The sequence below is a fragment of the Bactrocera neohumeralis genome, chromosome 2 (assembly GCF_024586455.1).
Source record: "Bactrocera neohumeralis isolate Rockhampton chromosome 2, APGP_CSIRO_Bneo_wtdbg2-racon-allhic-juicebox.fasta_v2, whole genome shotgun sequence".
Lineage (NCBI taxonomy): Eukaryota > Metazoa > Arthropoda > Insecta > Diptera > Tephritidae > Bactrocera > Bactrocera neohumeralis.
This window is the reverse complement of record NC_065919.1, coordinates 21,408,376-21,696,733: the sequence shown is the minus strand read 5'-3', so window position 1 is coordinate 21,696,733 and position 288,358 is coordinate 21,408,376. Positions and strand designations below refer to the sequence as shown.

General features: G+C 37.7%; 18 protein-coding genes and 1 long non-coding RNA gene across 32 annotated transcripts; 9 read left to right on the top strand and 10 right to left on the bottom strand.

The window, feature by feature from the left end:
• Positions 1-99,184: 99,184 nt before the first annotated feature.
• LOC126751453 (protein dj-1beta) lies at positions 99,185-100,142 on the top strand. The gene is made up of 3 exons (XM_050461726.1): positions 99,185-99,444; positions 99,517-99,836; positions 99,911-100,142. The coding sequence occupies exons 1-3, from the start codon at positions 99,202-99,204 to the stop codon at positions 100,059-100,061; spliced, it is 714 nt and encodes a 237-aa protein (XP_050317683.1). The 5' UTR covers positions 99,185-99,201; the 3' UTR covers positions 100,062-100,142.
• Positions 100,143-105,023: 4,881 nt separating this feature from the next.
• LOC126751452 (RAC serine/threonine-protein kinase) lies at positions 105,024-129,909 on the bottom strand. Of its 4 annotated transcripts, none has more exons than XM_050461724.1 (9): positions 129,613-129,909; positions 129,228-129,512; positions 111,195-112,642; positions 110,951-111,116; positions 109,536-109,733; positions 109,054-109,443; positions 108,686-108,919; positions 108,465-108,611; positions 105,024-107,352 (listed from the first exon to the last, which is right to left on the bottom strand). In XM_050461724.1, the coding sequence occupies exons 3-9, from the start codon at positions 111,587-111,589 to the stop codon at positions 107,272-107,274; spliced, it is 1,611 nt and encodes a 536-aa protein (XP_050317681.1). In that variant the 5' UTR covers positions 111,590-112,642; positions 129,228-129,512; positions 129,613-129,909; the 3' UTR covers positions 105,024-107,271. The 4 variants fall into 4 exon arrangements, with proteins under 4 accessions (XP_050317681.1, XP_050317680.1, XP_050317679.1 ...); XM_050461723.1 differs by having other exon boundaries at positions 129,622-129,909; XM_050461722.1 differs by having other exon boundaries at positions 129,836-129,909.
• Positions 111,612-122,812, bottom strand: LOC126751222 (probable serine/threonine-protein kinase roco8). Its single transcript, XM_050461281.1, has 3 exons — positions 122,740-122,812; positions 111,691-112,068; positions 111,612-111,628 (listed from the first exon to the last, which is right to left on the bottom strand). Exons 1-3 carry the CDS (start codon positions 122,810-122,812, stop codon positions 111,612-111,614), a joined length of 468 nt encoding a protein of 155 aa, XP_050317238.1.
• Positions 129,910-130,657: 748 nt separating the features above from the next.
• Positions 130,658-132,958, top strand: LOC126751549 (tRNA modification GTPase GTPBP3, mitochondrial). Its single transcript, XM_050461917.1, has 4 exons — positions 130,658-130,854; positions 130,913-131,313; positions 131,378-132,132; positions 132,205-132,958. Exons 1-4 carry the CDS (start codon positions 130,749-130,751, stop codon positions 132,446-132,448), a joined length of 1,506 nt encoding a protein of 501 aa, XP_050317874.1. The 5' UTR covers positions 130,658-130,748; the 3' UTR covers positions 132,449-132,958.
• A 195-nt stretch (positions 132,959-133,153) lies between these two features.
• Positions 133,154-154,280, bottom strand: LOC126751548 (C2 domain-containing protein 5). 3 transcript variants are annotated; one of them, XM_050461914.1, is made up of 15 exons: positions 154,229-154,280; positions 153,783-154,157; positions 152,967-153,268; positions 152,750-152,910; positions 152,472-152,662; positions 149,183-150,392; positions 147,291-148,737; positions 145,555-145,569; positions 138,734-139,070; positions 137,475-138,641; positions 137,327-137,414; positions 136,910-137,233; positions 136,685-136,852; positions 134,008-134,112; positions 133,154-133,942 (listed from the first exon to the last, which is right to left on the bottom strand). In XM_050461914.1, exons 2-15 carry the CDS (start codon positions 153,944-153,946, stop codon positions 133,880-133,882), a joined length of 5,742 nt encoding a protein of 1,913 aa, XP_050317871.1. In that variant the 5' UTR covers positions 153,947-154,157; positions 154,229-154,280; the 3' UTR covers positions 133,154-133,879. The 3 variants fall into 3 exon arrangements, with proteins under 3 accessions (XP_050317871.1, XP_050317872.1, XP_050317873.1); XM_050461915.1 differs by lacking the exon at positions 145,555-145,569; XM_050461916.1 differs by lacking the exon at positions 149,183-150,392 and having other exon boundaries at positions 147,291-147,751.
• LOC126751550 (uncharacterized) lies at positions 134,108-136,307 on the top strand. The gene is made up of 2 exons (XR_007665895.1): positions 134,108-134,261; positions 135,934-136,307. It is a non-coding gene; the product is annotated as an uncharacterized LOC126751550 (long non-coding RNA).
• Positions 154,281-154,588: 308 nt separating the features above from the next.
• On the top strand, positions 154,589-157,914 carry LOC126752135 (hornerin). 2 transcript variants are annotated; one of them, XM_050462726.1, is made up of 5 exons: positions 154,589-155,230; positions 155,354-155,903; positions 155,968-156,168; positions 156,231-156,394; positions 156,537-157,914. In XM_050462726.1, exons 1-5 carry the CDS (start codon positions 154,918-154,920, stop codon positions 156,581-156,583), a joined length of 1,275 nt encoding a protein of 424 aa, XP_050318683.1. In that variant the 5' UTR covers positions 154,589-154,917; the 3' UTR covers positions 156,584-157,914. The 2 variants fall into 2 exon arrangements, with proteins under 2 accessions (XP_050318683.1, XP_050318673.1); XM_050462716.1 differs by having other exon boundaries at positions 155,300-155,903.
• A 7,405-nt stretch (positions 157,915-165,319) lies between these two features.
• LOC126762068 (golgin-84) lies at positions 165,320-167,481 on the top strand. Its single transcript, XM_050478557.1, has 2 exons — positions 165,320-166,914; positions 166,993-167,481. The coding sequence occupies exons 1-2, from the start codon at positions 165,417-165,419 to the stop codon at positions 167,205-167,207; spliced, it is 1,713 nt and encodes a 570-aa protein (XP_050334514.1). The 5' UTR covers positions 165,320-165,416; the 3' UTR covers positions 167,208-167,481.
• A 2,456-nt stretch (positions 167,482-169,937) lies between these two features.
• Positions 169,938-181,967, bottom strand: LOC126762617 (dromyosuppressin). Its single transcript, XM_050479497.1, has 3 exons — positions 181,815-181,967; positions 170,606-170,814; positions 169,938-170,529 (listed from the first exon to the last, which is right to left on the bottom strand). Exons 2-3 carry the CDS (start codon positions 170,811-170,813, stop codon positions 170,453-170,455), a joined length of 285 nt encoding a protein of 94 aa, XP_050335454.1. The 5' UTR covers position 170,814; positions 181,815-181,967; the 3' UTR covers positions 169,938-170,452.
• A 15,264-nt stretch (positions 181,968-197,231) lies between these two features.
• LOC126762271 (acyl-CoA synthetase short-chain family member 3, mitochondrial) lies at positions 197,232-207,306 on the bottom strand. The gene is made up of 6 exons (XM_050478912.1): positions 207,052-207,306; positions 199,402-199,706; positions 198,655-199,340; positions 198,279-198,589; positions 198,077-198,222; positions 197,232-197,876 (listed from the first exon to the last, which is right to left on the bottom strand). Exons 1-6 carry the CDS (start codon positions 207,095-207,097, stop codon positions 197,355-197,357), a joined length of 2,016 nt encoding a protein of 671 aa, XP_050334869.1. The 5' UTR covers positions 207,098-207,306; the 3' UTR covers positions 197,232-197,354.
• Positions 207,307-209,827: 2,521 nt separating this feature from the next.
• On the bottom strand, positions 209,828-213,416 carry LOC126759817 (exosome complex exonuclease RRP44). The gene is made up of 9 exons (XM_050474953.1): positions 213,274-213,416; positions 212,889-213,217; positions 212,380-212,824; positions 211,746-212,318; positions 211,185-211,681; positions 210,661-211,125; positions 210,402-210,605; positions 210,207-210,345; positions 209,828-210,148 (listed from the first exon to the last, which is right to left on the bottom strand). Exons 1-9 carry the CDS (start codon positions 213,325-213,327, stop codon positions 209,891-209,893), a joined length of 2,964 nt encoding a protein of 987 aa, XP_050330910.1. The 5' UTR covers positions 213,328-213,416; the 3' UTR covers positions 209,828-209,890.
• Positions 213,417-213,751: 335 nt separating this feature from the next.
• On the top strand, positions 213,752-218,580 carry LOC126757225 (protein RRP5 homolog). Its single transcript, XM_050470947.1, has 6 exons — positions 213,752-213,916; positions 213,976-215,293; positions 215,352-216,324; positions 216,386-217,983; positions 218,089-218,254; positions 218,320-218,580. The coding sequence occupies exons 1-6, from the start codon at positions 213,836-213,838 to the stop codon at positions 218,480-218,482; spliced, it is 4,299 nt and encodes a 1,432-aa protein (XP_050326904.1). The 5' UTR covers positions 213,752-213,835; the 3' UTR covers positions 218,483-218,580.
• A 7,559-nt stretch (positions 218,581-226,139) lies between these two features.
• Positions 226,140-239,278, bottom strand: LOC126751564 (bromodomain and WD repeat-containing protein 3). Its single transcript, XM_050461931.1, has 16 exons — positions 238,988-239,278; positions 238,734-238,792; positions 238,619-238,648; positions 237,860-237,919; positions 236,527-236,773; positions 236,304-236,464; positions 235,602-236,248; positions 235,446-235,542; positions 235,067-235,381; positions 233,015-234,988; positions 232,686-232,945; positions 232,441-232,602; positions 232,102-232,375; positions 228,736-230,220; positions 228,391-228,667; positions 226,140-228,310 (listed from the first exon to the last, which is right to left on the bottom strand). Exons 1-16 carry the CDS (start codon positions 239,031-239,033, stop codon positions 227,199-227,201), a joined length of 7,206 nt encoding a protein of 2,401 aa, XP_050317888.1. The 5' UTR covers positions 239,034-239,278; the 3' UTR covers positions 226,140-227,198.
• A 662-nt stretch (positions 239,279-239,940) lies between these two features.
• Positions 239,941-241,140, top strand: LOC126751565 (dehydrodolichyl diphosphate synthase complex subunit Dhdds). Its single transcript, XM_050461932.1, has 2 exons — positions 239,941-240,742; positions 240,825-241,140. Exons 1-2 carry the CDS (start codon positions 240,092-240,094, stop codon positions 241,071-241,073), a joined length of 900 nt encoding a protein of 299 aa, XP_050317889.1. The 5' UTR covers positions 239,941-240,091; the 3' UTR covers positions 241,074-241,140.
• A 1,266-nt stretch (positions 241,141-242,406) lies between these two features.
• Positions 242,407-263,061, top strand: LOC126750887 (protein groucho). Of its 8 annotated transcripts, XM_050460660.1 has the most exons (16): positions 242,407-242,868; positions 244,302-244,674; positions 244,740-244,946; positions 245,105-245,199; positions 249,422-249,485; positions 249,566-249,610; positions 250,099-250,236; positions 252,174-252,203; positions 254,478-254,684; positions 254,755-254,853; positions 256,314-256,370; positions 256,663-256,845; positions 258,060-258,334; positions 258,421-259,094; positions 259,489-259,688; positions 259,767-263,061. In XM_050460660.1, exons 3-16 carry the CDS (start codon positions 244,911-244,913, stop codon positions 259,872-259,874), a joined length of 2,211 nt encoding a protein of 736 aa, XP_050316617.1. In that variant the 5' UTR covers positions 242,407-242,868; positions 244,302-244,674; positions 244,740-244,910; the 3' UTR covers positions 259,875-263,061. The 8 variants fall into 8 exon arrangements, with proteins under 8 accessions (XP_050316617.1, XP_050316619.1, XP_050316621.1 ...); XM_050460662.1 differs by having other exon boundaries at positions 242,407-242,746; positions 244,302-244,946; XM_050460661.1 differs by lacking the exon at positions 242,407-242,868 and adding an exon at positions 243,115-243,331 and having other exon boundaries at positions 244,302-244,946.
• Positions 263,062-264,201: 1,140 nt separating this feature from the next.
• Positions 264,202-267,073, bottom strand: LOC126750888 (exocyst complex component 8). Its single transcript, XM_050460668.1, has 8 exons — positions 266,889-267,073; positions 266,666-266,821; positions 266,273-266,600; positions 266,073-266,214; positions 265,369-266,017; positions 265,179-265,309; positions 264,719-265,117; positions 264,202-264,648 (listed from the first exon to the last, which is right to left on the bottom strand). The coding sequence occupies exons 1-8, from the start codon at positions 266,938-266,940 to the stop codon at positions 264,460-264,462; spliced, it is 2,046 nt and encodes a 681-aa protein (XP_050316625.1). The 5' UTR covers positions 266,941-267,073; the 3' UTR covers positions 264,202-264,459.
• A 255-nt stretch (positions 267,074-267,328) lies between these two features.
• LOC126750891 (charged multivesicular body protein 2a) lies at positions 267,329-268,628 on the top strand. The gene is made up of 2 exons (XM_050460671.1): positions 267,329-267,804; positions 267,891-268,628. The coding sequence occupies exons 1-2, from the start codon at positions 267,492-267,494 to the stop codon at positions 268,334-268,336; spliced, it is 759 nt and encodes a 252-aa protein (XP_050316628.1). The 5' UTR covers positions 267,329-267,491; the 3' UTR covers positions 268,337-268,628.
• A 532-nt stretch (positions 268,629-269,160) lies between these two features.
• LOC126750890 (UMP-CMP kinase) lies at positions 269,161-270,515 on the bottom strand. The gene has a single exon (XM_050460670.1). The coding sequence runs from the start codon at positions 270,335-270,337 to the stop codon at positions 269,528-269,530; it is 810 nt and encodes a 269-aa protein (XP_050316627.1). The 5' UTR covers positions 270,338-270,515; the 3' UTR covers positions 269,161-269,527.
• A 755-nt stretch (positions 270,516-271,270) lies between these two features.
• On the bottom strand, positions 271,271-272,627 carry LOC126750889 (tRNA (adenine(58)-N(1))-methyltransferase catalytic subunit TRMT61A). Its single transcript, XM_050460669.1, has 4 exons — positions 272,416-272,627; positions 271,858-272,353; positions 271,619-271,788; positions 271,271-271,560 (listed from the first exon to the last, which is right to left on the bottom strand). Exons 1-4 carry the CDS (start codon positions 272,545-272,547, stop codon positions 271,384-271,386), a joined length of 975 nt encoding a protein of 324 aa, XP_050316626.1. The 5' UTR covers positions 272,548-272,627; the 3' UTR covers positions 271,271-271,383.
• Between the last annotated feature and the right edge of the window lie 15,731 nt (positions 272,628-288,358).

The following is a 288,358-nucleotide window of genomic DNA, read 5'->3' as shown; positions in this document are numbered from 1 at the left end:
GAAGGCAAAACATCCCGTCCCCAGAATTGTGTCCTGGGTTTGGGACCTGCCGCGTAAAAAACCATACCAGAAGATGTCAACCCGACTCCGCAATCAATGACGTTGGAGCAGATGTTCCTTTGCCCGACCTTGAAGAATTTCGAATAGCAATTACCCGTCTGAAGAACAACAAAGAGAACCAATGGATTGCCGACCGAGCGGCGAAGAACTGATAAGGAGCATGCACCAGCTTCTTTGTAGAATATGGTCGGACAAAAGAATGCCCGATCATTAGAATTTAAGTATGATCTACCCAATCAAAGAGAGACCTCACTATTTGCGCCAACTCTCGTGGGCTAAGTCTCCTCAACATCGCATATAAGGTTCTATCGAGCGTAATGTGTGAAAGATTAAATCCCGGCGTCAACAAACTGATTGGACCTTATCAGTGTGGCTTTAGGCCTGGAAAATCAACAACTGACCGGATATTCACCATGCGCCAAACCTTGGAAAAGGGCCGTTTAAAGAGAATCGACACACCTTTTCGTCGATTTTAAAGCTGCTTTTGACAGCACGAAAAGGAGCTGCTTCTATGCCACTATGCCTGAATTTGGTATCCCCGAAAAACTAATACGGCTGTCTAAACTGACGTTGAGCAATACCAAAAGTTCCGTCAGGATCGGGAGGTTCCAGACAAGGCGACTTCATATCCTGCGATTGTTTCAATCTTCTGCTGGCAGAAAATAATTCGAGCTGCAGAGCTGAATATAGAAGATACCATCTTCTATAAAAGTGTGATGTCATTAGCCATATCATCCGGATGGCTAGTTCTGCTTTCTCCAAGTTGGACAAAGAAGCGAAACAAACGAGTCTGAACGAGGGCAAGACGAAATATCGATTTTATCAATTTTAGGCACAAAGATACACTGTTATTAATAAAATATAACTCAAATATCCATATAGTATATGCGGCATAAAGTCCGACGAAGTTTAAAAATCATTATATTAGGTATATGGGGAAAGTATTGACAAGATTCAGGCTATTTTTGACTTTCAAACATACTTCTCTCCAAATTTCACTTGATTCACTTTCACACATTGACCGATATTTTCGGTAAAAAGTCAACTAAAGGCATTGGGGCCTACAAATTCGATACCTAGGGGCTAGAACAGTTTTTTTCGATTGAAACAATTTTTGGTCATAAGGTGGCACACCTCAAAGGCATTAAGGCCGATGCATTGCTTGATTTGTGTACTGGAAAGTGAAAATATCATATGATATCGAAAATTATGCTATACGAGAAGTAGGCGTGGTTGCGGTTTAATTGCGCCCATTTCCACAATGTAACGTAGGATCGTCAGGGAATGATATGTACCGAATTTGCCTAAAATCGGTCGCTTAGGGTTTTCACCTAAATGTGAGCGGTGCCACCAAAAAAGCAGATTTTAGCAGCGGCGCTAATTGAATCTTCTCTTTATTGATTTATGCCGCTTTTAGTAGATTTTAACAGAAACATCATATGGGGAATGAGCGGGGTCATCATCCAATTCCATCTATTTTTACACTATCGTAAGAAGGATAGAAAATGTTTGTTCTGTGGAACACATCAGCCACAACAACGATTGTGACAATTACTTGTATAACGGTAAGCATTGTTACCGATGATGTTGCTGAGTGAAATTTAGCGTGTGTTGTTGGGCCAGACACGTAATAAACGATAAGATTAATGTCGTAACTGACATGTCTTTACGTTGTAGGCGGAAGATATATCTCCATTGTCACTGTTAAGATCCACTAAAATTTGCTATGTACAGCTTGTACTGCTCTTTAATAGTTATCTTCGTTTACCGCTAATGTTGTTGCTCGTGTTAACTTTATAATGATTAGTGGTTACTATTATAAAAACTAATTATTTTAAATATTGAGAATACTTTTCGAAGATTAATTTAATTTTTCAGCTTTTCGGATAGTTTGAATAGATTTTCCATATTTTAAATAGTTATTCAGGTTTTCAAAGATAACCCAAAAAGTTATCAATTCAATTTGTTGAACTTTTTCACGGTCTGGCCGTATTGCTCTGAACGTAGTAGCTTAATTGTAACCTATTTTGATTATTTTTATAGACAAGTGGTCTATATCCTTTGAATTTTATGCTAATAAGAAGACATTAGCTACGATCTCATCACTAAGGGCCTAATGTTATATTTTTATGGCGTTTCGTTATCTACTTCGGACCCTGAAAACCAAAATTTTTTCTTCTCCAAAATGAAAATCTGCGCCAATCGTTGCTCGTTATGATAAATGAATTGCCTTTTAGTGAGTTTCGTAAATATTTTGAAACTTTTCGTTTAGTATTTGAAAGTTTGAAAAGTCAAAAGGTTGCCTCATGTTCAAAAATTTTAAAATATTTAAAATATTAGTAAGGAAAATCAATACCTACTTATATACAACATAGTCTAATGCCCGGTCTTCACAGTCCATACTTAGTACTTAAGACAAACGGGAAAATATTGTTTTACAGTTCATAAAATGTAATTTAATACTTGGGGAGACTTAAGCAGTGCTTAAATAACAGCTGATTTTTGTTTTGAATTTGCAATTTTCAGCGACATTATTTATTCGTTTTCAATAGCTTAACTTTTTCTTCATAGGAGTTAGTGATGAAATTTGTGGTTCTTTTGTTGTTTTCATCAATTTTTGATATAATTTTCCCCGCAAATTTATGTATTGTCTGTTATAATTTAAATATTTCAAAATATTTTTATGAATCTCATTTGTTATATGTTGCACCATAACGTTGCCATATATCGTAATAAAATTTTATAGAAATTGAGCATTGACAGTGAAACGCAAAAACTCAGTTTACAATACTTAGCTAATATTTTATTTAACAACTTAAGTATGGACTGTGAAACCGGGCATAAGTAAGAAATCTTATAGCTAAGAATAATTTATTTAAAGGGTTGCCATCAGTGTGCAAATTTGTTATTTATATTATTATAACATAAGTTTAAAAGTACAGTAAAGGCTTATATAAGAAATATTTTTGAGTAGTGTTGGCACCTGTTTAAAAATGTTGTAATATTTAAAATATTTATAAGGGAAAACAGTACCTACTTATGTATGTACATATTCGTAAGATAGTCTAAGTAAGAAAATTTATGGCTAATCTAAAATATATATCTCCCTATATACATATGTACATATGTATATAGGGTTACCACCTACTTGCAAGTTTGCTAATTATATTATTACAACGTGTGAATAAAACTAAGGTAGTTTAATCAGGAATAAAAAGGAAATATTTTTAAGCAGTGTTGCCACCTGTTTAATTTTTTTTATTTAAATATACAAAATCTGTGAATTATCATATCTAGCTAATCAAGGGTTTCAGAAACATTTTTGTTGGAGATGTTAAAAAAAACGGTGGCAACTTTTAACTAGATAAATTTCATTTGAATAAATTTTTAAAATAAACTGTATATTTTTGATAAATGGAATGTCTTTTGGTTAATTTCGCAAATATTTTGAACATTTTCGTAAAGTATTGGAAAGTTTAAAAATTCGAAGGGCTGCCACCTGTTTAAAAGTGTTATAATATTTTAAATATTAGTAAGAAAAAGCAATACCTACTTATATATAACATAGTATAAGTTAGAAAACTTATAGCTGGAAATAATTTATGTAGAGGGTTGCCACCTATTTGAAAATTTGTAATTATATTAGTGCAATATGTGAATAAAAATAAAGTAATTTAATAAGGCTTAAAATGGAAATATTTGTAGTAGTGTTGCCACCTGATTTAAATATTTTTATTAAAATACATAAAATTTGTGAATTATCTTATCTAGTTAAGCTAAGGTGCAACCGAATTTAATGCTTTTTCTTGTATTTAATTAATTTTCTTCTAAAACTAAAAAAGTTTGATTCAACCCTGAAACACTGTGCGGCTACTTTGCACCATAAATGGCATTGTAATTTGGGTGGCAATAAAGTTTGTTTTCTTTTTGAACACACATATGCATTTACTAACTAAGAACAAGGCAATAACCTTATCTACAAGTGTTGTAGTTATTATTACAACTAAGTGAAGAAAATGACGAAAGCGAACGAACAGTGTGAAAAAAGCGATTTGTGACGGAGCAATTTATGTATGAGCACTAAAAAGTGGAAAACGTGATGAAAATATGTATTAAATAATCTTATAAAGACAAAGTCTACTGCAGATTGCTTCTAAGAACGCACACATGCCACAAGCCATATATGTATGTGACAACAGCATGCCACACGTCAAGCGGACAAAAGTGTTCTAAAGCCATTAAATGTTATCTCAGGCGACTGTATATGAGAGACACAAAAGTGACGCAATTTGTATGAACAATTGGATGACAGACGATCTTCGCACATATTACATGTATGCATATATGTATGTGTGAAGGTATAAATGAGTGTGTGTGTGTGCGATGAAAGCGATTTGTGGCGTTGTTTGCAGATAAGAACTTCATCATTGCGCATCAAATTTAAAACAAACATTTTTATAGCTGTCATTCGCCGCGGAGTCTGCACACACACATACATATGTACATACATATATACAAATAAATGTGCATATGTATGTTATATAATGCACTGCTTTCGCTCACCACGCTAAGTACTATTCCATGCTGTTGCACTCTGCGGCAATCAAGTTGCATGCTTGTTAATCTGCGTGTGTGTGTGTGAGATGTGGCCACTTGATAGCGTTGACGGAAGACACAAACGTAAATAGCGTAATCGGCTGTTGTATCAAAAGCTTCCAACAATGCCACTAAGTTTTGACATGAGCTCGGTGAATTAAGTTTGTTGCAATGTGATTTGGTGGATTGCTAAAATAACAAACGCGCTCCGAAGAGGAAGTAAAAAGATTAGACGAACTGTTAACTCAACTAATCAAAAACTCATTACTGTATTAGAGCATTAATTGTTTTAATTTTTTTTCGGAAAATGGCGTAGATGTCAAGAGATTTGCACGCGAATTGTTGTGGTTTTGCAGATAATCTGCAGCGGTGAGCGCCTTGCAGCACCGCTTTCATAAATTTTCATGACTCTCAATCATTTTGGGAAATCTTCAACAAGCATGCATGAGATCGAGTGTTATTTTTTAGTGATCTCAGCAAAATTTTGACTAAACTCAACTAGTTGGAACCACTTTCGTCTTCTTCTTTAACCGCCTAAGTGATTTTATCCGAAAACAGCATGCAATTTGCCAAGTCAAGTAAAGTCTTTGTCTTGTTATCTCCACTGCTGAATTCTTACTTCTTATGCTACCACAGGAAGTTAACTCATCTCCTCTTTTATCGGCTTCATGCTCGATTGCTGGACTAACATTTTTGTGGTTTTGAAGTGAACGAAATAATGGAATTATTTTAGATTCTTGTTGTTGCAGTAGTTACTCCATTTGGCTGGATCACTTGCAAGAGTTCGGTCAAAATTTGGTATGTTCAGGCGATCACTTCTTCTTCTTTATAGGCGTAGACGCAGCTTACTCGGTTATAGCTGAATTTATAATTGCGCGCCAGTTGTTCTTTCTTTTCGCTGTTTGGCGGCTATTGGAGATTCCAAGTGTAGCCACCTGATATCTTCGTCGGGATGGAGGTCCTCCTCTTCCTCTGCTTCCCCCAAGGGGCACTGCGTCGAATATATTCAGAGTTGAAGCGTTTGCAACCATTCGGACCACATGACCTAGCCAGCGTAGACGCTGTCTCTAATTCACTGAACTATGTCAATGTCGTCTGTCCACAGAATGCATTATTCGCCGTTGCCAATGTGCAAATAACCATAAATCACCCGCAGAGCCTTTCTCTTGAAAACTCATAACGTCGACTGATCAGATATTGTCCATGCCTCTGCAACATAGAGCAGGACGGGGACGAGTTTGGTCTTTGTTTGTCGAGATAGGACTTTACTTCGCAATTGCCTACTCAGTCCAAAGTAGCACCTGTTCGAAAGAGTTGGATTTCGAGGCTAACGTTGTTGTTGTGTTTATGCTGGTGCCAAGATAGACGAAATTATCTACGACTTCGAAGTTATGACTGTTAACAGTGACGTGGGAGCCAAGTCATGACAGGAGATATTTCGTCAGCTTTGAAATCGATTAAGCAGTGGTGTGTGTCGATCCTCTTTTCATGGGTCTTTTCCAAAATTTGGCGCATGGTGAATATCTGGTCAGTTGAAGATTTTCCAGGCCTAAAGCACTAATAAGGTCGGTAGAACCTTATATCCGATATTGAGGAGGCTTATCCAACAGTAGTTGGCACAGGTTGTTGGGTCTCCCTTTTTGTGGATTGAGCAGAACACACTTAAATTCCAATCATTGGGCATGCTTTCGTCCGACCATGTTCTGCAAAGAAGATGATGCATGCACCGTATTTGAGTAGCTCGACTAGCAATTGATCGATCCCTGCCGCTTTATTGTTCTACAGTCGTGTAATTGTTATACGAGCCTCTTCAGGCTGGAGAAGTGTATAAAATCAATAAGCTCTGGACATCAGACACTAGATCACTTCTTTGGGTCCTTCAAAAGTATGCTCTGGTCATATAACCTTCCTTGAGTCACTGCAACTGTTCTCAGTATTTTCGAGCATTAACCCAGTCGGCCAACTTCTCATTCTCTTCATAATCACACATTTCAGCTTCTTTCTCTTTGTTCTACATATGTGCTTCTACTCTCTCGTGTTGTGGTCGACCGCGACATTGCGAAGTGGGCAGTCCGCTTACTCTCCACTGCGGCACGACAGTCCTCATCGTACCAGCTGTTGTTTCAACCTTTCCGAAAATAAATAGTTCGCTTAGAAAGAAATGTTATATCCATATTTTATCATTACAAGCTATCAATGTCGAGTAGTAAAAATAAGGCGATTATTCCACAAATTAAAATACGTCTAAGACTCTACTATCTTTTAAGAAAATAACGTAGAAATGCTTGGGTTTAAGAGCTCGTCTGATGGTCTTTCCAATTGAGAATTTTCAAAAGGGTTGCACTAAAAAATAAAAGCTACATTGCTTGTTTGGGTTCCCGCTACAAAAAACTGGAGCAAATGGTCAGTTCTGTAGCTTATAACTGTATATCTGTGGTGTGGAGCCTTAACTTCCACATAGCGGCAGAGGTATTTACCTTTTCTATCTAAGTGCAAATCGAAGTACGAAGGAATCGAAAAACCGATAATCTACCGTGGAAAGATTCCTACTATAATTGAGGATTCCTCCAACGAGCAGGGGGTAAAATTTGCATGCGATAAGGTTTGCCTTTCGTAAGAGGAGACTAAAATTTAATGCGCACTATGTCTGTTATTTGGCTTGCTTTGAAATTTCAACATAGTCGTGTCTGGTATATGATATTATAGACTTCGACTGGGATTCCTTCTAATGAAGAGAGTTTTGAAGTTCAAGCGACAAATGTCACCAATCATTGAGTTTGATGGGTGCTCAACTGGTAGTAGCAAAAGCGTCAAGGTCTGACCGGCGACATAAATCTGATACGACGGAGCGCAGTTAGCCTTGTAGTTCGCTCCAATCTGCTCATTGGGCTGCCTAAAGGCAGGTAGAATTGAAAATTCTGTTGAGTGTGGAATCGCACTGTGGCCGGGTGTCAGACCCACAGCACGATAGAGGTTTTAGATCGACCTCGAACCCGACCACGGAGAAAAAGGTGCCCCTTCCAATTAACCAAAAGCATGTAATATTTGGGGAGCTTATCAAGGCCTGGTTTTGATTTATTTGCTTTTAAACACCGCCTGTCAAGGGCAGCATATATTGGAAGCTCCAGAAAATATATTAAAAACGCGCTGCCGAAATCTCCGCTTGCTTTACTAACTAGTAATAACGTCCACCAGCATATTCTAAAATTAAACTTAATTACATAAATACCCACACTTGTCTTATTTTTAGACTCTTACAGTGCGCTGCAACATTTCCGCTCAACCGTTTGAATTCAATTTGCGACAAAGAAGAAAATTGAATTATGCAAACATTCACCAAACAAATTTATTATACAATTTTCATTGCAACAACAACACTATATCCATATCGCTGTCTGAGTACAGGCGCATGGCATATTGCAAACATAGAAATAACTGGACAGCATATGCAATTTGCGACATGTGTTGCATGCAACACCTGAGCACCAGTGTAATGAAAATTCCTACACAAGCACTAAATAATAATTTAAATTTGAAGAGAAGCCAAAATAAGCGATTGAAATAGCTGAGAGAAAAAAAAACTCAAGAAATCCAAGCATAACTGTGGAACCAAGCGCGGAATAGTGGGCAGCGAGTGGGGTGTGGTGAAAGGCGCAGAGAAAATCAAAAACTTGTTGCGGCAATTGGCAAAACAACGACTTCGGTGAATTGGAAAAGCAATCGATAGACGAGTGAATGCCGGTAATTAAATATACACAATACAAGCGCGCGAATATGGACTATTGCCGACATTCATATACATAATGGTGTGGACCCTGTAGGTATGAGTTATTTTAATTAAGAAATTTTTTTAGTTTCAATTTCAGGAGAGCGAAAGGTATGATAAAATGTGGCAATTCCAGATTTTCTAGAAGATTCGGATTTTTTTATATATGACATCAAATTTTCCAAATCTATGGTTCATGCAGACAATTCATGTGATGAAAGCTAGGTTATGTTAAATGGCTGATCCCTCAGCATTGCGTGGGTAACATACTTAGACTGTTATGTACACTTATTTGTGATATCAAACGAAATACTCTTGTACTTGGCTATCAGCTACCGGCAAAAAACGCTTTGAACCTATCACTGATCTGCTTAGTTGTTTTATTTCAATTTCCACCATTTCACCTGGATGTCTAAACGTATGAGATCCGAGGGACATTCAAGGAGGCAGCGTTGAGCTGATATTTAATCTTACTGCATGAATCCTGATCACACCATATCCAATTGAACTTTGATAACCATTAAAAGGTGGAACTTGCTAAAAGCAAAAAGTTCCCAGATACTTTTACCTCTAAGATTTACTTTGGGCCAAAAGGAGCTTGCGACTGCACATATGGTAGTCGACACATTTCAGTAGTGAGACACAGGAAGTCAAAGGAATTCGTTCTCGTTTCCATTATGCAGTTATTGAGACTGAATTACCTGCCTCAGCAAGCTCATCAGTCTTTCAATTTCCTCAAAAACCGCTATGACCAGGCACCCAAACCACTATAATCATAAAATAAGTGAAAAGCTCACACAAGCAATTTTTTTGCCACTTATTAACAGTTGTACAGTACCATGGTTTAGACATAAGTTATGCTGGGACACTGGCCTCTGTCCCTTAGCAACACCACAACCTCACCAAATTCATAAACTTGACCAAAACTAAGCTAAGCTACGACAAAAACCGAAGAGTGACAGATACATTCCCCGAAGGTAATAGTCGAAAGTTTCGACACTTAGACGCAGAACCGGAAATTTGCACAAGAAGCTAGGCCTCTGTTGTATAAGTGCTTACAGTGGGCAGTGTAGAATGCGACAAGTAGCCTGATTTTTCCCTAGGAAGATTGATTACATATTTAAGCCTGCTGAGGTTGTAACCCTCCATTAGCAACTTGGCATGGCGTATGACTTAGAGTTGTTGCCAATACCCCTCTCTACCTCCCCCCTTCTGCCTTGCGGAGCCGCTCCTTTATGATATGTGTACCCACCATGATGAAGGGTTCAGGTCTTACCATGTTAGTGGATGCTGCGGAGCGGCCGAGCTCATTAGCCAATTTATTCCCGGCTATACCTTTGTGACCGGGCACCCGATAAGGTTAACTTGCTTACGATAGACTGTTTAGCCATTTTTTCAACACTCCTGCACTGGTAGCGATTTGATCTCGTAGACAGAGATTGCTTTAGGCTCCGCTTGACTGTCGCTAAGTATGATTACACGTTCGTTACGTTAGAGGTTTTTCTCTTCGCACCCACTTATGGCAAAGGCTTCTGCATGAAAAATGCTCGGAAAACTTTCCATAGTTATGGAGAGTTTGGTGCGTGCTCCTTCGACTCCTGCACAAATTCCCTCCGACCTTTTCCAGCCGTCGGTGTACCACTTTATTGTACTATCCCTAAGGAGTAGCTCGAGAGTGGAATCATTCCATTACTACTAAGGATAACCTTGAACTTCTTGGTGAAGTTTAACCTTTTGGTAATGCTGTCCTTTACGAGAAGAGCCGATGGTAATATTAAAACGAAAAATAAGCCTAACAACTTCTAACTTCCCTACCGGGTAACTTAGTTGCAATAGCGCAAGCTCTGTTGCAGTCCAAGTACCAACCATATCTTCACCACATGGCATGTGGCCGGCGAATAACATGAACAAGTTCAACCCAAATCCTGGCGTTGGCTCTGAATGCCACTTCCGTTGCCATTGCCACTGCGACTGCCACTGCCACTAGCAATGCCAATGCCGGCAAGCAATAGTCAATCGATTAAGTCACCGAGTCGCGCCGTTTATTGGTTTTCATTTCATTGCAATTTGAATTGATTTTCTTTGCTGTCGTTGCTGACGCTTCGCGGCCAAGCTGCTGCTGCTGCTGTGTCTGCGCCGACTAACCGCCTCGTTTTTATTTCTGTTATACGAATTCGGTTTGTGATTTTTCATTTTGCTGCAGTGTGGCTGTTTCTTTTTTTCCGCTTAACCTCAAACAAGCAACTCTGAAAATGAAGATAAATGGCCGAGAAGCGTGTTGCGGACAGCTGGCATTCCCGATTGCTAGCTGCGACTGCTGGCTGCTGTCTACCAGCTGTTGCCCGCTTAGCATACAAACTTACACGTACTATAAAGATTTGTATGTATGTATTGTCTTTGCATTTTCATTAGCAATAAAAATTACTGGAAATGTTGAGATTCCAAGCGGCAGTAACAGAAATAATAACAATAACATTAAAGACGAGAGTTAAGCGAGTAATTGAAAAGTTGTGGAATAGGGAAAATGGCTATCTTGGTAGGCAGGGACATCAATCACTATTAGCAGTACTAGTAGCATGTTACATATTTTCAAACCTCAAATTTTGTCAACCTCAGGTAAAATATCCATACTTGTAGCATGTGATTTGTGCATCGAGAATCAAGCAAAGAGTAGTAAATCAAGCTGGTTTATCTGTCATCAGATCCTTTAGTTGTTGTAAGCCGTTCAATCTTATATAAATAGTATAAGATACAGCGAAGGGAAAGGATTACCATCCTCTAACCGACATTCCATCTCGCCCTGATCCGTCTGTCAACCCTTTCGGAAATATCATTCTATACAGTTTTTAGTAACTTCCGTATTTCCGAATTTCTTTGTGACCTAAAACCTGATGCCTGGCTATAGATCTATATACTCGTGTTTATCCTTTGTATTTTATTTCCTATGTTGCAAGCTAACTCATCCGCTTCCCTAACCGCAAAGACTTCCGCCTGGAAGATGAAACTTGAAGGGCCGCCTGAGATTTAGCTCCGAGCATCTATTCCTCCATTCAATTTGGTTTTCTGCAGTTTACTTGATCTTCTACCAAAAATAGCCTCTATGCTTTTTTAGAAGTAGAACTTTGTTTCCTTGGAACTATAATCCATGTTTACAGAAATTCTTTGACTGTCCACATACATTTTTGTCCCAATTTTAAAGAGCTCTATATTAATATTTATGACTCCCTTTGGTCAAACTTAATTTAAGTTTTATTTCAGACGAACTGTCTAATGCTATCGAAATTAAATAACGGATGATCTAAGTAGAGGTACTTTTTTAAATAGCTCTGTTCAGATCACGGTGAGTTGTGTCAAGCTGTCATGTTATTTTTATTAAGTATTGTCTGGCATTTCATCATGGAAAGACTTAAGCTTTAACAACGTTTACAAATCTTTCAACTTTATTGCGAAAATTGACGTTCTGTAAAGAATGTGTTTCACGCGCTTCGCTCAACTTATGATCAACACAATCGGCCTACTTAGCGTACTATTTCCATTCCAACAGCATCACCCATCTTGAAACCCAACCAGCATTCATTATGGGATAATATTCGACCGAATAGACCACGTTAAGCACGCAGCCGTAACTGAAAGTGTACACGAAGACCGCGGAGAGTCCATTCGGCGCCGTTCGCAGCAACTCGGACGGACGTACGAAACGACTTGGCGCATTTTACGTCGAGATCTTAAATTGAAAGCGTACAAAATACAGCTTGAGCAAGAACTGAAGCCGCTCGATCTTCCCAAACGATATCGCTTCGCTCTTATGGGCTCTTAAAAAGTTCCACAATTCCGAGAAAAATTCTTTTTCAGCAATGAGGTCCATTTTCGGCTAAATGGGTATGTAAACATGTAAAACTGCCGCATTTGGAACGAAGAGAAACCTGAGGAGATTCAATAACTGCCATTTCATTCAGAAAAAACAACGGTTTGGTGTGACTTGTGGGCCGGTGGAATTATCGGTCCATATTTCTTCTTCAACTGATACCGATGAGAACGTAATCGACAATAGACATGATAACCGACTTTTTATGCCTGAAATTGAAGCTCGTGATCTCGGCGACATTTGCTTTCAGGAAGACGGCGCCACTTTCCACACATCGCATTAGTTAGTGGATTTATTGAGGAACACTTCGGTAAGCAGATAATTTCACGTTTTGGGATGGTCGATTGGCCACCAAGATCGTGTGATATCACACCGTTAAACTTTTTCCAGTGGGGATATGTAGAGTCTAAAGTCTATGCGGAAAATCCCGCATCGATTCAGGCCTTGGATCAAAACATTATGCGAGTCATTTGCTAGTTACCAGTTGAAACGGTCGAACGAGTTAACGGGAATTGGACTAAACGAGTGGACCATCTGAGACGTAACCGCGGCCAACATTTAAAAAAGATAATCTTCAAAAAATAAATGACAAGGAATGTTCTTTCGAATGAAAATATACAATCCCCATTAAACTTGAAGTTTTTGTGTTTTCTTAAAAAAAAAAAATTGTAGGGAACTTCGAAATGGATCACCCTTTATAATGATCAGATTCAGAACTTTGCCGTCGCTCTTAAGCATATTTGTTCTCAGATAAGAAGAGCAAAAATGTAAGACTTTAGGGATCTTCAATTAACATTTTTAACTACATGTTAATCAAAGTTTGCCATTATTTCGACATCCAACACTTTAAAAGAGACAGAAGAGGTTGTAGTGTTCAAGCTGATGGAATCCCATTTATAATATTTTATAGCAAGTAAAAGATCAGCGCTGCGACTCACTGAGGTTATGTAATTTGGAACACACCGGTTGATAAAGTTAAAAGATAGCACTCAAATCGCAAAGACTCCTTCTATCTACCAAACTCAGCCAGCATCTTCCAAGCGGAAGTGGTATAGGTATACAGAAGACCCGTGGAGTGCTCTTGAATGACTAAGGGAGGATACAGAAAGCAACCATATAAAAGGCATTCTGGCCTTATCGACGCCATAGTTTAATTCCAGTGTAGTAAACAATTGCGGGCAGGCTGTCAACTCACTGGCAGACCGACTCCACTTGACCGCAATATGGGTACCCGGACGCGTTAGCAAAGCTTGAAGCCTCTTTAGAGCAATCCGATGCAGAGTTAATGCGTTTCCGCTGAGAACGTACAAAAGAGAGCTTTATATGCATTTTAAACAAATAGTTCAGAGGGGAAGCAAATCAACATTTAATAACCAGGCATTGGTCTTTTGGAAAGCATGAGCTAAAAGTTGGACCGCCTTTTAAAAATACTATATGATAGTGCATCAGCTCGCCAATTGAGCTCATGTTGGCAGCTCTCCTAAGTACCTACCTACATATTCGAATAACCCTAATATACTAAATGTCAGCAGAAGTTAGTATTACTGAACGTTTAAAGACTAGCGTTGATTTTCGTGACTTCTTACTGCTTTTCGGGAAGATAAGCACTCCTTCGTAACACACTAGCTTTCTATTCTAGAAATTCTATCACTATTTTATAAGTTTTCTATAATTATTCCTAAATAATTTCAACACCTGAGTTGTTCGCGAAGGAAATGTGGAGTTTCTTAAATGGGAAAGAGATTTCTTGAGAAGGAATTACTTTGCACAAGCATACTTACAAAAATCTATGTTTAAGGTAAGTGTTGGTAGAATGAGAATAGTTTAATGGCAAAACTATGTAAATATTACACATTTTTCTATGCAACATTAAGTACACCTGTATATGCGATTTGTATGTAAGCCGATCTATGCTTAATTCCACTGAGAAGTCATCTCTACGGGTAATGACAAAAATGGTCAAAACAATTTTGCAAACATCAATTAAACCACTGGGCGGCGGCGAACACCAGCGAGCAAATAAAGAATCACTCCAACATTTAGTATGTGGCAACAAGTCGTGCTAAGTGCTTATGCCACACAAATGACGCTCAGATTGTGGCAGGAAAAAAAGTATATAATATGTTGCACAAATGCGTTTGCAACTGCTACCAGAAACGAATATCAACTTACACTACACAAACACAAACAATTGTGTCCTTAAACATTTGTATAAGTTTGCTTATGGGCTAGCAGCGTAGCGTTTAACAAGTGCGAACTTTGTAAAGAACTAGTGGCAAAGGTATGGGTTTTGGACGTGTCACGCTACTATACGGATTCAGTCTAAAAAAATACCGTTAACTCTCTGTTTGAGTAATAGAAGTTCCATTTCCGTTACCGTCCTAGAGAGGAAAGGTGTTGGTGATATATGTTTTCTTCTTATTTCTTCCCACAGTAAATTATTTTTCGAGAGCCCCATTTAAATTTTTACGTTCACTAGTCTCATTGTCGTTAATTCTCAGAAGGATTTGGGCACTTATTCTACAAAATTTTTCTTTCTATCAGCGACCGCAATAAGTTAGGTTAGCACATATATCGCAACAAAGGCAACTGAGTATTTCACTTTAAAAGCTATGGATATGGACTTAATAGTCCGACGAAGTGTTTTGGGCGTACCATTTTAAGCCCAGTCTATACACTAGGTTCGTAAAAGATATGTTGTCTGAGATGTTTTAATTTCAGTAGAGCAAAAGTCGGACAGTAGAGGAGAAAGTGCCTAGGCGATTTCATCTCGCCTTTCTCCATACAGCTTTAGCATACAACATAAGTTTTAGTCTCACTATATGTAAGCCTATTAGACATTACGACGAAATGAAAAGTCATCTATATAATTCTATGATGTGTTGGTATATCTCAGAACTATACGAAATCCAGTGAAAGTTGGTTTCTAACAAACAAATTGACTGCCCAAGATTTAAACATTTTGATCTAAAACTGAGTAGGGTTCAGACAGAGCAAGCCAAACCTCGACAAGTTCTTCTAGAGTCCCGTATACTGAATTAAATACCACTGAAGACTTTTAAAAGTCAAGTCGCCTAGATGCAACAGAACGCAGATGGAGAAGATACAGACCTGGCAGAACACCGCACTCCGGGCTATACGAAGAATTTTGATATCTTCAATCGAACGTTTCCATAGCGAGGCCACAGTTCAGGAGCATAACACACTTCTTTTCAACCAGTTTCCACTCTGGCCTTTTCGCAGAAATCGTCCCTGAAGTCACCTGCTTGAAGCGAAGATTTCTCGTGGAAATATCAAAAGAACATTGTTTCAACATTCGAGGAACCAAAAAATATACCGACCAAATTTCAAACGCGAACAATTTCTGACGCATATTGTACGTCATTCACAGTGAAGCCATTATCAGCTGCATTGACTTCCTCCCAGAGAATCGCGTAGTTGGCATGAAACACCACCCATAGCAGAACAAGAGCTCGAGTTTCAACGAGAATCTATAATAACCTTTAAGCAACTTCGTGCTGGACAATCACTGGAAACTAATAGTTCCAGTTCATTCTTTTGACAGTCAAGTTTATTTATGACTGTAAGCTCGACAGAGCCAACAACAACAACGCCAGCCTCGAAATCCAACGCAGAATATCTCTTGCCAACAGGTGCTACTTCGGACTAAGTAGACAATTGAGAAGTAAAGTCCTCTCTCGACGAACAAAAACCAAACTCTATAAGTCAATCATTATTCCCGGACTGTTATATGGTGCAGAGTCATGGACGATGACAACATCTGATGAGTCGAAGTTACGAGTTTTCGAGAGAAAGGTTCTGCGAAAGATTTATGGTCCATTGCGCGTTGGTCACGGCGAATATCGCATTTGATGGAATGATGAGCTGTATGAGAAATACGACGACATTGACATAGTTCAGCGAATTAATATACAGCGGCTGCGCTGGCTAGGTCATGTCGTACGTATGGATGAAAACACTCCAGCTCTGAGAGTATTCGACGCAGTACCCGCCGGGGGAATCAGAGGAAGAGGAAGACCTCCACTACGTTGGAAAGACCAGGTTCGCTTGGAATCTCCAATTGGGGCCACGTTGCGAAAAGAAGAAACGATTCGCGCACTGTTGTTAACTCGGCTATAACGCGTAAGCGGTTTCTACGCCAGCAAAGAAGAAGAAGGAACTCAACAGTATTTCCAGCAACTATTTCATAAATTTTTCTGTAGAGCGAGTTTTTTCGAACAAAATTCGAAATATATTGGAAAATAGGTTCCAACAGCAATCGTTCACGATGAAGCGGCTACTTAAAGAACCCCTTACTTTAAGAACCAGAAATGAAAATTGAATGCATTTTGTTGAAAGCTCTTGGTTATAGAAAGTATGCTCCATAGCGAGACCGATGGAAACCAACAAAAAGTCAGTTCAAGCCTGACTCCAAAACAGTTCAACTCACTGCAGGGTACCCAAACACCCTACATATATGTAGGTATGTATGAAGATATATCTCTGTAAATATCTATTACAGCTTGCGTTCTCACATTTATGCAATGCATTTATGCCTTATAAAACCACTTACGCGCTTACAACAAATGCTGCGGCAGCAATGCGATTGCCAACAAGTACAACACAGCAATTCCTGGACTGCTGGCACAGCGTTTCATATGCAGTGCTGCAACTTTTGCTGCTGCCAATTTTATTATTATTATTTATGTATGTATTTTTTGTATGCTTGTTGTTGTTGTTGTTTGTGTGCTTTTCAGCATTCTATCCAGACCGCATTCCATGCATGATCCATCGCATCAGGGAATGTTGCAATGAGAAACGTGACCGACCACAAACAGCTGCGGCTGCGCTTACCATCGTCGCCGGCAGCTTCGGTCTCGATCTCGGGCTCGGCCACGGCCATGGCTGCGCTGGGAAAACAAGTGAACATTTGCAACAGCAAGAAAATCCAACATATTTGTATGTATGTATATATGTTTGTATGTGTTCGTGGTGTGGCGCAGCAGCTTTGGTTGTGCGCAAACGGTGGCAACAAGTCCAGCCGCATAACTAACAGGCCGCAATAGCGCTAACAACAACAATCATATGTCAAGTGACTGACCCGATTGTTATGTGCGACGACGACACTGCGGCAAGCGGCGCAGACAAATCGACCCTCATGCATACACATACATACATACACAGCTACATGCATACAACGGATATATGGACCAAAATAGTCGAACAAATTAACTAGTAAAGTAAATAATATATATGCACATGTACTTACAAGTTATTGTAAGCACATTTACACATTACAAAACAACATATATACATACACATGTGTGTGCCTACACGCGCCGCATGAATGTGCGAGCTCAAGAACTCACTTGAGGTTAAATAAGTTGGTCAGCCACGCCGTGACACCGAGCAACAGAATTCCTACTCTCATATACATACATGTTTGTATGTATAAATATACATATATATAGCATACAATTGCATGTACTCAGCGACACAAATAACAACACTCTTCTTGCCTAATTTCATGGAACTTCTAAAGTCATGGAATAATTGGTTGCCATATGGTTTGCTTCTTCAAAAGATTCAATCAAATTCTGAAAACCTAAAGTGAAATATTAAGCGCTTACTTATGACCTTGCTTACATAATCAATCGAATACGCTTCCAAGAAAACATGAAAGGATAAAAATCAGAGCTGCTGGAACAAGTGCAACTTTCTCTTCAGAACTGTGATAAAGTCAGAACAGTGCTTATTTAATAAAGAAAGATTGAAAATACTCAGCTATATTAAAAAATACTTACTAACCTTCTAAGAGTTCGGCATAGTCAATTGAAAAGTTTCGGCCCATAATTCAAATGACTTTATGATGATATGATTTACAGTTAGCCCAAATCTTCAAAGGTGCGTGTATAAATTTGACAGATGTGAGATCATTAGAGAATTAGATCATTTTGAGTGAATCAATTTTTGTTATTGTGAAAAAATGGATAAAAAGGAATATCGCGTGTTCATGAAATATCGGAAAGAAAAACATACAGTTGAAGTTAAGACTTGGCTTGATGACGAGTCTCCGGACACTGCCACAGGAAAATCAACCAAGTTTAGACGTGATGAAATGAGCACCGAAGACGGTGAGCGCAGTGGACGCGCAAAAGAAATAAAAAAGTTCACAAACCGATGAATGATTCGTACTAAGTTCATCAATCGTCGCTGGCTTGTTGGCATACAACATAGACTTGACGTAGCCTCACAGCAAATAGTCTAACGGCGTCAAACTTGGTTTTCGATAAATCGATTGTGACATTCGCTGTGTGGCTTCTGGCGCCGCACTGTTGGAACCACACATTGTCCAAGTACATATCATCAAATTCGGGACAAAAGTGAGCGATAGTGATTCCCATTCACAGTAACATACCGGCCTTGATCATCACGGAAGAAGTGCGGCCCAATGACGTCGCCGGCCCATAAACCGCAGCAAACCATAATTTTTGCTGCCTGACCAATAACGCATATTTTGCTTATTAATGAAGGCATTCAGCCAGAAATCCGAGTCATCGCTGAAGATGATTTTTCGATGAAAATCCGGATCATTTTTTGGTGGTCAAGCGGCTTCAGTTCTTGCGTCAATTTGATCTTGTAAGGATGTAGGCCAATATCTTTTTGCAAAATTCGCCACAACGACATCACAGAGATGCCCTGACGCTTGAGAAGGACGTGTGATGAGACTTGGGTCTGCCTCAATTGATGCGCTAGCGGCGGCAAGATTGTCGGGCACTTCTTTGTCTGACTGGCATGGGAACATTTTGTACTGTGCCTGTGTGTAAATTTTTCCACGAGACGCTTAATTGTTGATTTGAAACATGATTATGACGACCATCAATTGGACGTAGCGCTCTTTTACTTGAGGCTACTTACTCCGAGTAAATTTTAATAATATCCATTCGTGGTTGGTTCGTATATCTTTCTTTGATGACATGGCAAACTTTACTGAAGAGAAGTGTTAATAGAGCGGGAAAAAATTAACGTCCTTCGCTGTCCCTAACGGTCTACTTTTGTGGCGTGCCTATGGGAAAACCCGTTACAATGACGAGTTAATGATTCGGAGCAATGTTTGGAGATGTTCCAACGAAATACTACTATGATCGAATTGAAAGGTGAATTTTGTACATTTCATCTCTTTCAAAGTAATCCCCTGCCGCTGCAATACATTTATCCTAACGACTTTTCCAGTCATCATAGCACTTGGAAAAATCCTCCGTCGTGATGGCCATCAGAGCCTTCTTCGATTCAGCTTTCATATCCTCAATTGAGTCAAAACAGTTCCCTCGGAGTGATCATGTGCATTTCTGAATAGCCAGGAGTTACACGAAGGTAAATCAGGCGAATGCGGTAGTTGCGGCACGATATTAGTTAAAAATGAGGCAAAATGATCACGAATAACCAATGCAGTATGAGGTGGTGCATTATCACACTTCTTTTTTCAATAAATTCAGACATAGTAAAAATCGAAGAATTTGCTTTTAGAGCCTCACAAAACGACGGGTAAAAAAAGTGGTGTTTCACCAATACAATATACCAAGTCACAAGTCTGTGAAAACGATGGCATAAATCCATGATTTGGGTCTCATATTCACCGCATTTTCCAGATCTGGCACCAGCGACTATTTCCTCTTCTCAGATCTCCAAACAATGCTCGCTAGGAAAAAATTGTCATCGAATGAATTGGTAATCGCCGAAACTGAGGCCTATTTTGAATTAAAGGGCAAACCCTACAACGAAAACCGTATCGAAAAGTTGGACGGACGCTATAATCAGTGTATCACCTTTGAAGGGAATTATGTGGATTAAAAAAAGGAATTTTTCCTAAAAATGTCCGGAAGTAAACGCTTAACTATATTCTCTAGATTTGATTAAAGAACGAAGTGCGCAGCGTTACTCATAGTTACGATTATGAAGGGATATCTAGACTCCTTATCTTAGAATGGTTTGGGTGGCTGGCCACAACAGTATTTCCGAAAACTGTAAGATTGATGAACTTGCTAGAACAAGTACTTTCACTCTATATAATCGGGGAATGCGAACGAGTAGAAGCTTCTTATTGTTTACTACTGAACTGTTAGGCCTCAGGCCAGCTCAGCAAGCGGTGGTCAAATACCAACAGCTGTGCAGTCGCAGGATTCTTCTGGCTCAGTGTAAACCGGAAGAGCTCTAGGAAGCTCTTCGCTCTCAGCAAGGTCCACTTTTCAGTGGTTTGGGGAATTCTAACTGCACATTGTCCGATCGGTATTCATGCAGTAAAATTGAACAACTTCAGCTATTTGAACGAGGATGAGATAGAGTCATCTCAACATTTCTTCTTCGACCAATGTCCCGCTTTTTATACTCTCGCAACAAAGTTGCCAAGGAGAGTATTATAGTTTTGTTCACATAACGGTGGTTTGTAAGTCCTACAACTAAAAGAGTCAGATATAGGGTTAGATATACCAAAGTGATCAGGGTGACGAGTAGAGTTGAAATCCGGATGTCTGTCTGTCCGTCCGTCCGTCTGTCCGTCCGTCCGTTTCAAGCCGTAACTTGAGTAAAAATTGAGGTATCATGATGAAACTTGGTACACCTATTTCTTGGCTCCATAAGAAGGTTAAGTTCGAAGATGGGCAAAATCGGCCCACTGCCACGCCCACAAAATGGCGGAAACCGAAAACCTATAAAGTGTCACAACTAAGCCATAAATAAAGATATTAAAGTGAAATTTGGCACAAAGGATCGCATTAGTACTATGTTTTTTGTACAACCAACTACTCTATACTCTATAGAGTCGTTTCGTTCAGGCATTTCCATATACAGTTCAAAAAGGGAAGAAATCGGATAATAACCACGCCCACCTCCAATACAAAGGTTATGTTGAAAATCACTAAAAGTGCGTTAACCGACTAACAAAAAACGTCAAAAACACTAAATTTTACGGAAGAAATTGCAGAAGGAAGCTGCACACAGGCTTTTTTAAAAAATTGAAAATGGGCGTGCCGTCGCCCACTTATAGACCAAAAACCATATCTCAGGAACTACTCCACCGATTTCAATGAAATTCGGTATATAATATTTTCTTAACACCCTGATGACATGTACGAAATATGGGTGAAATCGGTTTACAACCACGCCCTTCCAATATAACGCTACTGTTGAATTCCATCTGATGCCTTCTCTGTATAATATATATACATTAGGAACCAATGATGTTAGCGGAATAAAACTTTACACAAATACGGTATTTGAAAAATATTTAAATGACGGATAATGAAATCTCGATTATCACTTTATCATGCGAGAGTATAAAATGTTCGGCGACACCCGAACTTAGCCCTTCCTTACTTGTTCTAGTTCACTTTGCAGATGACTGATATCCAAATAGCGAAGTTTTTCATCTGACTTCACAAAGGACTAAACATAACCGTTTAAGTACCAACCCTCCGACATGCTAAGGCATCAGCCATGTAACCTAACATAACCTAACCTAACGAATTCGGAATATTCTACGCAGAAAGCTGTCACAGCACTATCTTTTTTACAAATCATTTGATGCTATTGTCAATTTGAAAAGTACGGAAAAGTTCATCAAGACTTTTTTGGCGACAACCCAGAAATCAGAATCGGTGTTTGTTAGATTTTTAAAAAAGCACTTATAATGGCTTTTATTATCTTCTTTTCTACTACAAACCTTCATAGAACGTCACACTGTTATTGGAGTTTGTGTACCAAACTTGGCTTCTTCAACGTGATAGACAAAGTTTTCGGACAGAATACTCAAAAAATCCCTAAAATTTGGTGACAGTAGAGGCCGTTAAAGCCGTTAAAACACATTGACTCAAATAAGCAGCAAGCGTTCAACCCAAAACCAAACCCAGCTGGAAAACCCAACACATGTGCATACATACTATATATAGATGTGTATGTGAGGGAGTCTATAAAAATTCATTTTCACTGAAAGTAACTTTCGAGCCCGCCAGTAGTACCTATACATATTTTTATGAACCCTATGATATTTTTATGAACTTACCAGCAAATGCGGACGCATAAATTTTATAGCATTTCCATTTCGCTTTCATGCACAGCTTTTTCACATCGATTTATTAATAAATATTAAGATTTGCTTATTTCATTTTGTTTTCAATTTTCACTTCACGGTCAATGCGCCTTCGAAACGTTAAAAAACTACAAATACTTGTATATGAAAGTTTAACGAAAAGAAAAGTTACCACGAATTTTTAGTTGCACTTGGCCGGATTTAATAAATATTAAATTATATGAAGTTTATTGATATTTTCATTTCATGCACACAAATAACTAAATGTGCATATGTATGCGTGTGTGTTTGCTCGTTTGGTGTGATCGTTTCGACTGATAAAGTGGCTTACCGTTAGCTGTAAGTTCGCGCATGCGTACGCCTCCGTTAAGTAAAGCAGCTTTTCCTCTATTTCTTTTTATTGCAATTTTTACTATTATTTCACAAAGCACTTATGTATCTGCTGCGCATGCGCGTATATTTTATATTTGTTAATCGCACAAACTAATGAACGCGGCGAAGGCTTCGCATTAATTTCGCATTTCAAGCTGACGATAAATAAGACGCTCAAAGCTTGGGCGATAAAACGTTGGAAGACCCACGCCTAAAATGCCCACTTTGCTATTTGGCGCTAATTGAGGCGTTAAGACTGTTGCACAATTGTACGCGGTGCTCGATGGCATCGAAAAGGATGTAGTCGTTGCTACCGTTTTTCAACTCAACACAATTTACGGCTTTCGAATGGCTTATCAGCAGCCCACTTGTAGGCAAAGACATGCAAACAAATTTTCAACAATTTAAGCATAGCAATGCGAGAAATTATTGGGTCGTTGAACTGTGGAGTGTAATTTTTCAACTTAAAACAACTCCTTGCTTTGGTTAGGGTGCCTTGGTATACTTAGAAGAAGCACAAATAGATTAACTTTTTTCTTCAGAGAGTAAAATAATTAACAGTTGAGAGTGAAAATAGCCGCTAAAATGTTAGTGTTCAAAGTTCAAAAACCACCAACGACAAAGTGTCTAGACTCGTAATTTTTGGTATAGCGTAAACCTACCGGAAACTACTCTCAGAAATATTATTTTTAAATTTTTTAACTCCTTAGTAACAATTTCTAGTCTTTACGGTTATGGAAAAATAATGCTTGTAAAAGAATACTTGAAATATGAAAATAAGCGCTACCAACGTCGTATGCCAGAGCTGATTCGGGTAGTTTTTCTAAAATAAACTAAGCTTACTGGATCCACAAAATTTAGTTATGCAGATAAAACGGCATGCCTTGGTAAGAAGGATTATAGTCGGATAGTGGAAAGACTCGACCAATTGCTTAATAGATCCCAAATTCAACGCTGAGGTCGTTATGTAGACTTAAGAATTCAAAAGGTTGCTTCCATAAACTACAGCTCCTTAATCACCTGAATATACTTTATAAACTACTTATTCCATCCACCGATGCCGATATGTACTGGCAACGAGAATCCGTGAAATTATTCATTTTCTGAAAGAATATATCTTCAACAGAAACGACCTCTGCATGACCATATGAGAAAACTGAGACCCGAGGAGAAAAATTATCTCTGATCTATGAATTATTAGAGCAAAAACCTGCAAAAACTTGTTGCCGCCCTGAGAACTCCGCATCTGGAGGGAATTAAGTCCTCTTCCGAATCTCCGTCACTGGACTTCTGTATATTTTCAAGCTGTTGACCAAAAGAAACGACTTCTGCAAGGCTGTAGAGATAAAACCAAGACCCAAAGAAGATATAGGGACGGGCCCCCTAATCCATAATTTATTGAAGAAAATTTTTTACAGATCACCAGGACGCCCTGAGAACTTCGGGCCTGGAAGAAATTATTCCCGATCTTCCTCTTCCGTCTCTCGGTCACTAGACTTCAGTATATTTTCAAGCTGCTTTCTTAAGGGCTGTGTTCAAGATTTTCAAAAAATGTCTTTGAACAACTATTTAATGGTTTTCCGAATCATCAATAAAATAAGTGGTATACCACATAATCAATACATTGCGAAAATACTTATATTGTTAATGAGCCCCGGTTAGAAATGAACCATAAAATGTTTAAAAGTTCGCCAGGAGCAAAATATATCCACATTTCCTCCTTCATCATCAACCATTAGTAAGCGCTAACCCTCTGTTGCGCTGATTGCTTAGTATCAGCGTTAAATTGTCTAGTTAAAACTCCTACAACCACTGAAAGGTGGACATTGCTGAGAGCGAGAAGCTCCCTAGACCTTCCGCTATTTACCTTGGGCCACAAGAATAGCTCGGCGGCGCGGAAGCTTGGTCAGCGCTGGTCCACCATTGTCGCAAAAGCCTTTTGGCCCAAGATCGATTGCAAGAGATCTAATGATCTCTTCTCAGTAAAGTTAGCCTCTCCCTAGTTTTGGGACTTTAAACGGGCCATTGCCCTATTGGCGTCCACGCAGTAAGGCTTGGAATCCTATCAGACGCCATCTGCAGAAGCTCTATGGAAGAAGATGAGGTGGAAAGAACTCAACACTTCCTTCTTGACTGTCCCGCGTTTTGGAGATCAAGACTTAAGCACTTGGAAGCGCGTACCTTCAAACGTCCCACTGAGCTGGGCGGGAATGGAAACTAAACGCCTGTGCAACTTTGTATTGGCTACCAAGTGTTTCGCTAATTTAGAGTTCGAACACAGGAGTTCTTCTTTTCTATGGCCTCACAAAGACTACTACATATAGTAGTCCATGTTCGATCTTTGATCAGCCATCTAATCATAAGAACCCTACGGAGCTCAGAAAGAGTAAAAGACAGGAAAAACTACTGTGAAACCAATTTTTCGAAGACTGAAAACTATTGTTTAGAAACTGTAACTAATACAGTTCCAACAACAGGATTTTCTTAAATTGGTTCAATTAGTTGAAAACGAAATGTGAATCAAAAGAACTTTAGTTTACCCTAAATATGATAACATATCAAAGCCACTTCATTCAATACATTTTATAATCCGTTCCCAAAACAATACATTCTTTGAAATCATAATAGAGAGAAACTAAAGCTATCATATGAGCAACATTCTCTTCAACTGTACGGATGGAGACGAAAGATCAACTGTGAAGGGAAAACGCAAGTATTGATTGCTTTTATTATAAAAGTTTTGGTATATTACTAGTAAAAGTTAAGGAAAAATTTTTGTATGACATTTTATCATAGCCAAAGTAGCACATCTTATCGTGCGACTTCATAAATTTACTCCTGGAGAAAATTATACGAGCTACAGAGCTAAATTAAGAAGGCACAATCTTTTATAAGAGTGTACAACTGCTGGCGTACGTCAATGACATTGATATCATTCGGATCTACAACCGCGCCGTTCTGCTTTCTACAGGTCGTACAAAAAAGCGAAGGAAACGAGTCTGGTAATGAACGAGCCAAGACGAAATATCTCCTGTCATCAAACATACAGTCGTCGCACTCGCCGCTAGGCTCTAACGTTACTATTGACAGTCATACAATCGAAGTCGTAGATAATTTCGTCTATCTTGGAACTAGCATTAACACCAACAACAACGTCAGCCTCGAAATCCAAAGCAGAATAACTCTTGCCAACAGGTGCTACTTCGGAAAGAAAGACCTAATTCTACAAATCACTCATCAACCCCTTTCTGCGATATGGCGCAGAGGCTTGGATGATGACAACAACTGATGAGTCGACGTTGCGAGTTTTCGAGAGAAAGTTTCCTCGGAGTATTTATGGTCTTTTGCGGATTGGTAACGGCAAATATCGCATTCGATGGAATGATGAGCTGGATTATACGACGCCATTGACATAATTTAGCGAATAAAGAGACAGCGACTAGGGCATGTCGGAATAGAAGCAAGCACTCCAGCTCTGTGAGTATTCAAGGCAGTACCCGTCAAGAGAAGCAGAGGAAGAAAAGACCTCTACTCCATTGAAAATACCAGTTGGAGAAAGACCTGGCCACACTTGGAATGCAATTAAATTGGCGTCAAATAGCGAAAAGGAAGAACGACTGGCGCGAAGTTGGTAACGCCCAGAAGGAAACATCGAACACCCTATAAAATGTATACATATACATATTTGTCCGAAAAGTAATAGGACTGATTTTCTTCCGCCGTATTTCGGAGCGCGCACGCACCGACTGGATTCGGTAGAGGGCGTTCCTAGCCAACGAACGAGCGACTGGTCAGATATCTCCGAGCAACTGGAGCGACAGGATAAACATTTTCGCGCGACATTTTTCTGTGAGTGGTGCAAGCGGAAAATGCAGCGTTCGTTAAAGCAGAGGTACGCGATTGAATTCTGTGTGAAACTCGGTAAATCTGCGACAGAGACGTTTGATATGATCAAGCAGGCTTACCCAGTTGTTAGCAAGAAGTGATGTGTTTCGGTGGCACCAGGCCGTTTTGGAGAACCGGGAAGAGGTCGCTAATGAAGACCTTGAAAAGCGATGTACATTGTCTTTTTCGACATTAAAGGCATCGTCCACCATGAATTTGTTCCTCCTGGACAAACCGTCAACGCCAAGTTTTACGTGGAAGTCCTCGAGAGACTCAAACAAAGGATCAATCGGGTCTGACAAGACATCGCTGCCGATTGGAAGTTGCACCACGACAACGTCCCTGCTCACACCGCCTTTCTTGTGAACAGCTACCTAAACAAGGCCGGCATCCCAACGCTTTCTTAACCGGCCTACAGCACAGATGAATTGTAACGATTGCTTTTTTTTAAAGTCGACTGAGTCCTATTGCTTTCCGGAAATCGTTCTGAAATTTGGCACACGTCTTTTTCTTTACAAGAACCTGCGCCTTTGTCGGAACCGGCGATATCGGACCACTATAGCATAAAACTGAAATACAAACTGAACGATCAAAAACAAATGTTTTCTATGGAAAATTTTTTCATTTGACGAAAGATCTTCACAAAATGTGTCATGGATTGTTATTCCAAGCAGCGCTATAATATTCGAAGTTAGTCTTTAGAATGGCCACTAAATGCTGCCATACAAACCGACCGATCAGAATCTAGATCTTGTATAGAAAATTTTTCATTTTACAAGATATCTTTACGAAATTTGAAAAGGATTATTACCATTGGATGCTAACCGTGGCCCGGTTATGTTTCCAGATTTAGTTGAACACATAGTTAGTGTAAGAAGCTTGCCGTTCCCACGACAGTCGGATCTAAGTTGCTATAGGAATGTTTTCCTCCGGTACAACGGTTTGCAGATCGACACTTGGAGTTAAGGTATTGGCTATCGGGTACAGACCGCCAACAACTGACCATCGTTCTTTAGTACTGACCTAGATTTTGCTACTTTTGTGAGTTTCCCAACGCTTTAACAGCCCAATTTTACTATAAATAGTTGCCACACAAGCAAAATATTTACAACAATAAATTTGTTCAATATACTTTCAACACTTTATAATAATTTACAATACAAAACAAGCACTAAATAGTTGCACCACGTCAAGCGAAAATTAATTAACTGCGCCACAAATTTAATTCAACACTTAAAGCGGCCTTCGAGCTTGGCCGGTTCGAGTTTAACTGGATGCTACTTAGTTTTTGCCAGCTCGCCGTCTATGCCCGTTGCTTTATTTAGAAGTTCTCAAACGTTAACTGCTTGTTGCAACAACTTAAGTTGGTGTTGCACTTGCCATAAACGCGATCTTAACTAAACTAACTCGATCGGCATCGATCAGTCGCATTTGAAGTGAGCGCGCGGGCGCGTGTTGCACACACGCGTTTCGGCGGCGACGACAGCGGCGCAGCTGCACTAGAATATTGGCAGAACCACCGCCAAGAACGCTGGCGACGTCCAAATGTTTGCTGATTCTATTAGTAGAATTTTATTATTGCTGTTGTTGTTATGGGGCCTCAGCACTTCTTGCATATGCCGCGCTTGGCCAGCACGACTAGCATGCGGCGTCCACAACTGAGTGATTCAATGTTGCAGAAATTAGCGGAAAAAAGGCAAGCGCTAAGAAAATGCAACACGCCGCAAATACCAGTTACAAATGTCTACATACATATGTAGATGGTTAGCAGCAACATAGCGAACAGCTGCTCCGGCCGGTGCTCTACAAGTTGCCACTCAGCGCAAATATTGCCTGCCGCAGCGTGGCGTACATGTGGTAACGCAACGCAGAAGCGAGCGTAAAGAATTCGAAATTGCAGCGCAACTCCGCCAGCAACAAGCAACGCACTTGCAACAGAGCCAGCAGCAACAGCAACAGCAGCAGCAGCAAACAAACAGCATTCGACCTGCTGCCAGCAGGTTCCTCACACAGCCAACTCATTTATCTTGCCATTTCAGCTCTTCGCTTTTTCATATTTTCCTGCAACCTAGCATATTTGCGCTGAGAATTAAATGTTGCAACAATGGCGCGTAAAATGGGAGTGAGTGTGAGAATTTGCTGCAACGCAATACGTGCAACGTCGTCGCTGGCGCGCAACAGCTGCAGCAGCTGTAAATGCTGCTGGTTGCGGTGTGTGTTGTTGCTGTAGCTTTTACTACTGTTTCTATGGTTGTTGTGCTTCTGCTGCTGCTGCAACAGTGGCAGTGTCCATATAATAGGCGCGCGTAAAGCAAACAACGGCAACACATTGCAGACACAAAAGAAAAGCAACAAAAAGTGCAACAATAAACACAGCAATCATAATGGCACGAAGCGTTTATGCAACAAGTGGCTGAGCATGTGTTTGTACATAGATACGTGTATGTAGCTATATAAATACACATGTGGAGGTGGTGCTGCCTGGTATGCTCGCGTAATGCAAATGGACTGTGGGTTTAGCAGTGGGTGGCAAGCTTCTGTCAGCCATGGCTTAGATATCATGGTTCTGAGCCCAAATCTCTACCCAACAGCAAGGAGAACAAGAAAAAACATTCACTTCGGTTGCACCGACGCTTCACAAATGGAAAAGATTGCTTACAAGAACTTAATTTTAATCGGTCAGTTTGTCTGGTAGCTATATGCTATAGTGTTTTGATCTGAACAATTCCCTCAGAGTTATTACTATTACCTTACACAATATTCCAAGTAGAATTTCACGTAGATATCTCGTCAAATGAAAAAGCTTTCACACAAGCACTTGATTTCGATCGGTTGATTTGTATTGCAGCTAACGGGTTTTTCAATATGAGCACTACAAATGGGCACGCTTGTAGAAGGCCAGACGATGAACCCAATACTGCTGCAATTTCACGTTCGATATTCGTACGAAGTACTTACATCAATATCGCTGGCTTCTTGGCATAGACCATGGACTGACTTGGCGTAGCCCCACAGGAAATAGTCCAACGACGGTACGGCCGAGGCGGCCAATTAACTGGGCCATTTCGTGAGATAACACGTTCACCAAACTTGGTTTTCAATAATTCGATTGTGATATTCGTTATGTGGCCTGTGAGGCTATTTTGTTGGAACCACATATTATCCAAGTCCATATCATTCAATTCGAGACAAAAATATTCGGTTATCATTGAGCGGTAACGATTCCCATTCACAGTAACGTGTCGGTCTTTAGCATCACAGAAGAAGTACAGCCCAATGATGCCGCCGATCCATAAACCGCACCAAACCGTAATTTTTTCGGGATTCAATGGTCACTCATGGAGTACGTGTGGATTACTGCCTGACCAGTAACGCATATTTTGCTTATTGACGAAGTCATTCAGGCAGAAATGAGCCTCATCGCTGAAGATGATTTTTCGAAGAAAATCTGATCAAAACATTTCTGAAGTAATTTCGAACAGTGATGCCCAGTTGACAGTTTTTGGTCGGATAAAAACCCGGGTCTAAGTAACCACAACTTAAACCCTATCGTGGTTCCATACCAAATAGTTGAACTTGTTCTGTTATTAGTTACAAATGTTTAAGAAATCTTCTAACTGCTCGTCTTAATTCAGTAAATGTGTATTCGCAAATTCGTATGGTGAAAAAACGTTTGCTCCGTAGCTAAATGCTCACGAATGCACTACGTCAGAGCAAATGGGTACAGAAGAACTTGCAACAAATAAATTTTACATGGAGTATCTGTATTAGTTGGTATACATATATATGTATATAGCGACGTAACTGACAGATATTACCTATGCGTTCTGAAATTCAAATAAGATCGAGCATCTCGTCAAATTTCCAGCGCTGCCAGCGTCCAAGCCAGCAACGAGGCCTATAAAGCCTTGTCGCAGTCGGGGTAAGAAGAATTTCATTGAAGAAATTTGCAAATCAAGTTCACATGCCGAATCTCCAAGCACACACATATATGTATATACAGAAATACTCGTATATGTATATAAGTTCTTCAAATATACATATATACACGCCATACAGCTTCAAATGTGGTTCAGCGCAGCTTCGTGTTGCAGATGGCACACTAAGCTCGTGCAGCTGTTTAGGTATTCAAGTTTCAGCTTTTGCATTTTTATACTCTCGCAACAATGTTGCTCGAGAGTATTATAGTTTTGTTCACATAACGGTTGTTTGTAAGTCCTAAAACTAAAAGAGTCAGATATAGGGTTATATATACCAAAGTGATCAGGGCGACGAGTAGAATCGAAATCCGGATGTCTGTCTGTCCGTCCGTCCGTCTGTCCGTCCGTCCGTGCAAGCTGTAACTTGAGTAAAAATCGAGATATCATGATGAAACTTGGTACACGTATTCCTTGGCTCCATAAGAAGGTTAAGTTCGAAGATGGGCAAAATCGGCCTACTGCCACGCCCACAAAATGGCGGAAACCGAAAACCTATAAAGTGTCATAACTAAGCCATAAATAAAGATATTAAAGTGAAATTTGGCACAAAGGATCGCATTAGGGAGGGACATATTTGGAAGTAATTTTTTTGGAAAAGTGGGCGTGGCCCCGCCCCCTACTAAGTTTTTTGTACATATCTCGGAAACTATTATAGCTATGTCAACCAAACTCTACAGAGTCGTTTTCTTCAGGTATTTCCATATACAGTTTAAAAATGGAAGAAATCGGATAATAACCACGCCCACCTCCCATACAAAAGTTATGTTCAAAATCACTAAAAGTGCGTTAACGGACTAACAAAAAACGTCAGAAACACTAAATTTTACGGAAGAAGTGGCAGAAGGAAGCTGCACCCAGGCTTTTTTTAAAAATTGAAAATGGGCGTGGCGCCGCCCACTTATGGACCAAGAACCATATCTCAGGAGCTACTAGATCGATTTGAATGAAATTCGGTATATAATGTTTTCTTAACACCCTGATGACATGTACGAAATATGGCTGAAATCGGTTCACAACCACGCCTTCTTTTAATATAAAGCTATTTTGAATTCCATCTGATGCCTTCTCTGTATAATACGAGTATAAACATTAGGAACCAATGATGATAGCGGAATAAAACTTTACAAAAATACGGTATTTGAAAAATATGTAAATGACGTATTAGAAATCTCGATTATCACTTTACCATGCGAGAGTATAAAATGTTCGGTGACACCCGAACTTAGCCCTTCCTTACTTTTATGTATGCATACATATATAAAAGTATGTGTGTAGCTGCATAATCATGTGACGTATTTATGTGGCAAAGTGACTTAACAACTGCGACAAGTCAACAACAAATCGGTCACTTTCTGAGGTTGTTCTTGAAATGCGCTTGCAGCGCATAGAAATATTAGGTTGACCAAGTGGTCTTTTTAGGAAGATTTTGATAGTCAAAAGGTATCTCGCTTTCTTACACAGCTGTTTGTGGCATCTTAATTAGTATAAGCGATTAAAAACTATTAAATATTTTGAAAACAATGAAGAACTTTTGAAGTCTAAGAGTATATTTCTTTCTCTTCCTTTAGAATGCACAGTCCAATTCTTGACTTTGCTATTGTAGAATAATTTTTCTGATTTCCATTTCTAAATGACACCACCAAGTTGAAATTATTTTTAAAACACAATTGAATATTGCTTTAAAGGCCTACTAATTTATGAATTTCTTCTAAATTAATCCTATATGGAGTGTTTTTTTGCTGTTATTATGCCAGTAGAGCTTACCACTTTCTAAGTTGACCTTCTTTACTGATAGAAGTTAGGAAACTCAGTTCCGTTAAAGATATGCAGTATCTATATCAAATAGGTATGTCGGTATATATGATAATCTACTCCTTGAATGGTACACAAAATAATAAATACGAAGAGAAAACTTCCAAAATACCCTTAAGCTGACAAACTAATATTAATGAGAGATGAAACATACTTTTAGTAGGAATGGTACTTTTCTACAGGTTGAAGAACTGTAAGAAAACAATAATCCATTACTTTAGAATGCAGAAGTCCATTCTACCGTTGAATTAAAAACTCAGTGACTTTGCTATTTGTTCAACCGATTTGGAAGATAATCATAATATTTGCATCAACTTCTGCGAATCAATCCTTTCATAAACAACCATCATAAAAAAATCCATTTTAAAGCTTTGCCTGAATCAGTAAAATGCATAATACCTCATCAGTATTGCTTTTCTTCCTATTTTTTCAATTCTACTTCTGTAACGACTCCATAAACATCTAAGAAAACTATTACTATTACCTCCTACAAGAACAATTCAATGCTGTGTTACTTGATTTAACCTCTTTCATGCCTCCGTGAATGTCGTAGCTCTCATGGTTGAGAAGAAATTTCTGAATACCGTGTACGAGGTAACTTAGGGGTACCTAGCATCATATGCAACTGGGCTGCTGAAACCCTAGCAAAAGCGAACTAGTTTTATTCACTGTAATACAAAATACCATCAATGGGAGGAAGGCGTCTTCGGCCTTCTGACAGAGTTAAGCACCTGAGGCTTAACTTATCATAAACTGGAAGCACTCGCGGAAACCCAACATCGAGGAAAAAACAAGGAAGGTATAGGTTGCTCTGTACTGCTGCAGAGGAGCCATTGACCAAAAGTGGGAACTCTCAACAAAGGTAGTTCTTTGGCTCTATAAAACAATAGTTAGGTTAGGTCAGGTTAAACAGGTAGACAATAAGCCACGCATTGACCAGTTTTGGTCCTTTGTGATACCAGATGGAGTTCAGTTCCTAGGTCCAAGAGAAGTAGTCATCCTTTAGGACGTGAGCTTTCACAGACTCTGTGGCCTCACTATCTTGGGGACGCCAGTTGCTTACAACGTAGTCTTGCCAATGCGGGACATATGCAAAAGAGATGTTTCACTGTTTCTCTGGTGGTCTGTTCTAAACATTTCCAGCAGTCTTGTCAATCTGTCAGCCCCGTTCTAACTAACTGAACTGGAGTCTAATTGAAACATCTGTTCAACAAAGGTGCGGCTGCGAGTGGGCGTCAGTTTTGAAACAAGCGACCCGCTATATAAATGTGTATAAAGCTTTATACTACTCACCTTGCGAAAGTGTGTGCTGAGTTTGGGACCCACCACTCCCAATGAAAAGGAGACATCAGCCTCGGATGAAAAACCCCACTTTTGATGACGACCACAATAAACGTAATAAGACCTATGATTTAAGGGCATGCACCTGGAATGTCCGGTCCGTAACTTTGGAAGGTACCGGTGGCCAGCTGGTTGATGTCCTCGTGTCCAAGAATTGCGATGGGCGGGACAAGGAGGGAAACGAGTAGGTTCTTGTGACATTTACTATAGCGTTCATATAAAGGAGCGCAAATTCGGTGTGGAATTCGTGGTGGAAGAAAGACTCAGTCGCCGAGCCCTGACACTCACTCCAGTTGATGAGCTAGCCATAATCCGCAGGAAGAGGAAGACCTTCACTCCGTCGGAGAGATTAGGTGTAAAAAGACCTGGCTGCACTTGGTATCTCGAATTGGCGCCAAATTGCGAAAAGAAGAAACGACTGCCGCGCTGTTGTTAACTCTGCTATAACCGCGTAAGCGGTGTCCACGCCAGTAAAGAAGAAGAAGGAGTTCTAACTGGTCTCTGTGCGATCGGGATTCATGCAGTAAGATTGAATATACATATTTATGGAAGAAGGTGAGATAGCATAATCTCAGTACTTCCTCCACAAATGTCCCACCTTTGCCAGCTGAAGACAAAAACACCTTGGATCTCACACTTTTAGACATACTGGTGAAATAGCGGACTTTATTGATACAGCAAGTACACATTTACCTCCCACAGAACATCTCTTCGAACCAAGCCGTAACTTTTGAGATATACCGCATTATATTGACGGTGATTAGAGTCAAAACATGTTCATCGATTCCGGCTTAGGCTGAAACCAAAGAGCGCAAACGCATCGGAATTAATTTATCATTAATCAGTCCTATTATCCACAAAATTTTGCGAAAGTTGTACTAAAACATTGAAGAAAAAAGTTTTTAAAATGAGTTTACTTTCTACAACGTCTGCCACATAACCCCTTAATGTAATGGGTAATTTACAGTAAGAATTTTATTTGCAGTATTTTTCTCGCATTCACCAACTATTAAACCGCTTTTAGAGTCTTTTAAAAAATATTATAATCAAATTATAATAACTATTAGGTTTATGACCTATTTTTTACTATTAATGAATTACTTGCAGCACACCAGCACACACACACACGCAAGCTACTAAATAAGTTTATTTATAGATATTTGTGCATAAAATAGACGCCGCTCTGAGTGAGTGCATGGAGAATCGCTGAATGAAATAACCAGCGTGGCGCTGAAGCGTAAAGATTTTTGTCTAGTCGCGACGCCGCTGCGGCCACTCAACTAGCGTACCGGACGGACGGACGGACGGGCGGACAGGCTGATAGATGAATGGCTAACCAATGCAATGCAGAGTATTTCTATTGCATGCAATTTCTTTTGCACACAGCTTATGCCTACAACAACATAAGTGCTTAAGAGTGCATTGACGGCTTTTAATTTCCAACGAACAAAAAAAAAACAAAAATGCGTGGAAAAAAAGAAATCTGAGGCACTTCACACTTCGTTAGGCCAAATAATGCGCATGGCTGGCGGGCAGTTATATTTGCAGAGTAGAAGTAGTGCTATGGCACAATAAAGCCAACAACAACATCCAACGCGAATTATGACAACGGCAATTTTTCTTACGTATTTAAGCACCAAAATTATTAAGAATCCACTGCAAAAATAAAAAATATATTTATGAACATATACATATCTATATAGGTTTGTAAACAAATACTTAAGAAATTAAAATAAGTAACATTTTAAGTTATTAATTAATTGCCAGATGGCATGAGACTACGCAAAATCAGACAGCCTACACTGGCTTATTGCCGCATGGCATGTGGAGTTGCAGTGGATCTGTTGATTACACTAGAATGTGTCTGTTACAGCATGGCTTGTAGGAAAGATTATGTAAAACAAGTAAGAAAGTGCTAAGTTCGGGTCTAACCGAACATTTTATACTCTCGCAATTTGCAAATTAAGAAACCTCGCAGATTGAGCAATAGATAAGGTACATATACATTGTAACAAAAAAGTACCCGAAAACTGTTTGTCGCATTCAAAGTAATCCCTACCAGAACTAATAAAGTTATGTCAATGATTTTTCCAGTCCTCGAAACACCTTTTTATGGGATAACCTTCAGCGAATTTCGTTTTATCTCTTCGATCGAACGACTGAAAACGGGTTCCAAAGAGCGGCAAGTTCAGTTTGGGGCACAAGAAAAAATCAAAAGGAGCTAAATCTTGTGAATACGGTGGTTGATCGATGGTATTCATTGCATTTTTGGTGCATTATCATTGTGGAAAATCCATGAATTTTTCTTCCACAATTCTGTCCGTTTTCGAGGGATGTTCTCACGCCTCAATACGGCCAAATGGAACTATTTATTGACCGTCGTCCCATCGGAACAAATTCATGATGAACCGAACCACGAATATCGAAAAAACAATGAACATCACCTTGATTTTTCAGTGGCTTCGGCGTGATTGTTTGATTTCGACTCGTTTTCTTCCCTACATTCCGCTGATTGTTTACTTGTTTGCATGTCAAACTTATAAACCCATGTCTCATCGGCAGTTGTAATGCTCTCCATGAATATGGAAGCGCATTTCGCACGAAGCATGCCCAAAGGGACCTATTTACGGTGCTCTTTAAAAAAAAATCGGCTTTAACGGGACAAGTCGAGCAAGAACGCGTTTCTTACCCAAAATATCAACCAAAATCTTTCAAACGTACTCGCGAGAGATGTCGAGCTCTCTTGACATCTCTCTAACATTTGCCTGACGATTTTCAAGCACCATATCCTTTACTTTTTAAACATTTTTATGATTTGAAGAGATCGAGGACAAGTTGAAAAGAACGAGGCATGTCTTCCACGATATCTCGATCGTCTTTAAAGGCTTCGTACCACAGTAGGCTGGTGATAAAACCGAATCACCTTAAGCCTTTTCCAACATTCACAACGATTCCGCACGCGAAAGCGGATCAAAATGAAAATCCGAATATTAGGTATATGGGGACTAGGGGAAGTATTGACCTGATTTCCTTTATTTTCTGAATTTCTTAAGATTCCTTACATACTGAGTGTTAAGTAGATGTGGTATAAAGTCAATCGGAAGTGCGAAAATATTTATAGCAGGAATATGTGGGCACATGGCTAAGCTGTCATCGCAAATATTTTTCCTCAAATTTATAAACGAGACTTCACACATTGACCAATATGTTCGGTAAAAAATTAACCATATGCACGGATGTCAATATATTTAGTGCCTGAGTCCTTGAAAAGTGAAAGTGGACATAATTGTAATCCGGTGTCGTCTATTTTTACAGCGCATAATAACAACTTTAGTATAACCACACACACCAAACTTTGTTATAATTGGTCAAGTAACGGGTGATCCAAGTATAAGTACTTTTTTCAATGGCCTTTTTTAACAGATCATCCGTGAGTCGTGTCAAGCTGTCATGTTATTTCTTTTCATTATTGCTTAGATGGACCACGTCCAGCAAGCAGTAAAAAAAATATAGCAGCCTTAGCTGAGAGTAAACACAATAACCAACCAACGTCAAAAAACAACGGTTTGGTTTGTGGGACGGTCCATATTTCTTCAAAAATGATACCAGTGAGAACGTAACCGTAAGTTGCGACCGTTATCGCACCATGGTAACCGATTATTTCATGCCTAAAATTGAAGCTCGTGATCTAGGCGACATTTGGTTTTAACAAGACGGCGCCACTTCCCACACATCGCATCAATCAATGGATTTATTGAGAGAACATTTCGGTGAGCAGATAATATCACGTTTTGAGATGGTCGATTAGCCACCAAGATCGTGTGATATCACACTGTTAGACTTTTTCTTGTGGGAATTTGTAAAGTCTAAAGTCTACGCGGACAATCCCGCTTCGATTCCGGCCTTGGAGGAAAACCAGTTACCAGTCGAAATGCTCAAAAATTGTACTCAACGGAAGGACCATCTGTGACATAGCCGCGGCCAACATTTTAAAGACATAATCTATAAAAAATAAATGCTAAAAAATATTCTTTCGAATGATAGTAAACATCTCCCATTAAATTTGAAGTTTTTGTCTTTCAGCGGTTTGGAAGATATGTACATTAAATCATTTAGTCATACCTTCAATATTATCATGTCTCACTATTAGAAAAATACTTGATTCCCAAATATTCAGAATGCTTTTGCTGAACCTTTTTTGAGTTCTGTTTCTTCTATCAGGTCCATAATTATATATGTGCGGGCTTTTTTAAACATTTAAAGTTTTGTTTAAGAAAAGTTGGTAACAATTTTCCATCTTTTTGGCAAAGTGCAAATTCCATCCCACAAGAGCTGAGCCGCCTTGGCGACCAAGCATGAACTAAGCCAATTTTCGATACCACGTTCGGATGTGGACCGTATTCCTGAAAGATAGTACTGCAATGAACGGAACAAATGGTAGTCAGAAGGTACAAGGTGTTTCTAAATAGTTTTAACCGCTCTTGCAACATATGACCGAGTGTTTTCATGATGGAAAATCATTGCCTCCTGTCTATTCGCTAATTCCGGGCATTTTTCTTGTCGATGGCTTAAAATCTTAAGAAATACAATCCTCGAAAACTTCAACTTTTTTTAAAACTAGTGAAGTTCTTGTAAAATTAGAACATAGAATCGAGTTTTTGGATCACAGAGAGCTGACAACGGAATAGCTTAACTACAAGTCATAATGTAACAATGGACTCGGCAAAAATGGTCATGCAATTAACGCGACTAAGGGCGAGACCGCCTTGCTGGGAAGCAATGCACCAATTCAGAGAATTTCCTAGTGAGTACATTTGGCGTCAGCAAATATTTGCGTTCACGGCAACTGCATTCGTGATTAAATGTACACATATTGCAACGATGTGGCAATATTAGAATGTTGCATGTTTGCGACTGTGGCAAAACAAGGAATTCTTACGCTGCTGAGGCGACCAAAAGATTTCACAAAAATGTGACAAATCGCTCGATGGCTCGAGAAGACTTGAAATCACTTATATAAAGGTTCATATATACGTATGTAGTTATGTCTTTCGTCGGGTTCGTCATGCTACTGGCTTAGTGATTATGACACGTAATGTACCTGTAGTTGTAAGCTAAAGGTTGAATGACATATACGCTGTTAAATCATTAGCAGCAACATCTCTGAGTGCATAGAAGTTGTTGACTTAAATAATGGAAAGAGAGTGAAATAAATGTTGCTGGCATAAGTGAAGAAAGAGTTGTGAACGTAAATAACAAACATTTAACAAATCCAACTTGATTATATATGTATGTACATGTTACTGTAAACTATTTCCACTTTGTTGTGTGATGTTGGCTCACATAAATTAGTGGAAACCTGTGAAAAATTACTACTGAGAACTAGACACAACTTACGCGGTTATACCTGAGTTTACAACAGCGCACCAGTCGTTTTTTTCGCTATTTGGCAGCAATTTGAAATACCAAGTATAGGCAGGTCCTTCTCCACCTGGTCTTTCTAATGGAGTGCTGGTCTTCCTATTCCAATGCGCAAAGGACCATAAATCTTCCACAGGACCTTTCTCTCGAAAACTCCTAATGCCAACTCATCAAATGTTGTCTTCGTTCATGCCTCTGCACCATACAGTAAGACCGCAATAATGAGGAACTTGTAGAGTTTGGTCTTTATTGGTCGAGAGAAGACTTTACTTCTCAATTGTCTACTCAGTCCGAAGTAGCAGCTGAGGGCAAGAGTTATTCTGCTTGTATTTGGAGGTTGACTTTGTTGTTGGTGTTACTGGTTCCAAGATAGACGAAATTATCTACGACTTCGAAGTTATGACTGCCAACAGCGACGTGGGAGCGTGTGAGCCAAGTGGATGCGACGACTGGAAATATTCCCTCTTGCCCTCGTTCACTACCAGAACCATTTCCTTCACTTTTTGTTCAACCTGAATGCCAGTTAAGAAGGCTTATCCCGCAGTAGTTGGCGCAGATTGTGGGGTCTCCTTTTTTGTGGATTGGGCAAAGCACACTCAAATTCCCATCGTTGAGCATACTTTCGTCCGACTATATTCTACAAAGAAGCTGATGCATGCTCCTTATCAGTTCTTCGTCATCGTATTTGAAAAGCTCGGCCGGCAATCCATCGGCCCCGCCGCTTTGTTGTTCTTTAGACGAGTAATTGCTATTCGAACTTCTTCACTGTCGGGCAATGAAACGTCTGCTCCATCGTCATCGACTGGATTCGCCAATCTGCCTTTAATGCTAGAGAAATTTTCCCTCCATAATTTTGATATGCTCTACGCATCAGTCACAAGATCACCTCTGGGGGTTCTACAACCTTCTGTTAGTCACCGCATCTTTTCGTAGAATTTTCGAGCATAACCCTGTCGGCCAGCTTTTTAAGCTCTTCGTATTAACGCAATTCAGTCTCACTCTTTTTTGGTCTGCAAATGTGCCTCGCTTTCCTCTTAAGTTTTCGGAACCTATCTCATCCCGCACATTTCGTGGTCGATTGTAGCGTTGCGAGGTAGGCAGTATGTTTTTTCTCCACTGCGACACGGCACTCCTCATCGTACAAGCTGACATCGTGGCGGTGCCAACTCTCATAGGTGCGCTCCGAATTTTTGGTCACAACGTCCTTCTCTTCCGTTCGGGCGTGGCCCCAAAATATTGCAGAACTTCGCTATGATGCAGATTTTGGGTAGACTTACATTCACCGGATGAATGCCGGACCACGTAAGGGCGACGGAGTCTCTCCACCACCACGAATCCCACACCGAATTTGCGCTCCTTTATATGGCCACTGTAGTAAATGTAAGATAGACCTACTCCTTTCAGTACTTGTCCAATCCATCCCACCTCTTGGACGGCGGTGATGTCAGGCTTTCCTTTACGAGGACATCAACCAGAAGGGCAGCGGCACATTCCCCATCAAAGGACCGGACATTCCAGGTGCATGCCCTTAAATCAAAAAGAGCTTTCTCTTCCGAAGCTGTTTTGATCCTTTCATTGGGGGTGTTTATTTACTTGGCAGGGCCCAAACCTATCACGCAACCCATTGGAGGATCGGTTCGCCTTACCACAAAGCAAATGATTTCATTGATATTTTTATTTAATTATAGCACGCTGTAATAAGTCAAATATTAGCTTAGTCTAACCTAATTACCAACAAAACTACCACTTTACAATAAAAGCACTTTCAAGACACGCCTTATATATTATTCAAGAGTCAAGCTTTATTTTTTCGTATCCCTCGCAATTTAATGCAAGCGCCCACATTTAATTGTTGCACAACAACATTGTAAGAATAGTAATTTATTTTGTGTGCGAATTCGTTCTTGCAGCCACTGCAGCAGTCACTCTGGTTAAGCTAGCGCAGTAGTGCCCCCTTGACTATGTATGTGTGTGCACTTGTGGTTTTTATTGGGTGCTTTGCTGCTTAAGTACCTGTAATGCTCACTGACCAATTTGTGCTGCTGAGCACAAAATTCAGAAAAAGTGCACTGATCCATCGCACTTGGCACGCAATGTGTCCACACAGCTAGCGGCATGCTCCCTTTAATTGTGTGTGTGTGTGTGTGTCCGTATGCGTCCAGGCGTGCCGTGCCTAACTGCCTGCGCGTCCACCTCTCACCAACTACCGCTGCCACGCGGCTCACCTATTTATACAAACCACACTCGCCAAGCGACTTTCTGTTCCCTTTTTTGCGGCGTTTTTCATTGCAATTCGGTTGCATTAGTTTTCGGCAATTCGTACCGTTATTCCGCATTCGCAGTTAATCGCCCGACTTAATTTTTATTTTATTGCATTTCCATGGCATCCGCAGTAAATTTGTTGTTGCAGTTCTTGTAATGCTTCGTTGCTCTCGTCAGTCCATTTCTTTTGTAATTTATTTCTTTTATTTTTATTTTGGTGATTTTCTTCTCCCAGCACTTAGCTGGAACTCCCGCAATTTGGCCCATTACTGTCACGAATTAGATTATTGCACCTTGTTAGTTTACAGCCGCAGTATGTGGGTGTTTTAATTATTCGTTAATTACTCGGGCAAGAATATTTAGTTTGGTTCTGCCTCGATTCGCGCTTAAAAAGCATTTTACGTGTTGAAGTGCTGAAGCAGAATGGTCAATGAGTTCAAAATCCAATTTCTTATGACTGTTGCATTAACATTAACATTAATTAATCGATATACCGTTATCGTTCTAAAATAAGGTATTAGAATTATCAATAAAAAAATAATAATTCAAGCTGCAGAACTAAATAGAGTGTACAGCTGCTGGCGTACGCCGATGATATTGATATCATTGGCCCTAACACCCGCGCCGTTGGTTCTGCTTTCTCCAGAATGGATAAGGAATGGTCTGGTCATCAAACAAACATAACTTCGAAGTCATAGATAATTTCGTTTATCTTGGAGCCATTAATACCAAAACCAATATCAGCCTTGAAATCCAATGCAGAATAACTCTTGCCAACAGGCCCTACTTCGGACTGAGTAGACAATGGACTAGTAAAGTCCTCTGTCGACGTACAAAGACCAAATTTTGCAAGTCACTCATCATTGCCGAGCTGCTATATGGCGCAGAGGCATGGACGATGACAACATCTGATGAGACTGCGTCAGTTTTTTATTCATGATTGGGTTTCCTAAACTGCGTTCTGATGAAATTTCCGCCTATATCTTAGTGAAATGACCTGCAGATTTTGATCTTTACCCGGTGGTGCACATCTAGACGGAAGATGTGCCAAAAACACTATAAGATATATTCTTCAACCATCGTTGTCCTTAGAAGAAGATCAAACGAATCCAGAGTTCCATCAAAGTTCTGAAGCCAACACAGTTGCGTATCCCCATCCAAGTTTCAATCTCCAGACTCTTCACGAGTGGTAGTACAATTCCAAGTTGTGATGGAGTCATCAAGTAATTACTTCTTATATTTTTAGCGAGTATCAAATAATTTTTAATACGTCGGGGTTTCTTTTGTTTACCTATATGAGGTAAGTGAAATACATACATATATTCCCAAAATATAAAAATACCGATCTCTACAAGTTTTCTACGACTTGGAGCATTTTACGACGATATCTTAAATTAAAAGCGTACAAAATCGTATCGACCTTCCCAAGCGACATCACTATGTTCTATGGACTCTTGAAAAGTTCCAAGAGGATCCGACGTTTTCGAGCTAAATTTTGTTCAGCAGTGAGACCCATTTCTGGCTAAATGGGTATATAAACAAACAAAAATTCCTCAATTGGAATGAAGAGTAATCTGAAGAGATTCAAGAGCTTTCATTTCATTCTGAAAAAACAACGGTTTGATGTGGTTTGAGGGACGGTGGAATCACCGGTTTATATCAAAAATGAAGCTCGTGATGTCGGTGACATTCGGTTTCAACAAGACGGCGCCACTTCTCACACATCGTATTAATCAATGGATATATTCAGAGAACACTTCGGTGAGCAGATGATTTCACGTTTTGGGTCGGTCTATTGGCCATCAAGATTCGCCTTTTTTTGTGAGGATAAGTAAAGTCTAAAGTCTAGGCAGAAAATCCTGTTTCGAATCGGACCTTGGAGCAAAATATCCCGCTTGTCATTCGCCAGTCATCGAAAATTGGACTCAATGGATGAACCGTCTGAGACGTAGCCATGGCCAAAGTTTGAAAGAGATAATCTTCAAGAAATAAATGAGAAAGATTGTACTTTCGAATGAAAATAAACATGCTTCACTAAATTTGTATTTTTTTTTTAAGTGGGGAACCTCAAAATGGCTCACCCTTTCAAAACTCCTCATCTTCGTAGTATCAATTCTCAAAGGAAATCAAATCGCAAATACTCAGTAAAGCGCTTAAGAGTAAACACTCTAGACATCGCTGATACAATATATGCTGGCAATTTACTGTTCTTCCTCTTCGCACAACTGTGTCGCCACATTTTTAGGTTAGCAATTTTAAATTTCAAATAATGCAACTGGCGGCAGGAATTAACTGTAAACACTGGTGCATGCGTCAGTGGTGGTCAACCGAAAATGTAATGCAGTGGCTAAACAGGGCATACATACATACATACACATAAATATTTATGAGCTGCCGGTGACCATGCACCCAACCGAACACGAAACCATTAAACTAAATCGTTTTAAGACACACATATTTTGTTGTTGCTTTGTGGCGCACGCGTTTTGGAAGCGGTGCAATTTAATGCCCTTGCTTTAAACAGAAGAGAAATTTATGCAATTCACAACTTGCCAAATCGATCAGCGGTTAAATGAGAACTGATAGGGTCTCCGCAGCTGTCAAATCTTCAATCAGTCAGTTGAACTCGCCTTCTGCGGCTCATTAAGACCGATACTGCTTTATACGAAAAGTGAAGATTTTGCAAGCTTATGATGTTCTTGAGGTCATCAATTGTATTTTCAGCAACGAAAGTTATCAATGAAATGATTGAGGCATCGGCATAAATTGTTTGCGCTTGACGGCGAGGTTCATTAAAACGATTTTTTTACTTTACTTCTTTTTACTTACTTCTTGTGAGCTTAAGTCAAACTGCCTTAAACATAGCGAAAAACGCTGATGTCTGCTGCACATTAATTGGCAGCTGCAACATCTGCAACATATCTACAGTGAATTAGGTCACGCGCAATAAATGTGCGCGCGTCTGCGTACACGCTCCAAAGGGCAGCAAAGTCATTAATTCTGAGGAAGTGTGCTTGGTGATTTGGCTTTTAAATTCTATACCCTTAAACGGAGATGAGATATTGTGAACACGGCGAAATAAGTGTGAAAGTGTGATCCATTTCGAGGTTCCCTACTTTTTTAAAGAAGAAAAAGTAGAAAGTTCAAATTGAATGAGGAATCTTTATTATCATTTGAAAGAACGTATTGGCCACGGCTACGTCTCAAATGGTCCATCAATTGAATTCAATTTTCGATTATTTTCGACATTTCGACTGGTAACTGGCGAATTACACACATGATGCTATGCTCCAAGTCCTGAATCAAAGCGGGATTGTGCGCATAGACTTTAGACTTTACATATCCCCACAGGAAAAAGTCTAACGGTGTGATATCACACGATCTTGGTGGCCAATCGACCATCCCAAAACGTGAAATTTTCTGCTCTCCGAAATCTTCTCTCAATAAATCCATTAATTGCTGCGCTGTTTAGGAAAAGGCGCCATCTTGCTAAAACCAAATGTCACCGAGATCACAAGCTTCAATTTCAGGCATCATGGCGCGATAACAGTCGCCATTGACGGTGACGTTCTCATCGACATCATTTTGAAGGAATATGGATCAATGAACCACAACAAACTGTTGTTTTTTCTGGATCTGGAATTTCTTCAGGTTTTTTTCGTTCCAAATGTGGCAATTTTGTTTGTTTACATACCCACTGAGCCAGAAATTGGCCTCATCGCTGAACTAAATTTTTTCTCACAAACGTCGGATCTTCTTGGAACTTTTCAAAAGCACATAGAACGAGGCGATGTCGCTTGGGAAGGTCAAGCAGCTTTCGTTCTTGCACAAGCTGTATTTTGTACGCTTTCAATTTAAGATATCGGCGAAAAATGCGCCAAATCGTCCCGTACGTCAGTCCGAGTTGCTGCGAAACGGCGCCGAATCGGCTCTTTACGGTCTTCGTGTATACTCTTCGTGTATGCTCACTGTGTGCTATTGGGTCGAATATTATCCAATAATAAATGCTGATTCTAAAAATGGGTGATGGTGTTGCAAATTATGTTGACCATAAGTTGTGCGAAGCGACCTTCCAGCTTTTCAAAAAGACCTTACATTTGACGTTCCCCTCTTCATTGGACGAAAATTTTTTCCAGCGAACATTCTTTTGAGATCTCAGAACAGAAAATAATTACGTGGAGTCAGATCTAGAAGCAATTCGAACCCCAATTTATTGAGTTATGTCATCTTTTTCACTGACTTGGGACACGGTTCATTGTCTTGGTGAAGAAAACTTTACGGTTACTCAAAAATTTGTAGACGTTATTTTTGTTTTCTTCGGTAACAACTTCTTTTAGGCGTCGCCTGTGTACAACATCTTCGATGCTAATATTTTCACAATAACAAAAGTTGCTACACTCAAAATCATCTAATTCACAAACTAATGATCCGCTAGCTGTCAAATTTATACCCGCGTCTTTTTAGGGTTAGGGCATTCTTTCTTGAGTAGTTCTGTTCAATCGATAAGGTATCCAGGTAAGGCTAACAAGTGCTGGAAAGAACCTCATACACAGGATCACAACTACTATCTTAAGCAATTGCTTTACCTTTATATACATTTCAGATGGTGAGATCGGCGGTTAGGATAAATTTTAAAGGGATTTCGCTTCAAAAGATGATTTTAAGTCATTTGTAGTGTTAAATGCTCATGAAGCCCCTATACATCAACGAAACGTTTTAAATTAATTCGAAATTTAACGAGGAAATATCCTGAGCTTGGAGAAGGTTCTTCTGAATAGGAGACGGTGTGAACTTCAAAGTATCTCAAACTTAGTCTCGTAAAAGTTGAGTAGCGAGCCAGTCATCTTCCAGGCAACTTACCACAATTAGGGAAATTAGATATTATTCGTATCACATCGGCATCAAATGCACAATTTGCGATCAGAACCCCTGCAACTAGCTAGAGAAAAGTGGTGAGGATAAGTATCTTTCCAGTAGTCTTTCGGTTCATACCAAGTTTTATAAATTTTGCTACCACTAAAGTGTGTTGATGCCTCCCAACGAACATTTGCATAGTGAGGCCTGCATCCTTCCACTAATGGAACACAATGGACTTCTCTCCAAGCATTTTCTGCAAAGGGTGCTTTTTGCATGGAGCGGAACTGCCTCCTAGAATTATAAAAACAGTATAACATGATTACGGCGACGACATAGAAAATTTCATAGAACAGACTACGAACGCAGCTAACTTCAGACTCGGATTGAGCTCCATTCACGAGACTATTGAGCTTCATTCTCAGTGGAGCTATTATCACCTTCACCGACTCCCTCCCAGCGAATGGCCTAGTTGGAGTCAAACTATCAACCATTGTTAACGAGGAGCTCGAGTTTCTTCGCGTATGTAGACTGAACTTTGAATTGCCTTAAAGTCAAAGCACCACCCTGACGTTGATTTCGAATTTCTTCACAGATCCACAGCTAAATTTTCGTAAACTCGTTCTGGGTATTAAAGCAGGTTAAACTCTTACCTAATCAAAATCCAACCCGACAGATCAAATACATATCCTGCGTACAATAAGTTCGCGCATGACTTCAATCACCTCCTAAGAATCTCAATCATTTAACGCCCCGCTCCCTATGGTCCGACCCAGTCAAAACAGCACGTTTTTCGAGCCTCCCGTTAGATGACTTCGATGACAACTAACTTGGTATCTGAAGAGGGTCTAGATATTGGCAAAAACAACCAGAGAAAGTGCTGGTGTTATATTGAAACTCACCGATCTCACATGAAGTCCAATTCTGGATCGGAAGCGGAAAATATAACTCCAACTCATTGCCGATCTGATGTTGATGATACGTAATAGAATTTGTTATGGCATTGAGTAAATAAAGAAGGTTCTACAGTGCCTTACCAAGATGGAAGCTGTAGGTAAAACTTTGTAATACCTTTTCTACTTTCGAGCACCATGAAACAGGGTCCAAGTCATTTAATAAATGAACATAACCTGAAAATTTAAATACGGATATAGGTTATATGAACTTGTAGACATTCATATATGTGCTGAAATCAGTTATTTTAAAGGGTATATCAAACACCAAACGACCTTCTTACTCATTGCAACTGCGTTTGACCAACCCATTTTCACCACACAATAAATTTTAGGATTTCAACGAAAGTAGCATAAGCTCGTATATGCGCCTCGTCGCCCATAAAAAGAATGCCTGAAATTTTATCCTCTCGAATTTATGTGCGCCGACTGCAATTTTATGCGCTACTTAATATTTTCAGACACTTTTTCATAATAAACTCTTTTCTCCATTCAATTTCGTTGACTGTTTGGTCAATCGCACTTCGTGAGAACTACAGCAACAACAACAACAAAGTTCAGCAAAAGGCGTGTGCGCATGCTCCTTTACACCGATCACCTTTTAAAGTCATCAACGCGACCGACAATAATAAACGCCAATAATCGGCAGCAACATCACAATAAGCCAGCAACAACAAAAACATGGCGCATGCTCAACTGCAGTGTGGTTGGCCGTACAGCTGGTGACCTAAATATTTTGGTTCGCAATTTTTTGTTTTTTTTTTTTTTTTGTAACTTAGGTATGCTTGTGTGTGTTATGAGCAACTAGGAAAATGTTGCTATGCAACAAATTGTTGCAAGATAATTGTTTCATTGTGTATTCTCACGCACGCACTTGGCAACAACAGCAAAAAGGTACCAATAACAATGAGTAAAGCCGCACAAAAACTCTGAAATGAATTATGGACATAGCGAGGTTCATACTATAGATATTTTGTAGCGTGTATATGGAAATGTGGCATCTATCGACATTTTAAGTCCGATACAATTACTCGATAAGAAATTACATACTTTTTTGTCTGACTTGCCATAAATAGGAGTTATTTCGTGGGAATCCTCAAATTGATCCAATATCTCATGTGTCCTGAATAATATTAGACTAAGACTATTCATAAAAGTTTCTTCAAAGCAGCTGATGAATCATCCTGTCGACCCATGCTCTCTCTTTGCACCTGACTAACACTCAAACATGCAATCGACCCAAAATAAATCTTCGTTCTAAGCAGAGTTATAACGTTAGTGTCATTAACTCATAGGAGAATTCTCCTATATAGAGAGGACAGCAACAGCGATTCGGTCGAATATGTATGGTAAATAGATCTCTCTACACAGCGAGAAATACTGTTTGGATCATTATTAGAGGTGAAACATGTCATTTGAACACTACATATAGCCATTTGATCCCACGCACTAAGAAAAAACTTTGTATGGCACTCAACAAGGGACGAGCTCTCTTCTTTTCTTTTATGGCGTAGGCACAGCTTACTGAAATTAGAGATAAAAAGTGCAGCGAGGTCCTTATTCAGCTGGTCTCTCTAACAGAGGGGAGGTCTGCCTCCTCCTCCGGCGGGTACTGAATCTAATACTTTCAAAACTAAAGAAATCTCAATAATCCGGACTGTGTCACGGTTGCGCTATATCTCGTACAGCTCCTCGCTCCATCGACTGCGATATTTGCCGCTGCTAATACGCAAAGGACCACAAATCTTCCGAAAAACGTTTCTCTTGAACACTCCTAAGACCAACTCATCACATGACGTCATTGTCCATGCCTCCGCATCATACAGCAGGACTGGAATAATGAGGGACTTGTAGAGGAGGATGGAGCCACGTGTAGAAGCAAATGCAAGAAAAGAAAGTTCTCTCAGCGCCAATCACTTGGTAGTGACTTCCGGTCTTTGACCATGTATCCTCTGGGTAGCCAAAAAACATCCCTTTGAAGGAGAGCTAAGGTGGGTTTGGAACTCGCCCCGTAAAAAATACACAACAGCCTCGAATGAGATTATCCCCAGCTGGTTGATGACTTCGTAAGATTAAAGGCTGACATCATCGCTGTCCGAGATGTGCGATGGACGGGACAAGGACTAAGACGAGTAGTTCCTATTTACTATAGTAGCCATATAAAAGAGCGCAAATTCGGTGTGGGATTCGTGGTGGGAGAGAGACTCCGTCCCCGAGGACTGTCATTCAAACCGGTGGATGAACGCCTAGCCACAATCCGTATCAAAGTGAAGCTCTTCAGCATATCGCTGATTTGCGCCCACGCTCCGACGGAAGAGAAGGACAATGTGACCAAAGATGACTTCTATGAACGCTTGGAGCACACCTATGAGAGCTTCAACCACCACGATATCAAAATCGTGCTTGGCGACTTTAACTCCACAGTGAGCAAAGGTTATCTTTGGCTCAACGGTCGGGGGCTGAGGATGATCAACTTCGCCGAGGCCCGAAATATGGTTATAAGTAGTACTAGATTCCAGAATAAGAAAATTCATCAAGCTACCTGGCTGTATCCGGATCGAAAAGTCACCAACCAGATCGATCATCTTGTGATAGACTGAAGACACGTCTCCAGTGTTTTAGACGTGCGTACGCTCCGCCGGCCTAACATTGACTCGGACCAATATCTCGTTGCAATCAAGATACGCACCCGCCTCTGTGCAGCAAACAACACCCGCCAACAAACACACCCGCCAACAAACACAAGGTTCGACATCGAGATGCTACAATGTAGTTTTCTACTAGGAATTTAAAATCACTCCAGCATACCGATTATTAAACTATACTGTGGTCTTCATGGCTAACATACAGAAACGATATCAAACATATCTCTCTCTTCTCTTACAAAATAGAGATTAACATTTGCTTGAAACCTGGTTAGAACTAAGACTAGAAAGTTGCCTTGTCCAACCGATTACGCCAGTTTATAATTAAAAATCATCAAAATAACAAATTATTTTCAAAAAAGTTATTCCTACAACTATCAGATCAAGCTTATCGATGAGATTACAACACAATCAAGGTAAAACGTCGAAAAGCTCAAAGAAAACTACACATCAAAAACCTACCAGTTTTCGGATAGCCGATAAGTCTCACATTTACCCAATTTAGCAGTAATTTCCAAACATTTCACACTCTACATAAGCCCGTTATATAGAAATAAAAGACAAACAACAACGGAGTAGAATCAGAAACGGAATAAGATCCTTTATTCAGTGTACTCAAAGCACAACCTCATCGAATGGTTGAAGCTAAAAGTGGTATCCGCCTTGAAAGTGTAAAAAAAAGGTCTGAAAGAGGACAGGTGCCAAGCAAGGATGAAAACAAGACAGGCAAAACACAATAGAAGAAGGCATTTGTGTGACAATTTTTGCATCGGGGTATTTTATAAAAGAAGATAGAGCTTGAAACCTTTTTTTTTAAGTAGGAGGAAGCATCGAAAGCCGAAGTGCGGGACTTTAACCCGCTAAACCTAACCTACTCCCAACTCAAGACTCTCCCACGGAACCACCAGATAAGGTATTACTTCATGGGAGTGACAAGACATTTTACGTCTCTTCTATAGCACGGACGGACTGGCGCCTATTCCGCTGTACCTGTCTTAATATTGTCGTGATGGAAGCTGCCGCTTCGCGAACAGCTTTCCACTTCTCAGAGGACTGACACATAAGTGCAGTCAAACTTTCCACCATTAAACTACCACCTGGTGCTGTTTCTAACTTTTCCCTTATTTTTTGAAACCGAGGACAATAGAAAAATACGTGTTCAGAGTCTTCTATTGACTCCGTACACATCGAACAATACGGACTGACGTCATTTTGAAATTTATATAGGTAGCCTCTAAAGAACCCATGCCCACTTAATATTTGGGTGAGGTAGAAATCCAGGTCCCCATGTTGTCTACTTATCCACGTGTGGATGTCAGGTATGAGTCTGTGGGTCCACCGTCCTTTAGTTGAGGTTTGCCACCGTTGCTGCCATAGAGTTATGCTGTTATTTCTCTCTTCTCTCTTTTGGGTTTCTGTAATTGGCGCTGATAGTTCATATAGTCTCGCGAACTCGTCTCCCTGGATGTCAGCTTGATGGAGCTTGAGACCTTGTAATCCGCCAACTGCAAAGGATTGTAGCAAAATCTTACTGCGACTGTTTCAAGGATGTAGAAACTCATCTCGTATGGTTTGCCCATAACCCAAGTGTACAACTCTGATTCCATTTTTTCATCTGAGATCTTGGAGACCAAGCCCGAAGAGCTGTGTGCAAAATTCCAAGATTACAGATTGGTTACACAACTATTGCTTCGCCACACAGTGTTGCCAATTGGTTCAATAATCTATTGTGTATTGCTGTTGCAGCCGAAGTGGATTGCAAGGAAGCAGCAAGTTTGTTGCTGCTACTGCCTCTGCTCCAGCTACTGGTGTTGACGTTGCTGCCGAAAAGAAGGAAGAAGTCAAAAAGGAGGAGTCGAAGTCCGAGGAAGATGACGGTATTGGTTTCGGTCTCTTCGACTAAACAGCTCAACACTAAAATTATAAAGCATAATATTCTTTGTAGCGGTTTCTTTGCATATATGCTCACTACTACAGACTTTCTTCTTTATTCTTTCTCTTCGATGAAGACCATAAATTCTATATTGTCTCATAGACGCCGCGTTACTCACTCGCCAATTGGCAATTGTAGGTTAGCAAAAACACCAACAGTGAACAACAAAGTTACCAGCAATTGTTGGCGACCTTTAAAGGTAGTTGGACCATGTTTCTTGTAACACTGATCTATTTTTGCACCACGTTCGTTGCACATATGCCACATGCTGAAAAAAATCGTTTGTAGAAGCTTTTTTTACAAACCAGCATACCCACGGTAGTTGATGTTGTGTTGTTGTAACTAGCTGCGTCACCGTCACAATGACTTTTCGCCTTGTTTGGCGGACATGTGTGTGCCAAACTTCGTGTTCATGTTGACAGCATTCTTTGCCCGCCTTCTCTTACATGGTTATTGTTTTCCTTTATGGCGTATAATGTTGTTGTTGTTGTTGTATCCCACCAACAATTGCTCTGATAATTCCTATTCGACTGTGCAACATGTTGTCGCTATTGTTTTTACCACGCTTGTGGCAAGTTCACCCTCACAGCTTGGCCGCCGACCGATTGAACTATAATGCTGACTGGTTACACTTTTTTCTTCGCGGCTTCTTGTTTTTGTTGCACCTACCTCGTATTTATTGGGTTGCAATGGTAGGATTGTGGCAGCAACAACCCGGTGGCATGGTGACTTTCAGCCGCGTTAGTGGTCCCCGTTGGCTGGCTCTAAAATGCATTGATAATGAAAAACAACAACAAAAATAAAAAAAATATGTAGTATTTTCGAGCCATGTTGTTGCTGTAGAAATGTAGTGCAAATTGAGCAAAGTTTTGTCATATCGCAAATACCATGACTGCATCTATATTTTATCGGCGAAACAAAATGTTGTCAAATAAAATAATTCCAATTAGTGAGACATGGCTTTCGCTTCAAAGATTGCTTCGACGCTTTACAGTTTCTGATGAAGTTTGTGCAACGATGTGTTTCTCTTCGAGTTACTAAATGGAAAGCACTGATTCAAGCTAAGTTCTTATTTCAACTAAGTTTTATAAGTCCCTTCGGAGAATAGCATCAGCAGCACTGAGGAGGTTAGTGTAATAGAAATATAATTACAATCCTCGTAACCAGAAAACATTATAACTTCACCTCTATTTATCTGAAGATCCGGTGGTCTGTGCTATAATCTTCTATTCCTTTTCTTTGGCACAACTACCGTGGGTCGGTTTGGATCGAGAACACAAAACGTCGCCAGTTGTCTCTATCCTTCGCTAGATTACGACAGTTGCTTGGTCCTTCTATTGGATGCGTGGACGTTTTTGCTTCCGTTGTCCACCCATGGGCTTTGAATCGAAGGAACTTTTCGCTGAAGCATTATCTTCCATGTGAACGAATCACCCAACCAGCGCATTCGTTGCATTTTATGCGCTTAACTATATCCATGTCGCCGTAGAGCTCTTACAGTTCGTAGTTCCATCTTTATCGATATTAACGCGGACGACTCCAATGCCCTTGCGAAGAACAGTTCTCTTGAATGCTACAAGTGTTTTTTCATCTTTTTTTCGAAGTCGGTCGACAATACGTATGTATATAAAAGAGATGGAAGATCAGATAGAATTTAAAAGAGCAAAAATAGTAAGACTTTGTTCATATTTTTAAAATTCTGAATTTATTCTTCACAATTTATTTCGTCGCCCTCCAAACAAACCCCATTGGCCCAATACATTTGTGAATTAATACAGTATGCGACGGTGCAAAAACAAAGAGTTGTCGGTCCATAATTTGGGCCCCTTTTTACGAACAGCCTCGCGCAAATGACCCATAACGCTTCAATAGAGTTTGTTGTTGACAGTTTGGCCGGCCGGAAGGAATTCGGAGAACATGAGACCTTGATAATCGAAAATAACTGTCAACAGAACCTTGATTTTTGGCCTGCTTCGACGTGGTTTTTTCTACTTCGGCCTTCTTTTGCCACGATACTCGCCCGATTGATCGTCTGTTTCCGGATCGTAAACATAGGTCCAAGAATCATCGCCAGTGATAAAACGTTTCATGATATCCTGGACAATGGGAAAACTTTGTTTCACAGACGTCAACGCGACGCCGTTCTTCGAAATGAATTAGTGATTTTGGAATCAATTGTGCTTTCACTTTTCTTACACCCAAATGATCTTTCAAAATGGGTTTCTTATACTGCCAATATTCTAACGATACCAGTAAGAACTCCGACTATTGATATTGACGAACTAGGAAAATTACTAAACGCAGATAGCCTTTTATAACTCGGGTTTAGAGAACAAAAACAAATTTTAATCGTCGAAAATCGCTTTATTGTTTTTTGAAAATATTCTCAATTTAGAGTTATACACTTTCGCATGGGTTTGAAGCAATTGTCGAAACACTTTTGCCACTTTGATTGATATATCTCAAAAACATGCATTCCGAACCACCTCTTCTTCTACCTCATACTTTATTTTTTATGTACGAAGAGGTCTTCGGTACCAAGTCATCAAATTGATGTTTTGAGTGCTCAAAAATCCATTGAAAGGATGTGTGAAAGCTCACATTCGTTGTAATGTAAAGTGAGCTGTCTTCGGCAGTTGGTTTCCCTGATTTATTTGCGACATGTTCAGTTTTTTTCTAAAAAAAAGACAATCTTTTGATTTAAGCTCATTTTGAAACACACATACAGTCTACTGCAGTTTACTTTCAAGCTCATATGTAAAAATTCATGGTTCATTATTTGTCACGTTTTCATAGTCGTGTTTTGAAGCACCATTATCCTATTGTGTTTATATTTCTTTCGACCAATCGACAATAGCCATTTTTTTCATTTCATGGACCTAGTCACTCATTTTTCTTTGCGGTGAAATAATCTCTTCGTCGATTTTAAAACTGCTTTTGACAGCACGAAAAGGAACTGTCTTTATGCCGCGACTAGGCTCTCACGTCACTGTTGACAGTCTTAACCTCGAAGTCGTAGACAATTTCGTCTTTCATGGAACCAGTATCAACACCAACAATAATGTCAGCCACGAAATCCAGCGCAGAATAGCTCTTGCCAATAGGTGCTACTTCGGACTGAATGGGCAATTGAGAGGTAAAGTTCTCGTCGAACACAGACAAACTCTATATGTCACTCTTTATTCCCATCCTACTATATGGTGCAGAGTTATGACGATGACAACACTGATAGTCGACGTTACGAGTTTTCGACAGAAAGGTTCTGCGGGAGATTTATGGTCCTTTGCGCATTGGAAACACATTGGAAGCGAATACCGCAGTCGATGGAACGATGAGCTGTATGAGATATACGACGCCATTGACACAGTTCAGCGAGTTAAAAGACAGCGGCTACGCTGGCTAGGTCATGTTGTCCGAATGGATGAAAACACTCCAGCTCTGAAAATATTCGACGCAGTACCCGCCGGGGGAACCAGAGGAAGAGGAAGACCTCCACTCCGTTGGAAAGACCAGGTGGAGAAGGACCTGGCTTCGCTTGGAATATCCAATTGGCGCCACGTAGCGAAAAGAAGAAACGACTGGCGCACTGTTGTTAACTCGGCTATAATCGCGTAAGCGGTGTCTACGCCAGCAAAGAAGAAAGACGTGGTTGTGATCCGATTTCGCCATCTTTCAGCGGTAGCCAAAAAATTTCAATATAATATTAAGCACTAAAAGCATAGAAAATTCGCTCGAGAAGTTCTAGGAATGTAAGATTTCATTTAATTTAAATCTAATTAAATTATATTTTCTATAAAAAATTTAAGCAGTGTGGGGTACTATATATAGCCTAAAACACTACAGTGTCAAATAGGTCAGTTGTTTCAATCGAAAATGGCAGGAATGTAACGGTTTCTTTATAACGGTAGATCATGTCAAGCTGTCATCAAGCTGTCATGTTATTTTTGTCCAGTACTGTTTATCGAGAAATCGAGATCTTAGATTGAATGTGTGCAAAAAAAAGCTTGTGCAAGAACTGAAGCCGCTCAACGTGCCCAAGCGATATTGCCTGGCTCTATCGGCTCTTGAAAAGTTCCTAGAAGATCTATCGTTTTCGATCCAAATTTTGTTCAGCGTTGAGGCCCCTGGCTCAATGAGTTTGAAAACAAGCTGGAATGCCGCATTTGGGACGAAGAGCAACCTGAAGAGATTCAAGAGCTGCCATTTCATTCAGAAAAAACTGTCTGGTATGGTTTGTGGGACGGTGAATCATCGGTCCAAATATCTTAAAATTCCGCTGAGAACGTAAAAAACAATGGCGACCGTTATTGCGTCATAATAACCGACTATTTGATGCCTGAAATTGAAGCTCGCGATCTCAGCGACATTTTGTTTCAACAAGACGGCGCCACATTGAGAGAAAAATTCGGTGAGCAGATAATTTCATGTTTTGGGCCGGTCGATTAGCCATCAAGATCGAGCGATATCACACCGTTAGTTTTTCCTGTGGGGATATGTAAAGTCTAAATATGTAAAGTTTAATAAACATTCTCCATTAAATTTGAAGTTTCTGTGTTTTTTCTTTAAAAAAGTAGGGAACCTCGAAATAGATCACCCTTTAATAGAGCCGAATCTGTTTCACATTAAATATTCATTTATGGTATTAATATAATTTAAAACAAGTAAGGAAGGGCTAAGTTCGGGTGTCACCGAACATTTTATACTCTCGCACGATAAAGTGATAATCGAGATTTCATTATCCGTCATTTACATATTTTTCAAATACCGTATTTGTGTAATGTTTTATTCCGCTATCATCATTGGTTCCTAATGTATATATTATACAGAGAACGCATCAGATGGAATTCAAAATAGCGTTATATTGGAAGAAGGCGTGGTTGTGAACCGATTTCACCCATATTTTGTACATGCCATCAGGGTGTTAAGAAAATATTACGTACCGTGTTTCTGACGTTTTTTGTTAGTCGGGTAACGCACTTTTAGTGATTTTCAACATAACCTTTGTATGGGAGGTGGGCGAGGTTATTATCCGATTTCTTCCATTTTTGAACTGTATATGGAAATGCCTGAAGGAAACGACTCTATAGAATTTGGTTGACATAGCTATAGTAGTTTCCGAGATATGTACAAAAAACTTAGTAGGGGCGGGGCCACGCCCACTTTTCCAAAAAAATTACGCCCAAATATGCCCCTCCCTAATGCGATCCTTTGTGCCCAATTTCACTTTAATATCTTTATTCATGGCTTAGTTATGACACTTTATAGGTTTTCGGTTTCCGCCATTTTGTAGGCGTGGCAGTGGGCCGATTTTGCCCATCTTCGAACTTAACCTTCTTATGGGGCCAAGAAATACGTGTACCAAGTTTCATCATGATATCTCAATTTTTACTCAAGTTTCAGCTTGCACGGACGGATTTACAGACAGACGGACGGACGGACAGACAGACATCCGGATTTCAACTCAACTCGTCACCCTGATCACTTTGGTATATATAACCCTATATCTGACTCTTTTAGTTTTAGAACTTACAAACAACCGTTATGTAAACAAAACTATAATACTCTCCTTAGCAACTTTGTTGCGAGAGTATAATGAATACAAAATCAGCGCCAATGACAATTACAACTGTCAAGAACCAAAACACCGTGAAGCAAAAAAAAAAACAACTTAAATAATATTACAAGAAATGCAGCAGAAAAAAAATTCAAAGTAAAGGTATGAATTACAGCAGACACGGAGTACTCAATCAATATTTGTTTAGAAATTATAGCCGAAAGCGAATGCACACGAATGTCCGCCATATGTATATTACAACAATAAGAACAATAAATAACAAACGCAGCTCTTTAAAAGTTTACCTCACCGTTCAAGCATTTAATAATTTTCACTTTTTCCACATTTTCACTAATTTCTTTCGCAAATAATCAAGAAGAGAAAAGCTAATATGCATAGAAATTAAGAACAACTTGCGCTCGGCTGCATCGTGTTTGTGCATGTGTGTGTGCGGCAATCAGCAGCGAACAGTGACATCAATACTGTTGTTGGTTTTTGCCCTCACATGGCATCATCATCATCATCATCAGTTCCATTTACATTTGCATTTCCATTTCATTTTCATTTACAATATGAAATTGCAGCAACATTCATGCTCATAACCGTGTGTTGCACTCAACTTAAATGCTCGTTTTTATTCGTTTGTTTATTTTTCCTCAGCTTCATCTTCTGCTCTGCGTAATATTATACCCTGAACAGAGTGTATTAAGTTTGCCACGAAGTTTGTTACACCAAAGAGGAAACGGCGAAGTTTCTATAAAGTCGAGCTGAGTCAGTTTAGCCATGTCCGTCTGTCTGTATATACGCGAACTAGTTCTAAGTTATTGAGATCCGGAATTTTCCATACGGTCTTTTTTCGCTAAGAATTGTAATCGCCGATATCGGACTATATAGCTCATTATTTGACGAGATATCCGTTTTCATCGTCGAGTCATTGCTGCTCTCAATTAAACTACTTGTATATCGATTATGCGTTTTGTGGACAGCCATTCAACGTTTGGAGCCTGATAAGTTCCAAGTATTATGTTTCGGGTTTGTGATAAACCTTAGCAATCACAGATAAAGTGAAAAACAGTTTCCATATTCCCTTCTTGCTTTCAGCTGCAGAAATATTGTTATAAGGCAGACCTGTTTTTAGAGCATGCTTTCCAAATAACCAGTACCCAGTACCAGTTACAGTAGCCACGACTTTGTATATCTGGAGCTCTTTAATCAGCCCTTGGCTCTATTCCTGTCATACTTGGGTCATATCTGCTTTGTTATCTTGCAGCTTGTTTTTTAATTTCAGGGAACCCGAATTATAGTGGAGTTAACCTGCGAGTGCACTTGCGATTGGTAACTACACTGGAATTAATCTGTGGCACCAACAAAGTCAGCTAACACATGTCGCCATGCTATCTATGTATATGGTTATTTTCTGCATCCTTCAGTAGTTATTCAATACAACTACACGGAACTTATCTATGCCTAGAACTTTCGGTTAGAAGATCCTAGCAGAGTTTAATTTAGAAATCATTGGAGCATACCACCGCCCTACTCCGCAGTCTATTTTGGAGTAGTATCCTCCTCTGCTACACAGAGCTCTTCTCCATTCACATCTAGAGGTTTAACTCACCTGAAATTGACTATTGAAATCGAACTTTGAGAGGATAAAATTTATTTACTTCGGTTTAGCTGGTTCAGGATGGCGCTTTTCGGTTCCAATCTCCTAATTCCTTTATTCTGATATCGGAACGTGCTGCTCCTTTCCGCGTAAACCTGTCTGTGGGTCTATGTAATACGGGAGCATGTTAAGCTCCTCGTACGAACATGACGTAATTGCCAAGACAGCCGCTTCTAGTTACCATAATTGACCCGGATTTATTCCCACCAAGTGCTGTTATTTCGGCTATCTAACTCTTAGGTTTTAGAACATATTTTTATAATCCCAGCAACCCCTGTGCCTCTTTCTATTCCATTTAGTTTTTTAACGCTGACCACCAAACCAGTGCTCCAAAAGTTAGTATTGGCCTAATGACGTCTGTATATATTCGTACCTGTGAAGGGTATTATTACTTCGGTGCAGCCGAAGTTAATGTTTTTTCTCGTTTTCTATACTTTCCTGTTACTTACTATATTTTTTTTTATTTATTTACTTGCACACTTTTACTACCAGCAAGTGCATGTCAATAATAATGTTCAATATTTACACCCAATGGCAGCGGGTTGCTGCCGAGGCAAGGTAAACAAAACGAAAAATGACATGCAACTGCAACTGATGGGATCGCTGATGGATAGGCCGTGCCCAATATTTCGGCGCCTGCTTTGACAGCGTTAAGTAATTAAGTTGCACACAAGCGCAGGTTGACGCTGAGTAGTAGAGGCTGTAAAGAAGGCAGCCAAAGAAAGCAATGACAGCAGCAATAAAGAGCAATAACTAAAATAATGTAAGGTACATAAATGTCGGCAAGTCGCATAACTAAAACGCAGTGACAGGAAAAATCGAAAGTTTTTCACAATTTCTTGGCGGCACTTTCATGTGCCATTTCCATACAATTTATTTGCCTCTCAATACATATGCAAATACTGACTTAGCTGTCTACTAAGAGGCACATATGCTGGGCGGGCCTGCCTAGGAAATTCTCCGTTCATGACCCACTTTGATGGCTTCAGAGCGTTCTACGAACATTTTAGGTGAAGGCAGAGGTTTCTATACTATGAATTGAGCGGATTCTTCTTTTTCGTAAATACTACTGTCGGCAAGTAAGACTTTTTAATTTTAAAAACTCATTCGTCGAATTGATGTGACTGTCCTTGACATCTGTCTCAAATGTCAAATCAAAATAATCATTAGTGTTTAGTATTCGCTTGTTTTTCTGAAGTACACCCAACTCTTTTTTTACACGGTTTCTTTTTACACGGTCGAATTTTTTTTTTTTTTTTGTAAAAAATGTTTAATCTAGTACGGTTTCAAAATCACTGTCTTGTAATTATGTTTGTTTTTAAAACACTTAGCACCATTGCTAAAATGAATATACATAGTAATAACCTTATTCGATAAATCTTACCTACACATTTTGTTCGCATGATTGTTCCAGCGTTGATACCGACTTTAGTCCAGTTCGTCGCAAACTGTTGCGCTTGTTCTCAAGTAGCGACGAATAATTATGTAGCTATGTAAATATTGTTTCCTTATTTCAATTCTAATTTTTCTGTTCTTAATTCTAGACCAACTGACTCCAACATGCCAATACGAGACTTGGGTGGAAATTGGGCTCGAAGTGACGAGGAAAAGGCTAATTGTTTTGCAAATCACCTAGAAAAGGTATTTCAACCCAATTTGCCAAAGAATAACTTTATGCTGTCAATCTTACCCAACACAGCTAAAGAGTCGATCGAGTCTCTTAAGACCTCACCTTCTGAAATTATTTGTATCATCAAAGAACTTAATCCAAAAAAAGCGCCGGGATATGATAATATTTCCCCAAAAATGCTAATTGAGTTACCAATTATTGCTGTAGAGGTGCTCTCTTTGCTCTTCAATGCAATTCTTAGTTTCGGATACTATCCAATTTCATGGAAAAAGTCGCAGATTATCTTGATAGATAAACCTGGGAAAGACTTAACACAGCCGTCTTCATACAGACCAATCAGTCTTCTACCCTGTCTTTCAAAAGTATTTGAAAAAGTATTTCTATCAAAGATAACTCCTTTCCTCCATGAAAATAATACAATACCCATGCATCAATTCGGTTTTCGTGCGAAACATGGCACAATAGAGCAAGTAAATAGAATTACTAACGAGATAAGGAAAGCATTTGAGCACAGGGAGTACTGTTCAGCAATATTTTTAGATGTAGCTCAGGCGTTTGATAAGGTGTGGCACGAAGGTCTTTTATACAAGATTAAAAAAATTCTACCTTTAGAACTGTATAAAACATTGGAGTCTTATTTAAAAAATAGACGATTTGTGGTAAAAGTGGGAGATTTCATATCTGATGAACGACAGATAAGAGCTGGTGTACCCCAGGGCAGTGTTTTAGGCCCAACGCTATACATCATATATACAGCAGATCTTCCAACAGCTAATAATGTATTAACTTCAACTTTTGCGGATGACACAGCTATAGTGAGCCGTAACAAATGCCACATTTTAGCATCACGAATATTAGCGAATATTAGCGAAGAATTTAAGTTCTGTCGAAGAGTGGCTAGCGAACTGGCGTATAAACGTGAATGAACAGAAGTGTAAGCATATTACATTTTCGCTAAGACCAAAGATGTGCCCGGCAGTAAAAATAAACAATATATTAGTACCCCAAGCGAACGAAGTAACATATCTTGGTATTCACCTAGATAGAAGGCTCACGTGGAGAAAACACATCTCTAGTAAAATAACATGTATGAAGATTAGAGCTGCAAATTTAAATTGGCTTTTAAATAAAAACTCAAAACTTAGTCTAGACAACAAAGTGCTTTTGTATAATGCGGTCATAAAGCCGATTTGGATGTATGGCATTCAACTGTGGGGTACGACCTGTGCAACCAATATTGATATATTACAAAGGTTTCAATCAAAAATGCTTAGAACAATCACGTGTTCACCATGGTACATGCGTAACGAAAATATCCATAAAGACCTTGGTATCCCTATGGTTAAGAAAGAAGTAGAAGACAGCAGAATTAAATATATATCTAAACTCCGAGATCACCCAAACCCTCTGGCTAATGCTTTGGTACATTCCTGCGATCAAACACGACTTAAAAGAAGAGATATGCCAGCGTACTAAGGAGCAACGTATCACCAAAACAGCTCAATCACTTGCTTGAGCCTGTCTAGTTTTTAATTAGATTTAAGATTTTATAACTTATTGTTAGGCTTTAAGAAAAAGCAGATTCAATAAATAAAATAAAATTTTGGAAAAAAAAAAAAAAAAATTCTAGATTAACAGATTTCTTTTGTTTTTGGCTTAGTCTACCAATTTTTCACCTGTATAAATTATGTATTTTAAGTTTTAATGTTCAATAAAATGCCATATGAATATATGTAGAATTTGTATGCATATCTGAAATTTTATAGTTTTCAACATTTTTTGCACGGTTTTTCGAAGTAAATATAGTTCTTTATTTCATATTACACGGTTTTCAGATGACATGGAACGTATCCCCCATTTTACTATAGGAAACGCCTCCTTTTTTTCACAGTTTTCTTTACACTGATGTCTGAGGAACGTATCTACCGTGTAAAAAAAGAGTTGGGTGTATATGAAGTGCATTCGCCGAGTTTTACGATTTTGACTGGTACAAATTACGTCCAGGACGGCCATCAACATCAACTGATGATCAATACGGCAATAAAATAAAGGAATTAGTGCTTGATAATAGACGATTTATAGTCTTGGATCTATGCTATGACCCAGATGGCCGAATATCATGGCAAATGTGAGCTAAAGCCGAAAAAATCACGTCGTAAACTGAATTGATTCTTTTGAATTTTACGCAAAATTTTCAACCAATATCGTGGCGCAAACACCATAAACGTCTGATTTAGCATCGTGTGACTTCGGCAAAGCCACCGCTGTGGGGAAACCGTTTTGTGTCAATTGAACACATTAAACGTGAATAGTTACGCGCATTGAAGGTTATTCCGGAAATTGACTGTCGACTCGTTCAAGAAAAGTTGTGATTTAGATTCAAAGCAATAAATATCCTCTCTTAAAATATGTACCATATAATGCTCAGAAATTTTTAAAAGGCGATGCAAAGAATAATGATGATTCGGAGCAGGGTTTGGAGATGTTCACGTATAATACACTTGAGTTTTTGTGGCGATATGTGGCAATGTATAAAATATGGCTCCATCATTTCATTTCATGGAAAAACACAAAAGACGGCTGGCAAAACTATGGCCTCCGTATTTTAGAATGCGCATGTACTATTTTTCGAAAAGGAATGTCCACCAACAGCGACTGTGGCATAACGTTATTGGCCCGTTTGAAGGACCTAATCGTCGAAAAACGGCCGCATTAACGCATTAACGCCAACCACAATACAGAATAACTCTTGCCAACAGGTGCTACTTCGGACTGAGTAGGCAATTGAGAAGTAAAGTTCTCTCCGTTTTTATATATGGTGCAGAGGCATGGACGATGACAACATCTGATGAGTCGGTGTTACGAGTTTTCGAGAGGAAGGTTCTGTGGTTGGAATCACCAATTAGAGCCAAATAGCGAAAAGGGAGAACGACTGACGGGCTGTTTTAAACTCGGTTATAACCGCGTAAGCGTATCTACGCCAATAAAGAGGAAGCAGAAGATTGTAAGTGTATCGAAAATCGCAAACCAAAACGTGCTGATTGGGATCTACTATCAATGTTATAGGTTTGAGTATTATACTCTTGAAAAAATTCGTTCATATTCTTGCTGAGATAGCGGTTCGAAGCATAATTTGACTGTGGCGACGGCGACAATGTGGACCGAGGTATTGCCAAAAGGGAATAACGCTTCTTCTTCGCTAAATGTGACTGTTGCACTTCGGCGTTGAATTGATCCAATAATTCGGCACAGTTGAGGTGTGACTCTTTTGAAATAACTCTAGATCACAACATATGAATACCAATAAACGGTGACCACCTCCTATAGAGACAATAGGACATTCTTCGCCTCCAGCGCAATTTGACCATGTGAAGTCCGCTGTTTCGAAATTTTGTGGTCTCTGGTGTACACTACTTTCCTGGTGTGGGAGAATGTTCCTGAAATCCATGAAATTTTTTTCCATTTTCGACTGATATAAATGGCTTAATATTAAAAAAAAAAAGTTTTTGTTTCCAAACGCTAGAAAAATGTCTGATTGCATAACTCCCAAACTATGACACAATTTTTGCCAATCCGGAAAACTGCCGCTTCCTTATATGTGCGTGTACATCAACCCAATGACCTCGAAATGAGCCATAATTTACATTTACATAACTCTTATTCATATCCACTTGACAATAATAATGTGCAACTAATACAAATATGGCAAAAGCAAGCGATATTACAAAATTTACTGACCATTTTAAATGTGGCTTTAAAGGAGTGCAGTTCCATGTCCAAGAAATGAACAAACGAACACACGCGAGGCTAACAAACTAAGCCACTTTAATGTGGCCCACAAACAGCCTTGCCACAAATGTCACGCACATGGCGTAAACGGCAATATTTAAGTTGCAACAATTTCTTTACAAAAACAAAGCGCCAACCACAATACGAATATAAAATAGTAAAGTTGCCGAAATGAAAAGCATAACCAAACATGCGCATGCGCCGTTGACGAACAATATGCAGATGTGACACCATATATAGCAGCGGTACATACGCTCGTTTATACACAAAAAATCATACAAAATAAGCATAACGAAAATAAAGTAAAGCAAAAGCGAGAAAGCAATGCGAAGACCCACCGCTGGTCTAAATCGATGTGTACCACAACTCACGCCACACATTGTGGCAGCTAAAGTGCAACGCAGTATGCCTACTTTCTGTTAGGAAAACAGGGTAAGTCATAATAGTGCTACGGAAAAAAATATATACAAGCGGGGTTTAATAAACATTGGTCTTTTACTTTAAATGCAACGCTGGTGCTTTAATCTAAAAACGTTGTTAACTTAACTATAAAACTATCGGCAATAAAATTTATATACTAGCATACCCGTAAACTAACTCACCAAATTAAAATAGGGACTCGCACTTAGAGAATGTCCTTTGTGATGGCATAACAGGTCAGTTGAAAATTCCCTCGGCTACCATAGTAAAATGTTTCTTTTTTACGCAAAATTCTCTTTTTTCAGTCAATAAAGTTCCTTTCAAGGGTAATACATAGACTGATTAAAGGACCCTACAACTCTTCGATACCTTTGCTTACTCCTGCAAACTTTTGCTACAGTGTATAATAATGTTTACCTAACGGTTGTACGGATCACCTAAAACTAATCGATATATGTAGATATAGGGTAATATTTATATTACCAGGGTGACGAGAAAAGTTGAAATCCGGCTGAGTGTCTATTTATCCGTGTAATTTAAGTATAGGGGTTCCATAGTAAAAAGAAAACTACTGCCACGCCCACAAATCGGCATTAACCGAGAAGCTGTAAAGTGCCATAACTGAGCACTAAATTAAGATATAAAACTCTAATTTGGTACAGGGAATCGTAGAGCAAGGGGCACATGTGGACAATTTTTTTTAGGTGGGAGTGGCCCCGTCCTTTAATGAGTTTAATGTATTTACATATCTTCTAAACCACTAACGCTACAGCAGCTAGATTTAGTCAGCGCAAATATGAAAATGGATGAAATCGGAAGATAACTGTGCTCACTCCCCATATAACGGTACTGTTAAAAACCTGTTAAAAGCGCAATAAATCAATAACTAGTTACGCCAGAGACATTAAATTTTACTCCCGTGATCGTATGGGAGGGTCTTATGAGAGCCGGTATAAAAATTGGACGACGGGCGTGGCCTACCACCGCTTATTGGTGAAATCACATATATCGGGACACGAACGACCGATTTCGACTAGATTTAGTTCATAGCCTTTTTTTCACATTCTTATGTCACAGTGGCTGACTTTGATCTATATGATTTGTGATTGTATGTGAGGTACCTTAATGAAACCCATTGAACATTTTTTTAGTATGTATGTGGCATGATAATACAACTGCCATATACTCCATACAATGATTTTCGTTTTTCTAACAAATCTTATGTCGATTTTGTCGGTCAGTGTATGAGTTATATATAATAAACTTACCTATATGTATATATAAAATTGCTTAGATTCCGATCCTCTGGCTAATGTTTTACATCTTATGGTATTTCCATGGCTTTGATTCTTGGAGGTTAAATGAGTATAAATGTGAATAATAATATGATTTGATTCAAACTAGGCCTCATTTTTGGTGATCACCTCTTTTTTTCGACGAAAATTTATTCCAAGCGAGCACTATTTAGAGATCTGAGAACAGGAAATAGTCGCTGGGAACCAGATCTGGAAAATGCATCATGGATTTTTGGCATCGTTTTTACTGGCTGGTGAAACGGTACATTGAAGTACTTGAACACCTCTTTATTTTTCTTCAAATACGGCCGTTTTTCGGCGACACCATCAAAATTTAGCATTCCAATCTTTCCTGGTTGATTTTCCTGGGTTAGTGTCCGGAAATTCGTCATCAAACCAAGTTTGTGCTTCAACCGTATTTTTTTCCTTTCAAAAAGCAATATTTTATCAAAACGTGAAATTTGTTTTTATCCAATTTTTCACAATAACAAAAGTTGCTTAACTCAAAATAATATAATTCACATACTAATGATCCAACACCTTTCAAAGGTCTAACTAAAAATTATATGTATTTATGTTCGTTAGAGGACTGATACACCTTTGGCCCAATCAATTTGAAATGATTTTTTTCTAACGGCAGTAGTAATAATAACAGTACTACTGTGATCAAATTGAAAGTATTGAATTTTGTCCATTTCATCTCCTTCAAATTAATCCCCTCCCGCTGCAATACATCTATGCTAACGAATTTTCCAGTCTTCATAGCACTTGGGAAAATCCTCCGTCTTGATGGCCATCAGGGCCTTCTTCGATTCAACTTTTATACCCTCAATTGAGTCAAAACGGTGTCCTCGAAGTGGTAAGTGAATTTGCTGAATAACCAATGCAGTATGAGAGCATTATCGCCCTTCTTTTATAGTAAGGAAGCTTCTTCGATTCAGAACATTTTATTCCTCAATTGAGTCAAAATATTTACATATTTTTTTATTTTGCCTCGAAGTGGTCAGTGAATTTGCTGAATAACCAATGCAGTATGAGATGGTGCATTATCGCACTTCTTTGTTGAATAAATTAGGCAATAGTAAAAATCGAGGAATTCCCTTTTAGAGCCTCACAAAACGATGCGTATCTCAAATACTAAAGAATATTTGGAATTGAAAATTAGCCTAGATGTCACTAACAGTACTACCAAATTACAGAAAAAAAAATTTTCGTTTCGAAAAACACGCGAAGTATAAATTAAAAATTCACCTTTCAATTTGATCACAGTAGTATGTAATAAAAGAGGAGTCAGTAAGGTTTTCCAGAGCCAAGAATCAGTAAGGTTTTCTAGAAGAGCATACCAGTACAGTAAGGAAAAGTTGATTTATCAGACAACGAGGCTACAACAAATGTATCCTTTCATGCGCACAGTGAGTACATACTAGTTTTACGCCTGAAGACGAGTTCAGTGATACAAAGAGACAAACTTAACTATCTTTTTGGGCAGCTATACTGTAATAAAATCGAACAAAAAACCTAAAACTGAATACCCTATCCTTTTCATTGGGGGTGTTTTTTTACGTGGCGGGTCTCAAACCCAGCGCACAACCCTATGTAGGGGATGTTTCGCCTTCTCACTTTAGCTTGCCTTCAAACGGATGCTCTTAGGCTACCCAGAGGATACTTGGTCAAAGGCGGGAAAGTGTGAGTTGCTTGAGCCATATGTAAAAGAATCGTTTCTGGCCACTCCCAAGTGAATGGCGATCAGAGAACTTTCCTCACTTGCGTGAACTTCTACACATGACTCCATCCTCCATGGTGCTCCAGGTGAGGCATACACTCCGTAAGCGGTGTCTACGCCAATTAAGAAGAAGAAGAAAGCCCTATCAAACTTTCTTTCTTTAATAGCTAAGCCTTTCTGCTAATTTTCACAGCAGAGACGCTGGATGAGTCGCGTGTTGATGGCAAAGCTTGGGTTTTTAAATTTCAAGAAATCGTATTTTTAATACTATGAAATGTCTAAAATATTTTCGCAAATTTTCAAGGCAATCGCAATAAAAGTGTAAGAGATTGAACCTTTGGGAGAGCGGCCCGTCCAGCTACTTCAGTCTTCGATCGTGTTTTGCTCTGAACATCATTTTCAAAATTCGTAGGCACGATTTCTCAGAAACTAATAAAGCGATCTTAGTGAAATTTTTTACAGTTCTTCTAAAAAAAATTGACCTCGTGATTGATCGAAGGATTTTAACACACTCTGCGGCCTCACTATTGATATCTCCTCCAGTGTATCATATCTTGGGAACCCCAGATGTTTACAGCGTTGTCTTGTCAATGCGGAACAAGTGCACAAGAGATGCTCCATTGTTTCCCTGGTATCCTGCTCTAGAGTTTTCCTGCAGTCTTCTCAATCAGTCAGCCTCATCCTGCGGGCGAATGTCGCACCAGACAGTGACTTGTTAGTATTCCCATCATGTTCCTACAGTCTCTTTTATCGAGTGCCAATAGGAATTTTTTGTACTTCCGATCTAGCGTTTTGCATATAACTTTGCCATGCCTCTATCAAAATCGTCGTATAGACAGTGTATGAGTTTTCCAATGTTAATCACGTTTTCGAGTGTTAGCCGTACACCATTCTTGGCAATCTCGTTCACTATTTCATTGCCCTCGATGCCTTTGTTGCCTGGCACCCAGCAGAATTGAAGGTATTTGCTTCTGGCAACACTTTCCACTGTCGTCCTGTTTCGCAAGACATTTCTGGCCGATATGCGATACGAGGTTCCTACCTTGATTGCTGCTTGACTGTCTACGTATAGTATATGTTGACTCTGAAATTGCCAGCAATGCATTAGTGCATTAGAGGCCAGCTCCACGGCTTACGCAATAGCAAAGACCTTAGAGAGAAAAATATACTGCAGTGGTCCGGCAACTTAAAAGGTTACCTTATGCCTTACTCTGGAAAGTAATACCCCGCACCAACTCCATCTTCCATTTTCGAGCCATCTGTATATGTAGATGTTTAGTGTTGAGCGTAGCTAACATACCTTTACGCCAGCCTTCTTTCTCTATGTTTACTTTGAACCTTCTTTCCCAGTTAAAAAGTGGTATCATGTAGTCGGTGTTTTCCCAGCCCCCATTACCCACCAGCTATGCCCGAAGGTTCTATATGTAAATTCTCCTGCAGCCAGTAGTCATCGCGCCTATTTAGCTGCGCAGTGTTTAGCGAAGAGATCTATAGGTGGCAGGTTTAGTACCAGTTCAAGAGCAGCCATTGGAGTTGTTCTTAAAGCTCCTGTTATGCAAAGCGCAGAGAGCTTCTGAAACCTTATCATTGGCTTCCGGTAAGTGGATTTTCGTACGCTTGTCCACCATACTACTGCACCGTAGAGCAGAATTGGTCTTATAATAGCATATAAAGCATTGCTAGCTTTCCTCACTCTTTCCTTCACGTTGTGCTTCCACAGCTGTTTGCTGTCCAAGACTACCCCAAGGTACTACGTGCGGTCCTTGAGAGAACTACCGCACTAAACTCTTTGGGTGTTCAAACTGTTATTTATAAACCACGATTTTTTCTCATAGATACCACAATCTATAGAATATGCGCCGCGATATCCACAATTAAGATCCAAGGGAAAATTTCTTGCCAACAGTTGAATCCCCGCTGAGAGTCTACAATATCCGTATGTACGTGTGTGCTGCATTACCGCTGCACCTGCATTATGCAACATCACGTTTTCCGTGTGCGAATAATGGACACTCAAATAGTTTTTGTGCAAACGGTATGAACGCATGCGCAACGTTTACTTACACTCGTTGAGTAAATAATCAAAAACAAATAAAAATCAGCAATGGCAACACTGTGGCAACTACAAAGTCAAAAATGCTGCAGCTCATCACCGCAACACAGCAACAACAACAGCAATGATAATCACAACAATCTGCAACACTAACAGCATCCGTAATGGCCATGCAATAAATAGCAACTGCAGCAACACCCAGTACCGTTGCAAAGACGTGGCTGCAACGCCCGTAACACAACTTGAGATTGGCACTTTACTTGGCGTCCATCGTTCTACTAATTATTTGATTACTCCATTTGTGCTAACAAAATCACCAGTTGTGCGTATGTGTGGGTGTGTAGAAAAGGATTTTCAACTTTATCCAGATATTGTTGTGTCTACTGTCGCATCGAGGAACAGATTGACATACGAACATGGATCATGCTAAGAGTTCCATCTTTGTTAAGTTGTTGGTGCTGGAGTTGTTTGTCGTTGTTGTCACTTTAACATATACCTATTTCGAACTCTTCGTATCAGCGAACCATCTATGTATGTCGCTATCTTACTACAAAACGAATTTCCGAATCCGAGATCCATTAGATATAATTTTTTAGAAGAAATATTTGTAGATTTATAATTTTGCTTTCATAGTTCGTTATATAAAATTAAAACTGTTGAAGGTAGTAAGTGTCCTCTGAAAACTCAGAAAGGTAAATCAAAGATAACGGATATCCGATCTTCGAGGAGAAGAATCTTCAAAAAAAACCCGTAGAAGTGGCTTTATTAACGATTGAGCGTTTAAAAGGCAGAAATAGCTATGTACAAATCTGAGTTAAAGAATGCCAAGAGAGCCTTGTAAAGAGTCTTCTGCGAAAGTGTCATGAGGCCTCACGGTTAGGCGCATTCTAGCGAAAAATTCTTCTGTTTCAAAAATTATGATTGTGATTAGACTGCCAGCAGCCAGAGAAGTCGTTGTAGTTTCTCCGAGATGTTCACTTTCTGTTAAACCCTTTATCTAAAGAGGCACAAGCAGGGGACTTATTGAAGCTTTTGGACGAACGTAACCTTACCTAAGCGCCAATTTCAGTCAAACCTTTTAAGTCCCCAGCCCCTGTTGGCATCGTACCGTGCATCTGCAGCGGACGATCCAGGTATCATGCAGCTGGCTGGTTCCCATCTACATGAACTGTGTAAGATTAAGGCAGGGCAAGCCCGAGACTATTTATCACCCTAGGCAAATGCCAAATTTTCCGTCCCTTCAGCCTATTTTGTCTTAACAACCAGTTCAGGGTATAAATATTTGAAGAAAATTAGCCAAAATGCCGCCATAAAATACTCTTGCTATAGCCAATTGCCTAACTTAACTATATGGACGGGCCGGCCCTAGGTTAAGGTGACGAAGGCTGAAAAGAGGTCTCCCTCGGTGCCAACGATTTGATACCCATTAGCCTATCCTCGTTTATGTTGAAGTCGTTAGGAAGACTCATGGATCTATGCATTAGGAGCAGAATAACAAGGGGGTAAGCTGTTAAAGGATCAGCATACTTAAGGGAACGAAGGCCAAGAAAAGGTGTCACGTCGATGCCAAAGACTTCAGACCCGTTAGCCTCTCCTCGTTTCTGTTGAAGTCGTTAGGAAGACTCATGGATCTATGCATTAGGAGCAGAATACCGAGGGGTAAAGTGTTAAAGGCCCAGCATACCTACATCAAGGGCAGATCGGTCGCCACTGCTTGGCACGATGTAATCTCATGGCTAGAGGAAGCCCTTATGCACAAGTTATTAGCTGTAGGCACCTTTATCGACAACGAGGGGACCTACTTCATACTATATAAAGTCGTCTCTGCGACGGCCGTGGCGGAGCAGGGTAGTGCAAAGACATCCTGAAAGGTTAACAGACCTAGTCCGCAGAGTGCGATTCTTTCCCCGCTACGATCGACTTAAAGAATTTGAGGAACAAGGCCGACGGATGACAGCCTACACTGACGACATTGTTCTTATGGTTAAAGAAAATTTTCTAAATACAGTCTACGAGCTAACCAAAGAATACCTCACCATGTTATCCAACTGAGCGAATAGTAGCGACATAGCCGTCAACCCAAATAAATTTGAAATAGTTTCATTAACCAGAAGATTTAAGACTCCAGACGCATTCAAATTATGAATTTTATTTATGCATTCTCCCAGTCACTTCGACTTCCTTCAAGAAGTTACCAACTTGGTGTGAGCATCCATTCTAGTCAATTAAAAGGTATTAAAAAACAGCCAATCATAATAGACTTGCAACATTAATTTTATACATTTCCGTAAACACTTTGCAGCACATATGCCACACTTCTATGACTGAGCGAAAAGTATGAGAAAAAAGGGGAAAATTTAATCGCCAACATTTATTGCTTAAACGCCTATTCGGCCACCTACCAACCTGGCGCACTCTCGTGTATATGTATGCTCGTGGATGTGTATGTGTTTTTCTAACTGCCACTCGGTCAGTCGGTTTAATAGACCACCAGCGAAAATCACTTTAACGCCACCTGGCCATTCGACCATCAATGGGTTGAGCACTGGCTGACTGGACTATGGCAAACACGTATCTCGTAGAAATCTAAAAGCATATATATGTACATATAAGCAAAGGCAATAAGGTGGGTATTAAAGTACCCAAGTCTCATGGCACTCTTCTGCTCTGTAAATTTAGTATTTTTTCTTTCATTTTTGGCTCTCGCAAGTCACCTTCAGTTTTACGCCTATTCGACGCTCGGTATTATGCCACATACTCACACTTGTTTTGCTTCGAGTGTTTTTTTTACTTTCGTTGCTTGCAATTGTATTTTTCAGTATGCTTGTAGATATATTCATATAGCACAGCTTCATCCCAGGTGACTTAACGGCATTAAGCAGTAGAAAATGCTGATTAGCTGACTTATAATTTTTTCGTTGGAAAACTTTTCACAAAACATAGAAGAAGGTTTAGAATTTCATAAAGCGTTTCAATTGAAATAGTTTGTTTTTCACTACAAGCTATTTATATTCGACTAATAAGAATTTCTTCTTCTTCTTTAACGGCTTAGACACCACATACGCGGTTATTGCCGAGTTAACAACAGCGCGCCAGTCGTTTCTTGTTTTCGCAAGGTGGCGCCAATTGGAGATTCCAAGCGAAGCCAGATCTTCTCCACCTGGTCCTTCCAACGGAGTGGAGGACTTCCTTTTACTCTGCTTCCCCCGGCGGGTACTGCGAATACTTTCAGAGCTGGAGTTTTTTCATCCATACGGACGACATGAGCGTAGCCGCTGTCTTTTAATTCGCTTAACTATGTCAATGTCGTCGTATAACTCGTACCGCTCATCGTTCCATCGAATGCGATATTCGCCATTACTATCAATATCATCGTCGTACGCCAGCAGCTGTACACTCTTTTAGAAAATTGTACCAACTCGATTAAGCTTTACAGCTCGAATTATTTTCTCCAAAAATAGATTGAAAAAGTCGCACGAAAGGGAGTCGCCTGTCTGAAACCTCGTTTGTATCGAACGGCTCATAGAGGTCCTTCCCGATCCTGACAGAGCTTTTCTTATTGGTCAACGTCAGCTTACACAGCCTTATTAGTTTTGCGGCGATACCAAATTCAAACATAAAGGCAGCTCCTTTTTATACTGTCTAAAGCAGCTTCGAAATCGACGAAGAGGTGTAGTGTGTTGATCCTATTTTCAAAGGCATTTTCCAAGATTTAGCGCATGGTGAATATCTGGTCAGTTGTTGATTTTTCAGGTCTAAAGCCACACTGATAAGGTCCAATCAATTTGTTGACGGTGGGTTTTACTCTTTCACACTTATCACACTCTCGATAGAACCTTATATGCGATGATCAGAAGGCTTATACCACTGAAGTTGGCACAGCTTGTGGGGTCTCCCTTTTTATGGATTGGGCAGAACACGCTTAAATTCCAATCGTTGGGCATACTTTCGTCCGACCATATTCTACAAAGAAGCTGATGAATGTTTCTTATCAGTTCTTCGCCGCCGTATTTGAATAGCTCGACCGGCAATCCATCGGTCTCCGCTGCTTTGTTGTTCTTCAGACGGGTAATAATTTTAGTGTGATTTTTATTATCTACAAGAGTATGATCCGGTCTTGAAACCTTCTGTTAGTCGCCGCATATTTTCGTAAATTTTCGAGCATCTCTGTCGGCCAGCTTGTCAAGCTCTTCGTGCTCACGCATCTTTCTTTTTTTGTCCGCAAATGCATTTCGCTTCCCTCCTCGGCTCTCTATCTATTCCTTCCCGCACGTGTTGTGGTCGATGGTAACGTTGCGGGGTAAGCAGTCTGTTTTCTCTCCGCTGTGACACGGCACTCCTCATCGTACCAGCTGTCCTTTTGCCTTTTCAGAAAACCAATGGTTTCGATTGCAGCTGTACGTAAGGAGCTTGAAATGCCGTGCCACAATTCCTTTATACCGAGTTGCTGACGAGCGCTCTCAGAGAGCAGGAGTGCAAGTCGAGTAGAAAATCGTCCGGCTATCTGTTGTGATTGCAGCTTCTCGACATCGAACCTTCCTTGTGTTTGTTGACGTGACAGAGGTGGTTGCGTATCTTGGCTGCAGCAAAATGATGGTCCGAGTCGATGTTAGGACCTCGGAGCGTACGCACGTCTAAAACACTGGAAACGAGTCTTCCGTCGAAAAAACCGAAATAATTGGTATTCCATAAACACCAGAGGCTAGTTGCAGCGCAAAATAAAAATGTGAGTTTCTGGAAAGTTTATACAGGCTACAAATATGTCGTAAAGTAAATTTTGACAACCTGATCATCAATTTGTTCAAAAACTGAGTTGCTCGGATGTGACAACTCAATTCACTTTCCATCTAATACAGCTGACTGACCGACGAGAGCGTTCGTAGAAATTTAGGTTTTAGTGTTTCCTTAATACATACCGGATATATACAGTGCTCCCATCCGGAATAGATGAAATCAAAAACAAATACTTTCTACCAATTTATATTTTAATAAACAAGAAAACGCATGATATGTGAATCATTTAATAACAAACACTTAAAAAAATCTGAAAAATAAAAAACAGGGCAACCGACCAAAACATTTGACCTTCACGCACAAAGAAATTAAAATTTCTGACAACACGCCCACTACACTTCGGACAATCCCAACTCAGCACATATGAAATTGGGTTGCAAACAATGAGCTGCATTCATAGTGATTCACACATCAGAAACTCCCACTCTTTTGTGAATGCGCTTGTGGTACGTGCTGGCTGACTATTTCAGTGTGATAAATATATATAGGTATGTATGTGGCGTATGACAATTGTTTGCACTCACTTGTTGCTTGCAATTAACACTCTTTATGTTCGCTTACATAATTCCATTTATCACATTGTTATGCGAAGTTTTACATTTCCACACGCCTACATGCTGGATAAAAACAGTGAAATACCCGTGGATTTCAATTCTCAGCTCGTTGGCACACGGCACTTAAAGTCATTGCGCATGCGTGTCGCATTTGGCAAGCCAAGGAAGTAATATGCATGTTAATTGCAATAAAAAGTGAAAATCAAGGTCAAACTTTGTAAACGGTGTCATACAAAAATATTCAGCGGCAAGAGCACTTCGATAAGTCAAGAAGATCAAGCTTTTCGCTGAAAATCGCGAAAAATATTATCCTTTCGCGCGCTTAACTCAACTTATTGTCAATATAATTGGCCTACTGAGCATACTATTCGTAACATCACCACCCATTTTGAGACCCAGCATTCATTATGGATAATATTCGACTGAATTGACCACGTACAGCTCGCAATGAAGAAAATTTACCAGCCGTAGCTGAGAGTGCAGACGAAGACCGTGGAGAGTCGATTAGGCGCGGTTCGCAGCAATTCGGACTAACGTATGGAACGACTTGGCGCAGTTTTTTCGAAATCTTAAAATGAAAGGAAACAAAATATGGCGTGTACAATAACTGAAGCCGTTCGCCCTTCCCAAGCGCTTTCGCTTCGATCTATGGGCTCTTGTTCCAAGATCCAAGAAGATCCGATGTTTTCGAGCCAAATTTTGTTCAGCGATGAGACATATTTCTGGCTCAATGGGTATGTAAACAAGCAAAACTGCCGCATTTAGGACGAAGAGCAACCTGAGGAGATTCAAAAGTTGCCATTTCATCCAGAAAAAACAACGGTTTGGTGTTGTTTATGGGCCGGTACATATATCTTCAACAATGATGCCGGTGAGAACGTAACCGTCAATGGCGACCAATATCGCGCCATGATAACCGACTATTTGATGCCTGAAATTTAAACTTGGGATCTCGACGACATTTGGTTTCAACAAGACGGTGCCACTTTCCACACATCGCAACAATTAATGGATTTATTTCACTTACATTACACTTCATTGAGCAAGTAATTTCGTATTTTGAACCGGCCGATTGGCCACCAAGATCGTGTCATATCACACCGTTAAATTTTTTCCTGGAAGGAAGGAAGTCTATACGGACAATCCCGGTTCGATTCAGGCCTTAGAGCAAAACATCACGAGTATCATTCGCCAGTTACCAGTCGAAATGCTATATTGAGTCTTCGAAAATTGGATTCAACGAATGGACCATATGAGACGTAGCCGCAGCCAAAATTTGAAAGAGATAGTCCTCAAAAAATAAATGCCAAAAAATGTTCTTTGGAATGATGACAAAAATTCCACACTAAATTTGAAGTTTCTGTGTTTTTTCTTCAAAAAAGTAGGGAACCTCGAAATGGATCCCTCTTTATATACGAATTTTGTTTATGCACTGATTTATCAAACCAACCTTGTATCTACAAACTTTAGATAATTTAAAATTACATAAAAGATAAATGCTAACTAATTTATTTAATTAACTGCAAGATAATTCAAATCAAATTATAATAAATTATGAAATATTAGTTAATGATACAAATTATATTTTCGCGTTTCTATGTCTGTGTTTTACCGTGAATATAGAGTTCCCATGAAACGCATTGAGTGGAGCGCACTTAACATTGAGAGAGTAGATCGTAAAGATTCAGAATTGTTCATTATGGAGCTAGCTAAATTTTTCAACAAAAAACTGATTTGTGCTCACGCTCCGACAGAAGAGAAAGACGAAATGAAACAAGATGCCTTTAAAAGCGGCTGGAGCGTGCTTATGACAACTGCAACCGGCAGGATGTCAAAATTGTGCTTGGCGATTTTAAGGTATTTCTTGAGAAAAGAAGGTATCTTTGGTTGGAAAATTCAGCCTCCATGGAGGAACCTCTCCAAATATAATAGCTTGAGGCAGATCGACTTCGCCGAGCCAGGGGAAATATGATTGTCTGTAGTACTAGATTTCAGAACAAGAAAATTCAGCAAGCTACTTAGTTTTCTCCGTATCGAAAAGTTCAAAACCAGATGTTTGTGGTAGCTAGGCGACACTTGCCCAGTGTTGTTGTTGTTATTGTTGCAGCGGCAGGATTCTGCCTAGTTGACAACCCTTGACCGGAAAAAGGTTACGTAGACCGGACTGCCGTGGAATCGTCTAACATCGACTCGGACCACTATCTTTTTGCAGCCAAGATAGGCACCCGCCTCTGTGCAGCAAAAAACGCACGCCAACAAACACAAGGGAGGTTCGACGTCGAAAAGCTGCAATCACAACTGACGGTTTTCTACTCGACTTGCAATCCTGCTGTCTGATGCACTCTTCACCAACTCAGTATAAGAGGACTGTGGGACGCCATTTCAAGCTCTTTACAGCTGCAAGCGAAACCATTGCATAAGACTGTCTTATTGCAGTGAAGAGAAAATGGACAGCCTAACTCACAAGATTTCGATCGACCACAACACAATTTTGGTTGTATACTTGTAGATACCGTGAGTTGTAGAGGAAGCGAAAAACATATGCAGACAAAAAAGAAATAGGCCGAAATGCGTGAGTATGAAGATCATGAGAAGTTAGCTGACAGGGATAATACCCGAAAATTCTACGAAAGACTAACAGAATGCTTCAAGATTGAAGCATACTCTTATAGGTCTCTCCCAAAGTGGTGATCAGGTGGCTGATGTTCTGAGCATACTGAATGCATGGAGGGAATACTTCTCCAGGCTGCTGAATTGTAATAAAAGTGTAACATCTGGAGATGACGAAGCCGATTTCCCAATCGATGACGATGGAGCGGACGTTCAATTGCTCGATTATGATTTTGAATAGCAATTACGAGCCAACAAAGCGGCAGGAATCGATGGATTGCCAGCCGAACTATTAAAATACCGTGCAGGTATTAGCTTCTTTGCAGCATATGGTATGGAACAGTCGTTGCATTCCCGACTTGGCTAACGCGTCACTGGATCAGGTGTAGAAGGACAGTACAGCCAGGTATCTCGAATTGGCGCCAAATAGCGAAGAGAAGGAATAACTGGCGCGCTTTATTAACTCGGCTATAACCGCGTAAACGGTATCTATGCCAATAATGAAGAAGAAGAAAATAGTTTTTTTCATTGATTTAAATTAGAGCTTTAAATGTAAACCTTTCTTCTTATTTTCATGATTACTGACGTAACCACACGACCATTTCATGTGCAGTTAAGCCCATATCAGCGCCACTATCGTTTTCGAAGTTCTTTTCTATACGGTTTACCAAAAATTCAACTTTTATTCGCACGATGGAATGGAATTTAGTTCACCTACATTACAGCCCATTAACATTTCTCACGAGAATCGCAATCGCAATCCTCTGCGGAGACCGATATATAGAAACTTATTCGGGGCCAACTATAATGTTTTTTGGAAAAGCCAATTGTGATCAAATAGTTGGCTATTAGCAGTTAGCACTTCACTTCTTGTGAGAGAAAAATTTTAGTGAATATGTCAGCTATTTGTGTTATTAAACGTGCTTTGATTCGTAGTCTTTCCTCATAAATCGGGGCCATCGGGTGTTGGGGTATTTCCTGTGCATTCAAAATGAAAATATTCTTTCCTACATGCCATTAACACTCTGAACACAAGCCATAAAGGCATGGAGGGCAACGAAAAAGTGGACGAAATTGGCAAGAATGGTGTGTGGCTAGCATCCGAAAAAGTTGCCTATATGATCATCTTGGCAAAAGCATGGTAAAGAAAATCAAAACTAGAAAACTACAGGTACTGCCCAGAGCAAGACACCAGGAAAACTACAGAGCATCTCTTGTGCACTTGTCCCACATTGACAAGACTACGCTGTAAGCATCTGGGGTTTCCACGGTATGATACACTAGAGAAGGTATCGATAGTGAGTCCGCAAAGTCTGTTGAAATTCGCGTCAAGCGCAGGTATCCTAAAGGATGACTACTCCTCTTGAATCTAGCAACTGATCTCCATCTGGCATCGCAAAGGACCAAAATTGGTCTATGCATGGCTTACTGGCCTAACAGATTAACGTACATGGTTTGTCCGAAAAGTAATGAGACTGATTTTCTTCCGCCTCGACTGTATGATGAAGACCGTGCTGGGAGACCTGCGACTTCGCCAAACACCGCCAAGGTGACTCGTGTGCGCAAAGTTTTGAGCTCAGGCCGTCCACTAAGTGTTCGTTTAATTGCGCAGATGTTAAATTTATCAAAATCTGTGGTTCATGACATTGTGACGGAATATTTGAACATACGCAAGGTGTGCACGAAGATGGTCCCAAAAGTGCTCGCTGATGACCAGAAATTGCGACGAGTGAAAGTGTGCCAAGAAAACTTGAACATGTGAGAAAGTGACAATTTTTGAATAACGCAATCACAGATGACGAGTCATGCAACTTTGAGCATTGTAAGGGATCCAAGAGCAAGACGGTGTCCAAGCAGCATGCACCTCAGCTCTCAAGGCTATTCCGGAGAATGCCTTCCGTGACGCCTTCAATGCTTGAAAATCGCGCTGGCAGCGCTGCATCGACGCAGAAGGACCCTATTTTGAAAGTTTTTAAAAAATTGTAACGATTGGTTCAATAAATTTTTTAAATCGACTCAGTCCGATTACTTTCCGGACAAACCCTGTAACCTAACCTAGTCAAATCCATGCCATATCTTGGCATATAAAAAAAGTTTTCTATGCAAGGACTCTGTTTTGATCGATCAGTTTGTATAACCTATAGTGTACTGTTATCAGCGGTTCTGACAAATGAGAAATTTCTTGAGAAGAAGAGAGCGCGTTCTAAATTCAATATCGATGCCTCAAATACTAAAGTACTAGTTCCCAAGTACATATACAAACGGACGTGGCTAAATCTACTCGCCATTTCTTATAAATTTCTTAAAAATACTTTATAGGGTTAGGTTAGGTTAGATTAGGTTAGGGTCCCTGACATTGCCTTCTGCAAATTTGGCAAACTTAATATCCGGGCTTCAGAGTATACATATACATATGTATACATTTGTCTTGTTAAAGTAAATGCGCGCACGAGTTATGCAACAAAAGCTAAACGAATTCTTCGAACGCACCAAAAAGAAAGGGTAAATAAATACCGTTAATGCCACCAATCGAGTTTACCATTTACGATTTTTATTGTATACCTCTTCCATATAAAAGCAAAACACATAAAAACAATAACACTAAAAACTTGTTACAACAAAAGCAATGCGGCCAACAAACACGTGACAAGTTGACACTAAACGCATGCGCAGTAAAGGCATTAAGCGCAAGCAAGCACACGAAAGCAAAACGCGCCAACAACAATTGAAACTTTTAAATACTAAATAAATATATACATGTATATATACATATTATATATAATATACATATACATATATTATGCACATATACATACCTATACACCTAAATTAATTTACTACAGATTATGTATGGGTGTGCGTGTGTTTGTGTATTTGTTAGCCGGCATTGGGGCACAAATTAATTAAGCGCGCCTGCGTCTAAAAAAAATTGCTGTTGTAAAACAGCCACAAACAACAACATGCACAACATGTACCAACAGCTGCGTCAATAGAAGCGAAAATCAACGCGACCAAACCGATAAAACGTGCAATCTGCAACAACATGTCGCATGCGCGGCGTTGCTGCAATTGAAATGTGGCAATAAAAAGCACCGAAATTAAGCGAAAACCAAGCGAAAATGGGCAGCAACAACAGTTGGCGCGCCGTGTAGTTGCTGAAAGAAATTTCAGTTACATCAGCTTGTGAGCAAATTGACAGCGACAGCAACAACATGGAATGGCAATAAAATGCAACAACAACGATAATTACATACAGGCTGTAAAACCAAGCAGCGTTGGCTGTGTATGTGTGTGTGTTGAAAGCGAAAGTAGGCGCGTGCGCAGCGCGCTTTTTTCAGCTGTGCAAAATGGTTCACTTGCGAGAGCTTTAACGCAAATGCTGCACCCAAAATCGAGGCAGGTGTTGAGCAATTAACGCGAATTGCAGTTTGAAATAATAAAAATTAAATAAATTTGTTGTAAATGTGGTATGGTGGCAACTGCACGCATGTTTTATTTGGATCTCTTTTAGAGAGCTTAATTTTTAGACGGTTTATGTTTGCAGCAAGCTATATTTATATAGATACCTGTTTATACATTCCTTCAATTACATTTCCTGGACCACACGAGGATTTGACTCAATCGCGACAATTTTGTTTGTTGACATAGCCACTAAGCAAGAATTGGTCCTCATCTGAGAAGATGACTTTTCGGTGAAAAAAAACAGTAGCCACTGAAGAACATCAATTTTGGACAACTTACAGGCTTTGTATCAAAGTGATACTTGACATGATGAAATGACAAACCTTACTGAACACACTAACAAAATTTTACACATATCCACAAACAAACATGCTCTACACGAACTGTCAAATCCACAGCGTCCAGACGGAAGACGCTGTACTTAGTCACTGTTTTACTTAATCAGATAGAATCTATATATTGTATACACACATGAAATATCTCCCTTCCGCCTTTTTGCTCTTTATTCAATGCTTTATAAAAAGTGTAACTGTAATCGGATTTAGTTCAAGTATGCGTCATTTCGTTCGATAATCTGTTTTCATCTAGACGGCAACTTCATAATACCCCCCTCGTAGAAGCCCCCTCCTTATTTGCGAAGAACTCGGACAGCCACTTTTCACAAGCCTCTTTTGAGTTCAACTTACACCAACAAGGGCGTTCACCATGGACAGGGACAGGTGGTAATCGCTTGGCGCTATGTCCGGGCTATATGGTGGATGCGATAAAACCTCCCATCCGAGCTCCCGTAGCTTCTGACGAGTCATCAACGAAGTGTGTGGTCTGGCGTTGCCTTGGTGGAACACTACACTCTTCCTGTTGGCCAATTCTGGACGCTTCTGGTCGATCGCCTGTTTCAAGCGGTCCAGTTGTTCGCAGTAGATGGTAGAACTAAGCGTCTGGCCATATAGGAGCAGCTCACAGTGAATGATTCCCTTCCAATCTCACCAAACACACAGCAAAACCTTTCTGGCGGTCAATCCCGGCTTGGCCACTGCTTGGAACGATTCATCGGCCTTCTACCACGACCATTTTCACTTGATATTGTCGTATGTGATCCATTTTTCGTCACCAGTCACCATCCGCTTCAAAAATGGGTCGAGTTCGTTCCGTTTCAGCAGCATATCGCAGGCGTTGATTCGGTCCAGAAGGTTTTTTTGCGTCAAATCAAATAGCGCGAATTTCAGCGCTAATGAACTCTGTGTTTACACGTCTATAACTGTTGAACGCAATATCCAAGCTTTCAAAGATGTATAATATTGCCAGATAGGAGCTTTATATATAGCCGCGAAATTCAAAAGACAAAAAGGCGGAAGGGAGATATTTGACAATCTAATATATTATGTCACAGCATTTTATTTTAATTTCTTATAACGTTTTTTTATATATATTTATAAACTGCACATTTTTTCTGACGGGTGATCCAAGTGGAGGCACTGTTTTCAATAGCCTTTTTTCAACAGATCACGCGTGCATCATGTCAATCTGTCATGTTATTTTTGTTCAATATTGTTTAGATAGACCACGTCTAGCACGCAGTCAAGAAAATATAGCAGCCGTAGCTGAGTAGCTGAGAGTGTACATGAAGATCGTGGAGAGTCGATTCGGTGCCGTTCGCAGGATCTCCGACTGACGTATGAAACGACTTGGCGCATTTTACATCGAGATCTTGAATTGAAAACGAACAAACTACAGCTTGTGCAAGAACTGAAGCCATTCGACCTTCCCGAACGACATCGCTTCGCTCTATGGGCTCTTGAAAAGTTCCAACGAAGATCTGACGTTTTCGAGCCAAATTTTGTTCAGCTATGAGGCCCATTTTTGGCTCAATTGGTATATAAAAAAGAAAATTCGAGATAATTTTACGTTTTGGGCTGATCGTTTGGCCACCAAGATCGTGTGATATCACACCGTTACACTTTTTCCTGTTGGAATATGTAAAGTCTAAAGTCTATGCGGACAATCCCGCTTCGATTCAGGCCTTGAAACAAAACATCACATGTGTCATTCGCCAAATACTGGTAGAAATGCTCGAACGAATCATCGAAATTTGGACTCAACGGTTGGATCATCTGAGAGACGTAGTCGCGGGAACCTCGAAATGCACATTTATTATAAAGCCGTAAGTTTTTCCTTTTATCTATTCGATTTCAATTGCCAAGCGTTACTCACCAGCGAATCGAACAAACTTTACTAGATATTCAAACACTTGTGGTGCAACGCTGTGCTCAAACGAATTCTGACTCATGCGCAATAATGTTATGATTCTTTCTTAGTGGAGAATTTATTTTTTATTTTTTCGCGTTAGAAACCGTTGCTGTAATTTTTGACCTTTGTTTTCTATATTACTATAATGGATTTATAGTCTTAAGATTTTAAGCAAAGCCAAGTCCTTCTCCACTACGTCTTTCCTACGAAGTGGAGGCGTTCCTCTTCCTCTGCTTCCACCGACGCACTGTGTTGCGGCTAGTGGAAAAGTAACTTTTCTCCGATTATTTTTTTCAGTGTTTTTAATGATGCAATTTTGTCACAGACATTCCAAGTAAAACACATAAAGCTTATTTTTATGTTGGCCCGTTGATTTTTAATTGATTTTAGAAGTCAAATATACAAAATTTTCACGAAAAGAGGGGCTGTATTCAAAATGATCTCATTTGATTTTGGTGACAGATATTTTGATTCGGAAAAAAAATCTGCCTTCGGACAAGTATCTTCCGACTAAAGGTCTATTTTTCCTTTAAATTTGGGTTAGGTAAGCAATATCTAATAAGTCCCAGAGAGTCCCAGTTCCAAGCCACTACAGAAATGTTACATGATTTGTTTTCAACGAACTGTGAAAAAATCAGCTGCCCATACCTGCCCTCCTGGGAGTTATAGCGATTTTAGTATATCACTCTCAGTATTTATTCCATAGAAATAGAACGGAAATTCTCGGAATCACTTATTGAGTAATTTAATCATATTGGTTTTCGAAATAATTCGTTCATTTTTGGTCCCCATTGGGCAACGATCAGAAGAAGCATTGGAAGCAGGAAACAAGGACTTCAGAAACACAAGGCTTACCATGCGAGGAAAACATCAAGAAAAGACAATTGTGAAGACTATTACGTTATCTGCTCGCCAATTCTGATCCCGCAATCACAAGTAGGAGAATACTGAAGGAGAAGAAACACCTGAAATTATCAGAGGAAGCAATGAACTTATTGGTAGATGACTGATAATTTGTAATTTTTCTGTAGAATGCAATAAAATATGCCTGTGTTATAAAAAAGTATCTTCAAATTTTTTTTTTTTACTCTACATCTATTCTATCACTCCACAAAAATGAGCATAACTCTCTTAAAACTGAAGCTATTGACTTCAAACTGGTATCAAATTAAGGCTTTTATTGACACCTTTCAAATAAGAAATGAAATAGATTTTAGTTTTATATAAAAATTTCAGAGTTTTTCAACAAATATCGAAAAATCATGAAAATTTGACGTTTATAATTCTTGTTCTATACTTTATTTAAAAAACTAATCATAGGGTATTTATCAGAAATAAAAGAAGAATTAAAATAAATTTCTTTTGTAAATTTTTCGAACAATTTTTTTGTTTTTTTTTTTACTTTTGTTGAAAATTTTACCCAACAATTTTTTTCGGTGTAAATTTTTTTTTCACTCATCCTGTTTGGGATTTCATTCTGACCAATCTGTAGAGCTTTCTCATCGATACAATTAAAATTACAGTTTAGGCAATATGATTTCCAAAAAATTCCGGTTTCGCAACACTGTGCGACGGGTACTGAAACGAAAACTTTCAAAGCTGGAGTGTTCTCTTCCTGTCTCTTGATTCCATCGACTGCGGTACTCGTCGTTGCCAATACGCAAAAGACCATAAATCTTCCGCAAAACCTTACTCTCAAAAACTCGTAACGTCTACTCATCAGATGTCATCAACGTCCATGCCTCTGCATCATATAAGTAGGAAGATGGGAATAATGTGTGACTTCTAGAGTTTGGTCTTTGTTCGTTGAGACAGGACTTTACTTCTCAATTTCCTACTCAGTGCGAAGTAACACCTGTTGGCAAGAGTTATTCTGCGTTGGATTTCGAGGCTGACGTTGTTATTGGTGTTAATGCTGGCATATTAATGGCTTTAATTTCAAAACACTCAGCTAAGGAGGGGCCACTCCACTTCCAACTAATAAATCATGCAATCCGAGTTGTATTTCCTTGCATGACTACTATATGTTTGCAAGTTCCATATATGTTTGAACTTATTCGAGCTTTATATCTACAAAGTACATGGCCGACAGGACAGGACAGAACAATAGGACAGTTAAACTAAGATTTTTGAATTTAAAAAATGTATTTTGTACCGTTTTAAGTTAAAGTTTGGCCGAGTGATAATGAAATGTGCCTCGCTCTTCTTAAAGTCCCAGACTCCAGCTAGCCGTTCAAAACTGTTGTTACTGCAAAATTTCAAGAAAATATGTTTTCGAAGAAGTTAAAATGACGATGATTGATATTTCAATAAAAATAGTTTTCAGATCTGAGCAGAAATACATCTGGGTTTGAGCCTTCAATTGTTCCACGAATGAAGCAGTTGGGTGTCTCGAAACAGATAAGGTTCCAAGGTGGAAAATAAGATGACTTTTATCTGTAATATGATGTAAATCAAATAAATTTTAGATGAATTATTGCCCAAAGCAATGCTACAATATTCGAATAACACTTTCAGATCGGACCACTATACCACATAGCTGTCAAACAAACTTAACGATTTGTTTTCCTAATTAAATAGCCTTAAATAGGCTTGAAGGTTGTTTAGACCAAACAAGGTGGCTCAAAAGAACCATCAAACCTCTTGCGAGAAGATACAAAACTGTGGACAGATGCACTTTCAGATTTAGTTTAACATATAATGTAATTGGTATAAGAAATAGCCCTGTATATGGTTAGCTTCGCTGTAGCTGAAGTTAAAAATTTCTGTTTTCAGTAGATCAGCTGTTCAACATTAACTTTTGTAGCAAAAATAATGAAAATGTGCTTCAATGACAGCCTTGTATGCTTGACTTACAACAAAAATAAATCAAAAACACAAATCCACGAAAAGGTGAAAATACACAATGGGTGTAGCTAAGGTGAGTGTAAGCCGCCACAAAGAGAAACATGCAACTAATTGGAAAGCAATGGGCCACTCACGAATGCCGCAAATGCATTTTCCGGCTTTTACACGCCTTTAACTAATTTTATTTTTTTTATATATTTTTTTTATTTTGTTATTTTTATTTTTCTTTTAACAAATTCAATGTTTTGTTGTAACTTATTTTTTTTTACATAATTTTTTTGTAATCTTAATGTTAGTTCATCTTTTTTTTGTGTAGATACTAAATTTTTTTATATAACACTACAATACCTTTTTTTAATTTTTTTCGTTGGTGTTTTTTTTTTATTTTTTTCTTTGGTGTTTTTTTTATTTTAACATTTTTGTTTAAATTTTTTTTAATTTTACTTTTTTTTTACATTTTCATACGAACACATTTTGGGCGACTTTGCAGCAAAACAGCTGCTCGCCCTCTTAACCATTCATGCCGTGTTTGTGACAGTTAACTAGCTGAAAACGGCTTAGCAACGCCACAGCATTGCCCGCTAAGTAAGTACGCATGATTAATTGCCGCATCGCAACTGTGTGACGATGCTTTATATTCAGGCAAACGATTTCTTTGTATTTTTTGTGCATTTAGTTAAGCGCAGGCTTTCATCCTACATACTTAGTGTAGCTGTTGTTGCTGTTTTAACGGGGAATTTCTCATTGTTGTTCGAACACTTGTAATCCAAAACGAAAATATTTTCAATGCTGCAGCAAAACGGCAAGAAAAAGTAGTAGCTAGTAACTGCTCATTATGCGCAGCATCTCGTAGTGTTCAAACAAAAGACTTAAGCAACGAACTTGCGCTTGGCGCATGGCTTCGCGCCGGGCTATGTGGCATGTGCGTACGTTGAAATTGTCACTTTTAATCGCGAGATGATTTATACGAGCTACGCGCAACGGCTAGTGCAACAATGCACAACAAAAACAATGTAAACATTACTTATAACAAAATTTTGTTATTGTTGTTTGTTTTTATTTTTTTTATATTTTTTTTGTATGTGCAACCATTGTTTTCTGGTGTCTGATCGCAGCGCCTGCGCACAATATGGGCCAGCAGGCCAACGTAGTTCACATAGCGGTAGGTACACACACACACACACTCATGCCTATTTGTGCATTTGTTTTTTTCGTTTGTGTGTGTGTGCACTTGGGTGTGTAGGGTGAAAAACACGTATGCAGTATTGCAGTTGCAGTGTAAACACTTTCACAAAATCATTGTCGCTTTCTGTGACAAGTCAGCGCATATGCATTTTTACACTCGGCTATACTCATATATATATATATATATACACATGTATGTGTGTGTGTGCAATATGTATATGCGTCATATTTTATTCGCAATTCATACTTGCACTTTCTGTTAAGTTTGCAAATGTCATATTTTGTGTGCTCTGTGAATTATGTGGAATTCATGGTGAAAAGCGAAGGGTAGGGCTAAATTCGTATGAAACCGTTGGCTACTTAAATTCTCACATTTACGTAAATTTCGAGAGCATACAAAATTCAATGGTCTTAGCTTCTTAATTGGAGGACTTAAAACGAGTTGAACCCCTCGCCTTTTATAAGAAAAATCATCAGAAAAAATTGTGTTCCCATAAATACTTTGTGTCAAAAAAGTACCAGGAAATTTAAAAAAACTCAAAATATTAATAATATTTATATTATTATATTTATTTTGTGACCTTCAAAGTAATCCCCACCAGATGTAATAAACTTATTCCATTGATATTTCCCGTCTTCGAAACATTTCTCATAAGCGATTTTTGGGATAGCCTTCAGCGAATTTTGTTTTATCTCTTCGATCGACTGAAAACGGGTTCCACGAAGCGGCAATAGAAGTTGGGGAACCAGAAAAAATCACCTGGAACCAAATCTGGCGAATATGGTGATTGATCGATAGTATTCATTGCGGGTTTGGCTTTAAATTTGGTCCCATCGTGTAATATCCATGAATTTTACTTTGACAATTCAGGACGTTTTCGATGGATGTTCTCACGCAAATGCCTTACGGCCAATTAGAACACCTTATTGACCGTCTGGCCCTCAAAAAAAAATTCATGGTGCACCAAACCAGGAATATCGAAAAAAATAATGACCATCACCTTGATTTTTGAATGGCCTTAGCGTGGTTTTTTTGGTTTCGGCGCGTTTTTTCCCCTCCATTTCGTTGATTTTTAACTTGTTTGCATGTCAAACTCATAAGTCCATGTCTCATCGGCAGTTGTAGTGCTCTCCATGAATGTGAGATCGCAATTCGCATGATCAAGCATGTCCAAAGAGACCTGTTTACGGTACTCCTTTTGGGAAAAAATCAGCTTTATCGCGACGAGTCGAGCAGGAATGCATTTCATACCCAAAATATCCAACAAAACCATTCAAACGGACTCGCGAGAGATATCGATCTCTCTTGCCATCTCTCGAACACTTGCCCAATGATTTTCAAGCACTATTTCCTTCACTTTGTTAATACTCACATCAGTTGAAAAGGTCGAAGGTCGTCAAGACCATGACTTCAACGATCACTCCACCCTATTTGAAGGCTTTGTACCACTCGTAGGTGTAATGATCCGTCATCGGCGGTTGGTGTTTCTGATTTCTTGAAAGACAGCTGGCAAACAGATGGTAATGTAACACTCAGAGTTTACTGTTCTGCGTTGCTCTAGTGGTATCGCTGAGACAAGTCCAATTTTCCTAAAAAACGAGCAACCATTTGCCTGGAAGTTCTTGGCCGACAAATTTTTCGGCTTATCTGTAAACACCATTACAGTCGATTGACAAATTGTGTGGGATCCAACATGAAGATAAGCCCTAAGCAGTGAAGATACACTTCGAATGCTCATTGATGCTCACTTCCCGTTCTCTAGAGGGAGATATCTCAGAGTGCTGCAAGGGGATTGCGACCTTTTGGATGAACGGCACTTGAGCTGAGCGATCAATTCGTTCAAACCTTTCATGTCCCCGAGACCGGATGGCATCATACCAGTGCAGCTGCAGCAGGCTGTTAAAGTGTTCATACAACTGGTTGGTAACTATCTATGCGAACTACATATGACTGAGTTACATCCCGGGGGCCTAGAGACGAGTCAAAGTTACGAAGCGCAAATATGTCAGGGCTTGAGGAAGAAAATATGGTTCAAGAATTCGCTATCAGGACCTTCCTTGATATTGAGGGAGCTTTCAATAACGTTCTATTGGAAGCAGTCGTAACTGATCTAGACGTTCCTGGTGTTGAATCAAACCCCAGACACCTCATTTTCAGACTTCTGTGCGACCGAGAGGTTGAAATGGAATGGGGTAGCGCACGTGCTCCATGAAATGTGAATAGGTGAACCCCACAAGGTGGAGTTCTTTCTCCTCTTCTATGAATCCTGGTCACGACCTGCTTAAAAAACTTGGAGATCGTGGCTGCAGGGTGATTGCCTATGCAGACGATGTAGTACTTAAAGTCAAAGGAAGTGGTCTCGCCGTCAACCGAAATAAAACCGAGATAGCTTTACTTACTAAATGATATAAGATGCCGGTGGAAGCGCTGCTGCAAATGGGAGATATCCGTCTGCAGCTGGTGGATACAGCGAAATATCTAGAGCTCATTCTGGATAGGAAGCTTTCATGGAAGGAGAATATCGAAGAGAGAGCATAAAAGGCATCGATGGCCTTATATTCTTTTAGCTTTACGACTCCATAGTCAAGCTCACTATTTTCTATGGAGTCTTTATGTGATGGAGGGCTCTAGAAAAGACCACACTTGCAAAGAAACTCAACAGCGTTCAAAGGACGGCGTAAAATTTCTTAGATCATGGAATAATCAAACCGAACTCTCTATGGAAAAAGAAGAGGGGGAAACAACTCAACACTTCCTTCTTGACTGTCCTTATCGCTAAATACTGGTCCTTGATGGAGATTTATCGCCAAAATTCGAATTAAGTTCATCAATGCATTGTTACTGACTTAATCCACGTCTAAAGTTGTGAAAAATAATAATTATAATAATTTTCGCGTGTTAATTTCATTTTTTGTTCAAGATGAATATTTTAAGTTACTATAAAGAACACATATAGCGCTCCTATGTGAAAACGTTCTGAGTTTACGTTAAAGTCCAGAATTTCCAGGTTGAAATCCCCAAAATATAAAAGGCAGCCTACGTATTTCACACAGTTTGGCAGCATAGAAGCATAGTTCCATATATAGAGAACAGAATGTCCTTACGAGATTCATAAAATGCCATTACCTGACGAAAAAGAGACATATTTTTGAAATCAGTGTTAGTTGAAAAGCAAAAACGCCAGAATACTTAAAGTGTTGATGAGCTCGAAACAAAAGTGTTTGACTCAGTCCATGTCCTTTTTTCCTTAAGAAGCAGTTCATTTATCGGAACTGTCGATATGGGATAACTATGAATACAGCTGCCATAGAAACTGATCGATGGACCTGTGAAGGGTATTATAGCTTAGGTGCAGGCAAAGTTAACGTTTTACCTTATTTCATACTGTAGTTTGCTATTTTAGCACGAATATTTCTAAATCGTTAAAAGCCATTCACCCAAGCTACCAGTGCCTTGCATTCTCGTAGTCCCTTTTTCAACTAAAATGAAGTATCAAATATTAACTTAGAGCCGTTTAGTTTATGTAGACACCAGTGTCTTGAGAACAGTTCATCTGTAATCATATTGGTGCCGTAACATCCTTTGTCCAAATACCCAAACTCTTTTCCATTCTCCTCAACAACACAATATTTTACATATTAAGCCACACCCTTCCACATTTCCCTTCTAATAAAAGCATACGCTTGTAAATTTCCATCAAATATTGGCAATTATGAACTCAACATTTTCCCTTTCAGTTTTAATAGCCTCATTTCCACAGTTGCCTAACAACAAAAACAAGCAAAAAAGCATATTCATGCATTGAAGTTTTTCCTCCATTGTCTTTCAACGACAAACTCTCACTCTCACTATGCATAACTGCTGCAACAAAATAGCAGCGGTTGATTTGTGGGCAAGTAAAAAGTTGTAAGTATGTACCGCCATCAAACTAAGTAGCAATCTATCACTTTTTCCGTCAATACCCTTCATTCATCATTTGTTTTTGCAAGAATCTGTATGGCCACAATTTGTCGGCTTCTTCTTCGCCTTTGTTTATTTTGAAATTTTTGCACCAAAGCTATAAAAGTCAAACTTGCCACATAAGTCATTGCTCTGTTGCAAAGGCGGGAAAAAAGCGAAAATATAATAATAAAAAGAAATAGAAAGAGGAGAAAATTGAAAAGTAAACTACAATGACGTTGCTTAAAAAATGCACAAAGGTAAAGTGCATGCAAAAAGAAAATTTTCATTTTCATTGAAAAACTTTTCATGTAAATTTCAGGCATCAAAATATCTCCGTTTAACATCTGTGATCATACCCAATGAAGAATTTTCCGAATCGTATCCCTGCTGATATACAGAAGTTATCACACATCCCTCTAGCGGTTGTCGCAAGAGCCCTCAATCTCAGATCACAGGATCATATGATTGGCACTGAAGAGCACTGAAGGTCATGGACCGCCCGCCGATTCGTATCCCTAGAAATACGAACTTGGAAGTCTTCAAGGAAACTCTAGGGCAAGGTGGCAGCGACAAACCAGTGTGATAGCACTCGGCGAAATCACCGACAAGAGTGAAGGAACTCGATGAAAAAATATTTGTGTTGAGACCTATCCGAACGTGTCCTTTGGCGTAGGTGAATGAATGTGAGTGATAGCACTCGGCGAAATCAACGTCAAGAAGTGTGGCCGCAAGCCGATTTTCACCTTGCGCTGTGGCGCGCCGCATTTTCGCTCGTATCTCGGGAACGGTTCGTCCTTCGGCCATGATCACATATACCATTTCGGTAGCAAATGACGTGACAAATAACTTTTATTTTATACATTTTGCCATGAGATGCGTATTTCAGGCGCTAGGTAGACAATTTCACGATTTTAGGCGAATTTTCGAAATTTCAAAGCCGGAGTTGAGGTTAAAGATGCAATCCGATCTCAAAAGAAAAGTTGCATTGGAATCAGGAAGTACTAAGGCAACTTTTCCGCACTATTAGAAATCCCGAATCGAAAAAAGTCCGGAATCGACCCACCCTACTGTATAGCATGATCGCAAGGCCTATTTTCACTTAAGGAGCGATTGATTTGGCATCGAAGGCAACACAGATTTCGATAGGTCTTCAAATATTGAAGCTGCAAAGACTCGCCTGTCTCTGGGCCCAACCGCAGCACTTGAAGTCATACTGGAGCTCACACCGCTGCACCTAATGATAAAACCGACAGCGAAGCATATCATGCTGCTCTTTGCAGAAGAGGGGTTTGGCAAAGGGTAAATAATTCACATATTTTCAATGAAGGCTTTAGGGAAGACATATCACTGGCCCTTCTACCAAGAGACGGCGTTACGAAGAGGGTTAACTTCACAAAGAAGTTTAAAGTTACTCTCAGTAATGAGGCAGAGTGGACTAATTACATGCTGTTCCTACTACTGAGAAGCAGCACTTTCCAGTGGTACACTGACGGCTCGAAAACATCGAAAGGAATTAGCAGGCACTGCATACCAAGCTATTCATAGCTTAGGCAAAGTTGTTCAGAATGATCCGTAGAACATTTTCCGAATACGGCATTTCCAGGCAAACGTACATCAGATAATTTCTAGATGATTGTGAAAAGTGACCAGTCCGAAACTTTTAATGTTGTTAATATTATTGAACCAAGCCATATCTGAAAGGTTGCCAAGCTCGAGAAAACCATTATAGTTTGACTTAAGTTACGTCAAAGTAAAATAAAATTTAGATAAAAAGAGTTTTCTTCTCACCGAAAGAACCTTTCGTAATATATCTCAGATACGAGTAAAATATGCGCCACCACCACCACAGCTCTCATTGTAATTTAATCTTTGTAAATCAGGCATATAACGAGTACGAAAGCTGCGTGCACAGCTTTCAACTCATTAAACATTGTTTTCAGTTTTTCAGTGTTCGATAACAATTCTGTTAATTCGCCAAAAATTCCCCAAGGGCCCGAAAGTAACCCAAGGCACTGGAAGCCAAGCAAAGCCAGACTTTTCAGTCTCAACCCACATGCGTACGCGAAAGTTGCACGCTTATCGTGCAACGCATATGCTTGTGAAGACACGGTGCATTTGTTAGTTGCATAATCACAGTCATCATTTTTGAAATGAACAACTTGCCGCAGCAGCAACAAGAACTCGCCACAGCAAGCGGCAATCAATGCACACACACACATTATCCAGCACCTTTAATGGACGTCTTTGATTGTTTTCGCATGCGTGTTTAGCTGTTTTTTTTTATACACACGCAACATTTTGCACAATGTGTAACTGCATTGTTCACATAACGGTTGTTTGAAGCGGTACAGAGTTAAGCTAATCAAAATTATCAGAATAATCAGACGCAACGATTTGGATGATCAGCTGTCAGTCTTGTTTGTGCGGATGCACCACATAACTGTGTTTCTTAAAACGACTGACAAATGTTCTGCGATTAATGTCGAAACGTCAAGAATTGAAGACATTTTTCACAGACAGATCATTAAAAAAGTTGTCTAAGCATGACAACGCCAATGGTAGCCTTGGTTGGCTGGTTGGTTGAAAAGGGAGGCGCAAGAGCGCCCGACCTCATGCGGCCGTACTTACGCCTGTTGTGGTCCCGGGTGGTAACTAAATTAAGCCTTATCCAGAAACTCAGTGGATTTTGTAAAATACCTTTTTTCATCCCTGCTGCCCAATGGTTCTTAAGTTGGCATATTGGAAGCTGTGGAATATGTCCATTTTCATGGTTTGTCCGCCATCAAAACTATCCCAAAGTAACTTTGAAGTATGCTATGTGTTGCTAGTGTTCCAAGAATTGAGATGTTCCTTAGGGTCCATTGCTTCAAACAACCCTTGATGGTGTTGAATGGCCTGGAGCTGCTTGTTGGCATTGTCTCCCGTCTGCATTTTCATTTCCTTCTATTCCTATATGCCTGGGTACCCAGTTGTTACCGAGTTATCTACTAAAAGTCTAGTTATTGCCTGCTGCATAACCTAACGTGCTAAGACTTGCTGGTTAGAACAGAAGCTCACTTGTCGCCTACTCTTAAGCCAATAACAGGCCTGAAAGACTGAATTGTAGTCATTTAATTTGAAGCTACTGTATTACTACAGAAAAAGCGTGCTCCTGTTCCTGTTTCACCCGTCAGCAAATATGTAGACTTCGGAGTTGGAACTATCGATCACAGAACTATTGGTCCAATCTTCTCGCCATAGTAGGCGTAGTTTTCATTGCGCCTGTAATCCCCATCAAGCGGGACCGTTGCACGTGTTCCAGGGGTTTAATACGTCAAGCTAATGCCATCTACAATACCACTGCACCATACGTTAGTATTAAGCTAAGATATTTTACAGAGCTCGAGAATACAAAAGTTCTACTTCAATAAGAATATTGAATTGCGAAGTTTTCGTCCTTCTTGTGAAGAGACAGTTTTCTCCGGATTAACAGTTAGTCCATAAACCAGTGCTCTGGCCATTTGGCGGAAATCTCAAGGGCCCTTTCTATGCGCCGGGATAGGCGTTTAAGATTCAATCTTCAATGGAGGACAGCGATGGTCTGCGTGGAGTCCACATAGTAGACGATCTTGAAGTTTTCCCAGTCGAGGAAAGATATTAATTCATCGTCCAAGTGAACTAAAGAAAGGGGGATAGAATGTCGTCTTGCAGAGAGCCACAAGTGATCTGCTGAGCGATTCTTATAACCTGCCCATCGTATAGTATATGGTTGTCTATTACTTAGCATATGGCTTAACCAAACTGGTTCTGATTAATGGCAAAGGAGCGATGGCCGGTAATAGTTCAGCCGTGCTAGCGTTGTTGAATGCACCTTCCACGTCAATGAATGCCGCTAAAGTGAATTCTCGTCTTGTTCTTGTCCCAACTTTATTATGTAGGGCGGTGATAATCGACTTCCCTTTGACGTACACGCGATGCCTGAACTCAAACCGATTTGATGGAATTTTTCGGTCAGAACTAACACAACACCAACTACAAAGAGATCACAAAATCTCCATCTAGGCATGTTGGGTATTTGTCTTCTGTTTTCAAATTTTTGTGTCAACATCAAAGAGACGTTCCAAATAACTTTTACATTCGACCTGTGTTACCCTTCCCCTACACGAAATTCTACCTTGTGACTCTCAGAAAGTGATGAACATCACTTTTTCTGACAGTTAAAATAGTCTTCATCTTTTTAGAGCAAGTTCACTGGGTGATGCTCTCTATTACAACTGATTATGGATCTTTGACATATACCATGTTGCGCCGACGATCCCGAGACGATACAGAAACTTCTCTGGATTAAACCGTGTCAAACACGAATCTACTGCTTGGGCTCTGGTATCAGTGAATTTTTGTCACATTATCCTACCTCGTAGTTAAATTAATTTAAGTCAAATTGGCTCCCAAATATCCTCCAATAACGAATTTTGATTTCCAAGCACATATTTTTGTTGACAATTTTTGCAGACATCTTGAAATGTAATTATTTCCGAACATAGAATTATCAAAAGTATTGAATGTTCGACTCCGCACGAACTTCATCGTTGCTTACTTTTTCACTGCATTTCTTTCTTTTGCTTGTTTTTCACTGCTTTTATGGCAGGTTTACATGCATTTTTGGCAATTGCCTTGGACACTTTTACACTGCTCTCGGTCGTGGCGCGCACTTTTCGGCCCATTTTGGTACGGTTTCGGCATTTCGGACTTTCGCCGCACTGACTACTGATGCGACTGTTGATTAAGTTCCAATGAAAAAATTCTTGCTGCGTGCTGTGTTGATTTCTTTGATTCTTCTGCTGATTATTTCTGCAGTTTTTGTTTGCGTTCTTCTTGTGGTTGTTTAATCATTGTTGCTGTTGTTGTTGTTGTTATGTTTTTCAGCACATTTTATTGCTTTTCGGGCCACGCCAATTTAGTCGCCCGATAGGGTTAACCACGCATTCCAGCCTACTGCCGCTTATGCTCCACCTATCGCTGTCATGTCAAGTTATCTCGACCCAAGCACTGACAACATAATATTATGGCCAATTAGTGGCCGAAATTTAGTATATGCAACCTGTGCAAGTCCTCACACAAGTTTCGGCTTCCCATATTTTTGATTTATCTTCATTTTTTTTTTTGTGCGGCATTGAGTTTACGTATGCAGCAGGACTGTAATGCTGCGCGTGTACTCGGCGCAGTGCGAGTGTTTTTCTCTTTTATTATTTTTATTGCTTTTATTATTGCTTTTACACGTTTTGACGCTTCTTCCCTCGAGCGATTGGTACCTTAATTAGCGCTTAATGCCGCAATTGTATACAATTTTCCGCAATTGCTGCTAAGGCGCATGTGTATTGCCCCGTTCCTACATATTAGGAAGAAGGCGAACTGTTTACTTTTTCTTGCCTAATTAATTGCTCTATTCCCGAAGCATCTGAGTTCACTTATACAGCGTTCTCCTCCCAGCGCGTTCACACAGCATTTTACTTGATTATTAGCCTCGCTTGAATATTCCTTTCCACTGCGGATTGCATTTCCATTTAATGTGCTTCTCAAAGCAACGTTTAACTCACATTTTAGCCACACCCATGCGCATCGGTAGGTTGACATTCGCTTAAGTCAGCCAATGACCAAGTAACCCAATCTAGCGCAACTATCACTTGCAACAGTTGTCACCGAACGCACTGCGGCGCACACGATGTGTCAGTGGCATAAGAGTATGCGATCAATCAATCAAAGCAATCACGTGGCTCATGCAGCGAGCAGCTAACGGACGCGTTGGTAGAACTCGCTGTAGAATACTGTATGTATAACCTCACTTTTTCTGTTATTACTTTTCAATCATATGTTTTAGATATAGTCGAAGAATGCGTGATCTCATTAGAAATGGCTTCAAGCCTCTTCCGTATTAGACTTGTATGGATGAGCTGATAAAGTTGTTGGGGAGGGCACGCCTACCGAAATTTCATCCAATTAGAAGCGATTCGGTTTTCCGATGTCTTCTTGCGTTCTGGCGTTGGTCCCTTGGACTTTCAATGCACTCAGCAAGATCCTTCTGACCCAGAATGTACCGTGAGAACTCTTCCGAGCAACTGGCTCTTAGAAAAGTCAATCTCTCCGCAATTATGAATGTTCTGCCTGCACATTGTTCAAAAGGTTTACATGAAGAACGTCTAAACATTCTTTCGTATGCCTTTTTTTCAAAACTGCATGGAAAAAGGTTTTAGTAGTTTTTGGGTAACACAAAGTACGAAAATCTGTGCAAGTGAGATTTATCGATGTTGGCTAAATCAGGACCTAACCTAAGCTAATCCAACTGTGGCAGACGTGACAAGGCAATCGCAAATTCGAATTTGCGTTCAATCTTTCTTTCAAAACAGAGTTTAAGGGTTGAACAAAGGTTATTTATGGACTTCAGGGTAAGATACACTTTTTTGTTATTTATCCTATCACACGCTTTTGCCAACATTTCATTGAAGAAACCACTTCAAGTAAAAACTTTGAAATTGTTAGAAAATAATAGTTTAACTTCCTACAGCATATCAAATGCTGCATCTAACGATCAATCAATCTTTGTATCAATCAAAGTGTCAAAGGCGTTTGGCGCATTAATCCAAGACGCTGTAGAGACATGCAGTTGGTGACCAATAACGTGAAAGTCTTAAAGACTGATAAGAAGAAAAATGTGCTGGAAAAAAAGTTAATGAGACTTAAATGCCATTATGTCAATATCTATACGCATAAAAATCTCACAGAAATCAATTTCATTAAACGATTGATTAAAAAACGTAAACTAATTTGAGGTTATGTTGAATATTTAGGCAGAATAAAAAAGGTACATACATGTATACAAGTATGTGGGTAAAAGGAGTTTTTCTTTCTTTTAATTTTTTGAATTCAATTCTACTCTTTCCGAGGAGCTCCGTTTTTACAAAATATTCTTCAAATCTCATACTATGACATACCATTTTTTCAATATATAAAAATTATCAAATGGGCCTTGTTTTACAGGAACTAAGCCTTTCATCCTTAACTAAAAATCGCATTGCTGATAAACATGTTTCAGAGACAATGTTGCTAAACAGTAGCCAATATTGCGGCAGCTACAATTTTAACAGAGAACTACAAAGAACGTTTATTATGACAGAGAACGTTTATCATAGAGAAAGTTCACGGCGCGGAACGTAAAAATATCTAAAAGAACGTTTATAATAGAGATGCACGACTGCGAACATTTGATAGATTCGTTTATACATAGGCAGCTTCACAATTTTAACATTGTTTACAATTCGTTTATCCGAGAATATGAAGAACAGAAATATAATTTACGGCATATGATGGCAAGGCATATATGCCGAAGCAGAGAATATGAAGAGACTCCCAACGAAGAATTTCGTTTTGTTTGTTTATATTTACGTTCTCTTTACTTTACGTTCTCTGGCCGAGTACCCCTGCGAAAAATTACGATATCTGAAACGTTCTCTGTATAAACATTTCTGCTTATTATTTGTACCTGGCAACGTCTAATAAAAATATCCCAAAATCAGTTGATTATGCCAATTTGACACTGGTCTAAATATTTTATACCTAATAAAAACAAATGTTTGTCGCCTTGAGAAGGTCATTATTTAATAATCGCGAACTAAACAAAATTTGTACACAGTTTGCAAACAAAAAAAGTACAGCAACAAAAACTAAATTCGGTGTACTTTCGAGTAAAACTCATTGGAATCTCAGCTACAGCACTACTTGCAACATGTCTAAAACAGCATTGGTTATATTAGCACCCGGCTCCGAAGAGATGGAATTCGTTATAGCCGCAGATGTTTTGCGACGCGCCGGGGTAAGTGAAACCACGATAAAGTAATATATTGGGTTATTTTTAAACACAAGCAACACACACAACTACATAAAGGTTAAGGTCACCGTTGCCGGCTTGGCTGGTGTTGATGCAGTGCAATGCTCACGCGATGTATGCATTGTACCAGACACATCGCTTGATATAGCTAAGGGCGGCCTTTACGATGCTATTGTTTTACCCGGTGGTCTTGGTGGCGCTAAGGCAATGTCTGAAAGTGCCGAACTTGGTGCACTGCTCAAGGAGCAAGAAGCGGCAGGACGCATTGTGGCGGCGATATGTGCGGCACCAACAGCACTCTTAGCACATGGCATTGGCACTGGCAAAAATTTGACTTCATATCCGTCGGTTAAGGACAAATTGGTAGAAACATACAAGTATGTACACATTGTTTCAACATGTAAATCAAGACATAAATAAGTAATTACATAAATTTTATTATATTGTATAGATACGTTGACGATCAAAAAGTTGTGCAAGATGGTAATTTAATTACGAGCCGTGGTCCTGGTACAGCTTTTGATTTCGGTTTAAAACTGGCTGAGGTATTGGCTGGCGCTGATAAAGCCAAAGAAGTAGCCAAAGGTATGCTCTTGGCGTAAGACTGCTAAGAAAATTCAAAATTGATGTAATGTTTGCGAATTCAATAAGATTGAAATAAAATCGAAAGCTTTAAACTGTAATACTGTGATGAAAAGTGATTTTGAAATAATGAAATTCAATCTGCTGAGAAAAGTGGGGTTAATTTGTGCAAGAAATTTGCAAGTTTTTGTGAAGTTTTGTGACAACACAGTGAAAATTTCTTATTAAAACCAATGCTTCATTCAAGTATGACATTCGAAGCATGTTATGCAAACCTTTTATGCAGAAATATTAAAAAATATGTGATGCAGCAACTGTTTGAACGTGTCTCGAAAAAAGAGCGTTGTATGGTGCTTAATATAAAAATCACCGATCCAAACGGGGCTAGATCGCCGAAAAAACAGCGCTTGGCCGGAAAAAATACGTGTCAACCCCGGTAACGTAGAACCGGTGGTCGTTTATCATCCGAAATGAAAAAATCAATGTTAGTTCGTTAGATGACATAAAAATTATTAAAAAAATATGAAAATTACTCCTAGTAAATTACATACATATGTATGTACAGAGAGAGCGTTCAAAATTTCAAATGCATCCTTACGGAAGTTTTGAAGTTATGAGGGCCAGACACCTCACTAAAAGTTGCCAAAACACAACAATATTGTTTGGTTTATTTATTTTTCTGCAATTTCCTTGGAGACCTCCATACAAGCTTCTAACCTGTGAAATTGATTTTAGAAATTGAACCCTCAACAGTAAAATCGACCAAGCAGTTTCCAATCCCACATTGAACATAAAAAAACCTTGTTTGTCTTTTTATTACAATTTTTATTTATGTTTTTACGCGATTTCTTTAATTTATTGGTTTTTTCTTGTTTGTTAAGATTCACTTCTATATATATACGTTTCATTTCTCTTTCCGTTGTTTTACGTTATTGTTGTATAATATATATTTAATTGTCATAATTATCTTATACATTATATATACATATACATATGTATGTTGCATGTATACATGTATAATTGTTATTATGTATAAATAAATATGCAGATAATTTATTACCCACACACTCTCGGCATATGCTTCTATTTACGCTACTTGCTCGCTCCTAAATTTCAGTTGAAATATCAAATATTACCATACATTTTCTAAATGCATTGCATTGTTGTTATTACAATCTCATTTATAGACTTTCACTTATAAAATTTTTCGAACTTCGCTTTTTATTTGATCTGTATTCCAAAATTTGCAATTATACACAATTTGTTTTTGGTTAATGCATTTGTTTTTTTACATTACTTAAAATAAATATTTTCAAAATTAAAAACAAGTAAAACTTACTGAACTAGGCGCTTCTTCAACTTGTCGCAAAATGTTCGAAATTTGTATATAGTGTATAGGGGTTAAATTGTATAAGAGGGGAAATAGTGTTAAACAATAAAAATACACACGGCTAAGTGGCATCCAGTAATCTGATTACGACTTTATATTCTTTATAACAGAGCTAAAAGTAAGCAGTCGCATGTGAAACTTGATGTCGAAGAAAATTCGAAATTAATCTAAAGCTTTCTTTGTTACTTTTTTAAAGAGTAAATGGGTGGCAACTACTGAAAATTGCAAATTTTTATAATTTTTAATCTTTTTATAATTTGCCGCTACGAAAAAATATTTTTTGCGGACCGATTACACACTTTTATATTATTACTCTTTTTTTTGTCAATTTGCCTCGACGAAAAAAATATTTTTGCGGACCGACTGCTCACATTTGTATTTCAAACTTGTATTTGACCCAAACAAAAATAAATAGCTAAAAACTTCTAAAAACAATTTTAGTTTATGGTATTACATTACATTTTGTTTTACAAAATTATTTTCAAAAAGTGTTCCATACAACTGTGCAAGCAACGAAAAAAAAATCAATGTAGTAAGAATTACTTAAAAAGAAAGCTTACACTTTTCATTTCTGTTATCAATGCCGACAAAAAATCAATTTTCGAAAATCGTAAATATATATTAAAATTGTTTTTTTTTTTTATGAAAATTAAATTTTTTTAGCTATACTATAGTATATTTTTCCATTAAATGAAAAAAAAGACAAAAAATTAATTTTCAAAAATCGTGAATTTATATTAAGTGTTTTTTTTTATCGAAACTTATATTTTTTGGCATATACTAAAGTATATTTTCACTTTAAACGAAAAAATGTAACATAAGTTGAAATTGTTTACCGCAATTGCAAAAAATCTGTTTACAGCTGTGTTTGACTTTTGAAGAAAATGTTATAATGCATACTTTACGCATTTACTTTGAAAAAAAATTAAAATTAACAAAATTTTAGTTGAAAGCATTACATTGATTACAGTTACTACTAGTTCCGAAAATTGTTCTTACGTTTATATTAATTTACCACACTTAATCCAAAAAAATATATAGATATTTATATTTTTCTTGCACAAAGCAATTTATCATAATTTTTAGTTTACTTATTTTCGAAAAATTTTGTATACTACTGTGTTCGACTTTTGAAAATTATACTTTTCTCGTATATTTAACGCATCTCAAGTCCTTTTTAAAGCATTTCATTTTTTGTATTTAAATTTTTGTTTGCCTTTACTAGTTCGTATAAATATTTTGCGCGTTTTATTTGCAGTGTCTTCGCATTTTTTTCTGCCAAACCTTTCTTCATTTACGCTATGCGCAATGCCAAAATTGTTTAATTTTTATGTTAATCTTAAACTTTAAGCCAAAATGTAGTTTTCTTTAATTTTTTCATACTGCAATTTCTACACTATTACTCAGCATTAAACATTTTCAATTATTAAATAATTTATGATGTAAGTATAATTACTTTTTTAAGTTTTTTGCTTCCACAGCAAGCATTTTAATATTAATTTATGCCCGATTTCTTGAAAAACCTTCTGCTAGCCACTCTTCCGCTCTCTTGAACGCTGCTTCAAATCCTTTTTTGTTCATCAAAATTTTTATTTTCTCTTAATTAATAAATTTTTTGTTTTGTTCTTTTTGGTTCATCTATAATTCACTTTTTTTAATTCATTGCGTGTATAAAAATATCAAAAAAGTTGCTTCTTATTTATGTTTTGAATTTCATATAAATTTTTTTTATTACATTTCGTTTCTCTGCGCATGATTTCAAGCTAATTTTTATTTATTTATTTTTCTTTTTAATAATTTGTTAGAACTGCCTCTTATTCGACGAAGACTATATGTTTTGTGGAACAGTGCTCTCAACTGCCATCACTTGTTCAGTCGCTTTGATTTGCAAAGTTTTTTTTTTATAGTTTTCAACAAAGTAACGGTACTCTACTCTATTTATTATTTATAGTATTGAGAAAACCAGCACTCGTGAATAATTTTTGTAATAATTTATTGCATGCCTATTTCGAAATGTCAGTGATTCGGACATATGTATTTTGAGGTTAGTTTTGACGCCATAACCTTTACAGTTTCTTTAATTAGTAATAATTTTTAGTTATATTCAATTCACTAATTGCTTCTTGTTTTTAGCGCCTCTCGAGCTGTAACTTAACGTTTTTTTTTAATTTATTTTTTTTTAACTTAAAACCTGGCCTGACCTGAAAAAAGGTGTCTGAAACATTATTAGCAACAAACATGGTAAAAAAAAAATTAACAAAATTATTTTTGAATTCGATAATATGCGAATTTTAATAAATTGTAAAATTAGCGGTTCAACATTTTTCGAAAACAATTTTGAAAATAAAAAAATAATTGTCAATCTTGCTTTCGAAAAATATTTCATTAAATATTTTGAAAATAAAAAAAATAATTGTCAATCTGTTTTAACAAACATTTAAAATAATAAATATTTCAGTGTAAAAATATTTACAAAATTTCGAGAAATGTTTTGTTTTTCTATTTCGAAATTTATTATATTTATAAAATTTACAAAGTTTCAAACTAGAAAAATTACAATGAAATGATATTGAAACAGTTTTCCAAAGCGCTTTTTTAAAGTACAAGCCAATTTACTGTTTGGTTCAATAATACATTTATTCTGACTTTTCAAATTATTTAGATATTTAAAAAATACCTGCAACTTTGATATTCTTCGAAAATCACTTTTATTATAAACAATCTAGTTCGAAAATATTTATAAATTTCAATACAATATTTCAGCACCGAATTTGTGTTTAAAAAACATCAAATACGAGTTTGGTCCGGAATTTTCGGAATTTCCTTATTTAAGTTGAAATTTTTTGTGATTTTTAAAATAAAAATGTTGAAATAGTATACCTAGAAAATAGCGGTTTTGTGATTTTCAAAATATTAACGAATCTTCGGAAAAGTTTTCAACCATGATTTCAGAAAAAGTTTAAAACAAAATGTGCAAATTGTGCAAAAATTTGAAAAAGTTTTTAACATCCAGGATTTTCGAAAATGTTTAAAAAGAAAAAAAAAAAAAAAATTTGCGGTTTGGGCATTTTTCGGCATTGATTTCGAAAGTAAAAAAGCAAATCTTAACGTATAGTTTTTCAAAAGTAATTAGTTGCAGAAAGCTTAGTTCGAAATGTACTTAAAATTGTGCAAAGCACAACACTGACTACGTCGAAAGTAAAGTTGGTTGCAGCATTTGGGGTTAACATAACCTCAATCAACTTTTTGGCTGTTGAAAATCAGAAATAAACAAAAGAAGTTTTATATCGATGCCACTAAAAACCGCTTTAAAATTTCGAATTGTGTGGGATGATTTTGAGATTAGAATTTTTAGACATAAAAAATTTAGTTTGTGAACATTTTATTTTAAATGTTTGTTGTAGAGCGCACAACAACGCAGTAATAAAACAAATATTTCCGAAATCCAAAAAATATAATAATTGAAACTAATAACGACAACTGGCGGTATATTATATGTATGTATGTATGTATGTATATATGGTTGTACTGTGTATGTGGTTAAATGGTGAAATGAGCATGAGGAAAACAAACAAATAACATTTACAACTGGTGAATGTTTCAACATTTGTGTTGTTCGGGAGTTTTTTTCACATTTTATTATTGTATTTTCTTTTCTTGAATCAAACAAATTACACAATTGATAACCTATTTACGCTAGTTGATATTTAACTATGCTTGTGGCATGGTCGCAGTAAATTATATATTTTCGCTGTTTGTACATTACGTTTGCTAAAAAAAATGTTTTTTTTTTCTTTTCTTTGTTTTTGTATCATTGTATCGTACTAACGGTATATGCTTGCAATGGCCCACGACCACAGCAGCGCTGTAATATCCACTCATTGCCGCGCTAAACTGAATTCGGCGTCAAATGCAAAGAAAGTTGCTCATCCCAAACAGGCATTGGAACGCATTCAGCTTTTAAAATATCACGTTGCAACGCTGCAAAAAATTGATGCTCCAGCATTGTTTTTGGTGTCGGCCATTTCGAGTGCTTTGTTTTTGTGTTGCTTTAAATATTACAAAAATGTTTAGCAAATTTTGAAATAATTTACATATTTTTGTAGTAGCATCCTTTATTATTAACTTTTCGTTTCTTTTTTCTACTGCCTTGGCAACTTTATAGATAACTGCTTTTGCTTTTTGTTTACGTTTGGTTTTTTGCTTATTTTTTGTCTGTGTGTGTGTGTGTATACTCACATACATAAATGTTACAAAGTAACTGAATATGGAAAAATGTTGTGTAAAAAACATAAAAATCGTCTATAAATCATTAATTTCAAACGCACAGCACAACGGTTTAACGGTTTTTAATGTAAAAGTATAAAGAAAAAAGTTTTTGCGACAATCAAAACAAACAAAAAATTGCAGAGTTTACAAAAGTATGCGCGCATGTAGATACATATATATTTTTATGTGTGTATTTATGTGTGTTTAGTTAAATTTTGTGGTTGTTGCTGTTTTGGGTTTTGTACATTAGTTGCATAATTATTTTGAGAAAACAGAAATAATAGCAGTGCAGCACAGAAAGAGTCTTTAAATTAACTAGTTATTTTATTTAAATTGTTTCATTTATATTTTTATAATAGTAGTATGTATGTATGTATATATAATTTGTTTATAACTAACTTTAACCATTTTCGCAGTTATCAATTTTATTTTATTTTTATTTTTTAATTTATTACCTTTTTTAGTTTCATTTTTATTATTTATTTCTTGTATATATGTATATAATAATAAATTGTAGTATGTATGCACTTATTATATTATCGCTTGTTGTTTCTTGTGTATTTTTCTTGTAATTTTATTTTCAGTTATTATTATTGTAGTTGCAATCGTAACTGTAGTGTAAAAAATAAATTATGTTTATTTATTGGTTTGTATGTTTGCTTTTAATTGTATTACTTTTATTTATTTTGTATTTAATAGTAGTAGTTGTAGTTGCAATATGTACTAATATTGGTAGTTGTAGCAGTAATTGTTGCCGTTCATTATATTATAATTATATTTATATATGTATATAATATATGATGTATGTATATGTATATTAGCGATTTAAACTTTTTATTTATTACTTTTACTTTTAAATTGTATTATAATTATATAAACTGTTCTTTATCATGTTGTTTCTGCTGTTCATTTCGCTGATGCGGCTGTGCGCGCCATTACGTCCACTACTGCCATTGCTATATATTTTTTGTTTGTTTACTTTGTCTGTTTGTTGTTGTTGTTGTTGCTGTCACAGTGAGTATCTCAAGAACTGCTGCAGTCACCGCCGCAACTACGCAGCGCCAGTGAGAAACGTAAAAAATACACACGCTTTCAGTACAATGAAAATGCGACCCATGAATCATCGGTCGGTGGACGCTCAGACGCATTTGACAAGTGCATATACACATCGCGTTGTTGTAGTCCGTTATCATGCAATTATTTCATGTTGCCTTAGTAGTAGAAAAGTTGCTGCAGCGCGCAAACTAAGCGAGCGCTACAATTTTGATAAGACCAAAACAATATTGTTTTTGTCCTTCGTGTGGTGTTGGTGTGCGCGCTGTGGCGGTGACTTGGCTTGCGGCAGCATCGACGTTAGGGAATTTGCTTTCAACAGCAATTGTGGCTGCTTCACTTGCTTTGCTTGTTGGTTTGTTATTTTGCATTTGGTGTTGTTGTTGTTGTAGTTGTTGCTTCTCAAAATATGGATGACGATGATGCTGATGACAATGATGGCAGTAATGATCATAAGGACGATCAACAAATTGGTAACGACGCTGGCGATTATAACGTCATACGCATTTTATTCGATTCTATTGCATCGATGCAAGACCAGCCGAGCTGCTGATGTGCGATGAATTACCTAATGTGGATGCCATGTCCTGGTAGCTGAACTGTTGGTGTGGAAAATATGACAGATATTTATTTAATTATTTATATAATATATATCAATGAATAAAATTTGGCTTAGCACGAGTTGATTTTTTTAAACATTCGCCGTTTTAAAACACGAACACTAAAATGTTAAACGGGGTAACGGGATTGCGCTTTACAATTATAAGAAGTTTCTGCACGAGAACTAGATTTTGATCGATAGGTTTGTAGGGCAGCTTTAAGCTACAGCGATCGTATCTGAAAAAATTATTCGGAGATTATACAGTTATTGTTGTAGCGACAAAAAACTTTCCTAAAGTAAATTCGAGGCATAGTGCCGAGTTGTCAGTTATTGGCTGAATAAAAAACCGGATCCGTTCCGGTTACTTGGACCCGACTGTAGTGGGATTCGTGGGATCATCGAAATCTCACAGGTTGGCTTTTGATTTAGGCTCTGAACTATCTGGGCGTTTATGTAGTAGCTGCGCGCTGTCGTGGTACTGTGCACTTTGCGGAAGTCTTGTTGTCGATTTGCTAGACTCAGGTGTTGAGTGAACATCGGGAGTAGCAAGGCCTTAAGTGTCTGAAACTAAAGGAGAGTTATCAGACGATAAGTTGACAAGCTTCTCAGATTTCAGTTGTGAAACCACTATTCCGACTTTCCACACATCGGGTATTTGAAGAGTGGCCAGCGACAGGATGAGCCTCAAGTGTACGAAAGAGAGTTATCGCACGATATGTCACCCCTAAGTTGGCAGGTTTTTTTTTCTTTTAGATCACCGAAAAAACAGCTCATGGCCGGATAAAATCCTGGTTGAACCGGCTGTCGTTCTCAGGTATTAGTAGTGGAACCACTCTTTCAAGTATAGCTTGCACCCGTCAAGCCAGGTGCTTTAACAAGCAAGCTTATTCCATCTGGGACGATTACGTCCGCAAGAATGGGTAGTCAGTGAAGATCGTGATGTTTAGGTTATAAGTGGTTTATTTACGAATTATTTAATTGACCTACTTGGCCATCTTAAAAATTTGAGAAACTAACCGAAACTACTTTAATTTACAGTAACGGTTTCAATGCAAATTTTTAAGTTGCATTCACGAAAATTTCTAATATTTCACTTTGCCTACAACTCACCTGCGCGAAAAGTGGCTCTTCTGCTATGGAACCCAATGTACCAGCAGGATCTGGCGGCGTCAATTCCACACTTTCACCCGTGAACTCTGTATCGAAGTAACGTGTATCTGTATCGGACACTACTTGTGGTTTAAAAGGCGGTGTTATCTGCAAGAAGTTGAACAAAATATAATTAATATACATTGCTGTGTAAAAAAATGTGCAACGCCACAACAACATACCCTCTTATTCACTAAATCCGTCCAATTAATACTCGCAAAGAAGGGATGTGCTTGTATCTCTTTGACATCATCTTGTCCACCGCCTAAACGTTGACGTGGATCCTTAGCCAAAAGTCCGGCAAGTAAACTGCGCGCCTCATCAGAAATTGTGCGGGGGAATCTCACCTCCTCCATTAAGATAAGTGTGAAGAGTACATCATGATCTTGATTAAAGAAAGGAAGACGTCCACATATCTGTGCAAAGACAAAAAATATAAAAGTTCGGATTAAAAAGAAAAATAGATTTTTAAATGTTACAAAATTTGAAAATTTAAAACAAAAAAAAAATAAAATTGAAATATTTTACGCCGACAAATATGCGTACGCACCATCTCATACATGACGACACCGGTGCCCCACCAATCGACTGCATGCCCGTAATCGTTGTCCTCTAATACTTCAGGCGCCAGATATTCGGGTGTACCGCAAAACGTCTTCGTTGTACGACCATATGTGATATCCTCTTTACACAGCCCAAAGTCAGCGATTTTAATGTGTCCATCTTTGTCTAGCAATAAATTTTCCAACTTTAAATCACGATATATAATGCCTTGCGAGTGCAGGTAACCCAAGGCGGAAATTATTTCAGCACCATAGAATCGCGTACGATCCTCGCTGAAAATACGTTCACGGCTCAAGTGAAAGAATAATTCACCGCCATTTACGTATTGCATCACAAAACACAGACGATCGTTTGTTTGAAATGAATATTTAAGTGACTGCAAATAAATGGAAGAAGAAGAAGAAAATATAATTCATTATATTAGAATTTTCTTATTTGTAATAACTCGGGCCTGTCGTGCCAACTTACAATTAGGAAGGGATGATTCGTAGTTTGCAGCACACGACTCTCGGTGATGGTGTGCGCGATCTCATCTTTTTGTATGATAACTTCTTTTTTGAGAATTTTAATTGCATACAGCTTTGCAGTGGCCTTCTCACGACACAGAATTACTTTGCCAAATGTGCCTTTGCCTAACACTTTTATAAACTCGAAATTTTCAAGCGTCTGCAAGAAAGCAAAGAAAATGGATTGGGTTTTTAGAAATTGTATGTAAAAATAAAAATAAAATTAGAAAATATGTATGTATATAAAGACAAACCATTACTCTTCTCTCTTTGATTTTTATCAAGTTCAAAGAGAATATAGTCAGTTGTATTTAGACATAAAAATTAAATCATTTTAATCTGAACCTTTCCAACGGTTTGTCTTAACTTACATACATATATACTACACACAAATTGGTTCGCAAAATTTATCAAATTATTTGTTTTTATAACCGCAAAATTCAACCAACTCGAGACTGTTCAGCCGGAAAGTGTAGAAAAGCATAAATCATAACATAAACATTGTAATATGTCACATTCGTAATCGCAATTTTATAGTGTTGCGCTTCATATTAAAATATACTAAGGTAACAACATTGAAGTTATATTTGAAGCTTCACATAATTGTAAAAGATTTAATTTTGTAACTTTTTAAACTGCATTATAAGCAGATACCCATACGATAACAATATTGAGGTTATGTTTGACGCTAAATATGAAGCTAAATTGTAAAAGATTTAATTTTGCAACTTTTTAAACTCCGTTATAAGCAAATACCTATTTTCATTATTTTATTTTACATCAAAGAATGTATTTTATTAAAATAATCAGCAAATGTCGATAACAAAAAAGGCAACAACGTTGTAACGAGTTGACAATAAAACGTTCATGACGCAAAACATTTCACCTGACTCGACTTAATATCGTGAAAACAATGACGCAAAACATTTCTACTGACTCGACATAATACCGTGAAAATAATAAAAAAAAAGTAATTACGGCAATGTTTTTACTGACTAGTCCCGAATAACATCGTGAAATCAGTAAAAAAAAATGCTTGCAATTGCAATTTTTACCAAAAATAATTTTGTAACTAGAACAAGAACCGTTAACTTGGGTTGCACCGAAATATTAATACCCTTCCCAAATAAAAAATGTTTTCCATACAAAAGCTTGATTTTAATTATAACCTAACCTTTGATTATAACCGACCTTAACACTTAGTTTGGAGATTCTAACATTGACTTGGAAAATAAATCGAGCAAAATTTTGGGAAAAAAACGTCTTGATAAATAAAAACGCTTTCCATACAAAAGCTAGATTTTGACTGATGCCATGTCATGTCACTTAAACCATTTTAACCAAATATGTGTGTGTGTATAGTTTTGTAATACTTACGACTTTTTTAACGCCGCCACTACTGCGTTTCGTTGTGCCCTGCACTGAAAAACTGTTACGCAGTTCCACTTCGGCAATAGATGCCATATCCACATCAGACATGTCTGTTGAGGTCGAGGGTGACATGGCCGTTTCGCCCAGCTCACTCAAGCGACTCGCTACATTTCTGTAGATAGGAATAAGTAAATAATAAATATTAGACACTATAAGTATAGAAGCATAGCAATCGAGTTGCTGTACACACCTGATGGCATCGGTCCACTGTTGCCGTTCGATCTCTCTTTCCACACAAAATGTACGCTCGATAACATTGGTCCATTGTAGACCGCGTATAATAAAAGTGAACGGTTTGGGTCGATCGACTGTCATAATTTGACAACCGCGTACTGTGAAATTATTTAATGGATCAGCGGGTGCATTATTCACCGGCGGACTTTTATAGCCCATCAAGGTGCCGTCATCGCGCAGTATAAAATAACGTGAACGCCAGGTTTTTATGTGTTCGCCACGCTTCTGTAACCAACCCTCCTTAACGATGGTAGCGTGTGGACCACCGCCAAGCGGTTCATATGTGGGCGATAGGCCAAGCGCAGCTGTACTGCTGCTGCTATTCGGTGCAGCTGTGCCACTAGCAGCCATTGTTGCACGTTGTATGCTGCCACTACTGTTTGGCGTGTGCTGAAAATAAGTACTCGTTGTTGTAGCAGTTGACGAACGATTTTGTGTTTGCTGCTGATAACTTTGTTGTTGTTGTTGTTGTTGCTGCTGTTGTTGCGGTTTTGTGTAGTACGATGTTGGCGGCAAAGCAGAGTTTGCTGCTCCTCTTATTAATGCCGGGTCTTCTATGTTCGCGTAGGCGGCAGTGTTGTTACTATTACTATTGTTATTACTGTTATTACTACTACTACTGCTACTGAAGGGATTTGAGAATGTGGCGACGAAACTCGAACTCAGCAATCCAAGCGCTGACGAGGACGACGAAACACTCGATGAAGCAGAAACAGATCCTGCTGATGTGGCGAGCGCTGTAGTGCTGGCGGCTGGTGTTTTACCACCACTTGTTGCGACTACAGTTGACCGCCGCGACGAAGAGAACGTCAGGTAATTCGTGGTGAGGCCTTTTCCAATAAACACAAATCACAAAAAAAAAAACAAAATTGATAACAACGCGTTGACTTATCACACAAATGATTATGTTGGCATCCAAAGCGACAATGGAACAAAACGGAATGCAATACAAAAAAAAGAAGAAAAAAAAACAAACGCAGAATAACAACAAACAGCGTTGATACGACGATGCGGTGAATGTAAAAGTGGCGAAAACTTTAGCGAAGAGAACGACACCGACACCGCAATGTAAACAAGCACAGCTTGTAAACGCGCTCTGACCTCACTCACTGACTTATTTGTGCTTTATTATCACAACAACAATAGATGCGTAGAAATTTTCCACAGACACTGTTCAATTGCTGGGACTTGTCTTTTTCTCAACTTGATCGCAAAAATCCCGATCCTCGTCTCAATGTTGTTTTATTTTCTTGATTTAATTTTTAATTATGTTACACTTCTTCAGAGTTAGTATTCTTCCAAAACAATTATAGATATGCAAATATGCATGTAGTTATATACGGCAACTACTAGGCGAGTCATATGAAGCGCCCGTACGTTTGTTCGTTCAGTGCACTTCGGTCTCTGAAATGGAAGTGAAGAAACATTATTAGTTGAAGAGTCTGTCACGCTACCAAAAAGGTAAACAAAATTAAATTACATACTACAGAAAAGTCAGCAAATACCAACAACAACAACAACAAACAAACAAACACTACTACCGTTGCCGCTTAAAACGTGAGCGTGTACGAGTATGTGCGAACACACTTACGTGTATATGTACCTGCCCACCTCGCGCACATCACAATGGCAAACAGTGAACTACAACAGCAGCAAGAACAATTTTAAAACGGCTCATAAGTCAAGCACACACACATTACCATGCGCAACGCGTTAAGTCTAAAATGTCGCAAATGATTCATGGCGCAAAATAACTCGTCGTAGCAAGAATGCCCCCGCACGCCACCACTAATACCTGATGCATACATATGTACATATACTCTTATGTATATGCATCAGCAGTCAAACAAACAAAATACCAAATGGCCGTCACCACCAGTCGCCAAAAGTCAGCCGCCATAAAGCCACTATGCGTCAAGAAGAGTCATAAAACGCCGCTGATCGGATGCGATCGCTGGCGACTGTAGTGCCACATCTGCAGCTAACACCCCATTCGCGCAATAACAATTTCATCATCGCTATATTGCCCGCCCTTTGCTTTGGTGAGCATTGAATGCAACCGCAAAACGATATCGGTTTTATCGTTTATGTGTTTTCATTGTAAAAACCACAGAATATTTTGATTAATTTTCTCCACATTTTTTATTTTAGTTTGGCTTAGTTGTATTTATTCCATGCAAAATTAAAATAAAATAAGAAGAACATTTACTTAGGCTGCACTGAAGCTAAAATACCCTCCACAGGTCAATTTCTTATAGCATAAAAGAGTACTCGTACAATGGCTGTCAATTCGGCACCATTTCTCGAAATTACTTCAGAAATGTTTTCTGCCCTACAACAACATCAACAGCCCTCTCTCTAATTTTTCTTAGTTGAAGTTTTGATTTCGAAACAGTACGGATGATTGCCGATCATTCAGGTAGTTCATGATTCACCTCTCCTGCAGTCGAGAGTGCGTGGATGGTTCTATGTTCTCAAGTAGCGTTATGTAGTTGACCATGTCTAAAGCTTTTGACAAGTCCAATACTACGGGAATCGTCCTTTCACAGGGTGCCTTTCGGTTTAGACTATCTGGGTGTTAATGATGCAAAGTGCTGTGCGGGATACACTTAAAATACCGAAGTTCAAAATGCCGACACATCAAAATACTGACAAAATTTAAATATGCAGCTAAATCAAAATACCGACAAACCAAAATGCCGACGTGTGAAAAATATTTTATCTTGTCCGCCCTTATTTCTATCGAAGCACAGAAAGAGAATTCTACTGACTAAGGGTTATGATCCTGAGCGTGTTAGTGGCCGGAGGCCGAAGGCCGAGGGTGAAAGTAAATGGCGCGCAATCTCTTGGCATTTTCGCAGCCAGTTCGGGTCCGAGGAGGCATGGCCATCGAACTGAATTTCAACTCGGTCCTCATGTCTCATCGGATAAGACAAGGCCTTGAGAATAGTCCAAAGTTTACTTACACCACGAGAGGTTAAAAGAAAAAACGCTGAGAAATCTGGGCGGAGTGTCAACATGATACCGTGAATTTAACGTTCGTTTATTTATTGCGAAAAACTTAGTCGGTTTTTTCATGCTAATTTGTGAGAACAATTTTTGAAAAAATTTGCATATTAATTCTCAATGTGTATATTCACTATTTGTGAAAATTTGTATAATTGTCACTGAAGTCTACTTTCTGCAAATGTTATTGATTTCATAATCATTGAATATAATATTAAAAATATGTTATTACTCGTAAATTTGCCACTGTTGTTGTTGTAGCGGCAGAAAATATTCTGGAAGTATTTTCAAAGAATGGTGCCGAGTTGGCAGTTCTTGGCCGGATAATAATCGTATGTTTGCATAAAAATGGATTGAATTTAGGATTAAATAGAAATCTAAAATGGAAATCAACCCACTTATGTAGTACGAGCTCTTTTTATAAAAATAAAGTACAAAACAATTAAAGCAAACACGCCCACAAGCTAGAAAGTGTAACTTTAAATTCTAAACAAAGCATAATGCAGAGCAAACCATTCAACATGCGGCACCACCCGCGATGAGTTATTGTTCTACGAATTTGCAAAGACATCCTTTCATGCGAAGAAAGTCAACGAAAATAGTTAGTGTAGTTAAATGTTAACCAATTTATGGTATCCTTCGTTGCTGTCCAGTGGCTAGCGACCTTCAAAGAAAGGTCAAGAGCTAGTGCCAAATTTTCTACACACACAACCAGTAATTTTTGCACAATGCAAATAATTTGTGTTCTATGGGATTAGTTTTAGGTAAAACTGTATCAAATCTGATTCATGGAACAGTTTTAAGAAAGAGTTCATTTCTTTTGTACATACAGAGCGAGTTTTGTTTTAATTGTTAAGGAAACAAAGAAAATGAGGATGTTAAATGTAAACAGGGTGCTTCAAATTATTATTATTTAAGAAGTCGAAACATTTCGATATATTGTTTATTATGCTATAGTTGATGTTATCGTTTTCCCTGAATGAAAACTATGTAATATTTATAAAAATAAGTTTAAATGAAATATTATTTCATACATTTATAGTGAAAGTGACCACTTGACACCATTTACACCTTCATAACGTCTTCTCCGAACTACATTATGATAGACACAAATTGCATACATATTTAATTAAAGTTATTATTGTATGGCTTTACAGAAACGCTATCATAGAAAAATTCATAGTTTGAATTCCTATAAAACACCTGTCGCATATGGGCACAATTAAAAAGTGCATACTGATGCAAATGCACCAATATTGAGCGACGCATATTAATGTGTAGATATAGTATGTACTCTTATGCATTTCATGCGCGTGCAGCTCGTCATTAGCTCTCGTTACGTTGACAGCAAATAAAACGAAAATTTCCACACGTATGTATATAACTGTTTTTTATTTATTCGTTTAGTTTTTCAAATTGTTCATTCAAAACAACTGTGAGTGTGTTGTTGTCATCATACTCAAATTAAATGCGTATCAACCAATATGTATGGAAGTATATACTGCTTTCTGTTGTATACCTGTGTCGTAAACAGTGCGCAGAATTGATCATACGGGAATGCACTTTTAGGAAGTAGTTAGACAATGCAAGTTAAACTCTTTCGATTTAAATGTAAAAGTAATTTCAAAAAGTTTTTGGTTTTTTTCATATTAAGCTTTGAAATAAAAACTTGGTTCAGATGTGTGTATTTTTGTTGAGAAAGAAAAGCTCTTTAATTCGGTTATTGTAGTAATGGAACAAAACATTTCTCAGCTTATTTTATTGAATATTGTCGAGTTATCAGCCTATGACCAAATAAAAAAACCGAGTTCATTCCGTTATACCTGGCTGTTGTTCTTAACCTTAGAAAGAAGCATGCCGAAATGACGTACTGCAGTGTGCTCAGTCGGTGCTTATGTCCTTATGTGTACCTTATAAGACTGAAAATTAATGAAGTAAATGATCTCAGTAAAAAAAAAAAAACAAGAAAAAACGTTAACTTCGGCTGCACTGAAACTAATATACCCTTCACAGGTACATTTCTTTTAATAATTACATATGTCTTCAGTTTGTTCTGGAATCCATGTACACTTGTGCTCACATAATTAAGCCACTGCATAGCAAAACTATGTTTCTGAAAATAAATTCACCGTATTAGCTTTTCATTTGTATAACGGTATGCAAAAAAGTTCCGCTATATGTTGAGAAGTTGTTAAGATCATATTCACAGAAATAAGGGGGAATGTTTAGTTTAGTATCTCATTTTGAAGAGGTTTTGCGCAAAGGGGGAGGGGGCTGGGGGCTTGGTACCCCCCTCATTTGAAAGGTAATGAATGGAGCTTTTGAATAATAGCACCCTTCCCCCCCTAGGACCACGGGGGGCTCCAGGGCAGCCTCCTGAAAATGGTGTAAAATCGCAGTTTTTCCATACAATTTTCACTAATTATTATAAAATGTATGTATTTTTACGCATAGAGTGACTCTATGTTTATTATTTTTATTATTTCAATGAATTAAAGTGGAAATCCACTTTATTTAAATAATAAAAACACTGAAAATTAAAAATTGATACATATGTACGGTAATACCAAGATAACCCAACCAACCATTTATACAAGACCCTGAAAAGTGGGCAATATATTACGTCCATATAACGAAAATTTTGAATAAAAAATCGCGCGATTTTCAATATAATATATTACATTGAAACAAGCGCCGCAGGCGAAAATTTGGAATAAAAAATCGCGCGATTTTTTATTCAAAATTTTCAGTATAATATATTACATTGAAACAAGCGCCGCAGGCGAAAATTTGGAATAAAAAATCGCGCGATTTTTTATTCAAAATTTTCATAATATTTTCAGTATAATATATTACATTGAAACAAGCGCCGCAGGCGAAAATTTGGAATAAAAAATCGCGCGATTTTTTATTCCAAATTTTCGTTATATGGACGTCCTATGTAAAGTAACCCAAATGTATATAAGACCTACCATTTTGATTCGTTGGGTTATTACTGTCTTCCTTTTGTGCTTATTTTCTTCGTCGTTTGACAGTTCAAATTCAGTAATTTTGCTTACATTTAAAGGAACAGTATAACACGTAATTTAAAGCTGTTTTATTTATTAAATTGTACATAAAATTGCAAATTAAAATTCATAATTTATCATTAATTCAATTAAATATATTTCAAAGAATGTATGTGTGTTAAATTGGTTAAATTTTTTGCAAGCAGTGCAACAAAAACTTCAAAAGAAGAGAGCCATTGTTTGAGCAAATGTGAAAATGTGCGTTTTTTGCTTACTTATATCTAAAAAACAAATTAACATTTAACAATAAATTTACATTTAAACCAAAGTTTAATTCATTGGCTATCCGTGCTATATAAATTTAAAAAAATCCGTGCACGCATTTAAGAGGAATAAGCAATGAAAATGAGATACTAAAGTAAACCCAACCCGAAATAAGTACCGTGGTTGGCGAAAAAATTAAAATAAACTCGCAGTTGAGCTAGTCGCGTGTGCTCATATAATTAAGCCAGTGTTACAAAATCTTTGCAATCACGGTCTGTGTAAAAAAAATTATTGAAAAAGTGAAACGTTTATTGGTTCCATTTAATTTAAAAACGTTTTTTGAAAGTTTTCTAAACAATGGGTAAAAACAAGAGTACAGTTCCATGTGAAAGAAGAGTCATATGGGAATGTTACCAAAAGTTCAAAAATATTGCGAAAGTAGTGGAATATTTAACCTTTTCTAGGGGAAAGGTTAAGAATGCTTTACAATATTTTAAAAAACATAAGTCTTTTGAAAATCTGCCCCGTAAAAAACCCAGAAAGACAACTCCTAACGACGACAGGCAGATAGTACGAATGAGCAAGGTGGATCCTTTTTTGACCTCGAGCGAAATTAGAGCTCAAATTGAGCAAAATCATGGTGTACGGGTATCAGCACAGACAGTCCGCCGGAGATTACTGGAAAATTCCTTAAATGGCCGAATTGCACGAAGAAAACCGATCGTTACAAAAAGGAACATCAAACGAAGGCTAGCGTTTGCGAGAGAGCACCTGCAAAAGGACTCAAAATTCTGGGATCTAGTGGTATGGAGTGATGAATCTAAATTCAATGTCTTTGGGAATGACGGTAGACCCTATGTCAGGCGACCACCACTACAAGAACTTAACCCACGGTATACCAAAAAAACTGTCAAACATGGTGGATCATCAGTCATGGTGTGGGGGTGTTTTACTTCATGCGGAGTAGGACCACTTGTACAAGTTGAGGGCAAAATGACAGGCAGTATGTACAGAGACATTTTAGCCGAACACCTAAATGGAAATTACGCCGATAATTTACCACTAGCTTGGATATTTCAGCAGGATAACGACCCAAAGCACTGCTCCAGGGTCGTTAAGGACTGGTTTGCGATGAACCGTATCAAGTGTCTTGAGTGGCCTGCCCAAAGCCCGGATTTAAACCCTATAGAGAATCTATGGGGGATTATTAAAAGGGCAGTTGCGGCGAGAAAGCCGTCAAATAAGGCTACATTGTGGCAAATTTTAAAAGAAGAATGGAGCAAAATTACTCCGGACCAATGTAACACACTGGTCCGTACAATGAGCCAACGCTGCAGGGAAGTAATTTTGCAAAAGGGATTCCCAACAAAATATTAGTCTAAATAAGGCAAGTTTTTTTGAACAAAACATCGAATTCTTTTATCTGACAGCTTATTTTTGAAGGTGGCTTAATTATATGAGCACGAAAAATACATACCAATGAAGAAAAAAATAGATTTTTGCTTTTGCATTAAAATTTACCTTTAAAAAACTATAAGTACAATAAAGTTAAAGCAATTTCTTTTAATTTTGTGAACTTTTTTTTCGATTTATCAATAAAACTCAACTTTTATGAATTTGTACACCATAACGTTTATGTGGCTTAATTGTATGAGCACAAGTGTATATGCTATAGTAATCCGATCTGAACAATCGGATCGGAGATTATATTATTACCTTAAGCAGTAATCCATGTCAAATTTCGTGAAGATACAATGTCAAATGAGAAAGTTTTCCATACAAGCCCCTGAATTCCGAACGTTCGGTTTGTATGGCCGCTATATGCTATAGTGAGCCGATCTGAACAATTTCTTCCGATATTACATTATTTCTATCAACAATAACTCATACCAAATTTCGTGAAGATATATCGTCAAAGGAGGAAGTATCCCATGCAAGCATTTGATTCCGATCCTACAGTTTGTATGGCAGCTATATGTTATAGTGGTCCGATATCGACAGTTCCGTCAAATGAGCAGCTTCTTGAAGAGAAAATGACGTTTGCAAAATTTCAAAACGTTATCTTAAAAACTGAGGGACTAGTTCGTATATATACAGACAGACGGACATGGCTAAATCGACTCAGTTCAACATAGTGATCATTTCTATATGTACATATTCACTTTATAGGGTCTCCGACGCTTCATTCTGGGTGTTACAAACTTCGTGGCAAACTTAATATACCCTCTTCAGGATATAAATATTTTAACAAAATAAATAATACTGAATCTTTGGAAACATTTCAAAAATTTTATAATTAATATTTAATGTGATTCCTAGAAACTTAGGTTGTAGGTGAAATTATTACCATACCATACTCAAAATCAAAAATCCACTAAATAATGTTCTGAAAGCACTTTTCTTGCTCAACTTGAAAACAAGCATTCATCACAAAAGCAAAGTGTATGTACATATATCACAATAAAACAGCAATAAGAAACAATACACCCCTTAATGGCGCCCCGATTCTCTTACAGTAAATATGTACACACGCGTGTATTAAGGTTTGTGTGTATGTTTGTATGTACATAGCATGACAGTAAAATGATCGGTTGTTCTCGTCGCTTCGTCTTTATCGTCACTATCAGTAAAACACAAAATATTAAATTAACAAATATAATTGCAAATATGGCTAAAATCGTCACTGTCAACACTTAATAGTTTTATTTATATTATAAATTGTTATTTTTGTTGGCATAACAGTTGGTGTTGGCGTTGGCTACGTTAACGTATACAATTTCACAATAAATAGAGGATAGTTTATCAACCCGAACCCAACGAAAAATGCAAATAAATGTAAACGATATATGTATATGTACATAAGTACAGATGTACATATGTATGTAGTATATAATAAGAAAATTCATAAGCTCAGTAATTATTCATTTGGTTTCCAGTGGTGCACCTGACTCTCTATATATTTGATATGTGAATTTTCGGCAGTTGCCTCGACTTCAGCACCGTCGTGCCTCTGCTTATCAACGAAATGTATGTATGTATGTACTACAGTCGAATCACTTTGTTTACAACAGCCGCATTTTACGCTGGTGCCGGTGAGTCGTTGAGGCGGTGAACCGCTCGGTGAGCGCGGGTGAAGTTTTTTTTTATGTAAAAACTACGCGCGATTTTTGTTGTTTTAATTTATCGCTTCTCAATTCGCGCCGTTTGTTGTTTTGTTACTGCATTGCACAAAGCAATTGTCATTGTTTTTGTTTATTACAAAAACACGTTAAATATGTGGCACGAGGCAAAGCGTACGCGAAAATCGCTTTCGATTGCACCTGAATTGCATTGCATTGTTGTGCGAATTGTCATCAGCGAGTAATTCGAATGTAGGTGATGACAGTACAAAAGAACAACAACAAATGCAATGCAGTATGTATGTTGGTTTGGTGAAGTGGAGGGGGGCATTTTCAAAAGCAAAAGTAGAACGCCCTGACGACAACGGCCGTGTACGGATTTACATATCTACATATGTATGTATGTATATGTACATTTACATATGTGTAGCTAAGTGTACTGGCTTGTGTTTGATCGACGCGCCAGCCGATTTGTCCATCAAATGCTGATATTTTGCACTTGAACACAATTGAGTAATGCCAGCTCACAAAACCAAAGAGAAAAATATAGGTTAACGAGACTTTTCATTTTAAGATTACAAAATTTATAATTTGATAGTGTAATTATGGTATTTGAATTGTTATTAGCTATTTGAATCTTTTAATTTGGATAGATATTTCCGTAAGTCGGTAAAAAATTGTTAAATAGCAAAATTTTGGATCGAAAAACGGTTCTTGAAAAGTTTTGTGACTCGGTAAAGCAAGTGGGTTAGCTTCAGCCATGCATGCTCCGCCAACCCCACTCATCTGAGACCCTTTTCCCTTTGGTCCGACCCCGTCGAAACAGCACGTTTCTTGGACCTCCCGTTAGATGGCGTCGACGACAACTTAGATAATCCGCACCATCCTAACGCGGTCTAGATAACCGTTAAAACAGCTCGCCTGACATCACAATAGCTAGTAGTGGTCTGATAAACCATAACCTGTCGACCTTTGATAACTCACGCATAAGACCATCTGCCCATAATAATCTCGATCAGGAAACCCCAGACTTGATTCCTGTGGACAACCGCACCCACGTTAATTTTAACAAAACTAACTAAGAAGGCTTCACAGAATTTACTGGGAGCAACCTGCCACGCACTATCTATTCCTACGAACGAATTCGTTGGCGAACGTCAATTCCGTAACGTGATCGGTGCTGCTACTTCTCAGTTCTTTCCTACAATTCAAAAACTACGACATAACTTCCCGACAAAAGCAGCAGTCTTAGCAAAGCGCGACACCTTACGCCAGGTCGATCCCTGTGATCTCCGCAAAAGGGATATCGACTTCAATCAGCATAAGCGGGCAAAATGAATAGAAGACCTGAAGCTATGCAATCTCTCCCTCCTTTGGAAATTTGGAGCAATAGCTCGTTTCCTGGGCTTCCCGTTTACTTTCCCAAAAGGAGTGTATAGGTACTCGTTACAACAACAGCAACATGAAAACGTTAACGAAAAAATAATTATATAGAAAATTGGTTCCCACGCAGTCGATTCTGCATAATCGGATTTAGAAAAACTTCGTTAGTTATTATTGATTATTTAAGTAAATGTCGTATTCCTGAACGAAATTTACACTTACATATGTATGTATGTACATATATAAATGTGGGCACCAGACGAACCTTTCAATCCGCCAATTATTCCACTGATAATATTTTTGAAAATGTGGCTTGACACACACGGATGAAACCACATTGCTGTGAATAATCACTTCGCTGCAATTACTGCATGCTGTTGTTGCCGTCGTAGCGAGGCTATTACTACAGCTCAGTGGGGGTTTTTAAGTTAATCATTAGCCAATTTATAGATTCCTAACATTAATTATGGGTATAGCCAATACTAAAATAACACACGGTGAGTTAAATTGATAATTATTAGATTAAATTATAGCATCGATAAATGACTTTAGTGCCTCCTACGAAGTTTATGTTGTACATACAAACACATGCCTTACTCCATGTGTGAAAACAAAGAGTTCAGCAAAGAAATGTCAATTAATAAGGCGACTAGTCGAAACGCGGTCTCCACTCCATTACAACAACACGGGACCATTGCGACTAATTAAAAGCTAATCAAACTGTCTTTTGCAAACAACGCAGCCGATGGCACACCAGACACAACATCATCATCATTATCATGTTCCTCAGACATACTATATCTATGTATGTACAAATATGCATTTCTGCATGACAAATGAAACTTGAACAGCAGCAAATTTTAAGAAAGTGGGAATAACAATCAATTCGACACAATTTACTTGAAATCCAAAACAAATTAGAACCAGTTATTTAAAAAGTTACAATAAACCACTGATTTCAGGTCCAAAATTCAATGGTTGCACTTAGTGCCCTTAGCTGCAAAGAGTATTTTTCCTCTAATAACAATACTCTACGCTGTAATTTTCACTTTAGACCCCAGAGGGATAAGCCATATATGTTTACAATATTTGGTTTAAACAAGGAATAAGGAGCAAGAACTGAAAAAGGGAAAGTTCAACTCGTATGCGCCAATGCGGCCATTAACACTTTCAATGAATTCGACCTGTTTCAAAGTTTTTAATACCCTTACCCGTCTAAAGAAATCAGTACAAGAGTTCCACATAAGTTAAAATCATAAATATTGCTTGAGCGAAGTAAACAGAAACATAAACAAAGCCTCAACAGTGTAGGGCAATGGCAGTTTTGACAGCATAAGCCAAAACAACAATGCGTCAACAAAAGCGTCGATGTTGCGAGCAACACTTCAAACTTAGTGATGCCATATTTCAATTGGAAAATTAATTGCATATTTAATTTAAACAAAGAATTTATTTAAATTTAAATAAAATATTGTATTTAAATAATTTTATTTATTAAAAAAACATAGAATTGCCAACAACGTTTCCTTATTTGCCCAATTTCCAAAAGTGATATAATATACTTCACTAACATCTAAAAAGTTTCCAAGTAAAGGTAAAATTGAGTTTCACATGAGCTTTTATTTTGTAAGTTTAAAAATCAAATAATTGAAACATCTAAGTTGTTTAGCTCTTTCAGTTTCAATGTATGCATGCATCTCTCCTGCATGGACTAAGGACTGCTTCGGGTAAAATTGTCCTAACAAAAATGATATAAACTTATAAACCAGTAGTTCGATTTTTATAAACTAAAATATTTTATTTCATTTTTTTTAATGAAATCGAGAATTATATACCCTGTTTATTGCTGCTGCTTTTGCCACAACTACAAATTACCTGCCACACAAGAAATTTCTTAGAAATTTGGTCATCTTTCTTTGGCTTTGCAATTTTCAGCAACATTTCCGCGAGAATCGGCTGTATGAAATTCCTTTCCAGGTAGCTGAGAAAAGTCCACTAAAACGTAAGTTTCGTCCTCCGTTATGAAGGGATCTTTCTTGAGAATGGTTACAACGTACTTTGCCTTCTCGCTATCATGTGAAACTTTCATTTTTCTTGAACCTTTCTTTCTTTCAATTCGCACATTTTTCTTGTACAATTTTAATAGACTCATTATTGAAAAAATTATAATACTTTTTCGGTCTGGCAACTTTATTGAGATAAGTTAAGTCTCCGGATATGCCGGCAAAGCAATTACAAACATAAACCCGTTAATATTTATTGCAAATAAAAAAGGCTATTTTCTGAAATTTTAAAGAAGGACATACACAGCAGCTGCCGCCGCTGCTTGAGTAGTCAATATACAACGAATCACTTGTTATTGGTCGACTTAAAGCACTAAACGTAAATAAATCGAAAAGTTAGTTACAGGCGCAGTTGGTTTTCATTTATTGCTACGGCCGGCATATCAGCATCGCGTCAAAACATCGTAAAATTCTGAAATTTGCAATCAACAGTACTAAAATATAAAAAACAAAAACAAAACATTATTTCACATACAATAACAACGCCAACATAAAGCGTAAATGAGAAAAACTCTGCGGCCTTTTAGTTGTTTATTTGTGCACTTCTGCATATTTTTGTTTATTTTACTGCAATTTTACTGTGCTTAACATTATAAAGACATGGTGTTGCAGACACCGGCAAACTAAGATGCCTACAAGAATAGATCGGACCAGAGCAAATGAAAGCAGAGCTGGTCAAAGCGAAACATAAAAAGACTGACAAAGCGTAAATTTGCATCAATGGATGCACTCATTGGCAACTTGCTAACCATATACAGAAGTGGTCTTATAATTAGAAACGTCTTTGCTCCATATAGTTTTCTTAATTTATTTTAAAAATTTAGATGGCCACATTAAAACTGTAAATTGGAATCAACAAAGTAACATATTTTATTTGAGTTTTACATAAAAAAAAACAACAACATTAATTATATTTTTAAGAAAATGAGGTAAACACCAAGAACACCAAATTCAGTTTGGTCATATAATTAGAAACGAGAGTAACAACTTAAAAATATTTATATAAAATTGAAAAAAATTGATTAAATTATTTACTGTTTTGTTGGATACTCCTTATTTTTACCAACATTGTCTAGCCTTCGCGGTAAACTCGTTTCACAATTGCCCATACGTTTTCAACTGGATTGAGATCAGGACTTTGCGGAGGCCAATCCAAAATATCAATTTTTTTTATCCGAAAGCTAGCTTTTCACTAACCTTGAAGTGTGTTTTGGGTCATTATTGTGCTGGAAAATGTAATGAACTGGCATATTCTAACAGGAATACGGTTCCATTACATTCTCCAGAATGTTTTTTTATTGATTTTGGTCCATTATCCCTTGAACACGCATAATTGGGAAAACACCACGAGAGGAAAAGCGCCCCAAACCATAACAAGTCCGCCAGCGTGTTTACTGTTTTCACAGTGTACCTGGGGTTCGGCGCCATGTTGGGAGGACGTCTTACATACGATTTTCCGTCGGACTGGAATAAATTGAATTTAGATTCGTCACTCCATAGAACTCTATTCCAATATTGGGGATCTTTCTTCAGCATTTCCTTTGCAAATCGCAACCGCTTCTTAATATTTTTTTTTATACAAGAAGTCCCGACTCATGTAAACGCCTTTTTATCGTCCGAGCTGAGATTTCTACACTAATTTCTTGTCCAACTTCAGCCTTTATTTCACGCGAAGCCATGAAAGGGTTGTTTTTGCTCGTCCTACAAATTATCCGGTCTTCTGCTGGAGTAGTTTTTCGAAGTCTGGCCTTCCTGGGAGGGGTTTCAAATTTCTTTGTTTTTTTTTTATACAAATGAACAGCTCCAAATACTATTTTTTGGAGCAAGCAAACCCTTGTGCGCTTAGCTGACATTGACAATTCCTCCTTTTGATAGCACCATTCTAATAGTTAAAGCGTTTTAAATAAAATAAAATAAATACTCACTTATCGCTAAGTTCAAAAAAATCTGTGAATCTAAAGAAAGAACTGCGCGTTTCTAATTACGTGGCCAGCCAAAAAACACAAATCGGGAAATAATTTTAATTTTTTCAATAACCAATCAGGAAATAGTCACGTGTTTATTTAACAATAACTTTCATAGTCTACACTACGAATAACGGGGCATATAATTTACAGTGCGCGTCTTAAAAAAAGTATACAGTGATTTGATTTTTTCTAGCTTATCGTTTCTAATTATAAGGCCACCACTGTATCCATGTGTAAAGATATATACATATATATATATATACACATGTGGCGGTTGACTCTTTGCAGCAATTCAAATAGCCACAATAGCACGCGAACACCCAAAAACGCAGAGCGGCGACTCTTCATGATTCTTTGACGTGCTTTTAGCAATTCACCATGCGCTGGCACAGTCGAATGAGACACACCGTACGTAGCCAGTCATCCAATAAGCCAGCCCGACAGCCAGCTAGCCAGTCATAGGGGAGAAACCCACTTTTAAAATACCAATTTATATACTGAAATAATGAGAAGGAACCACCAAAGATAGACCTTAAATAGTTTGGGAGGTGGTGGAGGTAAGTAAGGAAAATGTCTCGTCTTATTTTTACGAGACGCTCCCCCATTAACATTAACAAAGAACGAATCATCCAAACATTCAGCAAGCAGCCAGGCCAAGTCAAGCAATTTCGACTTTCACAGACTGCAGAAAATAAAAATAATGAAAATAAAAAAGAGCGCCAGATGCACAGACATAGACATAGTCATTGAAGTGCACTAAAACGGACCGCGAGATGTATTATTGGCGCCGCAATAGAAAAAACACACACAAGAGCTGCTCGCCACGACATTGCAACATGGTTTGTATGCATGTACAATACATTCAGCATTGTTGTATACGTTTGGAATTCGTTGTGATATTTTTACTTTTTTATTTTTGACAACTTTTTTTTTGCTACTGGGGCGTCTGCAGGTCAAATGAATAACGCGCTACTAAATTTTAAAAATAAAAAATGGGGCAAATTAAAAGCAGAAAAGCAAGAAAACAACAATCAGCGCAAAATGTGAATAGCAAATCACAGAAATATTCAATTTAGTTGCAAAAATATAGTGTGTTTAAATAAATTTAATGAAACCCTGCGAAAATTATCTATTTTTAAATTTATAATCATTAATATATTCCAATAATTTTCTACCCTATTAAGGATTCAAACCAAATTCGTTTGTAAGAATAGTTAAGCCTTTACGAGGAAATTCCGATTCACATCTTTACTCCGTTTAATTGTTTTTGGCGGCAGATTTACACAACAAGTACTGCTATGTCCAACTGTCTGTCAATCTGCCTATACATGAACTACTCCATCAGTTTTTAGATATGCGTATGCGTTTTTTTATGTTTGCTTATTCAAAGTATACATTTGCCACAATTGAGGGATGTGACCAACTTTTTCAATTGGGAGGATTTGACCGCCTGAACTGATCCGAAATTTGCACATATTTTTTTCTCTCCAAGAAGATACTCAACGCGGATATAGTACATACTGACCGATCAAACTCAAGTCCTTTAAGGAAACCATTTTTATTTGAGAAGTAACTTTACAACATTTGGTACAGATTATTATCCAAGCTTTCGCTACAATCTAGGAACAAATTGTATAGGTCGGCCAACTACATATATATGTATGTACATATGTATGTATGTATGTACATATGTATGTATGTATGTACATATGTATGTTATGTAGCTATCATACAAGCTGACCTGGGAGGGGTATTTAAGTTTCTATTCAGCCGAGGTTAAAATTTCTTCTAGTTGTTTCTAATTTCAACTTTGATTTTTTATGTTTTTATTTATTAATATTAATAAGCAAAATATAAAAATGTTTTTGTATTAAATTGGCATGTCCTAATATAAATTTGCTGACATAGAAATTCAGTATACAAAATTTTATATTGCAGTCTAGACTGCCTGCATATTTTATTGTTTCTTCATTTTGCGGCATCATAAAAATATATATTTATTAGCTTCAAATTCTTAATGTACTTCATCAGAAATTTCTTTTCAGCGCGCGTTTCTGTCGCTTCTAAAGATTTGTACAACAATATTATGAGTTTAAAAAAAAATCTTTGCATATATTGAACATGTGTAAAAAATAAATAAAAATTCGCTTTAGAACAACAATCTACAGCACTTAGCAGACATCCATTCTAACAAATAAAATCAAACAATTAGTTAGATTTTCGAGCAAATAAATTGAATTAAGAAAATGCAATAGAAAAACCGGCGACTGTGGTGGCGACACAACACATTATTTTATTTTTAATACAAATTCAAGCGTCTCAATACATGGTTCCACGTACCCTTCTCTTTGATTTTGCAATGTTTTCCTTGCTTAATAAACCATCGTCTACCTGTGAAGCTGTCCTCTACTGACGACCGCACCCCACATACCACACCGCACCGCACCAAATACGAAATTTCTGTTGCGTTCGTAACAACAATTATATGCTATGTACAAAAATTGGCAAATAGGAAAAAATAAGCAAAATCAAAGGCACACATAGACAGTCGTGGGAATGGTCGCACGAACCAATATGATAAACACCAACAAACACCAGACAGAGAACAGACGACATTAACATGCACACATTCACACATTCCTTTAAAACAAGTGAAATTAGTGTAGGTTAAAAAATCTTATAAATTACGATGCATGATTAAATAATAATAATAATGGAAAAAATAAAAGAGTGCTGCCAGGTTACGTCTAAATGTAAAGTAAACAATTTTTGTTTTTCAGTTTTGTACAAACGGAAATCTCGCGAGATTTTCACACTACCATATCAAAAGGCCGTTTTTCTATGTTTTGTTAGCAGCAAAAGGAGTCTTGGTTAAGGTGACCACAACTGAACTGGCAGAGTAATGCTAACCAGACATTGGTCGTATCCAATTTCAACCATCTAATTTCACAATACATTTCCCTGTAAGGACTTTCGGTAGTTTTTAAAAATATTTTCGGTAGGAATATTTGATCTGGCAGCATGAACATCGAACAAAACTCCCAAGGTTGTCATTATGATTACGCTATTTGGGAAAATAAAATCTAACTGGCCTTTGATAACCACAACTAATTTACCATCCGGTCACTTATAAAACATAAATGTACATAAAAATATTTTTAATACGAAATTTCAATTACCAGTATGACACGATGACGTTAACAAGTCGCCTTTTCTACTTTTATATGTACGTTTTAGTTATTCACTTATTACTTAGCTTATTTTCGCTGTTCTTTTTTGTTCACTTTTACTACAAGCATCGTTTTTCAAAAACGTACGAGACACACATACATAAACTGTGGCGATTGCGACGAAGCCAACGATTGTGATTACGACGAGTCATTTGATTTTTACAATTCTCGTAACACCTTCCTTCCTCACTCTTCCTTTTTTACACCTTTTGCTTACAAATATTGCACCATATTCTGAAATACCATAAAAACTTTCTTTTTCTTTTTACTAAATCAAAATATAATACACAAAAACGTGGAAATTATGTATTAGAATTTTCTTCTTGCTTTATACAATGTGTACTTTTCCGTTCTTTTTAATGGGACGCCATTTAACTTTCCATGAAGTTCGACGCCATTTTAGACCAACACTATCGTAGGTCACCGATTCAATGCATTGTGGAAATTGATTTCCACTAAATGCATATTAATTTCACACAAATTGATATCATATAACACAGACACACGTTTCAAGTACAACTTTTTACATAATTTTCAAAATACACTGCGTTTTTCACCTCTTTAAGTGTTAAAATTTATTTTTCTCCACGCCGCGAATATTTCTGTGGGACTGCTTACGCATACACACCGTCTGACAGTAACTTTCGAAAGGCTAATTGGAGTAAAAGGGAATCAAACAAATTGTGCTGCCATATATTTAATGAATATTACACAAAATTTTTAGGAATTTTTGTAATTATAAAAAAAAATTTATTGATTTATATTCAATATTTGTCTTAAAATTATATTCTATACAATTATTTTGGCATAATGTATTTATAACAACAATACATATTTTAATCCTTGTTCTATAACGAACTCCGAACAAAAATTAAAATTCCTTCATATGAAAAATGAATAGAAAAGAACTGAAGAATAAGAATATAAAGGTAAATACAAATAAAAATAGCTGGAATTTGGAGATATTCTTATGTATATCGCAGACATATGGCAATTACTTTGTTGATTTTATCCGAAAACTTTTGACAAAGATTTCAATAATCGCAAAAATAATATGACCGTAATAAAACTCTTTAAATATTTGGAAATAACGGTTTATTTGATTGCATATTTTTATTGGAGTTGCCAGCACAACAAAAAGTAGAAGATTTTTTTATAACGTGTCAAATAAATAAATAAGGCAAAATATGACGAATATGCTTGATAAAGTGCATCATTATTATTATAATTTTGGAATAGCACGAATTTATAATAAATCATTTCAACAATATTCGTATACTTGGCTTTTACACAATTGTGAATACAAATCGAAAAAAATTATATATGTACATATATCGATAAAAGGCATTTCGCAACACTCTACACCAATCAGCTGTGCATATGTATGTATTTTTGTAAACTTGTGTTTGAATGTTTACATCCCGAAATAGAAATATTTATATTTATTTCAATTAAACCAAGTACCTTAAAATGAATCACGTCTATAAAATGGCAAAATCTTTTAAATACTCTAGTCGGTGTTCGCGTAATTTAACAAATGCTGCAGCGGATTACACTATATTTAGCTTGAGTTCAGGTTAGTTGGAGGAGTCATCGTACGAAAATTATTGGTTACCAAAAATCTTTTAATTTAGGCTATGGCAAGTGCGGTGTCTCTGTAATTCGCGTTTCTGGATCGCAAACCAGGCATGCCCTAAAAACACTAGTCGGCAATCGACATGAACTAAAAGCTCGTTATGCCTATCTTAGGTCGATCTATCATCCTGACACAAAAGAAATAATTGATAAGGGTTTAGTCCTATGGTTTCCAGCACCAGCTTCTTTTACCGGTGAAGATTCATGTGAATTTCAAGTACATGGCTCATTGGCAGTAATAGCAGCAATGTTAGATGCATTAGGCAAAGTACCAGGTCTGCGGCCAGCAACTGCTGGTGAGTTTACTAAACGTGCATTTTATGGTGGTAAGATTGATTTGACTGAGGTGGAAGGATTAGCGGACTTAATACATGCTGAAACGGAAGCGCAACGAAAGCAGGTTGTCGAGTAAATATTTCTCATTGTATATTCACAGATAATAACACATCAACACACTTTAACAGGCTATGCTCCAAAGTACAGGTGCACTTTCACGAGTTTACGACAATTGGCGCAAACGACTCATACGCTGCGCTGCACATTTAGAGGCTTATATTGATTTTGCCGAAGAAGAAAATATTGAGGATGATGTGGTGTTGCAGTTAACCAAAGAGTTACGTCTTATCATAACTGAAATACGAGATCATTTGAATGACCAACGTCAGGGTGAAATGCTGAGGAATGGTGTGCGTACTGCGATTGTGGGCGCACCAAACGTTGGTAAAAGTAGTTTCCTAAATATGATTTGCCAGCGAGAAATCGCCATTGTAACACCAATTGCTGGTACAACTCGAGACATCATAGAGAGTACACATAATTTTGGTGGCTACCCCGTCGTTTTTGCAGACACCGCTGGTTTGCGTAAGCACACAAAGGATGTGGTTGAATTGGAAGGTATAAGCAGAGCAAAAGAATGCTTACAGAATGCCGATTTAATACTACTACTAACAGACGCCCGGGAATTACTTCGAAATATTACCACCAACAAACAATCAGCTCAAGATTATCAGACTGACTACTTACAGCAATTAGACTTGGATGCGAATAAATTAATTGGAAAGCGTATACAACTCATAGCGAACAAAATTGATTTGCTTTCAACGACGGATCTGCAAAAGTTGGCTCAAATTGATAGTGTGCTCAAAATCACTTGTAAACAACCAGCTACAGATATTGTGCAACCATTTTTACGGCACTTCGAAAAACTCCTTTGTGAACTGTATGTTAATGTGATTTATTGTAAATATTTTGTAATTCTGTAAACAATTTATTTTTTTTCCATACCCTAAAGCTGCGGTGAACCTACGGCCGAACATCCACGCATTACGCATGCGCGTTATCGCCAACAGTTAGAACGCTGCATTGAACACATACATATTTTTTTAAATGAATATGCGCCAGATATTTATCCAGATACTGCAATATCGGCTCAGAAACTTCGAAATGCACTCAAATGCATTGAACGTATAACGGGATATGTGAGTTCGGATGACATTCTGGATGTGGTTTTTAAAGATTTTTGTATCGGTAAATAGAATGACTGAACGTTAAACACGTTGACTGGTAGCCTAGTTATATATCTTGATAGGGTTTTTTTTTAAAGACCGACCACCTTTTTAGAGTTTTCTAATTTAGCCTACTAGATGTTTGTATTCTTATTTTAAGGAAAATGTTGTGTTGGTTCTTAGCTGTTGAGTTATTTTAAAGAAACTATTTTGTATTCATATTTAAGCAAAAAATTTACAATATTTAAACCACAATTATATGGCTTTAAAAAGTCTGGTAGAAGTATAAGAAAACTAAAAAAAAATATATATATTTTTATAAACTTCTTTTTTTCTTTTAGACAATCATAAAAACATTGGGAAAACTTTAACTACACATGAATAGGTTTTTTTTTATTTAATTACTTCCTTTATTGCATAAAATAAATGGGGTATGAAAAAATGTCTTTCATAAAATGTAAACAAATCAATAAACAGTTACATAGTACATGTCAATGAAAACAAATTCATCATTTATAGTATATCGTTCCGAATAATTTATACGAGCATATCTAAGTATATTATAATATCGTTTTAGCGATTTATTATTATTTTTTTATTTATTATTGATTTTTATTCATTTTGTTTTACACACCATGTGGTGAGTATAAGTTGATTGCAAAATAAGTTTTTCCAATTTTAATTCCTAAAGGTTGCATTTAATTTTTCTATTTTTTATTTATTTTTTCTTTGAAACTTTTTAACTTTTTTTAGTAGCTCGTTTTTTAAAGCATTTCTTTTTTGTCAGTGAACATTGGAAATGTTTCATTTCTGTTTGGCTAACTAAAAAAAACTATGTAAATATCTTTTGCATTAACTACAGTTTTTTCTAAGCAATTTTCAAAATTAACAGTTATATGCTTGCATTTGACAATTTAAGTACAATAATAGCAACAAAGCAGGCAAACAAACAGCATGCAAATTCATAACAGTTTTTATTCTATCTCTATTACTTTACAATTTCACTTTATTTTTGGATTTTTGAAGAGAGCAGGCATTTCCATTGGATTGCATTCATATATATTTTAAGCTTACTTTTTTACATAAATGTTTGCACTTCATACTGTTTTTGATTTTGTTTTCTTTCAAAATCGGGCCAATAATATTTTTTAAAATTTTTGCCAACTGCGAACCAAAGCTTCATAATATGTTGTATACAATGAAAGAAATGTTGGGTAAACTAAAGTTTTAAAATTAATATACATATACACTCTTGATAGGCGTGTATAAAGCATTTGGACAAAAAGTATAGTTTTGGCATTTTTTACAGTTTGTTTTGATTAGCAATTTCATAACATTTGAAATGTATTTAAGTTGCTATTGAGCTTTCATCATTTTCTCCAAGACCAGCTTCGTCTAATAGTATAGACTTTTCGGGCGATTGGTGAAAAATAAGCGCTATATGCCTTTTAGGCGCGTGTATCAGTCATCGGCGTGATAGGAAACGTAGACAGCATCACCACCAATGCTAATCAAACATTGTCCCTGTAGAACGGTAAATATTGAAAATTATTGTTGTACGAAATTGATTTGGTATGCGTGGTACTTACTTGATTTTTATGTTGGTTATCGACTAATATCAATTCGCTCATATAGAATGACACCATAGCATTGCCGCCGAGTGCTGATATGTGTGCACGAACCACCGCCAGTAACTGAAAGGTAATGCAGTTGGTATAATTATTAAGCATTAAATTATTATATAATCTAGATTTAAAAATTTTTAGGTTATGTGATGCCAAAGTGTAATTAGAAAGGATTATATTATTAATACATAATCTAAATTTTAAAATTTTTAAGTTATGTGATGCCAAATTATGGAGGGAACACTTCTCCAGCCTGCTGAATGGCAGAGAATGCACAACGCCAGGAGAAGGCGAACCCGATTCCCCAATCGATGACGATGGAGCAGACGTCCCATTACCCGACCATGAAGAAGTTCGAATAGCAATTACCCGCCTGAAGAACAACAAAGCGGCGGGGGCCGATGGATTACCGGCCGAGCTATTCAAACACGGCGGCGAAGAACTGATAAGGAGCATGCATCAGCTTCTTTGTAAAATATGGTCGGACGAAAGCATGCCCAACGATTGGAATTTGCATTTGTGCTATGCCCAATCCATAAAAAAGGAGACCCCACAATCTGCGCCAACTACCGTGGGATTAGCCTCCTCAACATCGCATATAAGGTTCTATCGAGCGTATTGTGTGAAAGATTAAAGCCCACCGTCAACAAACTGATTGGACCTTATCAGTGTGGCTTTAGACCTGGAAAATCAACAACCGACCAGATATTCACCATGCGCCAAATCTTGGAAAAGACCCGTGAAAGGAGAATCGACACACACCACCTCTTCGTCGATTTCAAAGCTGCTTTCGACAGCACGAAAAGGAACTGCCTCTATGCCGCGATGTCTGAATTTGGTATCCCCGCAAAACTAATACGGCTGTGTAAATTGACGTTGAGCAACACGAAGAGCTCCGTCAGAATCGGGAAGGACCTCTCCGAGCCGTTCGATACCAAACGAGGTTTCAGACAAGGCGATTCCCTATCGTGTGACTTTTTCAACCTGCTTCTGGAGAAAATAGTTCGAGCTGCAGAACTTAGTAGAGAAGGTACCATCTTTTATAAGAGTGTACAGCTGCTGGCGTATGCTGATGATATTGATATCATCGGCCTTAACACCCGCGCCGTTAGTTCTGCTTTCTCCAGACTAGACAAGGAAGCAAAACAAATGGGTCTGGCAGTGAACGAGGGCAAGACGAAATATCTCCTGTCATCAAACAAACAGTCGTCGCACTCACGACTTGGCACTCACGTCACTGTTGACAGCCATAACTTTGAAGTTGTAGATAATTTCGTCTATTTAGGAACCAGTATTAACACCACCAACAATGTCAGCCTGGAAATCCAACGCAGGATTGCTCTTGCCAACAGGTGCTACTTCGGACTGAGTAGGCAATTGAAAAGTAAAGTCCTCTCTCGACGAACAAAAGCCCAACTCTATAAGTCGCTCATAATTCCCGTCCTGCTATATGGTGCAGAGGCTTGGACGATGTCAACAACTGATGAGTCGACGTTGCGAGTTTTCAAGAGAAAAGTTCTGCGAAAGATTTATGGTCCTTTGCGCGTTGGCCACGGCGAATATCGCATTCGATGGAACGATGAGCTGTACGAGATATACGACGACATTGACATAGTTCAGCGAATTAAAAGACAGCGGCTACGCTGGCTAGGTCATGTTGTCCGAATGGACGAAAACACTCCAGCTCTGAAAGTATTCGACGCTGTACCCGCCGGGGGAAGCAGAGGAAGAGGAAGACCTCCACTCCGTTGGAAGGACCAAGTGGAGAAGGACCTGGCTACGCTTGGAATATCCAATTGGCGCCACGTAGCGAAAAGGAGAAACGACTGGCGCGCTGTTGTTAACTCGGCTATAATCGCGTAAGCGGTGTCTACGCCAATTAAGAAGAAGAAGATGCCAAAGTTGCAGAGCATTACTGTATTTAAGAGTTTTTTATTTATACATACATGTTTAAGGGAAAACTTTAAGTTATTTCTGCTATGAGATGTGTAGTCTATATTATAGTATAATTTGATGCAGACCAGAAAAAACTATGTTTAGTATAAAATTTAACAAATAAATAAACAAAAACAGCATTTCCTCCACAAAAAAAGTTACATACAAGTACTTGACTTGTTCTGTTTGTAAGGCAGCTATGTACCATAGCGGTCGGAGCTACAAATTGTATTCGGGTATAGTAGCACTGCCACTTGGGCCAATATCTATACGAAATTTCGAGAAGTTATCTTATTGAATAAAAAAAAGTTTTCCATGCAAGAACTTGATTTTAATCGTTCTATTTTTTTTTGCTGCAGTGATCCGATATGGCGGTTTCGAAAAATAAGGAAATGATTCTTGGAAAAAAGTGTGCAAAATTTCAGAGCGATATCTTAGAAACTGAGGGACTACTCTGCATATATACACACAGACAGACGGACACGGCCAAATTGACTAAGTTCTTCACGTTTATCATTTATATATACAATTTATAGGGTCTCCGATGTTTCTTTCTAGGTGTAAGAAACTTTGTAGCCAAATAGTGAATCTGTTTCCTAAAAGTATAAATTATTTTTGTCCGCTTTCAGTACTATTTTTTTATAAAATTACGATTTCCTTGAGCTTTTATACAATTTATAAACTGTTTCAGCACTGTGTTACTTACCTCCGTTATAAACGAATGCACAAAACCGCTAATGCCGCCATTCTCTCGTATTGAAGTGGTTTCACGAATAAAAAAGAAGTTCAAATTACCGAGATATTTGTCAATGCGACCGCCTGGCACAAAACTGAGTGGTGTAATATCAACGCCATAGCGATCGCGTAATGGGAACTGATAAAAATAAACAGTTTAACCAAATATTTTTTTTTATAAAATGTAAATACTCACGTAATTGTTGCGGTTAGTAAGAGTGCCTTTCTTGCTCTGCTGTCGTGATGGAGATGTTTTCGCCATTTTGAAACTATTCATACCGTAAGGCGGAAGATTTGAAGTCGGTGTTGGTGTCTCCACCATTTGATCTTCGTCTAGGGGGAAAATGTAATCCTCCTCCTGTAGCGTACGCTTATTGCCTGCACTCATACCATTCGCATCGGGTGCATCGTTTGCTGTGCCATTCGTAAAATTGGTTGCCGCCGCTTTGCGACGATATTTAAATTTATTTGCATCATCCAAACCCAGTGCCATGCCAGTGACCAGCAGCTGTATCTGATCCTATGGGTTTGCAAGGTTGTTAAATAAATTTTTCTGCGTTTCAATAAAAAGCTAGTATGGAGAGAGAGGTAGTAACCTGAATCAAATACTTACACTCTCTGGCAGATCGAGTCGGAATCTCAGATCGCAAATGGCACAGGGTATCATTGTGCGCAGTTTAAAGTAAATGGTCTGCAAAATTCTGAAAATATAATTTCAATGCAATTTTTAATTGATTCATATAAAGAATTGGCATACTCACCGCTGAAAGTGTTTGGGGAATCCACTAATATTTTGGCTGACATCCAATTTGGCTCGCCATACTTGCGTGAACATCTGCAGATTTTTTACCGCCTCCATTTCCAACATACCGGGCACACTTTGCGTGTTGACAACGTGGAAACCTTCTGGCGGATATGTTTCCATAAGCAACGAAATAATTTCCAAATCTTCAATGTCGTCTACTTCTAGCACACACGTGTCCTTATTGCCACAATTCAAATCGATCTCGATCACTTCATCGTCCGACTCATCGGTATCGGACTGTTTGTCGAGCGTTGCCACACCGCTGCCTATTAAATCCGGATCTATACATTTGAGCTGATAAATTTCCTGATTGCGTTCGAATGTCTCCTGCAATTTCTTTTGCAATTCATTCAATTTCTGCTTGTCGGTCCACGAATTCCCAGCCACTATTTTCGGCACCTGCGGCACTGGTAGAGCGCTCAGAAAAAGTGCTGTGCCCGTCGCTATCAGCGCAATCATACGCTCACCAATGGCTACTTGTGCTCTCAAACCGAATATGGCATTCATACCCTTCGCCTTCAACTTATTGATTAGCACACGATGTAATTCGTACTCCAGAAATGGCAAACCATCCGATATCTCTTTAGCATTCAGTTCTGAACGTAAGTCTTTTTTAGCGCGTACCACTTGCGCTTGCATGAAGCAACCACGCCCGGTGACATGAAGACGTTCAGGCACTTCGAGTGTCGCCAACAACACATCTGGTACGCGTCCTTTCCGACAGATTGCACATTTCTTCATTTTCACATTGAACGGCACCGACGCCAAATTGTACGGCACATGACAGACGCTACACGCGGAACTTTTCACGATACCCATGCTGGCCGATATTGCATTCTTCTTACCCACTGAACCGTGTATTGTGGTGCCAAGTGATGAGGACATTGTTGTATCCTTCGTCAGCGATGAAATTGTTTCGTTTGCAATGCCGTTACGCATATCTTTGAGCGTTTCGCGTTCTTCGAGCGATGCAGACATTGTGCCACCTGTACTGCCCACGCCGAAACCAATGCCGACGGGCTTTACAGCTGCGTTGAGTATATCAGTTTGGGATACGGAGCGGTTGTAGGCCATATTAATAACGGCCGCTGTGCCCGTTGCAGATAGCACGCAAACATCGTCACTGGAAAAGTAGAAAAAATTGTACGATGAAGAAAAAAAAATTTCAAATTTGAGTTACTAACTAACTTTAGAAACTTTAGAATTGTCACTTACGAAATGGTCGTCGCTTCGGAGTAACCCAGCACCACATTGCAACCCAGCGCACGCGCATGCGAACGTATTTCCATACGCAATTCGGTCCACCAAGAGTCACGCACCTCGGGCTCATCGGGATTGGGAACACGTTCCAATAATTTCACCGAACGCGCGGCTACAGTAGCACCCAGATGCAATATGAAACCGGGAGGATATTTTGTCATGGTTAGGAAAGGATACTCCAACAGGCCATCCATGCCGTCGGTGTTGGCATTTTTAGCGCCTAACGGTTGATTGAGACGCATCAACGCTGTAGCGGCTACCAGACGTTCACTGGCCACACACAATGAATTTCCTAAACAAAAGGAATGCAAAATTATTCATGGTTTTTATTTGTTAAATAATGCACAAATTTTATAAAAAACATTCATCAACATGTACCAGAGATTGTAGGACTTTGTGGGGGCGTGACTGTGTGCGTTTGTATGCAGAAATAATTGTTTACATTGAGGAATGCAACAGATTGGTTGAGATGTAACACCGACTTACATACATACATACATACACATATACGGATAAATATTACTGAAGTCTTGAGTTTTTTGATGGAATGACATGAAACAAGGCTTGCTTGAAGAGAGCCTTAAAAAATTTTAAACATCAATTCACTACTGAGTAGCGTACAGTGTACGATTTGATTTCTACACAAGCACGATATGACTATTATTTATAGCTTGCATGACTTCTGGATACATAAACTCATCGTGCATTTTCGAAATTATGGGCTTAACGAACGGTAACCATAAAAAAATATACATATGTATATAAAAACGCACTGTACCAGTTGTTGTAGCGGCAAAAAACATTCCTGAAGTAACTACGAGAAATGGAGACGAGATAACAGTCCTTGACCGGAAGAAAGTGCGGTTACTTGGACCCGATGATTTCGTAAATTCGAAAAGTGAATGAAGATCGAAATATCTGTAGAAAATGGATTTTACAAAAGTGTAAAATAAAATCGGATGCAAACCACAGAATTCTGCAGAACCGTGCCAACGATTTTAGCTTGTGCTCAGACCGCAATAGAATAATCGCTGGAAAGAGAGACAATGAAGCAGTAATTGCAAATTCCGAGAACTTTTTTGAATCGCAATAGAAATACGAAAAGTTGGAAGATCGCTGTATGGAGCGATTATGTTTGGGAAGTTTTGCCTTCGCCGCTTTATAACCCAGACTTTGTCCTTTCTTCACGTTCTGTAAAAAATGTGTTTCACGCGCTTCGCTCAACTTATGGTCAACATAATCGGCCTACTGAGCAAACTATTCGCAACTATTCAATGGGTGACCCATCTTGAGATCCAGCATTCATTTTTGGAAAATATTGGACCGAATAAACCACGTGCAGCACGCAGTGAAAAAAACTAAGCAGCCGTAGCCGACGCTTGGAACGACTTGGCGCATTTTACACCGAGCTCTTAAATTGGATTAAAGATCCGAAGTTTTCGAGCTAAATTTTGTTCAGCGATGAGGCCCATTTCTGGCGCAATGCGTATATAAACAAGCAAAATTGCCCTATTTGGGACGAAGAGCAACCTAAAGAGATTCAAGAGCTGTCATTTCTTCTTCTTCTTCTTCTTAATTGGCGTAGACACCGCTTACGCGATTATAGCCGAGTTAACAACAGCGCGCCAGTCGTTTCTCCTTTTCGCTACGTGGCGCCAATTGGATATTCCAAGCGTAGCCAGGTCCTTCTCCACTTGGTCCTTCCAACGGAGTGGAGGTCTTCCTCTTCCTCTGCTTCCCCCGGCGGGTACAGCGTCTTTATACTTACTGGAGTGTTTTCGTCCATTCGGACAACATGACCTAGCCAGCGTAGCCGCTGTCTTTTAATTCGCTGAACTATGTCAATGTCGTCGTATATCTCGTACAGCTCATCGTTCCATCGGATGACGAAATTATCTACAACTTCAAAGTTATGACTGTCAACAGTGACGTGAGTGCCAAGTCGCGAGTGCGACGACTGTTTGTTTGATGACAGGAGATATTTCGTCTTGCCCTCGTTCACTGCCAGACCCATTTGTTTTGCTTCCTTGTCTAGTCTGGAGAAAGCAGAACTAACGGCGCGGGTGTTAAGGCCGATGATATCAATATCATCAGCATACGCCAGCAGCTGTACACTCTTATAAAAGATGGTACCTTCTCTACTAAGTTCTGCAGCTCGAACTATTTTCTCCAGAAGCAGGTTGAAAAAGTCACACGATAGGGAATCGCCTTGTCTGAAACCTCGTTTGGTATCGAACGGCTCGGAGAGGTCCTTCCCGATTCTGACGGAGCTCTTCGTGTTGCTCAACGTCAGTTTACACAGCCGTATTAGTTTTGCGGGGATACCAAATTCAGACATCGCGGCATAAAGGCTATCGAAAGCAGCTTTGAAATCGACGAAGAGGTGGTGTGTGTCGATTCTCCTTTCGCGGGTCTTTTCCAAGATTTGGCGCATGGTGAATATCTGGTCGGTTGTTGATTTTCCAGGTCTAAAGCCACACTGATAAGGTCCAATCAGTTTGTTGACGGTGGGCTTTAATCTTTCACACAATACGCTCGATAGAACCTTATATGCGATGTTGAGGAGGCTAATCCCACGGTAGTTGGCGCAGATTGTGGGGTCTCCTTTTTTATGGATTGGGCATAGCACACTTAAATTCCAATCGTTGGGCATGCTTTCGTCCGACCATATTTTTTATTACTGGAGGATGGGGTCATGTGTAGAAGTTCACGCAAGTGAGGAAAGTTCTCTGATCGCCATTCACTTGGGAGTGGCCAGAAACGATTCTTTTACATATGACTCAAGCAGCTCACGACTTCCGGTCTTTGACCAAGTATCCTCTGGGTAGCCTAAGAACATCCGTTCGAAGGTGAGCTAAAGTGAGAAGGCGAAACATCCCCTGCATAGGGTTGTGCGCTGGGTTTGGGACCCGCCACGTAAAAAGCCTATCCCAATGAAAAGCGAGCTGTCATTTCATGTAGAAAAAAAACAACGGTTTGGTGTGGTTTGTGGGCCGGTGGAATCATCGGTACATATTTCTTCAAAAATTTTGCCGGTGAGAACGTAACCGTCAATAGCGACCGTTATCGCGCCAACAAGACGGCGCCACTTCCCACACATCGCATCTATCAATGGATTTATTGAGGGAACACTTGGGTGAGCAGATAATCCCAAGTTTTGGGTCGGTCCATTGGCCATATCACATCGTTAGACTTTTTCCTGTGGGGATATTTAATGTATAAAGTCTATGTGGAAAATTCCGCTTCGATTCAGGCTTTGGAGCAAAACATCACGCCGTGTTATTCGCCAGTTACCAGTCGAAATGCTCGAACGAAACATCGAAAATTGGGCTCCGTGTAGCCTTCTAATAACAGAAGTTCAGCTGAATCCCGAAGAAGCAGATTTACACAGACAATCGTCGATTAATTACAGAGTTTGTCCGGAAAATAATAGGACTGATTTTCTTCCGCCGCGACTGGATTCGGTAGAAGGCGTTCCTAGCTAACGAATGAGCGGCTAGTCAATTGTGGAAAAAATGGTGTGTTTCGGTGGCACCAGACATTTTTGGAGGGCCAGGAAGAGGTCGCTTATAAATGAATAAATCCAAAGTGAAAACGATGCTCATTGTGTTTTTTGACATCAAAGGCATCGTCCACCATGAATTTGTTCCTCCTGGTCAAACCGTCAACGCCAAGTTTTACGTGGAAGTCCTCAAGAGGCTCAAACGAAGGGTCTAGACATCGCAGTCGATTGGAAGTTGCACCACGACAATGCCCCGGCTCACACCGCCTTTCTTGTGAACAGCTACCTAACCAAAGCCGACCTCCCAGCGCTTCCGCAGATGCCCTACAGCCCAAATGTGGCCCCGGACTTTTTTTTTTGTTTCCTTGCCTGAAAAGGCCGATGAAAGGCAAGCTTTTTAAGACAGAGGGGACCCAAGCAGCATGCACCTGAGAATGCCTGCTATTCCGGAAAATGCCTTCAGTGACACCTTGAATGCTTGGAAATCGCGTTGGCAGCGCTGCATCGACGCGGAACGAGCCTATTTTGAAAGTTTTTAAAAAACTATAACGATTGGTTCAATAAATTTTTTGAATCGACTGAGCCCTATTACTTTCCAGACAAACCCTGTATGTTATTGTTGAAAGAAGTAGAAACTGCTTTTTTTGATACTGAAAATGATTTCATTCTCATTCCCTAAAATTTACTCGCATCTAAATTCCGAATGAAATATGTAGATACATATGTAAATGTTTTTCGAATGTCATGAGCAAAAAAAAAAAAAAATAGTTAACAATATTTATTAATTTTTTAATATATGTAGGTGTACAAATATGTATGCATTTGTACGTTGTAAAAGACTTGATATGGACAGTTATTTGGATGTTAATTGAATGTACTTAAAAGAAAAATATGCGCATGCTCTGAGGAGTTATAATTATGTATGCATATAAAATAATCAACATGCCACATTCATACCAAATACAATATTAAACATATACCCCTTACTAGCAAAGACAAGTAGATACAATTTTCTCATTGTCCCAGTTCCCATTAGGTGAATGTAAGTTTAAAAATTGATATAGATAATCTTGCCACTCATAGGTATCGAAGTTAATATAATAATTTATTTTGATTTATAATTTTCTTTTTAGTTTTAAAGTTCAAAAGTAACATAAACATCCGCTATTTCGTTGTCCACAGTGACAAATGGCATCGATTAATCGTCTTTTGATTTTTTGAGTATCGATATGTTATGATGAACAATAATAAAGGTGAAACATTTAATATTTGAAGAATTTTTGGGTATGTGCTTTATGATTTTGATCAATTGGAAAAAAATATCAAAAAATATTAATATGAAAGGGAATATCATGACAAGAGGCACAACAAAATTTTCAGTTCATTAAAATGCTCCACGAATAGTGAAGATTTAGTATTATTTCCAGCTCTAAAACGGTTGTTTTGCTAAAACTATTTTACAAGTTTCCTATTATATCGTCTTTAATCGGAGAATTGGTTCTTATAATAAATTTTGATTTTTATAAGCACGAATTCTACATTTCAAGAATGGGCAAGGCGGATTCAGTTAGCATTAAAGAAAAACCTACCTACCCACACTAACAATCAGCTGGTCGACTTACATTTTAGGCAAGGATAAGACTACGAAAATCGAAATCGAAAATTAGAGAATCAAGCAGTTATTTAATGTGAGTTTAGCTTTAAATAATAAGATTGGTTCAAGACATTATACACATTTTTTGGGTAGAAACTGTAGGCAATCTTCGTTTATAGACTCAGTTTGAATGTATATAGAATATAATACATCGAACAACATTTAAAAAGAACAGCGAATATGAAAAATGTAAACATCTACTTTTTATCGATACAATGTTTCGAAAATCGATATTTATTAGAGTAAAGCACAAGCCATAGTAGAGCGAGAGGAAAAAATAATAGCTTAAACATATACAATTAAATATAATAAAATGATATTAAATATAATATTTAAGTTATATAATGACAATTTAAAAAAAAAAATATTCCCTAAAATATCTCAAGATCATATTTGACCCGGACTGGTACTTTAACTTTTTTTCTTATATTGGTAAAACCTTTTTTTTTATAATTGTGTGAAGTTTTTTTTTCTGATTGACATACTACTATGAGCAAAAAATAGTAAGACTCTCTTCATAACTTCAGAATTCTTAACTTATTCTTCAAAATCTATGTCGTCCCACTCGAAAGTAATCACTTTTGTGGCAACGTCTTTTCCGAACGTCAAAACAATTGTTAAAATCAGTTTCCGGAATAGCCATCAATGTGCGTAGCGATTCACATTTAATGTCTTCAATTGACTCAAAACGGTTTCCCCGGAGCGGTCGTTTGAGTTTGCTGAATATCCAGAAGTCACACGAAGCTAGTGATTTTGGAACCAATCGTGCTTTCACTTTTTTTTGGCCCAAATGATCTTTCAAAATGGTTTTCACTTATCCTTCCAATATACCAATGATGCCAGTAAGATCTCTGACTGTTAACCGTCGATCATCAAGCACAAATTCCTTTATATTACTGGCGTGTTGATCATCAGTTGATATTGATAGCCGTCCTGGACGTGGTTCGTCGATAACGCGATCTCTACCCTATTTGAATAATTTGTACCAATTAAAAACCCTTACTCGCGACAATTATCACCGAAGACCTTTTCCAACATTCTAAACGTTTCGGCACCAAAAACTTGATTCCGCAAAAAAAAAAAAAAAATTATTGGAACTTCTTTGTTGAATAATTTCACTCATCATAAAATTCGAATGCACTTTATGTACTTCAGAAAAACAAGAGTATACACACTACTGATTATTTGGATGTGACATTTGGCACCGATGTCACCGACAGTCATAAATTTAAATTAAAAAGTTTTACTATTTTTTGCTCACAGTAGTATGGAGATCAAACTTTACACGAACATAAAAAATATTTCACTAATCTATGAAAAAATGTTTACCAATTCGGTTTTGGTTCAATCAAATTTGATTTTGAGTGCAACAATTAAAATTTTTTTGACAGCAAACAATGGATGAGCTGTAGACGAGCTTCACTACGATTAAAGTGAATTGCTCATGCACCTCGTCGCTTTACTATGCGCTTAGGCTTAGACAAAAATTACGATTGTTTTGTATTGATATTTCAGTACAGCAACACACTACATCAACATTAATTACGGGTAAAATAGAGCGAGCGCAAAGACAGAGAGACAAAAATAAAACAGGCACAAGACCATATTTTTTTTACTTACTTTTGCGATGTAAAACTGTATTTATTTTGACAAATGTTTGGTTTTTTTTGCGGATAGCATGGGGAGAGAACAAATTGCGGGTGTTATTTCAGTAAGAGTACGAGGATTATATTCATTTAAACCGCTGATAATATGGTCAGTTATCAGTGGTTATTCAAGAAAATATAGAACGATTTATCTTAATAATATAATACATGTATTTCGGAAGTTGTTATGGCAAAGAAATGCGGTAGTCGGGAAGAAAAATTTAGTTCATGCTGGCAATATCCATAAAAATTGCCAAAGTGATTAAGAAAGAATTGACTAAGAAATTATATTTCAGAATCATAATATTTTATTATTGCTGATTTTTTGTTTAACTCCTCAATATTTATCTCTTTGTGTCAGTATCTTTTTATTAATACATCGGCATAATTCAACTTTTGGTTTGCTGGCAGACCTCTATAAAAGCTCTTCAGTCATACTAACTCATTTAAGAAAAAAGTTTTGTTTTTATATTTATTTTTTAAAATTAACGATAGGACTTAAAAAATAATGAGGCTGAGTAGGAAATACTAGGGTGATCTTTAGGCGCTTAATACGTCGACTCATCGCCTTTGATGGCGACCGTCAAAAATTGGTTTAACGAGTTTTAGCGTGTATGCACGTCTCTCAGATGCCCATCAATTGTTAGCACGCAGAATCACGTGACAAAAGTTCAATATCAGAACAGAGTGCCGATTGAAAATACGCGAAATAGTTGCGACAGTAGGCATCTCAAAAGACCGTGTGGGTCATATACGGCATGAAGTATTTGGCAAATGCAAACTGATCCGAAGAAGGCGAAGATGGAAAGGTAATAGTCACCCTTTTCTGGGGTTCACAAAGTGTGATCTACACCGAGTATTTGGAAATAGATGAAACGGTCACGGAGCTCTACTCCGCTGATGTATTTCGATTTGCTCAGAAACGCCGGAAAAACGTGCAATTTGACGAAGGAAAAAGCTCTTCTCCGCCTTCGCCGCGACCTAATTGATCAAATACGACTTCGAGCCGAAGCCACATCAAAGATGTTCTGCAAAATTTGTACCGAGCCAAATGTCGGGAAATACAACACCATTTGTAATAAACACTTACGGACCGCCCTCTTACAGGAATATTTGAAGGTGCGGAATTTCGCGTTTTTGCGATGGTAGTGATGCCTTTTGACTTACTAATTCCAACAAAGCCATAGAAATAATGCTTCAAAAGAAAAGTGAAAGCGAGGGCATTAGTAATAAATCATCATAAAGTAGGGACGATAAGACGACTCGAAGAAATGGAAGTTGATTAAAAAAATATATGGAACAGACGGAATACGACACATTAGTGCCAGGGGAGAGGAAAAAATGTGAGAACACTTTCCACCGAACTCAACAAAATTTTTTTGTAGGAAAAACCGGTAAAGAAAGATAATAGTTGAAATAATTTACTTCGATTAAAACTAGCATATTTTTGTATATGTTTTCTGGTTGCATATTTTTGCGTGATTTTTGAGTTAAAACTTTATATTTTCTGGTTATGAATACCTCTTATAGTAGAATATATTATTTATATTGAGATTTTTTTGCACCTTAAATATGTATATATATATATATATATTTATATATAAAGATAGCACACTTTCAGGCATACACACTCGTTTTCGCCACACACTAAAAAGCTCTAATTGTTGTAATCAGTTAAGGTATAAATGGTAACATGAAAATCAGTCTTACCTTTTGGCGTTATACTCAAGTCTGAGTCGGATGAGCGTCGACACATTTCCGTCGGCATTGAATCCTTCGACGGCGCTGGTATTGAGTTTGTTGCGCCACCATCTGTGGTCGAGGCCGTTGATGAAACACTCGTGTTAAGTGCTGTGCCCGCAGTTGATGTTATTGGATTGTTTGCGCTTGCCGCACCTACTGAATTCAATGCCAACTTCGACGGACTTGCGCTGAGTTTGGCACGTCCACCGTTGCTGCTGGACCCCGGTACAAGTGATGCTGACGACGGCGCGCTGGCTAATGTATTGGCGCTGGGCATGGCGGCAGCTGCTGCCACTACAGCGGCCTGTGCTGGTGATGCGAAACGTTTCAAACTGGGACTATCTGTAATGCCGGACGACGCGGCGGCCGCTGCTGCCACTAAGGCGTTGTTGGAAGCTACTGCTGCGGCGTTCACCTCATTCAATGACCTATGATGTGGCGATTGAGATTCGCGCGACCGGTGTTGACGATTTTTGGTGCAAAGTAGCGGTGTACATGGCGATGAGGTAGGCACGGGCGCGTTTACGAACAATTGCGTTGACGATAGCGAGCGCGATGATGATAGCGTGGGCGATGACGGCAATGGTAATGGCAATGGCAATGGCGGTGGTGCAAGCAAGTGTGAATTTACAATATTATTACTATTATGATTAGTAGACTTTTTAATTGCATTTGAATAATATGGTTTGGGAACACTGGGAGTACTAGGGGAGCGCTGTGGACTACTAATACTACTACTGGATGTATTGCCTACTACGTACTTTCTGCTAGTTACAGGGGAATTAGCAATAACATCAATGAAGTCTAGCGGTGGCGCAGCGCTAACGGTAGCTATGCTAAGTGTACTATTGCCTAAGATCGGTGTGGGTATCTCGGTGGTTTCTGAGGCGCTGTCATCCAACACAGTCGAGGCATCGTCTTCTATAAAGGATATCTTCAAATCAGTCTCCGAAGGTGAGGGGGTGGAGGGACAAATTTTAAATACAGGACATTTTGCATTACTAGCGAATGATTTAACAGTGACTGGCAGATAAGCCGAGCTGGAATCTGAATCCGAAACGTAACCAAAGCCATAGGCATTAGTAGCGTGCATATCATCTTTGGTGGTGGTTAAGTCAAACTCTGGCGCATTAGCAATGTTAAGTGTTGTTGTTGGCGAGTTGGCGTCGCTGCGTCTAAGATTGATGAGCGAACGTGAATGGGAAATGTGTGTGGTTGGTGGTGGAGCGCACATATCGCCATCCCAATTTAGACAAATCTCCGGTTGTGAGGAATAATATGCTTTACTCTCCTCTGACGGCGGTTGTAGGAGCAAAGTATTTGTTTCCTGAGATGGCGCTGCAGCGCGACGTTGTTGTTGTGGCGATGGCGTTGGTGATATTTCCACTTTCTTTGGCTTTGAGTGTATAAAATCCTGGAAAATAAGCAGCAAGGCAGGTAAGCAATTGGCTTTGAATGGACGTACTTATAAGAGATTTCGTGGAATCCGTTACACTATACGAAAACAGTGAATATTTCCAAAAATATTTCTCAAAAACTTTTAGTAACCAAATTATAACTTTTCTTAAAAATATTTTTTAACAAATAAATTTGGAATAAGAATCAATTAGCTTGGATTTTTTACAGTAACGCCTAATTTTAGGCAATGAAATTAACTATTTCATAACTTTTGGCGCGCTGATTGATAAAAGTAATACGAATATAAGCTTTGTCGACATTTCAATCATTTTTATAAAAAAAAACATATTTAAACAGTAAACTTTCTATCATTACAGAACGATTTGGCTACTTAAAGCTTTGGGGAAAAATTCATATTCATATTTACGAAATTTTCACTGTCTTCTCGTCCATAACTGCACCTGCACATGTTGCGACAATGTTTTCAGGTCGCGCAGCAATGAGCGCCGTGGTGTTAAATCGGTTAAACTGTCATCGAAACTCTCCAACTCGCTAGGCTGTATCCACTTGGCATCAACTTCTTCGGTATCCTTGCATATCTTCAAATATTTCTGCATTTTCACATGTTCCACCGCCTCGCCGCGCGCCAATTCACGCGCCAACTCTGCCTCCGAGCCAGAACTGTCTGAATTGCTTAGGGAAAACGTATTCGGCGAGCATGAATGGATCGTGGCTGTGTCGTGTACATTCAGCTGTAGCTGATGCGGCTCGTGTTGCGAGAATTCACCAAATGGATGATAGCCACCAATAGCGGCTACCACATCAACACAGCTGCTACTATCGCTACGATCACAGCTACCGCTCGCCAGCGATGGTGTTTTATAATCATAATTTTTATTACAATAGAACTGTGTTTGTTTACCAAGCATAGCCGCTAACTGCTCTTCATCGTAATCGATATCATCGTGACCGTCACCGCAAATGTTTGGCGAGGAGCGTGTACTATCCGAATACTCAGATATCGACGCGATTATCGGTGAGCCTGTCTTGTTCGCCGCATTATATTCGGCACTCACCGAGCGCAAAATGGCATGCGGATTGGTGGTAGCGCTACCACCTGTACCGCAGCTGCCACTACTACGCTTCACCGTCGATTGACGTTGCAAGAACGGCTTGGTCGTGACACCGCCAACACCAACGCCAAACATCTTATGTTTAGCTTTGAAGCTGGGACGCCGGCGCAGGTCGTAGGCGGTGCCAGTGGAACTGCGACCTGATGAGCCTGAGGTAGTTGCGTCATCTTTTATCAGACCGCCGCTGGCGCAGAGGCTGCTTAACGAACGTGAAGTGCTGCTCGGCGACTTGGACTCGACGCTCTCACCGAATTTACGCATGAATGCATTATACTTTTCGTTGAGTATATTTCGCGAAGAGTGTGTAAATCGTTTCATATGATGGCGTAACTTTTTCGCCGGCTTCTCACCGCGTTCATCCTCCTGTCGCATTAGATCGTGCATAATTTCATTATCTTCCATTGCGCCCGTATTGGCGTGCTGCAAATCGAAGAGTATCGATGAATGTGATTTGTGAATTTGCAGTTCACAAGGCGGCGGTTGTTCGGCCAGATTGATGTGCGAACCTGTCAGAAATTCTATGTACTTCTTTGTACGCCTGAAGCCAACAACAACAACGTTGGCATTTCAAATGAAAATTGATGGCAATATCAGTCCACACAGGGGTAAGGAGAGGGGCGTAATTTTTGTTATTGATCATAACGGTAACGAGAAAAGAAGACAGTACGAGCAGGTTAAATGATTCATATGTACATATGGTGTACGCAAGCACATAAACCCATAGGTTATGCGAACGCAGTGGCGATTATACGAGCCATTAAGGATTTACAATACAGAACAACAAATAAATTTTTGATTTGCATAAAACAAAATTCAATTTGATGTTATAAACAAGTTGTTTCAAGCAATTTTACGCGTTTTATTTGTACATTGATGAAAGTTATTCGAGTTTAATATATGGACAGTTCATAAAAAGAATTATATAATTTGAATTTATTTACATACATACATCGTTAAAGATTTTGTATTAGCAGCGCACAAAATGATTGGGGTGAGAAGATTTTGATTTGGTTTTTGGTGGTTTTAAAGGAGAGGGAAAAGATATTTATAAATTTAATATTATGCTTGTATTTGAAAATATATTAATAAATATATAGTATAATATTTGATGGACACACACACATATATAAAAACATACAACACTGCACAAAATCAGGCTGATAACTAGCATAAATAGACGATTTTTCATGCTGAAATAACTTGGTGGCAGTTGGACGAAAATTTAAATTGGATGAAGTTTTGTTTTGATATGCCGACATAAGAATTTATAAATAAATAATTAAGGACATAATTTCATATTTCGGTTAATTGTAGTTTTTTTTTACATATTTAATTAATTACATCCTGGGCATCGAATAGAAGAAGAAACGTCGGACAGCCTATATAGTATATTTGTATGTACATATATGGTATAAATGATGAGCGGGTCAAGATTAGTCCAATTAGCCATGTCCATCTGTCTTTATATACGCGAACTAGCCCCTGTTTTTTTAGATATCGATCCGAAAATTTACATAGGCCCTTTTCTCATCAAAAACATGCTCATTTGTCGGAATTGTCGATAAGGGATCACGACAGCAAATAGCTGTCATACAAACTGAACGGAAAAAATCAAGTTCTCGCATTGAACATTTTTTTTATTTGACGAGTTTTCTTTACAAAATTTGGCACGAATTATTGCTTACGGCAACGGTAGAATCTCTGAAGAAATTGTTTAGATCGGACTACTATAGCATAAAATTAATCGATAAAATCCAGACTCTTTTGTATTTGTAAAGGGTATTATAGCTTCAGTGGAGCCTATGTTAACGCTTTTTCTAGTTTCAAATTATTATTTTTTAATTAAAATCGGTTAACGTCAAACTTACATCCTTAATACGAAATAAACTCTTCCTAAACATTATTTGAATTTTATCACCGTTAAATCTCTAATGAAATTAAAAAGTTGAAATTATAACATCAATGACAGAAGCAATGTAATTAACATAATTAAGAAAAAGATAAACATTAAAACACTACAAATCGCAAAATATATAAACATTTTAGTTAATAATGTTACTTATACGACGCGGTGGAAACTATTTCGACACGATTCCAGCGCCATATTTATCTTGTTATACATACATACACATGAACGTGAATAAATGTGGTACATACATATCAAATCATCACACTTTCCTTTACTCCACTTATTTATTCTAATATTGTCATGATTTTTTACTATCAACTTTAATGAGATACATCTGCATATGCATGTCCTTGGCCTTATTTCAGCATGTTTGTAAATATGTGTTACCTATGTCCATGCAATTGTGGCAAAAATAACTGCATAAGCATCTGTCTGTGCTTGTATGCAGCTGTGTGCGTACACATTTGTTTGCTCAGAAACTTATATCATCAGCAGTGATGACAGCGGCAATTTTTAAAAAATGCTTTATGTTGCTACATACGCAACAAACGGGATATATACACACACGCACATAAATATCAATATACACACCTAGTGAACATAGGTATGTGGAAAAACATATAAGAAACACATATGTACGAATAAAGGCACATAAAATGTATTTCTATTAAAGTACAGAGACGCCAGCTATAAAAAGGAAATACTCACTCTTCAATTAGCGTATTATCAGCTGTGCCTGCAGCTGGTTGGCTGCTGCTTGTATCTTTGATCAAGGTCACTGCAGTGCCAATTCCACGCGCCACCACACCTACATCGCCCTCCAAGTCGAAACATTGCGTATAGCCAATAACAGCATTTGCTCCCATATTAATAGCTTTTAGACCCATTTTTCGTTGCACCTTTAGCAGAGTAAAATATGTAGTCACACATATAAGAAAAACTCATATAATATTTAAAAATTTAGCCCTATTTTGTTTTACACATACTTGTCCCGATAATTTCAGAAATACCACTTGTCTTGCCTCATTGGAAGCGCGCGGCGTACGTATTTTATCTATCCATTGATATTCAGGATCATCATTGACGACCAGCTCCTCAACAAAACCATGTATCATCTGTGCGCGATACCCATAAGGTATACATTGTGCTGTAAATGTAAAACATCTTCAATATAAGAAAAACAATCGATAAAATGTAACTTACAGTGAAAAAATGGTATACCGCATGAACTCTGTCGAAATTTATTTAAATCAGAAAATAAATCTACTTTGACTATCACATTAACTTCGCCGCGTATGCCATGCATGGTATCGAAAACAGGTATCCAGCCAGATAATACAGTACCCTTTCCGTGTGTCGTTGGGCCCGACATTTCCAAGCATAAGGGATTTAAACTTATATTCACTTTTCCAATGGCATCGTTCGCTGAGTATGTGTCATAATCCATCAATCGTATCTGCAACGGTTCGTCTTGTAATTCCGCATCGTCCACTTCGAAGCGAAACCTATATAAAGATTTAATTAGTACAAGAAACTTAACTTCGGTTGCTATAATAAAAAAAACTTTCTATACATAAACTTGTTTTCGATCGGTCAGTTTTTAGTCATCTATATGCTATAGTGGGCCATATAAAGCAATCCGTGTCAAGTTTAGGCAAGAACTGCTTCTGAGCATTCAGTTTGTATGTCGACATGACTATATCATCTATTCTATGTTCCCTTCCTTTATGTTACCTACTTTGTAGCAAACTTATAATATTAACATATGTCGTTCATGGTATAAACATTTTCCTAAACTTATAACGTATACCTAATAAGATATGAAGAAATGTGGAATTTATTTATTTAACCACTACAAAACAATAACAATATCGATATTATAACTATCTCTGCGCTTAGAGTACCTTATCTTGTCAAGTTATCAAATTTGAACAGATTGCAACATTCTTTAAATTTGGAGAGTTATAAAAGAAGTAAATTCATATAACCTGTAGGTTCTCTGTCGCAACTTCCACTTACCAATCAGTATTCCACTGTGGATTTAAACTTTTACGGCAGACATCCGTTTTATGTGTAACATTGCCCAATTTGATTTCCACATAAGCGTCGGTGGTATCACTACTTCTATCCATTACGGGCAAATTGCGCCCAGCTTTAATTTTCACACCGACTTTGCCTGGCATTTTAACAGCTGCTGACTATCACTGCAGGTGCTCCCCCGCCTCCTGACTTATTTAAATTTATTTTACACAAACATACAGACACAAATGGCTCTGAATTTTGGCGAACGATATAACACACGTTGCTAGCAGTCCTTAAAGCAATTCCTTTTCTTGCAGCAATGTGTGCCGACTACAACAATTGCTTTATAAAAGTAAGAAAACCCTCGGTTTCCTGGAACGAAATATGGTAAAATACTCAAAAGTAATTAGCACAAATTTTTGGAAATTAAAAGAAAACCGCACCTCCTTTCAACACGGAAATTTATTGTGAGGAAAATCTATGCATACTGTTCTCAAAATATTTAATAAAAGCTGTCAAAAGTGGGATCAGTGAAGAGAGCCATGTAGGAAATTAATTCATACATACGTAGTTTCCAAATATTATAAATAAATAAAATTTTACATATGTTTTAATTATATTAACAAAATATATAGAGATATACATATAAGCAAACATTAAATGCATTCTCTCCTTTATCAAAATATTTGTTTGATTTTTAAATAAAATGAAAAAATAGACATGAATTTTTAACCTTGATGTATGGCAATGGCAACCTTATTGGAGAGGCGGTCTTTATGCATTAAATACATCCCTGTTAAGCAAAAATCGATATCAAGTGCGACGCCATATTTTTTCACAAAGTTCTTAAGTGCTGCAATTTTTTCTGCCAATAAATCTCCTAATTTTGTGGAATAAAGTGCAGAAAATTACTTTAAATTATATTAAAAGTCCTAATAAGTGTATATCTTAGCATCATAAGTAAGCAGTGCGCAACAAATTAATTCAATAAGGATATAATTGCATAAGAAATTTTTCATTCTGAACAACTGCCGGGTTGATTGTATGCATAAAAGTACACATAAAAGAAAATAATTCTGTTATAAGGAGCAGTTTACAGGTTTTATTAGCTAAAATTTGAAGTGAAATAAAAATGGAAGCACCCCCAGCAGGTATGGTTGCGCCCTCTGGTCCACCAGCTCCACGTGGTGGTGGTTATCGCGGCAGAGGTGGACCAATGCGAGGAAGCTTTGAGCGCGGTCGCGGTAGAGGCATGGGTAGGGGCCATTATATGGGTCGTGGTGGTGGTATGATGGGAGGTGGTGGACCTCCACCTCAAGGTATGGGGCCGGGTGGACGTGGTATGCGTGCGCCAAGAGGTTCAGGTTATCAGGGTCGTGGAAGTTATATGCCACGCGGAGGTGGCCCACCAATGCGTGGTGGCCGACCTCCCATTTATGCTCAACGTAAGTATAACAGTATATATTAGATTTTTGTTTATATCAATGAAATCATTCACAATACACACACAATAGCAAAGCAACATACGGGTGCAGAAAACAATAAAACAGTTTCACCTGTACCAACAGCAAGCTCAGCCACTCCAGCCCCAGCAGCTGACGGCGCAGCTCCAGAATTGGCAGAAACAAATAATGGTAGCGCTACAGCACCTGAAGTCATTGCTGCAGCCCCGGTTGCAGTTAGTTCTAATGGTAGTGTAAGCGGTATGCCATCTCGAGGACCACCTCGTGGACGCGGATCCTTCTCTCGGGGACGTGGTGGATATAATTCACACATAAATGGTGGCATGCATGGCATGGGTCCTGGTGGAGAACATGGTCAAATGCCGATGAGACGCGGAGGTCCACCACGTGGGCGTGGTGGCTATGGTCAATCGATTTCACGTGCTCCTATGCACTCTCAACCGCATAGCGCTAATACACAAATTGCACCGGTACCATCATTGAAACGTGGTGCACCAGGTGGTCCGCCTGGACCAAAGCGTGGTCGTTATGAGGGTGGTCCATATTCACAACGACCAATGGTACCGAAGTATCATCAACCAATGCAACATGCAGCTCCAATGGCTCCACCATCTAGTTATGGTGCTCCACCTAGTCACCATCAACAACAACAAAGGTATACATTATTAAAATTAAACCTTTATAAAACTTATGAATTTTGTTCATATGTTTATATATAGCCATCATAGTTATGCCACACATGATCAGTCCCAAGCAGTCGATCCGTATGCTCAATCGTATGCTGCGCCAGCCGCACAATCATCTTATAATGGCTATGGACAAAGTGGGTATGTTACACATGCACAGGCGGCACCACAGGCTAGTAGTGCTTATTCCACACAAGGCACCGAATACGATCAAAGCCAATATCAGACTTATAGGTATGAATTATATAAATTCTGCTGTTAAAATATTGTGTATATATTTTTGGTTATTTATGCAGTTCTAGTAGTTATGGTACGCAACAAGATACGCGTTACCAGACGTACGGCCAAGATTATACCCAGCAGTATGGTGCGCCAGCTGTTGATTATAATACAGCACCACAAGCAGACTACTCGCAGCATGGACAGCAAGCTTATGATGAACGCGCTTATGCTGGTTATGGTAAGTTTCACTTACATAAGTTAAAATTAAATCAAGTTTCGTAAAAATAATATAATTGTGAAGAATCTTATTTAGTTTAAACATTGTTAATTTTTTTTTTTGTAATTCTATTGACAATTCTTTCCAACTCGTCTAAAAACAGATTCACAGTATCAGCAAGGTTATTCAAATGCAGCTGGCTATTATTAAAACAAAAATCTAAACCGTTTTGACGATGAAACACAATTCAACGCTGTGCGTAAAAAGACTTCCAAATTATACATACTTGCAGGAAGGAATCGGTAACTGTTGCAATTGTTGTGTGAATAGAATGTGAAAGTGAAAACACGTAAGAGTTTATGCCAAATATGATGAGCATATAAATTAACTTCATTATTTAACGTTTAGATTTAAGTAAAATTGAAACAATTAAAAAACTATATGTATATGGGTGATTATACTATAGTACGTCGAAAAAATTGTTGGTGAAGCATACAAGAATTAAAAGTACTTGTGTTAATGAAAACCCTAAATATATCCATATGTGTGTACGTGCATTAAGATATCATATGCAATTTCTAGCAACATAATGTATAATCCATTTGATCTACTAGATGTTTAATGTTAAGAAAGAAAAGTAATCAAGTTTTTTTTGTCATAACTTACAACATAATAAAAACGAATTTTGTCCCGTACTCTTCCCTCCATTCGCGTCCCAATCAATCAAACAATCCTCTAACAAAACCCGGTAAAAAAAGCAAAAACTAAACGGACAAAAGAAGTAACTTGCTATGCAAATAACCAGATAATTCTCATGAATTATTTTAGCTTATATTTAAGGCTAACTTTTGACAATTGATTTTCGATATATATTTTAAAATTTTGACTAGAATACAATTTATTGAATAACTATGCAATAAACAACACATGAATTGCACCTAAACTCATTATTTTTAATTTTCAGGAGTAAATAACATATTATTATTGTTTTCATAATTCAGTTCAGGCAATCTAAAGAAAAAGCTAAATTATTTAAGCAACTTTTGCCGAAAGCATGAACGAATGTATTAAACTAATAGACTAGTTAATAATTGTAGTGACCTCAAAATTGCTATAGGTATTTAGTTTTAAGCTAAAATTGATATTTTCTTGCGCGGAAATTGTCAGAAAATTGTATGTTTTAAGAGAATTTGACAAATTTACTATGTTTTATTTTTGTTTAATGGCTTAACAATATACATACATTTTTGTATAAAAACTTAAAATATTCAATTCATTTTCCACACATATAAAATAATTGATAACACACTGTTAAACAAAATATGCAGGTGTGTTACTCTAAAAACGTATATATTATATGGGAAAATATAAAGCAAGCACACTTCAAAACATAAACGCATTGTAGAACATTTTAGCAATTATTTTAATCCAAGTCGGACAACGTGTATGTTAGAAATGCTACAAGTTAGAACTTCAAATATTAACTACGAAAACACAGAAACTATAAGCTAAAACTCAATAAAAAGCTAGTAGTACCCAAATTGTTGTAACTCATTAATTTTACTCCAAATTACAGCCATCTTAAAAAAAAGAACAAAATAAAACTACAAAAACCAACAAACGATAATAACTGCGCAAATAACAGCGCCTACATTAAGCAATCAATATATGCAAATATGTTTGTGAATGCAGCGGCAACGATTCGCTTTGGCATAGCAAAAAATAAGTGTGAAAGCAAAGTTTCACAAACTTTTATGTTTTACATTTATGTCAGTTTTGTTTTATTAATTTTATAATGCTAACTTTTAGAATAAGTGCTTTGAGTGCAACAATTCTGTGATAAAATTACACAAAATAGTTTAATTTTGAAAAAAAAAGTCAGCATAACGCTTAAAAAGGTGGCTAAACGCATTTACATTAGAGATTCCGCTTAATTTAATAAACAATTTTACATAAAGTCGGATTTAGACCAGGGTTGCAAATAATACAAAAAACAATTGTGTTTACATTTGAATTAAATATGTTTTTGTAATCCACAAAATCTAAATTAAAAGTGATTTTTAAATTTCTTGTACCAAATACCGGAAATATGAGATTCAAAAAAATTTAATCGCAAAAATTAATATTTAATTCAAAAACCGAGTTGAAAACTAAGAAAAAAGTGCAAAATTCCAAGCTTGTAATTAAAAATTAAAAAAAAAAAAAATTATAATCTCATGCTTATAATTAAAAAAAAATATTTAATCCAAAACTTAATTCTGATTTTGATATTAAAAATAAGATTTACAATTTTCACTACTAAATTTAAAAAATCACATTTTTAATCCCAAACATCTTGGATTAAAAATCAAATATTCAATTTAAATTTTTTTTATAAAAATTTAAAATCTAATTTCAAATCACATTTTGGAAAATGTTCGATTTTGGGAGTAACAATTTTGAAGTAAAAGATTTGTAATCCTGATCTAGACTAATTAAAAAAGTTTTGAAATTACAATCCTTGGACACAAAAAACAAAAAAAAAACAAAACAAAAAAAAATTTATGCAAGTGCTGACAAAAATCAAGCCACCACTGTTATACAGCAGACCTCCTTAACCCTCAAATTTCTCAAAGAAGAACTATTTTACAGTAGAATTTAAGTGATCACCGAGTCTTATTATCTGGTCGTACAAACATATATATATTTTTTTTGAATATTTTTATTGAAATTTAATTTCTTATCTTGGGGTTGTAAAAAATCTAATGATATAATTATCTCAATAATTATACGTTGCCATAACAAGATATGACAAAGGAGCATGAAGAAACATTCAATATTTTAAAATTGGAAGTTTTCATAAGTAATACATAACAAAAACATTTCGAAAAAAGTGCTTTAAAGTCAATTAAGGTTAAAAACAGATTATGAAGAACATGAAATTACATAAATCAGTATTAAACACCTTAATCGAATTTGTGAAAATATATATTTTATAAATACTCGAAACACTTAGAAACAGTGTGTTTCAACGTTAATATGTATCATAAAAAACATGTTTCAGTGATAACGTTGATGTTTTGCAAATATTAATTGCTGCTTGAAATTTCATAGTAGCTAAATATGCGATTAGAGCCTGAACTCAACTGAAAACATGTGTTAAAAATATCAAAAAAAAATCAAGGTCAATCCATTTGAACACAGTGGAAAAGTATACCCCGAGAACGAAACCGATACCAATATTGATTAAATCAACAGTAGGTTAAAGTAGCGTAAGTCGGCTTTATTTAATGGCGGCAATTAAAGTTATTCCAATTTACTTAATTCGCGACTCGCAGTTGAAAGCAACGAATTATGTTAAAATATATGTATTGAAAATGCTCAATTTTTATTAGAGATCAAAAAAATTTACCTCTAACTACTTGTAACATATTGTCACAGAACTATTCGTGTTAAAATCGTAAAATTGCAAAATCTATTGAATTAGTAATTTTTTATTTTTTGAAATCCAATATGGGCATAAATTTTTTATTGTACTATTTAAAATATGCAGCAAAGGATTCATTTAATTTAAATCCCGAAATTTATTAACGAGGTAATTGAATTTTTGAAAATATCAGAACACTATCTAAGAAAATTACTTTGAATTGATCCATGCATACAGTGTACCAAACATATTTATTTTTTGTTGTTAATAATTCACGAAACTTTTACTCGTTCTGTAACGAGTTATATGTATATTTTTTTGAACGAAAATTATATATTAAAGAAATCTACTTAACTAATAGAAAGTGAAGAATGGTAAGTGCAAATAACAAACTGTGATATTAATGTGATTAATTGAAGAGCGCAATGCTCAAAGTCACTGCTCCCTACATACATACCTACATATAAGAAAAATAACTTCTTAGTTTAGTTCTCTGCTTTACAGGCTGAAAAGGCGTTATAAGTGATATAAAAAAGTTTTGCCATAAACGAAACAAAGAAAAAAAATTAAAAACAAAAAATAAAATATTTGCTCAACCCGGATGCAAGAAAGAATTCAAAAATGGATAAACCAAGGAATGGTAAATTTTAAATTCCTTTGAATTACATACATACATATCTATATGTTTTGTTGAACTTGTTTAATTTTTGTTAAAATTATGCCAATATATAAGTTTACAACTGTTTCTGTTTGTATCTCATTGATTTATTATTACAAATTTATGATTTTTTGATCAAAAAAATAACCAAGACATTAGATAAGTGCAATAGATAAACAGTATGAATTAAATAAAAAATTAAGAAACGAAAATATACATATGAGAAATAATAACAGCGTGCTATTGTTACTAAAATATTCATAACAACAAACAAAACAGCTCAAAAGTAATGGTTGTCTGAATATAAAATCTGAAAAGACATTTCTGCAACACGCTTGCTATTACAAGCAAAATTTTAACTAAAAAGATATAAGAAACGAATCAACTAATTTCGGCTGCAACTGAATGTCTGACAGACGTTCTCTGCGAAAAATGTTTTGGCGACTAAGCTCATAAAAAGAAAATATCAACTAAGTATATAGTGAAAGACTGATTTTAATATTGAAATATGAAAACAACAAATTTATCTAATGAAGAAGTACAAAAAAATTATAATAACAAAGCGCAAAGCTTCTATTACAACTGACAAAGAAAAAATACTTAAAAGAACAGAAAACACACATTTTGATAAACGTTTTAAAACGCAGCAAATGCTGTAATTGCCAACAATTGCTTTATTAGAAAGAGTTCTTAGGAAATAATACATATAGCACAAATATTCTTAAAGCGCCTGCATAAAAACCCGATGGCATAAAACAAAGATGTTCAAAAATAGAGAAAAAACTTGAGTTGAAAAGCAGATCATTTTGTAAAGCTTACTCGATTGAATAATATCGCTTTTTCATAAAAAAAAATTAGTTGACTAAACTTCTGAACAAAAATTTCTTACCTAAAATGTACTAATGTGAAAGTTTATTTCAAATGATCGAAAACAACAGCACTCCAGTACGTATAATACGTACAAGCTATTATGAAGACTGATTTATATACACATTTATATTAAACAATTATAAATTGAAATAAAATAATTAAAATACTAAAGATTCAAGACACAAACTTAAAATTACTGATTGAAACGAATTTATTGCTTTATTTTTTCTAACGAAAGTTATTTTATTTCGTTCGTTTAAATTTTTTTTTGTTCTTATGAGTCGATTTGTTTAATTTTATCCCTCTTTTACTATTTTTCGTTTATGTGTAAAAAAAATAAATAACACCTGTACTACAGATGACTCAATAAACATATTTTTAAACAATTTCGTGGTTTTAATAACGTTTATAAAACTTAAATTAATATATATGTACATTTTAAAATAAACATTTTGTCCGCAACTGCTAACGTAATAAGGTAAGCATTTGTACATGACCATATGTTCATAACAGAGTTGCAAATAATGCTTAAAAATTTGTAGAATGAGCATTTGAATTAAATTTATTTTTTTAATTTGTAATCCCGAAAATCTTAACTAAAAATAAATGTTGATCCCAAATACGGGTTGAAAAAAACGTATTCCCATAAACCAGATTAAAAATTTTTAATTACAGATACCGGTTTGAAAACTAAAATTTAATCCCAAGCATACATATAATAAAGAACTAAAAAATAAATTATTTTAAAATTAACATTTTTTTAGATCCTAGATCACTGGTTGACAAACTAAAGGCTCATTCACATACAACTTTCCTCGCATTACATGACAGTTCATACTAAAACAATGAAACGATGAAAGCAAATGGTGTGCCAGGGTTGTTTGTATCTCCTAAAACTAAACGAATCAGATATAAGGTTATACATATATACACACCTGCTCAAAATAATAGTTACACAATACGTTTTCAAGTAAAGCTCATCAGTAATAAGTTTTATTTAAATTTTTAGGAAAAACGAAAACGTACTAATATTTTTCAAATATTTACAAGCTAAATTAAATAAACTTCATTTAAAAAAATAGCAAAACAAAGAAATGTAGATCCAAAAACATTTCATAGCTAAAATAAACTTGCTCAAAATAATAGGTACACTTTTAATAAGACAATTATTTTGGAAAAACAAATTATGATAAAACAGTTTCTTTGTATATTTAACATTACTTAGTTAATAGCCAGTATATCCACCATTATTTTGGATTACTTTATTTATTCGTTTGGGCATACTACTGATTAAAGCCTGACAGGTTTCTTTAGGTATCTCATACCAAGTTTTTTGTATGCACTTCCATAATTGGTCTTTGTTAGAGAAAGATTGTCTCGCCAAATTTGTTTTTAGTTCTCCCTATAGGTTTTCTATTGGATTTAAGTCCAGGGATTGGCTTGGTCACTTCAAAACGTTAACATTATTGTCCTCAAAATATTTTTTAACCAGTTTGGAGGTATGTTTTGGGTCATTATCTTGCTGATATACCCAACGTAATGGTAAGTTTTCTTCAGCATAGGGTATCATGACATTTTCAAATATTTCCTTGTACTCCAACGCTGTCATTTTGTTAGTTGTCGGGTATATAAGACCTACTCCATACCAAGAAAAACATCCCCACACCATGACGTTTCCACCTCCGTGCTTCACAGTTTTTTTTATGAATCGAACATGAAACTCCTTTCCTTTTGGACGACGCACAATTCTCTCACAGTCGTTTCCAAAAAAATTTATTTTCGTTTCACCGCTCCATAAGATGTTTCTCCACTTTTTTACTCCCTCAGGTCCTGACCAATCTGAATGATTTCTTGCAAAGTTTCACCCCATATCTAAATTTTTTGATCGCATTAATGGAACATTCCTGGCTATTTGTCCTGGTAGCTTGGTCTTTTGCAAACGCCTGCGAACTGTTTGAGCACTTACTACATTTCTAATTTCTGCTGCTATCACCTTCGACGACTTGAATGGGTCCTTTTTACAAATAGTTACAATGTGGCGATCAACAACTGTACTCGTTTTTTGTGGCCTTCCACGAGTCTCTCTACAAGATTTTCGCTCTAAAGCATTTTTAACAAAATTAAGAGACCTTTCCATTAATTTCCCAGTTTCCCGAAGCGATTTTCCTTGCTTTCTGAGGTTTGAAACCAGCCGGGCTTCCTCAACAGTGCAATGTGCCTTCAGACCCATTTGATTAAAAAATAATTTAATTTATCTTCAGCATTTTGAGCTTTAATGAAAGAAAACTTACCAATCCAGATAAAAAAACTTGAAAACCTGAATAAAATTAACTTTGTTTTCACAAAAAGCTAAGTTCACTTATGTGTAACTATTATATTGAGCAAGTTTTTTTTCTGAGTATTCACGCAAAACTGAAATACGCATTATCTCGGGGATTCACATGCTTCATTCTCTTAGAAAGAGCAATGGCATATTATCTTAATTAAACTTACAGCATAACTTGTGTCAAAAAGCCCATAAAAAGTTTTTTAAACTATTGAGAGTACTAAGTTTTATAGTGTAACTATTATTTTGAGCAGGTGTGTATATATAAATGATCAGAATGGCAGGACAAACGGAAATCCGGTTGACTATCTGTCGGTTCTTCTGTCATCCGTTCAAGCTGTACCTTGAGTAAAATCTAAATATCTTGATTTATTACACATGTTCTGTGGCAAAAATATAAGAACGAGTTCGTAGATGGGCGTAATCGGACTGCAGTTACCCCCACAAAATGCCATTAATCGAAAAAAAATAAATTGCCACTCCCCATATAACGATTTTCTTAAAAACAGCTGGCAGTGATAAATCAATAAATAACTGCGCTAGAGACATTAATTTGTATACTCGAGTTGGTGTAAGAAGGCTTTATAAGAGCCAATATCAATTTTGGACAATGGACATGGCTGCAATTACTTTTAGGTGAAATCACATATGTCGAAACCTTTTCGACCGATTTCAACCAAATTTTTCTGTAATTAATATGTTACAGTCTAATAATAGAGGAAATCGAACTATACGCACGCTTACTTCCCATATAACACAATTTTAAATTACATATGATTCCTTCATTTTCCTTCTCTTCTTCTTGACTAGCGTAGACACCGCTTACTCGGTTACAGCGGAGTTAACAACTTCTTTTCAATATTTGGCGTTAATTCGAGATACCAAGTGCAGCGTGGTCCTTCTCCGTCTTATCTCTTCAGCGAAGTGGAGTTCTTCCTCTGACTCACTAGATGATGCTATTATCCATGCCTCCGTACCATATAGCAGGACGAGAATGATGAGGGACATGTAGAGTTTGGTCTTTGTATTAATATAACGGGATAAAACGTTGCACGATAAGTGCGTTTGGGGTGGGTAATCTTATGACAAAAACTTACTTATTGAAAGTATAGGTAAATCTGTGAGATATGTATATTATAGAAATTCGAAAGGAGTCTTTTTCTAAAAATAATATGTGAAAAATGGGCTGAATAGAATCAATAAAATCTTATCCCCCATTTTCAATAAAAAATGTTTAACCCTAAAATAATAATGCGACGCTGACACCTTAGTGTGTTGTTGAACAAGTTCCACTTTCAATTCATCATCCAAATAGTAAGATTCTAAAAACAAACAGCAAATACCAAGAAATATGAGCTTCTTTCGTTCAAGCTGTTTACCAATCATAAGTTACCTTTTCGGATTCATAATGCCAAATAAGGAAAATATAATGAACATTTTAAACAGAAAAACTAAGGTGTGTGGTACAACTGAACAATCACTAAATAGACCTGGTCATCATAAAAATAAAAGCTAAGCAAGCAATATGGCAACCACTGTATAATGAAGTGCTGGACTAACTTCTGCTCATTCTACTACGTCTGTTGCGTATACGGTGAAGTCTAACTGCACCATTAGTATACAAGTTTAAGTATTTCCCAAAATCAGCTGATTCTCCTAAATACCCCTTTTGGCACCCGCATTAAAAAATAAAAACAATTTGATAGTGTCAAACTGAAAACATATTTTGTTTACTTTCAACTAAAAACGAAAATTCACTATTTAACGCCACGACAACACAAAAATGGCTTGGATATCGGGCTTAGCAGATAAAGCCGAAAACATTTTAAACAAGTTAGATCAAAATGCCGCTACAGCATTGCAAGTAGCAGCTACTTCAGGTGGCGATGGTGATAGTGGCGAAGGTAGTGCTTTGGAAACGATGCGGCGCAACTTATCCAATAGTAAATTGTCATTAAAAGCAGCATTTTCCCCAATCAAAGCAAAAAGCAATATTAATGCCAATATGAGTACATCAGTAGAAGGTGATAGAGATGTATTAAATGCTTCATATCGCACTGCATTGCCTGAATCAGTGGAAGCAAGTGATAAGGTTGAATGGCACATAAACTCTGCTGTCTCTTCACGACGCAGTTCCATTAATTCACGCCCCGATGCTGTGGCGATTGAAGTGGAGGAAACAAGTCCGCAACATGGCTTACTGAAAAAGGTGGCTACTGAAGGAACTCTTCTAACTGGAACGCATGAAAGTCAAGAGTTGATGGCATTTAAAATTGCATTAAACGAAATTACAAACGAACGTGACGACTTAAAGGCACGTTTGACAAAAATAAACCGTGATAATGAAAAAACCGCATTTCTAACAAAAATACAAGGTTTGGAGACACTATTACAACGTTTAACCGAAGAGCGTGATCAAGCACAATACGAACTGGGCAAAGCACAGGGTGCTAACAATGCAAATGCCCACACCATTTCAGAGCTCGAAACTAATTTAGCTAAACTGCAACAAGAGTACTTGGAGACGGCGCATAAATTACAAATGCAAATGATGGAAACAGAGCAGCTCCGAAAGGAACTGCAAGAATACCGACATAAAGCGCAGCACTCACTGCAAATGAAGGACAATCTTATAGCCGAACTAAAGGCAAATGGCGTGTCGGCTGGCTCAGCAACAAAAAGCGAAGAGGAAAATGATTTGCGTTTGGTACAAATGGAGCTGGACGATTTAAAGCATGAACATCAGCAAACCGTAGATGAAAGTCGTACATTGCGTATGCAATTAGAAGAATTACGACGTGATTGGCAAATGGTTAATGAACAACACACCACATATATTGCAAGTACACGCGCCGCAGAAGACACCTTAAGAAAAGAATTGCGTACAGAACGTGAACGTTTACTCGCAACTGAATCCGAACAACGTATACAAGCGCAAGAGTTGGCAAAATTACGACAGCAGCTCAGTAATCAAATGGCTGCAGCTGCGACACGGCTTCAAGAAAAGGATGCACAATTAGAAAAGCTACGTGCTGAGGTACAACGGCGCCACGCAACAATGCACGTCGCAGATGGTGCAGCGGTAGATACTTTTGATGAACGCATTAAGGTGCTCACACAAACATTGGTGGATAAACAACAAACTGTGGAACGCATCACATCCGAGCGGAATGCTTTACGCATACAACTGGAGAAAATGCAAGATCAACTGCAACAGCAATATGCATATAACAATAAGCCAGTTTCGCGTAATTCATTGCTCTCCAATACAACCGATGACAGTAAGTACCTGCATGTACACCTATGTATATTTACATAGATTTTCACATTATTATCTTACACTTTATTTATATTTGTAGTTAAAGCACAGTTTCCACTTCTGATGCGTGAGAATCCCTTCGACAATCGTGTGGCTCGTCGTGTTAAACGTGTCTACTCTTCACTCGATTCTGCTGGTATACGTTTGGGCGCCTTCCTGCGACGTTATCCGCTCATGCGCATATTTGTGCTCATGTATGTTGGCCTCTTGCACTTTTGGGTTATGTTTGTGTTGATGTCATCGTCTCCAAACTAAAACTATTATTCTTAATATCTACTTACCACATCTTACCACATGAATAAGTAGTCAAATATTTCATATTTACTAGTGTTAATCCTAAAAACGTATGACAATATTTTAAATAACCGTAAATAAAGTTTTTTTTTAGATATATTATGTATGTATTGTAATAGTATTGTTATCCGTATATTATTCATGTCTAGCTGTATAATTAATGTCGATCTTGTTAATATTAAATTTTTCGTATTTAGCTGAATTAAAAAAAAAATCTTATATTCGAAGTGTTTAATTATACGTAATTTCATTAATTATAGGTAAAGATTTAGTGATCATAACCAAAAACTTTTTTATAAGTATGACGAGATATCTTCACGAAATTTGGCCTAGAACATTATCCCAGCCAGTGTTACAACTTTCGATTTTTTATTTTTAGATCAGATCACTATACCATATAGGTAGCATACGAACTGACTGATCAAAATCAAGTTCTTGTATGGAAACTTTCTTATTTCTGAAGCGTATTCTAGCTTCGATGAGCGAAAATAACATTTTTTCCTTATTTTAATACTACAACAACAAAGTAGACAGTACATTACGCCTAAATGGCATAACCTACATATAAACTGCATTGTTTTTCAAGCATTTTGGCAGAAACTCTCAGTCTTGCTTTTCGTTATAATCTATGCATTTGTCTCGATGTTATGAGTTAGATAGTACTGCGTGCGTACGAATGGGAAGTTTTTCGTTGTCAGATATGCTGTCGGCCTGTGAGTTTCCATTGAACATTTGTTTGAAGAACAACAGAGCAGCCTGAGCCGAGGAATTGGCCGCCGAGCTTTTCAAACATGGCGGCGAAAAACTGATAAGGAGTGGAATATGGTAGAATGAAAGCCTGCCCGACAATTGGAATTTAAGTGTGCTCAACCCAATCCACAAAAATGGAGACCCCACAATTTGCGCCTGCTACCGTGCGATAAACCTCCTCAACAATGCATATAAGGTTCTAGCAAGCATACTGTGTGAAAGATTAAAGCCCACCGTCAACAAACTGATTGGACCTTATCAGTGTGGCTTAAGGTCTGGAAAATCAAAAACTGACCAGATATTCACAATGTGCCAAATCTTGGAAAAGACCAGTGAAAGACCACTACCTCTTCGTCGATTTCAAAGCTGCTTTAAAGCACGAAAAGGAGCTGCCTTTATGCCGCGATGTCTGAATTTGGTATCCCCGAAAAACTAATACGGCAATGTAAACTGACATTAAGCAATAACAAAAGCTCCGTCAGATCGGGAAGGATCTTCCGGAGCCACACGATACCAAATAAGGTTTCAGACAAGATGAAACCCTATCGTGTGACTTCTTCCACTCTTGAAGAAAATAATTCGAGCTGCAGAACTAAATAGAGAAGGTACCATCTTCTATAAGAGTGTACAGCTGCTGTCGTACGCGGGTGATATTGATTTCATTGACCTCAACAACCGCGTCAGTCTCCAGACTGGATAAGGACACCCAGAAGATGGGTCTGGTGGTGAACGAGGGCAAGACGAAATATGTCCTTTTATCAAACAAATAGTTGTCGCACTCCCGACTTGGCTCCCACGTCAGTGTTGACAGACATAACATCGAAGTCGTAGATAATTTCGTCTATCTTTGAACCAGTATTAACAGGAACAACAATGTCAGCCTCGAAATCCAACTCAGAATAACTCTTGCCAACAGGTGCTACTTCGGACTGAATAGCCAATTGAAAAGTAAGTCCTCTCTCGACGAGCTAAGACCAAACTCTATAAGTCACTGATTATTCCCGTCCTGTTATAGGGTGCAGAGGACGATGGCAACATCTGATGAGTTGACGTTACGAGATTTCGAAAGAAAAGTTCTGCGGAAGATGTATGGTCCTTCGCGCATTGGCCACGGCGACTATCGCATTCGATGGAACGATGAGCTGTATGAGATATACGACGACATTGACATAGTTCAGCGAATTAAAAGACATCGGCTATGCGGGCTAGGTCATGTTGTCCGAATGGACGAAAACACTCCAGCTCTGAAAGTATTCGACGCCGTACCCGCCGGGGGAAGCAGAGAAAGAGGAAGACCTCCACTCAGTTGGAAGGACCAGGTGGAAAAGGACCAGACTTCGCTTGGAACGACTGGCGCGCTGTTGTAAACTCGGCTATAACCGCTTAAGCGGTGCCTATGCCAATAGAAAGGAAGAAGAACGATTTTTTTGGATTTGGTTTGTCAGATATACTGTCGGCCTGTGAGTTTCTATCGATTATCTAGTGACTCTACCAAAATAAAAAAAAACTTTTTTTGTTTGTAATATTTGAGAGGAAACAATTCACTTTATTGAAAATAATAACTTTATTACATTTATATACATATGTTTATATTTAGTTGTTGCAAAATACATCTTTATCTGCGGGTCTGCATTATTATTTCCGATAACTTATAACTACATACATATTTATTATATGCGCCAAAAATGTTAAATGTAAAATTTTTTGGGTTCAATGATGCCTTTTATTAGTGAGTACAAACGTTGATATATGTATATACATATGTGTATATATGTTTTTGCTTATTCATAAATATCTGCGGTCTCCGCTCCCTCGTGCTATATTATATATTTTTAGCAAATATATTTTTAATTTATTTTTCTTTTTAATTCTGTTTTCCAATATGCGTTGCTTTATTTGTGTTTTCATTTTGCCTAACACAATAAACAATAAAAACAACAATTAGTTTTAAAAATTGTTTTATAATTATTTTTTTTTTTTCGATTTTTACAAGCTCCCAACATTTCTGATGTGTATACGCGTATGTTATATATAAGCATATATTCCAGATGCACAAGTACAGAAAATTGTAATTCATTATAAAGAGATCAACTTAAGAATTTGTATTATGCATACATACAAAATATTTGTTTAGTCTAATAATTAATTTAATAAATTTCATAATTTTTTTTATTTAAAAATATTTTTGTTTGCAAATTTAGTGCTTGCATTTTTTATTTTGCCATAAAATTCTGCTATAAGTTTTAATTTATTTTATGGTTAAATAATTTTGATTAAATTAAAGCGAATTTTTTTAATTTTCATTTGCAATAATTGGTCGTTTGTTATTGTTGGTTATTCACATGGCGGTCGTGCTTGAGTGTGTGTGTTTGTGTTGCAAATCATGGCGTCCATCAACGGTCAACTGTTGGTTAATATGTATTGGTGGCGGTGGCAACATTATCGGCGCTGGAAATTTAACGCCTTTTGCCGAAACGCAAGAAAACGTGATCAACATCGGAACGCTTCAAGGGCGCCTGATCGGTAAGCAGAGCTAATGTGAGAGAGCATTCATTTAGCGCATGAGTTCATTATGAAATTTTCAAAAATCTCAAAATTAAATATTTTACCTGCCGCCTCGCTATTCAAGTACGATTTCAACGCTGTAGCCAATTGTTCCGAATTGTTGAGTGCCGAGCAGACTTTTTGGATGTGTGGTGGCATATCCTCCACCATGCCCGATTGGCAGAATGGTGGCACAGCCATAGCGTTGCTGGATTGCGCAGCGGCGATCAAAAGGGTGGCGAAGCAAACGATTACGAACATTTGGCTTGACATGCTGAAAGCATATAAAAAAAGATGTCTTTTTTTGAGTAATGGCTACCTAGCACTATCTTTTGTGTGATAGTTCTAAATATTTTTTTTTTTAATATACTGTTAATTTTTTGTTATATAAAAAGTTTTTTCGCAAGAGCGAATAATATTTTATGTAACGGGTTTTTCAACTATTAAAATTTACTACCGAAATTCGGAGTCAGTGGCCTCAATTTTAAATCGTCCTGTCAGATCAACAATTGAGCGTCTAGTGGAAGAGTTTGAATTCAAAGGCACAGCACAAAAAGATTCCATGCCAGTGAGACAAAGAAGTGCGGAAGACCGAAATGAGTCTCTCACACCTTCTCAATCGTTGGGCATCTCTGTGACATCGTTGTGGCGAATTTTGCGAAAAGGTCTTGGCCTACATCCTTACAAGTTCAAATTGAGGCAAGAACTGAAGCCGCGAATTATGACTGTCAACACAGACGTGGGAGCCTAGTCGCGAGTGCGACGACTGTTTGTTTGATGACAGGAGATATTTTGTCTTGCCTTCGTTCACTACCAGACCCATTTGTTTCGCTTCCTTATCCAATCTGGATAAAGTAGAACTAACGGCGCGGTTGTTGAGGTCCATGTTAGTTTTGCGGAGATACCAAATTCAGACATCGCGGCATAGAGGCAGCTCCTTTTCGTGCTATCAAAAGCAGCACGATCGAAGACGAATCGACGAAGAGGTGGTGTACCTCGATTCTCTTTTCACGGGTCTTTGCCAAGACTTGGCGCATGGTGAATGCGGTAGGTATTACCGTTAAGAAAAGAATCAATTGAGCCTTAAAAAATACTCTGAACTCATGATGTATGTTAGACCTAGTCTTTCTAATTTATGCTTATAGTTCATCGAAAAAAAAAAGACAAAACTGACATAAAAAATCTAAGCCTCCACAAAGGTAAATAACATGCCCGCTCCTTTTCTCTCTCTCTAACTCATAAGCAGCTGTTTTACTACAGTTAACGCTCCTGCCTTACACCTGAACTCCTTCTATTTATGACCTTTGTTTTGGTGCTCCTTAAAAACATTAAATTAAGTGTATAAAGCCACTTAATCCATTGTATTCGTAGAAACGATGTGACCGTTATTAATAGAAAATGTTAGGTCATGGTTTTTGCCTCCAGTTAGAAATGCTGAGAAAACTATCAGCAAATGTGTATGTATAAACAAATCATAAATCAACAAAAATAACAGTAATGTAATATGAACATCACCCCTTCGTTCCTTTCTATTTAAGTAAACTTTTCCTTTGTCTGTTTTGCGGTATTATTTGCATACTTTGTGCTAGTTCTGTCAATTCTACCACAATAAATATACTTAAAGTTTCCTTTTCTTGGTGCAACAAGGATATTATTTTTCTTGCTTCCTCAATGCAAAATGAGGGGGAAGTTACAGCTTTCTTTGCTGTTGTATCTAACCTTCGATTTATCTTTGTTTTCCTGTTGGGAATAAATTACACTAGAATTTGAACTTGCAGAAATATTTCCCTTCGTTTTAGTTTGCAATTAAAATGAAAAGATAATAATAATATTACATACATGAATGTATGTAAGCACACTTCTCAGAAAGTTATGCAAAAAAATTGCATTTTTTTTCTATATTTGAAAGTATGTGCAATTTAAATTCTTTAAATTTTTTCTTCATTTCAATCAAATAGCATTTACATTAATTTGTTGCTCATTTTCTACTAAATATGTGAATATATTAGCACTATTCATCGCTGGGTCGGTTGCAAATGCAGCTTTGATTATATGCCATAAATAAATCATCTAATCTCCATAAAGACTCGACTATTAATTGCATGAGGCTAATATGCAGAAATGTTAATAGTTGTCTCCGATACGCCATACCTTGGAAATAAGCGAATAGAACAAGCAATGTTTGAATTATGCCCATACGTAGGCTGACATAATCAAACAGCGATGGAAGAGCGAGCGAGCTTAATTCTACACGTTTCACTTCTATTAAATTTGACTCCACAACTATTGTTGTTATTAGTTAGTTGTTTGAGCATGCAGAGCTCACACGTAACGAGCAGAGAAGAAGTGAATCGAAGACGCCTAATATAAATGTGTTAATCAGTTTATATAGTATATCCACAAAAGGCTGAGTGGCAAAAGTCCCATGCAATAATGAACTATTTTAAGATTTAATATAATATACAGCACGTTGTAATATTTCTATAAAGACTTCTGCTAGGCAAAATATATTTATAATGATATACAATGAACCTGTTTTTTTTTTTTTTAATACAAAAACCAAGAGATTCTACGGTTCAAATGCTGCTCATCACATTACGTTCGATTTTCAGAAAACGAAGGAATCAGACAGTAGTTTATATATAACAATTTACTAATTTCAATTTTAATTAACTTTTGGCCCTCACACTTCATAGTTCCAGATTTTTTCACTCACTATGGTGACAAAAAAAATCTCTTACGTCACTATATTTCTTGAATAGGTAAGAATATTAACTTAAGATGCACAATCTATAGTAACGAAGGAGGTTATGTGTGCCAATTTGCTATGCTATGCAAACCCTTTAAGATAAATATAGTTGTGAAGCATATAACGGTATTTTATTCAAAGGTTACAAGTGACATGTTGTCATTTGCTATTTTGAAGGCAATCAACTGCCACTCGGGATTCTTAATAATTCTAACTTAAAATTAATATAAATATATAAAATTAATATAAAAGATTTTCAAAAATCGACCACACTATTGTGGTCAAAAAATAGTAAGGATTTTTAATTTAAAATTCGCGAGAAAACCCATTCGTCGAAATATTTTTTTCTAAGTTTGGTATGAATGTCAGTGACATCTTTGCCTAAAGGAATTGGTGCTCGAGAATCGACGGTTAACAGTCAGAGATCGTACTGGCGTCGTTGGAATATCGGAAGGATCAGTGAAATCTATTTTGAAAGATCATTCGGGCCTAAGAAAAGTAAAAGCACTTTTGGTTTCAAAATCACTCATTTTTTCGCGTTAACGTATGTGAAACAATGCTTTCCGACTGCCAGGATGTCGTACAACGTGTTATTACTGGCGATGAGTCTTGGATCAATGTTTACGACCCGGAAACAGACGATAAAACGGCAGAATATCGTCACAAAGGTGAGCCGAAACCGAAAACACCACGTCAAAGCAGGTCAAAAATCAAATTTCTGTTGACAATTATCTTCGATTATCGAAGTGTGCGCTCCAAATTTCTTTCGGTCGGCCAAACTGTCAACAAGAAATACTAGTTGAGTGTCATGCGTCGTTTGCGCGAAGCTTTTCGTAAAAAGAAGACGGAATTATGGACCAACAACTCTTGGTTTTTGCACCAGGATCATGCACCGTCGCATACTGCATTGAATAATCGTGAGTTTTTCGCCAAATTTGACCCAATATCGTACCGCAACATCGAATTCGCCAAATTGAGCTCCGTGTAACTTCTGTCTATTCAACAATCTCAATCAACTGCCTTCCGCATTGAAGGTTATTCCGGAAATTTACTTTAACTGTTTCGAGGATTGGAAAACGAATTATTTTGTGACCAAAGGGGATTACTTTGAGAGAGACAATATACATATATTTTGAAGAATAAATTAAAATTATGAACAAGATCTTACTATTTTTTGCTCATAGTAGTAACATAGCCTATGTTCAACGGAGATAACGTAGCTAACCCACGTTGAAAGAAATTTTCAAATCCAACAAGTGGTTTCGGAGCCTATTCAATACAAACAAAAAAAGAGTCAAATCGTTGCTTTTTATAATATTAGTATACCAAAGATAAATGATATGACAATGCGCATCAAATATTGTGCATAATTTAATTGGATTTATTTTAAATACTAAATTTCTATCATAAGATGACGTAACAACTCTCTTTTGAATACATTCATGAGTTATGATCGCTCCTATAAAATTTTATTTTAGTAAAGAGGACTTATTCCTTCACGTCATAAAAATCCTACAGGGTAATATGCCGGTCTGTTCATGCTTGCATTGGATTAACTGTCAATAGAGCAAATGCCAACACAGGCAAGTGCAAATGATCCATCAAATCAAGGCTGGCGCTGTTACAATGCTTACACACCTATGCGACCGTATATGCATCTACCACACCTATGCAGGTGAATGCCGAACGAAAATATAGATAATGCAACTAGCAACTAGCGAGAACGTGCGCAACGACATGCATATGTATATTTGCACATACTCTTATGTACATAGTGCAGCTTAGAAGGACTTACACTCAAAGCTACAAATTGTAGGCTGATAAATATGCTTAGACTTAGACTTTTTTCGAGACAGTTTGGAGCTTCAACAAACAGTGCCAGTCGCATACACGCTTTCAGTAGACACCCGGTAGGGAAGTGTAAGCTAGTTGGGCACCTAAAACATGTTTTTTTGGAGTATGGAACCAACTCCGCACCATTTTGTAGTAACCACTGATCTTATTCTTCATTGACAATAAAGAGTGTAGCGCTAATAGTAGTACTAAGTAAGGCTTTAGCTGATGTAATAACTCGCTAATGGCTGTCGTTAAAGTACACTTCATCGCCCGTTGAGTTTCATTACTACTTCCTACTACTTCTAAACTCAAGCGAAGTTTTATAGAGAGAAACAGTTTAAACTTTCCACGGCATCACAATATTTAATGCGCTTTTTTTCTGAGTTGGTAGAAAATTTTTCATAAACCAGTAACAAGGTTAGAGGTATTAGATACTTGCTGGTTCGAAACAAAAGCATTTCCTCGCATTGCATATGCATGTATATTGTAAAGCATAGTGTGTATTTGAAATTATAATGAATACATAAATTAACTTTCAGTACAAAAAATAGCTAGCTAATTAATTTACTATATTTTTCTTTTGAATGCTTAAACAATATGTTTCTTAGTGTCTCAAAAATCGACTAATACCAACAAAGGGCCTGTAATTAAATAAAAGAAGGGACACTCAAACTTTAGCATTTACTTAACAAAGTTTCGCTTCATTATACTCTCAATAAAAAATAAAATCTCTAAACCCCAGTCACTAACGAGTTTAAATTTGCCATAAATGCTTTATTTCTAAAATAAAAACTACCGCTCACTGGCCCGCAAGGACTAATATCAACATAGTCAAGGCACACATAAGTACAGCACGCGTTTCCTTGCCGGCAAACAACTGTATTGTGTGTTGTTGACAGCTGGCAAATGACATACGACGCACTACGAATACACATGAGTGCGAAGGTTCGTCTGCCACTAACTTCTAACGGCACTAAGACGGTAGGTTAAGAGGATAATGGATAAAAATTACCATCACGATTGCATTTTGCGAAACCTGCACGCTATCAATATGCTGTTTACACAGTACAGGTGGTGTTGCAAAACGGCCGCAAAGGCGTACAACAGGAAAGACGAGTGCTAATGACAATAAGTTAGAAACTGGAAGTTAAATTCTGCAATAATCTTAATAAAGTGCCGCTCTTAAGCGCAGCTTCCGGCTCGTGCACGTGATTTGCGCTTGGTATAGTGTGAAATGATGAAAGTGTTGCATACTTTATGGCGCATTAGCGCGTCATTATCGGTTGCTTAGCGATCACAACATTGTGTTGCATACTTTGAGCAGATTAGGCGTATTTAATGCCAGCAATTTGATTTACTTTGCGTATAATACAAACAGCTGTCGCTTAAAAGGCCGAAGGGCATGCAAATGATTGAAACACGAATGCGAAGGTTGACTGTAATCTCATTACTGCCTTTTCTATTCATATAAAAATATATACTTATATGTACATATATAATAATAGTATTTACTTGGCGGTCATGCATATGCAACATGTATAGTCGTATTTTTCATACCACGCTCAAAGTCGCTTACAACTGGTAGATCATCCTTACAAGCTTTAAATTGACTTGGTGAATGTTGGATTATTATTAGATATGCTACTGGGAGGGTTTTTTTATATTCGTCTCCGCCGGGATTTTAACTCATCTATCATTGAGTGGCAGTCATATGGTCAACTCAAGCGTTTTCATCGTTATTACGATGACTGTGGAATAATTATACCCTGAACACTCTACCATTGAGGGGCAGTAATATGGTCAACTAAAGCATTTCTCCCGTTATTTCGACGGCTGTGCAATAATTATACCCTAAACATTTATACGAAGGAAAATGTTGGAAACTCTACTAAGTAAAGATTGTTTGGAGAACAAGAAAAAATCACACTAAGCCAAATCTGGTGAATATGGTGGTTGACCTTTAGTATTCATTGCGTTTTTGGCTTTAATTTGGTCCCAATCGTGGATCGATGCGATGGCGCATTATCATCGTGTAAAATCCATGAATTGTTCTTTCACAATTCCGGCCGTTTTCGACGGATGTTCTCACGCAAAGGCCTCAATGCACCCTAATAGAATTCGTTATTCAGCGTCTGTCGCTCCGGAACAAATTCATGATGGACGTAACCAAGAATGTCGAAAAAACCGTTGAGCATCACCCTCATTTTTGAGCGACTTTGCCGTGGTTTTTTTATTTCGGCTCGATTTTTTTCCCTCCATCCGATGATTGTAGACTTGTTTGCATTTCAATCTCATAAACCCACGTCTCGTGGGCAGTTATAATGCTCACCGTGAATGTGAGATCGGAATTCGCACGATCAAGCATGTTCAAAGAGACCTGTTTAACGTACTCTTTTTGAAAAATATTCAGCTTTATCGGGACGAATCGAGCAAGAAAGCATTTCATACCAAAAATATCCACCAAAATCATTCGAACCGATTCGTGAGAGATGTCGAGCTCTCTTGCTATCTCTCTAAAACTTCCTGACGTTTTTAATATTTTCATCAATTGAAGAGGTCGAAGGTCGTCCAGAACGAGGCATGTCTTCAACGATCTCGTAGGCTTATGTTTTTGTTAAACCCGAATCCACGTAAGCCTTTTCCAACATTTGCCATGATTCCGCACATGAAATTTAGTTAGAAATACAAAATTCGAGACAAATTCTTTGTTCGATATTTTCATCCCTTGTAAAAATCGCAACGCACTACTGAGGTGTACCGACTTAACGTTTTCTCTTGTTTTTTTTCTAGTAATTTTGGAATTAATACTACCGCGTTCCACTGAAAATTCTCTGTAATGCAACTCTAATTGCAAATGTGTGGTAAATGTTGAAAAGTAAGGGCGGGGGCAGAAGTTGAGTGAATTTTGTGGCAGTGAAAAGCCAAAAAGTATACAATTGAACTAATTTCGTGCTTCAAAATGCAAATCACTTATTATAGCATATTTTTAGCGGTAAATACTGCTACAAATACATTTTCTATTATCATAATATGTTTTGTAATCTATGAAAATTATAACAAAATTTCTCTAGTAATATCCATGTGTTGTATTTAATTCCACCAGCTTCGTGGCTTTTAATCACTTTCGCATACCCACATAATTATGCGCTCACGTGATTCGGTGCGTGTTATAATTGCCCGAAAAAGGGTTAGAAGCATATTGACAGAAGTGCTGATTGACACCTCGTAGGCATTTGTCACGTTTAGAATGAAATTCCGTTTGTGCTGAACCAACGCATTTAAGCACACATACAAATATATGATATTTGTATATGCATATGTATGTATATATGCCCCAATGCATGCACCTGCATAAATTCCTGTAGTTTCGAGTGCCTTACACAATTAAACTGTGGCAGCTTAGGGCAAACGTACGTAGAAAGCACATACGCTGTGTTTAATATATCGTCACCTCAAATTCAAAATAATGTAACATCACTTTTTATAAGTTCACAGGTGAAGGAAAAGCGTTACGAAAGAAAGTACTCATATTGAAACAAAATTAGAATTTTGGTTACAAAATGGTTATATATTAGTTATATCTGACAGCGGAAGCTGAAAATTCTACGCTACATTTAATATTAGTTTGTCAAAAAAGTTTTGTGGTATTTTCGCTAGTTGGCGCTGAAAGCGCGTAGTTCTAGTTTTATTCGTCGCATCGGGTCATGCTGTAACTTTTTGGAAAGCTCATTTTACGCGCTAACACGTGTTTGATTGATTGTCGTTTCTTTTAAGTCCTTCGTGAGTTATAGCGTCGCAAACATGGAGCAAAATAAAGAGAAAATACGGCATATTTTACAGTACTAGTACGATAAAGGCAAAAATGCATCTCAAGCCGCCAATAAAATTTGTGCAGTTTATGGACCCGATACAGTTTCCATTTCCATCGCACAACGATGGTTTCAACGTTTTCGTTTTGGTGCAGAGGTGGTCGAAAATGCGCCACGCTCCGGAAGGCCTGTCGTCGAAAATTGTGATAGAATCGCTGAATTGGTCGAAAGAGACCGGCATAGTAGCAGCCGTAGCATCGGTCAAGAGCTGGGCATGAGTCATCAAAAATTCATTTCAATTTCAATAAAAAAAATTCAATAAAAATACCGCAAGATTTTTTTGACAACCCATTATATCGTCACCTAAAATGCAAAATATAAAACTCAATTTCGATTTTTTTGATGATACGTTGTTTTCCATTTTAGGCTACCTTCATGCTATGTATCTACATTTGTATTGGAGAAAAGTAATTGAAAGGAATTTTCAACGAAATCGTATACTAAGTTATTGGTTTGATTCTATACCACAACAACCAAATGACAAACACAAAATGCAGTGAGGTTTTGTATGCACATAACTGTCCTTCCTCAATAATAAAAAGCTTACTTCCAACGAAAATCTGAAAAATTCGCTAAATTAACAATGTCGTCCTACTCTCAAAAAATAAGTTAAACGAAAATAGCCATATTTTCCTCTGTTATGTTTTTCATTAACGATATCTCAAAACTAATAACGATTTTAGTTTCAAAAACACCTACTTTTTCAAAAACACGCTAAATGGTTATAAATTACCTATATTCAAATTTTTTTTTATAAATTTGAAAAAAAAAATCTAAATTCTTTTTTCGACAGATTATTATTTTTTTTTGCAAAATTTAATTTTTTTAAACCAGATATACAAAAACTATGATATTAAGAGAAGTCTGAAGTTTGAAGTCCTTATTCAATATTTAAGTGCTTTCAAAAACTGAAAATTTCGCTAAGTTAACATTGTCATCATACTTTAAATAATATTAAAACGAAAATATTCGTAATTTTCCTTTTGTTATGTTTTTCATTAACGATATCTCAAAACTAATAACGATTTTAGTTTCAAAAACACCTACTTTTTCAAAAAGCCGCTAAACGGTTATAAATTTTGAAAAAAAAAAGTTTAATTTTTTATAGAAACCAGATATACAAAAACTGTGATATAAAGTGTAGTGAAAAATTTTCAAACAATTAAAAAAAAAAATCCTAAAAACAATTAAAAATTTTTTTTATTTAATTTTTAATCCGCTAAAACCTGAAAATACTCATATTTAAATAATAAGTTCAATTCCAAAAACTGTTTATAAAAACGAAAATATTCGTAATTTTTCTTCTGCTATTCAAAAACATCTACTTTTTCATAAACTACTACATAAACTTAATTTTGAAAAAAAATATCCAAAAATTGTTTCAAAATTTTTAGAATTTTTTTTAATTTAATTTTTTATAGAAACCAGATATACAAAAACTGTGATATAAAGTGTAGTGAAGTGATTTCCAAAAATTTTCAAACAATTTTCAAAAAAAAAATTTCCTAAAAACAATTAAAAAATTTTTTTTTTTTGTATTATTTAACAAAAATACAAAAACTAAGATATACATATGTAAAGTAGATAATCCGCAAAAACCTGAAAATACTCATATTTAAATATTAAGTTCAATTTCTTCCTTTCAAATTTTAGTGAGAAACAAGAAAAAACGTTAATTTGGTTGCAACGAAGCTATAATACCCTTCAAAACACACAATTTCTATTTCTTACAAGAAAAAAGTTGTTATGATCGGCCAGTTTGTATGGAGACTTTATTTTATACTCGTAGTAACTTGATTTTAACAATTTCATAAGAGATTGCATCGTTACCTAAGCAAAATTTAATGAAGATATCTCAATATCAAATGAAAAAGTTCTCCATACCATCACTTCATTCCGATCGTTCAGTTTGTATGGCAGCTATATGGTCCCATATTGGCAGTTCCGATAAATGTGCAGCTGCTTACATACATACATAAAAATTCAATGCAATAAAATCTCACTAGGATAACTGCTACTCATTTCAATATGCAACTTTCGCAACTCAACTTCAACTGATAACTGCTTCATAATTTCAATAGTATACTCATATTTAACTGTTGCTTACTTGCTTCTCTGCAACTGAATTCAAATCAGAATTTACCAGTCAGCCCAGTTGTCCTCTAGGTCTACCCAGAAATAGGCATTTTTGGAAGAAAAATATGTCAGCGTTCTGCATTGAAGCATATAAATATGACACTCAGAAATCAAGGTATCAGAACATGAATAAAAATAAGGATTATAACCAATTTACTACTAATTTCATTCTTGAAAATAAACTTTTTAACTTAAATATATGCGTAAATTGTCGGAAAACATAGTTCGTTTATAAAAACTCCTTCCTTGTTAAAAATTTGTAATTTTCGCAAAATCTATTTGATCAGTTTACTATTATATTTATATAAATATGTACGTTTGGAATTTTTTCAAAACTCTTTGAAAAACGCTTACTACGCTATTCTAATCTATATTAACTTTCTTCACAAACTTCAAATCAAAATAACTTATATTTACGCTCTTTCTTTGGATACATATTTTTAGTGGCTCCAAACTAGCTAAATATCAGTTGTACGTAGATATTTACACTTTTATTCTATAAACAACACATTTTTACTGTGAAGTCCCAAAATTTTTCATGTAATTCGCAAAAATATGAGCAAAACATTCTGCTAAGGAGCATTTATTTATTCTCCATAATTTTTAAACTCTTCAAAAACACACACACACACGTTTGCCCGTTAACACCTTAGAAACCAAACAATATTCTTGTATTTTACGCACCTGTTGCTTTTTGTGTTTACAGTTGTGAGTTGCACTGAAGGAATTCAAAAGTAACTGTCACTTGTGCTCGACTCGTATAAGAGGACTAGTGGAAGTTATTTGGTTATTGCAACTGTATCGTAGAAGCACACTTGTTTGAATGATGTTTACCGCAAACAGGATACGTCTTTTTATATGCAACGAACGAACTCGGCTTTGGATGCTGGAATTAAATAAGCAGCATTGCCATTGGCTCACATTTCCAGCGGCGATTTTGATTGTTTGTCATTGTGGGTGGGATGTTGCTCATACGCCCTCGCCGTCCATGCTGACATGCGAACGTTAGTGTGAGTGCGCGTGTGTATTTATGTCGAAGCGTTGCAGTAATAACACAGTTTTATACACTTGTGTGTGTATGTATGTTCATATATATATATGTTCTTGCTTGTGTGGTGGTGTGCTTAAAAAACGTTACACTGTTGAGTTTATCTTAGATATTTAAGTTTTTTCATAAACATTCATCATTAACTATAGCTGGCGCGTGCACGCATACTTGTGTGTGCATGTATGTTTGTGTACGTCGTATAATCTCTAACGTGCAGGTACTTGCTTGTTGCATTCAACAGCTTTTCTCTTCATAATTAATTTATTATATCATAAGTTTTTATATACTTTTTATGTTTTTAACTTTATGTCATGTGGAATACGCCTCTTTTGTGGAGTCACCACAGGATAATGTCCGTAAATATCGTTTTATTATAGAAACTTAACTAAAATAGCGATTATAACTATTTTTTGTGTTGTTAAAAAATTATTTGTTCTTTTCATATAAGTTGTTAGTGTGCAACAACGGTTGTTGGACTATAAAAACGAGTGACATATGCTCAGTTTTTTATTTTCTCGCAATATAGGAACACATAAATGATATGATACAAAGAATATCATCTATACCGATAAATACATATAAACAAGGTGCTTTCCAAAGTAAACAGGACTTAAAAAAAAAACAGAACAAATGGTTTTTTGGCAAAATAAATTTATTTTATTCAAAATAGTCTCCTTCTGTTTCAATACAGCTTTTTGCACGGTCCAAAAGCATGCCGAACGAGTGTTTTAGCTTGTTGGCCGGTATGGCCGCCAGTATGCCGGTGGAATCCTTTTGAATGGTCTCTACGTCTGCATAACGCTTTCCTTTCATGGGTAAATGCATTTTTCGTAGTCGTACGGTGCCATATCAGGTGAATATGGGGAGTGGTTAATGGTTAAAATGTGATTTTTGGTCAAATAATTGTGCTTCGAATGTTGGATTCTAAGCAATTTTAGGTCGTCAGTCAATTTGTGCGGAACAAACCGTGCACACACCTTTCGTAAGCCCAAATGTTAGGTAAAAATGCGATAAATTGATGTTTTGGAGATGTTCAATTCCATTTACATGAATTTCAATGATGATTTCGGCTGATTTTCGATGAATTCACGCACAGTTTCGATGGAATTTTCGGTGATCACGGATTTTGATTGGCCCACATGTTGATCGTCATTTATGTCCTCACGACCACTTTGAAAACGTTGAAACCACTCGTGCACTCTGCTACGGGATAGGCAATCATAGCCATAAACTTGTTTCATCAATTGAAACATTTCGGTAAAAGTTTTACCAATTTTAAAACAAAATTTAATGTTGGCTTTTTGTTCGAAGCTCATTTTCGCACCGATTACACAAACATACTGACACTTAAAACACAATAACTTCACTTCCAATCCAATGAAATGTCATGAAATTCTCACTGGACAATCGATAAAGATAGCAGATTGTAACGCACCAGTCGATATATAGATGGCGTCACCAGGGGGCGCTAGATTCAAAAAGTACTTTGGAGAGCACCTTGTATAAGTAAATGATCGGGATGACGAGATGAGTTGACATCTGGATGACTGTCTGTCTGTCCGTCCGTCCGTGTAAGCTATAACTTGAGTAAAAATTAAGATATCTTGATATAACTTGGTGGACGTGTTCCTTAGCAAAAAAGTAAGGCGGAGTTCATAGATAGACGTAATCGAACCACTGCCACGCCCACAAAACGCCATTAATCGGAAACGTAGCACTAAATTAAGTCATAAAACTGTAGTGTGGCACAGGAGATCGCAGTAGCAAGGGGCACCTGTGGGCAAAATATTTTGAAAAAGCGGGCGAGACATCACCCTTCTATTTGGGTCAATGTACATATGTATCTCCTAAACCACACAAACTACAATTAGCTCACGACAAGGCCCTTTAGCACCACTATCGACACTCTGAAAGATAATCCCGCCTAGAACCCATATAACGGTACCGTTAAAAACTACTAAAATTACGATAAATCACTAACTAAATGTGCCTGAGACATTAAATTTTACACCCGAGGTGGTATGAGAGGGCTATGGGAGCTGATGGGCGAGGCACCGCCCAATTTTGGATGAAATTCAATATCTCGGAACCCGCCCTACCAATTTTGACTAATTTTGATCCGTAGTATTTTGCTCACATTCCTAAGTCACAGTGTGAAAATGGGCGAAATCGGACTACAACCCCGACTACTTCCCATATAACACAATTTAAAATTCCATTTGATTCTTCACTTTCCAGTGTACAAATCAAGAAGTAATTAATGTAACAGAATAAAACTTTGCCCGAAAAATGCCTTTAGGGTATGCCACCTTATGACCAAAAATTGTTCAAATCCAACTAAAACTGTTCAAGACCCTAGATACCGAATATGTGTACCCCAGTATCTATAGGTGACTTTTGACCGAAAATATCGAAAATTCATATATAATTTTGTCCTGATGATAGTGTCTCTGTGTATCAAAAATGGGTTGGATCGGGTCAATACTGCCCTGAACCCCCATATACCTAATATAAAGATTTTTAAACTTACGGGTGACTTTATACCGCATATATCGGTAAGTGTGTGAGTTATTTCAATGAAAACTACAGAACTTGTTTAACTCATAACAGTGTATCTTTCTGCCTAAAATAGATAAAATTGGGCCAAAACTTGACCCAGCTCCCATACAACTATTATCAGGATGATTGAAGATTGGGCGTGAGGTACCTTAATGAAACCCAGGGATAACTTTATTAGCATGTGGCATGTTAATAGTATGTAGCATTGACAAAAATAAATAAAATCAGGTCGATACTACCCTAGCTCCCATACTTATAAACAATGATTTTCGTTTTTCTAACAAAACTTATGTCGAATATGTCGGTCGGTGTATGATATAAGTCATAGCATATGTATATTGAGAATTGCTTGGAATTTTATCCTCTGGTTGACATTTTACACCTTAAGGCATTTCCAAGCCTTTGATTATTGCAAGTTGCAAGAATATAATATGTTTGCTTATACCCGAACTTACTCCTTCCTACTGAAGTAGGCGTAGCTGTTGTCCGAGTTTACCCATTTTTGCACTGTGGCATTGCAATATGAGAAGTGACATTCTTTCATACTAAATTTAGTCGAAATCGGTCAGACGGGTCCCGAGATATGTGACTTTACCAAAAAGTGGGCGGTGCCACGAGCATCGTAAAATTTTTACCGCGGCTCGCATAAAGTTTTCTCATACCATCTCGAAGGATAATTTTAACGTCTCTGGCCTATTTAATTATTGATTTATCGCAGTTTTAGTAGTTTACTGTCCGTAGGAGTTCACATAATATTTGAGCTGGGTAAATTTGGTTGTTGTATCTTTAGTGGTTTAGGAGATATGTACAATAAACTTATTAGAGGGCGGGTCACGCCTACTTTTTCAAATGTTTTGCGCACTGGTGCTTCAACTTGTTTCGTTTTTTCGTCATTCAAATCATTTTTATATATATAACACTATACCTATCTCGATAAGTTATAGGTGATATGTACGTTAAGTGAATAAAACTATTATACTCTAGAGCAACAGGTTGCAAAAGTATAAAACAGTTAACTTTAGCTGCACTAAAGCTATAATACCTCGCACAGGTGCATTTCTTATAGAAACTTATGTATAACAAAAGCTTTCTAGCCACGTTTTTTGTTGTAAACAAGATTCAAGTCGAATTTAGGTTACTTACTGAAGAAACAATCTTTAAAAAATTTGTTCGGAGATGGTAGGGTAGGGTAGCTTTGGGCAATAATCCATACCAAATATCGTGAAGATATCTTGTCAAATAAAAAAAGTTCCATAGAAGACCTTAATTTTGATCGTAACCTATAGTGGTCTGATATACACGGTTCCGACAGCTTTTTGAGGAGAAAAGGATGTGTGCAAAATTTTAGATCGATATCTCAAAAACTGTAGGAATAGTTCGCGCATATATAGATGAACAGTCTTCTTCTTCTTAATTGGCGTAGACACCGCTTACGCGATTATAGCCGAGTTAACAACAGCGCGCCAGTCGTTTCTCCTTTTCGCTACGTGGCGCCAATTGGATATTCCAAGCGCAGCCAGGTCCTTCTCCACTTGGTCCTTCCAACGGAGTGGAGGTCTTCCTCTTCCTCTAGCGTCGAATACTTTCAGAGCTGGAGTGTTTCGTCCATTCGGACAACATGACCTAGCCAGCGTAGCCGCTGTCTTTTAATTCGCTGAACTATGTCAATGTCGTCGTATATCTCGTACAGCTCATCGTTCCATCGAATGCGATATTCGCCGTGGCCAACACGCAAAGGACCATAAATCTTTCGCAGAACTTTTCTCTCGAAAACTCGCAACGTCGACTCATCAGTTGTTGACATCGTCCAAGCCTCTGCACCATATAGCAGGACGGGAATTATGAGCGACTTATAGAGTTTAGCTTTTGTTCGTCGAGAGAGGACTTTACTTTTCAATTGCCTACTCAGTCCGAAGTAGCACCTGTTGGCAAGAGCAATCCTGCGTTGGATTTCCAGGCTGACATTGTTGGTGGTGTTAATACTGGTTCCTAAATAGACGAAATTATCTACAACTTCAAAGTTATGACTGTCAACAGTGACGTGAGTGCCAAGTCGCGAGTGCGACGACTGTTTGTTTGATGACAGGAGATATTTCGTCTTGCCCTCGTTCACTGCCAGACCCATTTGTTTTGCTTCCTTGTCTAGTCTGGAGAAAGCAGAACTAACGGCGCGGGTGTTAAGGCCGATGATATCAATATCATCAGCATACGCCAAAAGCTGTACACTCTTATAAAAGATGGTACCTTCTCTACTAAGTTCTGCAGCTCGAACTATTTTCTCCAGAAGCAGGTTGAAAAAGTCGCACGATAGGGAATCGCCTTGTCTGAAACCTCGTTTGGTATCGAACGGCTCGGAGAGGTCCTTCCCGATTCTGACGGAGCTCTTCGTGTTGCTCAGCGTCAGTTTACACAGCCGTATTAGTTTTGCGGGGATACCAAATTCAGACATCGCGGCATAGAGGCAGCTCCTTTTCGTGCTGTCGAAAGCAGCTTTGAAATCGACGAAGAGGTGGTGTGTGTCGATTCTCCTTTCACGGGTCTTTTCCAAGATTTGGCGCATGGTGAATATCTGGTCGGTTGTTGATTTTCCAGGTCTAAAGCCACCCTGATAAGGTCCAATCAGTTTGTTGACGGTGGGCTTTAATCTTTCACTCAATACGCTCGATAGAACCTTATATGCGATGTTGAGGAGGCTAATCCCACGGTAGTTGGTGCAGATTGTGGGGTCTCCTTTTTTATGGATTGGGCATAGCACACTTAAATTCCAATCGTTGGGCATGCTTTCGTCCGACCATATTTTACAAAGAAGCTGATGCATGCTCCTTATCAGTTCTTCGCCGCCGTGTTTGAATAGCTCGGCCGGTAATCCATCGGCCCCCGCCGCTTTGTTGTTCTTCAGGCGGGTAATTGCTATTCGAACTTCTTCATGGTCGGGCAATGGGACGTCTGCTCCATCGTCATCGATTGGGGAATCGGGTTCGCCTTCTCCTGGCGTTGTGCATTCACTGCCATTCAACAGGCTGGAGAAGTGTTCCCTCCATAATTTAAGTATGCTCTGGGCATCGGTCACTAGATCACCTTTGGGGGTTCTACAAGAGTATGCTCCGGTCTTGAAACCTTCTGTAAGCCGCCGCATTTTTTCGTGGAATTTTCGAGCATTACCCCTGTCGGCCAGCTTATCAAGCTCTTCATACTCACGCATTTCGGCCTCTTTCTTTTTCTGTCTGCAGATGCGTCTCGCTTCCCTCTTCAATTCTCGGTATCTATCCCATCCCGCACGTGTTGTGGTCGATCGTAACGTTGCGAGGTAGGCAGCCTGTTTTCCCTCCGCTGTGGCGCGGCACTCCTCGTCGTACCAGTTGTTCTTTTGCACTTTCCGAAAACCAAGGGTTTCGGATGCAGCTGTACGTAAGGAGTTTGAAATGCCGTCCCACAGTTCCCTTATACCGAGTTGTTGATGAGTGCTCTCAGAGAGCAGGAGTGCAAGCCGAGTAGAAAATCGTTCGGCTGTCTGTTGTGATTGCAGCTTTTCGACGTGGAACCTTCCTTGTGTTTGTTGGCGTGCGTTTTTTGCTGCACAGAGGCGGGTGCGAATCTTGGCTGCAACAAGATAGTGGTCCGAGTCGATGTTAGGACCTCGGAGCGCACGCACATCTAAAACACTGGAGACGTGTCTTCCGTCTATCACAACATGATCGATCTGGTTGGTAGTTTTTCGATCCGGAGACAGCCAGGTAGCTTGATGAATTTTTTTGTGCTGGAATCTAGTACTACAAATAACCATATTTCGGGCCCCGGCGAAGTCGATCAGCCTCAACCCATTTGGGGATGTTACCTCGTGGAGGCTGAATTTACCGACCATAGTGCCAAAGATACCTTCTTTGCCCACCCTGGCGTTAAAGTCGCCAAGCACGATTTTGACATCGTGGCGGGGGCATATCTCATAAGTGCGTTCCAAGCACTCATAAAAGGCATCTTTGGTCACATCGTCCTTCTCATCCGTCGGAGCGTGGGCGCAGATCAGCGATATGTTGAAGAACCTCGCTTTGATGCGGATTGTGGCTAGACGTTCATTCACCGGAGTGAATGATAGTACTCGGCGACGGAGTCTCTCTCCCACCACGAATCCCACACCAAACTTGCGCTCCTTTATATGGCCACTGTAGTAAATGTCACAAGGACCTACTCGTCTTTGTCCTTGTCCCGTCCATCGCATTTCTTGGACGGCGGTGATGTCAGCCTTTATTTTCACGAGGACATCAACCAGCTGGGCAGCGGCACCTTCCCAATTAAGGGACCGGACATTCCAGGTGCATGCCCTTAAATCGTAGTCCTTATTTCGTTTGCCGTGGTCGTCATCAAAAGGGGGGTCTCTCATCCGAGGCTGGTTGTTACTGTTCATTGGTGTAGGCTTTTTACGTGGCGGGTCCCAAACCCAGCGCACAACCCTATGCAGGGGATGTTTCGCCTTCTCACTTTAGCTCACCTTCGAACGGATGTTCTTAGGCTACCCAGAGGATACTTGGTCAAAGAGTCATATGTAAAAGAATCGTTTCTGGCCACTCCCAAGTGAATGGCGATCAGAGAACTTTCCTCACTTGCGTGAACTTCTACACATGACCCCATCCTCCAACAGTCAGGCGGACTTAATTAACTTTACTCAGGTCTTTACGCTTATTATTTGCATACTATATACATAATATACACTTTATAGGGTCTCCGACACTTAATTCTGGGTGTAACAAACTTCGTGGCAAATAAGTGAGCCTTCATTAAATACGATGTTCGAATCAATGATTGACATTTTTAAGGAGCATCGGATTTCTTTCCTAATTTGTTTGACTGTAACCTTTAATCACCCCACCATTCTTTAAAAATTAGTAGCAGGCAGTTTTCTGAATAATGGGTCAACCCGACCCGAACTGATGAGCCCAAAAGAGTAACAAATGGTTCTAAGCAAACTAGTTCCATCCTTAGTCTTATTGAGTTTGGTACCATGAAAGCTTTTTCGAGTAGCTTCTTCTTCTTTACTGGCGTAGAAACCGCTTACGCGGTTATAGCCGAGTTAACAACAGCGCGCCAGCCGTTTCTTTCTTTTGCAAGGTGGCGCCAATTGGAGATTCCAAGCGAAACCATGTCCTTCTCCACCTGGTCCTTCCAACAGAGTGGAGGTCTTCCTTTTCCTCTGCTTCCCCCGGCGCGTACTGCGTCGAATACTTTCAGAGCTGGAGTGTTTTCGTCCATTCAGACGACATGACCTTATCCATTCTGGAGAAACAAACGGCGCGGTTGTTAATTTTCTCCAGAAGTAGGTTGAAAAAGTCACACAAAAGAGTTTCGCTTTGTCTGAAACCTCGTTTGGTATCGAACGGCTCGGAGAGGTCCTTCCCGATCCTGACGGAGCTTTTGGTGTTGCTCAACGTCAGCTTACACAGCCGTATTAGTTTTGCGGGATACAAAATTCAGACATCGCGGCATAAAGGCAGCTTCTTTTCGTGCTTTCAAAAGCAACTTTGAAACCGACGAAGAGGTGGTGAGTGTCGATTCTCTTTTCTTGGGTCTTTTCCAAGATTTGGCGATTTTTCCGAGTAGCTATCAGTAAAAGAACTATTGATATTGGATTAACTCTTTACGCTCCAAAATTGGAGTTATCACGGACATGACATGAAGGAAAAATGACTTCATCAATTTCGCACGTCATTCCGATCTTTATGTTAAATATTTGTCTATGGTTGCCTTCATACTCATGTAAATTTACATATACATACACATACTTACATTAACATTCATCTTATTTTAACATTGAATTGGACCGTAGTAAGTACATCTAAGTAGGTGTGTGAATTTATGCGCTAAAATGCGAAAGAGCAAAACGCTACAGTGAAGGGCATTCATGAAAGAGGATTGTGATAGAATTTCGCGATAATCTGTGCTTTATGACTCTGGGATTTGCATTGAGACAATGCAATTAATTTTACAAAGAGCGTGTACAGAATACGAGTCGCTTTCCACGTGTTAGAAAAATTCAAGAATATTGGCTAAGATAATGGCAAAAACGCAAAAACTGAAGGACAATTTGAAGAGTATTGTGGAAAGAGCAAAAGTTGGTCATTTCGATGACGGGAAGCAGAATGACGTAAATGCATTTAAACAATAACTGGTGGGAGTTACCAGCACTCCAAACACCAAACATCTAACCATTTTCCATCATTCATTCATTCAATCAGTGTAATCAGATTGGTGAAGATATGTTAAGATGTTGTGGGCAGCATGCATGGTATATGCGTATAATCTCATTATCCTGCGCTAATGTGTGCATATAATATATCACATTTTCTGCACTCGAAACTACATACCATATGTAGGTACATACATATGTACATACATACTTACAAAGAAGAAAGCTGCCAAGATTCTAAGACTAGTTATACCCGCGCACATTGATGAAGCGCGGAATTCGCATTTGTTAACTGATCTATTATTTATGATATATTAAATGAAAATGTACTTCGAATTTGAACTGACAATAAAACTCTATTAAGACCTCGATTTGGTCGAGTACCTAAGAATGCTAAAAATCCGATAGTGAAGTGATGGAATGGACTTGGCTCTCACGTCACTGTTGACTTTTCATCGAAGTCGTAGATAATTTCGTCTATCTTGGGATCAGTATTAACACCAACAACAATGTCAGCATCGAAATCCAATGCAGAATAACTCTTGGTAACAGCTGCTACTTCGAACTGAGTAGGCAATTGAGAAGTAAACTTCTCTCTCGACGAACAAAGACCAAACTCTATAAATCACTCATTATTCCCGTCCTGCTATATGGTGTAGGGGCATAGACGATGACAACATGTTATGAGTCGACGTTACAAGTTTTTGAGAGAAAAGCTCTGCGAAAGATTTGCGGTCCTTTGCGCATTGGCAAAGCATAATATCGCATTTGATAAAACAGAGACAGCAGCTACGCTGGCTAGGTCATGTCGTTCGTATGGATGAAAATACTCCAGCTCTGAAAGTATACGACGCAGTACCCGCCGGGGGAAGCAGAGGAAAACATCCACTTCGTTGGAGAGATAAGATGGAGAAGAAGAACATGGTATCTCAAACTGGCGCTACATCCCGTAAAGAAACAAGTAAGAAGGGCTAAGTTCGGGTGTCACCGAACATTTTTATACTCTCGCATCATAAAGTGATAATCGAGATTTCATTATCCGTCATTTACATATTTTTCAAATACCGTATTTGTGTAAAGTTTTATTCCGCTATCATCATTGGTTCCTAATGTATATATTATACAGAGAAAAGATGGTTTCACCCATATTTTGTACATGTCATCAGGGTGTTAAGAAAATATTATATACCGAATTTTATTGAAATCGGTACAGTAGTTCCTGAGATATGGTTTTTGGTCCAAGTGGGCGAACGCCCATTTTCAATTTTTAAAAAAAGCCTGGGTGCAACTTCCTTCTGACATTTCTTCCGTAAAATTTAGTGTTTCTTACGTTTTTGTTAGTCGGTTAACGCACTTTTAGTGATTTTCAACATAACCTTTGTATGGGAGGTGGGAGTGGTTATTATCCGATTTCTTCCATTTTTAAACTGTATATGGAAATGCCTGTAGGAAACGACTCTATAGATGACATAGCTATTGTGTTAGTAGGGGCGGGCCCACGCCGGCCAAATTAATTTTGGACAAATTACGTCCAAATATGTCCTCCCTAATGCGATCCTTTGTGCCAAATTTCACTTTAATATATATATAGTATATATAACCCTATATCTGACTCTTTTAGTTTTAAGACTTACAAACAACCGTTATGTGAACAAAACTATAATACTCTCCTTAGCAATTTTGTTGCGACAGTATAATGGTGTCTACGCTAGTAAAGAAGAAGTGATGGAGTGTCGGAATAAACAACTTTGAATTTGGCGTTACATTATATCCTTATGAAGAATCGTGCGGTTTTGTGTTACATATTATTTTGTTATATATATAAGATCTGGTTTATAATATAACATTATAACTGGGTATATCAAGTTTGCCTCGATGTTTGTAATACCACAAAGAAAACGTCAAACCCTTAGTCGATTTAGCCATGTCCGTGTGTCTGTCCGCTGTTCGTTTGTATATATACGAACTACTCCTTCAGTTTTCGAGATAAATTCTTAAATTTTGCACTCGCCCTTTTCTCATCAAAGCACTGCTCATTTGTTGGAATGGTCGATATCGGACCATTATAACATATAGCTGTCATATAAACTTAAGAGATCGGCACAAAGTGCTTATATGAAAAGCTTTTTAATTTAAGGTGATATATTAATGAAATTTGGAGTGGATTATTACATAATGTAATGGCACAATCTCCGAAGAAATGGTTCAGATCGGATGACTTTATTATATAGCTGCCATACAAACTGAACAATCGGAATTAAGTGCTTATATAGCTTATATATAAAGCTTTTAATTTGACGATAAATCTAAACGAAATTTGACATGAGTTATTGCTTAGGTAATGATGCAATAGCCGAAGAAATTGTTTAGATCGGTTCGCTTTTTTTTTATATGAGAAAAGAACCATTATTTATCAACCGCTTAATAAGGCACGACAATGAGTTCGCTTTACACTAGGCCTGAGTTTGGGATCCCGCATTATACCCGAACCAACATATTAGAAGAGCGAACAACAATTGAGTTTACTCTTTTTTAGCACCTGGCAATGAGACAATGATGTATGCTAAGATTTATTTAAAAATTAAAACTTACTTTTCTTTTATCCTTACATAGGTGACTTCTGCCGTTAGCTTACTTCATTTTATAGGCGCATATCTCTACTAAAAGAAGAGGCTTAATAATTCATACCCCTTCTGGACGAACCTTTACTAACTGAATCCCTAAATAATACATAAATTCGGTTATACCGGCAGATAGACTTCCTTACTTGTGTCATATATAATTAGTTTCTTTTAATACCATTCTTAATGCACTTAATGTATGCCCATAATTTAGACATATGTACATATGTGTATACGGATACATACATACACATACATATCCACATATAAAATATTCCAAAAACTCATCGTAACTGACCAACAACTAAGATGCGTGTGTTCAAGTGATAATAGTTTCATTGTTTAAAGTTTGTCCATTCGCTGTCGTTGGCATATTTTATGTAAATACAAAATTTAGTTATATATGTACATTGTACATACTTATGTATAGTATATATATATACTTTTAAAGTGAGTAGGCATTCGCGTGAAAATCAATCAAAAATCATTGGAATGTATATGAAATTTGCATAAACAAATTGCAATTCTTGCCGCTACATCAACTGCAGTTCCAACGTGGTGCTTAGTACATCAGGCACGAACACTTCGGGAATTTAGTCGGCATATGTCACACTTGTTGGTGGCGAAGTTTGCAGAAGACATTAATTTCGTCACTGTAGTGGTTGTTGTCGCTTTACACATAATAACTACACAAAGTACTTGTATATTGTATGTACGAGGGTGTTCCTAGAAATATTTAGCCTACAAAAGATTATCGAAAATGTTGGAAAAATAAAGGTTCATTTCGCAATATAATTTCAGCCTATGCACATGGCTTTACAATTCTAAAACTTCTTTAACCCATCTAAAAAATATGTTTTCAAAAAATCGTCAAAGTAGGTCTCTGTGCCATTGGTAATTCCCTCATTCGACTGAAATTTCTCTGCGAAAAAAAAATTGTACGGAGTAAAATCTGTTAAATACGATGGATGAGACTTATTTGACCAATTTGTAAATAGCGACGGCGGTGATGTGAGCAGATGGCGAATGAGATCTTTCTGTTTAATAAGACAGACTTCACTTATTTTAGGACTCGCCGACGTAGAACAACTGCTATGAAGTACATTCACAGTTGCACTTTTTGTACTCAATCGATATATTTTACTTCTGTCGCGTTATTCTATTCTGGAGCACCTGAGCGTGGCTCATTAAATGCCGACGTGCAAGCGCATTGAAATCGCTACATCAATTTTTGATAGTCACCATTGAAGGAGAAGAGTAATCGTATAGAGTATCTAAGCGTTCCTTCATTTCACTGCTCAATTTTTATTCAAAAAACAATATTCAAATCACCGACCGATATTGCGGTCAGAACTAAACTGCGAGTCAGATTCGTTTGAAGTTTTATGAAACTATGCCAATTCCCCGCAGAAGAATTGCCCAATGTTACACATTTTGATACAGAAAGTATTTACTACTGTGATCAAATTGAAAGGTGAATTTTTAATTTATACTTCGCGTGTTTGTCGAATCAGTAAATTTTTTACTGTAAGTTGGTAGTGCTGTTAGTGACATCTATGCGAAATTTCACGTCAAAATATTAAGTTGTCAAATATCTCCCAGCCGCTTTTTTGCTCTTTATTCAATGCTTTATAAAAAGTGTAACTGTAATCGGATTTAGTTCAAGTATGCGTCGTTTCGTTCGATAATATGTTTCCATCTAGACGGCAACTTCATAATACCCCCCTCGTAGAAGACCCCCCTCCTTATTTGCGGAGAACTCGGACAGCCACTTTTCACAAGCCTCTTTTGAGTTCAACTATACACCAACAAGAGCGTTCACCATGGACAGGGACAGGTGGTAATCGCTTGGCGCTATGTCTGAGCTATATGATGGATGCGATCCGAGCTCCCGTAGCTTCTGACGAGTCACCAACGAAGTGTGTGGTCTGACGTTGTCCCGGTGGAACACTATACCCTTCCTGTTGGCCATTTCTGGACGCTTCTGGTCGATCGCCTGCTTCAAGCGGTCCAGTTGTTCGCAATAGACAGTACAATTAAGCGTCTGGCCATAAGGGAGCAGTTCATAATGGATGATTCCCTTCCAATCCCATCAAACACACTGCAAAACTTTCCTGGCCGTCAATCCCGGCTTGGCCACTGTTTGGGACGATTCACCGGCCTTCGACAACGACCGTTTTCCCTTGATATTGTCGTATGTGATCCATTTTTCATCGGCAGTCATAGAAATAGCGCGAATTTCGGCGTTAGTGAACTCCATGCTTACACGACTTTAACTGTTGATCGCAATATCCAACCTAATCATGCATAGCGTCGTTTTGTAGGTTATGTCAAGACCAAAGATGTATAGTACTTCCAGATACGAGCTCTGTAGCACTTTATACGTAGCCGCGAAATTCAAAAGACAAAAGGCGAAAGGGAGATATTTGACAACCTAATATTCATTAGTATTTGAGATACACATCGTTTTGTGAGGCTCTAAAATTGAATTCTTCAAGTTTTACTATGTCTAAATTTCTTGAACAAAGAAGTGCAATTAATATCGTGCCGCAACCACCGCATTCGCATTTACCTTCGTGTAACTGGCTATTCAACAAATTCACCTAATCACTCCGAGGACACCGTTTTGACTTAATTGAGGATATAAAAGCTGAATCGAAGAAGGCTCTGATGGCCATCACGACGGAGGATTTTTCCAAGTGCTATGATGACTGGAAAATTCGTTGGCATAAGTGTATTGCAGCGGAAGGGGATAACTTTGAAGGAGATGAAACAGACAAATTTCACTTTTCATTTTGATAACAGTAGTATGTCGTCGAGAGAAGTTGGAAGGGAGTTGGATATATTCGTTCTTAATCGAAATATAAACTCATAAAATGGTCTAACATGGCGACACAGATCTGGTAGTGGTCCAACCACATATACGATGGCATAGACGTGTTTTGAGGTACCGCTATAATATTTTTTTAACATTTCTCTCGACCAATCGACACGAGCCGATTTTGAGCGATTGAGCAATTGTATGGGATCTAATTCAACCAATGCTGATAATGTGTATAGTTGTCTCAGTCTCACGATAGGCTACATTATGATCTCAAATCAGTTTGCCCATAGCATCAATAGTTTCTGAAACATCAACTGATTTTGAACGACCTTCCCGAAATTCGTCTTGAAGTGATCTCCGACCTCGATTCTATTCACCATACCATCGATATTCATCGCCAAAAAATTGAAATAAACTCATCGATAACTTGTTACTGAGTTAATCCATGACAAAAGTTGCAAAAAAATCGCGCAAAAATATTCGTGATTTAATTCAATTTTTTGGCCGAGATGAATATTTTAAGTTACTGTAAACAATACAAATAGTACTCGTATGTTGAAACGTTCTGAGTAAAAACTAAGGGTTGCCAAATCCCGAAATATAAAAGACAAGACATACATTTATGCGACATATACTACATGTCGAGTTCAACACCTAAACGGACCGATGCTTACATAGTTCGAAAAATGCCTACCTCTACATTTATCCGCTGTGTTAAGCAAGTGTATAGAAGATTTTGTTTACTATGTTGCTATAATAATAATAATCTTGTCTCCATTTATTGAAAAATCCCAAAACGTAATGGACAATTATAGAACTCCTTTTACCTATACAACTATATTATTTGAAAAAGAAAACAAAACAAAACGAATTCGACTCCGTAGTCAGCTTTATATTTGTTTAACTTTACCATATACATAAATATATAAAGTAACCTTTAAAATAACACTACTAACATATGCATGACCTAATTTCTTGTTCCCGCTAAATGCGTTTAATTCTCAGAATTTTTTTTAGTACTCAACGCCGGATCCGGCGCATTCATTGCGTAACCCAAAGTTTGTAATGCTCGTCGCAAGCCAGCAAACACTGTCGGATCTTCAATCGTAGACGGTATTTCTACCAACTGATTCTTTGCAAAATCTGCCATTACTCGACGCATCGTCTTGCCCGACCGTGTACGTGGTAATGCCTCTACGGGCGCCACTAAACGAAATGCGGCGATAGGTCCAACAACATCACGTATAATTTTAACAATTTCTAACGAGAGTTTCGCACCAGTCCTCTTACTGTTATCCTTTGGTATATAAAGGCAAAGTGGTACCTGTCCTTTGGTCGCTTCGGGGACACCAAATACAGCGGCGTCAACTATATCGGGATGACGTAGAACGGCATCTTCTAAACTTGATGTTGAAATACGATGACCAGCCACATTGATGACATCATCATCACGGGCCGTCACAAAAATATAATCATTTTCATCCTTATAACCAGCATCCATTGTGTCGTAGTAGCCCTGAGATGGAAGTAGAAACGAGAAAATAACCAAAAAATAATTCCTCAAAATTTAAGAAATTTTGTAGCTTGATATCTAACATTATTCTATTATTCCCAAGTTTAGATATTATTGAGACAAAGCATTGGGAGCTTCAAAAGTAGCTTAGTTTTTAACAAAGTTAGATTTATTAATAAATATTTTTTTCAACATTGTCTTACCGGATATTTCTGGAAATATGTTTTATTGAAGAGTACGTCATTTTTATAAAGTGTCGACATGAATCCAGGCGGAAGTGGCAATTTCAAAGCGATACGACCCAACTTCGCTGTCTCACATTCTTCACCGTCGGGTTTTAGGACCTTAACTGGAAGATAACTGGTGAGTTTCTATGGAAAAGAAGAACTATTATTTTTTACTTACTATTATAGCCAAGCACTGGCAAACCAGTTGTGTATTTAGGCGGGTTCAAGCTGTGTTTAAAACCGATACATGTCGCAGTAACTGGCGAGCCCGACTCGGTTTGCCACCAATGATTTAATACCGGAACTTTGAAAATACGTTCTATCCAACTTTTTGTCTCAATATCGCAGTGTTCACCAGCAATGAATATGTTACGCAGAGATTTAAGAGAATACTTTTGTCCATATATAACATCAGGATCAACACGACGTATAACACGGAAAGAAGTTGGCACAGAAAAGAGCGCATTGACGCGATGTTGTTCTATAATTCTGTCAAAGAACGATTTATTAACAAAATTATTGTCCACATTATACGATTTTTTAATCAAACGTACCTAAAGTACTGACCCGGATCGGGTGTACGATCTGGTTTGCCCTCATACATCACGCTTGTTGCACCAAGTAATAGTGGACCATAGCACATATAAGAATGTCCAACAACCCAACCCAAGTCCGAGGCAGCCCACCACACATCAGACGGATTGAGGCCGTAAATCTTTTGAATCGTATACATCAGTGACACCAAATGCCCACCCGTTGGTCGTTGCACACCCTTCGGTTTGTCTGTAGTACCCGAGGTGTAGAGTATGTAGAGCGGATCATTAGCCTCGACGGGTACACAATCGACTGGTCCACCCAAATGTTGTACCGTTTCCCATAACATATCGGTTTTCCAATTCATATTACCGCTACGCAAAATATTTTCACGTATATATACGATATTACAAATTGGTTTCCATTTTGACATTTCGACAGCCTCATGTAATATGTCTAAATAGGGTACAACCTTACGAGGTTCGACACCACAATTCGCCGCAAGTATAAATTTCGGTTCAGCATGCTCAATACGCATACAAAGTTCACTGGCTGCGAAGCCACCGAATACCACAGAGTGCACAGCACCGAGTCGCACCGTGGCCAACATAGCGACAATTGCTTCTGGTATCAGTGGCATATAGATAACGACGCGATCACCCTTCTGCAGCCCCAAATTTGCGAGACCACCGGCAAAAACTGAGACCTAACCGTATTAAGAATAGTTTAAAGACCATAATAGTAATAGAAGAAACCATGTAAAGTACCTCATCATACAGCTCTTGGTAGGTGACATGACGTATAGTATTCGTCAACGGGCTATCGTAAATAAGCGCTACTTTATTGCCATTGCCGTTAAGTACATGTCGATCCACAGCATTATAGCAAGCATTCACATAACCACCACAATACCACTTCGTAAATGGTGGATTACTGTTGTCCATAACACGCTCCCATGGCTTGTGCCAATCGATTAAGCGTCCAAGATCACTCCAAAATTCTTCAGGATTCGAAATGGACCGGTTATAGGCATCCATGTACACTGGATCGTGTGCGTCACTTACTAGTTCACCTGAAAAATAATCAATGCAACTTTTTTTAAATCAAAATAATATTTAAATATTTACTCTCTTCCACCATTAGGCTGAAAAATAATCAATGCAATTTGTGGCAAAATGTAAATAAAGGTAAGGCGTTCGTATAAAGTGTGAGGAACATCATTTACGGTTTATAGTAAGACACCAGAATTCAATTGAATTACGGGTTCGTGAGTTCATTAGCCGTTTCTAAATGAATTCGCTTATTGAATAGAAAGGTTATCCAAAACAAATTATGTATTCGTTTAAGAGGTAATGAAATTTATTCCTTTATGCCGCGGTTCTTCGCATTATGCGAGTTTTAATTTAATTCAAATGACGGAAGTGAAATATGTCGAATCGTTAGTGCACTTTGGAGTATTAAATTGAATGTACAATTTACGAATATTACATAAGTTAAAAGTAAAAAAAGAAAAGATAATGTTTCAATATTTCTACAGTTCTATTTATAGAAACGAATATATACATATGTATGTATATCGAAAACGACGATATGCCATTTCCTTTTCATATCGGATATATAGTACATATGTATGTACATATGATTTTATATTTCATTAGATAACGTTGGATTTTCTCAAGCCGTGAATAAGAATACACCTTGTTTCTATCTAACTGTTATTAAAGATATTCAAACATTTAAAAAGTAAAGAGATCACAGAGTGTTTCAAGAAAGCGACTTTAGGCAGAGGATTCGAGATGAGCCCTAATAATCTAATAAAGTAAATAAGTTATAACGGGTGTTTTTTTTATACGCGTGGTTTTTTTCAAAGTGGGTCTTTTTGACATCTGTTACGAGTACTTGACTTATATTCAGCTTGGTTTGCCATTTAATAATCGAATACTACGGTGTCAATTTATTATCAAATTAATGGATCAGTTCGAAGTGTCTTGGGAGGCAGAACGGCAGTGGAAAGTTTTGCCAGAAGCAAACAACTTCACTTATACTGGGAGCCAAGCCACATAGGCATCGAGGGCAATGAAATAGTGGACGAGATTGTCAAGAATGATGTACGGCTAACATCCGAAAACGTGAACAACATTGGGAAACCCATGCATTGTCTATACGACGATTTCGACAGAAGCATGTCAAAGAAAATCAAAACCCGATGGAAGGAGCTGTCTGGGTGGAAAACTGCAAAAGTCTTGTACAAAACGCGAGATCGGAAATACACAAAATTCATATTGGCATTCGATAGAAGAGACTGTAGGAACATGATGGGAATACTAACTGGTCACTGTCTGGTGGCGACACCCGCCCGCAGGATGGGGCTGACAGAGCGAGAACAACGCTGGAAATGTCTAAAGCGCAGGCTCTCTTCTCTTGGACTTAGCAACTGTAGTACATCGGGTAGCGCAAATGACCTAACTGTTCTATGCGTGACTTATTGGCCTACCAGATTAACCTAACCGAACCTAATGGATCAGTTGCCGCGATTTATTGCATGCTGTGCCTAAAATTCGGTCGAAATAATCAACCAGCAGAGGCGGTAATTCGAACAACCGGGTTCGCACTACGTTTGCGACATACGGTGTGCACAGAAGACTTTATTAATGCTGTGGAGTAGAGAGACTCGAACGAGAGCATACGTCCATCAAATTTGTGCCCATCCACTTTATAGAAGATTTTGCGGAAGCATCTTGGTTTGCGGGTTTACAAAATCCAACTCGTGCTGGAATTGAAGCGGAACGACTATCTTATGTGTCGCCCATTCACCAAACCTAAAACGAGATGGTCACCGATCCTTATTTTCACATACAAACTTTGTTCAGCGATGAAGCTCACTTTTGATTGAATGCGTACGTTAATAAACAAAATAGTCGCATTTGGAGTGATGATAATCGATAAGCCATTGTTGAATGCCGTTACATCCTCAAAAAGTCACTGTTTGGTGTGCTCTATGGCCAAAGGCAATCATTGCTCCACATTTCTTTACAAATGAAGCCGGCTTATCTCACATCGTGGGCCTGTGCCGTGGGCTCCAAGATTGTACGATTTAACGCCGCTGGACTATTTATGTGAAGTCGCTTGTCTACGCAGATAAGCTCGAGCCAATTAATGTCTTGTAAGAGAATATTCGGCGCGTTTTTGTTGACCTGTAGCAAAGTGGTCGAAAATTGCGTGTCTTGAATGAAATTTTAAAAAATAATGACAAACTCTTATTTTTGTAATAAAGTTGTAAATTCTTGGTCATAACATTAAATTATATGCGTTTTATTTGTCTTGAAAACCACATGTCTAAAAAATACATCCTTTATGTAAAAGTTAAGTTACTAAAGTTTACTGAGAAGTTAAAATGTGCCGTCGCTAGTAATAATTATATTTTTGCAACATGTTGCTCTAGAGTATAATAGTTTTGTTCACCTAACGATTGTAGGTATCACCTAAAATTAATCAGATGATAGTTATATATAAATGATAAGGTGAAGTTAAAATCGGGTGACTCTCTGTATCCGTCCGTCCGTCCGTGCAAGCTGTGAGTAAAAATTGCGATATCTTAATGAAACTTGATAAGCGTGTTCCTTAGTAGAAAAAAAGTTCGTAGATCGGCGTAATCGGACGTCTGCCACGACGCCACTAAGCACAAAATTAAGATCTATAGTTGCCTTTTGACTGAAAATATCCCGTCAATGGGATATATACAATTGAATTTCACAGAGATTCCTTTCCAGACAATAATAATTCAAAAATGGGTTGAATCGAGTCAACACTTCCCTGGGCCCTCATACATCTAATATTTTCGAATTTCCTATCTCAATGAAAATTACAGAACGTGTTTCACTCATAACAATGTAACTTTGCCTAAAATAGATAAAATTGGTCAAAAGCTTGACCTAGCCCCCATATAAATAATATCAGGATTTTCGAGCATACGACTGACTTTACTCCATATGATTGGAGATTGTATGTGAGGTACCTTAATGAAACCCAGGCAACGTTTTTTGTAGTATGTAGCATTGGCAAAAATATTTAAAATCGGCTTGATACTACCCCAACTTCCATACTCTACAAATAATGATTTTCGTTTTTCTAACAAACCTTATGCTGAATATGTCGGTGAGTTTATAAGTTATATATTGTATATTTATATATAAAATTGCCTAGATTCCGATCCTCTGGTTGACGTTTTACATCTTAACCCTTTCACCCCTGAGTTTTTTTTCGAAATCAGGCGGGGTTTTCATCATTACGACAGCAAATACTGTAGTATGACTAAAATATAAGATGTTTGGCATACCTGAAAAATCGGATATCCTTACGGTTATCCTGGGATATATAATCCCAATAACATTTATAGGTGGGACGCATAAGTCCCAATAATACCAAAAAGAACAAAAAATGAAATATCAACTTTTAATAAAAAATAATGGATTTCATTGTTTATTCATTTTTCCTTTTACAAATTTAAGTCACTTGTGAAAAGAATCAAAACATTTAAAACATAAAGCGTTATTGCATCCAGAACAGACGCATTTGGTTCTGGTTTTCTTATTTTGTGAAGTGCAATGAACGCATCGACAACGAGAAGGCTGTTCAATAGGAAGATGATCGCCAATATTTAGACGTTCAGTTCGTGATCGCTTTGCAGGTCTTCCCCCACATTGACGTGTTGTGAGCTTTTTGTGCTTTATTCCTTCAGCTATCATTGACTCGGCTAATGGCACAATAAATTGAATGAGCGAAATTTTACGGCGTTGACGTTGTGTAAATATAATCCAAGCGCTAACCACACCTAGCATAAAAATCTTGTAAAATACCTTTTTCCACCATTTTTGCGACTTACGATTCATGTCGTATATTGCAGCCTTCTGATCTGCTAAGTCTACGCCCCCCATTATACGACTAGTGCACAATCAACTTCTAATTTAGAACCATCTTTTTGTTTTTGGCTAACTTTAGTTATATGAGAGTTAGAAGCAAGCAGGACTTCTTTCGAATCCATCCATCGAGGAGCCATTATACCATAGCAATTTATTTGGAATTGACTTTCTGATCGTTGTAGACGTCCACTAAATATAGGAGTCTCTTTACGCGTTCGTATATATGTATGTACCAATCGCAGGGAATGGTATGGTCTTTAGCAAATTCATTGAGGTGAAAAACCTATCAAACGCTAAAACAACATTTTGCTCACGAATGCCTGCTGTCAAGTTTTCTACAATCCGTTCTCCCAGAGTTCCATTCAGATTAGAGGATGTGTCTTTTAAGGTATTTCCCTGGCTTTGAATCTTGCAAGTTGTAAGATTATAAAATATTCGGTTGTACCCGAACTTAGCCTTTCCTTATTTGTTTTCTTTTATAATTTTCCTCTGCCGATATAAGAATCCGATTCATTTGTAGCTTCCTACAAACATGGTATGGTAGACTGATACTGGATACTAGAAAGGTTTTACGTTAACCAAAACTAAGGTCAATGTTACGACGTCTTTCATTTATCCTTCAGTATTTTGTTCAGGTCTTCATCACCGGAGCATACCAAAATGTATTCCCATATGGATGAAGCTCAAGTAAGAGAATCATCTTCCCGTTAAATTTTATGAAAATGTTTAGGTTGTTTTAACAAAAACTAATTTAATAGTGTATTAATTGGGTATTTTATTAGTTTAATATTAATTATGGAAACATATATTTCTTAGGCATAAGGTTTTCAGTTTATTTTGGTATCCGCAATTTCTTCCGATACATGCGTGTCCGCAAACGATATGATTTTCAAAAAAAAATAGACAAAAATATGCGATAACGGTCTAAAACCGTATATTTTGTGCACCTTTCTACGTGACGTCTGTGCATAGGTCAGTCATTTAAATTCCACATCAGTAAATATAAGTGAAACGTCTGAATAATTAAGTTCTTGGTTAATTATTCCTTTATATTAGCTTACTAAATCATGCAAACACACATACATACATATGTACATTTTTTTAGCTAGAGTCACTAGCACATACATATGTACATATATAGACGATCACCCGTTGTTTAGCTAAAAACAGTTTCAGATTCTAAATTAAAAGACCTTTAACCTTTCTAAACAAAAACAAAATTATTAAACTCACATTTCATTTAAAAATTAAAATTAAAAAACTAACTGCATATTTTAATATAAACAGTTAATCAAATAAGAACAGCAGTGCATACTTGTTTTTGAGTGGCTAGGAAAATTTACATACATATTTCACTTTTTTGTCAGCGAGCGGCGATATGTTCCGGTCTTAAATAAGTCAAACATTCCAACAAAAAAAAAATACACGCATCATATCGGAAACGAAGACGACTGTATGAAAGTAGACGATTTGGAAACATCTCAGCACTTTCTTCTTGATTGTTTCGCGTTTGCGGGATTAAGACTCAAACACTTGGTAGCTCACACTTTACTTTACTACCAGATACATACATACATATACCATCGAATTGGTGGGAATCGAAATTTAACGCCTGTGCAAATTTGTATCAGCCATAAGGCGTTTTGCTGATGTTCGAATTACAGGAATTCTATTTTTATGGCTTCACAAATGCCTGGATTTAGTAGACCAAGTCTCTGGATCAGCCATCAAACCTAACCTATATCGGAACGACTCTAAGCTGCAATATTCTCCATTTCTCGGAAAACATCAAAGAACACAATAAATGAGATGAAGAGAGATTAATCTCTAATTTTCTCGGTCACTTGAATCGCTTAGGATCTGTCCTAAGCTCCTATAACGCTAGTGTATTTTAGCATGGATTAGATTGTATGATCCCGAGAGGTTATAATCTTGTAATAATACTTTATGCTCTTTGTTCGATTGGCACGCATTGCGTTAGAAGTTAGTTCAAACTTTTAAGAGACATATTTTAGAAAAATCTTCCACTATTAAAATATTCGTTAGCAGGATTTCGATCTACTATTATAAAGCTAGGATGTTCAAAAATTTGCGTTTGTTGATTTTGAAAAGTCTACATAATTATTCTCGACAGGATTTATACCGCAATTCGATACCAGGCTTTTCAGTTATTTTTGCTTCCTGCACTTATTCAACTATTTTCTCGGGCTTACGGCCAAAATCGTCTGAAAATCGAATATGCAATTGGACTCCTAATGTTTGGAAGTGATTTTAGGACCGATTTCATTTCACTATTTTAATTAACTTTTTATTTAAACAGCTGGAAGTTAAGTTAGGACTTTTGTCGCATTATTGCAAAAAGTCATAGAAGGACCTGCCAAATAATTACATGGGAAATATTAAAAAAATTACACTCAAAGATTGTGTTCTTAATTTTGACAAAATTAAAGTTTTGTACTTTTGTCTTCAAACATCGATCTTCTTGAGATGTAGATAAGATGTTTTCGTTAAGGGGTTACAAGGGTTTACGGGTTTCAAAAAATCAAATTTATTTATTGTCTTATTCAATTCTACAATATCGCTAGGGTAGTAGTACTAGTAATATTTTCGGAGATACAGTCTTGAAAACTTGTGCGCTCGAGGCTAGCTAGGCTGAGTGCGTCGTCTTTAAACGCGTTTTTCTCGGAACTGTGTTTTTGTAGTCGGTTGGCAAGTTTACTCGAGAACTGCTCAACCGATCTTCATGAAATTTTATACCGGTCTTTGAGGTACAATTCTTAAAGACTTGGTCAAGATTTTTTTTCGATTACAACTATTTGAAAAAAAATTTTAATTAAATTTTAATTTTTTGTAAAAATGTCTGCCAAAAAACCAATTTTCAGTTTTTTCCCTTCGTCCAAGTTCTAAGTTAAGGTTTTCACTAAAACACGTATTTTTTCACATTAGATGATCACGCAAGGAGTTATCCTGCCAACGCGGGCGCTTCTTTTTTCTGAGAGGTTTTCGAAAATGGCGTCGCAATGGCTGAGCTTAAAATATTTTTTTCCAAAAATTTCAGAATTTCTTTGTTAATAGTGTATGTTTGTAACAATAAAAGATTCTAATAAAATATTTAATTTTTTATATGAGAAAACAAATTTTGAAAAAATGCTGTTTTTTACCTGAGGAAACCCATGTAATTCCTTAAGTATTTCTTATAATTTTTATCCTATTTTCTCAATCCAGCTGTTCTTACTATTTTGAAAAAAAAAAAATAATAATATAAAAAAAATTTAAAAATAATTAATACTACAATTCAACAGATTTTTTCACTCTTAATGCGCTTTACCGCCATTTGCCATTTCATACTCTTTATTTACTCGTTGCCGGCAATTAGATGCTTAAGCGCTTAAATCACCGTTATTTAAAACTGTTGTCTATTTTATAGGCATAATTTAAATATTAATTATGTGTTTAGATATAAAGTTCCTCCAGCGTATGTACGTTTATTGAACTTACCCTGCAAAGTGTTAAGGTTGCTTTTGTGTACTTTATCGCCAGCCATTTTATTTGCTTTACTTTAAATTGAAAAACCGTTATTTAAATGCTTGGCGAAATCTAACTTTTGCTTAAACAAGTTTCTATTCACTTCAATTTTAATGAATATCCTTGAATGATCCTTTTACACTTTGTCTAAGGCACTTTGCCCCTCGAAGTTCCTTCTTTCTCGGTTCTCAATTCCACACACAGCCGTTGTCTTGAGCTGCTCAAGTCAAACTGAATTCGAGTTTTGAAACACTTAAGCATTCTTAAGCAACGTTTAAATGGAAGAAGAAGAAGCAGAGCGCCGCGGAAAAAGTGTTTTTTAACAAACACACACATACAACGCCGCATTTAAATAAGAAATAGGGTTATGTGATTAATTATACTAACTTTGGAATAAAAAACACAAATAAAATTTACATTGACTCAATACGAGTTGCTTCACTGGAGCGAAGTCTTAGCGATTTAGTAGTGTTTTTAATTAGGCATAAAACTGCATATAAAAACATTTTTTTACCTACTTATGTATATACATATGTATGTGTGTATTTTATGAATTTGTAAAAAATTTATTTGCTTATATGTTTATATAGATATGCACATATGAGAGTTTCGGTAGAGAATATTCAATTTTCTAAAGGCTCGCCCATATGCCTACTTACATATACATACATACTTATATATCTGTGCAAATCTATGTCTGTTTGGAATCGTTACTGTTCATGAATAAAGCAAAGTCTCAAAATCTTTTCGATTGGACAAATTATTATACTAATTACTGTTGCATTGCTTTTCCAATTCTTCAATATGTAAGTCAAACCCTGAAGGAAGTGATTAAGACTTCCGATATCTTACTGAAACTTTTTTCTACAATTGTCATCGTTAATAATGCTCATACGGCTAAAATTCGAAGCCAGTAAGTTTTGATTTGTAACGCAGTAACAACTGTGCTGCAATTTTTTCGAGATCGTGTGAGTGGAAAGCTTGCTTGATTTACTTCCGCTCCTTCGCGCATGATCTTGGCGATACTGCATGCCCGTAAGGCATTCCATCGTTGGGAAAATTCGTTGTGTATCGTTCTTAACGACTTGCGTATTTCCTGAACTGGTTCGATGATCAAACGAATGGCCTGCTTAGCAATCCCATCAGCTATTTCGTCTCCCGGAACGTCCTTGTGGCTTGGAACCCAGTATGCAGCCGCTTTTCGGCAGCCACAATAACTACTGCCTCCCTGTTCTAAGAAGATAATCTGGCGCATGCGATGTGAGATTATTGCCGCTTGACTATCGACGTATATATTGATATTCTTTGTGCCGTTTCCTGCCTTGTTTTACAGAAATTATATTCAGTCGAACAAAGGGTACACCAAAAAAAATTGTAATTTAATCTCCTGCACTACCCAGGATATAGTAGGGCTACTGTACTGTGTATTATTTTCAGAACTATGCCTAATATTGTTCATCTGTGTTTTGAGAGATTCGCCAACCTACAACTGAGTTAAGAGATTTAGAGTCTTCAAATACTACACTGATTTCATTGATTCTTGGCAAGGTTTCGGTTGTAGCAATTTCTAGATGATGTTTCTTATTCGGAATTTCCTGAGTTCTATCTCACATAACATCTCGCATTCATTGCTGGAAACTGTCCCATTTATGAAGAAATTCCGATCCTATTGAAACCGGCAAGACTCAGAAAATCATTATTACCGTTTACGTTTTTTTAATAGATATCGCATGCCGGCTCCTAAAAATTACTATTTCCTTCACTCTAGTCGTCGATTAAAGTTGAATCAAGGTAGACGAAACCCGTAAGTCGTGATTGGTGCTACTGTAGTATTTACTGGAGTGATTGTGTCGTTTGACTTTCCTTGAAATTATTGTGGAGCCAGCCTCCAAATGATCTGTTGCAAAATCAATGACCTTTGCTGAGGTCAATGACCCTTTTGTTTACATTTAGCATTCAGCTGAGTTCAATGGCTTTTAGATAGCTCAATAATTTTAAATCCATGACCCTTGGATTTACGTTTAGCGAGATCAATAACCCTTACTGTGGTCAATGTGCTTTAATGAGATCAACTACCCTTATGTTTACCTTAAACTTACCTGGTTCGAAAGAGTGTTGTTTTAGCGGTGAAAAAATTTCCTAAAGTTACATATTTCGAGGGATTATGACGAGTTGACAATCCTTGCCCAGATAAAAAACTGGATCCGTTCCGGTTACATAAACCCAACTGGGGTGGGAACGAACAACCCTTAAGGTTGTTGACTTCGTTTTCAGACCTTACTCATATGCTTTTCTTTCAGCTTAATAATCCAGTTTAGATGTTTTCGACAGTCAGCGATAGTCAGGTAGGACTGAAAGAGAGCTCTTACGAGATCAGACCACTATTGGCTCTGGAATGCCTAGAAAACACAACAGCTAAGCTTGATACGTAACACTCTACAAAAATGTACGACTCGCATCTTTCAAGCAAAAAACCTTTTCTAACCCCAAACACGACCCACGAATGCTGGGACTAAATAAATCTTAGAGAAGAAGGGAAGGCACAATAGACTACAGACGCCGTTCCCACGACAGTCCGGTCTACGTAACCAGAACGGACTAGGATTCTTATCCGGTGAAAAACAATGGGACATATTTTCTATCGCTACCACAATATCAAAACGAGTTTCCTTCCAAAACTAGTGCATATATGTATGTAGACAATGAAAAAAGCATATTTAGTTTGGTTCTAGCAAACAAAAAACAGAAATAGCATAAGAGCAACTTTTGTTTATTAGTAAAAAAAAAACACTTTATTCAACTCTACAACGAATTATTTCTTTTTCTTCTGCGATTTTTTGCTCTTCTTTTGTGGCGGTACACCATCTGCTGCATTTGCCGTCGTTGCGTCCACCATTTCTACGTCGCCACTCTGCTCTGCCGTTAATTCAACGCTGAACCCTTTGATGTATGGTTTAACCAATTGAAATACGAGTTTTTCATGTTGAACATTGCGCGAATCTAAACTCAAGCGTACAGTCACTGGGTCAAACGCATGAAAAACGACATTACCGCAACGTTGTGTGTAGTCCTTTAGACAAAGTTACGAAATTTAAAAATAAAATAAATAAAAGTGAATTTGGGCTCACCTCTTCGTTAAACGTGAATATTACACCGCCTGGCGTGGGTTTTTTGTCTCCGGATAAGGAGTTTAGATAAACGGTACCCTCTAAACCGAATTTGGGAATGAGCACTTGCAATGCATTCTTACGTACAAACAACACATAACTGTAAATACAAAAATTTAGTTTCAAATTCAGATCTGCATGTCAAAGTATGCCCACCCTTCTTCGTCCTGTGTTTTGCCGCGGAAGAACAAATGCGTATTCAGCGCTACAGATGCGCGTCCCGCATATTGCGCCATTTTGTGCCGATAATTTAGGTTATGACATAACTCTTCGTTCAACTTCTTATCCAACAAATCGGCATATGTGCTATCAGAGCCAATAGAAGCTGCTAACAGACGATGTACAATGATATCCGAGTATCTGAAATTATTTCTGTTTGAAGAGTTGTTATAAAATTATATTTCGCAATACACACCTACGAATTGGCGATGTGAAATGCGTATAAATCGGTGTGGCCAAACCGTAATGGAAGAATTCTTCCGGCTGCAGTGTGCCACTGATAAAGTACACTGCTTGCATCATGCAACGTGTGGTCAGAATACGTATCATCGTATTAAAGTATACATTATCCGGTTTCACACAAGCATCCAATGAGCTCGCCAACTCCAAACCCGTATCGGTTTTGATTTCAAAGCCTTGATGACTCGCTGCTTTAATGAGCGGCTCAAAATTGCTTGGTGCAGGACGCGGGTGCCGACGTAGCATAGCGCATTCGGGAAATTCTGCACATATATGCTCGGCCACTGTGCAGTTCGCCAGCAACATAAACTCTTCAACCATGGAATTGGTTTCACGCACTTGTTTCGCTTCCACTTCGAGTGGTTCATGCGTTTCGCTATCCACCTGGAACCGTATCTCAGGTGAGGCTAACACCAAAGCGCTGGAGAGTATAAAAAATATATATAAATTTGCACAATATGTTTTATTAAAAATGTTTACCCATTATCCATACGTCGCTTCTTTAATATCTTCGCTAATCTATTAAGGTGTCGCAGAGATTTAGCGATTTCCGTTTGCTGTGTAGCATCATCGATAATGATTTGTGCCTGTTCGTATGTCATTGCCGCTTTGGATTTGATTACACTCTTGTGAAAGCGTTTAGCTAATATATTCGCCTCATTATCCAGTTCCCAGACACAGGAGAATGCAAAACGTTCGACGCCACCTACCAGCGAACACAAATTGGAACTTAAAAGTTCCGGCACCATGTCAATACGTTTGCCTACCAAATAAACAGTGGTACCACGTGCTGCTGCCTCCTTGTCCAAAGCGTTCCCTGGTCGTATAAAGTGACTTACATCAGCGATGTGTACACCCACTTCTAAACGACCGTTTGGTAGTTCGCGACAATGAAGCGCATCATCAATATCTGTGCAGCCGGGCGGATCCACAGAGCAAATATATAAGTCACGTAAATCGACGCGCTTTGAATAGTCCTGCCAAACAATAAAAGCTTTAAATCGAAAATAGTTAAATACAGAAATATTTCGATAAACATACTTCGTCCGTAATAACCCATGGCATTTTTGGTAGAAAACTCAATACTTCCTCAGAGAACTTGCTGTGCGGCACATCGTGTTCTAGCAAGATCACCTCATTTTCGGTATTCATATCACCTAAGGGACCAAGACTGCGTACAAAGTGACCATGCGGATAACGCGAGTTACGTGGCCAGGAATCGATAGCGACAATTATGCGTTTATTTTGTAATTGTTCCGCCTGACGTGTTTCTATACGTATGCGTGGAATTTTACGATCCGCCGGTACGAATAAATGGCGTGATGCGTTTTCCAGCAAACTAGGTTGTAAAATTCCGCAATATTGACGCCATTTACGGCGTATAATACCAACTACCTTGCCGGTGGGTCGTACTTCATCAGATTTTGTAAGGCTTTTCTCAAATACGGATTGTTCTTTTTCGGTGCGTTCCACATTATCACCAGGATCTTCATCGGCACCTTCTTCTAATACGATTTCACTTGGTGCTGTCCACTCTTCCTGTGGTAAGAGTTCGATTGCGACAATATCACCATCAACTGCACGATTAAGCGCTTCACGACCTTGTATGAGTACCTGTAATTTGACAAACTGTTAAATACCATATGAATTAATTAAGGAGCAAATTAAAACTTACCGGATGTTCATAACCTTCGACAGATACGGCACCCTCCAAGTAATTCTCCCGTGACGCTTGAAATGAGCCCTGCAAAAGCTTTTTCGCTTTAATCCCATCATGTATTTCGTTAACACTTAAGTGTGTGGGGAATATAGGCAATGATTTTTTGTCACTTTCAAAACTCTTGCGCGCATATTTATCAATTAACATTGGAAAATCGGTTAGCGATTTTACATACTCCTCAGCACTAGCTACCAATATACCATCTTTTTCAGCACGTTCTCTATTGCCAACATCATCAGTGATCATAACAACTCTGGTGCGTGGCCGTCCCGACTTTTTCATTGCGCGACTATTTTGCGCTTCTTCTAGATGTTGATCATACCATAGTGTAGCTTTTCGAATAGCGCGATCATTACGATCATTAGCACTCTCACCGGGCTCTCGTTCCACATATGTATCCCTTAAATAAATATTTATTTACACTTATTTTAAAGAAAGTATAACAATTTAATATACGAAATTACTTGTGATGCTCGTTCACAAACACGTAGAATCCGCGTGGCTTATGCTGCACAACTTCCCGGAATCGCTTATAAACAGCGCTACTATTATGCTTTACTTCACTCAGCACTGTCGACAGTACAATCACATTGGATATCGCATCCTCTTCCAGTACATCGATTTGGTTAAGCACAACATTTGTGTCTAAGACTAAATAATGTGGAAAGGGAAATAAGGTGCTTTTCACATTGCGCTCTGGCAACAAGGCCACAGATGTTTCATCCTGCACACAGTTCTCACATATTTGAGCGCCACAACCCAAATCATCCCGCAGATAATGCTCCCGCACGATCTAATAATAAATGAAATGAGTTTTTATTTTTATTGTGTAATTATTATGTTTCATACCTTTAAAATATTTCCACGCTTTGTTTTTCGCGTGAATTCACGTATTGTCTGCATTTTGCAACCGCAGGAAACTTTTGTTTTAAGTAATAAAAATCTTTTAACACCAATTTACAATTGAAAGCGGCAAACATGTGGAAAAACAACAAATCTTTATTGAAAAAACATATGTTTTTAAGAGGGCAATGTTGTCAACTCTCTATAACTCTACTAAAGGCCTTTTAAATATAGTTGAGATAGAATAAAAGCTTGCAAATATTGTAAATGATTTGTTGAACGTATAATATATTTAGATATTATATTATACCTCTATCATATATATATATTATATTATACGTTCTCTGTTAAAACTTTTGCTCATTTTTATATTTTTTATCCTGAACTAGTGATTAAAACAGTTTTTAGGGAACAAGAAAATTCCCTCAGTTATAAAGAAACAACACTTTTCTCCAACCACACGTGTGTTTCATTCTCATTACTTTTAACGCATTTTATTCTTCCTTCACTGTGCAATTATTTTCAAATTAGATTTATTTTTGTAAAATAAGTATTTCTAAAATAAAAAATGGTTATAGTGGAGAAAAGTTTTCCGCGAGGCGGAATCACACCAAAAGAAAATAAGCCAGATGAAATTAAAGAAAATATTGTAAGTACACCAGACTTCAAAATTCCATGCACACACCAAATAAATTACATATTCAATAGATTTTTGGAGCACTACAAACAAAAATCAAGAAACCGAAGAAAAAACCTAAGGATGATGAATTTATTGCCGGCGCAGAAGAAGAAAATGAACAAATCCAGTCTGTATCCGCAGAACTGCTCAATTACGATACCATACAAGATGGCATGAACATAATGGGTGTAGTAAAAGCTGTAGATCCACTTTATCTGAGTATTTCCCTACCCGGGCGCATGACAGCGCGAGTGTCAGCGTTAGAAATATCGGACTCCTACACGAAAGCAACCAGAGAATTTCTAGAGCAATCCGAGGCAAGTAACAATTTTAGACCACTGACCGACCTCTATCATCTTGGGCAAATTGTTTATGGACGCATACAAGAAGTTAAACAAAACGAATATGGTCGTATGCAAATATTAATGTCATTGCGACCGAATGAGGTGCACTCAGAGCTTTCCCATACCAATGTGAAAAAAGGTTTTGTGTTTAACGGTGCTATAGAAGAAGTACAAGAACATGGTTATATTATTGAAACGGGTATTAAAGGTCTACGCACATTTGTACCACTAGAAAAAGCACAGCCCAATCACGTTGTTGGTGAATTAATTTTTCTTAAAGTAGAAAAAATTACAGCTGACAAAGCAGTTAGTACATGCACATGTAAGGAACTTAAACCGGAGAACATGAAAATAAAGAATCAAACTGAACCGAACATAGATTACATTTTGCCTGGTACTATTGTCCAATTTTCAATAACAAAACAACTGAAGGATGGTCTGCAAGGCACAATAATGAACGAAGCATTGACAGCTTACGTGAACGAACACCAATTGGCAGAAGCTTTGGCACTACCAGAAGACTATGAAATAAATTCTACATTAAATGCACGTATTTTGTACGTTATGCCACTCACTAAATTTGTATATCTGACTTTAAACTTGCGCACATCGGCTATTGAACAAACTGAGGAGCAACATTATAAGCGAGGCGACATCATCGAAACAGCGAAAGTGCATCACCTAGGCACCGGTGGCGTAATTTTGGTGCTCGAGAACAAGTTTAAAGGTGTATTATCATATAAATCGATTAAAGCAAACTTTAAGGGGAACTATGATCAAGATGAAGTTTTGATCAAATACGCTAAAAAAACAAAGCATAAGGTGCGCGTGCTTGATTACGATCCTATGGACTTGCTTTATATATGTACAGACGATGCAAATACAGTTAACGAAAAGATATTTGCTTTGGATGATTTAAAACCTGGTGAATTTGTAACTGCCGTTGTGAAGGAACGTGACGCTAAAGTTGGTGGTTATACAATGCAAGTGGGTCGCGTTAAGGGTATGTAAAAATATTAAATATTTATACATATTAATTTTCATATTTTATTGTATTTCAGGTATTATTGAAAAGTTGTACCTTGCACCCGTACCCAAAATTCTAGAGGTCAACTCCAAAGTACGCTGTCGTATATTGGCTGTGAACACAGAACGTCGTACAGTGTATCTAACTAACCGGCCCGAATATTTGGCAAAACACTGCAAGATACTTAGCACACTGGCAAATGCACGCCAAAACGCCACTTATATGGGTACCATAGTAAAATGTAACGACAACTATCTGCTGGTTAAATTCTTCAACAATCTCAAAGGCATGCTATATAAACAACGCTTGAGTTCAGTGCTTGGTAGTGATATGTACACATTCTATGAGGGCCAGACAATGGCATTTCGCATATTATCCAAGAATGGTGAACAAATCACTCTAACACTGGCTGATGACACATTCGGTTTGGGTGAAATATGTCCGGTTACAGTTTTGCACACATTGGAATCGGGTTTAGAAATAAAAATCACTTACCATCCAGAAGGTGACTATGAATTCGATGAAGAGGATCCCGAAGTGAATGCCATCGAAGTAAAAGGTCTAGTGCCATTACGTTTACTCTCAGACTACCCCGATTTAGTATATGCTAAATTACGCACCTACACACCTGACACCGAAACGCAAGCCGTTTGTATTGTGAAGAATATATTCAGTATGCGTGATGTATCATATTTTCTAACTCATTTGACCAACAATTGGCAAAACATAAAACAAGGTGATATTCTGAAGGCATACGTGAAGAATGTGCATGAAGATATTGTAGAGCTGTTCGTGCCCATACGTAATTACGGTAAATTAGTGAAAGTCCATTTAAAGATGTTGCTTGTTAATGCGCATAAAAATGCGAATGTGCAACTTACGCCCGAGCAAGTGATCTTTGTGAAAGTGCTGGGTAAAGAACCGGCAACGAGGACTATAACAGTGACAGCTAAATTAACTGACGTTTGGGATGGGAAGTTAAGCAGCAGTGCGCGATATCTGGAAGAGTGAGTTTATAATTGTATACAAAATGTAACTTCTAAGATTTATTTTATATTTCTTGTGCAGCTATTTAAATGAAGTAACGGAAGTGCGTAAAGCGCATAAAAAATTGGGACTCAAGATAGGGCAACATAAAGTGGGCGACAAAGTTTCGGCACGCTTCCTAGGTGTAAATGCTGACACTAATGATTGGCAGTATGAGTTGGAGAAAACCAATGTTTTGGCTGTGGCAAAATCGGCATTGGTTGGTAAAGCGAAGCCACCCAAAGTGGGTGCTAGCCAGGAGTGCCTGGTGTTATGGGTAGACTATTCAAGCGAATTGGTTTACATCAGCAATAAACAAGTGGATGTTGCACATGTCAGCCGAGAAAAGCAAATACCAAGCAATTTGGTAGACAAAACCGGCATCAATGCCAAAGTATTGCTGAAAACCGAACAGCTCTACGTGTGCTCATTAAAAAAAGGACCCAATCCACTCATCTATTGTCCACTGCGTCTGCATTTTAACGATTTTGAAAATTCTGCTTGCGCCACTCTAAAGGAAGGTGATTTCTGCAAGGTTGCTTTTATACATAATAAATTACCTATTGCAGTGCCGGATAACACCTGGAAATTGTGGCACGATATCAAGAAGAAGCGTAAAACAAAAATGGAACTAGACAATGAACCGAAGGCGAAGAAAGCAAAAATTGTTGCGGCAAACGAAGAGACGACGTCGGCCAATGAAGTAAAAATAGCTGTAAAGCAACAAGAAAAGTCGGCAAAAAAACATAAACAACAAACCGTGTCAGACGAAAGTGACATGCCAGTCAAGAAAAAGAAAAATAAGCAAACCAAAACCGATGATATGCTCTTTTACGAGGACAAAACACCGAACCAAATAGTTATTGTTGAAAATAACGCAGACTCGGATGAGGAAGAAACGCTGCCGAAGAAAACGCCAGAGAAAAAGGATGTACCAAAACTACCTGGTATTGGTGATTTTTGGAATGCAGATCTCTCCCGTTTGAGTAATGACAACAAAGCGTTGGCATCCAGTGACGAAGATGAAACGGACGATGAAGATGCCAACAGTAAAGCAGGACAAAAGAAGAAAAAATTAACCGCCGCTGAGAAATTCAAATTGCAACGTGAAGAGGAAACACGTTTGCGTGAAATCGAAGCAAAATATGCCGATCCAAATCATCTGCCCGAGAGTATTGATCAGTTCGATCGTTTAGTGCTTTCCGAGCCGAATAACAGTAAACACTGGATTAACTATATGGTCTATCACTTGCAATCGGCGGAGGTTGAGAAGGCACGCGCAGTTGCACGTCGCGCCATCAAAGCCATTTCATATCGTGAAAATAATGAGCAAATTAATATTTGGGTGGCATTGTTGAATTTAGAGCTACGCTATGGTAATAAAGAAGCTTTCGACGAGGTGCTAAAAGAGGCGATCGCCTACAATGATCCACTCAAGGTATATTTGCGCGCTTTGGAGATACTTTGCGATGCCAAGAAAACACAGGAACTCATTGAGATGATCAGCTTGGTAACCAAGAAGTTCAAGGCACAGCCGGAGATATGGCGTGCGGCAGCAAATGCATATTTTAGCATCGAAATGCAAGAGCGAGCGCAGCAACTGCTGCACAAAGCGCTAGCATGTTTGCCCGAAAGAGAGCGTAAGTACTATTAATAAAGATTTTGGTGAACAATTTGTTATAAAAATGGTCTTAGCGAAAATAAATTTATACATAAATTAATACCAACACTTTTTCCTCGTTTAGATGTCAATACAATTGTTGCATTCGGCAACTTAAATCACAAATATGGCAACAATGAAATGGCGCAAACACTACTCGATCAAGTTGTCACCTCATATCCGAAACGTGTAGATGTGTGGGCCCAGTACATTGATATGTTGGTGAAATCGGAAATGATTGATTCTGCGCGGTTCGTATTGTATTTAAGTTACTGTTTATATACATTGTTAATGCATTATATTTTCTCTCTTGTAGAAGCGTTTTGGAGCGCGCCATCATACAAAAGATACCAATGAAGAAAATGCGCACGATTTTCAAGAAATATTTAGAGTTCGAAGAACGTTTCGGCACAGCAGCCGATGTGGAGAAGGTGAAGAAATTGGCAAAGGAATATGTAAAACGCAACGCTCATCTTTAAACCAATTTCTTTCATATGTGAATACATCTATAATTTAGTTTATTACATATAAGTTTAAACAAATATAATAAATAAATATTAGTATGTTAAAAGCTTTACTTCTAAAGTTGTAACAAATAACCACCTAAATCCATCGATAAAATGGTTATAAACTCCGTTTTATCCTCCTATTGGTATAAATTAGAACTTATCGATTTCGAAATAATTTTTTTCGGTATATAGTATTTAAAATTCGTATTAACCACTACAGAAGTAGTTACCCAAGTTCGAAGGGATAAGTTTCGACTTTAAATTTTAGATTATTCTTAGGTTAATTGCTCTTCTGTAGGCATTAAGCAAGGTTAACATAAAATAAAAAAAACACTATTTTTGTTGTTGCCAAGTGGACACGAATAAATAGTGAGACCGGATTGCCGACAACTCTTAACTATATTACACTTTGGCACGACTAAACTATCTTGTCTAGAGAGGATGTAAATAAGATGTCTTAAAACTTAAGAACTAGCATCTGACCTCAAAATTCCGTGTACTTTACAGTCGGATCTACATACGTAATCAGAACAGATCTAGTTTTTCATCCGGCCAAAGACTGCCAACTCAGAAACATTCTGCCACTGCCAAAAACTACAATCACAAATTTTCGAACCACTGCGGCGAACCTAGTCAGTCGTACTCTATAACACTTGAACACATTGGAAAAGGGGGTTATATCCACTTAATAATCGGCGATTCATTCTGTAAAATTTGAATTCCCTTGATCCCGCAGCCTATCGCCAAGAAGACCACTGGAAAAAGGTGTCTGGCGGTGAAGAAGACTTTTTGCTAAAAATTATCTCAAATCCAATAGCCAAAAAAAGTATTATTACTGTAGATGAACACAGATAATTATCAATCTGGTTAAAATTTTGATTTTTGACTAAATGGCGGCTGCCAAAGGACCTCGTTTTTGTGCGAGGTCAAATTGGCTTAAAAATTGAAATTATTGTTAAAATCGTATGCCTTCGATCATTACCTGCCAATAAAATATATCTGAGATGGCGCGTGAAAATTTCAAGCCGAACGGGCACTAAAACCTGCGTTTCGACAAAAACGAGTTTAAAGTTTTCGGAGCCGTTTACATTAATAATAACAATAACTCAGCGATTACCCTCCTCCCGCCAACCGATACGAGGGAAAGGCTGGTGGAGCATTGTAGAAGGCACAGGCTTCCCCTTGTTATTGGGTGCGATGCAAACGCCCACCATGTGGAATGGGGCAGTACCAACTGCAACCCAAGAGGTGAGTCCCTTTTAGAATATATAGTAGGAAGCAACCTAGTGATAGAGAAGATAGCAGACTGATAACAGCGTGTCAGGCCCAGGCCTGGAGATTAGGCTATCTAAGCTAAACGAGTCTATCATTAACGCTTATCATCGTAGCTGCCCCCTACAAGTGACCACAGACAGGCGAAACAGTCCCTGGTGGTCAAGGAAACTAGCAGACCTCCGGAAAGAAGTACGCAGCCTATTCAACAAAGCGAAACGTACGGGGGTCTGGGAAGAATATAGGAGCTATCTCACTTTATACAATAAGGAGATAAGGTCTGCAAAGCAGGCTAGCTTCAGGAGATTCTGCGAAAATGTTACCTCGACACCAGAGGCGGCCCGGCTGCATAAAGCTCTGGCTAGAGGCACAAACGACGCAGTAGTAGCAATCAAAAGAAGAGATGGGACATTCACGACCAGCGCAGAGAACAGAGCGACGGAGCTTCTGCGGGCGCACTTCCCGGAGACGGTTCGGGACGACCAGTGGCCAATGACCACAGGCCATCCCGTGAGGATTGGAGTATCGCCAAACAGCTTTTTACGGCGGACTCGATCCGGTGGGCAATGGCCTCGTTTGAGAGATTCAAGTCTCCGGGAGGGGATGGTATTTTTCCAGCGCTGTTACAACAGGGGGAGCAGCATTTACTGCCTCACCTGATTCGGCTGCTGAGGGAAAGCCTCTCAATGGCGTACATCCCTGAAGTATGGAGGACATCGAAGGTGATCTTCATACCCAAGGTGGGTAAGAAAGACTACTCATTGGCGAAATCCTTCAGGCCAATCAGTCTAACGTCTTTCCTATTAAAAACCATGGAGAAGATCGTGGACCATGAAATAAGGTCGACAGTGCTGAAGAGAGCACCCCTGCATGCGGCTCAGCATGCCTACAGAGCGGGTAGATCCACCAATACTGCTCTGTACCAGATAACCTCTGAAATAGAGAGTTCACTGGAGCATGGGGAGGTGATGCTTTGCGCGTTCTTGGACATCGAAGGTGCCTTTGACAACACGTCTCATAAAAGTGTAGCCAAGGCACTGGAGAAAAGAAATGTGGCAGCACCGGTGCGCAGATGGATCGAAGCCGTATTGCGTACCAGAGTTGCTGAGACCACAGTGGGTGATAAGAGGATTCGTCTAGGCACAACAAGAGGCTGCTCACAGGGAGGTGTGTTATCACCCCTGCTATGGAGCCTAGTCGTAGACGACCTGTTAGTACTGCTAACGAACAATGGGATCCGCTGGCAAGGGCATGCGGACGACATTGTAATTATAGCAAAGGGAAAATACGAAGACACTCTCTGTGACCTAATACAAAGAGGTCTAAACCTGGCGAAGATGTGGTGTAAAGAGGTTGAATTGAACATCAATCCCTCCAAGACGACCTTAGTCCCGTTTACGAGACGCAGGTCCTTACCCAGTCTCAGGAATCTTACACTTGGGGGCAGAGAGATAGGAATGACCAGTAGTGTCAAATACCTAGGTCTGATGCTAGATTCTACTTTGCGGTAGAAGCAGCATGAAAACCTGACCCTGGTCAAGGCAACAAAAGCTTTAATGGTGTGCAACCGGCTGGCGGGCAAGTCCTGGGGCTGTAAGCCAAGGATCCTCAGGTGGTTGTAGACCATTATAGTGCGACCAATAATCACATACGGGGCGGTGGCCTGGGCCTCAATAGCGTCGCAGACTTCGGTTAAGACCAAGTTATCGAAGCTGCAGCGGCTAGCCTGTGTCTGCATGATGGGCGCAATGCGCACCTGTCCAACGGCAGCACTGGAGGTTCTGACGGAGCTTACCCCGCTTCACTTGGTTATTGGTCAGGTAGCCAAGCACACAATTCTGCAAATAACGGCAGAGGGGTGGGGCAAAGGTAGGGTAATCTCGTCCCAGAGGATGGAAAAGATAAGTGGCGATGTACCATCAGCCCTCCTCCCGAGGGACAGCACTACCAAAATAGTCATCTTCAAGAAGAAGTTTAAGGTCACCCTCGGCAGCAAAGACGAGTGGAACGATTCCAATCTCGAACTGATGCTGAGGAATAGTACGCTGAGGTGGTACACCGATGGCTCGAAAATGTCGGAGGGAATCGGTGCGGGGATCGCGGGTCCACGCACTAGGCTCTCCTTACCCATGGGAGAGTTCCCAAGCATTTTCCAGACAGAAGTCTTTGCCAGTTTTAACGGAAATCTAATCCCCGTTGGGATGGTAAATGTCATTTGTGTTGTCGTCGATGTCATCTAACGGTAGGCCCAAGAAACGTGCTGTTTCGACGGGGTCGGACCAAAGGGAGAAGGGTGTTAGATGGGTGGGGTTTGTGGGGCATGCAAAGAGGTGGTCAGTATCATGCGGAGACTCGTTGCATGCAGGACATACGTCGGGTATGTCAGGGTCTATTCTGGATAAGTAGGAGTTTAACCTGCTACAGTATCCAGAACGAAGTTGCGCAAGGGTCACACGCGTTTCTCGCGGCAGCTGGAGCTCTTCGTCTGCGATGGGTGGTGGTTTAACTCCAAGAACGCCATTCACGGGAAGGGAGTCGGTGAAGGTGTTAATGGCTCCGCTGTGAATGGCGGTCAGTACCTGTCTGAAGTTAGTTGCGTCCGAAGTCCGGTCGGCGTACTGTACGACGTCGTCGACGTAATCCAGGAATGACCTTTTGATGCTCCTAGGAGGCGGTTCCGCTCCAAGCAGATGACTGCAGGGGTGATTTCTGCGAAAGCATCCCAGCAGGAACTGCCTGGAGAGGAGTTCATTATGCTCCTTAACTGGGAGCATAAGCGTCTCACTGTGTAGGTGTTCAATGGGAGACATCAAAAGGCATCCTGTAGTGGTCCGGAGTGCAGTGTTCTGACAGGTCTGTAGTTTCCTCATCTGCGTACCACTGCATCCAGGCGACCATATGGGGGCTGCGTAATTGAGGACCGGCCGGCCGATTGCCTTGTATGTTGCCAACAACGTTTCTTTGTCTTTTCCCCATGTGCTGCCGGCTAGCGACTTGAGGATTTTGTTGCGGCTCTGTACTTTGGCGATAATCGCGGTCGTATGAGGAGAGAAGGAGCATAGACTGTCGAATGTTACACCTAAAATCTTAGGATTGTTGACAGTCGGAATTTTGACGCCGTCGACTGCAATGTTAAGCTCAAGTCTATACTCCTTCGTCCAGTTTGTGAATATGGTCGCTGTGGATTTGGTGGGGGAAAGTGTGAGATTTCGTGCAGTGAGGAAACGAGAAAGGTCGGAGAGGTAGCTGTTTACCTTCGAACACATGCCATCGATTCCATTGCCCGACGCCAATATCGTGCAGTCATCAGCGTACGAGGTTATGGAAACTCCTTCTGGTGGTTGTGGGAGTTTCGAGATGTAGAAGTTAAACAGTAGTGGGGAGAGGACACCACCCTGCGGAACCCCCTGTTTAATTCTTCTCAGTTTAGATGTTTTACCTCGAAATAGTACGGATGACTGGCGACCGCTCAGATAGTTCATGGTCCACCTCTTTAGCCCTGGAGGGAGCGTAGTTGTTTCGATGTCCTGCAGTAGCGTTGTGTGATTGACCGTGTCAAACGCTTTTGACAGGTCCAACGCTACGAGGATCGTTCTTTCGCAGGGTGGTTTCTGGTTGAGGCCACGAACTATCTGGGCGTTTATGACGCTAAGTGCTGTGGTGGTGCTGTGCACTTTTCGGAATCCATGCTGGTGGTTGGCTAGGCTCAGGTGGTGAGTGAAGGTCGGGAGTAGCAAGGCCTCAAGTGTCTTCACTACTGGGGAGAGGAGAGTTATCGGTCGATAAGATTCCCCTTTGTTGGCGGGTTTCCCAGGTTTCAGTAGTGGGACCACTCTTCCGACTTTCCACACATCGGGTATTTGAAGAGTGGTCAGCGACAGATTGAGGACCTTGGTGAGATATCCTACTCCCGTCGAGCCTAGATGCTTTAGCATTAGCATGTTGATTCCATCAGGGCCAATGGATTTAGATGATTTAGCTTTTTTGATGGCACCCTGAACCTCCTCATCGGTGAAAGTAAGTGGCGCGCCTTCGTTTGGCATTTTGCGCAGCCGTCGGTTAACACATCGTTTAGCTTTGTCTACCGAAGGGTGCAGTGTAAATTGCCGGCTAAAATAGCTCGCGCACTTCTTCGGGTCCGAAGAGGCATGACCATTGAATTGAACTTCAACTCGGTCGTCTTGTCTCTTCGGGTTAGACAGAGCTTTGACAGTAGCCCAAAGCTTACTCACTCCGGTGGAGAGGTTACAGGACTTCAGGTGCTCTATCCATTTCGTCCGCTTATGTTGGTTTACCATTCGCCGAATCTCCAAATTGAGATCCCTTATTCGGGGATCCCCGGGATCGGCATGGCGTAAGGTGTCGCGCTCATTAGCTAAAACGGCTGCTTCGGCTGGGAAATTGGGGCGGATTTCCGCGATTCTTCCAGCCGGGATGAAGCGAGCGGTAGCTGCTGCGATCACCTTGCGGAATTGACGTTCGCCAACGCATACGTCCATAGGAATAGGTAGAGCTTTGAAGGTGCTCTCAGTAAATTCTGTGAAGCCGACCCAATTAGCTTTGTTAAAGTTAAAATAGGTGCGGTTGTCCACAGAAACAAAATCGGGAGGCTTCTCGATCGAGATAATTATGGGCAGATGATCTGATGCGAGAGTTAGCATAGGTCGCCAGGTTATGCTGTTTATCAGACCACCGCTAGCAATGGTAATATCAGGCGAGCTATTACAGGTGCCCATAACTCTGGTGGGGGCTTCGTCATTCATTGTGCAGAATGTCGAATCGTCAATCTGTTCCGCCAGCTCCATCCCCCTACGATCATTTGACAGGCAGGAATGCCAAAGATCGTGGTGCGCGTTAAAGTCGCCTAGTACCAAACGGTTTTCACCACGAAGTAGCGCACCTATATTCGGGTGATATCCTGTTGGGCAACATGTAACTGGAGGGATGTATATATTAAATATTTCGAGCTCGACATCGCCTGACCGGATAGCTATACCCTGACATTCTAGGGTAGTATCCCTGGGGTCGATGTCTACATCGATTAGACGATACTGCACGGTGTTGTGCAATATGAAAGCTAGGCCACCACCATTATCTCGCTCGCGATCTTTACGTATAACGTTGAAACCTGCACAACTCAGAAGATCTGAGCGGCTGTTTAACTTGGTTTCTTGGACCGCAGCTATCGATAGACGTTCCCGATTCATAAGTGCAACTATCTCCTCGATCTTACTCTGGAGTCCGTTGCAGTTAAATTGAAGTAGCCGAGTTTGTCGCGGGTGTCCGTGGGTGATCCTGGGGGTGAGGGAGTGACGTGTGGGTGGAAGTTGTTGCAGCTGTAGTACCCGCAGGGGCGGTTGTCGCGCTGGGGTGTTAATAGGCGACGCCACTGTTGTGAGTTGCGGGGGCAGACTCCTGCAGCATGGGGCAACGTATGAGTCACTCCACTCACGTGTGGTGCGCAGGCCGGAACACGCCGAAAAGTGACACCAGCCAGTACAAGAGTTGCACTTGACGGATGCCACGTTCCGACGTATGACGGTCTGACACACGGAACAGACAGTGCGAGGGACCAAGAGCTGCTGGTTGGTTCTCGCACGAGGATTGGAGCGGGATGAAGGTTGGGGGGGGACAAGTCAGAGGGGGAGCTATGTTGCCTGATTGAGCTCCTAGGGACCGTAGAGGTCCTCTGTTGGCCACTCGGATTTGGTGGCGGCGCGGCGCGCGAACTATGTGCGGATTGCACAGCCGTAGAGGCTTGGGTCGCAGTATTGCGCAGGCAACATGGGGCCACGTAACGCGTGGTCCACTCCCTATGTGTCTTAAGGCCTGAACAGGTCTTAAGATGGCTCCATCCATTGCATGTGTTGCACCTGACCGAGGTGGAGTTTGGATGGAGCCGTTTTGCGCATACGCAGCAGAAAAATTCCTCCGGGCCGGGGTTGGACTCAATGCCAGCGCGAGTTAGGAGGATACGGAGCAACCCTGCTGCAAGGCGTTGCTCTAGTAACGACAAACACAAATTAACACTTACCGATCCAAACGGGGTTAGATCGCCGAAAGAACAGCCCTTGGTCGGATGAAATCCGAGTCAATTCCGGTGCGTAGAACCGGCTGCGGTTCTGCGACTTGGAGCCTGAAACCCCGGAGCACCTGCTGATTGACTGCGCAGCAGTCTGTAGACGCAGGACTAAGGCCCTAGGATCAATGTTTCTGGATATGGATCGCATAGCCTCACTAGCGCCCGGAAGTCTATTTGGAAGTAGCTACAACAATAACTTACCCACTCCTCTTACCAAGTATTCGCCCATTCGAAAGTCGCTACAACGGTGGGGATAATAATAAGGCAATCGAATTTTGAAATTTCTATTTTGTATTTGATCTTATCTGTTCTAAGTGTAGTAGTAATTATAATTTTACATTGAAATAAGTTATGACTATTAGTAGTCAGAAGAAAAAAAAAACAAAACGAAAATTATGTATGGTGATGATGAGAGGCAATACCGATGGGCCGCGTTACTTTGTATGAAATGAAGGTATACTATAATGTATATAATTATGCACGTATGTATGTATGTTTATGTGTGTTTACATATATGTATCTATCTGCGGTAATTCAGCAAATAATGAAAATGAACTGAGACATACATGACATATTTCAAGTTAAATATAAATCAATAATTTGGTCTAATAATATATGTATAATAGGTAATTGGAAGCATGAGAGCCCTATAAATATTTCTTCCGAGATTTAAGTGAAGTTTGAATTTAAAGCATCTAAATACTCAGATAAAAGAGAAATTATAATTTTTATTTATGTAAAGAACGCAGGGAAGTTAACAATTCATATTAAATAATCAAATAATTAAAGAAGAAGCGCAAATAGCTAAATCTTCTTCGATGTTATCATTTAAAGTAAATGTAAAATTTCTAACAAAATAAGTTACATATTCATTGGCGCTTTCTGTTAAGCGCTTTTTATTGGCTCTATCAGCTTCCAAATTCCCACGAATCGCCAACATGTACAAATATATTTAAAGCATAAATTTTAACTAAATCTTAAATAACTAATTAGCCGCGCACTTAAAAATCTGCAAAGCGTTTTCAAACTCACACAATAGCGCATTTTTCTTGGAGAGTAATTTATGTAACTACATGTATTAGAAAGTGGAAGCGCGCGGCTAAAACGAGCTAAGTATTACATAAAAATATAGAAATAATAATAATTACAAATTCAGAAGCAAGATCTTCAAAACTGCTTGGTTCACATTTATCATGCTTTTTTTTTCTCTTTTTTCGTATCCATTTAACTATATGCATTAGTTTGAGTGTGTGTGTATGCGTGAATGGCTTTTAAATATTAAATTTGTAGCGTCGGTACTGCCATCACTCAGTCGGTAATACACGAGGGGCTTTAATCTTTGAAGATACCACGCGCTTTGGCTGAAATCTTACGTACGCGTCCACGACTACTAACGCTCACCAACTGTTCGTCGTCATCTTCCTCCGAACTGTCCATATATTCGACATTGCGTGACGGTCGCGGAGCCGCTGTACGCTGTGAAGAGCTCCCGACCACTTCACCTACACCACCGCCACCATCTGCATCACGACGTCGCTTTCGTCCGCCATTGTAATCGTGGGAGCCTTCATCGTCGCTCTGTTCATTGTAACGCGGCCGTTTTAGATTGCGCGAACCGCGCTGTTGGCGACTGTCACGCTGTGCACCATTACGATCGCGTTCGCTGTGTCGTCGTGAACGTGGTCCTGCCTGTTGTCGTTGACGCTGATGTTCGACTTCGTAGTCTTCATCATCATCGTCGCATACAAATGAGTCGTCCGAACGACGCCGGCGATTGGTGCGACGCGCCGGTTTGCCATGATTACGTGTCCGCCGCCCAGATGGTACGTACGATGTTAACGGTTGATTGTCTTCCGAATCATCGGTGGCGTCATCGACATCATCATGTGTACTCGAGCCACCATCGGTACCTTCGTCGGAAGCACCGCTGGCGTTTTCCCCACCACTTCCGTCGGCATCGTTATCATCGTCATCGTCATCTTCGGCAGTTTGCGAATTTTCTTGACTATAACGTGAACGTCCACGCCGTACTGTACGCTGCGGCGAATGTGTAGTCGCCGTTGCTGCTACCGTTCCACCGTTGGTTGCACTCTGCGACGTCGATGTTGGTAACGTACGACGTAGACGTTGATTTTGCATTAGCAGGCTTATGTTCTCTAGTGGATCAGCGCTACTATCTAATTCGTCGGCGTTACGCTGATGACGCGATAGTACACGACGTGTATTGCTGCGTCCGGCGGCTGCCGATGTGGACGGACCTAAAGTTTCCGCGCCCAAATAATTGTGATCGTGCGCTGATAATGTGGAGGTAGTTACGTTTGACGAAGACGTTGTTGATGTGGCGTGTGAGCGGGTCATGTGCGCGTTGCTCATGGCGGCGGCATGCGCTTGCAACCGCGGCGTGGCAGTGTTAGTTGTGCTGCGGGTTGGTGGATAGCTGACAGCTTTAATGAAAAACGAAATTTTATTTAAAAAACATTCAAATGAATAATTTCTTATATATTTTTCTTGTCTATTTACTTACGAGGTATGCGCCCATTAATGGCAGCGCCGGCGCCTTGACTCGAAACGAGTGGTTCATTTTCACTTCCATCTCCATCATCTGAGTCTTCGTCCTCGTCCAGCGGTTCAACGACCGTATTGCGATTGGTGCGCAGCTGACGCACTTGTCCCACCGCTACCGGTACAGCGGCACCGCTATGAGCAGCTCGACTGGTCGAAGGGCCATTTAATGGATTACTATTACTGGCATTGTTGGCCTTAGAAGGTGTTAACTTTGTGGGCGTCGGTGTAGGCAGAATCTGTAAATAGGGCATATATAAATTACAAAATTCCAATCAGTATATATTAAAATATTGTATTGACGCACCTCCTCTGCATCTTCGCTATCCTCCTCGTCCACTGCTTCCTGTTCTGCGTCTTCTACATCGCTGGTGCGCGCCCACTCCAAGATTGCACGCTTAAAGCTCGACCTGGTTGGACGCGCATTCGCCGCAACTTCGCGCGAGTCTGTATCGGAGTCGGCAATTCGTCCGTTGCGCACCGGCAAATGGTAGCTGTGATCAATTTCTGTGGCGCTACGCCTATTGCTCAGCGTACCCAAACCCAAACCACTTGAATGTGATGAGCTCGTTTGCATGCGCGTATTACGTGATGGACTCTGTTGCAGTAATGCACTGGCGCTGGTCGAGGCATCATTTTCACCTACAGCGTTACTTGTTTGGTTACCACGTTGCGATCGGCCCGATGTGGCGGCACGCTTTTTAGGCGTTGACATTCCTGCCGCCGTATGCCCGGTAATCGTATCTTGTGTGCTCTCATCTGGCTGTGAACTCGTATGATTTGCCATCATATCGGTGTGCTCGTCCTCTGACGACTGCAAACGTCGTCGATTGCCTCTGCGTACATTGCCATTCGTAACGGCGTTATGTCGCGTACCACCATTCGTCATGGCTGTGGTACTTCTCTTACTACTGTGTTCCATATAGTCCTCGTCGCCATCGTCTTCAATGCGATTGCGACGTTTGCGCGTAGCTTGTTGGCGTTTATCTTGTTGTTTTCGACTTGTCTTCTTTGCTGCTTTATTTTTTCGTCCCCGCGTCCGACCACTACTTCGCCTATTACCGCGTCTATCATTGTCTGGCTTATAGCTGTCCTCTGAATCATCTGCATCGCTACGTCGCTTACGTCGCCTTGCTGCGACACGTTTGCCACGCCCCATTTCTTTATCTGACCCTTCGTTGCTATCATTTAAACCAACCTCTGAACTATCGTCGCTGTCACTATCATCTTCTGAGGTGGAACTCGAGGCAGTGCTATGCTCATCCGTTACATGTACTTCAGCGTCCTCTTCTTCATCTTCGTCATCATCATCATCCAATTCTTGACTGGCCGCCTTGCGACGTGAGCTGCGCGTTGCCTGTGTCGGTTCGCCGCTGCGCCGCTGTAATGAGGAGGATGAGCTGACGCGGTTCGAACCGGCTGATGTGCTCGCTGCCGTCGGTACAGTGTCACGCTGTAGTCCATTTCTACTGTTCGTAGTTGCACCGCCGACACGACGTTGTCCCGCACGTGACTGAACATTCAAGTGACCCCTACTACTTGGTGCTTCGTCATCGTCGTCGTCGTCATCATCATCATCATCGTCTGTGCTATGCAATTGCCGCGTAGATCGGTGTGTACGGGCACGCTTCGCTGCTTGCGATGGTTGTCGCTTTACAGGGCTGCTACTTGAGCCGCGTCCACCGCTTCCTGAAGTCTTATTCGCACGCCGACGCGCCGCCTTCCAATTACTTATCACCCTCTTTATTTGCGATTCGAAGAGCGCACTCAGACGAAGCGTCATGGCATAGATCTAAAACAAAGAGTATTTATTGATATACAAAGACAATGGTGTGGTTAGGTAAAAGTAAAAGTAAGGTTATGGCGGCCGTATGTTGCGTTGCAGACAGACGGCACAAGCAGCACATAGATGAAGAAGTTTTAAGAGGACGGGAAGAGGATAAGTACAATTGCTAATGTGATTTATGTTGGTGTTTCAAGTGAATTGCAACCTTACCGCTAAACTTTCCTACAATGAGATCGTCATTCATTGCAATGATATTGTTTACATGATTGATTGATTTATTGATTGTTTGATTGATACATGGAAGCATGGTGGGAATGAAGAAAAATGAATTAACAATAGGAACATGATTTTTTATATAAAATTTTGTTTAATGCTATTAATGAAATTCCATCAAATGAACGGAAAGCAGAAAAAAGTATATAAAAATCAGTAAAACAGCAAGGAATAAAGGTAGGAAATGATATTTTATATAATTATTGACAATTTTTTTTCAAAAACATGTCGACAAAACACACGAACGATGCAAAAAATAAACAAATAACCAAGGCAGATTTTTACATAAGAAATTACTACAAACTAATTTTCGTTATGTCGTAGGTAAGCAAAGAATCAATTGAATATCTTACATTGAAATCCACGAAAATAATTATCCATCTAGTTTTATAGGAAAATTATTTAATTATAATATTTTACTCGTATACTTACGAAAAAATGTTCACTGTTTTCACAGAGAATTTTTAATAAGCAAAACCACATTCTAAGAGCTTAACTTGATCACAATCTAGCTGCCGTAATGGTCTGGTGATGATTCTTTTGTAAAGGCGTTAAACCTCTTCACTTCTATATTAAAAGTGTTAAAACTGGGAGAAAAGTGTACCAGGAGAATGTTTTAGAAGGTGTGATAAGGCAGTTAAGCAATACTGACGTTACCACGACAGTCGAAACTACGTAACCGGAACAGACCCAGATTTTTACACGGCCTAGGGCTGTCAACTCGACAGAAATCGTCCTCTGCAACAACAACAACAACGATCCTCTCCGATTGAGAGCATTGAAACTCGAGCACACGAAGCAAATGATGACTTAAAAACCAAGATACAGATGATTAGCCATCTGGAAGTCCAGTTTAGAAACCAATGGATTGCAGTTTGTGGTTAGAGTTGACGAACATAGCCACTACATTACATTAATAATAATGTATTATAGTTTGATTTTATGATGGCCTAAACTTGAAGCAGAACTTAGTAGTAATAAAACAACGAAAGGTTTCCCACGACTGTCGGGTCTACGTAACCGGAAAGGACCCGGATTTTTTATCCGGTCAAGGAGTGTCAACAACAAAGTTGGTTTTGAAAAAGGTACTTGATATTCGATAGAAGAAAATACACATAAAAAATGCATAATTTTAAAGACCAATTGATAAAAAAAAAAAAAATTGGAGGTAAATAAATCAAACCCACTATAATAAAGAAAAAAAAATAGATACGATGTTGCTATAGGAAAGGATGTTTTGAATGAAATAAATTAAGGTTATGGACGACGATGAAAATTAAAAAAGAAAATAAATACATATTTTTACAGCGTTTTCTAAAAGTTTACAGTAAGAATAAGTAATATTTTAACATACATATTGTGGTAATTTAGACGATAAAACCATTGAGATAAATGAAGTGTAAAAGTTTTGGTGGCAAAAAGAAACAAAAACTGAATAATTAATAAGAAATAACCTGAGAATATGTACTCCGCTTAGTTTTAAAGAAAAATAAATATATAAATGGAATGCAAGCACTAGCAATAAAACAAAATTAAATGGACCGAAACCGCACAAAAGCCAAAAGCAAAGCCTCTTGATTACCAAAGTATGTACAGGCATATTTCATTACTCACTTGTGAACGCTTATTGGTGTTATAATTGCGAGAATTCTGAAATATCAAACGCACATCCTTTGCAAAATCCAAAGGATCTTCGTAATTGCCACCGAGTAAATCCTCTTTAACAGTTCGCAAATCCATTGGTGAGGCAATGATTTCCAAATAATCGGGGAATTCAAGTGTATCTACGGGCTCACGGAAGGGCACCGAGTCATTACGCTGCCACATTAAATCCAATAATTGTCGACATTCCGTACGCCAATCACCATCTGAACGTATGCGACTGGACCTGTAAATATATGCAACTCGTATGAAACCAATCAGCGCTAAAGAACTGCAATGGTGTGTACATACCTGCGTGTCGCTGATATCTTTTGACGTGCTGCAGCCGATGTTGAAGGGCCGGTGCTTGTCGAAGGCACCACATCCGACTCATTATCGTTTTCAGTTTCTGATGAATGATAAACGTCAACTAATTGATGATAAACAGCTGCAACATCTATATCGTTGGGCTCCCTAAAGGCGTAAAAAATTATTCATTAAATATCAAAAACAAAACCAAAAGCATAAAATATTTTTAAAACTTTTCGATTACTCACCTTATTACGCGCAAACAAAGATCCGTTATAATGCGAGCATGTTTCACAATATTAGTATGTGAACGATTATACTTCTCTGCATTTGTAGCAAGGTAGCGTACATCGAATTGAGCTGAAGTAATGCGCCGGTAGAAGTGATTTTCGAAACGTGACTTTATCGTTGTCAAGTCAATTGGATACTCAATCAGATAGGCGTAATCAGGATATACATTCAAATCAACCGGTGCCAAAAAATGTTCGGCAATCGATAAGCGCATAACCTAAAAATTTCGTTTGCATATTTGTTTTTTTTTTTTTTTTTTCAATTTGCTGCATGGCTTCTTCCTTACCTGTTCTAAGCCGTTTATGATGCGCCTACAAGAACCGTCACGATCACCGCGATGCCATTCTTCCGATTTCGGTTGATACAATGTGGCACGTATCTCTTCTTGCAATACGGGCACCGCCCCACCCACCTCATCGGGTAGACGATTCTCATCAATCGGTTCCATATCCCATGGGCTCATGTACTCGTATTCGCCATTATCCCAACGCACGCGGAAACACATAAAATACGAATCGGGAAAGTCCGTTGAAAGTGCATAACGTGATTCGATTTGCCCCATCCACCAGCCATCACCAATCATACAACGAAAGCGATCACCAACACTCCAATTACGCTGCACTGCCAAATCGAAAGTTTGTCGCAAGACCAAGAAGTCGAGCACGTCCGGCATGTCATGGTATTTGATTTTGAAAGATGTGCCTGTCATATTGCCATCATCATCAATCATTGCCAATTTGAGACAGCACAAACGTGGTGGGCGTATTTCATATTTGATACCTATTACACGTACGTATTCGCGGTCGCGTAGAGTTCGGAAGTTCCACGGCTCCGAGCTGTGAGTCAGCTTGTATACTTTTTTGAGACGAACTGCTTCCAGATAACGTTGATGCCCTTGACGAAAATACACCACTTCATCACCCATTTGCGGATAGTAAGGTGCCTTACGCGGTATCACTTCGGACAACCACTCGGCTGGCCTATACAATTCAGGTATTTCACCATTAGGTGTTGGAGGTGGTATAACAACACGTTTGTTTCGCCTAGAAGATTTTGCCGCTGCACCGGCAGATGTCGTGGCTTGCTCTGTAGTCTCGTCACTGCTATCGTCGCTAAATGTACGTCTTCTCGACAATGGTTTACGTTTTGAACGTTTTGGTGGCTCCAAATTCGGACCAGGGGTATCGGCTACCCAATCGGAATAATCAGAACTTTCGGTGTCCGAATCATCCGATGACTCTTCTAGGTTTTCTTCTACATTTGAGTAGCTAGTATCGCCCGATGATGAATTGCTCTCCTCATCCTCCTCCTCTTCTTCTGGAGGCGGTGGCGCATCTAGTTCTTCTTGATCGCGCACAGCGCGCGTACGATAAGCCGGCTGTGATTGACCGCTTTGTCCTTGCCGACGGCGTGAACGAACTGCACCGCCTGCACCGTTATTTCCGCGTGTATTACGTTGCCGATTGGCACTGGATTGTGCGCTTGCCACGTTCCCAGTGTTAATCATTATTGGTCGCCTGCGCATCTCACGTTTATACTCCTGCAGCTCAAACTGTCCTGCTGCGTACACAGTTTGCTTTAGATTTTGCAGTTGTTGGTATTTCATAGGACGCACATAGATGCGGCGAAAGTATTTAATCTGTGATGGCTGTGCGGGCTGATCAACTGTCGGTACCAATTGATGTTCACCTGATGTTCGAACGCTACTGGTTCTCTGTCGAGTAGTGTTATTCGTATCAAGTTGACGTCCTGGCATATCATCGAAACTGTAGCGTGAATTTCCAACAGCACCAGCTGCAGAACGATTACTTGATGGGCGGTTGTTAGAGTCGGGTGCTTGATCTTGTCCTTGCCGATTTGCAAGTGCCTCTATAAGGCGATCCAGTTGTGAGTGATTGGCTGGTAGATTGTTTCCAACTGCCATTGCAGGCGGCACTGGAGCAGTACCTTGGCGATTAGCCAATACCGCAATTAGGCGATCAATGTGTAAGAAGTTGCCAGCTGTACCATTGATATTGGGAACAATAACGGTACCATCATCACCAACTGTTAATATTTGTCTCAATTGCTCGCGGGTACAATTTTCACGGCCAGGTACAAAACGTTGATACTGTACGGGATAGGGGTTACCTTCCGAATTCACGAGAAAAGGTGGAGGCATCAGATGTGGCATTACTTGTGTTTGTTCATCAACCACATATTGAGAAGCGTCACGCATTAAAGGGCGATAGTCCGTATGAAAAAATAGTTCATTTGGAAGCTAAATTTAAAAGCATAATGAAATTTTATTTTTATTATATTTGTGACATATTAAATAAATTATATGTATTATACGTACTATTTTGTATTTATCTGGGCCAATTCCAAGACCATATATAAGTAGATGACCATGCGAATCAGTAGCCGCAAACATTGTGCCATCTGGCGACCATTTTGCATCGAATACGCCACCATGACCCTGCCCGTCTATATCGTTCATAAACTCGGCTATAGAAACGCCGTTTTCAACATCCCATAGAAACACCTGCCCGTCATGTCCTGCGGAAAGCAGCACATGCTCATCTTTCGGATTTGATTCCAGTACGTATAGTTCATCTTTGTGGCCGCGCAATACCCGGTGCAATTTACCAGTTTTAGAATGCCAAATTTTTATCTTTAAATATTAAAATGCATCGGTATATATATGGCATATATGCAAGCAATTTCATTTAACTCACTGTAAAGTCGTTCACGGCAGTAATGACATATTTATCCGAGCAATCCCAAGCAACCATAGTAACTTTTAATTTCTTTCCTTCTTCCGGTGGAGGGCAGCTACATTTGGGTTTTTACATTTTATCAATGAGAAACTTTCAGTATAATTATTTACTCACCTCGGCAATCGCTCAGTCATACAAAGTTTTGTGCTCTTCCATTGCTGTGATTCGAAATTCCAAATATGTGCCGTACCATCTTTACTGCCGGATATGAAGCGTAAACCACGATGCGACCATTGAACCGAATCTACGGCATCAGTGTAAGCCTCCGATTCGAGTATACGTTTGGGTCCATCTTCCGACATTATATATACCCTTACGTGATGATCTGCTGAACCAGCTGCAAGGAAAATGCCACCTGGCGAAAAGGTAGTACACATCATTTGTGCTTGTCCCGGTCGTAGCTTTTCATGATATTGTATTGGCTTGGGTGCAAATGTAATTTTCTGACCGCGCGGTGTCGAATATTGCCAGAATGCAATTGAACCATCTGTACTTGTGGTCACAAGGTATTTTAAATCACCCCGCGGTGAGGGGCAAAAATTTACGGATGTTATCATGCCAGTGTGACCCGAAAGTACGGCTATAGGCGAAGTAGTTTGCATATCCCAAACACGCAATATACGATCCAATGAACCAGCTGCCAACATTGTATTATCAAGGTTAATAGCAATGTCCGTTATTTCTGCAGAAGCCCCACGCAACGTAGCTAACAAACGACCATCCATGGCTGACCATATTTTTATAAGTAAATCATCAGCACCCTAAATAGGAAAAAAAATATTATTTATGGATCACGTTTTGTGTTTTTATAGTTACCGTTATAATATAACGTCCAGTGCGATCAAAGAGCACACAATAGACGGATGACAAATGTCCCACTGTCCGTTTAAGTAATTTGGTTTTGCCATATAAACTGATGGGTACCAAAAATTTCCGACGCACTGGTCCTCCATACTCGCGTCCAATTAGTACTTTCTCTAAATTAATGAAAAAACAATACATAATATAAGTTGGCTCATATATTTTTTCTTTTACTTACGCAAATTGTGTATAGGTTTTGTTACCGACGAATCTGGCAGTGATACACCATGTAAACGTGTGCAATAATCTAGCAAGGACCGGGATCGATATATGCTCTCTTCGGTCCTTAGTAAACTCTGACGACCAGTACCAAGTAAGGATACTATACCCAATACTGCAGGAGGTAGATCTTTGTCTAGTATTGGTCCTATGCGACAACATATTTCTAAAAGATGATTTGGTCCAACATGTGCATATTTTTGCTCCTAAAATATATATTTATATTTTAAATCACAAAATATTAAGCTTGCAGTAACAAAATAACGTATGAGAATTGCACCATACGTCAAAATTAAAAATAAATACGAAGACGGACAAAGCATAAAAGGAGATGAAAAGCGCAATATCCACCACGGCTCCGATAGAACTGTTATCTCTTTTTAAGCACTATATTTAATAAGATTACTGCGTATACTGATTATATACTGTTTTCTCTTTTTATGAAGTGAAAATCATCACTATAGAAGATTTAAGTAAAAGAGACAACCGTCAAGACCCTAGTCAAAATGTCTGCCAACATCGTATGCAGCGACGAATGCTGCAAGATGTTTAGCTATACATATCTACATGTTACTTGGTATTATATTTTTCAATTTCGAAAACTTTTAGTTGCTACTTTTAATAAAATTATAATCATTTCTTTAAAATTTTAAACGGAATCAAATATTCTAGTTATTTAGAGAACTTCTCGTTGAAATAGTGAAATGTCAAAAATTATTTAAAAATTAAAATTTTCATTTTATTTAAATTAATTCACATTACTTAGCCCCAAGAACTTTAATTATTTAGATTTTTAATTTTTGTAGAATATCAAAACAATCAATAAACATTTTCAACCCCTCATTAACGTACGAAACAACATGGCGGAGCAGCGTGCCAACAATGGTACTCATTGTTACTACATCTGTATTTTACTCAAAAAATAATGTGCAACCATTATTTAAGAATTTAACACACCTTTTTTTGAAATAAATAACTTCGATATAACTCAATGGAACTTTTATCTCGAGAACAAAGAGCTTATTTTAAGTGTAAGGCACGTACAGTGGGACAAATTGCATATAATACAGTTACATTTTAGTTTTGTTTAATATATATTTTTTATTATTAAATAATTATAGAAAAGTAAACAATTCAAAGTTAAATTTGGGTTCTAAAGTGTTAATTAATTTTTTTTTTTGAAATTTGAAAAATTGAAACGCAATTGTTACCTTTGAACTATTCGGCCCACTGTTCTCAAATTTTTTTGTTTATAAAGAATAAAATGTACGTATCGTATATTTTACACTCACCAATTCCGCAAAGCTTTGCTCGTGTTCATGACCTAGCCAATCCGTCCGTCTTGGTAAAACCTTGAAAAATGTAGAAAAAAAAGTCAAATATTGTTTAGGCATTTCTTACTATAATTAAAAATAATTAATTTTTTTTTACTTGTACAATTTTTTCAGCCTTTCTAAGAAAGCCGCAAATTAGTTGCACCGAAAATTGGCAAATAGTAAGAAATTAAAGAACAAAACAAAAACGAAAACATAAACAATGATATTCGCTCAAAAGGTAAAGGGAATTTGGTTGAAATATCCAAATTTTAAAGAACTATAATTAATCTTTTAAAAAATTAATATTTCACAAATTTATTTTATTTACTCCCATCGCAATACCGAAATATTGTGTTGGAGCGATCCAAGGATTTCATAAACATTTCCCTGTATACATATATGTATGTATTTGGCAAGAAAGACTTTAGCACGTTCATTTACTCAAAATCACCTGCACTGGATATAGTCAGAATGCACAAGTATATCATTTGAAATAGTGTAATTTTCTTATTAAGGCTTTTTACTAAATTATTCACAAATTCAGATTTAGTATAGCCGTAGTACAAATGGCAATAGGTACAAGTATTCCAGGAAAGAGCGTCGTTCTGACTTCCATAAAAATGTAAACGTAGAAGCAAGTAAGTTTGTTTACAAATAAAATGCTTGTTTTTACTACTATGTCCACTGCTTCTCATATATACATTTTTTATAATTGCAAATAATAAACATACTTACTTTCTTCTGTTCCAACTCACGCACTAGAACCTGAAGATTATATGAAAAAATTTAATTAAATTTATGCTTTATTATAAATTATATTGCACATAATTCGTTTACAATCAACTCTTACCTCAGCAGTTTCACGGAGCGGACCCGAAGCCAAGAACTTGGATATGAGAAAATATAGCTCTGTAAGAAGAAAATAATTTACTTAATAACAAAATTATGTTTTTTACTATATATGAAGTTGTTTAAAAAATATATTTATTAATTTCACTTTACAAAGTGGATGACAATCTCTTCCTTGTTCCACTGTTCTTTAACACCGTCGGCCAATACATTTATTGGTCTGCAATTTTTTCACGTAAAATTGACATAACTTACCTGGAGTTACAATTCTCTCCGCTACCAGTTGTTTGTTATTTTCCATTTTTAAACATTTATTTAATTAAATGCCACATTGATTTACTTTTATAGTTATTTTTTTTTGCATAAATAAAAATTATTTCCCCAGTCAATACGTTCAAGCGAATGAAAAATTTCTTCTTCTGCTGCAGCAATCTTCGTCGCCTCATATTCTTGTCGTCTATCTTTTTTCGCGGTGATTCGTGCCTCGCTCGTTTGCCTGGTCGAGTGGTGAAATTGTTGAGTCCGCTTTGACAAATTTTCAAGACGAACGAAAGAGACAACTACCTTTTATATCATTGTAATATGAATTATATTGTTAAATATAGGAATTATTTTTCTGTGTATCATGAGCAAATTGTCTCATTCTAAAATATTAAATACAGTTATATTTTGTTTAAGTTTATAAAAGCGATAGTATAATGATATATTTAGCTGCAATATTTGATTGCTAAAAAAACATATCTGGTTTTACCATGTACATATGTCAGCTGACATCAAGAATGATAAAAATATAGCTTACGACAATTTCTCTTCATTACTTTATTTGGTATCGGTTTGACAGTTTGAAATTAAGAATAATAATAAAATTAATATTCAAATAATCAATTAAACTTCTTTAATTTTAGCATTAACTTCAATTCTATCATAAATATGTTTATTGACAATAAAACCAACTGCTGCTGGAAAACTTGCAATCGCATCACCTAATATATAATTATTTTGCCGATATGCTAGAGATAGTTACTTAAAGATGAGCTAATTATTTTTCTGAAACAATCTTCTACTTCTCTCCCTGAAACCTTTTGATTATAATTAATTATAATAAGTTTATTTCACGAATTTACAAGTATTTTCTTCTTTAATTTAAAATGTTCTTACAAGTTTGACACTTTCTACATTGGTTCTTATGACGTCACATGTGACAGTATTGTTTCTGTCATTCATAAGCTGATATAATTGATTGAGTATGACACGGTGGATTACACAAAAGTTTTCAGCTATATTTCTTATTATTGTTAGGAATGCGTGTTATTGAAGTTGTGTTATAGGGAAAGGAATAAAAGAAAACTAACTGAGATAATGTGGATTTCAGACTATAAGTACAAATGGCACGAAATACTAGCCATGAAAATTATGGGCTCCGGTGGTTATATACCACGACACATTGCATTTGTAATGGACGGTAATCGCCGATATGCAAAATCTCAACATTTGCGCAACATAGAAGGACATTCGCATGGATTTGATAAGTTGTCAAAATGTTTACGTTGGTGCTTGGATATAGGAATAAAGGAAGTAACCGCTTTTGCATTTAGCATCGAAAACTTCAAAAGATCTGATGAAGAAGTGAAGGATTTGTTGGATTTGGCGAGAGAAAAATTCCTAAATATAATAAATGATGAAGCAAAATTGAATGAACATGGAGTACGTATATTGGTAATTGGAAATTTCAATTTGTTGCCTGAGGATTTGCAGAAGTTAATTGCAAAAGCTATGACAATTACCGAGCACAATGATAAACTATTCCTTAATATAGCCTTCTCATACACGTCGAGAGATGAAATGACACAGTCTGTTGAAACTATACTTAAACTGGGGGACGAACTACAACCAGAAAATATCAACGAGCGCCTAATTGAAGAATGTCTGTATACAAGACATTCTCCACCACCAGATTTGCTTTTTCGAACATCGGGCGAAACGCGTATAAGCGATTTTATGATGTGGCAGGTAGGCTAATCTTTGATTTACGAGGTCCTATTTTTAGCATATATGTAACTATATATATACATATACATATATATTTCTTTAGCTTTCGACGACAGTTATTTACTTCACAAATATTTTTTGGCCAGAAATAACGCTTTGGAATTTTCTAAGTGGTATATTTGCATATCAACGAGGAAGTATACGTTTAGAAGCATTTAAACGACAAAAACGACTGGAGCATGCACAACAGGCAAAAAACTGCAATTACTACTCTGACCGTGTACAACTTTTTTTGCGTACAGTAGATAGTTACAGAAAAAGAGTACTTTTAAGTTTATCTACAAGTAATTAACTTTATAGAAATTGATTACGAGTTCAATGTTGAAAGTACTATTAAAAATAAATACGCTAATTCTAAACTTTGATATTTTTATTGTTGTTAACACCGAAGCTATAATACTCTTCAGAGGTCAGTTTGTATGGCAGCTATATACTATGGTAGTCTGATCTATATAATTTCCACAGAGATTGTGCCGTTGTCTTGGATAATAATATATGTAAAACTTCGAAAATATATCTTGTCAAATGCAAATGTATAAACAAGGACATGCATTTCAGTATTGAGTTTTTGTGGCAGCTAAATGTTATATAGTGAAGTAATTTCGAGCAATGGTGCCAAATTGGCAATCCTTACCCGGGTACAAATCCGTGTCCGTTCCAGTTACTTAGACCCGACTGTGATGGGAACGTTGGTTCTGACAAATGAATAACTTCTTGGAGAACACGTGTTCATAATTTCTGATCGAAATCTCAAAAACGACTCAACTAGTCATGCTGTTCATATATGTACATATGTATATATGTACATTTCTCCGACATTTTATTCTGGGTGTTACAAGCTACATTGCAAATTTAATATACCCTATTCAGCGTCGAATAAAGACTATATTGTGTTCTGCTCTTTAAAAGCAACACAAATTCAGTTATATATCTAAGTTCCCAATCCCAAAGAAGTGATACCAAGTAGCCAATATCGAAATAAAAATTTGAAAATTTGTTTCCAGAAATTCATTACCTCCTTGATAATATACTTACATATTTTCCAAAACTAAGCAAATAACATAATGCATTGTTTTTTTTGGGTTATATATAGATTTTATACATTATTTTCAATACGGTTGTTTGCTGAAATAATATTTTTCATTTGAAAAGCAAAAAACCAAAATTAAACCGAAAATAGTCATATTGTAGATTCACAATAGAATGCTATATTTTATAGAATGGGTAATATACAATTATTAGCATAATCTTTTAATGCTATTTTTGAATTTAAGCAAAAGGAAAAAAATGATAGCTTGAAGAAACTACTAATTTCTATCTAACGTTTTAATGTAAACAATTATGTAAATTGTTAGGAATCCATTTTTCAATATTTCTATTATTCTCTGAGGTGTCATAAAAGGGTTAACTATAAAATTATAGAAGCTAAGAAAAAACGGGACAGCTAGTGAGTACCACTTATTCAGTCAAGCATCTCTCTTATGCGCATATGCACTAATTGCAAATATTCATGGCTGCATTTATTCTATTCCTCTTTAACTGATGGTAACGAGCGAAACGCTGGTTAACAAAGCACAAAGTACAAAACGAAAGGTAGCGAGTATGTTCACAAACGAGTGCGCATTTTCTGAGAGCAATCATTCTGTAGTGAACTTCATTGAGTACCTCGTGCGTCTAAATTTACGTTGTTTTGATTCAAATTAAATAAATTATTATATAGTGTTTGCGAATTTCCGACAGTATTAAGTAAATGTGAGATGATGGATAGATTTCCTAGAATATGGCGTGATTAAGAAAAACTGAACGCTTTAATTTGCGATGGCCTAAGTTAAGGATAGGCGTTTGCTTGTCATATATTTTAATTCGTGAACAATAAAATAATATACACATCATAAGTGTATAACTATAAATTTATTTGCTTAAGTGCAAAGCTAAACATTTATAATATGAGCAAGAAATGTGCAGGTAAAAATTTCGCGAAAAATATAAATGCAAAAAATTACCACCACAGCAAAACGCCATTAGTGCCGCTTTTCTAGAGTTGCCAACACCACAAGTTAACCATTACGATGATTTGGAACGCAAAGGTATTAAAATGAAATTGCTTTAAAAATTTAAATTTTTTAAAGAAAATTTTGCACAACTGCTTAAAATGAAAACCAATTCCATGTATTGCTGCACGCTCGCATAAAAAATTTAACGTAGTTAAAGTTTTGCTACATTTTGGCAATACTGTTTGTCTACTATGAATGAACGAGTGGCGAGTGAGAGTTCTTTGGATTAGCAAATACGTGCTTTGGGTCGGTCACTCGATGTTTTCTGAAATAGTGTGTGTGCGCTTGCGGGAACGAAGAATGCGTACAAAATTCACGGCATCAGTGACAGTGAAATAGCGAGTAGATGGAAGAGCATGGAAGAATGGAGAAAAGTGCACGGAATATTTGACAAATTAATATTTAATTTACCTACAGTTTAGTGAAAAGGAAGATTTTTATACAATTGAAGTGAATGTGAAATTAATAATACAATCGATTTGATACAAATGAAAAAGTAATTCGATTTGGTGGAAAATGGTATTTTTTAATTGCTTTTGTTTATATCTTTTTTTTGTGGATTCAGTTTTGTGTGGTCGGGCTCTTTCGGTCGCTTGTTGGTCGATCGTGTCGGTTACGTTTTGGTTACGTCGGTTTTGTACGTTGGGATTTTTAGTGGTATGTTTGGTGGTATGACAGTGTTGTATTAAAGTAGGGTAGGCCAAATTTATTTATTATAATTTCCAAAGAAGTATTTTCGATGACACTGAATATATATAGTTTGAAATAACTTATAATTTTTTTTATTATATATTTAACTAATCAAGCACATTTGTTCGTTTTTTAAATATTTGTTAGCAAAACATTAATTTTTACCATACTTAATATATTTTTGCATTTATTATTTGCATTAGGAATACTGAGATGGACTTCTTATATTCGCGCTACACATGTAATAACTAGTTTTAAACATAAATAATTAAATTTCAGCGATTGTCAGATAAATTGTATTCGAAAACTTTTAATAGAATCTTTTTGAAGAGTGTATAAAATGTACTAGTTTAAAGCCAATGCAACCCTACTGCGGATTGAGCGTTTTTTTTTTTTGTTGGTTCGTTTGGTTAGTGTATGTGCGGTTTGCGTTTCCGACTGTGGTTGATGGTTTCGTGCGGGTGTATGTGTTTGCTTGTGGTGGCGCTGCGACTCGTTACCTACAACAATCTGCTCGCTACTCGTCGGTTCCCACCACACGCATAACACCGTCGCGGGCGCCTTGACTGGCTGTGGCTGTGCTACATAGTGGTTACGTGTATGTTGCTTTGTGTGCATAATTCTACGTATCGAAAAGACATGTAAAAGAAAATACGGAAAAAACCAACGAGCGAGCGAGCAAAAGTAGAAAAAGTTGTGCAAAATAATAAAAATTCTTTTAAATATAAAGAAATTGTTAAAAAATTAATAAAAATTATTGCATATTGTTCTTAAAGGTCCCATGGAACGTAACTAAATAAATTTTATTATAAACTCAAGCTAAAATACTTAAAAAATCTCAATGAAAAAACTGAGCAAATAAAGTTTTCTCAGTAAGGAAGCGCAAGCACCCCATAGTGCAAGAAAGTGTGCAAGACAAGACGGCAAAAGGAAAGAAGGAAGGCGCAGGGTGCTTCAGGGCTAGAAAGCGTAAAGAAGCCTATAAGTCCAACTTGCTGGACGAACGATTACATTATAAACGTTCCAACACTTGTGAATCAATTACTGTGGAATAAACAATTTTAGATGAAATTTAATGGTTAAATCGTGGAAAAAGTGGCGGAGTCTCCGGTTCAAACCATAGTTAATCAACAGTGGTAGTGGTGTAAGGTGTGTGCATCCGGCTTTAAAGTTTATTCAATATATTAAACGGAGTAATATCATACATTCGCTAGAAAACGACAAGTGGTTCAACTAAATAATAATTTAACAATATATTATAAATCTGCACTTCAAAGTTTTTGGTAAGCGGGAAATTTACAGCACAATTGAATCTGCTCTCTACCGCAAAAGCCGCAACAGTAGAGCAAGAGTAACAGCAGCAGTTGTGTGGTGTAGTGCGCAAAATGTATCCTGCACCGGTGCGTCATCCCTCGGCGGGGGTAAGTGCACAAGTGCCATTACGGCACTATTTATTTTAAATTTTATAATACCATCATTAAAAAAAAATACTAATACAAAAATTTTATTTTTCATGTATCAACAAAAACACAATTGTAACAACGTATGTGTAAATTATTAAAATTTAAACAATACATAGGGACCACCACCTCAGGGTCCACTAAAATTTACAATCGTTGACACACTAGAACGAATTAAGGAGGAGTTCAACTTTCTGCAGGCACAATATCATACGTAAGTATTTTTAAAATATTTTGTAAAGTTTTTAGTGCGGAAAAACTACCAACTACTAATCTACTAGAACTTTAATTCCATTATAAAAATTTTTAATCCAACTGATATGCCATATCTTTTTGTTTGGTAATAACACATTGAGAGCATATTTCATCGTTCCCGAATTAATCAAAGAATTCTCTTTTACTTAAACTTTTCTCCAAGAATCTTCATTTACTAGTTTGACATGCATGTTAATCGAAATTCATATACACATTTGTTTGTATAAACTTAAGCATAATTTTTTATTACTTTATTAGGTTCATACATAAACATCTGATTAATCAGCTAAATTTTAAAATAAATCTTATCTTCAAATGTTTATACATATATGTATATGCAAGTATGTATGTACATATGTATATCTTTCGAAGAAAATTTAAAAACTGAATGAATTTTATGTCTCAACGTAATCTTATCTTTTAGTAAGCTGAGCATACCATATATAAAACTTATTCCATGTAACGATTTATGTTGAATTAAATATTTCACCTGTCGCAATAATCCATTTGCATATAAATTCATACTTCGATGATGCGAAAGCCATCCCAATATGCAATTTATAGAAACCTAATGAACCTTAAAATGGAATTATGCAGAATTGTCTTCACTTTTAGTGTTTCAAATTACTTTTGTTTTATATTTTTTTTATACGTCGGAGATCCTGTAAAATTTATATATAAATCATCAGTATGACAAGCGGAGCTCATTTAGCTATGCTATATGTGTCGAAACCGCAGGATATCGATTACTTTTTTTTCTCGAACATATCTTCTGAAAATTGGAATAACTTATTGTCCAAGGAAAAACTAATGATATCTAAATTAAATTTTCAGTTCGGATACTATAGCATATAGCTGCCATGCAAACTGAACGATCGAAATAAAATTTTTGTAAGAAAAACGTGTTAATTTGACAGCTATCTTCACGAAATTTGGCATGGATTATTGTCCAAATCTGTATTACAATCTCCGAAATTCTTTATATCAGACCAGTACAGCTGACATATCGCACTTGTTACGTTAAAGTGTAACAACTCAAAATTTCCAAATTTTAGTTTTTTGCAAGAAAATAATGTGCAGTGTCACCTCTACCCACTGTAAAAATCGTTCAGTGATTTGTCTAGTCTTTCGTTAAAAAAACCGTTATGACTCTCTCTTTGTTTTCAGAATGACTTCTTTCGACTCAACAGTTTTTCGTCTCTACTGAAAATGTTCAAATTTTGAGTTGTTACACTTTAACGTAACAAGTGCGATATAAAACTTTTATTTTAACAATTTCAAATCATAATTTTGCGGTAGAAATATCAAGCTGTCAAAATTGTTGGAAACTACAAATTCTTGGCTCACTCCCGCCTTTTCTTACTCAACACTTAATCTTTGGTTCATGAAAACATGTGTTGTTGGTACCGATAATGTATTAATAAAAAAACTATAACGTTTAGATAAACGCTCACGCCTATGTACATGTGCACATATTTACAATTCGATATTTAACAGTGGGTCTCGGGAGCCATATATTAAAACGGATCGTTCACGCATCTTACGGATATCTGTAACCAAAGATAACCTGGATTTTTATCCGATTAAAGACGGTCTACTCGGTAGGCTCTAAAATTATTTCCGCTATGTACATATAACTTATACCGCTACCGCAACAACATTTATGATATGAATGAGAGTAGTAGTTCATCTAATTGTTCAATTGTTTTGATGAATGAAAGTATTTAAAGGATGGTGAAATTTAAATTTTCACACTTGCATAACTGCATTACTACAGAAATAATATTAAATAAGATAAAACATTATTTAGAAACATAGTACGGTTGTTGTTGTTGCAGCGGCAGAAAACTATCTGAAATAATTTCGAGGAATGGTGGCGGATTGACACTGTCATCCTGCTTACTCTAAAACAGTTTAAGATTTTTTTCTAAAACAATACATAAGTATAGTTGTTGCCAGCGTGTTTTATTGTTATTCTTTTCGGAAAATTTTTTTAAAATTATTTTATATTTTGATAAATATTTTTTAATCTCTTTATTACTAAAAACAATGTTAGTTTTTTTTTGTAAATTTTTTTTCATAAATTAAAAAAAAATTGTTTTTATGTAAAAAATATTCGTATATATACATACATACATACATATTTAATATTTTCTTTTTATATATTTTTTTATTATTATATTTTTTATTTTTCTCCTTTTATATATATTTTATATTACTATTATTTTAAAAAAATTTTTTCGTATATTTTGTTCGTTGTTTAATTTTCATTTGATTTTTTATATATTTATCTTATTTTTTTTTTTATAATATCAACAAAAAATACTTTTCAAATCAAACTTTTTAATTCTATTTATTTTCGAGTTTGTTTCACTGTTTCGTACAACACCCCCTACTTCACCCCCTTTCAATTTACTCCTTAATCGCTTTAGCAAGCACCGAAAAACGTTCACTTCACGCTTTTGCGCACGTTGCTCCTCCAAAATAGCACGGCAGTAGCAGTAAGACAAGAACAACAATAACAAAAAACTACGGCAACAACAACTATACTTCACTCCATATTCGACACTCGTGTCATTGTTTTTCTTATTGTTGTTGCATTTAGCAGTTTTATATTCACATATGTACATACTCATGCACATTTGTATGTTTGTATTCTGTGTTTATTTTCTTTTTATGTTTTGGTTTTTGTGTGCGGCCGCTTCACGCGAAGTATAGGCAAACAAAACGAACTCAGAGGCAGGCAGTCAAGCGGACAAGTACGAGGTAGACCAGACCTGACTGATAGACAGTAGCATAGTCAGCATCTGTAAACCGGTTCCCCTCGTGTTCTGCTTAACGTTTTTTTTTAATACTTCTGTTGTTATTCACACTCGATATTTTGCTCTTGTTGTTAAATACAACAAATGGACGGACAAATATTTGGATGGCTGAATACCTACATATGTTTGTTGTAGGTACATATGAAATGGTTTGGCCAAGTGACTGACAAGCAAGCTGGATGCTGCTCATGAGTTCGATTTGTTGGTATGTTGTAGTAGGATGTGTATAAATGTGTATATGTATATGTTTGTGTGTAGGTTAAACATCTACCCTACCCTACTTGATCAGATCTTTTCTCGAGGTAACCGAATAAGGTTTTAGGACTGCTGCTGCGCTACACGCTGTCGATTGTATTTTTTTTTTTGGTAGTGCATAGTTAGGCATGCGTATGTGAGTGTAAAGGTGTGTTTTTTTGCCATTGCGTGCGTTTGCACAAAATCATCGCCAGGGGAATTGCCAAGAGAAAATAATATATTGAGCAGTTGAATGCAATAAAAAGTGCAAGCATGAGAGGATCATGTAATTAGGCTTTAGAATGGTGTAGGTTGTTCCGTAAGTGTCAGCGATGTAAAAATCGTCTTTGATTGGAAATCGATCCTACCACTCAGGTACCAGCTACCTTCTTTGATTTGAAAGAGATTAAATGATTTCAGGTTAACTTAACCTTTCGGATCACTTTATCCAGCTAACTTCGAACTAGTCTTTTGTTTTGATATAAAAGTTTTTTTTTCGAGTTTATATGTATGTACATAAATTTGGTAATAATCTGTTGCTTACTTATTACAAAGGTTATTAAAAAGTAAAACAACACTTTTCTTTAGCCGGTTAATTATTGTCACACTAAGAACTGTTTGTAGCCAAAAGCGGTCATGGTCATGATGACGGAATTGATAATCATATTAACTTAACGCTTTTTAAATAGTAAACACTACAATCGCGAAGGAAATTGTTTAGACCGGACCACTTTATACACAATCTGACCGATCAAAATTCAGTCTTTGTATGGAAATTGTTGTTGAAGGGTTTGCGAAGTTATAGTTTTTTATTGTTATATATACTAAGTTTAATCTCTTTTTGGCGCGTATTTTCGCTGCGAAGCTATTTCGGTTATTTGATTTTATCCTTTTGTTTGCTCTTTCTTTTGAACCTCAGCTTACTTTGAGTCTTTTGTATTGCTTCTTTGAATATGCTTCGGTGCTTTAATTATACCACTTGCTTTGACGAAATTAATTGCCTTAATTAATCTTTTTCTCTACAGTTCGAACGATTTCTTTAGCCCCGGCTTGATATGTCTTTGATTGGCTTCTACTGGTTACTCCTGACAATACTAATTCGCTTTTACGTTTCTTTAATTTCAGATTAAAACTGGAGTGCGAAAAACTTGCCAATGAAAAAACAGAAATGCAGCGCCATTATGTTATGGTAATTTTCTATCTATATCTAATTCACTATTATAATTTTTTTTTTATTAATTTTAATATCTTTTGCAACTCTTCTTTCAGTACTACGAAATGTCATATGGCCTTAATGTTGAAATGCACAAACAGGTAATTTCCTTTTATACAAATACGAATGAAAAATAAAACATTGATTACAATAACAACAAATACCCACAACTCATTCAATAAACACGTCCCTCACCACTAACAAATACAGTTGCCAAAGTCGGCATAGCGGACAAGTTGTCGATTGTATCAGGCAACACGAGTGCCTGAATGGTGCACTCCTGTCGGCGCTTGAAATTATACACACAACTACACACTTTTTTTAGCTGCAAACGCCCCTACTCACACAGCTTGACACATAAACACACATACATACAATGTATTTTGTTCGTTTTTCGTCTGACAATTTGTTCTAATTCTTTTTCAATTTACTTTCTTTACATTGTGCGCTTCCGCTTGAACAAAAAAAAAAAAAACACTAAAAAAAAAACAAATATATCAACTGCAACATACACTGCTTCATCAACGAACGTGATGTGTTTGCGCAACCATCCTCTGCTCTTCATCATTTCTTATGCTTGCGTGTGCAGACGGAAATCGCCAAACGTTTAAATACCTTGATAAATCAGCTGCTACCATTTCTACAAGCCGATCATCAGCAGCAGGTCTTAAATGCAGTGGAGCGCGCGAAACAAGTTACGATGCAGGAATTAAATCTGATCATCGGGGTAAGTTTTATTTATACTAATTTCCTTAATTATTGTACAATAAAACATATCTTCATCACTTATTCGTTTCGACTGTCACTACTACAACAAATAATCAGTATTCTGCAATAATGTGCATAAATTTCTTTTCGTTTTTTATTTTTGCTAGAGTAAATAGGCACACATATACACACACAGTTATGCTAACAGACGATGTATAATAGCAGATACATATTTATTTTGATTTTAATCGTTTAGTTTCTATGGCAGCTATATGCTATAGTGGTTTGATCCGTAATATATCCTATCGTATATAGGAGCATTGCGAAAGATTGTTAACCTTTAACTGGTGACATGTAGCCTCACAGGCCAAAGTAGCATTAAATGTTCATTGCATTTTTTTTTTAATATTTCATAATAAAACCGCTGATAAAAACTAGTTCGATATTTTATTACATACCAATGGTTAAAACTAAACAGAGTTATAAAATATTTAAATTGATTTTTACAACAAAAAATTACTTTGAAAGTAGTAGCCTGTGAGACTACGCGACCCTTATAGTGTTATAAATTTGTCACGTCCCCTGCTAAAGGTTAAGATAAATCTTAGTACTGCTTGGGCAGTAATCCATGCAAAATTTCGTCAAGATATCTAGTTTTCTTTACAATTACTTAATTTTGATAGTTCAGTTCGCATGGCAGCTACAGTGGTCCAATCTACCCTTGCAAAATTTTGTTAAGATATCTTGTCAAATTAAATAGTTTTTCATACAAGATCTTGACTTTGATCATTTAATTTGTTTGACAACTATCAACTGTACTTGGTTGCTATCGCTCAATCCGACAAATGAAAAAAGGGGGAAAAGAACGTAACAAAATTTTGAACCTATACCTCAACAATTGAGGGACTAATTTTCGTATATACATATGTACATATAAACAGACGGACATGTTTAATCGACTCAGCTCGTCAAGCTGATCATTTATAACTATGTACATAATATTATAGGATATCCGCCGTTTCCTTCTTCCAGTTCTGAGCATACATATCTGACTATAGCGCGTAATATATTTCCCTAATTATATTTTGAAACACATCACAGTCAAAGTCTTTGGTCGGACAAAAAACCGGTTGAGTGCTGCTTGTGTAGAACACTTATATTATATTTTTAACAGCGTTAAATAGTAATAAAAATGCTTTCAAAACGCTACCTTGCATCATCTTATGCCTTTAAGTAAGCTTCCATTTATAAAATAATAACGAAATTTCATCGTAGCCTAGCAGACGTACATTATTTGCACTTAAGTTACTATGTCTCAGTCAAAGATCTCTGTTAGGTAATAGTTTTAAGATGTCAAGCTTTCTTTTTTCATCTTTATTGTTGGTATAAATAATTTGTTGTTTTTGTATGTATGTAAATATGATTGCAAAGAGTTAAAATAATAAAAATAATTGGTTTGACAGCTGATGACATTCTTTTGTAACTTTTTTAAATTTTTATTTTTATTGATATTATCTTTTTTCTAATATGCCGTCAGCAAGTTAAAATATGTGAATGTGTATATAAGTACATATTTTAAAAGGCAGCGTATAGACTTGATTTACTTTCTTCTACATTCCCTCTAAATATAGCTCGTTTTTCAATAAAACAAAATAAAATAATGTATGATATATACATATTTTTTATATTCCTTATTGTTAATTGTTTAGATTTCATTAAGCATTGATATAATTATAAAAAAATTCTGCATATGCATATGATAGAAATTTGTTGCGAATTTCTCAGTTATTTGTGTTGACACTTTGATTAATAATCATATTCTAATACTTTAATTTCTTTTTTCATTTTATTTTATGCTCACTTTCATTAAAAAAAAATGCAACAAAAAAATCGTTTAATAAAACAAATGTATACCCTTCACACACACATCAAATTTCTTGATGTTGCAACGCGCAGCATCAGCATCAGGGAATTCAACAACTTCTAGTAAGTTCCTTTTCCACTTTCTCAATACGTTTATTACTGCTATTTCTCTACCACTAGTTTTATACTTCTAACGCTCAGTTATGTACTTGTTTCGCTTACTTTATTCTATTTTTTTTTTTTTGTCTAACAATTACAAGTTTATCAATAAATAAAATATACATACAAGCATAAGCGCAAGAATACTTGTTTGTTGAGAGCATTTTTATAAAACAATAATATTTCATATGCATAACGGTTAAAATTTGTCAGTTGTATGCATTCTGTGCCTGTTGGCTTTCATTTATTTCAAATTGAAAATGTTAATATATAAAATAATATACAACATACAATATAATAAAAGAAAAACTTGCCCATTTTCGGTGCGAAATTCAATTAATTATAGTTTGCTTATTGTTAAAATGCATTTAAATATTTGTTTCTTATAAATTACCTGTTTTTAATGTGTGTGTGCCTGTTCGCTAGCATATTGTTGCAAGTTGCTCCCAATTCGATTAATACGATTAATAACTGTATAAATATTTTTTTTTTTTACAAGCATAACTGTAGATGATAGGTTTGATTGCTTTATCTACATTTTATAATAGCAAATTTGTGAAATAATTTAATTGAAATTATGCTTCGATTTCACTTCTCAAATTTCGAGGTTGTATTAGTGAGCGTGTTGATTAATTCTAGTGCTATAAGGACTGAAGTACAACAAAACAGATGAGATACGAATCCTTACAGACTTATACATATATGCTTAAAGCCCACAATTTCTTTTTTTGCATTATTAATAAAAGTCGGCAAATAACCAAATTTCACTCACTGGCTGTAAAATAACCATAAATTTTGAAATTATAGGTTTTCTCAAAGTATTTTTTCATGAAGATTGTTTTGCGCCTGCCCTGCTTAGTTGACCAACGAACTAAACTAATAATAGTTAAACTACTGTTACTATTTAATTATGACTTGTTAATTATATAATATTTTACCTTTAATTATTTTTTCTTAGCTTTGCTACATTTTTTCACTTTGTTGCATTACTTACTCTGTAAAGTGAGCTGTTTGATCTGCAATTCTTCATTATTTGCGCTCTAATTTATTTATAGTTCTTCACAAAAATTTTATTTATTTTTTTAAATAATATTATTAAAGGGTATATTTAAATATTCAGCTGTCAAATCAATTATTTTAGTATCAGAGTTAAAGAAAGCAAATATATTTGTGCTTTAAATATTAATTTTGAAGAGTACACGCTATAAAATTTTTTAACAACTCGTATTTTGTTAAAATTTTATTTTATAGCTTTTAATTAAGCGTTATGCGCTTAAACTATTCAAAAATTACATGCATACAACAATTATTTTGTTACATTTTAGTTTTAATTAGCTTATTAACATAAAGTATCATTTAATTAATTGATTTTATTATTTGTTATAACATTCAAACCGCTGTGTTTTTTTAAATTTTTAATTCATGGAAGTCTAAAAAACCTCAAAAAAACTAAAAAATTTTGGTTTCAAATTTTTATTAATATATTACAATTGTAAAAAATATATACAAAAATTATACAAAAATATATTTTAAAAATATTAATAAAACAATATAATACAATAGATGAAATAATCAACTTTCGTTTCATCTTATTTTACTTAAAATAAATTGGGATTATCGTAAAATTATTTTTTTTGTATTCCAATTATATATTTAAAAATTTAAATTTTCCGATCATTACAAATTATTTTAAAATTACAATTATTTTACGAAAAAAAGTTCATTTCATACTGTTTTGAATTATTGTTTTTACTTTTTTCAATTAATATTTTTTTCTCATATCTTGTCTACAATTCGTTCAGCTGTTTATTATTATTACCCGTTTGTTTCAAAAATTTTCTGCGCATATTTGCTGAGGTTAGGTTAGTTTCATTGTTTCATGTTAAAGCTTGTGATTGCTTTGCAAATAATTTTAAGTTTATAAACATTATTGCTTTGAAAGACAAACACTTCACCGTTTCCTACGAAATAATCTTGTTAAAATATCACGAAAATTTGAAAATAATTTAGTTCGTCACTCTTGTTCAGACCCTGGCTTTCCTGTTTGTTGACTTTGTGAATGTGCGTTTTACTAAAAGATCTTGTTTAATGAATTTATTTCAATTTCCAACTATTCTATGCTTAACCTAAATAAATAAATTATTGTTTCAAAAATATCGTAAAAAATAATAAAATTTTGTTGATTAACTAATAACATATGCCATCCTTTCTTTGTCTCTCTTTCATTTGCATATGCAGCAGCAAATACACGCACAGCAAGTGCCCGGTGGACCACCGCAGCCAATGGCTGGTTTAGCGCCACTAGCTGGCCCATTTGGTGCACTGGGCGCGTCAATGGGTCTCCCACATGCACCACAGGGCCTGCTTAAGGCACCAACAGATCATCATCGACCCGATATCAAACCAACTGGTCTCGACGGGCCGGCCGGCGCTGAAGAGCGTCTAGTAAGTGTGAAACTCAATAATAAAGTAAAAATATAATATTTAACTATTGCTTTTATTTATTATTTTGCAGCGGAATTCAGTGTCCCCAGCTGATCGTGAGAAATATCGCACACGTTCACCATTGGATATTGAAAATGATTCGAAGCGTCGAAAAGACGAGAAACTACAAGTGAGTATTTTTCAAACGCTTTGCCGTACGAAAGCACGATGTGCTTTAGATGAAGAATCATAGTAGTAATTCTACTTTATTTGTATTATTATGTATGAATAAATTAAATTAATCAAAAACCTAGTTATATAATTATATAGTACAATAATAATATGTATCAAAATTCCACTTTACGCATTTTACTTATACTACCTCTACCTCCATCACCAACATCTTCATCAACACTGTCCTGCTCGCCCAGACAAAGTTTGAATTAAAATTTGAATAATAGTATATATAGGTAAAAAGCTTCTACTTTGGCTTTGGTTAAATGAGCTATACTTCTATTATAGCAGTTTATTGATAAAAAAACTTGTGTAATTATTGTTTTTACGTTGGCATTTATTGGAAAATTACATTGTATACCATAATATTGTTAAAAATCATGTATTAAAAAAAACGACATACAAACATAAATGTAATCGAATATAGATTTACAATATAAATGCTGTACAAAACGAAAAAAAAATCAAAAACTTGTTGCCAAATCTTATTATGGGAAAATTGTAAAACTCAACTCACCGTATTTTGTTTCAATAAAACAAAAAAATAACACAGTTTGGAAAAGCAACTCACTTTAAAAATAAAAGAGAGTAACAGCAGGACGGCGCTGCATCGTGCACGTCAGTTAATTTAGTACCTTTTTAAATTTTTAATTAGTTTTGTTAACCATTAAAAATGTAGCTGAATATAGTTTAGCTTTAGCTTTAATTTAATTTCCTGCATAAATAAGTTTTAGCTGGTTTGTAGTAGTGACTTTTATTTTGTAGATATCTTAGAATAATCCTCTCTCTCTTTCTCTTATACACTGTCCGCAAATGTTTTTTTCGAAAGTATTTTTTTTTTTTTTTTTATTTTTTTATTTTTTTTTTTAATTTTTTTTTTCTGCAAATATTTGTTTCTACAATTTTTGTGGCATATACCATATGTTTCTTCTGCAATAACTTTTCTTTTTTATTTTTATTTTTTTGCTTGGATTGCCTTTTGGGACATAGTACTTATTTGTTGACAACTGTCATTTGCTTACAAATTATAATCGATTGGTTTTATAGTAATTTAGCAATTTCAAATATTTTTTTACCTTTGTTATAAGCTTAGTTAAAGCTGCTACAAATGCTTGAGTTTAAATTACAGTTCCGTAAAAGATTTTGCATTTTATTTACACGTTGTGTGATTGGTACGTGTTTCATAAGTTTTCGGTTACTTTGTTACTATTGCTAGTTTATCTTTTCTTTTTACGCTTCCATTTTTTAGTTTTTTATATCATTTTTTTTTGTTTTTTTTTCTTTTGATTTCGTAGCAAATATTTCTTTAGTATTTCATTTTAATTTGGTTTAGTTAAAAAGAATTACAAAAGTTTACAACAAAAACAAATAGTTCGTGCGTTGATAATATTTTTTTATTTTTCAAAATTTTTGCAGGACGATGAAGGAGAGAAAAGCGATCAAGATTTAGTCGTAGATGTTGCAAATGAAATGGTGAGTTGAGTTTGTCAAACCCAAAATACAGCAGAACGTTGCCAGTATTAAGAAAAAAGCGTAAATACATTGACATGAACACAGTGTTTTCCCCATTTGCGTCATCCCAAATTTCTCATTATTCATCTTATATTTTTTTTATATTTTTTTATATTTCTTTTATATTCGTTTTTTACATATTTTATTTTTATTTTTTTTATTATTTTAACTATTTTTCCCAAATCCCTTGTTTATTTCATAAAACTTGGTATTAGATTATTTTATATTAACGTTTTTTTTTGTTTCGTCACAGGAATCCCACTCGCCACGTCCGAACGGCGAACACATGTCGATGGAAGCGCGTGATCGTGAAAGTCTGAACGGTGAACGTCTCGATAAACCGGGCAGCAGCGGTGTCAAACCGCCTAATGAACGACCTCCATCACGTTCCGGCTCCAGCTCGTCACGCTCAACTCCCAGCCTAAAAACTAAAGATGTAAGTAAATAGGGTTAGTTTATCACGATTTAGTATTTTATTCTACATATGTATAGTATATAATTCTATTATATAGTACAAATATTTGTTTAAAGGTTTATATACCTTCTTTGTCGAAGAAAAAAAGCAAAGTTTGGATTTTTTTTTGGTATGTAGCAATTATTTCATTACACGAATGTTTTAATTTTTTGATAGTACACTTTATTAAGAATGTTTGTGCGAAATTTCGTTGAAAAATATCAAATAGTTCTTAAGGGGTGGCTGTTTCCTTTAGAGGCCTTTTTTGGCAGAGCCTTGCGGTGACAATTCCCCAGGTCGAACAAGTCAACTGAAACCATACAAGTAAACAAATTTCATTAGTTTAGTGTAATTCCTCGCGACGAAGCGCACGGTTAGAAGTGCTGTAACTTTTTTTCTACTGCTCGAATCTCTATGAAAATTTGAGAAAATGTTCTCAAGGAGTTGTCCTTTAAGATAAAGTCATAAATAAATTTCGATTTTTTGAAATTAAAAAAGATATATAACCCCTTAAAATATTTTTGAATTTTTAATCTTAATTTTTTTTTAATTTTTTTTTTAATTTTGAAATTTTTATTAGGCGTGTTTTATTTGACCTTCAAAAAATAAATCGGCGACAAATAAAACGCACTTAGCTTATTTCGTATTTTAGCTTAAGTACGAATTGTGTTGGCAATGCGAGCAAGAACAGTCAGCTGATTTCCATTCATTTCAAAATGTCTGACATTAAGAGAAATTAGTTTGAATATTTAAATTTGTGAACGGATTACTAACAAAGCTTACAAATGAATCGATTTTGTTTACATGAGGTCAAAAATACAAAAAAACTGAAAACAAAACTTTTAATTATGTCTTAATTTTAACGTAATTTCCGTTTATAAAAATCTGTAGTTTTGGTTTGTTTACAGTTTCACCTGTCAAAATAATGTTTGTAGTTATTACCAACAACTACTTTTTGCAAATGACCATTTATTGTGAACGAAAAAACTAGCAACTGTTATTGTCTCTATTCCTTCCATAAAAAATAAGCTGATAGCTTAATTGCCTGGTCAAATAAAACACATCTATTTTTACATTTCTATTACAAATAAAAAAGGCCTTGAAACATAAATTTTGCGAATTATAAATATATTTTTAATTAATGCTGAAATTATTTCCAACTGTTTCACTTATAAAATACATAATTTACATTGTAGATGGACAAGCCAGGCACACCGGGCGCCAAGGCACGCACTCCCACCCCAAATGCTGCCGCACCAGCTCCGGGCGTAAATCCCAAACAGCTGATGCCACAAGGCGGTCCGCCGCCTGCCGGTTATCCAGCCTCAGCGTATCAGCGACCTGCTGACCCCTATCAGAGGCCACCATCCGATCCGGCATATGGACGACCGCCACCACTACCTTACGATCCGCATGCGCACGTACGAACAAATGGCATTCCACATCCCCAAGCGTTAACTGGTGGAAAGCCGTAAGTTGCAAAAACAAAACATTTTTTTTTATTTTTTTTTTTGTTTTCGGCTTTTCACAAAACTTTCATCATTCTCTCTCTTGTAGCGCATATTCGTTCCACATGAATGGCGAAGGCAGCTTACAACCGGTGCCGTTCCCATCCGACGCACTAGTTGGTGTTGGCATACCACGACACGCCCGACAAATAAATACACTATCACACGGTGAGGTAGTGTGCGCTGTTACCATTTCGAATCCCACGAAGTATGTGTACACAGGTGGCAAGGGTTGCGTTAAAGTTTGGGACATCTCACAGCCGAATAATAAAAATCCAGTCAGCCAATTGGACTGTCTGCAACGTGACAACTACATACGCTCCGTGAAATTACTGCCTGACGGTCGTACGTTGATTGTGGGCGGTGAGGCGTCCAATCTCTCCATATGGGATTTGGCCAGTCCGACGCCACGCATTAAAGCCGAATTGACATCCGCAGCGCCGGCTTGTTATGCGCTCGCTATTAGTCCTGATTCGAAGGTGTGCTTCTCGTGCTGTAGCGATGGTAATATCGCGGTGTGGGATTTGCACAATGAGATATTGGTGCGCCAATTCCAAGGACACACTGACGGCGCCTCATGCATCGACATCAGTCCGGATGGTTCGCGACTGTGGACCGGTGGTCTTGACAATACGGTGCGTTCGTGGGATTTACGCGAAGGCCGCCAATTGCAACAGCATGATTTCAGTTCTCAAATATTCTCCCTGGGCTATTGTCCGACAGGTAAGTTTCGTACAGCATTTAACTATTAATTCAAAGTTGAAGATTTAATTTTCGAAAAATTAAAAAAAAAAAATTATTTAATTTATTTTAATCAGAAACAAATTAAAATCACAATTAAAAATTGATATTGAAAATAAATTGAATTTTTTTTAACAATCTGGTATTTGGGATTAGAAATTTAAAAATTATTTTTAATAAAGATTTGCGACCCTGCTAGACATTTTAAAACTTTCCTTTCTCTTTTTTTCTTTTTTATATTATTACTTTATTTTATTTTATTACTTTATTTTATTTTTTTCTCATTTTATTTATTTTTTCATTTTATTTATATTTTCTTATTTGTTTTCTTTTTTAATGCTTGACGATAAATTATTTTATTCTTTCTTTTCTTCAGGCGAATGGCTCGCTGTGGGTATGGAGAACTCACATGTCGAAGTATTGCACGCATCCAAGCCAGACAAATATCAACTGCATCTACACGAAAGCTGTGTACTCTCGTTACGTTTCGCCACCTGTGGCAAATGGTTTGTCTCCACTGGCAAGGATAATCTATTGAATGCCTGGCGAACACCATACGGTGCAAGCATATTCCAGGTATGTCCTCTTCGAGTTACAGTTTCACAAATTCATTTATATTTATATATATTTTTTTTTATTAATTCCTATTTGCAGTCGAAAGAAACTTCATCCGTACTTAGCTGCGACATATCAACCGATGACAAATACATTGTGACGGGCTCCGGCGACAAAAAAGCAACGGTTTACGAAGTTATTTACTAATAAGTTCTAATTTGTTTAATTTTGCTATAAACCTATAAGAAGAAATGCTAAGTTTTCTTTTGTGCAAAACAATTATATTACCACCCAGAAGCGGTCATACATACCCACACATACACATATACAATGGCAAGGAAACTGGTGAAAATAATAAGTTGCGAAAATGTGTAAAATGTATGAGCGCGCAAACGCGAATGTCGTGCCGACAGAGCAATGAAAAATGAATAGTTCGCTTTGTAGTAGTGGCTTTTGATAGGACTCACGAAAAGCTAAGCAAAACAAAATAAAACAAACACAACACAAGAAAGAAAGAAAGTAAGAAAAATGCAGAAACAAGATTGTGCAGATAGTTTGGGTTAGGAGGGACAATGAATATTCTTATAAGCGGACGTACATGGAAATCATGTTTAATGAGAAAAGTAACCAGAAACACGAAAAAGGTAAAGAAGAAACGATAAATAAGAAAATATATAATTATAAATAATAACATAAACAAATTGTAGGTTTTAAGTAATTTTAAGTAAAGTTAAAGAGACAAGAAGAAGAACACAAAACAAAAAAATTAATTAAAAACTAAGAAAACGCGCAGCAGGAGTGCAAGAAATGCAAGAACTTATTAAAATATTATAAAACCCAAAAAACACAAAAAAAATCTATACAACAAAAACACCGTAACTTAAGCAAACGAAAAATAAATACATAACTGCAAAACATGTGCGGCACAGTAAAGCAGTAAAAGAAAAACGTTTGCTTATTCATTGACAAAAAGTGTGCTGGACTACTCGAACGTGTGAACCATGTGGATGGGGTAAACATAATTTGTTTGTTTTCTGGCTTGTTGACAACTGATATAGCTCGTAAACTGTTAACAGTACGCATGCATGCCACTTCCAAGGTTAATATTATGTATGTTTGTATGTATGTACGCTTCAATAACTCGAAAAATGCTGCTGCATGGAAAGGCGAAAAAATCCAATAACAAACAATTTTTTCTTAGCACATATTTTACTGCATTATATATTTATACAAGTGACTAAAAAAATGTAGTAAACAGAAAAATTTGTAAAAACAGAAACGAAAAATTACAATTAAAACTTGTAAGTTCAGGGATTTTATTGAACTGTTAACGAACATTTATTACGCAACTTCCGCGTAAATGCTTAGGAGAAGCATAAGTTGTCGCCTGTCATTTCTTATATGGCCCGGCTGGTCTTGGCTTGCGAAAAGTGTGCATGCGTCGCGCCGCTTGTATCAGCAGTTGCGCTGCGTCGAGTCGCCTTATCCCTAGACCAAACAAGCATTCATCGCCACATTTCTTTTCTTCTTTGTTTTTTTTTGGGGCAGTCGCGTCGTAATTTCTACGCGTTTAATTTAGTAACTGTAATTTTTTTCTAAGCTAAGCAAATTTCCAAACATATTTGTGTATGTATTGTTTCTTCCGCCGAAACTACCGCTTTCTTTGGCTACTTTTCGTAAAAGCTCCGCCTCACGCCTCACGCTTCATGCTTTCTGTTGTTTGTTACGAGTTTTCTTCTTGCTCTTACTTTTCATTTTTTTTGCAACATTTAAACATTTTACTTGTATATTTTTAAATAAAAAAAATTCAAATGTCATTTCTTCATGTATGTATGTAAACGCTTAAATACCTAGTGTTAATGATCTATTATTATCATTTTATTTTATTTTATTTTTTGTCCATTTTAAGCGCTTTGATATTTTATTTTATTTTTTAATTATAATTGTCTTACATATATACATAGTTATATATATATTTCTGTGTAGTTTAAGTGCGTACGATAATACTGTATGGAAAAATGAATAAAAGAAGAACTTTAAATTTAAATTAATTAAATTATAGTAAAGGAACGTCGTTATAAAATCGAGAAGTAAATAACACTTATGTAGGTATATACATGCGTTTAATGCGCGCTTTTGCAGAGCATTAATCCAAAACAACAACAAAGAAGTGAAAACAGGCAAACGAATCAACAAAGCAAAGAAGATGCTTCATTGGAAAGTAAATTTTGTGCTTTCAACTCAATAATTGCCACAGTGTTGCTCTACTACAACTACAGAAGCATTTCGCTGCTGCACAAAATATTGTAAATTTCACTCAAACCACAAGACTTTGCAGTATAATTAGCTTTTCGACTTGATCAACACGCAGCTGTGTGGCAATTAAAGTCTAACCCAACGAGCTCAAGCATTACTTCGGCTACATACCCGCCCCGTCCACACAGTTATGGTTGCTTGACTTTCTACCTTTGTTTTTTATTACTAACATCCACTCTTTATACATGAAACCCCTTGTTATTTCTCCCCCACATAGTCCATTCGGCTTTCTATCTATTTTGTAGACTTTCCGATCTTTTCTATTTCTCAATCACTTCCAAAAACTTACATATACTATGGCAACAAAGAAGTATACATATACACACACTCACGCGCATACACATGGAAATATAAAAGTAAATATATGTATATATATGCATATATATATATAAATATAAATACTTATATATAGTAATTAAATTTAAATTCAAACAAAACATGCATTATGTAATTAAGTAACGAAAATAAATTTGGAATGAAAATGAAATGAAATGATAAAAGAAAATGAGCATGTAAAGCAGCGAGTGCGAAGCGTAAATTTAACTGAATATACAATAAATAAAAAGTATATAAATAACTGGAAAAAAGTCATATAATAACCGTTATATTCATATTTTAGTTGTTAGTTGATGCAAAGGGTTTAAAATATCTAGACCAAATCGTGTTAGAAAGGCAATTTGACATCGCAGATAACGGCTATGGTTACTTTAAAGCTCGAGTTCTCAAGTGGCATATGTACAATTGTCACATTTTTTATAAAATTTTAAAGAAAACATTTAAAACTTCACGCTTTTTACTGGTTTGGATTCAGAAACTATTAAATGCGCCTAAAACTGTGCTTATTCATAAATAATTTACAAAATGTCTTGTTTCGACTGTTTCACTGAATTGTATAACAACGAAGAGGGCATTAGTGAAAATACTTGACGTCAAAACATACAAATATGGCATTTGTTGTTAGGATAACAGTTTTAGTGTAAAGAATCACAATTGCAAACTTCGTGGTGGTCCATACTTGAAAAAAATAACAACAGCATAGAAAATTATGCTTCTTTAAGAGAGTCGAAGCTTAAAATTTTCATATGGCCAAGTTGTGTCATTACAGCTAGCATATTTCCAAAACTGTTTGCCATATCTATGTTGTTGCCGAAATAACAAAGAATTAACTCAGTTCTCTAAAGGAAACATACAATTTTTGGTTGAAGCTCAACTCACTTTTTCTGGGATATTTTTTGTTTGCAAATTCTGAGTCACATTTTTCAATAATCGTATTCCCTGCAAGCGCTGTATGTAGTTATGGCGCTTTAAAAGGTATTTTTCAAGTAATTTTCCAATTACGTATGTAAATAATAAAATTCATTTTATTGCCACTTAAAATTAGAAAGCAAATTTTAAAGTGTATTTGTGAAAATTAATTTCGAAAACATACATATATAAAATTATAATTTGAAAAAAAAAAACAAAATGTAAATAGTAAACCGTTATTTTTTGCACATTGTGGTGAATTAACTGTTATTAATTTTTGTTTTTTTTGAGTTTTCTTTAACCTTACGCTTCGCTGCAACAGCTACTTAAACCCACAATCCCACACTTGTAGGCACCTGTGTATGTGCGCATGCGCAGAAGAACGCACTCACACAACGATAAAGTCGAAAAATGTAAAGTGGTGACGAAATACATGAAAAATAACTAAATTAATTTTTACTTTTAATTTATATGTAGATTATATTTGAAGTACATACATATATAGATATATATATACATATATAAATATATAGGTTCTAAACATACATATAAACACTGTGTACTTTTATTAACTAAATATAAAAATAAATTTTACATTCGTAAGCTAAAAAAGGTAAAATAAAAACAAACAAAGAATTAACGCAAAAACTGAGAGTGCAACGCTTAAACGTTTTACTCCAAACCAACACTGCTTTAAATACACATAACTGTAATGTAGTTAAAAGAAAAGGTGAAAAACTGCATATACCTACATATATAAGAACCGTTAGAAGGCAACACTGCGTTTACATATTTATTTGTGGGCTAGTTTGTGTGCATTGTTGGCAATTGTTTTGTTAGCCAATTCGATAAAAAAAAAACGAAAAACAAATACAAAAATTAAAAATTGCAAATATGAGGAAACGAATTTTGTTAGCAAACAACAACAACCAGCTAAAATACTAGAAAATCGTACGCTGCACACAATATGCAATTTCGGATTGCGAACAAAGCGCAGCAAATAATCGATTGGAATTTATTCATGTGGTTATTTATGTACATAATTATTATATAATATAAATTTAAATTAATAATAATAATTATTATAAAGATAATGATAATAAAATGAAAAAAAAAAATATATGTGTAATCAAAGTAATGCGAAAATAAGCATATCGATGAGTTTGTTTTTATAACCTAAAAATAGTTTAGCTATTTTTTAGTTTTGTGCTTTTCAAATTGCTGTGTCTTTCTAAAAAACATCAGTTTGATAGACACTACGCTGCTTGGGCACAGGCGCCAACTGTTTGCGCAAATGCCGCTGCAAATCCAAAAGCATTTCACATTTACGTTCACTACCACTTATGCTACGATAATTGGCCATAGCAATTGGCAGCAATTCCTCCAGCAGGTATAGCTTATTCTTCAACACGAAGTTGGGCTGCGTGAGATAAATAAAAATTTAAATATAAATACACAATGTAAAAATAAATAAATAAAAAAGGACTTACGTCCACACTAAGGCCTGTGACCGGCTTTACAGCTTGCTGCGCCATCATCATATCACGCAAAAGCAGCTCTAAACTAGGCCACAGCACCTCACTTTTGGCCAAGTGTGCGCATTGTGCCGTCAACTGCAGATAGTGGCGTGTGAACAACACAGTGGACTGTGTGAGATTGATCCACGTGTCGCCGGTGGTATGTGTGCGCATATCGATGCCAAGCGCATCCAATTCTAATAGCAAACGTTTAAGATTGCTTTTGGTTTGCAAGTTATATGGTTGCCAAGTGTCTTCGCTGCGTCCAACTGTCTCCAGCAAACGCACACGTGATTCCTCGATAAGCGACTCCAGGGTGCTGCGCAAGAGACCTTCGAGGTGGTATGAAAGGTCTAAACCGATTTCAGTCAGCTGGCAGTGGAAATAGGCAAATTAAAAAAAATATTGAAAATAAAATATCTGCCGCACTAACCTTAGCGCATGGCTTGCGTATGCCCTCAATGCATTTTGCTACAGCATCCAAGTGCGTGCCTTTGGTAAGATAATGCTTTATCAGCTGACTGGCAAAATACTGCAGCTCAGCATTGCACCACACCACGAGTGCTGTAAGAAAATTGTGAGAATATTTATGATTTCTAGTTAAAGACATGTAAAGTACGCACCGCCGACACACGCCGGTTGTGTTTCGAAGGCAGTTAGAAATTCGCATGCCACTTGCGTCAGATCGCAGAAGAACAACTCGGATATCTCAGTGTTGTTGCGTCGCGCCTCACGCTGTGCTGTACGTAGCGCCATTGTGGCCACTTTGAGTAGCGTGCCACAAGCCTGTCGTGCACGTCCAATATCGACGAGTATCTTTAGCGAACGCCGTGAGGCCCGTAGTGTCACTTGCAGATTACGACAGTGACAATTGGAAAGTTCTTGCAGCAGTACGTCTGTCAGCTGTGTTTCTAAGGCCTTAACTTTTTCCGTTATTTGCTTTGCATTCACAAAACTAGAGTCTTTCGCTATATAGTCTTGGGTGCGTTTAATTAGCGCCTGCGCATCTTCGAAATACCTTTGTGCGACAAGTGTTTGTATTTCTTCGCTGGCCGTATGTATCCAATCGGGTCCATAGTTTTCTACAGCTTTGCCAGCGTGCGAATCAGTAGGACTGAGCTCGGAGGCCAATGATTTAGCGTCACTTGGTGAATCCTTTTGCTGTTGCGATGACTGTTTCGCCTTGGGTGGTTGTGGTGCAGGCCCTTTTTTATTGGTTTTCTTTTGTTGGTCAAAGCGAAAGGCAACTTCCAATTTCTCTATCCACTCCGTCTGCGTGTAAATTATATAATTTATTTATAATTTTTAACTTTCTGCATAAACTCACTTTGCCCGCAGCAGTAACGCTTTGGAAAATCTTCGAGCCATCTGGTGTTATTATGTTTATTGCATTACGTACACCATCTAAATCTTTGATATTGATCACAGCAATTTTCTTAGGATCATATTCTGAAAGAAACTCTAACCGTCTAAATGATACATTTTTTTTAGTAACAAGACAACATATAATTAGCTTCCTTTACTTACTTGTCATGTTTTACTTTACACACGATAAGCACATCGTTAAACAAAAAGAAAAATACCCGCTGTATAGGACGGTAATCATTGGTGTCTAATTCGATGAGTGCACCCTCGTTAAGGAAAGTTTTCCCCTCTAGATTGCCATTGAAACCCTGCACCATTTCTTTTACAGCACGCGTAGCATGACTGTTTTCCACATCCTCCTGTGTTGGTTGCTCTTCGCCTTCCTCGTTATTCTGCGCATTCCCTGGTGATTTTTCGTCAGTAAGGGAGGCGAGTATATTACGCTGTTCTATGAGTATATGTGATAACTGATACATCTCCGATTCGAGATCTACATATAATATAATTTTCTTTATATATTTAGCTACACGTAACAATTTTTCAATAAATATTTACGTGAAATTTCTTTTGCAGTTTCAATGAACTGCATGTAATTCGCATAAACGGATTTTTTTAGCGTTGCTGATGTTTGGTCGCTGTAAACCTGAATCTCCTTCTTGCGTTGCTGCAAGTCTGCGCCGCCGACACATTCTTTAACTAATTGTTTGGTGTCTAAAAGCCCAAATAAACAAAGATTGTATTTTTTATTCCTATATAATTGGTATCACTGTTTACTCACATTTATCCACACTAAAGTCTGGCTTATCAAAATCTTTCATCACTTCTGACATTATGACAAAATTCTATATTAGATTTAAAAAATCTACAACTAATTTCCAAGCAGAGAAAATATTTTTACAATTGCGGCACTCCCCCAAATCGATGTCAAGAAAACATGAACAGCTGTTTGCTTCAATTGACATTTTGAAAGGTGTGTTCCAGTACTAAATATATTTTAATAAACATCACAATCACACGGTGGCGTAATTAAAACTATTTAAAAGAAGTTAAGAAAAAGTATTCATAAACTCTCCTGAACCTTTACCACTTTTAAATCGGAGTTCGGCCAAAATTTTCGATTATAGTGTTTAAAAATATATTTTTTTGTTTTTAGCCAGACTTTTCTACAGTAATTTGGCCACACTCTTCCCTTTCGTGATGACATATCCATTAGTAAACTGTTGACATTTGTGGATGAGTAATTTTTTGTTTTTGTGTGTGTTTTTTATTTGGATTTGGTCATCATTTCAATATAATATAAGAAAAGTCGAAATTCCTTCCAACTTCGCTAAAGATTTTTGTGCACGTACTTTTTACTCGATTAACAAATTAAAATCTTATTATGGATTGGTTGTTTGGCAAAAAAATCTCACCGGATGAGATGCTGCGCAAGAACCAACGCGCCCTGAATAGGGCTATGCGTGATCTGGACAGAGAACGCATGAAAATGGAGCAGCAGGAGAAAAAGATCATTGCGGACATAAAACGTATGGCGAAGGAAGGTCAAATGGATGCAGTGAAAATTATGGCCAAAGATTTGGTACGCACACGACGCTATGTGAAGAAATTCATGCTGATGAAGGCAAATATACAAGCAGTCTCACTGAAAATACAAACCCTAAAATCACAGAATACCATGGCACAAGCGATGCGCGGTGAGTATTTGCTAACATGACCAAGTTTGATAATTTTATTTAATTACTGCCATGGTTGTACCCTTTTCTTTGTTGTGCTGCATTAGGCGTTACTAAGGCAATGCAAAATATGAACCGCCAATTGAATCTCCCACAAATTCAAAAGATATTACATGAATTTGAAAAGCAATCTGAAATCATGGATATGAAAGAAGAAATGATTAATGAAGCCATTGACGATGCGATGGAGGATGAGGGTGACGAAGAGGAGACTGATGCAGTAGTTTCGCAAGTGTTAGATGAATTAGGCTTGCAGTTAGGTGAACAATTAGGAGATTTGCCCACTGCCTCAGGATCATTATCTATTGCTGGTGGCGCTAAAACTACACCGGCTGCGGTAGCTGCTGGTGGTATAGGTTCGGGTGCAGGTGGTGGCGGCAATGGTGGTAATGGCGGTAGCACAGCAGCGGCTGGTGGAAGTGGTGCATCTTCTCCAGTGTCCGATGCTGATGCCGACTTGCAAGCGCGCTTGGACAAACTGCGCAGAGATTAGGAATTATTTGCAAACGATTGAACAGGCATTCAGGCTTCGCAACACACTTTAAATATTAGTATTTTACTTTATTGCTATATGACCTTAAGTTTTATATCAATTAGCTGAAATAAGGTGGTAATTTTTATATGAATTAATTTCATTTCAATCACGTTATTAAAAAAGCGAAGTGCAAATAAAAATTTTCTCATGTACATAATAAAAAGTATGTAAGCCTTTTGGCGGAACAATTCAAAACACACGTTGAAGAATTGAAAGTTCCGTCTGTGGTCTAAATTGTTATAAAAACTAATTGTTTGCATTTAAAATTCTAATTTATTTATTCAATAACAATTTAGTTGAAGTATTTTATACAATTTGCATTCCCATATTAAATTTTCTCATATTTTTATATATGTAAGTATGCCCTCAATACAAAATATACAAGAAGCAGATACAATGGGAAATATTTCTTAACTAAAATTAATTTAATAAGTTACTCGTTGTCTTACTAGTATATATGTACGTATATGTATGTATTGATAAAACTATTCGTAATCATTGTGTTTATGTATTTTTTTTAAGTATTGCCTTATCTTACAAATGTACGACAGACGTCACCGAACGTACTCTTCCCCGTGTCCCTTTTCTAAAATAATTACTTTATAGAGCTTCATTAATATCAACGCTCCCTCCCCCAACGAAATTTCGCTTTTATACGAAAGGCTAGTCATTATTATGATGCATAATTTGTACAAACGTTTGTGCGCTTCCAAGTAATGCCTATTTGACCGATTAAATCATTCCTTCCAAATTAATGTGAAAATTTTGGAAAAATACAAAAATTACACATTTTTAAATATATGTATTTGTATGACTTATAACTAAATTGCATACAATAAGCATATTATTCACAAACTGACCCTAACGTAAGAAGTAGTATTATTAATAGTAAACAATCTGTTGTAGACTAAATTAAATTATAGGCTTTATTGGCAAGTAGACAGAACTTGACCTTGGGTACATATACTTGAAAAAACCACACATTTTATAAACATGTATATCTGACTGTATGTAAAATTAAGTATTTTCTAATATCCACTTCGATACAATTTAATAATCAATAGTAACAATTTCCGCAATATTTTAACTCTACGTGAATGATGTTGCAAATCAAGGTGATGGCCGTATACTTAATTGCACATAGCACTTCTATTCGAAACCTGCGTCGACAAATACCTTTTCCACATTCTTGAATACTTCATCTGCACTTGGATTAGCATCGATTTGTTGCACTTTTCCAATTTGTTCGTAGTGCTTGATAATTGGTAATGAATCGTTGTTGTACGTTTGTATACGCTTCTTTAAACTCTCCAAATTATCATCGCTGCGACCAGAACCAGCTTGACCGCGTGCCAAACAACGTTCCACACACTTATCTTCAGGACAGTTGAAGAACAACACAAATAAGAAATTGACTTTGTCCGACATCTGACGTGTCCAGCCGTCAAGGTTATCTTGGTTACGTGGAAAACCGTCAATGAGGAACTTAGTTTTGCCCGAGTTTTGCATTGCGTTTTCCAGCAGTGAGCAAGTTACTTCAACAGGAACAATTTTGCCATCGCGTATGTAGCTCTCTATTAATGTACCATATTCGGAACCCTCACGTGCCCGTTCTTCGCGCAGTAAATCGCCGGCAGAGAGATGTACAAACTGGAAGCGTTCTACTATTTTGGAGCATTGTGTGCCTTTGCCAGCGCCGGGGCCTCCCAACACAAACACAACTTGAGGTTTTTGCTCTTCTGGCATAATTATTTTATTTGTTTTGACGTAGGTATTGTGTGTAACTGATTTATTGTTAAATGAACGTAGTATTGATTTGCTACAAAGCTGCGATAATTTCTGAAACTGCTCTTGTGTTGTATTGAATTGTCGGCAGACGGAAGTAGCTGTTGAGTAATTAAATTTGCACAGGTCACGATACAGATATGTGCCACCACTTCGAATTGCTGCGTTGAGCATGAAATTGTTTTAACTGTATACGTGTACTGAAAGTGGTTGATTTGATTATATAGTTTTCTGCTGTTGCTTTTTCGTACGATTCTTGTTTGTTGAAAGATGCGCGGCTTTTCCACTTATTTTATTTTTCTTGTGCAATTATTGACAGGGCACGGAAGGGCAATGTGCTTAAGAGATATTCGTCATTTCAGTTGCTCAGCCTTGTATTGTATACTTTTCTTCAAGGCATATGAAAGTATGGCGTACTCGTTTTGGCAAACATTCGGAAGTGTAGAATGCAATTTGGAAAGATTGTAATTGCAGAGAACGTATATTTATAAATGTACGTTCCCTGGTCAAAGTGCATCAAAGTCACTTTTACCTTTAATTAAAAGTTCATCAGAATTATATTCATGTAAACCAAATCCAAATATAGATTAAGAAAACAGTAATTCGGTTTGAAGCTGGAAAAATTGGTAGAAGTAATTTATTTAAATTCTAATCGATAAAAAATCGATATCTGATAGATAGACGTAAGATTGAAGTTTATCAAAGTTTTCCTCAACGAAAATAACGTCAAAATTTTTTTCAAATAATATATCCGTATCCACATTATGTTACTTTTTAAGGTGTGTTTATTCCGCTAGTTAAACTGAAATTTCAATATAAATATATACACATATATAAATGGGCAGTTAACAAACTCAAGCAGATTATTCGATGTATTTGAATCCTGAGAATTAACTGTCAAAAATCATGCCTTCCTGATATAACACCACCTTTGAAACGCCCAAGTCGCAAATGAATATCATCGTAGTAAAAGGTAAATTATACTATGATGTACGGTCCTGTAAATCTTTAAAATCCTTTCATTATGCATTTAACATGTGTCATTAAATTCCGATTGTGCTAAATCACCTGAATCAAATTAAATTAAAACTTACATGCCAATCTTGATTAGTTTTTTGGGGGTTTGTAAAAATATTTATACAACTGACAATTTATACATTGTAAACTTATTTTATGGTACTACAACATATTTTTAATATTGAATTGTAGAAGAACTTTTGCTATCGTACGAAGGCTGGGGGAAGAGTTGCAAATGTCAAATATCCTGTGTGGCCTGGTAGGGTAGGTGGCGCACACGATGTGAGCACTTTCTTGGTTTCTTTCGGAGTTTTTACATTATCTGTCTTTTCATTGATTTCATTAGTACTCGATTCATCCAATTTTTGAGAAGAGGGTTTCTATAAACGATGAAATATTTATTTTTACTTTTATACCATAAATGCGGTTAATAGCTACCTTGTGCTTCAGGAACTCTAAATCTAGCACGGGCAATGTTCTAGTTTTAACAACATGCTCCTGCTGTAGTATTTCCATTGAACGAATCTCTGTGAATCCATGTTCTTGTAAAGCGATGCAACAACGTTGGGACTGTTCAATACAAGGTGAAAATGAACAGAAACGTCCACCTAATAAAATATGTAAGAATTTTTTACATTTATAATTTTCCATGCTCACAAACATTCACTTAGATTTACCTTCCGTTTTAAGTGTTTTAGCAGCAAATGGTACCGCTAGCTGAGGTGCTGGCAAGTCCAAAAATACTGCATCCGCTTTGCCTTCCAACTCATTGCTAAAACCCAGTTGACACACATCGCGATGATAAACGGTTACAAAATCACCTAAACCATGTCGTTCGAATTCTTCACGCGCTTGTTGCACTCGCGCTTCGTGGAAGTCAAATGTGTGCAAATGACCATAAGGTTTAATAGCACGTAAAAAATAATGTGACAGTGAACCTGAGCCAGTACCAGATTCAACTATCACTGAACCAGGGCGAACTTCGAGTTGGAAGAGTATCATACTAATATCGGGTGTGTAAATGATTTGTGTGCGATGCGGCAGCGTTTGGGTCCACAATTCTGGATTTGGCTGCAGTACATAGGCCCACCCTTTCGAGAGTTCCACCCGCGAACCATAAGTGACACCAATTAGATTGCGCACCTTTAACGCGCCGTATGAGGTTTGAAATATCTGCATGAAATAATAACAAAATTTAAGGTAAGCTAGTATTATTTAATTCAATAATTAATTACATATTCAATGGTTTCGCCCTTTTTGTTGACTATTGTTGGTGTTGCTTCAATGGCATGCATCGAATTTACAGTGAGATAAAGTATAACTGTATCACCCTCTTCAATTACTTCTTTTGGCTTAAGGAAACTCATTTTATAACTTTTTACTTGTTGATAAATGTTTAGTTCAATAATTTAAAGAAAACACGCCGCCTGCAATTTGTAAACAAATATTTTGACATTTCGCCGGTTTACGATATTGTAAGCAGATTTTACGTTCTCTGTTCACGTGCTGCTTTTGTAGGGCGACTCAAAGTTTGAGAGTTAAATTTCAGTGTTTCAGTTATCTGTTTATTTAATACACTTATTTTATTAATAATTTTTACAAAATTTATTTTTTATTTACTGTTTGTATTTTTGTTTAACTCTGAATAGGTAAATTGAATTTGAGAGATTAAATTTTCATTTCTCATGACTTCCCTGTATAAACTTTTTACTTCAATTTTAAAGTACATTTCAAAAATCTAACGTTTGTTAACTGGTTGGTGCTGAAAATTTTTGAATGTTTTTTTTTTTTTTTTTTTGTTGGAATGAAAATTCAACTTAATAAGTTAATTATCATATAAAGCCATATTTAAACTAAGAATTTCATTTCCATTGTTAATACAGAGTCCAGTATAATGACAAAAAGTGGGCATGAACTTAAAACTTGTATTCGCTCTAATAAATCGAGAGCAAATTGTTGTAAGTTTGTCAGACGATTAAGCAACGGGATAAAAATCTAGAAATGCAAACCGTAGACGTTGAAGCTATAGCAGCAACAACAACAAAAGCTACAATTACAACTACGTACTTGCAATTGTGCAAACGCGTAGCTGCTGTAACGTATAAAAAATCTCTCATGACATTCAAGTGTTGAGTGTGTGTATGTGTTGAAAGTGCAGCGCGACTTGACCGTCATTCGTACTACTGATGTGCACTGATGGCGGCAGTGATGCGCTGCTGTAGTTGAAGTACTGACTGACTGCTAAACAAGTTGAAGGACTCACTACCGCCTATAGAACAGGCGGTCGGCCGATTAGATAGGTTGCAGTGTTGGATGAATTGACTGTTAGATGGTTTGACAAAGCAGCTGCTGAGTTGACTGACTGACGTGTAGACATTGCTGACTGTTGAATGTTGCCGCGTTTGCTACTTTTACTATTGCTGTTTATTAGTTTTTTGTTGTGCTTGTCGACCAAAACTTACTTCAAAGGCATTTTCTTTTCAACAAAAATTTTGTGTTCTTAATTTCTATATGATTGTAAACACAAAACAGCTGTTTGCTAGTTTTCACATTTGCTGCATTTTAAAGTCAGAACAAATATACTACTCCTGAGAACTGAAGCGCTGCAATATTTACTTTCCAATTCCTGCTTTCTTGTCAATAATTTGCCTCTAATTTACGGCTCATTGAACACATTTTAGCCACCCGCTTACCGTGGTAACCTCAAACAATAGGCGGTCTCTGCAATTTTATGCATAAATTAAACTACATATACATACATACATATGTATATAGGCACCATTGTTGTTGCGAATTTTATCACACCAAATTGCTTGCGTTTATGTGCGAAAATTTTAAAATTAAAGACACAAAAAAAGAAAACGACGAATTAATAACACAAAGCAAAAAGCGTGTCACATGATTTTTAATTGTCATTGCTTGCGCCTAAATTGTTGTTGCTCGCGCAGCTGTCACAACATTTCAGCAATCTCACATTACGGCTCATCACCAAGCGACCCGGCAGCAGTGCGATGCAATCGACAACACTTCACGCATTTCTGCGCAGCAATTGCGCGTGTTAATTGTAGTTGCTATTGTTGTTGTTGTTGCATGCATACATATGTAGATGTCTGTATATTCAGTTGCATATAACAGTATGGGCAACAACCGCAGCTGTGCTGCAAAGAACTAACAAGTCCACGAACAACAACTGCAATTGACATGCACTGTTAAAATAGCAATAACAACAAATTGTGCATACAAGCGTCCTCGCGATATTTAGTGAGTGTGTCTCAAGTCCAAGTGCAATTCGGTTCATTCTCTGCCATTTTTGGTCCGTACCTACTTTGCGGCGCTTTTCTTTTGAAAATACGCGCCGCACAACTCCCTGCCAACTATGCACAACTGTGCCCACAGCCCACTCCCGTGCCGCACTTGCAACGCATTGCTTGTTTACTCATATGTCAACTTCTGTTGTGGTTTTCTGTTGCTGATTGATGTTAAGTGCTGTTTGCTAGATTAGTGCTAGCATAACAACAACAACAACAACAACCACACATATGCATACACTACTCGCTTTGTGAATATTGTTGTACAAGCTTGCCCACACTTGGTGTGCCTCTTCTTGCGCCTTTTTCTGCGCCACCCTCTCGCTCATTGCCGAGTGTAGCGCTGGTGTCTTCTTGAATTGCAGCAGCAATATTTTCATGCTGTTATTATTGTTGTTGTATTATTGCAGTAACTGCTATTGCTGCCGGACCTTCGCTGGCTCGCCGGTTCGCCAGTTCGTTGTTGCTGCAACATCATTGCTGCCACTAAATTGTCTGTCGTCACATTTGTTGCTGTCGCCGCCAACATTTCTACATGCCCACATTACAGCACTGCAATTTTCGTGTGTTGTTGTTGTTGTTGCTGTTGCTGTGTTGTTTAGCTGACTGATCGCTGATCGCCGGCGAATGTTTGTTAGCAAATTTTCATACTAATTGTCAGGCAATTTTGTCCGTTTTCATCCGCCGCATCGGCCGTTCGCCTTTGCATAAGCTCAAACAGTTAATACACAGGCATACATACATATATGTACGCATGTGTATGTTTGCATTCAGCCACGCTCAAAGGCGAGAATCACATGTAAATAAAGTTTAATCGTAAATTGCGAGTGAAATGTGCGACGATTATGTTGGTCATTGAGCACAAGAGAGCCGAACACAAAGGCAGGTACAAATACATACATATGTGAACTCTTACATTAAAGTGAAGAACTAGAATGTATTTATGTTGTACTATTTATTTTATTTATTTATTACATAATAATTATTATTATTTATGAAAAAATTTTCATTATTTGTGCTATACGAGTATTAACCAATTCATAAAATCGAGTGCCTCTCTGGTGCTAGCAGGATCTGATAACTAGAAATATTCATGCGGAAATTTAAACATGTAAGGGATTAATATATGTATCTAGAGTTGGAATGCAGTAACGATTGGCTGGTTTGTGTAGAGTAAAAATGTGGCTTATTCAACTAGAAAGTAATCTGGCGAAGTTTACTTTAGTCTGATCTTAATTTTGTGCCTGACAACCCTCTCTTCTTCTTTATCGGCGTGGACACGTTGACTGCGGTATTCGTTGCCAATGCGCAAAGGACCATACATCTTCAGCAGAATTTTTTTTGAAAACTTGTAAGACCGACTCATCAGATGTTGTCATGGTGGCCGCCTCTGCACCATATAGTAGGACTGTAGGATTTCGTCTTTGTTCGTCGAAAGAGGACTTTACTTCTCAATTGCCTAATCAGTCCGAAGTAGCACCAAGTAGTTGGCAAGAGTTATACTGCGTTGGATTTCGAGGCTGCCACTGTTGTTGCTGTTAATGCTGGTTCCAAGATAGGCGAAATTATCTACAACTTCTAAGTTATCAGTTTACACGAAGATACCAAATTCAGACATCGCGGCAATAAGGCAGCTCCTTTTCGTGCTATCGAAAGCAGCTTTGAAATCGACAAAGAGGTGGTGTGTGTCGATTCTCTTTTCACGGGTCTTTTCAAGATTTGGCGCATGGTGAATATTTGGTCGGTTGTTGATTTTCTAGGCTTAAAGCCACACTGATAACATCCAATCAGTTTGTTGATGGTGGGCTTTAATCATTCATACAATACGTTCGATAGAATCTTCTATGCGATGTTGAGAAGGCTTATCTCACGGTAGTTGGCACAGATTGTGGGGTCTCCCTTTTTGTGGATTGGGCAGAGAAACTTAAATTCCAATCGTCGGGCATGCTTTCGTCTGACCATCTTCTAGCTGATGCATGCTCCTTATCAGTTCTTCGCCGTTGTATTTGAATAGCTTGGCCGGAAATCTATCGGCCACCGATGGTTTGTTGTTCTTCAGAGGCGTAATTGCTATTCGAAATTCTTCAAAGTCGGACAATGGAATGTCTGCTCCATCGTCATTGATTGGGGAATCGGGTTCAACATCAACTAGAGTTATGCTTTCACTGCCATTCAGCAGGGGGTTCTACAAGAGTATGCTCCGGTCTTGAAACCTTCTATTAGTCGTCGCATTTCTTGGTCGAATTTTCGAGCAATACCCCTGTCGGCCAGCTTGTCAACCTCTTCGTACGCACGTATCTCATTTTCCTCTTCAACTCTCGGTATCTATTCCATCCCGCACGTATTATAGTCGATTGTAACGTCGCGAGGGAAGCAGTCTGTTTTCTCTCCGCTACGACACGACACTCCGCGTCGTACCAGCTATTCTTTTGCATTTTCCGAAAACCGAGTTGTTGATGAGTGCACTCAGAAAGCAGAAGGGCAAATTAGGTTAGGTAAATAGGCTGATATGCGTGATACCACGAATAATTCCACTTGGACTGCTAGAGACGCTTGTTCGCCCAGAATTCCTAAGTACTTATCAAAAACACGTAAATCTACAAAGCGCCCAGAGCCAACCACAAATTTATTGAGCTGGCTAATATCTACTCCAGCCAATTCGACGGCTTCGTAGAAAGTATGGCAACCAAGATGCTTAAACCTTAGAAACAGCTGGACAGTCAAGGAGAAAGTATTTAGATTTTTCCATCACATCTTCCTCCCTGCAACTTTGACAACATTTATCTTCCAAATTCTTCAGCGTCACCTTGTGAGTGCTAATAGAACAAAACCAGTTGGGACACCTGTCATTGCGGCGATGTGAGTCTTATTATGAGCTATCCCACAAATGCTGGTTGCTGACGAACGCCTGCTAAGCTCATGCTAATAATATCTAATAGATCCAGCGTTTGAGTGCATAACGACCGGGGAGCACCTGCTTGTTCCCATCCTATTGTGATTTGGTTAAGGGTGCCCTTTCTAGCGAGCTCATCGGCATCAGGCATACAGACAAATTTAATATCGAAGCACCTTAATGCCACAGGTAGTGAAGTCATGCACTCCTTGACTATCTTTGAGCTCACTGTCACCGAGCTGAAGGCCTGTAAAGGACGCGATAATAAAGATTTGTATTTAATACGTAAAAATATATATATTTTTTCTCTCAGTCCGGCTCAAATTTGATCAGATGGTATAAATAATGTAGCGATAACTTTTTGATCGTTATGTATCGTTCCTTCATCTGAACCATGAACGATAAACTTATCAAAAGTAAGCACAATATTACCGCTAAATCAAAAGATTTAAGCAACGAACTTCGGTGGACAGGAACACAGGGTTGAGCTTCTGTATGGATGGGTCCAAACTAGTTAAGCGAGTAGAAGATAGTGTATTTTCAGCCAAATTATATTAGATACCAGAATCGCCTTCCGTCTAATAGATCACCAGACCACTGAAAAGTCGTCCAAGCGGAGATCGCAGATATTAGAGAAAGTCTACCTGTTCTGACAAAGAGCGTGCTCACAACAAGGAATATATTTATATATACAGAGAGCCAAGCGGCTTTGAAATCACTAAAGAGGGATAGAAGACCTTTAATCGACAGATATGTTATAAATATAGCTGAGTCTCGGTGCAGTCAACCCCTAATAGCTCAACATCCTGCTTGTGAAATATGGGCCGCAAATGCCGACTACTAACATTTAAAAGGAATGATATAAGACTATAGTAGGAGTGTCCACTGTTTAATAGGCAGACATGTCAGCAGACTGGGAACATCATATGTGACCTGGTCTACGAAAAGGGAGCTAACGTGCGAAAACTAGTTTTCTGGGAAAAGCTGTTAAAAATAATCGTCAGTTTCTCGTTATCTCATTAATTGTTCTCCTTTTTTTTGACACCTAAGCCACCTTTCCGTAGACCAGGTCACATATATTGATTATTGTAGATACTGTCAGGAGGTAGAAGAAGTTTTATAGTTTAAATAGTTTTATAGTCTAAAACTTCTTCTTTGAGAATGCAAAGATTTGTATAGGAAAATAATCGCAACTATTGGTCGAAGGTCTCTTGATGATGTTTCGAAAGTTGCACGGATAAAACTTTGTTTATTGATTAGCTTCATTAGATGCACGGGGTCGTTTCGAGAGAACTTAATCGAGTATGGAGACTTTAGTCTCAATGATTTCACAATGTGCATCGTCAAACACACACTCTACCTACGTTAAGTTGGGTTAAGTCAGACAAAGTTAAGTTGGGCGGGATAAAAGTGTTGCACTAAGGTTACTCAGACGTTAAAGTTATTTTTGTGGAGTATTCGACAGTCCCTAAACATTTCTTCAATAGAGATAATTTTTTTTTATCTACAAAAAAGAACGTCTCACGGCAGTTGACCACGTGCCACCGAAAAAGTCGCTTGTATCTATTGAATCGCTATACTCAGTGATAGTCAAGCGGCACTAAAAGCGATCTCAGCTTATGAAGTCAAATCGCTATTGGCGAAGGAGTGTATAGGAAGACCCAACCGCCCATCAGTATGCAACCGTGTACACCTGATCTGTTTGGTGGTGCCGGGGCATAAAGGAGTAGCCGGCAATGAGCTGGTCGACGAACTAGTTCGCTCTGCGGCTACTTCCAGGATGTTGGGACCCGAATAATGCATTGCGGTATGGTCCCATACCATTAAGGAGTTGCTCCGCACAGAGGAGAGTGTGGGAAGAGAGCGGCACTGACTGTAGACAACTGGAATGCGCCACGCCAATGTGCAAACTAATGGAACCGGAAACTCCAGAATACGTGATTCTAGATTGCTCAGAAATTTGTAGAAGCAGGCTCAAGGTCCTTGGATCCATCTACGTGGAAATGAATCACATCACCTCCATCGCGCACAGGAAATTCCTGGAATTGTTCAGAGTGCTGGATCTTCGTGACCATATGTGATATAGGAGAGGGTAGAATAGACCGTAGGTCGCAGTGCATTATCTCAATTAATTTCTGTGGACATGCATTCTGATTGAAGAAAATATGCATCAAGCGCGTTGTCAGCAGATGGTCAAGGGTAGGCTTTCATGAGGAGATCAGCCTGCATTACGATTTTCTTTAGCTCCCCACTCCATTCGTAATAACCGCAAGGAAGTACTAAACTGATTATTATATATGGGTATAAACTATTAAAAAATAACGGTACTATTTCTGAGAATTTGACTTCGTTGTACGTAACTTTGTAACAGAATTTATGGCAAGAAAAAGTTCGTTTCACTGGAAATTATTTGTCGGCAAGTGAAAATTATTTTCAAAATTTATTTATTGCCTCTCTTGTTTTCTAAAAACATTCGATGCTCTCCCCTCCTTTTCAAGCGCCCCTCTTCTAACTTCAGGTTAATTGTGCTTAAGATACAATACTGTTAACTAAATATAATTGCCCGCGCACACAAATTGGCCACACCACTAATCTGAAGACACATTAATTTTGCTACAAATTACTGCAGCAAAAAACCAAAGCAACAACAACAACAAACGCAATAATAACTGACATTGAATTGTTGTGCATAAAAACGGAACGTCACCAAAAATAGCAAAGAAACGCTACGGAACGCCTTCAAAAGCAGCTGCAGCTGTGCGCGCGGCTAATGAAAAAATACAAATAAAAACGTACAACAGCAATAACAAATGCGGCATTATGAGCGCTGCAACGCTTTTGTTCAGTGCGACTGGCCAACGAATTAGTGGACATGCAATCTGATTAAGAGATTGATACACTTCTTGCATGCTGGCTGCCTGGCTGGTCGGCTGGTTGGCTGCTCAGAGTCATCCTGTAGAAGCGAGCAGAAACATATTAAGAATTAAAAATGTATATACATAAATATATATAAGTATATATAATAGAAGGATGCCAACAGCATCGGCCGCAGTAACAGCAAGCGCTTTAAGCCACCACTAGTAATTCGCACGCCACTTGCTTTGGCCGCTGAACTGAACTGCTGTGGCAGCTGCAGCGCTGAACTCAACCCTACTCCACTCAGCTTCACACAGCGCTGCGGCCACGCACTCGGCTCTTCCCTACTTTTTACCTTTTGACTTCATTTAACTCATTTCACAGCCAACAACGCTGCAGCTCTGTCTTTATTTGTTAGTTATTGTTTTATATTTTAGTATTTTATACCCTTAACAGGGCACATTCTACTTTTTCATTATTGACGAGACGGCGCTTACGCGGATATAGCCGAGTTTACCACGGAGGCTTCGTCTTCCTCTGCTTCCCACGGCGGGTTCTGCGTCGAATACTTTCAGAGATGGAGTATTTCCATCCTTTCGGACGACATGACCTATTCAGCGTACCCGCTGTCTCTTAATTCGCTTAACTATGTTAATGACGTGGTATATCTCGTACACCCCATTGTTCCAACGCCTGCATTGCACGCCTTGGCCAATGCGCAAAGGACCATAAATCGTCCGCAAAATTTTTCCTCGAACACTCCTCATGAGATGATGTCATTGTCCATGCCTCTGTACCATATAGCAGGACGGTCATTATGAGTCACTTGTACAGTTTTGTCTTTGTTCGTCGAGAGAAGATTTTACTTCTTAATTGCCTACCCAGTCCGAAGTAGCACCTGTTGGCAAGAGTTAATCTGCGTTGAATTTCGAAGCTGACATTGTTTTTGGTGTTAATACTGGTTCCAAGATAGACGAAATTATCTACGACTTCGAAGTTATGACTGTCAATGTTGACGTGCGAACCAAGCAGAACTAAGGGCGCGCTTGTTAATGCCAATGGTATCGATGTCATCGGCATACCAAGCAGTTGCACATTTCTGTAGAAGATTGTACCTTCTATATTCAGATCTGAAGCTTGAATTGTTTTCTTCAGCAGTAGATTGAAGAAGTCGCACGATAAACTGTCGTCTTGTCTGAAACCTCAGAGAGGTCTTTCACGATCCTGACGATCCGTATTAGCTTTGCGGAGATACCAAATTCAGACATAACGGTTTAAAGGCAGCTCCTTTTCGTGCTAATATCTAAAAGAAAACTTAGGAGGTTCTATAGCTAAAGTATACAAATGATTAGTGTTACGAGCTGAACCGATTTAGCCATGACCATTTAAACTGACCGCTCAAAATTAAGTTAAATATCTTTTTATGTCCTTTTATGTTATAAGAAATGGACCTGTGAAGGGTCTTCAGCTTCGGTGCAGCCGAAGTTGACGTTTATTTATTTATTTATTTTTTTTGTTTTTGCTTTTTCTTGGCTTGCTTATCACTAACTCATCATTTGGTTTTAATTTTTATGCCTCTGCGCCTCCAACAGCCAGCAAAAAATCCCTGTGCGGACAGCCTTGTTATTTTTGTATTCTTGCCATTATTGTTGTTGTTGCTGCTGCTGATTATTTGCTGTGCGCTGGCGCATTTCACAGTCATTTCGCGCTTCATTTCTTAGTTGGCTGTCTGCTTTGCTTTTATCACTTCGCTTTGCCACTTTTTTTTACCACTGTGCTCCTTGCGAATTTTGGGCGGTTTTGTGGTTTTGCTGTTGTTGTTGCATTATATGTATTTTTATTTTTTCATTTAAACTTGCTAATGCTCCTGCTTCTCACCTCAGTTTTGCGGTTGCTTCAGTTTTTTTCTTGCTTTTGTTTTTTTAGTTTTATAATTTTGTTATTGTTGTTGTCGCTGCTGCCATATAAATTGCATTAAATTATGTTTGAACTGATTAACAGTTCAATTTATGGCTTTGTGGGCGTGTTGACTTTATTTTAAAGAGGCATTGCTTTATTGGCCATTTTTGCCGCCTATCGCGATTTCGAGCACAAGCGTTTGTTGGTGTGAACTTTGTTGTTTTCGAAAGAGAGATTTCGCATTATTTTTGTACTTCTGATATTTTATGCTTCTTTCTTTATAACTTTTATATATTGTACATAGATATGTAAAAAAAGAAATTGAGCTCCGAAGAACAAAGCTTATAGGCCTTCAGCTTCTCCTCTTCCAAGTCTAAAGTATGTTTCAGATATGTTTTCCATATATCTAATTAAGCGGTTTTGTGAAACTTAAGGTGAAAATTGGGTGCAAGATTTCCGATATTTATCTCGAGATTCTTCTCAAAATTGAGGGTTTGGCTCGGTAAGCAATTACTTGCAAATTTACAAAAAATTTAGCCCGCTCAAGCTATTGTTGTTACAGTGGCAACAAACATTCCTTAAATAATTTTGAGGAATGCAGTGAAGTTGACAGTGCTTGGTAGGGTAAAACCCCAGATCAGTTTCGTTTAAGTAGAACCGATTGTCAAGTCTTATATATGCCAATTCAATGCACTTCTGCGAATGAGTTCTTGCTAAGGGTATTTCTAATTCTTCCTGAGAAAGAAACTGATTATACCGTGATTCTTTCAGTTCGAAATCCTTGTCGTACAAATTAGTACTGTTCCCTATACCCTAAAGGAATCATTCCGTAAAAGCCCAATATAATAATGCCACATCATTACAAGGTTATTACCCTTGATAACTTTCAGCTTATGCGACTCAAACTCCGATAAATTTTTTGTTTAAGAAGTGAACTTTCTTATTTAACTTGCCGTCAATATTCTTGGCCTTTTTATGTAATACTGTGTTAACGGATTGTTTAATGAACAACCAGCCTAGGCTTGAAAATAATGCAGAAATGTCGAGAGACCTTGGAGTTATGTATTGGTATTTTATGAAAGAGAGGTATATTTAGTTAATGTAATGTAAAACGAGAATCCGAATGAAAAATACTACATTGCCGCTGCTGTGATTTTCTTTTTTGTTGACTACTACGACTACTATGGCTTACGAAGAAACCGTCCTGCCAATAGGAAATCGTAATTTTCGTTCTTCCCGACGGAAATTTATTTTTGATTTGCTTATTTAGTCCAAAATACGTACACTAACGGGTGATCCAAGTAAAGGTAATTTTTTCAATCGGCTGTTTTTGGCAAATCACGCGTGAGTCGTGTCAAGCTGTCATGTTATTTTTCTTCAGTACATGGAAAGATTTATGCCAGAACCACGTCTACAAATCGTTCAACTTTATTACGAAAATTCAAGTTATGGTCAACATAATCGGCCTACTGAACGTACTATTCGGAATAGACCACATCCAGCACGCGGTGAAGAAAATATAGCAGCCGAGCTGAGAGTGTACACGAAGAACTTGGTCGATTCGGCGCCGGTCGCAACAACTCGGACTTACGTATAGAACGACTTGGCGCATTTTACTTCAAAATGTAAAGCGTACAAAATACACCTTGTGCAAGATCTGAAGCCGCTCGTCTTTCTTAAGCGACATCGCTTCGCATTACGGACTCTTGAAAAGTTCCAGGAAAATCCGACGTTTTCGAGTCAAATTCTGTTCAGAAATGGCTTAATGAACATGTAAACAAACAAAATTACCGCACGGCGACGACTATTTAATGCCTGAAATTGAAGCTCGTGATGATTTGGTTTCAACAAGAAGGCATCACCTCCCACATATCGCATCAATCAATGGATTTATTGCGAAAACACTTCGATGAGCAGATAATTTCACGTTTTGGGCCGGTCGATTGGTCACCAAGATGGTGTGATACCACACCATTATCCTGTGGGGATATGTAAAGAAGAAAGTGTATGCGGACAATCCCGTTTCGATTCAGGTCATGGAGCAAAACATCACGCTTGTCATTCGTCAGATACCGGTCGAAATGTTCGAACAAGTCAATGAAAATTGGAGTCAATGGATGGACCATCTGAGACGTAGCCACGGCCAACATTTAAAAGAGATAATCTGCAAAAAATAAATGCCAAAGTATATTCTTTCGAATGATAATAAACATTCACCTTTAAATTTGAAGTTTCTTCGTTTTCTTCTTTAAAAAAGTAAGGAACCTCGTAATAGACCAGCCTTTATTAAACTAATTTGTATTTGATTTTAAGTAGTGTACGACTTGATTCTTTTTTAAGACAGATAGAGATGTTTTGTACATTTTTGGGGTCAATTATAAGGCGTGAATCTTCTCTGTAATAAGATTGCCGGTTTCAAACAGTAAACAACCATAGTTTCTTCTGGAGTGAGTGGATCACAATTACAGGTCAGAATAACAGTTAAATATTGCTAGTCTTTCATCTGAAACTCCCTGTTGTGGGATTTTAATTATCTTGTGTGTATAAGACATATCGACATCGAAAATTCTCCTAAGTTAGCGCTATTTAAGTTAGAATTAGTGGAACTCATCTGAAATCTTCTCTGAGGTACAATGTCAGCTTTTGATAATTCAAGTGGGTCCACTTTTCACGAACGGGTTATTTGTCGAAATGTCCCACTAATAATAAGAATATGTACATGTACTTATTATATATGTATAAATATATGTGTATGTATTACATATATGGTTTGGGGTATGGTATATACATGTCTACCAGTGTTACACTTTCATTGTTTAAACCGCAAAGTATTTATTGAACGGAAAAAAAAATCGACAAAATATTGCAGACCACGAACTCTACAGATTGCAAATGAAAAGGAAGCTTTTTTGCTGCCAGCGCGCGGCAGTTGGGATGGGAAATGTATGACAAAGCGTTACACTGGCTGGCGACTGGCAGGAGCCGCTAGATTTATTTCGTTTTCTAGGTTAAACTGTCTGTTCAACATTATGATCGTCTACATCTCGCCAATTTTTTATAATTCTGTCTTTCTCCTTGTTTTTGTTTTTACACGGACGTCTGCTCGCTGGCGATGCTTGTAACATTGCACCAAACGAATAGACTCACATATGAACAAATATACATACATAAGTACATGACTGTACATATTTCAATGAGAATGTGTTTGTGTGACTGTGAGAAAAAATATTTACTGCATGACAGAAAAATCTCCCAAAACTTAAAACCTAAAAACGAAGTAAACAGTGAAGTAGGCAGATAATGGAAGACACTACCATAACAATAAAAACAATCATTCGTCTTCTCCTTAATGGAATATTCAGAATAAGAAGCCATAGCTTATGAAAAGTTTGAGAGGTCTAGGTACATATGTATTTCGTCAGTAGGACTCTGGTTAATCCAAAACTGTGTTCTAAGTACATTATTTTTTCCAGAAATTTGTAGACCCGGAAGAAGGAAATTATGTCACATTCGTCTGCCCTTGAGCTGTATACTGATTGAGATTTTGTGGTTACTAATTAGAAGAGCAGGAATTTCATGAGTACATAAGAACTTTTAAGCCGACTTTCGAGATTCCCTACTTTTTTAAAGAAAAAACACAGGAACTAAATTTTAATGGGGAATGTTTATTATCATTCGAAAGAACATTCTTTGGCTTTTATTTTTTGAAGATTATCTCTTTAAAATTTTGCCCGCGGCTACGTCTCAGATGGTCCATCCGTTGAGTTCAATTTTCGATGACTCGTTCGAGCATTTTGACTGGTAACTGGCGAATGACACGCTTGATGTCTTGTTCCAAGGCCTAAATCGAAAAGGGATTGTCCGCATAGACTTTAGACTTTAAATGTCCTCACACCAAAACGGAGTGCTATCACACGATCTTGGTGGCCAATCGACCGGCCCAAAGCGTGAAATTATCTGTTCACCGAAGTGTTTTCTCATTAAATCCCTTGATTGAAGTTATGTGTGGAAAGTGGTCCTGTTGAAACCAAGCTTCAATTTCAGGCATTAAATAGTCGGTTTTCATGGCGCCATAACGGTGGCCCTTAACGATTACGTTCTTACCGGTATAATTTTTGAAGAAATATGGACCGATGAATCCACTGGGCCACAAACCTTTGTTTTTCTGGATGAAATTGCAGCTCTTGAATCTTTTCAGGTTGCTCTTCGTCCCAAATGCGGTAATTTTATTTGTTTACATACTTATTGAACCAGAAATGGGCCTCAATCGCTGAACAAAATTTGGCTCGAAAATATCGGATCTTTTTGGAATTTTTCAAGAGCCCATAGAGCGAATCGATGTCGCTTAGGAAGGCCGAGCGGCTTCAGTTCTTGCACAGCCGTATTTTGTACGCTTTTATTTTAAGATCTCGACGTAAAATGTGTCAAATTGGTCCGGACCTCAATCTTTCCCGTAAGAAAAATAAATTATATATGTTTTAAGATTTTTGCATCATCCGAGATTTAAACCCACAACCCTTATGGGTGCTAGTCACGCACTTAACACACCTTTCTATAACGGACATTTGGTGAAAAAACTTGTGCTACCCTAGCACGCTCCAAAGCTTTGGGATATAAGAATGCCTCAACATTTATACTGAACTCTTTTTTCCCTCATCCCTATCCTCCAAATTTCCTTGCAAGTTGGCATTCATTACAATGCCTACTTAAATACCTACCCAACTCTGTGGTTTACATACATACATACAAACAAAAGGAAGCTTACAAGCAATTTTTTCGAAAAGTTTGTCGCATTGTCAACTCAACATTCATTGTGTTGCATTCTATATGTTGTTTTTCTGTTTTTTACTCAACTCACTGCATTATTGTTACAATTCTGCCGTTGTTATTGTTATGATTACTTTGTTGTTGTTGTTGTTCGTTTTTGTAGGCATTGTCGCTAATATCGATCGACATAAACTCATATTGTACGCCAGATTGGATATCGCAAGCGAATGCAACAACATATTGGCGACAACGTGGCACAGAGCAAACAATAACAACAATTATATTGTATGTAATAGCAGCATGTGAGGGAATCAATGTGCCCATGTAGGTATGCAGGCGACACGAATGACAATAGTAGTGTGGATAATAATAAAAAATATGCTTATGATTTTGTAAACATACGCAAAAATATTGTCGAATGAACACATACATACACGCATACACACCAACACATAGAGTAAAGTGTAGCCAAACAGACGGACAGACAGATTTCAACGTTGTTGCCGAAAAACTTCTCAGGGTTCACTCGCAATCCGCCCATAGTGGGCAGCTATGCAGCTAGAATATGTAAGTACGAGGGCCATCCGACGTGTGCTCGGCAGCAGGATTATAGTCCGCCAATCGTTTCTTCTTTTAGGAATTTGGCGCCAATTCGAGATACCAAGTACAGCCAGGTCCTTCTCCACCTGATCACTCCAACGGAGTGGAGGTCTTCCTCTTCTTCTGCTTCCCGCGGCGGGTACTACATCGAATATTTTCAGAGCTGGAGTGTAGCCGCTGCCTTTTTATTCGCTCAACTATGTCAATTCCGTCGTACAACTCGTAAAGCTCATCGTTTCATCGAATCGAATGCGATATACGCCGTTGTCAAAGCTCAAAGGACCATAAATCTTCCGCTGAACTTTTCTCTCGAAATCTCGTAACGTTGACTCATCAGATGTTGTCATCGTTCACGTCTCTGTACCATATAGCTGGACGGGAATAACGAGTTTCTTATAGAGTTTGGCTTTCGTTCGTCGAGAGAGGACTTTACTTCTCAATTGTCTACTCAGGCCGAAGTAGCACTCTTATCCGAGTATGTTTCCTTCTTTTCATTGGTAGGGTTTTTTACATGGTGGGTCTCGAACCCAGCGCACAACCTTGGGGAGGGATGGTTCTCCATCTCACCTTAGCTCGCCTTCAAACGGATGTGTTTTGACAACCCAGAGGATACTTGGTCTAAGACCGTAAGTCGTGAGCTGCTTCAGTCCTATGTACGAGGAAACAAGATTAAAAAAAAAAACAGAACAAATAGTTTTTTCGGTAAAATGAATTTATTTTATTCAAAATAGTCTCCTTCTGCTTCAATACAGCTTTTTGCACGGTCGAAAAGCATGTCGAATGAGTGTTTTAGCTCGTTGGCCGCCAGTATGCCGGTACAAGCCTTTTGAATGGCCTCTACGTCTGCATAACGCT

Excerpts from the sequence above, each read along its gene's own strand:
- LOC126751453 (XM_050461726.1), top strand. The coding sequence starts at position 99,202 with ATGTTTGTCGCCTTGAGAAGGTCATTATTTAATAATCGCGAACTAAAC. Across the intron at positions 99,445-99,516 it reads ATGTTTTGCGACGCGCCGGG|GTTAAGGTCACCGTTGCCGG; the intron begins GTAAGTGAAACC and ends AACTACATAAAG. Across the intron at positions 99,837-99,910 it reads AAATTGGTAGAAACATACAA|ATACGTTGACGATCAAAAAG; the intron begins GTATGTACACAT and ends TATATTGTATAG.
- LOC126751452 (XM_050461724.1), bottom strand. The coding sequence starts at position 111,589 with ATGGCTGCTAGTGGCACAGCTGCACCGAATAGCAGCAGCAGTACAGCT. Across the intron at positions 109,734-110,950 it reads GTGGCGGCGTTAAAAAAGTC|ACGCTTGAAAATTTCGAGTT; the intron begins GTAAGTATTACA and ends GCTTTCTTGCAG. Across the intron at positions 109,444-109,535 it reads CGAATCATCCCTTCCTAATT|TCACTTAAATATTCATTTCA; the intron begins GTAAGTTGGCAC and ends ATTTATTTGCAG.
- LOC126751222 (XM_050461281.1), bottom strand. The coding sequence starts at position 122,812 with ATGTCTGAGGAACATGATAATGATGATGATGTTGTGTCTGGTGTGCCA. Across the intron at positions 112,069-122,739 it reads TGCGTTGTTTGCAAAAGACA|GCCTCACCACGAATTACCTG; the intron begins GTTTGATTAGCT and ends TTATTGGAAAAG.
- LOC126751549 (XM_050461917.1), top strand. The coding sequence starts at position 130,749 with ATGAATCACGTCTATAAAATGGCAAAATCTTTTAAATACTCTAGTCGG. Across the intron at positions 130,855-130,912 it reads TATATTTAGCTTGAGTTCAG|GCTATGGCAAGTGCGGTGTC; the intron begins GTTAGTTGGAGG and ends CTTTTAATTTAG. Across the intron at positions 132,133-132,204 it reads GAAAAACTCCTTTGTGAACT|CTGCGGTGAACCTACGGCCG; the intron begins GTATGTTAATGT and ends CATACCCTAAAG.
- LOC126751548 (XM_050461914.1), bottom strand. The coding sequence starts at position 153,946 with ATGCCAGGCAAAGTCGGTGTGAAAATTAAAGCTGGGCGCAATTTGCCC. Across the intron at positions 150,393-152,471 it reads GATAATACGCTAATTGAAGA|GCGTACAAAGAAGTACATAG; the intron begins GTGAGTATTTCC and ends TGTTGGCTTCAG. Across the intron at positions 138,642-138,733 it reads TCCGAAGCGACGACCATTTC|TGACGATGTTTGCGTGCTAT; the intron begins GTAAGTGACAAT and ends CTACTTTTCCAG.
- LOC126752135 (XM_050462716.1), top strand. The coding sequence starts at position 154,918 with ATGGAAGCACCCCCAGCAGGTATGGTTGCGCCCTCTGGTCCACCAGCT. Across the intron at positions 155,904-155,967 it reads CACCATCAACAACAACAAAG|CCATCATAGTTATGCCACAC; the intron begins GTATACATTATT and ends GTTTATATATAG. Across the intron at positions 156,169-156,230 it reads AGCCAATATCAGACTTATAG|TTCTAGTAGTTATGGTACGC; the intron begins GTATGAATTATA and ends TTATTTATGCAG.
- LOC126762068 (XM_050478557.1), top strand. The coding sequence starts at position 165,417 with ATGGCTTGGATATCGGGCTTAGCAGATAAAGCCGAAAACATTTTAAAC. Across the intron at positions 166,915-166,992 it reads CTCCAATACAACCGATGACA|TTAAAGCACAGTTTCCACTT; the intron begins GTAAGTACCTGC and ends TTATATTTGTAG.
- LOC126762617 (XM_050479497.1), bottom strand. The coding sequence starts at position 170,813 with ATGTCAAGCCAAATGTTCGTAATCGTTTGCTTCGCCACCCTTTTGATC. Across the intron at positions 170,530-170,605 it reads CTTGAATAGCGAGGCGGCAG|CTCTGCTTACCGATCAGGCG; the intron begins GTAAAATATTTA and ends CTCTCACATTAG.
- LOC126762271 (XM_050478912.1), bottom strand. The coding sequence starts at position 207,097 with ATGGCTGGCGATAAAGTACACAAAAGCAACCTTAACACTTTGCAGG. Across the intron at positions 198,590-198,654 it reads GATCCGGGTCAGTACTTTAG|AATTATAGAACAACATCGCG; the intron begins GTACGTTTGATT and ends GTTCTTTGACAG. Across the intron at positions 198,223-198,278 it reads GCCAGTGCTTGGCTATAATA|TTAAGGTCCTAAAACCCGAC; the intron begins GTAAGTAAAAAA and ends GTTATCTTCCAG.
- LOC126759817 (XM_050474953.1), bottom strand. The coding sequence starts at position 213,327 with ATGCAGACAATACGTGAATTCACGCGAAAAACAAAGCGTGGAAATATT. Across the intron at positions 213,218-213,273 it reads AGCGTGGAAATATTTTAAAG|ATCGTGCGGGAGCATTATCT; the intron begins GTATGAAACATA and ends ATTTATTATTAG. Across the intron at positions 212,319-212,379 it reads TCGAAGGTTATGAACATCCG|GTACTCATACAAGGTCGTGA; the intron begins GTAAGTTTTAAT and ends GTCAAATTACAG.
- LOC126757225 (XM_050470947.1), top strand. The coding sequence starts at position 213,836 with ATGGTTATAGTGGAGAAAAGTTTTCCGCGAGGCGGAATCACACCAAAA. Across the intron at positions 216,325-216,385 it reads AGTGCGCGATATCTGGAAGA|CTATTTAAATGAAGTAACGG; the intron begins GTGAGTTTATAA and ends TTTCTTGTGCAG. Across the intron at positions 217,984-218,088 it reads ATGTTTGCCCGAAAGAGAGC|ATGTCAATACAATTGTTGCA; the intron begins GTAAGTACTATT and ends TTCCTCGTTTAG.
- LOC126751564 (XM_050461931.1), bottom strand. The coding sequence starts at position 239,033 with ATGGAAAATAACAAACAACTGGTAGCGGAGAGAATTGTAACTCCAG. Across the intron at positions 238,649-238,733 it reads CGCTCCGTGAAACTGCTGAG|GTTCTAGTGCGTGAGTTGGA; the intron begins GTAAGAGTTGAT and ends TATAATCTTCAG. Across the intron at positions 236,465-236,526 it reads AAAACCTATACACAATTTGC|AGAAAGTACTAATTGGACGC; the intron begins GTAAGTAAAAGA and ends TCATTAATTTAG.
- LOC126751565 (XM_050461932.1), top strand. The coding sequence starts at position 240,092 with ATGTGGATTTCAGACTATAAGTACAAATGGCACGAAATACTAGCCATG. Across the intron at positions 240,743-240,824 it reads GCGATTTTATGATGTGGCAG|CTTTCGACGACAGTTATTTA; the intron begins GTAGGCTAATCT and ends ATATTTCTTTAG.
- LOC126750887 (XM_050460662.1), top strand. The coding sequence starts at position 244,911 with ATGTATCCTGCACCGGTGCGTCATCCCTCGGCGGGG. Across the intron at positions 254,685-254,754 it reads CCGGCGCTGAAGAGCGTCTA|CGGAATTCAGTGTCCCCAGC; the intron begins GTAAGTGTGAAA and ends ATTATTTTGCAG. Across the intron at positions 259,095-259,488 it reads CCTGGGCTATTGTCCGACAG|GCGAATGGCTCGCTGTGGGT; the intron begins GTAAGTTTCGTA and ends TCTTTTCTTCAG.
- LOC126750888 (XM_050460668.1), bottom strand. The coding sequence starts at position 266,940 with ATGTCAGAAGTGATGAAAGATTTTGATAAGCCAGACTTTAGTGTGGAT. Across the intron at positions 266,215-266,272 it reads TGTAAAGTAAAACATGACAA|ACGGTTAGAGTTTCTTTCAG; the intron begins GTAAGTAAAGGA and ends TGTATCATTTAG. Across the intron at positions 264,649-264,718 it reads TCACAGGCCTTAGTGTGGAC|CCCAACTTCGTGTTGAAGAA; the intron begins GTAAGTCCTTTT and ends TATCTCACGCAG.
- LOC126750891 (XM_050460671.1), top strand. The coding sequence starts at position 267,492 with ATGGATTGGTTGTTTGGCAAAAAAATCTCACCGGATGAGATGCTGCGC. Across the intron at positions 267,805-267,890 it reads CATGGCACAAGCGATGCGCG|GCGTTACTAAGGCAATGCAA; the intron begins GTGAGTATTTGC and ends GTGCTGCATTAG.
- LOC126750890 (XM_050460670.1), bottom strand. The coding sequence starts at position 270,337 with ATGCTCAACGCAGCAATTCGAAGTGGTGGCACATATCTGTATCGTGAC.
- LOC126750889 (XM_050460669.1), bottom strand. The coding sequence starts at position 272,547 with ATGAGTTTCCTTAAGCCAAAAGAAGTAATTGAAGAGGGTGATACAGTT. Across the intron at positions 272,354-272,415 it reads AGGGCGAAACCATTGAATAT|ATATTTCAAACCTCATACGG; the intron begins GTAATTAATTAT and ends TATTTCATGCAG. Across the intron at positions 271,561-271,618 it reads TAGAGTTCCTGAAGCACAAG|AAACCCTCTTCTCAAAAATT; the intron begins GTAGCTATTAAC and ends CATCGTTTATAG.